This window comes from Phascolarctos cinereus, unplaced genomic scaffold (genome assembly GCF_003287225.1).
Source record: "Phascolarctos cinereus isolate Bilbo 61053 unplaced genomic scaffold, phaCin_HiC Scaffold_5;HRSCAF=322, whole genome shotgun sequence".
Lineage (NCBI taxonomy): Eukaryota > Metazoa > Chordata > Mammalia > Diprotodontia > Phascolarctidae > Phascolarctos > Phascolarctos cinereus.
The window spans coordinates 33,674,999-33,961,746 of record NW_027555958.1 but is presented as its reverse complement, the minus strand read 5'-3'; the positions used below and the strand labels follow the sequence as shown (position 1 = coordinate 33,961,746).

General features: G+C 48.8%; 3 protein-coding genes across 14 annotated transcripts; 1 reads left to right on the top strand and 2 right to left on the bottom strand.

The window, feature by feature from the left end:
• The first annotated feature begins 24,913 nt into the window (after positions 1-24,913).
• PIPOX (pipecolic acid and sarcosine oxidase) lies at positions 24,914-49,328 on the top strand. 3 transcript variants are annotated; one of them, XM_078154791.1, is made up of 10 exons: positions 24,914-25,012; positions 25,544-25,709; positions 29,113-29,261; positions 43,809-44,022; positions 44,762-44,944; positions 46,348-46,494; positions 47,528-47,686; positions 48,295-48,370; positions 48,689-48,878; positions 48,999-49,328. In XM_078154791.1, the coding sequence occupies exons 2-9, from the start codon at positions 25,593-25,595 to the stop codon at positions 48,817-48,819; spliced, it is 1,176 nt and encodes a 391-aa protein (XP_078010917.1). In that variant the 5' UTR covers positions 24,914-25,012; positions 25,544-25,592; the 3' UTR covers positions 48,820-48,878; positions 48,999-49,328. The 3 variants fall into 3 exon arrangements, with proteins under 3 accessions (XP_078010917.1, XP_078010919.1, XP_078010918.1); XM_078154793.1 differs by lacking the exon at positions 48,999-49,328 and having other exon boundaries at positions 48,214-48,370; positions 48,689-48,712; XM_078154792.1 differs by lacking the exon at positions 24,914-25,012 and having other exon boundaries at positions 25,491-25,709.
• Positions 49,329-77,494: 28,166 nt separating this feature from the next.
• On the bottom strand, positions 77,495-233,880 carry MYO18A (myosin XVIIIA). 10 transcript variants are annotated; one of them, XM_078154785.1, is made up of 48 exons: positions 178,795-178,885; positions 177,344-177,470; positions 171,015-171,198; positions 168,175-168,236; positions 164,929-165,603; positions 163,027-163,104; positions 161,266-161,301; positions 157,851-157,938; positions 147,957-148,063; positions 147,690-147,866; positions 146,018-146,231; positions 145,258-145,400; positions 144,040-144,140; positions 141,855-141,918; positions 141,354-141,498; positions 139,214-139,234; positions 136,753-136,926; positions 135,906-135,996; positions 134,798-134,990; positions 134,570-134,656; positions 131,678-131,819; positions 130,673-130,832; positions 128,247-128,433; positions 125,451-125,694; positions 122,753-122,862; positions 121,503-121,568; positions 117,048-117,176; positions 115,783-115,926; positions 114,559-114,648; positions 114,215-114,334; positions 113,903-114,014; positions 113,177-113,304; positions 110,790-110,944; positions 108,518-108,641; positions 108,224-108,424; positions 106,347-106,457; positions 105,568-105,672; positions 104,465-104,611; positions 103,004-103,117; positions 100,239-100,355; positions 99,311-99,394; positions 98,784-98,921; positions 95,314-95,499; positions 94,629-94,768; positions 93,323-93,367; positions 88,909-89,031; positions 86,128-87,431; positions 78,885-78,975 (listed from the first exon to the last, which is right to left on the bottom strand). In XM_078154785.1, the coding sequence occupies exons 3-47, from the start codon at positions 171,049-171,051 to the stop codon at positions 86,132-86,134; spliced, it is 7,215 nt and encodes a 2,404-aa protein (XP_078010911.1). In that variant the 5' UTR covers positions 171,052-171,198; positions 177,344-177,470; positions 178,795-178,885; the 3' UTR covers positions 78,885-78,975; positions 86,128-86,131. The 10 variants fall into 10 exon arrangements, with proteins under 10 accessions (XP_078010916.1, XP_078010911.1, XP_078010912.1 ...); XM_078154786.1 differs by lacking the exon at positions 177,344-177,470 and having other exon boundaries at positions 178,795-178,880; XM_078154787.1 differs by lacking the exons at positions 161,266-161,301; positions 163,027-163,104.
• A 6,682-nt stretch (positions 233,881-240,562) lies between these two features.
• LOC110192263 (gap junction gamma-1 protein-like) lies at positions 240,563-245,505 on the bottom strand. The gene has a single exon (XM_020963328.2). It carries the CDS (start codon positions 245,497-245,499, stop codon positions 244,915-244,917), a length of 585 nt encoding a protein of 194 aa, XP_020818987.1. The 5' UTR covers positions 245,500-245,505; the 3' UTR covers positions 240,563-244,914.
• Positions 245,506-286,748: the final 41,243 nt, after the last annotated feature.

The window sequence follows — 286,748 nt, the reverse complement described above, 5'->3', positions numbered from 1 at the left end:
CAAATCATACAATTTACATGTTGATCCTCTCACAGGTCAACTGATCCATCCCCAAGTGTTCGTAGGACCGCATCTGCTCCTGTTTGTCAGGGAAAGGAGGGGCTGCAGCCTTCCCTTTTGATTTCAAGGCCTTCTTAACTGTAGTTCAATTCTTTGGGACTTCAAATAATGTCTTACGCCCTTGGGGTCCCGGGCACGTGCATCCATCTTATTCAGGGGTATTTGAGGAGAAAGAAAAGAAGAGCTATTGCCTTAATGGTGAAGAAAAAGCCATCTGGGCTGAGCCCCCTGGAGCCCAGCATCTCTCTCCACGGTAGCTGAGGCTTCCTCTTGATGGGGCAAAAAGAAAAAGCCCAAGATCGCATCTCATTGCTGAGATGAATAATACATTTGAAGCATCTCACAAACTGTGTTTGATCCTCATAAAGCTTCAACCGTTAACGTATTTCTCTTTATCCCCAGCAAGGGAGGGCTGAGAACTGTCAACATTTTCTTTTCTGCCTAATTTGTGCTTTCTCCATCAAGAGAAGCAGGGAGAGAAAAGGAGGGAGGGTGTGGGGGAGGAGGCAGGCACTCACACGTCCACAGATATGCACACACAGAGTGGGGGTGGAGGGGGGCACGAGGTGGTGGCAGGCACCCTACAAGGCTGGGCTAGAGTATGCCAAGCTTCCCTACATTCCTAATGCTCCTCAACCCGCTGTGGAAAACTGGGAGGCCAGGACAGAAGGGAGGGAGTCTTTGGGGAGAGACACATGTGCCTTTGTGTTCCTGTGTGTGCAGGTGTGAAATATATATGTCTCTGTGCATCTGTTTGCACGTATGGGGAGTGTATCTCTTGCAAATGTGGGTGCTCCTGAGAGGGCTCAGAAGCAGGGGGCAGTCAGCTCTCAAACCCTAGCTATAGTTCTCCCCCCTTGAGAAAAGTAAATTTACTTAGACTCAACAAATTGCAGAATGTCAGAGCTGAAAGGGTAAGCTAGTCCACTGTGGCACAGTGGGCAGAGCCTAGGAAGGCTCAAACCCCAGCTCTGGTGATTACTAGTTAGGGGGCCCTGGGTAAGTCACTTCTCTTACTCAGTTTTCTCTTTGATAAAATCAAAATCCTTTGAGCTCTCTTCCAGCTCGAAATCTATAATTTTATGATCCCCACCCCCACCCTCACCCTGCTCAATTTGCAGGGGAGGAAACTGACATTTAGGGAAGTTCAATAATTTGCTTAGGCTCCCTTATTGAGGTTCATGGCAGGCATGGTACTGGTCCTCAGGGCTCCTGCCTCCCAGGCCCCCACTCTGGTTTTTCTGTCTGTCTGTCTGCCTCTGTGTCTGTGTCTGTGTCTATATCTCTGTCTTCTCTCTCTCTGTCTCTTCTCTCTTTTTCTCCCTACATCTCCCCTCTCTTTTCTCCTCTCTCTCTGTCTCTTTCTCTGTCCCTCTTTCTCTGTCTCTTTCTCTGTCTCTCTTTCTCTATCTCTGTCTCTCTGTCTGTCTGCTTCTGTGTCTGTGTCTATATCTCTGTCTTCTCTCTCTCTGTCTCTTCTCTCTTTTTCTCCCTACCTCTCCCCTCTCTTTTCTCCTCTCTCTCTGTCTCTTTCTCTATCTCTCTTTCTCTGTCTATCTCTGTCTCTGTCTGTCTCTCTCTCTCTCTCTGTCTCTCTTTCTCTGTCTATCTCTGTCTCTGTCTGTCTCTGTCTCTGTCTCTCTTTCTCTGTCTCTGTCTGTCTCTGTCTATCTCTGTCTCTCTGTGTCTCTGTCTGTCTGCTTCTGTGTCTGTGTCTATATCTCTGTCTTCTCTCTGTCTCTGTCTCTTCTCTCTTTTTCTCCCTACCTCTCCCCTCTCTTTTCTCCTCTCTCTCTGTCTCTTTCTCTGTCTCTCTCTCTGTCTCTCTTTCTGTCTCTCTGTCTGTTAAAGTGACTTGTCCCAGGTCACACGGGTAGTAAGAGTCAGAGCCTCGGCTTGAACAAGGCCTTCCCCTACCTCTGCTGTCTGGCTTGTAGTCAACCGTCTAATAAACGCTCGTTGCTTGCTTGCTTGATCTCTGGGTTCTCTGATTTCCTTCCGTTAGGCTGCAGTCTGATTTCCATTTGATTTACCCTGATGAGCCCAAGGGCCTGATGAGATTATTTACAATATTTGAGTATCTGTACTAGGAAATTCCCTTTTCCCACAAAACAAGCTGCCTTATTCTGACAGTAATTATGATAACAATAATAGTGATAATAATTGCTTAAATGTATATACTGCTCTACACCTCACACAGATTGGGCCTCCCCAAGGAAAGATGAGGGAGGCCAAGGAAACTCCTTCATCAGGCCAGAGCTAGAGGAGGGGAGGATCCTCAATTTGTGCCTCAGTGGCCTGACCTGTAAGATCCTTGAGGGCAGGGGACTGTGTCTTTACAGCCCCAGTAACCAGCACCAGGGGCAGCTAGGTAGCGCAGTGGCTAGAGCTTTGGGCCTGGAGTCAGGAAGACTCATCTTTGTGAGTTCACATCTGGCCTCAGACACTTAACCAGCCGTGTTACCCTGGGCAAATCACTTGACCATATTTGCCTCAGTTTCCTCATCTGGAAAATGAGCTGGAGAAGGAAATCGCAAACCACTATGGTATCTCTGCCAAGAAAATCCTACATGGGGTCATGAAGGGTTGGCCACGACTGAAAACAACTGAACAACGACACATTTGTACAAGGTCTGCCACAAAAATGTGTGTTAAATTGAGTCAAACTGGGAATAAGTACATTGTGAGCAATTTCCCCTGATAGCTATGGCCCCTTAGGTAGCTGTTACCTTCCCTCTGTCCTCAGGTCATCCATGATCCTTGCTTAGTCATTGGAAACCTAATAGCTTTGGTAGCATTTGAATTCAGGTCCTGGGACTCCAAATCTAGCACTCTTTCTATTGTGCCACTCTGAGAATCACCTCATTCTCTAGGGTCTGAACCAGAGAAAACAATACCCTGTTCCCCATCTCCTGACAGAGAGGTGACGCACTCAAAATACAGAATGAAATACATTTTTTTGGACACGGCCAATGGGAGACTTTGTTTTGCTTGAAGACACATAGTTGATACAGGGGTTTGGTTTTTATTTATTTATTTTTCAGTTGGGGGGTGTGGGGGGAAGAGAAAATAAATGCTTGCTAATTTAAAATAAGACACAAATTAGAAAAAGACAAATACATGCCTTCAAAACAAGAAGAAAGGCATTTGATTTGGGGAAAGTCTTCTTGAAAAGATAGGAGCCTCACACCTGGTAAGTAGAGATAAATATATATTTTTTAATGAATGAATGTGAGATCTTGAAATATGAACTATAAGGGGACCATGAGAAACCCTCCTCCTGCCTCCATCATCCACAATAGGGGGAGGGGCAGGAAGGTAGGTGGATTGTTCTGCTCAGAGGCAAGTGGAGGTGGGAAATAGAAGGCCCCAGCAGCTAGAAATAAAGGCTTTGGCCCAGGCTGGTTGGCATGGCAGCCTCATGCCACATGCTTGCCATGTGCCCCATGACCCTTCTGTTCAGGCCTGGCATCCTATGGAGGTGGCATTCTGCTCAGGAGCAGAGTACAGATGGGGAGGCGGGCATCTCCACTAATCTATTTGCGGGAGCAGCAGGGGCTTTCTCATGCTCCTTACTTTCTGGCTATTTGATAATCCAGCATCCTGGACCCCTCCCCCTCCATTATCTGCCTCTTCTCCTCCTTTTCCTCCCACCCCTTAACCAATGAAAACTGAATCCTAATCTCCTGGAAGGTGGAGGATGCATCAGCTCCTTTGGCTGGACGTTAGCATAAAGTGTCAACCCTTAACCCCAGTCAATGACATAGGACTTGACCTCAAATTGAGGAGAGAGGAAGACACATAGTGGAAGTATGTGCTGAGGCAGATTAAAAAGAGAGACAGAAGGAGGGGTGGAGAGAGAGAAAGATGGAGAGATGTCAAACAGACAGAGAGGGGGGAAGGGAAGGAGAGAGACAAGAAGAGAGAGGGAGAGACAGAGAAATAGAAGGAAGGAGAAATAGAGAGAAGGAAGAAGAGAGATGGAGGGAAGGAAAGAAAAGAATGGAGAGAAAGATTGAGGGAGAGAAAGAGGGGGAGGGAAAGAAGGAGAGAGAGGAGGGAGGGAGAGAAAAAGAGAGAGACAGAAGAAAGAGAAAGAGGAGGGAGATGGAGATGGAAGGAAAGAGGGAGAGAAAGAGGGGGAGGGATGGAAGGAGGAAGAGAGGAGGAGGGGGGGAGAGAGAGAGAGAGAGAGAGGGAGAAGAGAAAGAGAAGGGAGATAAGATGGAAGGATGGACAGAGATGGAGAAAAGGGGAAAAGAGAATTCAGCAAATTAAAATTTTTACAGCCACCCAGCAAGTCTGCAAAAATTATCTTCCCTGCGGTCTTTCATTTATCTCATTATCTGACTCCTAATGTGCTTCCTCCCCCCCCCCCTTCTTTTCTCTCCTCACTTGGTGCGAAATCTTATTAGCTGCTTTTTTCCCTCCCCTTCTTTCTGGCAGGGGCTTCATATAGTTTTTTCATTAAATTTTCTAATAAAAGCAATCACCGGGACTGCACGGCTAGAGGATTAAACAGCCGCCTCAGCAGTGCCCCGGCCAACCCCGCTGCGAGAAGCCCTAGCCCCTTGCCCCATTGCCAGAGGAGCACGGCCAACCCAGCCAGGGGCAGAGTTATTACCTGGTCTCCTTCGTCCGTTCTGGAATATTCCAATGTTCAGATTTAATCAGAGGACACAAGAGGCTCTTGCCAGAGGTTGGAGAGGAGGAGGAAATCCTTGACCATCTGTGGCCGGAGCCGCTACAACCTATGGCAGAGAGGGGCGGGGGAATCTCTTTTCCTGGGCATATTTAGGGACAGGAGAGATCATGGGATCATAGATTTTATGGACTCAACTTAACTCCCACTCAGATCCAGATGAATTGTGTATTTATTCTATCCATTAAATACGTCCCCATGGAGGCACAGATTTAGAGCTGGAAAGAGCCTTCGAGTTTAGCTAAGTCCGAACCCTTCATTTCACAGAGGAGGAAACTGAGCACCAGAGAAAGGAAACGAATTGCCCAGGGTCACACAAATAGCAAATCCCAGAGTCAGAATTCAAACTCAGATCTCTGACTCATATTCAGCGTTCTCTTAGATTGTAAGGTCCTTGAGGGCAGGAACTATTTTTTTTTGGCCTTTCTTTGTATTCCCAGCACTTAGCACTGCGACTGTGAGGTCATTGCTACAGCTTTGTGGGGTGCTTTTTTTTGTGGGGTAGGGGTCCGAACCTTGATTTCATGGATGTATGAACTCCTGGTGTGGAAATTCACTCCTCCATCGAAGGCTGACTCCGATGGAGACTTGAACAATAAGTTTAAATAGTTGCTAAGGTACTGAGAGGGTGAATGATTTGCCCATGATCACTCAGCAAGCGTATATTAGAAACAGGACTAGAACAAAGCTCTCTGACTTCACACTGGTCCTTTATATCTCACGGCAGCTGTTATTATCCTCATTTAACAGATATGGTAAACTGAGACCAGGACAAGTGAAATGACCTGCCCAATGTCAGTCAATTAGTGAGTATAGGAGGGAGGATCTGAACCCAGGTCTTCCAAACTCCAAGCCTAACATTCTGTTCACTGTTCTACCTTTAGGGTTAAAAACTATGGTTTGTCTATGAAACCATTAGATAGAATTTCTTGTGCTGCTCCCAAATTCTAAAGGAAATTTCAGAATTTAATTCAACAAATACTTATTTAGTGCTTTCTTTTGTACCAGGTATACTATTTGGAGCTAGAGATACAAAGATTTTTTAAAAATGACAGTAGACTGGGACTTTTTTGTGACATGGCCAGGATTTTTTCTTTCTTTCTTTCTTTCTTTCTTTCTTTCTTTCTTTCTTTCTTTCTTTCTTTCTTTCTTTCTTTCTTTCTTTCTTTCTTTCTTTCTTTCTTTCTCAGTTGGGGAGGAAGAAAGGTAGGGGGCAGAGAAGGCAGATCTTTGTGAAAATAAAATAACACTTAATTTTTGAAAATGACAGAATCTTTGTCTTCAAAAAACTTGCTTTCATAGAAATGCAAATTGAAACAAAACAACTCTGAGGCACTATTTCCCTCCTATCAGACTGGCTAACATGACAGAAAAGAAAAATGACAAATGGTGAAGGAGATGTGGAAAAATAGGGACACTAATACACTGTTGGCAGAGTTGTGAACTAATCCAACCATTCTGGAAAGCAATTTAGAACTATGCCCAAAGGGCTATAAAACTGTGCATATCCTTTGACCCAGCAATACCACTACTAGGTCTGTACCCCAAAGAGATCAAAGAAAAAGGTAAAGGACCTACATGTACAGAAATGTTTGCAGTAGCTCTTTTTTGTAGTGGCGAAGAATTGGGAATTGAGGGGATGCCCATCCATTGGGTAATCGCTGAACAAGTTGTAGTATATTGTTGCTGTGGAAGACCATTGTGTTACAAGAAATGATAAGCAGGATGCTTCCAGAAATACCCGGGAAGATTTACTTGAACTCATGAAAAGTGAAGTGTGCAGAACAAGGAGAACATTGTATACAGTAGCAGCAATATTATAATCATGATCAGCTGTGAAAGACTGATAGCTACAATGATCTACAACAATTCTAAAGGACTCATAATGAAAAATGCTAACCTTCTCCAGAGAGAGAACTGATAAACTTTGAGTGCAAATTGAAGTATAATTTTTTCACTTTATTTTTCTTGCTTTTTTCCCCCAACATGGCTAAGTTTTGCACGATTTCACATGCATAACTGACATCATATTGTTTGATTTCTCAATAGGCAGGGGAGAGGTGGGAGGGAGGAAAAGAACTTGAAACTAAAAATTTTTTAGAAGAATGTTAAAAAGTAAGTTAATAAATTATGAAAAATTAAAAAGAGCAAAATAATTACTGTAATAGTGGTGGAGGGATGGATAAGGTTTATTCACAAATTAGTCAATCACTGAGCATTCATTAAGCTTCTAATGTGTGCCAGACACTCTCCTTGGTTCTAGAGAGACTTTAAAAGCTAAATAAAGAAGTTCATATTTTCTCCTAGAGACAATAATAATAATAACAATAATAATAATGGCTAGCATTTATATACTGTTCGAGAAGCACTTTACATAAATTATCTTATTTGGCCTTCACAATAGGTAGGTGCTATTATTATTATTCCCATCTTACAAATAAGGAAAGTAAAGCTCAGAGAGGTTAGATGTCTTATCTAAACCACATGGCTAGTAAGTGTTTGAGGCAGGAGTTGAACTTAGGTCTTCCTGATTCCAAGCTGGACACTCTAACCACCACAGTCTTTAACTGCCTTGGTATGTATTGGAAATAAGAATGGAAAGGTAGGTTGGAATCATATTGTGGAGGGCTGCAAATGGTAGTGTGAGGAATTAATACCTTATCTGGTGAGCAGTGGGGAACCACAGAAGATTTTAAGAGAAGTAATGTTAGCAGCTGGTCAGGCCATTGGGAATACTACTTTGGTGGAGGAATTGCACAGAGGCAGAAAGGCCAATTAGGAGGGCCATGTTATTACAATGGTTTGGGTGAGAAGGAACGAGGACCTGAGATAAGGGAATTTTAGCAGGGAGTAAAGAGGATATGGGATATTGTGGAGTTAGATTTGCCAAAGGATTGCCTTGAGGGGAGATGCAGAGGGAGATGAGAGAGTCAGATATGACTCTCAGGTGAAGATCCTGAATTCCTGGAAAAATGGAGGTGCCATAAACAGAAACAGAGAAGTTAAGGAAGGGATAGATTTTTGGTAGGAAGACGACTTCATTTTTGGCTTGTGGCATTCAAGGTGTGGTGGGACGTTTAGTATGGCACAGGTGAAAGACTGCTGAAATTGGGGGTCATGGGACCTGAGTTTGAATCCTGACACCTTGGGTAAGCCAATAACCTCTCAGTTTCCTTGCCCTTATTCTTGTAAAACAAAGGGGCTGTACTTGATGGCATCTAGTTTCCCTTTTAGGTCTAGGCCTATGATCCAGTTTGAAATATCCAGCAAGAAATTAGAAATGAGTAACTGAAGCCCTGGGACAAGGTTGGGAGTGTAGCTATAAATCTGGGATATTCTGTATACAGGTGATCATTGTAGCCATGGAAGTGAAAGTTTGGATGAGAAAAGAAGGGACTATATGAGTTCCCATGAGATGTCTTCCATTTTAGTCAAGTAAGAGGTGAGGTCACCTGTCAAGAGTGAGGGAATAGAGTTGGGGGTTGAAGAAGGAGTAAGAGGTGCAATTTAGTTAAATGCAATAAACATTTATTAAACACTTTCTGTTTACAAGAAGCCCTTGCCTCCAAAGAGCTACTGGAAAGATACAGTATAGATCAATGAATGCAAAAATTTAGACCAGAAGCTCTAGGGAATGTGATAGAGAGCGAGAGACGAGTGTAAACCAGATTACCATGCAGCAATGAAGCCCTAGTTGAGTGATAAATTTAAAGTCCTGCATTTGGGTACAAAAAATCAACTTCACAACTATGAGAGCGGGGAGGCATGGATATACAGCAGTTTTTGTGAAAAAGATTTGGGGCTTCTTATGAGTTAGGAGTATGAAGGGCAGCCAAAAAAGCTACTGAGATCTCGGGCTGCATAAAGAGGTGGGTGGTGCCACTCTACTCTGACCTCATCAGACCTCACCTGGAATGTTGTGTTCAGTTCTGGGTGCCATGATTTAAGACATTGATCAGGTGGAGAGTGTCCAAAGGAGGGCAATGGGAAATATGGAGGATTGGGTGAAGGAATTGGGCATATTGAATCTGGAGAAAAGAAGGCTTCGGGGTGGGGGAGTCAGGATAGCTGCTTCAAGCATCTGAAGGCTATTGTGTGAAGGAGGGATTAGGATTGTTCTGCTCAGCCTTAGAAGGCAGAACCAGGAGCAATGAGCAGAAGTTACAAAGAGGCAAATTTAGGGTTGATGTCCAAGAAAACTTCCCAACAATTAGAGCTGCCCAAGAGTTCAATTGGCTGCCTGGGGGTGGGTCTGGGGTGGGGGGAGGGAAGGATAGAGGAGGGAAGGTCTGCAAGCAGAGGCTGGACACCTAACCATTGGGCTGGAAAGCACACCATGTTCTAGTGGGGATTCTTTTTGCGTCCAGGTTGGTTAGATGACTGCTGGGGGTGGGGTGGGGTTTTCTAACTCTCCAATTCTGTGATTCTGTGAGGTTTGCATACCTGGAATAAGTGCATGGCTTCCTAAGATGACTACTTTGAAGGAAGCAACCCTGATTTAGGTGCATACATTCTCCTCTATTCATTTTGGGGCATTGGGGCATAGTAGATTAAAATGCTATCCTTGGATCAAGGAAGACCTGGGTTCAGATCTTGCCTCTGCTACTTATTATCTGTGTGACCCTGGGTAAGTTGTTTAAGTTTTTGGTGGTCTTTAATTTTTTTTTCATCATGTACCATATCAGTAAAAAAATTTTGAACATGCACCACCAATGTGTGCTTATGGATTGATTTTTATTAGGTGCCTGCACTACTTTACTGATTGGCTGGCTGGTTATTGTCCTTCCTGCTTGGAGAGGACCAAAATGACGTCACCATGTAGGGGTCAAGGTACGGTGTGTCCGACTGACTGACCAGAACAATACAAGCTCGGAAGGTTCTACCACGGGTCGGCACAAATACTCCATGTGAACATTCAGAGGGGAGATGTCTAAATTTGTGCATCTCAGGTTTCTTTTGAGCTGCAGAAATTCTGCTTTGCTCATGGAGCACAGTGCCTAATTGTGCAACATTACAAAATTTACATAAAAATAGAATTAAAAAAAAGAATGAGGTAAGATGAAATGACATTTGATTCTAGGACCAATAGGGAGACAGAAGTCTTTATTGAGTAAGAGCCTGACATGGTAAAACCTGTGACTAGGAAAATCACTTTGGTAGTTGAGTAGAGGATGGATTAGAGACTTGAGGAGGAGAGGCTCGAGGCAGAACATGGGGCTATTGCAGTAGTCCAGGCAAGAGATGATGAGGGTTTCTCCTAAGTTGGTGACTTACGTGAGGGATGAGAAGGGTACAGACGTTAGCAATGAGAAGGTAGAACTGATAAGATTTGGCAATATGGTCCTTAAGGATCAGCAGACTTTCCCTTCTGACTTGCAGTTGAAACCTTCCACATGTGTTTCTTTCTCTCCTGTTAGATTGTGAACTCCTTGAGAGCAGGAACTATCTTCCTTCCCTGCCTGTATCACCAGCATTCACTATGGTGCTTTGCATACAGTGAGGGCTTCATAAACCTTCTTATTCATTCATTCATATTTAGATATGAGGTAAGGGAAGATCATACTGAAGTTATAAGAATCTGGGTGATTGGAAGGTTGGTGGTGCCCTTGGAGAATAGATGGGTTTGGAGGTAAAGTTGTCATGGTATCTGGAATCCAGTACAACCTATCCATGTCTGCTTATCCTGTGTTACTTTGTCCTATGCAAAAAGGAAAGGGTGGAGGTGGATCTTACTGGCTATTACCACCAAACATAGAGTCTGCTCTCAGAGGGGAAGTGAGCAGGGATTTTTCCAATGGCACTCTCTTTTTTAAATTTTTTTTTTTTTAGGCAACTGGGGTTAAGTGACTTGCTCAGGGCCACACAAGTAGTAAGTGTCAAGTGTTTGCTCTGAGGCCAGATTTGAACTCATATCCTCCTGACTCCAGGGCTGGTGCTTGATCCACTGTGCCACCTAGCTGCCCCTACCCAATGGCACTCTCCAAGCTGCCTCTAAAGGCCAATGCCCACTCACTGAAGGTGGAGTGAGACCTCTGATCAGTTGATCAACTCTTGGTAGGCCACCACTGATGGGGTAATGCCACAGCCTCCAGGGAGCCTTAGCCTCTACTTTGGAGACCACCACTGCTTCAAGTCAATTTTCTAAGGCATATAACCACTGCGTGACCCTGGGAAAATGAATTCCCCATTAGTCATTCATCTCTTGGTGCTTCAGACAACTCCTTGAAAAGCTCTAAATTGCAAAGAAGGTGCCAGTGTACCCTGGCAGGTGAAGTTTCCTTATTCTGCTGTTTCCAGTGAGATCACAGATCTATGCCTTCTCCTGTCCTCATCCTCTCGTTTTTTTCTTTAAGCCTTATACTTTACAGCCACTGCTCCAACTCTTGAGAGTCACAATGCCCCAGCACCATTTCCCTGCCCCCTTCCCCTTCCTTCCCCTGTTCCTTACCCCTTCGACTCCCCCCTCCCCTCTCTCCAGCCCCGCCCCGTGCTGTAGCCGCTCATATCCTGTGGTTCATGACAAGCTCTCCATTTCTGTATCAATGCTTGGCAGTGATCATGTGAGTAAGTCCCATCCAGAACTTCTCCAATATTCAGGTTAAAGGGGAAAAGGCCTGGCACAGAGGGCTGCCTACTCAAAAGGAATCTTGCCACAGCTTATGAGCTCGTATTTGCAGTACCAGAATGTTCTGCCGCCCCCGCCTCCTCCTGTACCCGCCCTCCCCCTCATTCTTCCCCCACATCCAGTCATTGGTTTAATTTAATAATACCTTTCATTGGTATAGAGCTTTTCACAGATGTTAGCACTCTTTGACAAATTATCTCATTTCCCACCCACTCCCCTCCCAGGGCATCTTTTTTTCTCTGTGTCTCTACCCAAGATTGGAGAGAAAACACCTTTCCTCCCCCAGACACCTGAAGCTCACCTCTTTAGAAGAGAGAGGCAGTGTGCCATATGGGAGAAGGTGCTGGGCTTAGAGCCAGGAGGACCTGGGTTCAAATGCCTCCTCAGATACTTGCTGTCCATGTCACTTTGCCTCCTCCAGACCTCAGTTTCTTACTCTTGTCAAATGAGGGAGTTGGATATAACCTTCCAGCTCTCAGCCTGTGAATCTTACTGTCTATTACAGGTGTTGGGGAGTCACTGGGCTTTTTCCCTAGTTCCATCTAACTCAGGAGATTGAGAATCTAGGAGGTGGGGAGAAGAAGTCACACCCCTGAACTAACCCTTTTTGAACAAGGGTCCTTGAAATGAAACTCATATTTATTGCCTCTTCTTCTCACAGTATCAGATGAAGAGATGATTTATTTTGAGGTTGTCTTAAGGACCTGCTGTCTTCCTTCATCCATCCACCTCCCTGGTTCTACTTGTCCTGATGCCTTCCTATGGCCCCTCTCTCTCTTGACCCCATTTATAGACTTTTCAGGGTTTTCATTTTTCTCCTCCTATCAGCAACGTGTAAACCAAGGAGGAAAACCTTAATCTGAGCCCACAGTGGGGATCATCAGAGCTGCTGCCAGAGCCCCAGGAGCTCTGATGGTTATAAATGTGCCATGAAATAGCAGGAGGGAGTTAAATAACTCAAGCACTTTCCCCACCAGTCCAACAGACCTTCGTTAGGTTCTCCACCCACTGGATTTCATGGCTTCTTTCTTCAACTTGGCCCTGGTGCCTGACTTTCTTTGAGCTCGGAATGGGAAGTGGGGAACATTGGCACTGCTTAGCAGGAGTAGAGATTCATGGAATTCCAGGGCTGGAAGAGACCTCATCTAGCCCAACCCAGCTCTGAATGAGACTCTCCACTACATGATATCCAGCAAGTGGTCCTCCAGTCTTCTCTTGAAAACCTCCAATGAAGAGAAACCTAGTTGCTCCTAAGGTTGTCCATCCTACTTGGACAGAGCTCTAAATGTTAGAAAGGGCTTCCTTGCTTTGAGTCCAAATCTAAACTCTGTGAATGCCACCAGATGATCCTATGGGACCAGGTAGAGCAGGAAGCCTTGTCTGTCTTTCAGACCAGCACTTTTCAAATCCTTCAGGTCAAGGCAGCCCAGGGCATTGGAGAGGGTTCTAGACCAGAAGCTAGAGGATCTGAGTTGGAATCCTGGATGTGCCATTGTGGGACCATGGCAAGTCACTTAACTTCCCTGACCCTCAATTTACTCATCTGTAAAATGAAGAGACTGGATTAGATGGATCTTATGGTTCTTCTTAGCTCAAAAATCAATGAGCCTAGGGTTGTGAATCAGTAAGCTCATAGAACTAGGGCTGGGAGGCATCTAAGAGATCATCTAGTCCAATCTACCTTATTTTACAGATGAGGAAACTGAGGCACATAGTTGACTTGCCTAAGGTTATACAGGTTGTAAGTGATAGAACTGGTATTCCTGCCCAGGTCCTAGTGTTGTATCTAATGAGCTACACTGCCTCAAGACACCTGTCTTGTGCTCTCAGAGTCCTTTGTCCGGTCACTCACTCAATCAAGCAGCAGTTTATGAAGCACCTACTACGTGCTGAGTCCTGGGGATACAAGTACAAAGAATTAACCATCCCTATTAGCGAGGAATTTACATTCTAATGGGGGGATAACATATGTGTGTGTGTGTGTATATGTATATATATATATATATATATATACATATATATATATATATTTGTGTGTATATATACACACATATACAACTTGTATATGTACATATATACATATGTATTATACTATATAATACACATAAGGTTAATGTAATTAAATATAAAGTAGGTTAGACACCAGAAATTGGGGAGATCAGGAGAGGTTTCATGCTCCAGCTGCATTTTAAAAGAGATGGATTCTTTGGGACAGAGGTGAGAAGGAAGGGCATTCCAGGCACAGGGGATGACCACTGCCAAGGCACAGAGATGAAAGATGGAGGGTGGTATGTGAGGAACAGAGAGAAGGCCAGTTTGGCTGGATCAAAGAGTGTCGGGGGAGAAGTAATGTCCAATGAGGCTGGAAAGATAGGTTGGATCCAGGTTATATAGTGTTTTCAAGGCCAAATAGAGAGGTTTATATTTTATTCCACAGGCAATAGGAAGTCATTGGAATTGTTTGAATAGAGAGTCACTGGTCAGATCTATACTAAAAGAGAATTACTTTGTCAGCAGTATGTAGAATGGACTGGAGTGGTGAGAGACTTGAGTCAGGGAGAACAGTCAGGAAGATTATTACAATAATCTTGTCCAGAGGTGATTAAAGCCTGTGCTAAGGTGGCAGCTGTGTGAATGGAGAGGAGCCATAGGCAAGACCTGTTGTGAAGGTAGAAATGACAAGATTTGTCAACCGACTGGGTATATGGAGTGAGGAAGAGTGAAGAGGGGAGTTCCTGAGTGCTGAGTTATGAGAATTTGAGACAATGAAAGGATGGTGCTGCCTTTGACAGGAATGGGAAGTGTAGAAGAAGAGAGGGTTTGAGTGGAAAGAGGATGAGTTCATTTTTTAAACGTATTGAGTTTAAATTTCTCCAAGACATCCAATTCGAAATGCCCAGTAGGTAATTGACAGTCTGAGACTGAAGCTCAGCGGAGAGGTTGGATCTGGGTATATAGATCTGGAAGTTATCTATGTGGAGATGATCACTAAACCCATAGGAACAGATGAGTTTACCAAGAGAGCCAATGGAAGGAGAAGAGGGCAGGACCCGGGACAGAACCCTAGAGAACAGCCATAGTTAGGGAGAGAGTCATGGATGATGAGCCATCAAAGAAAACCAGGAAGAAGTTGTCAGACAGGTAGGAAGTGAACCGGGAGAGAGCAATACACCCCCCCACACACACCCCCTAGAGATTTTTTTTGAAGTATCCAGGAGGAGGTTGTTAATAGTGCCACAGTCAGTAGCTAGATCAAGAAGGATTAGGACTAAGACTGTGAGATTTGGCAATTAGTCTAAAGACAGATTGTGAAGGGTTGAGGAGTGAGGAGAGGAAGCAGAGACAAGTGTAGACAATATTTTTAAGGAATTTGACTGAGGAAGGAGAGATATAGTACAATAGCTTAAAGGGAAGGGAGGGTGTAGTAAATGTTTTTTAAGTTTGGGGGAGACTTGGGCATGTTTGGAGGCAGTGGAGAAGGAATGAGTCGATAGGGAGAGGTTAAAAATGTGTATGTGTGTGAGTGTGTGTGTGTGTGTGTGTGTGTGTGTGTGTGTGTGTGTGAGAGAGAGAGAGAGAGAGAGAGAGAGAGAGGGAGAGGGAGAGAGAGGGAGAGAGAGAGACAGAGAGAGAGACAGAGAGAGAGAGACAGAGAGAGAGAGAGAGGACACAATTTGCTGGAAAGATGGGAGGGGAAGGGATCAAGCATACCTATGGAAGAGCTGGCAAAGAGAAGGACCACCTCTTCATGAGAAACTGGGGAAAAGGGAGAGCAGAGAAAAATGTCAAGGGTTTTTAAGAGGAAGAGAAATGTAGAAAAGGGAGTTCATGTCAAATGGCCTTTTTGTTCGGTAAAGTAAGAGGCAAGGTTCTCAGCTAAGAGAGAAGGAATAGTTCCCTTCTTCCACTCTTCTTCAACACAAACACAACACAAATCAGTTAACAACCCAGATGGGACCTTTGTAGCAGGCAGATCTCTGGAGATGAGAAAGTTCATTAACAATAAGAAATCTGAGGCAGTGTTACTCTAATGGAGAACTCATGGGACCTGTTTTCTAGTCCCAGCTCCACCACTTATGGCCAGGGCATTTTGGACAAACCATTTAACCTTTCTGAGTCTGGGTTTCTTCAACTGCAAAATTGTGATAATGCTACCTGAGATGTTTACTACTATGATCTTGGGCCTCAGTTTCCTCCTCTGTAAAATGAGGGGTCTCTGAGGTCCCTTCCAGTTCCAAATCCATGAGACTTTTAATAGAAAGGTGGTGTATCAGGGTCGTGGAATGTCACATGTGTCATCAGACACAGTCACTTGGTTTTTGGTAGGGTTACAAGGGAGGGTTCTTACACTGGGTGATTATATTGGGAAAATCATTTATGGAATAGAAAACAAAAGAGGTCAATAATACCTAAAAATGAAAAGCCATATTGAATAAATGAATATAGAAATGGAAACGCATGTATTAGATGCTTATATGTGCAAAGCCATGTGCTAAGTGCTGGGAATAGAAACAGAAGCGAGACAGTCCCCTCCCCACGCTCATTCTGAGAGTTCACACTCTAAAAAGAGGAGCCAGCACATATAGAAGTTTTCAGATGGGAAGGCCCTGTGGTCCTCAGGGTGCCAAGGCAAAACAGATGGCGATGCATCTTCTTTAGTATCATTTTCATTGATAAAGCCATATCCATTGAACCATTTGACAGTGCCAAGAAATTTGATGGTAGAACACTCTTTTTCTGGGTCTCTGGTAGCTGTGGCTGCTTAAGGAAGCAGGGGCTGCAGGGCCTGCCTGGGCAGTTGCTGGGTCAGCTCCAGAAGGGTTACTACTCCCCTAGATGACACCTACAGGGAATGGGCTGGAAGCAGAGCTAGCAGCCTGAGGGAAATTGGGCATAGACAAATTGTGGGAAAGTTGGCTGACATTTACCGTGGGTAGAGCTGACAAGCCCCTATTTGAGGTCTGATGCGAGGGACTGATTAGAGGGGATAGGACTCATGACCGGAACGTAGAACCCACGTTCTCTAAACTCCCTAACAGAGGGCTACCTCCACTTTGGGTATTCCTAGCTAAGGCACTGGACTTAATAGCTGCTGGCACATTTCATCTTTGTGGGTTCAAATTTCATTCCCTGGTAGAATTCTTCGTGGTTAGGTAGCATAATTGGGTAGCTGGTGATGCTATGAGGCCACGTGGATAGCTTCAATCCTCATGAGCCAGTTAACTCCTGTTCTAGAGCCAAGAAATGTGTCTGTGACCTCCACCAGCTGTCTTGGAAATATGTGCCTCTGGTCAGAAGAGGACCATGGATGAGTTAACAGGCTCTGGAGAACTTTCTTCTGCTGATAGTGGGTCTATAGTACCAGGCTTATCTATGGAGGAGAGCACATTATGAATGCAAGGGGTTCTTGGTGACATACTGGGCTGTGATGGAAAGAGCATTGGAGTCAGAGGACCTGGCTTAAAATCTTGCCCGTAATACTTAGTACCTGTGTGACCTTAGGCAAGTCATGTAACTTCCCAAGGCCACAGTTTCTTCATCTATAAAATGAGGGGAGGACTTCTAAAGTCCCTTTCAACTCTCTCTCTCTCTCTCTCTCTCTCTCTCTCTCTCTCTCTCTCTCTCTCTCTCTCTCTCTCTCTCCATTTCTGTCTCTGTCTCTCCCTGTCTCCCTTCTTCTTCTTCTCTCTCTCTCTGTGTCTCTCTGTGTCTCCATCTCTGTCTCCATCTCTCTCTGTCTCCTTCTCCCTGTCTCTCTATCTGTCTGTCTCTTTCTCTCCCTTCCTCTTCTCTCTCTCTGTGTATCTCTCTGCCTCTGTTTCTCCCTTCTTCCTCTCTCTATCTCTCCCTTCCTCCTCTCTCCGTCTCTGTCTGTCTCTCTCCCTTCCTCTTCTCTCTCTGTCACGGTCTCTCTTTCTCTCACATTCCTTCCGTCCTTCTTTGTCCCTCCCTTCCTCTTCTCTCTTTCTGTGTCTCTCTGTCTCTCTCCCTCATCTCTTTCTCTGACTTGACATGGGAATGGGGTGTATTTGATGGCAATGGATGGAAGGAGAGAATGTGGGCACTTGCCGGGAATTTCAGACAAGCCAATGGCTGCCAGCCATCATCACTGGCAGCGCAGTGGTGGGTGCGCCCACGTGGTAGGGCTTGATTTCTGTTCTGTCATTTTCTACCTTGGTGACCTTGGATGAGCTGCTCTTCCCCTGGGGCCCTGGTCTCCAACTCTGTCCAATGATGGACCTGGCATGATATCTTATGGTCCTTCCAGCTTTAAAATTCCATGATTCAAAAACTCATGAAGGCAAGAAGAGGCAGGCAGGAGGTGAAAGCTGAGCAGAGACTGGGCACTGTCTCAAATCCTTTCTTTGCTCCCTCTTTTTCAGCAATTGGCAGAAGACACCACTAGGCATCACACCAGTGTTCAGCACAGAGAGCAGAGCCATTGTATTTTCCAGCTCCCAACGGCCAGTGCTCTTGGGAGACAGCCCAGAGTGGGGAGAAAGGGTCTGTCCTAATGCCCCCTATTGCCCTCTAAGGATGAAAACCAGCCCTGCCGACTCGTCTGATTAATGCCTTTCCCCATACCCCCATCCTGTGTCTGAGAGGGAAGAAGGATGGGGAGGTGTCAGAGCAAAGGGAGAAGAAAGAGAACAAGGAGAGAGAAAGGACAGTTGATAGGCCAGGAGACACGCTGGTGAGCTGGTCCATTTGGGAATATTGATTGATTGGCTGGGCTGATTACAGTGGTGGTGAGAAGGCCCTGTCTAAACAACAAACCTGATGAAAGGGAAGTGAGGAATGAGTGAAAAAGGAGAGAGAGAGAGAGAGAGAGAGAGAGAGAGAGAGAGAGAGAGCGAGCGAGCTGCCTTAGCAGTCCCAGCAGGCTCCAGATTTCACATGAAAACCTCAATTAGAAGAGACAGCGCCAGGCGGCTCTCAACAACACCCAAGAAGGAAGCAAAGGTGTAAGAGACTAGACCTGCTCCTGTTTCTCCCCCGAATCCCTCCCCCATCTCTTTCCTCTGGCAGCTCCCAGCACCCCCACCCCCACCTTCCCCAATCTCTTCCCAGCTCAGTCTCTTGGCTGTCTCATCTCCCATCCAAGCTTGGCTGCCATCAATTCTTTCCCTTTTTGCTCTTGACCTCAAGGCAATAGGAGGCAGAGGGGAAGGTGGGAATGAAAATGGCAGAGTTATAACTGAAACCAGATGGGAAGAGGATGGTGGAGAGAGGAGAGGGCCCAGATGAGGCAACCAGGTCGGTTCAATGCCTAGTTTTATTAAAGGGGTGGCAAACAGAATGGGAGGGCTGCAGGCTTCCTATTGAAGAAGATGGATGGTTTATTTCATAACAAATAATGGGGGGCTGATGTTGGGTTGGGAAAAGGGAGACCCAGACATCTATTCGAAGGCTGTCCATGACTGCTTTTGTCCCCTAAAATCACCACCACCATTATGTACCTTAGCTCCTCCTCTCTCTATTTTTAATGATTCTCAGAGCTGAAGGAACGGATGCTTTTATAACAGTACTGAGCCCCATGTCTCTGTCTCCCAGCACCCCTCACACAGCAATACCCACCCTCCAATTAGAATGTCAACAGTTCAGTTTCCAAGACTGCCAAACAAGACTAGGATATCTCTATGCATTAGAAATGTTAAAAAAAATAATAACAAGGAGACGAATCCCTGGAGTTAATCTTCCGGCACATTACCTAATTCTGTAGGTTATTTGTCGTTTGTCAGGCTGGGGAATTAATCCATTCGGAGGCAGCCTGACTGCCCCCTCCTATGTGTTAGAACCTTTCTAATGGTTTCTCCAATCAGGCCTACCATCAGAGGGGAAAGGGCAAAGGAGGAGGACAGGGTGGCTCCTTTCACTGGCTCTTGGTCATAGGGCTCTAGAGCAATTAGGGAAACTGAGGCCCAGAGAGATTGTAGATTGCCCAAGGTCAGCTAGTGACAAAGATAGGATTTTAACCCGGGTCTCATATTTCCAAGGGCAATGTTCCTTCTGTGGCCTCACACCATTTCTTTTGCTAAGGGGAGAAACGTGGCAGAGGGGACAGAGACCTGGGCTCAGAGTCAGGCTTCATATCCTATCTCTGACACTAGCTGTATCACCCTGGACAAGCCACAACTTCCCTGAGCCCCAATTTCCTCATTTAAAAAAAATGGAGACAATAATACTTATTTTATACACACACACACACACACACACACACACACACGTATGTCTGTATGTATGTATATATTATAGCACCCACCTTGCAGGGTTTTTGAGAGGATCAATGAGATATCTGTAAAGCGCTTTTTAAACCTTAACGTGCCATATAAATGTCAGTTATTATTAAGGAATGAAATAACCCTGAAATAGAATTCATGCCCACTCTCTGTCTCTACCTTCCTACTCTCAAATCATAGGACCATAGATTTAAAGCTGGGAGGGATCTCAGAAGCTATGACTAGTCCAACCCCCCCATTTTACAGAGGAGAAAATAGGTGTGGGGAATTTAACTGAACTGGCCAAGATCAATGAGTGTCAGAGGTAGGATTTGAATCCAGGCTCTCTGAACCGAGAGCCATGTGCTCTAACTGCTAGACCACCTGGCCTCCTTAAGAGCTGAATCTTCAGAGCTCTTTGTTATATCATTCCTGTGACTATCAGAGTGGCCATTTGGAAGCAGCATCTCTCCAATTCCCAGAGCGCATGTGGGTCCATGTGCGTTTGTGTGCATGCAGGTGTGGACATTATTGACTTGCAGGTGTGAACATTATTGACTTGCGTGCTCCAGTTGCAGAGATCATAGTCAAGGTGATACCAATATGCTCTGTCAGGGCATTCTTCCTTAGGTCACTTAGAGACTCCTGTCTCAACTTGAACCCATCTCTTTTAGTCTTGACATCAGTGGAGATAGGAAACAGCTGGTCACCACTGCTCATATAAACGTTTTCCTATGCTTCTTTTTGTCAGGAGAAAGGAACCAATTTCCATTCCACTTTCCTTTGAGAGGCTAGTCTTATTCCCCACAACTTTGCTAATTTTCATTTCTCTGTTTGGGACCCTATCGAGAAGGTAAATTACTGTATTAAGAGTCATTCATTCCCTCGATGAGCATTTATTAAACCCTCACTATGTACTGGGTTGGGGGCACAGAGATCAGTTAGGAGGCTGTTGCAATAATCCAGCCAAGAGGCAGACGAGGGTCTGGTGGCAGTCCTGTACATTGTCATTTGTCCTTCATTTCTGAAGAGCTCCAATGACCTCATGACTGATGTCTCGACTCGAGTGAATTGGATTTAAGTGAGGCAGAGGTGCACAGTGATCAGCCTCATTCTCTCTTCCAGTCGCTGAAGTCCAATGGTAAGACAAAAGTCGAGATGACCAGAGATGGCCTGGGATGCACCTTAGCATCTTCAATGTAGAATCAAGCTCTAAGCACTCCACGGTACCTGCTCCAGCCACCTTCATGGCCATTGGAACAAATTGTTCTCATCCAGCCATTCTGCTGGGGGGAAGTCTTCACATGCTTGGGGCAGACCTCCTGTAACTCACTGATAGGTTTGAAGTCTGTTGGTTACCCTCAACCTGACTTAGCCCATCTGCCCGGGGTGGGGCATGGCGCCACACGAGCTCCAGCTTCTTGCAGCCACAGGGGAGAGTTGGGTGAAGATGGACACCAAAGGTGGATAAGCAACCCTCACACCAGAGAGGCTGGCCCTCCCGGGGACACCCCACACACCTCTGCCATGTAAGTAGAGAGAAGAGAACAGGTACAAGAGAAGTTCTGGAGGTAGAACTGACAAGTCGGTCAATAAATATTTATTAAGCACCTACTATGTGCTAGGCACTGTGTTAAGTGCTGGGGACACAAGGAAAGGCCAAAGACAGTCCCTGCTCTTAAGGAGTTCACAGTCTAATCAGGGAGACACCATGCAAATGAGAAAAATAGGGACAAATTGGAAATAGTCAAAAGAGGGAAGGTGCAAGAATGGAGGCGGATCAGGAAACATTCCCTTCTGGGAAAACAGAAAATTGACAAGACTTGGCACTGCCTCAGGAAGCCCAGGAAGCAGTAGAGCCATTCCCATCATATGCGGTTTAACAGATGGGAAAGTTTAAGCACAGATAGCAGCTATGACAACAATGTGTAGTACAGTGGAAAGAGAACTCATTGTAGAGTCAGAGAACTAGATTCAGATCCCGCCTCTGAAACTGTCTGCACAATGTTGGGCAAGTCACTTCATTTTCCTTAGACTCAGGTTCCTCATACGTAAAATGAGGAGTCAGACTGGATTAGATTGTAATCTCCTTGAGGACAGGAGCTGTCTTTTGACTCTTTTTGTATCCCCAGCACTTAGCACAGTGCCTGGCACATAGTAGGTGCTTAATAAATGCTTATTGACTGACTGGATGACCTCTGAGGTCCCTTCTACATCAGTCCCACACTGCTAGACCACAAATTGGCCTGGGGTTATACAACGCCTGGGAGCTAAAGCTTTGGAACAGCTAGCCAGGATAGCCCTTAGTAGCACATGTCTATGTGGTTCACACTTCCCCAGATGACTTTCAGCTCTGCTTCAGTGACCAGGCCCCATGTTGTTCACCAGGACCCACTATAGGATGGCCACAGAGGCCCCCGAAGAGACATTGAGAGTCAAGCAGGTTAGAGCAGGGGTGGGGAACCTTCGGAACACTTGAGGACCTAGAGGGCCACAAGTTTCCCCCCCCCCCCCAGGGCTAGAGGAATTAAGAATCAACCTGTACTAGAAACATGAACACGGCTGTATTTTTATTACCATCTGTTTCATCACCACTGGCATCCTCTCCCATATTCCCATCAGCAGCTGGCAGGAAAAGGCCTAAAAAAGGGCACATCCTTGCCCGCCTGCCTCTGGGCACCATTTTCTTAGCAAACTGGTGCCTCCCCATATTCATAGCCAGCAAAGAAAAAAGCAAAAAGCAGGTGCTGACTCCCTGTCTTCTCCCACTCCTATTTATTTGACTATCTCTCCTCGTTCAGGCCATCTCATTATTTCTGATCTGTGCAGCTTGCTGCTTTCAAGGTTTCATCTCCCCCTCTCCCGTCTGCAATGTGTCAATCAGTGGATGAGATGAGCCAGCCCAGCTTCACATCCTTGACATCTCTACCCCAGGACACAAGCAAACGCTGACGACACCCTTGCGACGAGGTGGAGGGCCCGTGTTTGTCTTTTACATATTCTCCTTGTCAGGGTGTGTGCGGAAATGAGATTGGAGGGTGTCATTCCCCTCTGTATGCTTCTGTCAGGGCACCCACAAGTTCGGGTGGTCCTGAGAATCTAGGAGTCATAAGAAATATTTCTCTTTTAAAAAAATTTCAAGAGTTATTGCCAATCTTGCCTTTTCTGGAGCCAATTTAGACTACGGAATCAAGCAGTGTGTCCTAAGTCAAGAAGGTTTCTAGCAAAGGAAGGCTCTAGGGTGGGTAGAGGACCCCAACTGTCATTCTCCTATTGTGGGGGAGAGGAGGGATAGGGATGGTATCTTTGGTTTTGTTGGTATAGGACGGGGTAGGGAACCTGTGGCCTCAAGGTCATATGTGGCCCTCTAAGTCCTCAAATGCAGCTCCTTGACTGAATCCAAACTTCACAGAGTAAATCTTTTTTTTTTTAAAGGCAATTGGGGTTAAGTGACTTGCCCAGGGTCATACAGCTAGTAAGCGTCAAGTGTTTTGTCTGAGGTCACATTTGAACTCAGGTCCTCCTGACTTCAGGGCTGGTGCTCTATTCACTTCACCACCTAGCTGCCCCCTTATTATCTTCCTTTTTTGGAGGGGGTTAGGCAATGGGGTTAAGTGACTTGCCCAGGGTCACACAGCTGGTAAGTGTTACGTGTCTGAGGCTGGACTTGAACTTAGGTCCTCCTGAATCCAAGGCCGGTGCTCTATCCACTGTGCCACCTAACTGCCTCCTAAATCTTCTTAATAAAAAGATTTGTTCTGCAAAACTTGGGCTTAGTCAAAAGGCTGCTCCCCAGGAAAGGCTGCACCAAGAAGGCCACAGGTCCCCCACCCTCTGGTATAGTGTATTCTCAGATAAGGAAAATCCTACCAACTCAAGTGGAAATCTCTGCAAATGATAGTCTTTGAGGTGTGTGGGGTACTGAGGAGAAATGTGACTTGACTAGGATAAGAGAGACGGTGTCCAAGAAGAGTTTTGAATCTAGGCCTTCATGACTCTGAAGCCATCTCTCTCTCTGATGGGATGCTCTATCTCTTGTTTTGGGGTGGGGGTAGTACATGGAAAAGAGGGGTGTGGGGCAGCTAAGTGGTGCAGTGGATAGAGCACCGGCCCTGAAGACAGGAGGACCTGAGTTCAAATCTGGTCTCAGACCATCCCCTTGACACTTACTAGCTGTGTGACCCTGGGCAAGTCACTTAACCCCAATTGCCTAAAAAAGAAAAAAGAACAGAGGGGTGTGCACAACAGTTCTAAATTTTGGAAACCTGAACAACAGAAAATTTTGTCTATGATGTGATTGAGATCAGAACAAAGGAAGCTCTCCTTTAGTGTTGAAGAAGGATGAGTAAGGAAGCATCTCATCGGATCATGGTTCTAGCAGTGGAAGGGACATCAGAAACCATCTAGTCTACCCCCTCCTCATTTTACGAATGAGGAAACTGATGGAGGCTAAATGTCTTGCTCAAGGTCACACAGATAGTGAATGTTGAAAGCAGGATTTGAACCCAGGTCCTTTGACTTAAAAGCTTGTACTCTTTTTTCTTCTTAATTGTGCCTTTCTTTCCCCATGGGATTATTATTTTTTAAAACCAAAGGGGCCCCAAGCATTCTAGGCTGGGGCAGTCCTATTTGGAGATGATGGAGTGGGGATAGAGGGTCAATGGAAAGGATCTTTGGATGGGTCATATGGACCACAGGATTCAGAACCTACAGGATCCCTTTGTGGCCATTTAGTTCAATGTATTCATTTTTACAGGAAAGAAAACTGAGGCCAAGAACGATTAGGCGGCTTGCCCAGGGACGCCCTGGAAGTAAATGAAAAGGCTAGGATTTGAACCCAGGACCTCTGCCTCTAAAATATGGATCCCTAGATCCTTCCACAAGCAGCAGATCTGCCTTCTAGAAGGCAAAGGAAGGCCCAAAGCCGGGCTGAGAAGGTGGCACATTGCCGTGTCTCTTCTCTTCAGTTTCCCCGCTCTTTCAAAATGGGAGGAATACGGTAGGGGCAGCTGGGGGAAGGCTTGTGGGAGCAGAAATGAGCTGGAGCTATCCAGGAGGGAGCCAACAAAATATGGAGGCCAGAGCCAGCCCACCTTCTCAGAAGGCCCCCTTTACCTCTGCTCATTATGGCGGAGAAGCCTGAGCCCACGCTGCCGTGTAGGAAGCAGGTGGGGGGCCCCAGGTGCTCTCTCCCCACGTGCCTTTTGACGGAGCTCCCTCCTCCTCTGGAGGCGCCCTCCCTTGTTTTCCACAGCAAGCTGTGCCTCACAGAAGAGCTCCTTCCTGCCCCAGTTTTGCCTCTAGCTCCAGGCCACTCCAGCCGCGGTTGGACAGTTCTCAGTGCTGAGGTTCAGGATAGAATGCTTATTGATTTGGTCTGAGAAGGAGAGCCAAGGAAGGACCCAGGTGAGGCTGGGAGATGGAGGCGCTGTCGTCAGGCAAAGTCTAACTCTAACCTCTGTGGAATTTCCCAAAGAAGTCCTATTGGAAAGGGGCAAAGCAGAAGAGGAAGGCAGTTTTTCCGGGTGCCCGGCTTGGATCTGGGAGGCATTGAAATTCAGAGGCCGAAGTCCCGAGACAAAGATCATAATGAGACAGGAAGGTGGCATAGGAAGGAACCCATTTGCATGACAATGAGCAGAGCCCAGAATAGAAAGCTGGAGGGATGCAAGGGTGAGGTTGGCAGCTGAGCTGTTTTCTCTCTCAGTAGACCACCAGGTCCATGCAAAAGGAGAGAGGAGAAGGAGGAGTGATGGAGAAATGCAGTGCACGGTCTGGGGAGAGAGCCGACGAGTTAGGGCAGGATGAGGTCTAAGGAGTGTGTAAACATGTGCTAGCTATGGCATCTGAACTGGCCAGGCCAGACTTTGGCCTCTCCTCCCCTCCCCTCCCTCCTCTTCTCACGCCTGAGAGCTGAGATTTATACTTGTTTTCTAGTTTCCCTCTCACTCTTCTCCTTTGCTTGGGAACTGACGAGAAGGGCAGGATGGCCACGACCCACTGGGAGCTGTACGATGCCATCGTGATTGGGGCTGGCATTCAAGGCTGTTTCACTGCCTATCACTTCACCAAAAATAAGAGAAAAGTCCTTCTTCTGGAACAGGTAATGTCTGCCCCCTCTGCTCAGGGATGTGCTGGAGATAGCTGATGCAACCACAGGAGAGCTGATGGTTACATTTTCAGTGTATTTATACTTTGGGCATCAGCAAATGTCAGAAATTTGGGATGGGTTTATTGTTTTTTGATTGTCTAGACCAGGGGTGGGAAACCTTTCCATGTTGGAAGGTCACATGAATATTTGGCTATAAACAAATCAAGTAAAAATATAAAAGATGAACAAAAATGTATTAATAAAAATAAAAGGATTTGTTTTGTAAAATTTGGATTCAGTTAAAAGGCCACACTTAAGGACCTAGAAGGCCACATGAAGGTCTACATTTTAGAAAGTGGTGGAGAAAATGTTTGTACTGCAGATTAAGCTTAAAAGTATGTCCTGTGATCATTCCACCCCAGAACTGCTTATTAAACATTTATTGCTCAGTCATGTGACTCTGTGTGCCATGGACTTTGTCTATGGCCAAAGTTGTCTTGGCAAAGATACTAGAGTGGTTTGCCATTTCCTTCCCCAATGTGTCCTTATTTTACAGATGAGGGACTAAGACAAATAAGGGTTAAGTGACTTGCCTACGGTCACACACCTAGTGTCTGAGGGTGAATTTGAATTCAGACCTTCCTGTCTCCAGGTCCAGTGCTCTAACCACTGTACAACCTAGCTGCCCTAACTGTTTCCTAGGTACCAAGCCTAATCCTAAGCAATTTTCCCTTCCTGGGAGGAAATCAGGGGACCAGGTCATGTGACCTGTTGGGGAGATTAGAAGGCTAGCACTGGAAGGGATCTTAGAGGGCATCTAAATATGAAGGAGTGGCTAGCTTTGGAGTCAGAAGACCTGGGTTCAAATCCTGACTGCCACTTCTTACCTCTGTGACCTTGGGCAAGTTATTTCCCCTGTCTGGGCCTCAGTTTCATTCTCTGTAAAATGAGGCAGATGGATTAGGTGACTGTAAAAATACTTTCCAGTTCTAAATCCATGCTTTCATGAACCTCTTGGATTTTAAAGACAAAGAAATTGAAGCCCAGAGAAGGAAGGATTAGGAGATAAAGCCAAGATTCAGGTGAGTTCACTGACTCCAGAGCTAGCATTCTTTCCACTCTAGGGTTCTTTCTCCCACGTAGATGACAGGGGTAATGGGTCAGCAAAGTAGGACTATAGCACCCAGAACACGTGGGCCTGAGCTATGATTCAAAATAAGTAATGATGGTCGATAGCTCATGTGCCCAGTGTCTACATTACATAACCTCACTTGTAAAATGGTAGGCAGGAGATAGAATGTGATGGGACTGAATGATGTCTAAGGGCCCTTCCCTTTCAGCTCGAAATCCCGTAATCCTATGAACCTGTGCAAAGTCCTTGCTCATCTGTATCCCCAGTATTTCCTCCCTAATTCTTGACTCTAAGTCCTGCCCTTTGCCATCTTCCATGCTTGGGTCAGATTGGACCGGCTCAGCTCAGTTTGATCGGGACCGACTTTGACTCAGGACACTCCTGTGGAGGTGGGGAGTCTTTCTCAGGAAGACTTTGTACACTACTGGGGAGATGCCTTGGCATAGCTGCCATGTCTCAGGCTGGCGAAATTGCCTATGTCCCTGCTGGCTTTTGATGGGAAATTCTAATCCCCTTGTTGACAACCCCAAGCAAAAAAAAAAAAAAAAAAAAGAACTCCTCTCTGGGCTCCTCTCCTTAAAGGGCAGGAGAAAAAAATCTGTGTAGTGAGTACAGTGGACATGCCTCAATGTCATGGGAGACTCAATCTGTAGCCTACCTGTCCTTTCTAGGACCTACCAACTCTAGTAACTTCATGGCTTCTTAGCACTGTCTCTTTCATTCTCTTGTCACCATTAAGGGCTCATTGGAGATTTACTTATTTTCATAATGAGGTTTAGTGATTGGAAAATTCTTATTTCATTACTCTTCTCAAAGCCTGAGGGTTTTTACTTTTCTGAGAAAAGAGATAGGGGAAAGAGGAGAAAGAGGCAGTCATCCTACTATCCTGTGGTTCATGTAGCTCCATCAAATGGAGAAATACTGATGAGTGAATCACTCAATTGAAGCACAAGCATTTATTAAACACATACTATATGCCAGGCATCGTGCTCCATGCTGGGGTTACAAAGAGACAAAAAATAAAAAGCTCCTGCCCTCAAGAAGCTTACATTTTATCAAGGAAAACAATGTATACATACATAAGTATGTGCAAAACACACACTCACAGATTCTAGTAAAGTGGGATCTGAGCCCAGATCTTCCTGACTTTAAATCCATATTCCTACCATCCATGTTGAACTCAAGATGCTTTGATTTGATCTGAAATGATTTTTGGAGGCCCTTTAAGACCCAACTAAGTACACCTTCCATGAGGTCTTTTCACATCCCTCCAGCTGTTAGTGCCTTCCCATCCAAAGTTACTTTGCGTCTGTTTTGTGTCTTCCATATACATGCATACATGCATACATGGTTATACCTATGTATTTGTGTATGTCGTTTCCCCTGTTACAATGTAAGATCCTTGTGGTAAGCATTATTTTGCTTTTATCTTTATATCCCCAGCACTTAACACAATTGCTGGCACATAGTAGGCGATTAATGAGTGCTTGTTGAGGGGCAGCGAGGTGGTGTAGTGGATAGATCACTGGCCCTGGAATCAGGAGGACCTGAGTTCAAATCCGGCCTCAGACATTTGATACTTAGCTGTGCAACCTTGGGCAAGTCACTAAACCCCAATTGCCTCACCCCCCCCCAAAAAAAAAGTGCTTGTGGATTGATTAACCCTTGCAAGAGAGAATTCTGGATTATGGACAGTGGGGCTTGAACACTAACATTACCACTGGAATCGGAAAGCAAGGAGACAAGAGAATATGGAGTTGGCAGCGGGGAGCATCCATAGAAATAGGAAGGCACCCCATCCCCACCCTCACTGTTCTCTGTCCCTGGGCCTGACTTCCACATGTCTCTAGTCTCCAAAGAATTCTCTGCATCCTTTGCCAAGACCTTAAGTGTGTCCCCGGAAGCTCATGTTTGAACCCAAAGAGGATGAGACAAAGAGATGGGGTGGGGGATGGAGTAAAAAAAAAAGGCAGCAGGAGAAAATGAAGGTTAGATGACACAGTGAAAGTGTTATCAGAAAGGAAAAGGGCAAACTATAACAGGCTGGAGCTTAGGGTAGTACAAATGAGAAACTTCTATCCTCAGAGTAAATGTAATTAAATATAGTAATGGGCTACCCAGAGAGAGGGTGAAAAGATTTGAAGAATGGGAGAGCGATTCTCATTTGAGTGGGATAGTCCTTCCTAGAAGCCTAGAGAGTGGAGACATGTACTCTCTAGGGAAAGGAGTAGCTGATGGGCAACAATTGCTTTTCTTCCTTTGTCTCTTTCCACTGATTCCCAGTTTTTTCTCCCTCATTCCCGGGGAAGCTCCCATGGGCACAGCCGGATCACCCGAAGGGCCTACCCTCAAGACTTCTACACCAAGATGATGGAAGAGTGCTATGAAATATGGGCCCAGCTGGAGAATGAGTCTGGGACAAAGTTATACAGGTTCACTGGATTGGGGGGTGGCAGGGTCTCCCTAACATGAGGGTCTTCTGACCAGGAGGGATTTTTTAGTGTGTGTGGACTAACAGGGGTTGGGATGCTAGATAGTGCTGGAAGGGACCCCAGAGGCCATCCAGTCGAACGCCTTTCCTTTTATAGATGAGGAAGTTGAGATCCAGAGAGGTGAAGGACTCACTCAAGGTCAAACATAGGATCATAGAACTAGAACTGGAAGGGACCCCAGAGGCCATCCAGTCCAACCCCCTCCTTTTAAAACAGACAAGGAAACCCAGGTCAATGGAAGTGAAGAGATGGCTAAATTCACAAGGTAGTAAGTGTCAGAGTCCAAATTTGAACCCAGGTCCTCTGACTCCCAGTCTAGCATTGTACCAGTCCCAACAACATGCTTAAACTTGATTCCCCAGGCTAGCAGAGTGGGTTTGGGGAAGCTGGGGGAGAGGCTGACTGAAGCTCTTGGTAGATATCTAGAGTTGGGCAAGATTGTCTAGCATCTGCCAGTACTCTGAGGAGAAACTCAAGGAAATAGGGAAGCCTGTTCCACCTTTGTTGAGAGGCGATGTGGAACAGTGTTGGAACTGAGCTTGAATCCTGCCCTCTGTGACCTTGGAAAGGTCTCTGAGCCTCAGTTTCTCACCTGTAAAATGGGGACAACAATAACTGCAGTGCCTGCTTCCTGGGGTTATTGTGGGGCTTAAATGAGATGTCTGTAAAGGTCTCACCAGATGTTAAGAGGCAGGGCTGGTGTAGTGAATAGAGAGCTGGCCTCAGAGTCAGGGAACCGTGCATGCAAGCTGTGCCTCTAATACGTACTGGCTGTGAGGTTGTGGACCAATCACTTCATCTCTCACTGCCCCAGCAGCTCCCTAAGGCTTTACACTTCTGAGTAGGTGTCTGTCAACATTGGTGGAGGAAGCTCCTCATGGGGGCTCCTGAAACTGATGAAATCCCAGGTCTGGTCCATGAACAAACAGGCAGACAAAAACGTTCATCATTATCACCAACACCGTGCAGTAGGATGCCAATTTATTAAACCCGGATTCAAGATGGATGATTCTGATTTCATTTTAGGTTTGCTGGCAGGCACCTGCTCTCATCACCCTCAACTCCATTCTTAACCTACACAGTTAATGCTGCCTAGTGCACAGAGAAAATCACATGGGATCAATTCACCCCATTTAACAAGGATTAATTAAGCACTTACTATTGGCCAGACACTGTGCTAGGCAACTGCACATAAAGAGAAAAACAAAGCTGTCCTTGCCCTCAAGGAGCTTACATTCTACTAGGAGGAAACATACATACAAATAAGCACACACACGTTTTTCCTGCATGTACGTGTGTGTGTATGTGTGTGTGTGTATTTCCCTTATATACGTTGTTATTGGCCATTGAGTCGTGTCTGGCTCTTTGTGACTCCATTTGGGGTTTTCTTGGCAAATATACTGAAGTGGTTTGCCATTTCCCTCTCCAGCCCATTTGACAGATGAGGAAACTGAGGCAAACAAGGTTAAATGACTTGTCCAGGGTCACACAGCTAGTAAGTTTCTGAGGCCAGATTTGAACTCAGGTCTTCCTGACTCCAGGCTTGGTGCTCTATTCGCTTTACCACCTAACTGCCATAAATACACACACACACACACATGCACACCTATGTATGCATGGATATAAGCACACACACACACATATACACATAAATATATGTGTATGTATGTACACACATATGCATGTATATAAACTATATAATATATACTATACTAGATATAATTATATAATATGTTGTGTGTAACTATATAATATATACTTATATAGTTGAGAAAACATGTATATAGATAAGTAACTCTATGACAGTGTTACTTATCAATATACATTTCTTTCCCTATAGATAGACATAGATATGGTTACTTACAGTAACTACTATATATAAGTAACTTGTAGTTTCTTTCATTATCTGCACATATATGTTGTGTGTATATACACATATATGTACACGTGTATATATACCTTAAAATTGTACTGAGAGTTTTGGAACATCCTCTGTACGTCTCCTTTTCTATGTGTGTATATGTATCTATATACATATATACACACATGCGCATATACATACATAGACACAAATACATACATATATGCACACACATACATATATGTATACACACAAAATAATTTCAGAAGGAGCAAGAAGAATAAGGGAAATCAGGAAAGATCTCTAGTAAACAGGTAAAACGCTTTTGGAATGCTTCCTCTGTGCCTGACACCTTTCAAATCACTGGGGATACAAACCTAAGTGAACAAGATAGGCAATGGCCTTAAGGAGCTTCTGTTCCAACGGGGGCAGAATTTGGAGACAAGGTTGATGGTGAGGAGGTGGAGATCAGAGAAAGCAGTGGAGCTAGGGAGAGGAGTGTGCCTGACCTGGGCCAGAGACTCCCTAATCAGGAGACGGGGTCTTAGGGCAGGGCTTGAAGGAGGGAGACCTTTGAGTTGAGCCTTAAAGAGAACTAAGGGTCACTCTCCTAAATCCCCGGCCACCTCAAGGCTGTGTGGTATAGTGGAAAGAGCATGGAATCTGGGCACTGTAAGGCTGTGCTCGGAACTCTGACTCTGCCACCCAAGGGAACTCTGGGAAAGTAATTTCTCCTCTATGGGCCTCAGTTTTCTCATCTCTAAAATGAGAGGATTGGACTAGCTGGCCTTGAGGGTCTTGTCTAATCAATCCACAAACACCAGGTGCTATGTGCCAGGCACTGGCTGTGCAGACAAGAACTATTTCCTGCCCTCAGAGAGTTTATATTCTACAGAGAGTATGAGGGGCTTGTATCTTATGAAGGAGATAAGGTATAAATACATAGCAAGGGGAATCTTGGTTCAGCCTTGCCCTGGTCAATAAGGCAAACCATGCTGATCACAAACTCACACAGCTTTCATAGCTAGGAGTGAATGACTTCCATATAAGGGCAAAACAATGCTGATTAGTACCCATGTTATGAGAAAATGGGTTTTATGCCACCTCAGCTCTTCCCCCATGTCTAAGTATGCATATGCAAGGATATTTGCAGGCCACCATTTTCTGAAGACACATTGTACTTGTACCCAAAGGTCAAGCAGGATTTAAACATGGAGTCACTAGGCTAACTTTGGGCATGCATGCACACGGGTGTGCAACACACACACAGAGGTTGTTGTAAGTGTCGTGGAGTCATTTAGTTGGCTGACTCTTCATCATCCCTCAAATCATAGCATGACAATACTGTCTGTGGGATTTTCTTGGCAAAGATCCTGGAGTGGTTTGCCATTTCTTTCTGCAATGGATTCAGGTAAACAGAGATTAAAGGATTTGGCCAGGGTCACACAGTTAGTGTCTGAGGATGGATTTGAATTCCAGTCTTTTTGACTCCAGGCTTAGCACTCTATCCACTAAGACATATAGCTGCTATACACACACACACACACACACACGCGCACACACACACACACACACACACACACACACACACCCCTTATCTTTATTTTTGTGTATGGGTAGGTATATGTGTATATACATATACACATATACATATATACATATATATTCTAAATCCTATGAGTGCGACAACTCATAGCTATTTATCAGGCCACTTCTGGCTAGAGGGGGATGGGCTTCTTTACTCGCTACCGCTCACCCTTCCACCACTGAGCTCTCAATCTGGGAGGGAGGCTGAGCCCATTTTCCAGCCTGAACTGTAATCACCCCTTCTTCCTTTTCTCTGAACTCCACACAAACTGCTGCTGCTCCCCCGACAGAGTGTCGGGTTTTAATGGCTAGGAAGCAAGAGGTTACCGCGCTGTTGCAAAAACACCATTAACTTAAGAACAAAACGAAAGCCATTATGCAAATACTGCCAGGGCAGCTAATTACAGATTTATTCCCACCAGAAGCGGCTAATGTGCCCAACACCAAATAAAAGGGCTCGTCCATCCATTGGGCTGGTGGGAGAAGCAGTGACTGATGGACAGCTCCCTCCTTCCCATCTTCCTCCATCTGTCTTGAGTACAGCGAACTTGTCCTAGACCTCAGAGGGTAAACTTATTCCTGAGCGAAAATGAGGTGAATAAGGATTTAGGTAGGGAATGGACGTCCCCAGTGTCCTTTCAGGGAAGCAGAGACTCTCAGAATTCTGTGGGATCTGAGAAGCCTAACTTTAAAGCTGGGGGGAATCTCAGAGAGGTAGAGGGTATATGGAATTCTGGGCTTGGAATCATTTCATCCTGTCTCTGACACTTACGAGCACCTGGGCAAGTCCCTTAACTTCTCTCTGCCTCCATTTCTGCATCTGTAAAATGGGGATAATAATAGCATCCCAGGGTTGTCGTGAGGAGTGCTTAGCACAGAGCCTGGCACATAGTAAGCACTCCATTAATGTTGGCTATTGGTAGTAATAGTGTTAATAATAGCCTTACAGAGTCAGAGTTGGAAGGGACCTCAGAGGCCATCTAGTGCAACCCTCTTGTTTTATAGATGAGGAAACTGAGACCCGGAGGGGTTCTGTGACTTGCTTAAGGTCAGAGTACAAATTTGAACCCAAGTACTCCTTTCATTGTACTGTACTGTATGGGATGCACCCCATTCACATCAGTTTTGACTGTTATTAATCTAAGCCATCGCTTGAAGGTCTCCCTGGGAGACTCCGTCAGGAAGAGTTTCCTTGAATTGAACCTAAATCGTCTTCTTGGCCATCCCCACCCCTTGCTCCATGGGGACTAGAAGGCCTTAACCTCCAAGTCCTTCATTCCACGTTCCTTACCTGTCATTACCTTACCTTGCTCTGGGGACGACTTGCAGAATAAACCTAATCTCTCTTCTTACACAACTGTCCTTCACATCCGAGAAGATAGCTACCTGGCCTGCCCTAAAGCTCTAGGCTGAGCGTTCCTGCTCTTTCAGGCAGCTAGCCAATCCCCTTCACACATAGTCTGACGTCCTGTCATCCGCCTGGTGGTCATCCTCCGACTGTAATCCGGCCTGTCAATGTCCTTCCATGTGGGCTCCTAGAAACGGACTCCGGGTGTGGTCTGGACACGGCTGGGTCTGCTGGACCTGTATGTCACCTTCTGTGGCTTTTGGGCCATCTTTGGCAGTGCTGGGCCCAGGGAGATGGAAGTAGGAGGGAATGAATAGGTGCCTGGAGCCAGAGGTTGAGGGCATGCAGGGGAAGGGGTCTGGAAGGAAGGAAGAAAGACAGGGGAGAGAAAGCAGACGAGGCTCTCCTTGGGTGTTTGGATCAGTCAGGAGATTTCCACCAAGGGCCCAAATTAACCTGAGAGTCTTTATCTAGAAGATCACAGAATTAGAACAAATCTCATTCTGAAATGGATGGATAAACTGTTCCATTCCCTTGTGTCTGGATAGGATCCCACCTAGACCAATCCGAGCCAATGAGACATTAACATGCTTTTAAAAAAGACAGTCAGACAGGCAATTTCACAACTACCTTGGATAATTCAGTCCAATGTCTTGAAATGCTCAGCGTCAAAAATGGGATGATTTATGTGAAAACGCTTAACAAAAATTTAAAAGCGCTAGCTGCAGGCCTTAGAATTCCCTGGATTCATTTCCCAGAGCACCAGCTCCTTCTTAGAACAGACTCAAGGAGACTGCTTCTGATTCTGTCTAAACCTTTTCTGATCAATCCTGGAACCCCAACTTTGGGCACATTGCCTCCTGACCTTCTGGACCACTGATCCTGGTCAAGGCCTCTGGGCTCAGAGATGAGAGGCATTACAGTACGGGGGAACAAAGCCTGGTTCTGGAGTCAGATGTCTTATACTTACTACCCATATGACCTTGGGTAAATCACAACCTCACTGGGGCTCACTTCGTCATCCGAAAAATGATAAGGCTGGACAAGGTGGATTCTGGGGTCCCTTCCAACTCTAGATTTCCATTTTATGACCCAGACTCTGCCTCTTACAATCTGCGTGACCTTGGGCAAATGGCTTCACTTCCCAAGGCCTCAGTTTCTCATCTATAAAATGAGGAGGTTTTAACCTCTAAGTCCTTAATTCCATGTCCCTTACCTGTCATTAGTAACTAATTTCCTTTTTTCCCCCCATATTATTCCTACTGCTAAATATTCCACATTTCAAGAGTGGGTTTTCTAGGGTTTATTTACTAAGGGAAAATGAATATACAAATTAAGAAATAACATTCCATGGTAAGGTAATTAGACATATGTGTAAAAGAAGAGTCTGAGCTTTGTAACCAGCTCTTCAGTTGAATTTCCCCAGGCTTGGCCCACTGCCCTTTCTAAGCTGGGAGAGGCCCTACATCACTTCAACCAGCTCCCTCTTCGTCCTGAGCTCCCTGGAGAGAATGTCTTCTGACCTTGGAATACTCACCCAACCTCCAAATGATTTGTCTATCTGGACTATACAGTCCATTTTAGGACCTCGGCCTCACTTCAGCCAGTCAGGAAGTCTTGGTTGGCCTAATCCCTGTCTTTCTTATTTTCCCCCTCCGGAAACTAAGAAAATGACAAAGCAGATAGCAGTGCTATGTACTGGTCTTGTGACCATACTCCTCATTTGGGATTCATTTTCCTTGTTTGTAAAAACAAAGGGGTTTGGATCAGATGGCCTCTGGTAGCCCTTCCGGGCCCTAAATCTATGATCTGTTACCAATAAAAATAATAGTTAGCACTTACATAATGCTTTAGAGTTTGCAAATCACTTTATACAATCATTTCATTTTGATGATTTTATCCTCACAACAACTGTGGGAGGTAGTGTTTTGCAAACCTGAGGGCATTATTTAAACATTAGCTATGATAATTATTGCCCCCATTTCTTTCTTTTTTTTTTTTTTTTGAGGCAATGGGGGTTAAGTGACTTGCCTAGGGTCACACAGCTAGTAAGTGTCAAGTGTCTGAGGCTGGATTTGAACTCAGGAATTGCCCCCATTTCTTCTTGGTCTTTCTGACTCCAGGCCCAGTGTTCTCTTCCATCGTACCACCTGTCTGTCTCTGGGGCCTAAAGCACTAGACGATCTCTCCTACAACAGTGTTGTAAAGATGGCTAGAATTATTACTGGTATGAGGAAGTCCTACCTCACAGTTAATTTAAATCTCTCATGCTATCACTTCAGGAGACTGAGAGGGAGCTCAGTCAAGTTGGAAACAGAGGCTTCCTGCCCTGTACGCTGTATAATCCTCAGATATCTCCCAGCACACTTTTAGGCTAAAAGTCACTCCAGATCCTTTCACCTTTTCCTCATACTTCATGTTTTCCAAGCCTTTCATTTCTAAATGTTTGTGCTTTTCTTCTGGATCCCTCCCTGGCCCTCCTCTGGTCTTCTGAAATGGGGGAGCCCAGAATGGACTGGAAATGCCTGCTCAGGGTCAGAGGACCTGGATTGTGATTCAGTTGTTTCAGTCCTGTCCAATTCTTTGTGACTCCATTTGGGACTTTCTTGGCAAAGATACTGAGGTGGTTTGTTGTTTCCTTCTCTGGGTCATTTTACAGCTGAGGAAACTGAGGCAAACAGGGTTAAGTGACTTGCTTGGGGTCACAGAGCTAGTAAGTGTCTCTGGCCAGATATGAGCTAAATTTATAATCCTATGTCCATATTTTCTCCTCTCTCTCCTTCCTCCATAGAACACAGGGGGCTTGCAGGGAGGGTCTATTTCTTCTGTCTTTCTATCCCCCGTCTGGACTGGCACAAAGTAGGCACTTGACTGTTGATTGATTGATAAATCTTATTATTTCTCTAAATGAGCTTCATTCATATTTAATATCAATAGTTTCTCAATGGACCTAGAGTCAGGAAGACCTGAGTTCAAACATAACCCCAGATACTTGCTAGCTGTGTGACCCGAGGCAAGTCATTTATCATCTGTCTGCCTCAGTTTCTCCAATTGTAAAAGGAAACCATATCCCCTACCTCCCAAGGTGGTTGTGAGAATCATATCAAGATAGTATTTGTAAAGTGCCTAGAACGGTGCCTGGCAGCGCATAGTGAGGGCTATGTAAACATTAGCTATTATTATTATTATTATTATTATTATAGCACTGAACATAGTGCCTGGCAAATCACTTAATCTTTCTTTGCCTCAGTTTCCTCATCTGTATGGGAATAATAATTGCACCTACCTCCCAGGGCTGTTGTAAATAGTTGTAAAGGGTTTCACACAGTGTCTGGAACATAGTAAGCACTTAATAAATGCTTACTTATTGATCAACCTTAGTGAGACAGTTCTGTTGCTTTTTAAAGCTGGCACGTAGAGAGAGGCCCTCAATATAAAGGCTTGTTGAATGGGATAAGGCCTGGACCTGTGATTTCCTTAGCATAGAGAGCTCTCTGGTGAGGAAGTTCCCTTTGCTAATTCAGGTCAGTGTCTTCTTGGCAAATCTGGTTCTGGAGCATTGAGAGATTGACAGGACTCTCCTGGGGTCATCCAGCCAGTGTGTGTCAGAGGGGGAGCCCAAGTCCTCCTGACTCTTCTCTGTTATGTCAGGCTTCTTTCGTTGAATGAGAGAATGAATGGATAAAGCCCACTAAGAATCCTCAGCTGGGGTAGCCCCTCTCTCTACCTCCACTGCCCATTCCCAGCTGTGGGTGGGGCCGGGAGATCGGCCCTCCTTACCTCGCTCAGAATCCTCCAGCCCACCAATGGGGACACGGATATCATCAGTGCAAGCCCAGGCTCTGTGATGTGTCCCCAGGCAGCAGAGACAGAGAGAAGAAGCCCCAGTTCTTGTCGGCAGCCCCGCCTTCTCCCTTTGAGGCCCACCATCCTGCTCCTGACCCGGCTGCCCCTGCTTAGCTGAGATATCAGACAAGATCACAGCCTCAAGCAGTACAGCTGGAGGCAGAAGCCGGTGGCTTCCTCTGTCTACAGAAGTGTCTGCCTTGTCAGCCGAGTCCCCAGCCCTAAGCAGTCTTTGTTAACTGATGCCACCTCATCCCGCTGAGCTGCAGAGGAAACAGAGGGAACAGGAGTCTCTCCAGAAGCTGGTGACAGCAGAGGCTGCGTTCCAACTCTCTTCTCAAGCCCCTTCCTTGAGGTCACTAATCAGTGATCAATCCATAAACATTTATTATGCACCTACTATGTGCCTGGCACTGTGTTAAGTATTGGTGGTACAAAAAGAGACAAAGACAGTCTCTGCCCTCAAGAAGCTTACAACTGAACAGGGGAGACAATGTGCAAACAAATACGTGCAAATCGAGCTCTACACAGAATAAATAGGAAATGAAAGCACTAAGAGGTGACCCCAAGATCTGGCTCTGTCCCTCATCCTCAATTTTATTCATTTCAACAAACTATAGGTGGACAGACTGAACTGGGGCCTAGGATGCAAGGAGGCAGGGGCAGGCCTGCCATAGAGGTATTTGAGGGTAGCCTGGGAGGCCAGGGCGTGAGTAGCCAAGGTGAGGATGTTCCCAAGCAAGTCAAATTGCAGGATTTTTGGTAGATATCAATCTTTCCCCTCCCCCAATAAAAGGTGTGCTCCCTATCCACCATCCCTGCCCCCTCACTCAGGGCACAGGTTTGAGGGGAATTGTTGCCCAGTTTCCAAAGAGCCCCAGGAAGATTGATCAGGATTCTAGCATGAGAGATGTGGGAGGAAATCGAACTCTTCTTTCATTGAATCTCTTCTTCGATTTTTCCTGCTTCCTTTCTGCTACTTCCTGCCCCCAGCATATGATTAAAGCACCTGGCTCTTGACCCTAACCAGTGACAAAGGTGTTAGCAGAATAAATGGGGGAGGGGGCGAGGCAGAGAGCAATGTGTGCATTGCCAAAGGACCCAGGTACAATCCCTAGTTCTGCTCTTTATGTCTCATGTGACTAAGACACTTCCTTTCCGAGTGCTACTCCATCTTTTGGAAAACGAAGCAATTAAAATCTTGAAGGTCACTTGCCATCCTGACATTCTATGATCTGGTCACAGGGGTGCTGTCAATCACTTTCTTGCTACCTGTTAGTAGGGAGAGAGGAGGATGGTTTATGCCTCAGTGAGGACAGATGAGGGTCAGGGGGAATCAGGAATGGCCTTTCTCCCACTCTACTCTCCATAATGCTGGCATCAATTAACCAATAACATTTATCATATGTGCCTGATGAATATAGGGGCTAGATTTAAGAGTTGGAAGGAAGATTAGAGTCCCCCAAACCAGCCCCTCATTTTTGTGGTTGTTCAATCATGTCTGACTCTCCATGACCCCATTTAGGATTTTCTTGGCAAAGATACTGGAATGGTTTGCCATTTCCTTCTCCAACTCATTTTTACAGATGAAGAACTGGGGCCAACAGGGTTAAATGACTTGCCCAGGGTCACACAGATACTGTCTGAGGGTAGATTTGAACTCATGTCCTCCTGACTCCAGGCCTGGCGCTCTCTCCACTATACCACCTAGCTGCCCTACACACATAAGTATATTCAAAGCAAGTACAGGGTAATTTCAGGGGAATCATGAGCAGTTAGTGGGGGTCAATAAAGGCCTAATGTAGGAGGTAGTTTTAAATGTAAGAGTTGAGTTTTGATAAATCGAAGTAAACTAATAAAATAAATTTTAAAAATGAGTTGAGTTTTAAAAGAAACTAGGGATCCTAAGAGTCAGAGGTGACGAGGGAAGGCACTCTTAGCATGGTGGACAGCCTAGGCAAAGGCATGGGGCAGAATGTGGAATTTCACATATCAGTGACAGTAAGCAGACCACTTTGGCTAGATGACGAAGCACTACCAGGACCTTCCTCTCCATGATGATTTTAGCTAGTCAGTCCCAGGTCAGCTACAGTGGCTCCTACACCAGCTGCCTAAGTTCCCTCCTCTCCCGCTCATCCAAAACTCAGTAACAGAGAGCTGAGCGGACAAGGAGTCCCAGGAAGCATGGGGACAAGAAATTAATGCAAAATGGGCAGCCTGTTTATTGGGCTCTAGGAAGGGCCATTAAGAAAATAAGCTCTTAAATGATTTTCAATCTGCCTCTGGAAATCATCTATCTTCATAGTGGAGTGGGGAGAGGTGGGGGGAAGCTGGGCCTTCTCCGATCCCTGTCTTGATTGACTGGTTTCCAATTCTTTAGATATTTCCCACTGGAGTCTCTCACCTATCTCCCATAGTGACAAGTCTTTGCATTTCCAGGCAGTGTTTTACATTCATTTCTGATTTGTTTGTAATGGTCAAAAAAAAATCTCTCTCCAATCCAAGCTGTCTTCTCCAGCCGTGCACCATTTCCCCCAGGCCAAATAGCTCAGCCGTGATCTACGAAAAATGAGAATTTCCCAAACGCAGCTCCAGAATAGAGGAGCGGCAGGCATGGCCAATTCAGATGGAAAATTTCCCACTGTTAGATCAATAGCTGGGATAAGAAGTAAATGCCACGGGGGCAGAGAACTGGAGAGGAATGATTACAAATCATCGAGATGGCTGCACCATGGTGTGTGGGGGGGAGGGCATATGATTTCCTCTACCTTTTCATCTAATTTGGGAACTAGAACGACATCGGGCACTTCATAGTTCTACACTTTCCCACTGTTTAGTGGGATTCTTCTGATTCTTCTGATTCAAGAGAGTGTGACAGAGTGGGTAAAGGTTTAGACCTGGTATTAGCTACCAATTAATCAATCAATGACCGTTTATTAATCACCTGCCACATGCCAAGCATGGTGCTAGATGTTGGGCATACAAAGAGAAAAATGAAACCAGCTCTGCTTTCTAGAACTTCTGTTTTGTCATGAGGAACCCAGAAAGACCTTAGTTCAAGTGACAGTTCAGATGCCTGCTAGTTGAGTGACCCTGGGTGAGTCGTTTGATTTCTCTGAGCCTCAGTTAGTTAATCTGCAAAAGTGAGGAAGTTGGTAGTAGCACCTGCCCCACAGGGTTGTCAAGTTGTGAGGCAGCTGTGCTGTATTGTGAAGCTCTAATGAGATAATATATGTAAGGTGGTTCGCCAGCCCTAAAGCTGCGACGTAGAGTTGGGCTGTTACTGAAAACAGCCTAGCTTGGTAGAAAGAGCAGTTGCTTTGGATTAAGAGAATCTGGCTGAGAATACCCCCACACACATACACACACATATGTGTGTGTTTATGTAGAGGTATATATGCATGTATATGTATATATGTGGATTCTCTATATACACACATGCAGATTCTCTGTGTATATATACATATGCACATACATACATACATGCACATATATAGTTTTTAAATCTTTTAAAACCTGGCTTCATGACCCAGTTTGACTACTTAATACTTGGGTGGATGTAAGCAAGCTGTCCCCCCTCTCCAGGCCTCAGTTTTCTTAACTGGGAGTGAGGGGTGTGACTAGATGACGTCTCAGGTCCCTCCTGGCTCTAATCCTATAATTAGAGCCAACAATTAGACCCTTGGCAAGAGCCCAGGTGAGGCACCCTTCTCTGACTGGCCAAGCCCTCTATTCTCAATCTGGACTAGGAACCAAAGACTTTGTACAGTGACGCTGTAGCATGAAGAATTTAAGTCAGACACAAGGGCTCCTTAATGATCTCCAAAGCAAATGAGGGGCAAATGGAAGCCAGAATGGGGTGGAAATGTCTTCCTAGTTGCCTTTGCTGACCAGCATTGTAGACTTAGGCCCAGAAAGAACCTCAAAAGTCATTTTGTCCAATTCCCTCACAGCCCTGGAGGCTCTAGATCCTGTGTGACCTCTCTGGGCCTCAGTTTCCTCCTCTGTAGAATAAGAGGTTGTTGTAGATTGCCCTTCCAGCTCTCAACATAAGGTCCCATGATCCTAAGTCATCTATTCAAAGCCGTCATTTTACTGATGAGAAAATGGAGGCCCAGATAGTTAAGCAATTTGCCCAGGGTTCCAGAGGTGACTGGGGGGCGGGGGAGCTTTCTTCAGGGGGACCAACTTGAAGGAAGCATCTCACCTTGGGGTCACACATAGGAAGGGCTCATTTCTTTCTTCGTTCCGGCTGCTCTACTGTCTTCGAACCAATGAGCTTTGAAGGTGCAGAGAAAAGCCCTGTCTCTCTCTCCTGTCAGTGGTGAATGCCAGGGAGGCGGGGGCCATGGCAAATGAATTGGGCACACTGCGAAGCTCTGTGTATGACACCAGCCCCAGGGTCCTCACTATGTCCCTCCCCCTCCCCTGCCCTTCCCCATCTTCCCTTTAATCCCCCTGACCAGATAATGTGGGATTTGGAAGCATGTAATATCCGTGAGACTCCATTATAGGCTATTACCAGCTTTGTGCTCCGTACCTGGTGGATGTGCCAAGCTGACAGCGGTCACCAAGGCTGCTGGGACTGAGGGGTGTGTGGGGAGGATCCCCCTCCCCCCAGTGCCATTCCCCCTGCTCCTCCTGATCCCTTGCAGTCCAGCTCCTTCTCCGACCATTCCTACAAAAAAAAGGGGGGGGGAGCAAGAGACAATGCTGGAGAGAGAGAGAGAGAGAGGGAAACTGTCAGAGAGAGAGTCTGACAGACTGAGAAGGGAGAGCCAGCAAGCCGTGGAAACAGAAAGATTCGGGGAGAAACGATAATTGAAATCCTGAGCTGTGTATTGTCCTCCTAAAAGAGTTTCTCTTCTGACCCTCTAATTTTACAGAATAGGAAACTGAGGCCCAGAGAGGGGAAATGACAAGGTCAGACAACTAATTACAGTCAGAGAGCCTAGCTCTCCTGACACCTAGGCCACTCCCTGTACCCTTTCTATTATGAACCACAATGCCTCCCAGACACGCAGAGAGATGCGAGAGAGGAAACCAATGAACAATGAAAAGATGGATGTGTAGACAAGGAGGAGACACAATGGGACCCAGAGGGGGAAAGAAATAGAAAGAGAGACAGAGACAAAGAGATAGAGAGACAGAATGAGAGGCAGACAGACAGAGACAGACAGGCAGGCAGGCAGGCAGGCAGATAGAGACAGACAGGGACAGAGAGAGAGGCAGACAGACAGAGACAGAGAGACAGGTGAACAGATAGAGACAGACAGGGACACACAGGGACAGAGAGAGACAGAAACAGAGACACAGAGAGATACAGACAGAGAGACAGGCAGACAAGTGGAGACAGAGAGAGACAGAAACACAGAGAAACACACAGAGAGAGGTAGACAGACAGAGACAGAGAGAGAAGCAGACAGTGAGAGAGTGAGGGGAAGTGGGAGAAAAAGGGTCAAGTTAAGTGAGAAAGAGAGAGGCAAGAAGACAAAAGTGAAGAAAAGAGAGGACAAGGAATATGATGGCTGGTAGCAGGAGGCATTGTGCTAGCTGTGAGGTCATGGTATTAAAAGATAAAATACTTTGATGTTATACAATGGTATACATATATTTTATGCATTTCTGAGTTTCTAACTACTTCTTAGAGCAGTTAGTGGAAAGAGCATTGAATTTGGATTCCAAGAACCTTGGATTAAATTGTGGCTCTGGGTGACCTTGGCTAAGTCACTGTCCTTCTCTAGAAAATGCAAGGCTTGTACTAAACTTCCTCTAGATTTCCCTTCCCCCTCTAGCTTTAGGATCCTCAGACCCTAACCATGTCCAATTGTCTTTCTCTCCACAGGCAGACAGGATTACTGATACTGGGAAGGAAGGAAGAAGCAGAGTTTCGCACCACGCAGGACAACTTGTCTAAGCATGGTGTGGAACACAAGTATTTCAATTGGGAAGAAATGAAGAGACGTTTTCCAAATATTCAGTTGCCCCCGGGACATGGGGGAATCTGGGAGTCATCTGGGGGTGTCCTGTGTGCTGACAAGGCACTGAAGGCCCTGCAGGTGATACCTTACAAGATCAGGGTGGTGGAGGGAGACAGGGAAAGGGTTGGGAGTTGGAGGAGGGTTGGGGGGCCAGGGAGAACCCTCTCAGACCCAGTGTTCTAGGGAAGAGGGTGATAGATTTAAGTATTGGGTACCAATCGGCTCCCACTGGACAGTACTGCTATTACCAGGATGAAGGCCATTCCCTGAGAACATGGGACTGAGGTGACTGGATGATGTAAGGGGCATACCTTTCATAATCAATGACACAGCATTGTGTCATAATCAGTAGACATGGCAGAGGGATTTGTGATTTCGAGCTCTCTTGCCAGTCCAGGATAGGACTGTCCCTTACATCCCCGGCCTATCTATTGGGGTGAGCATCTTGTACTGGAAAGACCACCGTATTCAGAGTCAGATGACTTGGATTTTAATTCAGTATCCACCATTTTCAATCTATGTGACTGGGCAAATTGTTTATTAGACGGAGGAGTGAATATCAGATCAAGAGCTCTTAACCTGGGGTCTCAGAACTTGATTTTTAATATATGTGTATTTTGATAGCTGTATTTCAATAGAATTGTTTTCCTTTGTAATCCTATGTATTTTATTTTATGCATTTAAAAACATTATTGTGAGAAGGGGATCATAGGCTTCATCAGACTACCAAAGAGGGTCTTTCTAAAGGCTCTTCTAGGCTCCCAATCTATCATTTTTTTCCCTCTCCCCTGCCCCTCCCTTTTCCTCCCCTTTTTAGGATTTAATCAGACAGCTAGGAGGCGTGATCCATGATGGGGAGAAAGTAACAGAGATAAAACCCGGGTTCCCAGTTACCGTGACAACCACCACCAGGACCTATCAAGCCAAAAGCCTGGTAATTACTGCAGGTCCTTGGACTAACCAGCTTCTCCTCCCCCTGGGAATACAACTGCCTCTGCAGGTAAGTGGGGACAGCCCCATACGGCACAGCCTGGGCAGGGGAGGGAGGGGAGGTGGGGAGCAGGGGAATGGAGACTGGGCCTTTGGCACAAATGGCCCAGAGCCTGAAAGACTCTTGGGCATCAATCAGTCAGTGCACAAGCATTTACTGCACACTTGCTCTGCGCCATGCCCTGTAAGGGTAATTGCTAGAGATACAAAGAAAATGCAAATGTAGTCCCTGCCCTCGCAGCGTTAACAATTCTACAAGGTACACAACATGCACATATATCAGTGCATACAAACTACAGTTATCCCTTCCACATCTCGGGGGCTAGGGTGCAGCGCCCCTGTGATCTGGAAAATCCGCCTAAAATTTTTTACCAGAGAAGTTTAATTTTTTTCTTTTTCTTTTATGGGATGTTTACAGCACTTATTGTAAAATTTGGGTTAAGTATTTGGTCATATTTTAACTTTAAAAAAGAAATTGTGTATATTTAGAGTATTAAAAGATAAAATACGTTGATGTTATATAATACTATACACATATTTTTTGCATTTCTGAGTTTCTAAACCTTTTCTGTGTCAACATGTCAGCTGTGGCTTCTGCAAAACTCCCCTCAAATTCTTAACTTCTTACCCCGACCTACAATATATTGAAATTGAGATGGAGAAAGTCACCATGCGAAAGGGATAACTGTATATGCAAAGGAATGTTGGGAGGGAGGGCACCAGCACCTGAGGAGGTTAAAATAGGCTTTGTTTAACAGATATTGTTAACCCAGGATCTAGGAATGTGTTGGTTTTTTATTGATAACTTTCGATAGAATTGGTTTCTTTTGTAACCTTATTTATTTATTTTATTTTATTCATTTAAAAACATCATTGTGAGAAGCAGTCTGTAGGGTTCACCAAACTGTCTGCCCAAGAGGTCCAGGACACAAGTTGAGGACCCCTATTTAGAAGGATGTGCTTGAGCTGATTTTTGAAGGGAACCAGGGATTCTGAGAGGAAGAGGTGAGGAGGAGGGATGTTCTAGGCATGGGTGATGGTCAGTGAGTGTATTTTGATAGTGAATGAAGGAGCCTCCTATGGTCAAGCTGATTTGTTGTGGAAGATTTTAGGGGAAAGAAAGGAACAAGAATTACCCAAGGAAAAGGGAGGTTGCTATTTGCACCAGTGGAATACCTATACTAGTGAGATCAGGGAACCACCTCAGTATATAATTCATTTCAATTCTATAAGCATTTACTACTATTTATGCAAACAGAGGCATATAAGTTTAGAGTCCAAAAGTCAGGCCCCATCTACGAGAGGCTTGCCACCACATCTTTATGCCTTTCGTGTTCTCTCTCTCCCTGGAAGCAACTGCTTCAGGTTTTCCCCCTTTCTCTACCATCTCTCTCTTCCCTTCCTCTCTCTTAGACCCTTCGGATCAATGTGTGTTATTGGAAAGAGAAGGTCCCCGGGAGCTATGGAGAGAACTTTCCTTGCTTTGTGGTGGTATTCCCAGACCTGATTCCCCACCACATCTATGGGTTGCCTGCTGGAGAGTACCCAGGGCTAGTGAAGGTGAGTAGGAAGGCAGAACAGAATGATTCTGCCATTCTGGTAGGACTGAAGCCACTTCTATCAATACTTTCCTTTTCTGTGTTATCCCCACGTCCATCAGCAGTGGCAGCAGACCGTGTCATTACCCACAGAAGCCATGCCTGTCTATCCTGGGGCTCTGTTACCAGGACCTTCTCTCCCAGAGTCTCAAAGGATGGGGCATGGCTCCAGACACAGGTGGCCAAAGGATGGACATCTAGATATCTCCCTCTGGCTGCAACGAGAAGGACTCATGTCTTGTCCTATCATATGAAATAGAATCATAGCTTCAGAGCTGGAAGGGACCTCAAAAGTCATCAAATCCAACACTCATTTGAGAGAGGAGGAAAGCAAGGCCCAGTGACTTGCCCAAAGTCACACAGCTAGTAAATGCCTGAAATGGGATTTGAACTCAAGTTTCCCAATGCTCTATCCACTACTTCAGGCATTAGAATTTAGAGTTGGAAGGGACCTTACTTAGCTCTTTGCTGCAGTGGAAAGAATCTCAGTTCCAGAGGGCAGGGAACCTGGGTTCAAATCCTAACTTTGCTCCTTACTTCTTCTATGACCTGAGACAAATCTCTTTGTGTGTAACATGAGGGGGCGAGGCCCGATGATCTGAAGATGCCTTCCGGATCTCAATTATTAACCCCCTAAGGTCCCTTCCAACTTTAAACATTCTTTGATGCCCCTCGTTTTAGCAGGGTGGAGATGGAGGATCAGAAAAATTAAGTAATTTGCCCAGGGTCAAATAGCTAGTAAGAATGGAGTCAGGATTAGAACCCAGGTCCTCGGGGTGCCAGATCCAGCTGTCTTCCCAGTGTGCCACATTGCTTCTCCAGTGTTGTCATTGTGCTGCCTGTGTGTGTGTGTGTGTGTGTGTGTGTGTGTGTGTGTGTGTGCAATTCAGCCTTTGGCCCCTGCCTGGGTTGGGGCAGCTCCAGCCCTTCAGCTGGGTGGGATCTGCATGGGAGGCGGACCCTCTTCGCTGAAGCCAGCCCCGATTGGGTGCCAGATCTGTTATCACTATGGTAACAAAGCCGACCCAGATGAGAGGGACTGCCCCTCAGCATCTCCAGACGTAGCAGATGTCCGGATCCTCAGCGGCTTTGTGAGAGATTGCTTACCCGGCCTGCAGCCTCAGCCTGCCATAATGGAATGCTGCATGTACACGGTAAGGGGTCTGCGAGGGCCCCGTCGGGGGCCCTGGAGTCGGGGCTCCCTCCTGAGGAGAAAGGGTGAGAGGCAAAGGCTGGGCTTCACTGACCTTGTTTAGCCCCCTAACATCTGACAGTGACTTAATCCCTCTGGCCCTCTGCTTTTCTGTACCGGAGGGAGGCAAGCAGGGGATGACTGCTATCTATCATTAATAAGCCAGGGCCAGCCCTGACGGCCCCTTCCAGCATTCTCCCGAGCTCCCATCCAGGATTGATGGGTAAGCTGCCCAGCTGGGCATGTCTTAGGGACATGGAGAGGTGACAGCTGTCACCACGGCCTGAAGCATCTCGATTAGTTAGCTGATGAGCATTTACTGTGCACCTACTGTGTACAGAGCCTTATATTAGCAGACAGACAGATGGTCACACAGGGAAGTTTGGCAAAGTTAGCGAAGATGGTGGGGATAAGAAATCCTGCACTGCCCGAGGTAGTCTGAAATCTTCTGCTCCAGAAAATAACCTAGCCCACCCCCTCTTCCTGCAGAATCAAACACTGCATTTCCCTCTACCATCCCATGCCCTGTAATGACTTCAGCAGCATTTACTCTACATGTGATTCTTACAGAACACCCCAGACAAGAATTTCATTTTGGATCGGCACCCAAAACATGCCAATATTGTCATTGGGGCTGGATTTTCAGGTGAAGTTGGAAGAAGGGACTGGGGGAGAGGATTGGGGTGATTCAGAGAGGGTGGAGGAGTGGCCTGTGTTTTGGCCCGGTGTCAGGAAGAGTGGCATTCTCCAAGGCATTGAACTGGGAAGTTGGGCTCTGAGGGCGCAGCGATGTAGGACAGCAGCACCTGGGCTCTGGGGTATCACCATGATGGACAGCAATCTCTGGCTGTGTCGGGGAGGGGGAAGGGAATATAGTCAGTTGATCATATAGGTAGCAGAAGACTACATTCCTAGGGAGCCCGTGTTTCTGAAAGCAGCTGGTGCTCTTTTCTCCTTTCCCTAGGACACGGCTTCAAGCTGTCCCCTGTGGTGGGGAAGGTCCTGTATGAGCTAAGTGTGGAGTCAACCCCGTCCTATGATCTGACTCCATTCCGAATTAGACGCTTCAAGCACCAGGACAAAGCATCTCTGTGACCTCCTGGTTAACATCTTCCTTCCTGAGTCTCCTGTGCTTAGCACAGTACCCGCACATAGTAGGCGCTTAATAAATGTCTTAGTTGATTAGTTGAAAACTCACTGATTAAAGGGAGACTTCCCAGGTTGAGGGACAGTGAGACGTAATTCATGTCTCCTATTCTACTTGATTGATCTAGGCTCACATCCCTCTGGATGACCACTTAATCCTGCCCCTAAAAGTAGTTCAGACGTCCTGGAGCTGGAAGGAAGCGATCTTGCACACCAATTTCTCAATAGGCAGAGGAGCAGGCCCAGAAGCCCATAGGAGTGGAGAGAATTTTCTTTTCTGTTGCTCTTTGAGAACAGAGACAATCCTCCAAAAGCAAGGCTGGCTTTGATATAGATTTCCTAGAGAAGGGAATGGGGGTGTACGCAAGGCTCCTTCTGAATACGCACTATGTTCTTCTCTTTGTGATTCCAGTACCTACACAAACAGAACAAAATAAATGCTTATTGGTTGATTGATACACATTTGGTATTTCTTTTTTTGTTTCCCATTGTTTCCCTCATTATAATGTAAGGTCCATAAGGGCAGGAACCAGTTCCTTTTTGCCTTTGTATTTCCAGTGCCTGGCATATGAAAAGAGCATAATAAATGCTCATTGACCGATGTCTAGGAGTTCTTTCCAGCTTTAGGATTCTTCATTTTCTGAAGACCCAGAAGTCATGGGATTGAGTCTCAGCTCTGCCACTTATTAGCTGTTGGCCTTGGACAAGTCACTCTCCATCTCTGGGCCTCAGTTTCCTCCTTTGTAAAATGATGCGGTCATACTCTATGACCTCTTAATCATCCTACTATTGAGTCCCATCCTCCTCCCCAACTCTGAAACACACAAAAACCTCTAAAATCGAGTCAAAGACTCAACGTGTGCTTAATTACATTTAGGTCTGCTGTTGGATTTATTCTCCGTGTGATCTAATTTCTATTAGGCTGTCAGTACCTCAGCCCCCCTCCCCCAGCCTCCCCATCACTCCCAGGCATTCTGCCCCTTCCTTATCCTGTCCCTAGCTCTGTTGAGAGGCCTGGCTCCCTGCTCCCTCTTAAGGTGCTTTGTCAGGTACTTATGGAGATGGAGCTGAGATACTGGAGAGAGATGCACTCGCTTAGAAACCTTACTCAATGTTTGAATGTTCAATGTGCCATTTTATATCATTAGGATCGTTCCCATTTAGTGAAACTGCGTGAGCTCAGGAGCTGGACCGTCTTGTGCTAATTGCTTTGGAAAGGAGGAAGGTCTTATCCACCCTGACTGGGGTGGGAGGGATGTGGGCAGGTGTTATAAATGGGAGAGCCATAGGTATAGGCAGAGCTAGATGCACCCAGATGGGGACCCCTAGGAGTTTGGGGCAACTAGATGTAGAGAGACAGCCAGGCCTGCGTCAGGAAGACCTGAATTCAAATCCAGCCTCAGACACTTACTAGCTGTGTGACCCTAGGCAAGTCACTTAACCAGGTTTGCTTCAGTTTCCTCCTCTGTAAAATGACCTGGAGAAGGAAATGGCAAACCACTTTGGTATCTTTGCCAAGAAAAACCCAAATGGGGTCACGAAGAGTCAGAGACAACTGAAAAACGACTAAACAATGAGAGTTAGGGCCAGTCCAAACCAGATAGAAAAATCAGGTTACACTGAGGAGAGAACAGAAATGGGAATCACTGGGGAAAGAGGTTCGTATAATCAAGATCACAGATGTAGAGCTGGAAGGGACCCTAGAGGGCATCTAGTCCAACCCCTTCATTTCACAAATGGAGAAATTGAGGCCCAGAGAGGGTACACAATTTGCCCAGGGTCACACAACTAAGTAGGGAGAGAGGTGAGATCTGGACTCCGAGTGTGTGGCTCTCTCTACCCGACCATACAGCTCAGAAAACAACGGATGACCAAATGACCTAACGTTTGCAAAGTCCATTGCAAACCTTAAAGTACTATGTAAATAGTAGCTATTATTAGTATCACAAGGCAATAGATTTAGAACTGGGAGGGACCTTAGGGGATGTCTAGTGTGACCCTTTCATTTTACTGCATCCCAGGGAGGTGCTGGGATTTGCCCCGGGTCACATGGGCAGTGAGCAGCAAAGGCAGCATTTGAACCTAGACCCTCTGACCCCAAGTTGAGTGCGCTCCATGACACTATGCCGAGGAGTCCAGTATGTGAAATTGAGCCAATGGGGAACAGAAAGGAGAGGGAGTTTATCGCATTGTTCTTGGGTCTACGACTTGATTATCCAGAGCCTATGAAGGATTGTAAGCTGGTACTGATTTTCTCAGAGGGTCAAAATGCAGCCTGTCCTGCCCATAATAATGAGTTTCTTTCCCCTTCATCAGCTTAGCTGGTTGCCACGCTCCTCCCCCAGCCAGCTGCAGCTCTCCTTCCATAATACTTGAAGGTTTTTCAAAGCACTTTTCATGCATTATCTCATTCGAACCTCATGGCAACCCTGTGAGGTAGGTAGAACAGGGATTCTTATCCCCCATTTTACAGATGGGGGAACTCAATCTGAGAGGACAAGAGTGACTTGGCCATGGTCACACACACTTTTAACTGCCAGTGGTGGGATTCGAAGCAGATCCTTCCTGAATAAATGCCGTTAGTATTCACCCTTCCCCACTATATTGTGAGCTTTTGGAGGGCAGAAACTCTCTTTTGCTTCTTTTTGTATCGCCACCTTAGCATACCGTAGGTGTTTAATAAATGTTTACTGACTGACCCCCCCAGCTTAGAACACCAGAGATGCTTAATAAATATTTATTGACTGACCTCCTCCCAGCTTAGCATACCATAGGTGCTTAATAAATGTTTATTGAGTCACTGACTATGCCATGATACCATCTAACTGTGAAGTCACTTCTTCATGTTAATTTCACTTAGTCATAGAATCTCCGAGTGGGAATGGACCCTAGGAGTCATGTCCTCCAACTGATGCACGAAAGTGATCCCCCACTCTAACATCCCCCTCAAGCAGTCATTTAGTTCCTGCTTGAAGTTCTCCAAGGAAGCAGAGCCCTCTACCTTCCTTTTAGACACCTCTGATGGTTGGGAAATTTCCCCAGACATTAAGACTAAGTTTACCTCCTGGCAGCTTCCACCCACTGCTTCTAGTTTTGCCTTAGATATGTTTCTCACATGACTGACCTTCAAATAACTTGAAGATAGCTAGTAAGTCTCCCTGAGTCTTTTCTTCTCTAGGGGAATCATCCTCCATTTATAGGTTCGTAGATTAAGAATTGTAAGGCAGCTTAATGATAATTTAGTCCAAGTCTCTCATTTTGTAGTTGGGTAAACTGAGGCCCAGAGAGGTTAAGTGATTTGTTTAAAGTCACACAGGTGGTGGAACTGGGATTTATTTATTTGTAATTTTTAAAAAAAATTTTACACTTAAATACAAAATGCGAAAAGAAAAAAAAGAAGCATTGCCATGTATTGGGAACTGGGATTTAAACGTTGACTGACTCCAAATTCAGCACTTTTCCCACTAAATGTGGGAAATCTATCCTCACATGTCATGAACTATAGTCCCTTCCTCGAGTCCTCAGCCTCAGGACCCCAAACACGTCTCTAGGGCCGCCCCATGTCTATTTCTGCCAAGGCATGTAAGAGTCTGTTCTCATCCAAAATGGTGATGAGATCTTAAGGGAGCCATTGAGGTCTGATGCTTTCCCACTGGGAACCTCTCTTGGTTCACTCTCATTATTCTGGTCCCCAGCCAGGTCCCTTTGTACCCACCAGGGTATATGGGGGAGAGGAAAGAGTGTCCTGGTCAGAAGTGGGAAGGAGAACAAGAGGAGGTCTGACTACATAGGAAGCCAGTGTCTCTCTCTTCCCTCTCCATCAGCTTAGCTGGGTGCCATCCTCCTCCCCCAGCCAGCTGCAGCTCCTTACTCACTGCATTACTCAACTCCTTGGTGTCAGCTATGGGAGGAAACCAGTGAAGAGAAGAACCTAGGGGGAGGACAAGAGGTGGAAATATACCAGAGATTTTCCCTTGGTGAAGGGAAGGGGAAGGGGAAGGGGGATGGGAAAGGGGGTAAAGGGATTTCCTAGATAGACTGTGCCTGGGAGTGCTGATGCCCTTTCAGAATGAGGTGGTTCAGCATACTGGAAAGTGGGCAGGATATGGATGCAGAATAATAATAATAGTAAGCATTGACATAACACTTTAAAGGTTTTCAAAGAATTTTACATATGTTATCTTATTTAATCCTCACAGCAACCCTAAAAGGTAGGTGCTATTATTATCCCCATTTTACAGGTGAGAAAACTGAGGCACAGAAATGTTTAAAAGTGACTTGCTCAGGGTCACAGAGCTGGTATCTGAGGCAGGATTCAAACTCAGATCTTCCTGATTCTGCATCCCAGCATTCTATCCATTATGCCACCTAGCTGACTCTGAAGACTTGGTTGGATTAGAATCTTTCCTCTTCCACTTCATGGTTGTGTGGTTTTTTTTTTTGAGGTAAATCATTTAACTTCTTTGGGATTCAGTTCCTCAAATGTAAAACAAGGATTTTAGACTAGATGATGTCTAAGATCTTTTTCAATTCTAGATCTATATAGTCTTATGATCCTGTGATAATGAGGCAGGGCTCATGCCAGCTTGCCTGGTAGCAACAGTAGTGTCCCAGACTGACTGACGGGAGGGTGGTGGGGAGGCAATATCACTGCTGACAACCCCAAAGCCAGTGTAGCCTGGACCAGCTTCCCCACGGTAGGATATCTGAAATCTTCAAATCAGCTTAATTCAAACAACATTTTAAAAGGCCTTATTATATACTAGGCACTATGCTGGGCCCTGGAGATAAGAAGACAAAAACTGCCCTCAAGGAGTTTACATTTTACTGGAACTCATTCCTAGAGGAGGAAGAAAGGATCAACAGTGAGGAACAAGAGAGGTGGTAAGTCAGGAATAGATGAGCATTTCAAGATCATAATTTTAGAGCTGGAAGGGACCTTAGGGGTCACTGAGGTCAATCTCTTCATTATGTAGATGAGCAAACTGAGGATCAGAAAAGTTAAGTGACTTGCCAGGAGTCAGAGAGTCTGTAAATGTTCAACGTGGGAACTGTACACCTCTTCCTGAGTCCACATCTAGTGCCTCATCAACCATCACACATTGACCCAGAGAAGGGCCGTGATTTGCCCAGGGTCACACAGCTAATACCCTTCTGAGGATGCAGACCCAGGTCTGCCTGACTCCAATTCAGCATTGTTTCCTCCATTCTATGCTTCAGAGAGAAAGACTAAAGGAGAAATCCCAGGGGAGCTGGACTGGAAGATGGGGGAGGTTGAAGCCCGAAGGGTTGATGTCTAGGACATGCTAAAATACGATCAGATTGGGAAGCTCGCCCTATTTCAACCAGATTCTGAGCAACACCAGTCACCTTTCTATCCACCAGGCCCTAGAATAAAAGTAAGCAGGTCGGCCTAGGGGAACACAGGCAAGGTCAGCTGGGGTCTGCATGGGCTGCAGGGGAGAGATAACGGCGGTGAGGAGAGAGAGTCGGGTGCAGTTGCCAACCAGATTAAGAGAGAGCCAAGAGCTGCTAAAAATAGATTTGGGAAATGGAGGATGGAGAGCCAGGCAAAAATAGAAAGGAAAGCAGAGAGAATCAATGGAATCTCAACTCTGACCTGATTCCTCATGTCTCTCCCGGGACCTGAGAAAGTGGGGTAGAGGGGAGGAGAAGGAAGCTAGCTGGGGAGGTTGGTGTGGAATAAGGGAGTTGGGGGTAAAGGAACAAGCCCAAAGACCTGGGAAGTTTATTTACATATAAGCCCCTCGTCATGATGTGGAGGAGAAAAGGTTGGCATTGATGGCCTCCATACCAATCAGGCCTTCCCCAGAGCTCGGGGTCCCCGTTTGAGCAGAACAGTTTAAGAAAGCTGAGGAGGACTTAGAAAAAGGGTCAAAGACGAAGTCAGGTTCAGAGAGAGAACTGGGATTAATCTGGGGAAGAAAAGGCTAAGGAATGACTTAATAAGAGTCTTTTAATTCTCCAAAGGGGTGATTAAAGAAAGCACGGGCACCATTCGGTCTTATGAAAGGTTTTATCAAGAATAAATAGGTTTCCCTTTGACTCAGAGGGCCAATGATTGGACGTACACCCCAGGGAGGTCAAAGGCGGAAGAAAAGGGTACATAAAAATAAATATTCACAGCAGCTCTTTCTGTGGAAACAAAACACTGGTAACAAAGTAGGCCACCTATAAACTGGGAATGTTGTAAACATTCTGTTTGCAGGGCTGTAAACCAGCCCTTTCTTATCCTGCAGTCTGTCAACTTTTTTTTTAAAAATCATTTTGATCACTGAATTTCAGTATAACCGCTTTCTTTTGTAATACTATTGATTTTATTTTATACCTCTAAAAACATGATTCTGGGAAGGGGCTCATATCACCAGGCTTTCAAAGGGCTCCGTGACACAAAAGAAGCCGAGAACCCCTGGGCTAAACAAATTGTTTCTTTGTAATGTCATAGACCGTTACTGCTTCATAAGAACTGAATATAAAGGGCAAATAGGTGGCACAGTAGATAGAGCACCAGCCAGGAGTCAGGAGGACCTGAGTTCAAATTCAGCCTCAGACACATGATACTCACTAGCTGTGTGACCTGGGGCAAGTCATTTAACCCTGATTGCCTCTCAGAAAAGAAAGAAAGAATGACTACAAAGAATTCAGGGAACCATGAGGATATTGTTTGAAATGGAACCAGAGGATCTGCGTTCAAATCCTGACTCCAAATCGCTTCACCTTTCTAGGCTTCCATTTCCTTGACTGTCCAATCAGTGGGAATAGCGTGGTAACATGTGTTTAAATTTGAATTATTTGAAGTTATAATTACATATAAGATATAGAATTTGCTTATCTAGGGGTGGGGAACCTGTGGCCTCGAAGCCGCATGTGGCCCTCTAGGTCCTCAAGTGTGGCCCTTTGACTGAATCCAAACTTCATCTCAATGGAAATATGCAGTGTAGATTTAAATAATCCCACCACTTCCAGGGATTCATTTGCACAAATTTGGACCCAATTGTGTCTAGAAATGGCTGTGAGGCATCCATATAATCTTAATTTTTAAAAAATCAGAGGCAGCTAGTTGGCGAAGTGGATAGAGCACCAGCAGTGGATAGAGCACCAGCCCTAGAGTCAGAATGACCTGAGTTCAAGTCCAGTCTCAGATACATGATACTCACTAGTCCCTGGGCAAGTCACTGAATCCCGATTGCCTCTCAAAAAATAAAAAAAAAAAATTAAAAAAAAGAGTTTTGATTGCAACAAGAAGCATTTAAGTTAGACACCAGGAAGACCCTCCCATTTTTCAGTCAGTCAACAAACATTTATTAAGTGCTTGCTATGGAGCTTACACTCTAATGGAGAAGACAGCACAAAAAGGGAAGTTGAAAGGGCAGAGGGGAGAAGGTACTCCTAGGAATGTTGATGGAGAAGTCCTGAGGAATGCAATCTAATGGGAAAATCCCGATGGCTAGCCTGGTCGTCCTCCTGAAATGGAGCTTCTTGCAAGAGTTCTCCAGGCTACCATCTGAGGAGGGGCCCCGGGGTAGAGGGTCCTTCGGAGGGGTGCGTTTGTGAGCTCCAAGGCTGAAGTGATCATACAGGCTGAGGAAGTCTCTGGGTCATGAGGAAGAAGTCTGGAGGCGTGTAGCCTGGTGGGAAATGAAGATGTGTGTGATATTAAAACTCTGATAGAATAGCTTTCCTTAGGGATCTATTTCACTTTTTTTTTTGTCTTTGTATCTCCAGCATCCATCATGGTACCCAGCACACAGTGGTGCTTAATAAATGCTTATGGATTGATCTGTTGAGATCAAGAGAATAGGAGAACTCTGCCTAGCTTTGTGGGCTGGCTTAGATTCGAGGCTGCCCCACAGCAGACAGGCCCAGTGGAAGGTAGTCTGGGCTAGCCAGAAAGAGCCTGGGACTCTCACCTGCCTAGCGAGAATCTCACAGTTAATACTTTTAGGCTCCCTGACTTAATGGTGTGAGCGCTCCCTTAACCAACAAGACTGAAACCCCCTTACATATTAGTAGATGCTTTTTAAGAGCTGCTATGAATGAAAAAATTCATCCCCCCACAGCCAGCCTGGGCCTCAGAAGGCTCACAGGATTATAGATACAGAGCTGGAAGGCACCTTAGAGACTGTCTGCTTTAACCCTTTCATTTTACAGATGAGAAACCTTAGGCTTAGATGGATGAAGGGACTTACCCAAGGTCACACAGGGCAGGAATTTAAATTTGGTCCCGTAATCCTCCAAATCCTGCATTCTTTTCATTCTACTGCACTGCCTCCTTCCTCACATTCAGCCAGGCTGGCACACAGTGGGCAGACATGTGGGACCACAGACACAGAGCTGAAAGGAACCTTAAAGGTCGTCAAGTCCTATGTCCTTATTTGTACAGATGGGGAAACTGAGGCTCGTTGAAGTTACTGTGACTTGTTCAGGGTCACACAGTAGTCAGCATCTGAGGTCGGATTTGAGTTAGGGTCTTCCTGATTCCATGTCGAGCACTCAGCTTCTATGTAGGCTAACCACAGGGCACATAAGAAGGTGTACAGAGCTTACGTTTCAAGCCGAGGAGGCCATTTCAGCGGAGGACTTTCTGGGGATGGGGGGAGGCGTTAGGTGGGGTTAGACTCTGAAAGAGGCAGCAAGGAAAGGGTGAAGGGCAGTGCCCACTCAGGGAGTCACGGGTAGGGTGGCACAAGGTAGGCAGGTCTGCCAGGCCTTGGGTATGGGTAGAAAGGATACTCCCAGGAGCATGTTAGGAATATCAGTCCAGTGGTATTTGCATAACTTTGAATAACGAATACCACAGGCTGCTCTGGGTTCCTCGACTGAACTGCTCATCTGCATCTTTATTCAGTTTTATAAATGATTCAGCTCCCCGCCCCTCCCCCGCCTCAAGCCCTGCCCAGGCTGCCTGGACCCGTCAGGAGAGCTGAGCCTTCCATGTTTGAGCCTGGATTTGTTTCACCAAGAGTTACTGAGGCATAGAGTGGGGGCGAGGAAGGGGTACTGGAAGGCCTGGAAAATCCGATTTGCATGAGGGCAGTGTGGGTGGGTCAGGATGGAGAGGGACGAAAGAAATCGTAAATGGCGTTGAGAGAGGAAAGGTCCCCAGGGACCAGCACTCAGGGGGGCCGAGGGGCTGCAGACCCCTTCCCCCCTCCCCAGCCAGGGCCAGCATCTCCAGGAGTCTCCTAGCAGCCCCCCAACCCCAATACCGCTCCAGCCTCTGCTTCCCAGCACTCTCAGGACCAAGACCCCCGCAAGTCCCTAGCTCAGCACCGAGTCACTCAAGCGGTCAAATGAGTTCGCCCCCGGGGGAGGCGTTCACTTTTGCCTGAGGCAGAGATTTCTCCTGTTTTCACACACGCACAAAAATCTTGCTAAGCTGGCAAGGAAGGAACAAGCCGAGAGACGGAGAAAGACAGTGATCAAGGAGCATTTGCATTCAATGGGGAAAAGGAGGCCTGGAGGTGCAGGGTTTAGGGGAGAGATAAGAGGCCTGGGCAGGGGGGCTTTGGGAGCAGCCAGATGCAAATATTGGGTTCTCTAAGGGAGAAGCACCCAAATACTTAACCTGGATGTGTTGAGGGCTCATGAAATAATGGATAGAGATCTCATAGGATGCCAGATCTAAGGCTGGAAGGGGCCTCCGAGGCCTTCAACTGCAATCCCCTCATTTAACAATTAAGGAAACCGAGGCCCAGGAGAAGTGACTTGAATGGGATTCCAGATCTAGAGCTGGAAGGGACCTTGAAGGCATATGGTTTAGCTCCCTCATTTTACAGATGAGGTAACTGAGGCCTAGGAAGATTAAATGACCTTCCCAAGGTCATGTCCCAAGGTAGAATTTGAACCTAGATTCTCTGGCTGCAGGGCCAGGACTCTCCCTGTTATACCACGCTCCCTGCCAAGTACCAAACCCCAACTCAGGGTTTGTCTTGGGCTCTGATCTTCCACTGCCTCAGGCCTTTATGAGGGGATCCTCGGGAGGTGTAGGGGGGAGGGGAGAGGAGCTGCAGTGAAAGGCTTTAGAACAAAGAGTTATAATGGACTTAAAGTCAGGAGACCTGAGTTTGAGGGTTACCACTCCCACTTAATCGCCATGTGACCTTGGTCAAGTCATTTCCCTTAAACTGAGGAGGTTGGATTTAGCTGGCCTCTAGGGTCTCCTTCAGCATGAAATCTATGATCTCATGTTTTGTAAAGTGAAGGGGTTGGACTAGACATTCTATATTAAGGAAGTCACTGGACCTTGCAGAGAGCATTCCCAAACTGGTGTCATGATTAGGATACTAGACTTGAAATCAGGGAGACTGTGCTCAAATCTTACCTCAGATACTTACTCGCTGTGTGAACTTGGGAGAGTCACTAACGTCTCTGTGCCTCAGTTTCCTCATCTGTAAGATGAAGGAATTATACTAGATGGCTGCACCTCACAAGCAAATGCAGAAAAACTAAACACATCCTTTACTAACCACGATGCAATTAAAATTATATTCAATACAGGGCTATTGAAGAAAGAATTAAAAATTAATTGGAGCCTATGGTCCCTTCCAGCTCTGTATTTATGATCCCGTGACCTTGGCTTACATTCTGCCTCAGTCTCTTCCTACCCATGTGACCTTGGGCAACCTCTTCCCTTCTCTGGGCCTCAGTTGCCTCATCTGTAAAACGAGGGTATTGTCTTTAAGGCCCCTTGCAACTTGACATCTATGATCTGCCTGCAGTTTTCCCACTGTGGCCTGATGCAGGAAGCCCCGGGCTTCTTCTGCCTCTCATTCCCTTGCTGCCCTCTCTCCGACCGGCCCCCACCTTGGCCCTGAACCCACCACTTCCCAGTGCCGTTCCCCCCTCTCCCCTGTCACCGCCATTTGCCTGGGCTATCGTTCCCGGTGATGGGCTCATCTTCTCTGCCAGGGAGCATTAGCCCAGCAGACTGTGGGCAGCTTCATCATCCGGGGGAGCTACAACTGAACACAAAGCTCTTTCCAACCAGCTCGGAGGCTTCCAGGTTCCCAGCAAGGGAGCCGAAAAGAAGTGGTGCCACCAGCCTGCGAGCCAGATCATGGGCCAGATCATGGGCTCAGATTAGGAAAGGGCAATTTGCATATTATTCATTTGATGTAAAAATTCAAATAAGTCCAAGGTGCCCATCTCTGTCCTCCCCTCCACCCCTCAGAAACAAGCCACCGACTTGTTTCTGCCACTTTAAGCCCATCCCTTCCCTCAGGGCCCTGCCCAGGCCCAGCCTGTGCAGTGGAGTCTGGAGCACCAGAACCTGAGTTTGAATTCCACCCCTACCCTCTACTCTGTAGTTTACTGTCTGTGTGACCTTGCCAAGTCACATAACCTACCTTAGCCTCAGTTTCCTTCTTGTAGAAGAGAGAACTGGGCTCAGTGGTCTCTGAGATCCTTTTCATCTATAATCCTATATAATAAGTCACTTAGCTTCCTTGGGCCTTGGTTTCCTAATATGTAAAATGAGGTGGTTGAACTAGATGATCCCTGAGGACCTTTCCAGTTTTAAATCTTTGATCCTGACGCTGTTAGTATCTTCACACTATCCTGAGGGTTAGATTGACCCGAGGAGACTGGGAAAGAAGAGAGACACGAATGGCACCTCCCAAGAATGTGTCTCGCCATTCCTTCCTCCCTCAGCCAACCTCTTTCTATGCTGCCAGTCAGTCAACAAACACTCATTAAGCTCCTGTTAAGGGCCAGGTACTGGGGAGACAGAACTGAGAGTCGCTGTTCTCAAGGAGTTTGCCATCTAGGGGGGCAAAGGCAAGTCTTCAACCACGTTTCTGGGATCCATCTATCTTCCCTACTCCATTAGCTTCCTCCAACAGCCTCAAGGGCTTGGTGAATTGAGGAGTTGGGGGGGCTAGTGAGGGGTGGTCTGCTTCAGAGATTTTCAGGACTTGTGCTCTCACATCGCATGCTGCCGTAAGTTATTTCAGCGCCCGACGTTTCTAGAGATGATTATTCCAGCCTGAGAACAGGTGGAGCTGCCTGCGGTGGCTTATTCGTCAGCCAGGGCCATCTGTTTCCAACAAGCTGAGATTTGTAGCTGATTTCTACTGGGGAGCAAGGAGTGGGGGAGGGGAGATACAAATCCCCCTCTACTCTCTGGAGGGCTCACCCCTCCCTCAATTGCCGGCTTCAGACACCCTTGCTTGTCCCCCTTCTCTTCCCCTCTGGGAGACCCGTGCCAGTCGCCTTAGTTGGGAAGCTGAACTTCAGCACCCCAGGTGGCTAAATCCCCTTATTTGGACACAAAGATGAGGACCACATATTCATCACTCTCTGCTACACGGTCTGACCACCAGAAGATGTGCCATATTGATCTAGCTATAACTACCCAGTCTCAGAGACACCACCACCACCCATGGTTTCATTCCATGAAAACTCCCCCAATGACTTTTTCAATTCTTAGTACTGTCCTCAGTCAACCCATTTCAAAGTACTCTCTTCTAAATTTTTTGGTAGAGTTCCAATCACAGAAAGCCACCCCAAGCCCTGGTGGAAATGTCCATTAATGTGGCACAATGGCCAGAACAGTGGGTTTGGAGACAGCAGATGTGAGTTTGAATCCACTCTTTGATACTCACTCTTTGGGATCTTGGGCAAGTCACTTCACCTTAATGGGCCTCAGTTTCTCCATCTGTAAAATGAGAGGGTTGGCCCCTGAGATCCCTATTATCCTATGACCTGACCTCAAATCCCACCTCTACCATTTACTATCTGTTCTATCTTGACAAAACCTCTCTGGACCTCAGTTACCTCAATTGTAAAAGGAGGGGGTTGGGTTAGATGACCTCTGAAGTCCCTTCCTGCTCTAGATATGGGATCCTAGGGTCCATGGTGCCCTTCTGTCTTCTCCCTTGCCCCATACCCTACTGTGCTGAGGCTTCTCTCCACCACTGCTTAATCTCTCTGCTTCCTCTTAGCTTCCTTCAGCAATTGCCAAGAAGAATGTGCTGCTTTAGGACCAGCCTCCCCTAGCCAGAGATCAGGGCTGTAAACCGTTTCTAAGAAGCGTCTGCCACACCGTGTATATCCCTCCTTACTCCTTCCTCTATGAGCCCCAAGCCAGCCACTATTTCTCTCTATGAAATGCTGATGTATTCAGGTTAATACGGTAAAGAGAGTCCTTTCCTGGTGCTTTTTACACACACACACACACACACACACACACACACACACACACACACACACACATCTGTACTAAGAAACTATTTTTTAACTGGACTGTAGGACCTTCCGATTTCCCAATTTAGATCATCTTACCAAGCAGCTCTTTGGAGGCGAGCCCCTACCCAAGCAGCCATGGCATATTAAACAGCACCAGCCCTGTGGATAGAGGACTTCTATACAACCTCGAGCAAGACACTGCACCTCTATGGCCCTCAGTTTCCTCATCTATAGAATAAGGAGATTGGAATAAATGTCCTCCAAGATCCCTTCAGGCTCTAAATCTCTGATTCCTTCTTTGCAGAGTTGGGGAGTGCAGAGGAGGGAGGGCACATAGGTGTCTAATACTGCAGATTTTGTCAGACTCAGTTGATGAGTTGGTGAATTTTGCCAGATAGCTCTTTCCTCCATTTTTTCTTGTTATCCTTTGTTACAAGGTGGGTGGGAGAGGAAACGACACATTCAGGAATGAAGGTGATGTAAAAACAAAAGACATCAACCGTTGTTTTTTTAGAGGTGAGCTGCATTGATAAACCCTGAGTGAGAGTGGGAAACTCACCAGCTCTGGAGTCAGAGGTCTTGAGTTCAAATCCTGTTTCTTCCACTTACTGCTTGGTGATCCAATCTCTCTAGGTCTCAGAGAAGTGAAATGAGGGGGTTGAGCTAGATGTCCTGGGAGGTCCCTTCTGGCTCTAGACCCAAAGATACCCTGCCATGTTCTCCTTTGCCTTTGTAATATACTAGACAACTTCTAAGGTCCCTTCCAACTTGAAATCTTATGATGAAGGAGTCATCAATCACCATCTTCATTCTTCTAAGTCTACCTGGGCATAGGAAGAGGGAGTAACTTATACCTCAACCCAGGCTGATGATCAAGGATGGCCCCTCTCCACTCCTCACACTCTTGTACCTCTCCTTGTAACTATAGTGTTACAGGAAAGACTTTGATACCCTCTCCATCTGCATGACCTCTCCTCTCTAGGTTTTCCTCCTATCTATGTGTCTGACAGGCTTGCCCATTAACCTGTCCCCCAAGGCTCTGTCCTTCTAGTCTCCTTTGCTGTCTATAACTACTCAGTCTCAGAGACACCACCACCACCCATGGTTTCATTCCATGAAGACTCCCCAAATGACTTTTTCAATTCTTAGTTACTGTCCCCAGTCAACTCATTTTTCAAGTGCCTATAACCCATTAAATGTGGATGTCACCAAGTCTCTCTCCTGGGCCCCTTTCTCTTTACCCCCTTTTTAGAGGCCATAATATCTCACTCAGCGATCTCATCAGCTCTCACTTGGAGGCAAGTCAGCCTAGTTGAAGCAGCACTGGGAGTAAAAGACAGAAGGCAGCATGTGCCAGACAAATCAAGCTACCCCTACCACCTTGACCACCATTTCCCCCAGACTCTGGTGGAGACAGTCCAGGACCTTGAACCCAGAAACCGTGAGAATAGGGACTCTTCCAGCCCAGTGCCTGCAAGCATCATTCTGGCAACAACCATCCTGGAAACAACCTCTGTGGAGATGCAGCCTGGCAACCACTCCTGCAGGTGATAACAGCCAGAGCTACTAAAGACCCATCAAACAAAGTTCTTCCCTCCAAAGACCTTGCTGCTGTCAAATCAACATGAGAAACTGATAAGACTTTATTAGTGGAAATAACATTAAAGAAGAGCCATGACCACCTGCTTTGCTACTACACCCTTGGAATCATGGGACCTTTGCAGCTGACTTGCAATGGAAATCTTCCATATATGATCTCCCCCATCAGAGCTTCTTGAGAATATGGACAATCTTAATTTTCGATTTGTAACCTTAGTGCATTGCATATAGTAAGAACTTAATAAATGCTTTTTTACTCCATTTGTTCATGTATTTATTCATGGGTTCAGTTATTTCTATGCAAATGATTCCCAGGCTTCTCTATCCGATCGTGGTCTCTCCCCTGAGCTCCAGTCCCACGTCATCATATCCTTGCTGGGTGTCTTGGATTGGATGCCTCATTGTTTGTTGTTGTTCAGTCATGGCCAACTCTTTGTGACTTGATGCACCAGGCACTTCTATCCTCCACTACCTCTTGAAGTCTGTCCAAGTTCATGCTTGTTTCCATGACACTATCTATCCATCTCCTCCTCTGTCATCCCCTTTTCCTTTTGCCTTCAATCTTTCCCAATATCATGGGATATCCCAAAGGCATCTCAAACTCAACATGCCCAAAACAGAACTCATTAACTACTTCATTCTTTCACTAAGATCTTCCCTCTTCCTATGACTGTTGAGGGCTCCACTTTTCACCTTGTCTCCTCTGTATCATCTTTGACTACTCACTTACATTTACCTTGAATACTAACCTGTTGCCAAATCTTGTCATTTTTACTGTCATAACATTTCTTGTATGTACATCCTCTTCTCTCCATTCATAGCTATTGCCCAGTCCAGGCCCTTAATACCTCATACCTGGACTAGCTTCTGGTAGGTGTGCTTGCTCTCAAGTCTCTCCCCACTCCAATCCACCTTCCTAAAGCTCAGGTCTGACCTTATCACACTCCCCTACTCCAATGGTTCCCTATCACCTCTAGGGTCAAACACAAGATCCTGTTTGGCATTTAAAACTCTTTGCCACTTGACCGCTTCTTACATTTCCAGTCTTCTTACACTCACTCCTCTCCACACAATGTATGGTCCTGCCTATGGGCTTTTCCTCAAACAAAACATTCCATCTGCCATCTCTGCCTTTGTTCTGAATAGCCCTGATGCCTAGAATGCCCTCCCTCCTTTTCTCTGTCTCCTGGCTTCCCAGATTTCTTTCAAGAACGCTCAAATCTTACTGTAAGAGGAGTCTTTCTCAGTCCTCAATATATTCCCCCCTCACCTCGACAGTCCCTTCTCTTTGATATCCATCCATCTATCCATCCATCTGTCCCTTCACCCATCAATCTGTCCACCTGTCCATCCATTCATCCGTCCGTCTGTCTGTCTACCTTGTATGCACATAATCATTTGTGTGGTGCACCCCTCCATTAGAATGTGAGCCTATTGAAATCAGGAGTAGGGGGCAGCTAGGTGGTGCAGTGGATAGAGCACCAGTCCTGAAGTCAGGCGGACCTGAGTTCAGATCTGACCTCAGACCAAACACTTGACACTTACTAGCTGTGTGACCCTGGGCAAGTCACTTAACCCCAATTACAAGAAAGAAAGAAAGAAAGAAAGAAAGAAAGAAAGAAAGAAAGAAAGAAAGAAAGGAAGGAAGGAAGGAAGGAAGGAAGGAAGGAAGGAAGGAAGGAAGGAAGGAAGGAAGGAAGGAAGGAAGGAAGGAAAGAAAGAAAGAAAGAAGGAAGGAAGGAAAGAAGGAAGGAAGGAAGAAATTAGGGACCATGTTTCTGCCTTTATTCACATCTCCGGCTCCCAGCACATAGTAAACCCTTGCTTGATAAATGCTTGTTGTATTTCCCATTAGATTGTTAGCTCCTTTTGCCTCTTTTGATATCCCCAGAGCTTAGCACAATACCTGGCACGTGGTAGGTGTTTAATCAATGTTTATTGATTGATTGAACTGAGAGGATGGACCAGTGGGCCACATTAGGAGTTTTGTGTTCAGTTTTAGGCATTATTGTATTTTAGGAAAGCCTTTGGGGTGAGGAGTAGAGAGACCATGCCACACAAAGATGCCACCCCCCTGGATCTACCCTGTTATTAAGTGCTCTTCCCTCCTTCCTCCCAATTGCTTTGTTTACTTATCTCTGCTCATGTTTCATCCTCCCAGTGGAATGGAAGCTCTTTGAAGACAGGATATGTTTGCATTTGCATCCCCAGCACTAGTATGTGTTCTGCATACCGTTGAATTAAAATGAAAGATCAGTTGAAGGATCTGGGGATGTTTATTCTGGAGGAGAGAAGATTTAGGTGGAACACGATGGAGCAGTTCCAACTGTACCATGGAAGAGAGATCAGCTTCATTCTGCTTGACCCCAGAGTGAAAAACTGGGCACAAGGAGTGGATTTAGACTTGGTGAAATGAAAATCTTTCTTACCATGAAAGCTGTTCCAGAGCTGAATGGACTGCTTGGGGAGGAAGTGATTCCATAAGTGCAGACTGCTGTTTTGGTTTTTTTTAAACGAACTCCTGTTTTATTCATCACAATGGTGTTGGCACCAATTTTAGAATATGCAAGAGACAGTCTACAGAGGAAGTATTTCTTTATGGATTTATAGACCCCTTGGTCCCCTTGACACACCTAGGGGTGTCTGCAGCCCACGGGTTGGGACTACTTCTGAGCTGGATGGTCCTTTCCATCTCTAAGATTTCTTCAGAGGTTTCAACTGGAAGCTGGCTAACCACTTTCTGGGCATATTATAGACAAGATCCCCGTTTGAGTACAGGTTGAACTAGTTGGTTTCTAAATGTCTCTTCCCACCCAGATTTATGATTCTCGTGGTTCTACCATGCACAAAATCCAAATTAAAAAATTTTGTTTATTTACTTACTTAAAAAAAAAATAGAACACTAGATCTCTCTAGCTTACCCAGGCTAGACATACAGAGTGAATCCCACTATTTATTGTTGAGAAGGGGACTTGATCTGTTCCGTTTCCAACTCAGGTTTAGGCAATCCAGTGGACCCACGAATTCCTACTCCTAGAGGCTCAATAAAATGGATTACTATTTGGAAGGTGCTTTGCAACCTCTAATGCACTATGTAAATGCTAGATATTATTCCTATGACTATTATTCATGAGGACACCTGATTGGCTTAGCCCACTGCAAATCAGACCTCTGGAACTCAAGACATCCTCCATCCTCAGCCTCCCCTGGGTAGCAGGGACTATAGGTGTGTACCAACAACCTAGGCCAAATTCAGATTTGCCCCTTGTAGTTGTTGGTACCTTTGTGCCCTCTCCCTTCTGATGGAGAGAGTCCCAGGCCTGGCATCAGGAAGACCTGAGTTCAAATACAACCTCAGATATTTATTAGCTGTGGGATCCTGGGCAAGTCACTTAACCTCTTTCTATCTCAGTTTCCTCATTAGTAAAATGGGGATGATGCACCTACCTCCAAGGTTTGTTTTGAATGTCAAATTAGATAATATTTGTAAAGCACTTAGTACAGGGCCTGGAACATAGTAGATGCTACATAAATGCTTTTTTCCTTCCCTCTTCCCTCCTTTCCCTCTTTAGTCAAATTTGAGTATCTCAGAAGCAGGGACTCCTTCATTTTTAGCTTTGTATCTCTAGACCCAGTGCTGGAAAGAGACTTTCTGGTCAATCAGTTCAATCCTATTTTACAGAGCAGAAAACTGAGCCTTAGAGGATAGAAGCGATTTGCCCAAGGTGGCACAGGGAATAAATGGAAGAGATGGGATTTGAACCCAGGTCCTCTGTCTCTAGACCCAAAGCTCCTTCTATTATACCACATATTCCTCTCACACACCTGGATTCTACCAGAATGAGAATCATGATTCTAGTTTCTTCCTTTTAATATTCTGTATTGGCTGGCTGCTTCGGCACACACCTGTAGTCTTTGCTGCTGGGGAGGCTGAGGATCGTGAATCCCTCGAATTTGGGAGTTCTGAGCTGCAGCAAGGGTAAATAGCATTTGCATAATACTTTAAGGTTTTCAAAGCACTTTGCAAATATTAAGTCCTTTGATCCTCACAGCAACCCTGGGACGTACCTGATGTTAATTGTACCCATTTCAGAGATGGGGACACTGAGGCACAGGCTGAATGACTTGCCCACAGTACCATAGCTAGTTAGTGTCTTAGGCAGGATTTGAGCTCGTGTCTATCTAACTCCAAATCCTGTTAAAGCAGACCAGGTGTCATAAAGTGGGCACCAATATATTGCCTCCCTGGGATTGTGCACCACTAGGCTGCCCAGGGAGGCGTGAACCAGCCCAGGCTGGGAGAACAGAGCCGGTCAAATCTTCCACTGGATCTAGTCTATGAAGGAACACTACGTTTCCAGCCTGGGCCAGATAGAGAAGCTTTTTCAAAATAAATATAGAAATAGAATTAAATATTTTATTAGGAACATTAAATCGGTTCCTCATCTGTCAAATGAGCTGGAGGAGGATATGGCAAACCGCTCCAGTATCTTTGCAGAGAAAACCCCAAATGGGGAGTAGGACGTGACTGAAAAACGACTGAACAACAAATATCAAAGTGAGCAGCTACAGTTACTTAACAATCATATTTCAATTAATTTCAACACATGATGTATCATAGCATTCTCCCAGTCACTCCCTTTAAGTCCTCATCGAGCCTTTTTTCCACTCGTTCTTGTTTCTCCTCACGTGATCATAGTTAATGTGTACGCTATTCCTCCGATTCTGTCGGATTCATTTATTTTTTGCGTTTCATTATTTCCTGAATGTCTTTCTTTGTATTCCTCATACTTGTTCAGCTCAATTGCTGTATAGTATTCTATTCCACGAATGTACCAAGATTTGCTTAACCATTCCCCTATTGTTAGACACGTAGGTCGCCTCTGGGTTTGTTTGTTTTGTAATTATGTATAATGCCGCTCTGAACATCTTTGAGCGGACAGCTCTTTTTTTGTTATTATTGTTTTCCATAATTCTGTCAGGGTGTATTCCTAACAATGGAATTATTGGGTCAGTTTCTAAGGACTTAAAATCAAAGTCCATAAGCTTTGTAAACTATATTAGCTTCTCCTGCAGCAGCTGCTTGGAATGTGGAAGTCGATGTTAGGAGCAGATGTGAATGGGTCGATACGCCCCCCTCCCCAACCAGACGGTTGACCCCTTACTGTAGGAACCAACTGCGAAACCATTACTGCATTCTGTCAGATGGCTCTCTATATTCTGCAAGCTTGCAATTCTTTTTTATTTTATTTTTTTGCCTTTTTGTGAGGCGATTGGGGTTAAGTGACGTGCCCAGGGTCACACAGCTAGTAAGTGTTAAGTGTCAGAGGCTGGATTTGAACTCAGGTCCTCCTGACTCCAAGGCCAAAGCTCTATTCACTGTGCCACCTAGCTGCCCCCATACAAGCTTGCAATTCTATCAGCAATGAATGAGTGTACCTGTTTCTCCACAATCCTAGTAACATTGATTTCTTTTTTTTTGTGCTACATTTTAATTATTTTTGCTAGCTGGACATGTGTAAGATGATGCTTTAGAGCAGTTTTAATTGCATCGGTAGTTTTTCTTTCTTCTATAACACATCTCTTTGGGGGTCTCCCTTATTGATCTCTCCTTCCCAGAGGGATTCAACTTTGGTTGAACATTCTTTAATCCATCATTTCTTCGGAAACTTCAATTATTCCTCAAACAAACTGGATCCATCCATGTATCACCTGAAGGAGTCTGGGCTCAGGAAATCTTTCTCTACAAGCCATTACAATAAGCTGTTAGAGAGAGCCCAGTACCACTGAGAAGTGCAATGGACTTGGAGTCAGAGCCCCCAGGCTCAAATCCCACCTTTGCCACATATTATGTGTTACCTTAGACAAGTCACTTATCCCTCTGAATCTTAGTTTTATCATCTGTAGAATAATAATAATAGCCACCATTCATATAGCATTTACTATGTGCCGGTGCTGTGTTAAAAGCTTCACAAATATTATCTCATTTGAGCTTCAAAATAACCCTGGGAGGTAGGCGTTATTGTTATCTCCGTTTTACAAAACTGAGGAAATTAGGCAAACAGGGTTAAGTGACTTGCCCAGGGTCACACAGCCAGATTTGGACTCAGGTTTTCCTGATTCTAGGTGAGGCCGCCTGGCTTCCCATAAGCATCTGAGGCAGGATTCAAATTCAGATACCCACTGCACCCTCTACCTGTCTTAAAAATGAGGGGGAGGGGTGGACTACACGAACTTGAAGATGCTTCCCAGTTCTAAATCAATGTGCCTGTGACCTAATTCTCTGCTTCGATGTACTAGAATTTGGCTGCATCTAACAGTGTTTAAATAAGTCAGCTGGGGCTTATCAATCTTCATAGATGGTATTTGACCTTTATGACTTCAATAATTCAAGGATCTTGTAATTTCGTCAGCATGAGTTGTATATTATAACCTTCTATAATGTAATAAATGGTTGTTAGGAGTTCCTGCGGCCAAAAAATTTAGCCTTCTATGGCCTGCCTGGAGACAAGTCTCTCGGCCCTTAGGGAGGCTGGTCCTTGGACAACAGAAACATGACCAGGGATGGGGGCACCAGCCAGGACTTAGAGAAAGTTCAGCTGGCAGAGACTTGACCTCTGAGTGAGACCTCAGAGAAGGGCTTCAGTGCAAGCTGACTTATAGTAACACTTGTTAAAAACCAAATAGCCAAAAAGGTTTTGTTTTTGTTTTTTATGGTTAGAACCTTGCTGAGCAATATAAACATATGGAAACACAAAATGTGACCATATACTTTCAAATCAAGAGAATGGTAAGAGTTTGTTTTCTCCATTTTTGGGTAAATGAATTCATGAGCCACATTTGACACTAGAGGAGTTCCATAGATAAGCACACACACACACACACACACACACACACACACACACACAGCTCTCTCTGCTCCTCTCCAAATTCAGGAGGGTGTGTGTGTGTGTGTGTGTTAGAGTAAAGTAGCTAAAGCTATTTATTGCCCTGGAGTCAGGAAGACCTGAGATCAAATTTAGCCTCAGACATAAATAAATTGCACCTACCTCCCAGGATTGTTGTAAGGCTCAAATGGAAAATATTTGAGAAGTGCTTGGCATCATTCCTGGTACATAGGAGGCACTATGTAAATGTCATTATTATTAGTTGGAAGGGAGAAAGAGGAAAAGAGGAAAAAGAGCGAGAAAGACAGAGATTGGTGTAGGGATGTTGGGAGAGAAAGGTGAGAGGAAGAGGATCCCAGACCTAAAGCTGAAAGGGCAGGCTATCTAGCCCAAACTCTTTCTCTGCAGTTGAGGAAACTGAGTTCCATGGAGGTTAAGTGACATGCCCAAGGTCACAGAGATAATACAAGTCAGAGGCAGGATTTGAATCCAGGTCCTCTGACTCCGAAGCCAGTATGAGCTTTTCATTGTACCATGATGCATGCTCCCAGGGCTGGTTAGGTTTGAGGAGGGAGTTTATTGGGGAGAGGAAAGGTTGTGTAGGTATGAAGGAAAGAGAATTGGTATAGATGTAAAGGGCAAGTTGGGAGGGTGAGTGAAGATGTGAGCAAGATTGTAGGGATGGAGAAGGGATGTTGTGGGTATGAGGGCAGTGGGGGGGGTGAGTCTGGTGGAAGGATGGGTCACACTGAAATAATAGACTCTCAGAGTGGATAGGAGTCTGAGGCATCTGTGCATACCTGGGCAAGATTTGAAAAGTATCCTCCACCCCCATCCCCACCCCCACACACCATGATACAGTATCTTGAATCTGCATTGTAAAAAAAAAAAGGTTGACTTATCATCAAATCTCTGGGCTTTGGAGAGCAAAGTGTTCTAGCATCCAAGACATGTACATCTAAGAAGGGGGGCGGTGGGTGCCCTGGGCAGATGCCTCCTTTGCTTACTCCAAATTCCAGATCTGCAGAGGGTTTGGTATGGAGAATCGTCTGAGTTACTTAATCTCACCTGGCTCCTCCATTCCCAGAGCCATCACCCAGCCCTCTTTACTCAGGGTGTGACCCTGGGTGGGGCAGGTGACCAAGTGGTACAGACTTTCTGAGAACTCTTGGTGAGAGAAGAGGAGAGGGAAGGAAGGAGGGATAGAGAGAAGGAAAGCAAAGGAAGGAGAGTTGGGAGGGAAGGAAGGAGAGGAAAAAGGAATGGAGGGAAGGAGAGAAGGAAAGGAGAAGAGAGGGAGGGAGGGAAGGAGAGAGAGGGAGGGAAAGAGAGAAGGAAGAGAAAGGGGAAGAGGGAGAGAGGGTAGGAAGGAAGGAGAAAAAAGAGGAGGAAAGGAGAGAAAAGGGGAAGTGGAAAAGTAAAAGGAGAAAGAGAAGGAAGGAGGACAGAAGAGGGAGAGATAAGAATGAAGAAGGGAGGGGAGGGGAAAGGAGCAAAGGAGAAAGAAGAGAAGAGGAGAAGGCAGAAAGGAGAGAAAGAAAATGAGGGAGGGAGAAGTAGAGAAGAAAAGGATAGAAAGAGGGCTGACTGGAAGGAGGAAAAGAGAGATGATTCAGAGCAGCCACAGGGTCCAACAATTTGTTGAATGTTGAATAGATGACTGAATCTTGAAAAGATCGGGAAAAGCAGTGCCTGGCTGGGAGATGGGGGTGGGTGGGTGGGTGTGTCCTGGGCTTTTACTCGGTTGCCCTAAGAGGGTCCCTGCCATGTCCAGCAAAGGAGAAATGCCCAATACCATTGCCCTTAAAAACAAAACCAACCCCCCCCCCCAAACACCATTGCCCTTTTAAGGTGCAGGAATAGTTGTCTGGGCTGGAGAGAGGGGCAGAGGCTCTGAGCAGCACTGCCGTGGGGGACTGGGCTGATGGTGGGAACAGTCCACATGAAGGCCATAAGGGAGAGATTGAGGAGGGGAGAAGGGAAATCTTGGGGGAGAGAGGTGAGGATTGGGGGCTTCCTAAGCCTACAAAGCTCACACTGACACACAGATGAGCCAAAATGAAGTCAATCACTCCCCTCCCCCTTGTTTTCTGGGCCATCATTCAGGCCCTTTTAATAAGGAGTCTGTAGGGAGCCCAGGAAAGGAATGTGGGCAGGACTAGGCAGAGTACTGAGAGAAAAACCGATTAAGGAAAATGAAAAGAGGCTTAGAGACCCATCCAGGAGGCCTGGGAGGGAAGCCAAGGCTGGGCAGCACTGTGGAAGCGAGGAATGAACTTTCCCAGAAAGGTGGCCAGCACCGGGAGAGGAAGACAAGATGTCTGTCCAGCTCATCTTCCTTGAGGGGAGTGGGCATCTTCTAGAATCAGAGTCCTTCCCTCCCCCTTTCTGTCCTCCTCATACTATGCACCGACCATTAACCGGAGGCCACCCGTTCTCCCAAGGGCCACCTTGGGCAAGCTGTTTCCCCTCCCTTCTCTGGAAGCCAAGGCGGCTGGGCTGGAGGCTTTCAAAGGTCCCTTTCAAAGGACCTCTCAAAAAGACATCTCCATTCCAAATTTTCACGTGGAGTATTGGTGTCCCACCTGTGGCAGAGCCCTCTGAGCTCTCTGGTATTGGTCTGACCAGCCACAGTCCAACACACGTACCTTGACTCCAACATAGTGACGCCATTTTGGTCCTCTTAGAGAACAAAGGACTGCAACCATACCTGTCAAAAGGAGGTGACTTCTACCTGAAAAGCCAGGAAGAGAGAATAGGTGGGCATACAGGCTGTGCGAGGGGCAGGGGTTTTCAGGTGTGGGAAGTTAGAATTTAGAATGTGAGGCCTGGAAGGGGCCTCGGAGATCAGGGAGTCCAACCCTTTTGTTTTACAGAAGAAGAGTCTGAAATTCAGAGACGTACAGGGATTTGCTTAAGTTGCCCAGGTGGTAGGTCATGAAGGAATACGCTCCCAGGCTCTCAACCTTGTGCTTTTGGTTTTTTGTTTTTGATTTTGCTGTGTCATGCTGTCTCTAAGCCAAAGTTCTCCCAAATCTAGTTGAAGGGAGAAGCATTGTTGACTAAATGTTGACACAGGCCATGTCAGTTTGTAATCAAACCAGCTTTGGAATGGCCCACTAGACAGCTGATTTGGGAAACTGGAATTTATCGGGGGATGGGGGAAAGGGTTCATCTTTAACTTCAGGGTTAGAAGAAGAGTGATGGAAAAAAAGTATTGGACTTGACCAGTGTCAAATTCCAGATCTGACACTTACTAGCTGTGTGACCTTGGGTAAGTGTCTTCACCTTCTCTGTAAAAGTAAGTGGTTGGCAGTGTGGTACAGTGGAATGAGTGTTGGATTTGGAGTCAGAAGCCCCGAGTTCAAATCCTGGCTCCGTGTAATCTTGGGCAAGTCATTAAAAAAACACCTCTTTGGGCCTCAGTTTCCTCATCTGTAAGAATGAAGTAGTTGAACCCTGAGGTTCTTTTCACCTCTGTGTGGGTGGACTAGATGGTTTCTAGGACCTCCTTCATTTCTCACATTCTAAATTCTAACCTCCAAGTTTGCAATTCCACCAACAATGAATGAGTTCGCCTGTTTCTCCACAACTTTGGCAGCATCTGAATATTCCTTCCCCAGGCTCCTTCTTTTTCCCTGGCTTTTTGGAGTCACACACTCTCTGAACTGAGGCGATTTCACATCTTGAACCCATTTCCTCATCTGTAAAATAAGAGAGTCTCTAAGTCACATTTAGTTCCAGCATTTTGTGATTCTGAATTGGGGTAACTTGGCCTGCAGAAGAATGGAGTAGGAGGCAAATTCGTCTCTGCAGAGATATGCAAGACAGTGATACATATTCTCCATCCTTCCTGGCAACCCATTGGGAGGAATGGGTTGGTTGGGGTTGATGGGATCAAGGGTAGATAATGGGGAAGCCCCTTCCACCTTGGGAAGGCTATGGAGCTCTCTAAGAAGTGACCAGGAGAGTTGGAGAAATCTTCCTTGGAAGTCTTTGAGAATTATCAGAAAGAGGCTCAAAGGGAGGAAAGGAAAAACATGAAATGAGTTCTCAAGGTGCCATCCCACCTCAGGTATTTCAAGTGTGTGAGAGATGGCTCTTTTTTGGGCTTCTTGCGCGGGGAGTCAGGGAGACAACAGCCCCAGCTCCAGGGACCAATGGGGAGAGACAGTCCTCACGGCATCTCTTACAACATGTTCCCTGCCAAATTGATTCAAATTGGCTTGGATATGAACATATGATTAAAGGAATGGCGCGATTCATTTATCAGGAGAGATTAAAGAGCGGCATCTGCGCAGCCTAGCTGGGGGACAATTAAGAAGCAAATCGCTAAGTGTCTATGCCACCAGGCAGCGGGGGATGGGGGAAGCAAGAAAGGGCAAATGAAGAAGCTGCCCATGGGAAGCTGGGGGGAGGAGGGAGTCTGGGGTTCGCCAGCACCTCGGTCTTTGGGAAGGAGCCATAGATGGCAAGCAGGCACTACAGGGAGTGAGCACAAACCAGGCCACTGGCCGTCCCCAGGCCATGGCATCCCATCTCTCATCTTTGGGCTTCCGCACAGGCTCTCCCACCTAAGAAAACCTAACTGCCTTCCAGTATCTCCTCACGTACCGCCTTCCCCACAGGGCCCTTCCTCAACTGTTGGTTAATGTCCTCCCTGCTTTCCCAAATTACAGAAATTTGGTGTTGACTTCTCAGCGTAGGCTTCTTTTGGGTAGGACATAAGCTCCTTGAGGTCTTTGTTTTTGCATTCCCACTGACTAGCACAATGCTTGGCATTTTTTTTTTTATCAGTCCCATGATTTGATCAGTACTGGGAGCTCCCAGTGAGGAAGGTCCCTCTACCGGTGCAGCTCTGCCCTTCCTCTAAACCTTCATGTTGCTTAGAACACTTGCCCAGAGTCACAGCTAATAGGTGTCAGGCTGGGGACTCGAACCCAGGTCTTCCTAACTTGGAGGCCAGGTCTCTATGTCACACTGCCTTTACTTGGCACATAGTAGGACCACAGACTTAGGCTTGGAAGAGACCTCAGAGTCCCTACTTTAAATAATGAGGACTCAGTGCTCATTGAATCATATAGATGTAGCCTTTTTATTACTCCCAAGGCCACCGCTTATGCTTGCGGTTTGACTAATTATGGCATCTTATATTAGGAAAAGGGCACTGGAAAAAGACATGTTGTACCCTACTGGGTACACCTAACCTCAAGGTAGCTTTGGCCTTTGTACACAGGGAATCAACCAACTACCATTTTGCTATTACCATATGGTTATCATGTAATCCTGGGGACCAAAGCCACCAAGAACCTAGGAGACAAAGGCAGGGAAAAAAAAATCATAATGTTAAAGCCAGAAGGGACCCCAGGGATCATCTGGTCCCAACAATCTTCTTTGATGAAGTGACTGAGTCCTAGAGAGGGGAGGTGATGACTTGTCCAAGGCCACACAAGTTAGTGGCGGAGCAAAGAACTTTGGTCCAAGACCCTAAAGATACAACAGATAAAGATGGGCTTTTGTTGACCATGCACACCTGGGCACCTCCACTCTTCAGCTGGTAAAACCACCCCTGGCTTATGGACTCTCTAGTCATGCAGGCCCAGGCCCAAGGACGATTTGTGAGGTGCTATCAAGAAAGCTCCTCCAACCATTGGATGGCACCCAGGTGAATCTTTTGTTTCAGTGCTGGGAAGCACTGGTTGGTGCCAACGGAAGAAGGATGTCAGTGTCGCCATGACTAGGGAGACGCTCACCTGGCAATCTGGGCTCGATGAGTGGAGGCCGAACTTTGGGCTGAGCCAGGAAATGGCCCAAACTATTTGAAAATGGGAACAAAAGATGTAGCTCCTCAAACCGAACATTAATGTCTAGCATTGGAGCCAGATGAACGCCTTTGTCCAAGATGGAGAAAACTTAAACTTCTTCCCCTTCGGTTATTGATGGTTTACCATCACACCCTTCCACCTTACCAAAAGAAGCCTTCCTAGATCTGTGGCCTCTTCTCCATCCATGTCCCTGAGACCCCTATCCTAACAGCAGCTACCAGGTGAAAACTCAGATAAATACCGTGTTCAAATGTTAAGAGATGAAAATTCATGGTAAATAACCAGGGATATGGTAATTTTTTTTTGGGGGGGGAAGGGACTTGGTGAAGGGGAGAAAATGGAATGAGAGGGCAGAGACAAGTTCGTAAAAGACCCTAAGATCATAAATTTAGAATTGGGAGACCTTGGAGGCCATCTGGTCCAATCCCCTCACTTTACAGAGGAACTGAGGTGAAGGAAACGGAGATGAAATAACTTTCTCAAGGTCATATACAGAGTAAGCGTCAAAGGCAAGATTTAAGCCTGGTCCTCCAACTCCAGTGAATGCTCCTTATACTGTACAAAGATGGTGGCTGACAATATCCAACCCATCTCAGCCCATCCATAGTTTCCTTACTGTCCAAAAGCTTGAGAGGGGGGAGACTGGATCTTCTGTTTCTGAAAAGTCCAGTCAAGAAATTACAGTGAGAAGGACTGAGGTTCAACTAAAGAGTATTTTCTGTCAGGGAAGGGTTTGGTAATCCCAGAGAAAATGTGAATGGTTATCATCTCCTTCCCTGGAGATTTTAAAGAATGACAGACCTCCCCAGCCTCAGTTAGTTTGAGCTAGGTTAAAGCATGAAGGTAGCAGATGGATGAGATGACTTCCAGATGGCCCATCCTGTCAGCTTGAATAGTCTGATGACCTTCCACAGCACCAAATACAGGTCTGTAGGGTGAAAAAGCTCCTTGTGCCTTTTATTCCCTCCCATCCCAACCCCACTGTTTCCGTACATCACCCATGAGGCCCATTGAGCGTTAGTCTAAATCATGGCTCTAACTTAGAATCCATCTTCCTGAAATCCTGTACCCTGACTCAAAGAAACTGCAGGAAATCTGACAGGGTCAGGAGGAAAAGATTTATTTCCATACTGAAAGTAACCAGGGGAAAGAGACGCACAGTCCAAGTGCAAACCGAGAGAGAAAAGAAAGGAACCGGCAGAAGTGGACCAGGCTGTACCACCAGGCATTGCTCTTTGGCCCTCATGGCCGACTCTTTTATCAAAAGGCTCACCGACGGGGAGCCCTAGAGAAGGTATGTGGTCAGCACAGTGAAGGAAGAGGGGATGTTCTTTCGGGCAAAGGGGGGGGGAAGAGGGAGAGAGAGAGAGGGACGGAGGGAGGGAGAGAGAGAAGGAGAGGGAGGGGGAGAGGAGACACACACAAAGGCTCAGAATGTAGGATCAAGGCTTGATATGGGAGTGTAGGAGACTGGGTCAAAGTGCCCACCCAACCCACAGCACCTAAGATAAACCCAGTCTTCAGTGTTTCTGATCCCAAGCACCCAAGGTAAGGCCTTCCCTTTCCAGAAGTTGTGTTCTCATGCCATTCTACTGGGACAGAGGAACAAGGTGGCGGGTGGTGGTTTGACTAAGCCCCAAGCCTACATCCATGGGATGGGTTTCCCTGTGATGCGGTCACTGCATTTACCATACCGTGTACTCATGGGTATAGTATTTTTCTCTGTGTGTATCCACATCTATCTACCCTAAGCATGTTTCGTCTGCCCGTGGAACCCTCTGAGTCCCATCCTGTGCACTCTCTCAGAACCTGGCTCCCTCCTCTTCAGTCGAACAAACAAGAACTTTCATCTTTGGCTCAACTGAAGAGCAAAGACGGAAGACTGATTCTCCACCCGCCTGTTTTACCCCTCCCTCAATGTAGCCTTTCTTCCTTCCCCCTTCCTGGGGACTTGGCCTTGATAGGGGAAAGGTCTGGTATTTAAATTATAAAATAAAAAAGACAGCAGGCACTGAGAAGAGAAAGCCCTCCCCACCTAGAGGGAAGGGTCTGGGGCTGCTCCCTTCAGGAGACAACTCAACAGAGAAGTCCGCCCCAACGTAGCTCCCCACCCCAGAGGGCTGATGGGGGGCTTCAACTCGCTTGGCCCTGGGGGAATGTCCGAGCCACGATGTTGATTTCATTCCGAAGGAGGCAGGCAAGGATTCTAAGTTTTCTCTCTGGACATTCTTCTCCTCCTCTTGCCCTCTCACCGTGGCAGGGGTAAGGAGCCACCTATGTCCCGCCCGGAGGGTCCCCCCCGGAAAGGACTGGAATGGAGTCTTTCCCATGCAAATTGATGGTGCGGGTATGGACCGGGGAAGGCGTGTGCCCCACCATCCTCTGGGAGAGGCATCTGACTGTAGCAAAGGGAGGGAGGTGTCGGACCAAATGCCCCAGGCTATGCACTGGAGTCCCCCAGCTTGGCCTCTGTGTCACTGTCGCTCAGGTAGCTGTGAGAGTATCGGGATCGGGTGGCGTGGTCCAGGGGGTCATGCTCGTCATCTGATCGGTCAAGGGCAAAGGACTTCTGGTAGCTGGACGGGCTGCAAGGAGGAAAGAACGCACGCTCAATGGGACAGTCTCGGCCCCTCTGGGGAAGCCCCAAAGCCGCCTTCCAACACCCTGACCGGAGGGTGGCCTGGGCCCCTCACCCAGAGGATAAACCAGCTGATGAAATAAACATTTTGATGAGATAAACATTTTTGTCTGGCATTCAGGGCTCATCAAAAACCTGGCCCCTTCCTGTCTTCTTACATTTTATTGCCATCCCCATCCTCCATGATCCAGCTCCACGGGCTGATCCCCACACATAATACCCCATCTCCAGACTCCGGACTTTTACACTTGCTGTCCCCCATGCCTAGCATGCTCTCCCTACTCACCTCCGCTTCTTAGAATCCTCGGGTCTCCTTCAGGACTTGGCCCAAATCCCACCTTCTGCAGGTCCTCCCTTAGCTGCTAGCGCCTTCCCTCTCAGATCCCCTTCCTTCTACTCTGTGCTCGCCAGGTATCTAGTTAGTTCCACGTTATCTCCCACGTTAGAATGGAAGCTCCTAGGGGCAGCTAGGTGGTACAGTACATACAGCACCAGCCCTGGAGTCGGGAGGACCTGAGTTCAAATCAGGCTTCAGACACTTACTAGCTGTGTGACCCTGGGCAAGTCACTTAGCTCCTGGAGGGCAGAGACCTTTCTATTTCTCCCACTTAGCACACTGCCTAGCACACAGTAGAACCCAGAGATGAAGTAACTTCTTGCCGTTTTTGTCGCTGTTCAGTTGTTTTTCATGACCCCATTTGGGGTTTTCATGGCACAGATACTAGAGAGGTTGGCCATTTCCTTCTCCAGCTCATTTGACAGATGAGGAAACTGAGGCAGCATTAAGTAACTTGCCCAGGGTCACACAGCAAGTGTCTGATTCCAGATCTGAACTCAGGCCCTCCTGACTCCAGGCCCACTGCTCTCTCCAGCTACCTTGAAATAACTTGCCTAAGGTCATACAACTAATAATTGTCTGAGGTGGGAGATTAACCTAGGTTCTCTTGACTTCAAACCTGGGCTCCCTGTCATTACGTCAGTCAGTCAATAAACATTAAACGCCTAGTATGTGCCAGGCACTGTGCTAAGCTATCTTATTTGCTCCAGCCCTGTAAGCCTGAGCTCCAGCACCCTGGACCTCACCCCTCCCCACCAGCTTCTGGCTGTGGCTCCTGAGGCTTTCCCAGTACAGAAGGACAATTTAGATGACGTAGGACCCTGGGTCTGCCCGACAGCTCTAGGAATACAGGAGCAGGGGCTGCAGCCTCCAGGCAGGAAGCGTGCAGGTGGAGGGAAACCCATGTACATCAGGGGTATTGGGGACAACGGCTCTCAGGACACCCTGGCCCCTCCCGCTGTTGTGTTCTCACACCCATGAGCCAGCCCTGGTGGCAGTTCCCACAGAGACGAACAGCATGATCATCACCACATCACGCAGCTCAGACATCTCACTTGGGGAGGAGAATATTCAATGGCTCCCTATTGCCTACAGGATAAAAGACAAATTCCTTGGTTTGGCACTTAAAAGCTCTCCATCACCTGGCTCTACTTACCTTTCCAGGCTCACCTCCCGTGGCCCCTTTCATATATCCCACGTCCTAGCCAAACTGTCCTCCTAGCTGCTACCGGAACTCAGTGCTCTATCTCCTAATTCTGTGCTTGCAACCCCACGAACACCCTCTTCACCTGTGCCTCTTAGAATTTTTAGTTTCATTCAAGACTCAGTTCAAATAGGAGGCCTTTTCTAATTTCCTCCCTTCCTCAAATCATCCTGTGACATAATTGTGTTTATGTACTGAAGTAGAATGGAAGTGTATTGCAGGCAAGAAGAGTTTTTCACCCAGCATGGTACCTTGCACACAGTAGATATTTAATAAATGTTTAATTGGAGAAGGCAGTTTCCTATTCTCCCTGGCCCTTCCAACTACACCCAAGCAAAATGGCTGATCCTGGGAGATGTGACTCTGAAGAATAATAACATTCATCCATTCATCCAATAAACATTTATTTGGTACTTAGGTAACCAGGCACTATGCTAGCACCAAAGTATTCCCATCTAGAGGCAACCCCACCTCTTTCTTCTATCCTAGAGACATGAAACCTATTCTGGGCCAGTCAGTGGCTTTCATCAGAGTACGAGAAAAAGTCAGTCTCCCCTACCAGGTCTCTGACCTGGGCCATTGCCCAACGGGTGCAAAGTCTGTCAGGAAAACGTGGAGAATCAAGTGTTCTAGCGAATAGAATGAACCATATTGTAGGCGCAAGTTCCCAGTCTTCAAGGAATTTGAACATGATAAAATACATAAAACAAAAAACAACACCAAAGAGTCATCCGTTGATGATTCAGAAGGCACTTTGGGTTCTAATAGCACCCGAGGGCCACACCTTACAAATATGAATTATTATAGACTAGTACTGCATTTTTTAAAAGCTGGGGTTCTTAATCTTTGCTGTGTCTTGGACCCCTTGCACAGCAGTCTGGGCAAGCCTCCAGAACCAGGTTTTTAAATGCAGAAAACAAAATACAGAAGATTACAAATGAAACCAATTATATCTATGTATAGATGTATATTTTAAATATTTTAGAATTCACATTATTTTAAAGTAAGCTCATGGTTTCCATGTTAAGAAACTCTGTTTCATAGCTTTCTAGTTGTCTGGATTCTGTATTAGTGACAGTTTCCTAATTTTTAGAAAGACACCCGATGCTCGCTGATGGTTTGATGCAGGGGTGGGCAACCCCTGTGGCCTCGAGGCTGTATGTGGCCCTCTAGGTCCTCAAGTGGGGCCTTTTGACCGAATCCAAACAAGTACAGCCCAAATTTGGGTTCAGTCAAAGGGCTGCACTTGAGGACCTAGAGGGCCACATACAGCCTCGAGGCCACAGGTTGCGCACCCCTGGCTGTGATGGGAGAGGAGGGAAGCAGGGGCTTCAAATGAGAAGAGGCGAAGGAAGGGAGCCGGTCCAGTGTGCGCCCTAGAATGGGAGGCTGGGAGCAAGGTCCAAGTGAATGGGGTGGGAGTGGGTGGAGCTCAGCTTGTGCAAACTGAACCGACTTAAACCAAGGCCCCGGGGTTTCCCTCCTTCTCTGGACTTCTGATCTGGAGTCTGCTCCTGTATCCCTAGGGTTATGAGACGGACCCAGGGCCCTAGGTCATCTACATCGTCATCCTGTGCTGCGAAAGCATCAGCAGCTGGTGGGTCGGGGCGAACAGATGCTAGGTACTACAGTGGTTAAAGCACCAGGCCTGGAGTCAGGATGACCCGAGTTCAAATTTGGCCTCAGACATTTACTAGTTGTGTGACCCTGGGCAAGTCAACTTAGCCGCCGTCTGCCTCAGTTTCTTCATCTGTAAAACGGGGGATAATAAAAGCACCGACCTCCCCAGGTTGTTGGAGGACCAGATGAGATGATAATTGTAAAGTGCTCAGCGCAGTGCCTGGCACATAGTAGGGCCTACATAAATGTTAGCATTAGTATACTCCTCACCCCTCTGGCCCAGTGCCTAGAGGATGCTCACATTGACTTTCCCAGTGTCCCGGTGGAGAAGGCCCTTTGGCATCCAGCTGCTGCGCCTTTTCCATTTTGAACACTTGAACCAAATTGTTTAAAAAGCCTTCTTCCCAGAGAGCTGAGCCGGCATCTCTCGTTCGGGGCTGTCGAGAACAATTTGGCACATGCACTAATTCCCGCTGGAAGAGCCTGTAGTGGCAAGGTTCCCTCCCCCCTCCCCTTCGTTGCAGCCTCCGTGCCCTGAATTCTCTCTGGTCCCTGTCACCAGATGGGAAATCAGGCCTCCTTCTCCGCCGCTCCCCCCGCCAGTTTATCCACCCCGCTGCCGGTGAGGGCCTTGTGCCAACTAGGTTCTGACGAGCTCCCTTCCTGGCCTCTTTTTTCCCTGGCTTCCCAGCTAAGTGGTTTGGTTCTGGCCTAATGCTGCCTGTACCAATGGGTGACTCCAATTCCCTGAGGTGACGATGTATAAGAACTCCAGATCTGCTCCTGTTTCCCACGTGAGGAGAAGGGCCTTGGGAAATGTTCCTGAGTTGGCAGGAGAATGGGAATTGTTGGTTACTGATCTCACTGCACTGGCTATCAAAGGGGACAGGGGGCTCAGAGCTAATGATGTCTATTGCCCAGGCCTGACAGTGCTCCCCACCCCCAATTCTACCCTTCTAGCTTTGGGTTTACTCCCCAGACGAAAGAATCAAAGGACCTGGATTCAAACCTGTCTCTTCCACTTAGGACCTGTGTGGCCTTGGGTAAGTCATTTAACCTCCATTCACCTGCTACTTCCTTTGAACTGGACTAGATAATCCCTAAGGCTTTAAATGTATGACCTTGTCTTGAGAGAGACAGAAACTGGACTTGTGATTTCATCTGTACAGGGAACTCCAAGATGAGGAAATTCCTCCTCCCAAGGCATTCTGTCACCTAGGTCATTAAGAAGTGATGTGACTTGCCCAGGGTCACACAGTCAGGATGGGTCAGCGCTGGTAGGATTTGAACTCAGGTCTCCCCGGCTCCAAGGCCAGCTCTCAATGTCCTATGCCATGCTTGCCTCACCTTGATAGCTTCGTAATAATGTAAGAGTCAGAAAGCTCTGGTGCAAATCCCACCTCTGACCCCTACTGAGCAAATCATTTGCCCTAGGAAATGCCTAAGACTATAATTTGTAGAGAAGACGCATTGGTAGATGAAATCACAAGTCTGGTTAAAAAACAAAGATTATGTAATAATAATAATAATAATAATAATAATAATAATAATAATAATAATAATAATAATGATGATGATGATGATAATAATAGCTAAAATGTTTACAATGCTTTGTAGGACATTTTCCATACATTATCTCATTTGATCCATATAACAACCCTGTGAAGTAGATGCTATTATTTGACTCATTTGGCAGATGAGGAAATTGAGGCTCAGAAAGAATGAAGAACTTAACCAAGGTCACACACACTAAGAGACTGGAGTGAGATTTGAACCCAAGGTATTCCTGACTCCATGTACAGGACTCTACTTACTAGACCCTGGCTGCTTCTGCCCCATATGTCAATGGGCATTCAGCGCCAAGAGGGCAAGGTCCATACACAGCCCCGCTGGGAAAGATGCTTTGCTAAGATGGCAGGCCTGACATTTTGTCTCCTGCTTCTCTCCTGGCATCATGGCTTTGTTCCCTGTGGAGCTGACGATCTCTCTCTCCCCTAGCACCACCAGCCTTCCTGAGTTCTCTCAAGCACCCCCTCCTAACAATCTGCCTCTCAGAAGCAAAGATGAGCCAATGAGCACGGAAGAGAGCAGAGATCTTCACCTGGGGTCCATGAACTTGTTTGCAAAATATATTTCTATAACTCTTCCAATAGAATTGGTTTCCTTTGTAATGCAGGTATCTCATTTTATGCATTTAAAAACTGTCCACAGAATTCATCAGACTGCCAAGGGGGTCCAGGGACCTAAGAAAGGTTAAGAAGTCCTGAACTGAAAGAAGGCTGGGCCAAAGGGCCCCTTGTGCCTGGCTTTCAGGGCAGCCCTGGGGAATGGGGACCAGTCTAAGGGATCCTAAGTATTTGGTTGTGTTCTGGAAGAATCACTGAGTCTCCAGACCCCCCGGGAAGGCATCATTGTCCCATCCTGACACAGACCCTGAACCCACATGCTGCAAGGTAAGCTCATTTCCTTTCGTTATCATCCTCAAGGGCACCCAACTGGTCACCACTAGGTACATCCCGACCAGAATAGGGAATGTGTACATGAACCCACCCTGCTTTTGCTCAAACGGGGCTTGCCCACGAATGCACACGGCATGCAGAAAGTGCTTGTTAGTGCATGAGTCCAGATACAAACAGAGGCCTGGAGAGGTGCCTGAGGGTCAAGAAGGCCTGGGCTTCTAGATCACAGCTGGCTAGGGAGGGTGTCCATGGGCTCTACTGGAAGCGGTGATTTCCTGCTGAAGTCACCCTTTCTTGTCCTGCCTTTGAAGACAGTGGTGGCTGAAGCTGCCCCCTACCAGGGGACGGGGCAAGAAAGAAAGAAAACAAGCCAGGGAGATGTGGCCCAGAAAGGCCTTTAGCTAGCTAGGAGCAGATGGGGCAGGACCGTCCAGGGGGTCTTCCATCTCCAGAGTGAAACAGGAAAACTCAGGTGGTGGGAGACAAAGGGTCATTATTCAAATTTCCTGTTCAGAAACCCAACAATGAATGCTAAAGCTGGGAAGCAATTTGGAGATTTTATATAAATTTCAAAGGGCCTCAAAGGCCATGAAATCCAGCCCCTTCATTTTACAGAGGGGGAAACCGAGAGAGGGAGGGTGACTTGCCCAAAGTTACATGGGTAGTAAGCATCAGATACGGGTCTTCTGTGACCACAGCCATTGCTCAAGGCTAGGGAAAAGGAAGAAACCAAGGCCACTCTTGGGTCAGATACAAAGGCCGAGGGGCTTCAGTTGTGTGGGCACTGCGTTCCCATAACAGAGATGGATTAAGCCTGGTTTGGTTTATTTGGCCCCACTGAAGGTGGTGCAATGCCCCCTTGCCATCAGTACCCATGGCAATAAGCTGATGCATAGAGGAAGGAATAAGTCGGGCAAAGGACAAGATACTTTTCACTGCAACTGACATGTCAATGCCCACCTTGGGCATTTGAGCACTCCCTCCCCTGGGGCACAGGAAACCTCTCTCGTCACTCAAAAAAGCTGCCTGGCATCCAAGGTACCCATGCCATCTCTCTCCTGGCACCAGAGGTTGTAACTGAATGTGCCAAGGGCTGAGAATGATTGCTTAAAATAGCCGGACTTTAGTCAGCAAGAAAGGCCGAGGCAGAAGAGGAGGAGAAGCACAGGACCCTAGCAATGGAGCTGGGAGGGACCCTAGTGGACAGAGAGTCTGATGCCCCCATTTTACAGAGGAGGAGACCGAGGCCAAGAAAGAGTCACAGGACCCTGGATCTAGAGTGCTGCAGGCCATCGAGTCCAACCCCCTCACTTTACAGGTAAAGAAACAAAGTCACCAAGAGGTGCTTCCTGCCTCCCGCCGGATAGATGGGAATTCTCCCAGGCCCACAGAAGACGTGAGTGGCTATTAGTACGTGGGGATGCGGCGCACACTCCGACAGCACACGCATGCTGCTCTCCGCGTGGGAGGGCCACCTACTGCATTAGTCGCTCTCAGGCCGGTACAGGTAGCGCATGATCAAGCTGTCCACCTCCTTCTTCCGCTTCTTCTCTCGTTTCTTCTCTTCCTTAGACGGCCTGCCGGCTCGCCCTCCGCCCTCGCCCTCTGAGGCCGGCCCCTTCTTGACGCTGGAGCGGCTGCGGCAGGAGACGGTGGAGCCGCTGGAGGAGGAGGACGACTCGGACGAGGAGGATTCGCTCTCCTTCTTCTTCTTCTTCTTGCTCTTCCGCGAACGGCCCTTGCTCCGGTGTTTCCGTTCGGAGGAGCGCTCGGACCCTGAGCTGCTGCTGCTGCTGCTGCTGCTGCTGCTGCTGCTGCCGCCGCGGCTCTTCTTCTTGCCCCGGCTCTTGCGTCTGCTCCTCGACCTCGACACGTCAGCGGCCGAGGCAGAGCGGCGGATGGTGGCGGCCCGCTCTGCCCCGCTGGTGCCCAGCTGGACGCTCCGGACGCTCTTGCGGTCATCCTCGTCCGAGTCCGGCTGCAGACTGCTCCGCTTGAACTCGGTGGGCTTGTAGCTCAAGACCTCGTTGATGGCGGCCTCCAGGTCCGGGTCCAAGTAGGAACGGTGCCTGACCGGACAGACGCCGGAGCCGGCAGGCTCGTCGGAGGTGGCGGTCTGGGGCCGGGGCGGTACCGAGAGGCTGCGGGCCAGCGAGGGGTGGCTATGTTGAGAGTGCAGATCGCTCAGGGCCATGCTGGCTCTGTCATCCTCCCAGTCATCCAGGCAGCTCTGGCCTAGGGACAGGCGGGAACTGGGGCTCTCTCGCCCCAAGCCAGAGGCCCTGCTCAAGCAAGGGCCGAGGGTGCCGGGGAGGCCCTCCAGCCGAGAGGTGCTTCGGCGTGAGCTGGGAGAGCCCGACAGCGAGAAGCTGAAGGACGAGCAGGCCTCCTCCTCCCGGGCGTTGCGCCGCGTGGCCGAGGAGGCCCGGCTGACAGGGGCCGAGACGGCGGAGGCCCGATCAAAGTCAGACCCCCACCTCTTCTCCAGCCCCCGGCTCACCCGGCTCCTGACCTCCGAGAGGACAGAGCCGCCGTCATCCACGTCTTCGGCCTTCTTACAAGGACTGGCCTCACCGCCACTGGCACCTCGGCGAGGCCTCCGTGGGGGCCGCTCGGGGGAGGCCGCCCTCTCGCCGAGCGTGGTGAAGAGCGACTCCTCGTCCCCGGTACCCCCGATGGAGTCCTTGAGGGTGAGCCGCTTTCGGTAGCTCAGGGAGCTCAGGGCAGAGGCCGGCCTCTCCTCCACACCCTTGCCCTCCTTGGGGACTGTGTTGAGAGACAGTCTAAGAGAGAGCCGCGAGGCCCAGAGAAGAGAGCGCCGTGGTGGGAGATGAGGGAGGAAGAGGGGGAGAGAGACACACAAAAGAACAGGCATTAAACCCGAGAATAAAGACCCAGGAGGAGGGAGGGGAGGGGAGAAGAGCAGCCGCCCTGGCAAAGGCAGAGGGAGAGCTTCGCAGGAAATGAAGCAAAATAATTTGCGTCAGTGAAAACAGCTTCGCGGAGAATGTCATGTAAATTAGACTATTGTTCTATTCCATCACTTTTCCCCCCTCTAAAACGTTTAGTTCAATTTATTTCATTGTCAACTACCTGGAGCCTCACGCAGCTCCCAGACGGATGGCAGTGGGGCGGGGACGCAGGCATTATCTGCAATAACAAAATGTTGCTTGGCTGAATAAATTAAACCAATTAGGGGTGGCCACTGGGCGCTGGTGGTGAGGGGGCCGGATTCAGAAGGGAGTGGAGGAGCCAGGCAGGAAATTGCTTCTGCTACTCGGCCCAGTTGGCATCACACTAACCCTAGAGCAGCCCATTTTGTGCCCTGTGGGGGTAGGGAAGGATGGGGCTGGGGGGAGCTGGCAGGGACAGAGGCGCATGGAATATGCCAAACAGCCAGGAGTGGGACGGAGAGCTGCCCCTCTTCTTGGCCACCATGTTAGAAGGTAGGCAAGAGACTGCCACTGACCTCCAGGAGAGGGGTGGCAAGAGAACCCATGCTCCAGAAAAAGATGTGGAGGCTGAAGATGAGTAAGAAGCATAGGGAAAAGGGGGAAGCAGGGGTTCTCCTAAACCCTGGCAACTGGCTTTAGTCCCTGATTCAGAAGAAGTTTTTTGGTGTCCAAGATGATCAAGGCATTGGGGCTGACCAGGAGAAGGAGAGGAGAGGAACTGTGGACTCCCTGGGGACCTGTTGGCACGGAGAGCCTTTGATTTCATTGCTACTGAAGCCCCAGACATCCCAAACAACAAGCAAGTGCCGTGGCCTGTGGACCTGGGGCCTTGACTGCGAACTCCTGCCCCCAAACTCCCCATCCTGGCCCTGGCCCCGAAAGATCACCCTATCAGGTGGCCAAAGATTAAGGAAGCCAGCCCCATCCCAGACCCAAGGCCTGCCACTGAAACCGAAAAAGGTTAAAGAAAACACGCCTGCGGAGAGCATGGCCTAGACTAGGAGGGGACCCTGAATAACTTGGTGCACCCACTCTCAGGGACCCAGGAAGATCCTGGAAAAATCCCCCCCTCAGAATCCCTGCATGACGTGTACAAGCATTGCTGAGTCACCTGCATGGGAAGGAGTCACTCTGCTTGGGCCCCATGGTAAACTCCACTCTCTAGAGCTGGGCAAAGCATCTCCCCCAAGGAAGACTTGCAAAGACACGCGATGGCACGTTCCTCGCTGTGCACACGCGCCCATGCCCAAGCAGTGCCCGCCTCTGCTCCAGCGGCCCCTCAGCCGGCTGCCCACCACTCACTCACCTGGAGCTCTTGAGGCTCCCGTCATCCGAAGCGGCCTTGGAAGGCCCCTTGTTTTTTGACAACCAAGACTTGACGCCATCGACACGGTCTTCCAGTTCAGAGTCCACATCAGAGTCGCCCTCGCTGCTCAGGCAAGACACAGAGAAACAGACAGGGCCAGGGAAGGAGGGAGGAGAGGAGGTTACATCACACAGGGTCCACGAGACAGGCGCCAGGTAGGGGAAGCACTCCCCTCTTGAAAGGGCCAGGGGCGGGGGGTGGAGGCATGCTTCTTAGCGGGAGGGGAAGAAACGGGTGGGAAAAGGCGGGAGATTAGAGGCAGCTCACACCACTGGCAGGGGGTCTTGTCTGTCACTTGGCACAGTGCCTGGCACTTAGTAAGCACTCCATAAATTCTTAGTGACTCACTGACCGTCCATCTTTTGTGTTACATAATTGTATGACCTCCCCAACACACACCACAGAAAGACACAGATGCTACAGTGGGTGCTGCTTTACTGGTAGGAATTAGACTGTGTGGGACCCACTAACCACCCAGTCAGAAGAGAAACCCAGCAATTAGCCAGGCTGGGCCCTCTTCTATGAAAGGGCCATCCTGGGCTCATTCAAATGCGGATCAGAGACCTGCCCTGCTGGCTCTCAACCATCCCTTTCCAAGAAGGATGCAGCCCACCTGCCCTTCCCAATCCTGGGACCAGAGCAGAAAAGTCTCCTGCAGCTCTTAAACAGTGGGAAGTCTAGCTAAGCCTGGAGGCCTGCTTGGGTTTTGGAAGGGGCTGTCTAAGAGGCCTCTTACAAGGATAAGGCAGCTCAGGCCACATCCCAAACTTGTCCTTAGCTACAGAGAGAATGTAAGCCCCCTGAGAGCAGGGACTGGCTCACTTTTGTTCCTGTACCCCCAGAGCCTAGGGCCTGGCACAGAACAGTCACTTAATCAATGTCTGGTCATTGATTTCAGGTCACTCTCATTCCAGTAGAGTGTAAGCCCCCTGAGGGCAGGGACTGGCTCACTTTTGTCCCAGCAACCCATGCCCTGTACAGTGCCTGGCACAGAGTAGGCATTTAATAAATGATTGATTCTGGTAGGATATAAGCCCCTCAAGGGCAGGGAGTTCTTAGCTTTATCCCCTTCCCACAGAAGTCCAGGGTGTCCAAATTTTGACCTCAGTGTTGATGAATAAAAGCAACCACAGTCACAAAGCTCAGCCCTGGAGCTTCCTGGTAAGGAGTCATCTCGTGCAAGGCTGCTAATATAATATTCCCCCAACACAGGCCTGGCCACGCCACACCCTTGCTCAGTCAACTCCAGTAGTGATGCTACCATCAAACAACACCCCCCTCCCCTTATTTGACACTGAAAAACCTTCGCGATCCGGTCCCAACCTACCTTTCTAGGTTTATCATACATTGTCCCCCTGGACCCCTGCTGGCTTCCGGTCAAAGTGGCCGACTGACCGCTCCTCACACAGATTCTACCTCTCACCCCTGCACAGGCTGCGCCCCCAGGTCTGGGATGCTAACCTTCCTCACCTCCACCTCTAGGAATGCCTCACTTCCTTCAAAGCTCAGCAGAGGCACCCCCTTCTATAAAGGGCCTTCCCGACCCCCTTTCCCTACCTCTCACCCATCAGATAATGGTGCCTCCGCCCTCAAATAACTTCGTATTTGTTCATATGTATTTTGTTAATAACTATACGTGCTTCTATTATCTCCACTGATAGCATATTAGCTCCTTGTGGGCAAGGCCTGCATTTTTGCCTTTGTATTCCTGTGCGTGGCACATAGTAGGGGCTTAATAAGCACTTACTGATTGACTGATTGATAGAGGAAAAAAAAACCCCAAGCTTCTGAAATTTAGCTAAAAAATAAAAAATTGCCAGTTCCTCCACATCTCTCTGCTACAGAAATGCCAGGCTTTCTCCTTGGTATAAATTTCTGCTCATTTGTGTCAATGGGAGAGGCCCGTCTCTTGAATTATGTTCTTGAATAAATAGCCACACACAGGGGCACACACACACATATGCGCATGCGTGCGCGCGCACACACACACACACACACACACATACACACCCCAAAGAGAAACTATCCGACTCTCTTATGGGCCCATGTGAGAGCCCAACTCCTGGGGAGGAAGAATAAATAGGTAGGTTTTATGGGCTTCTGTCAAATGCAAAATTACAGCAAAGACAGGGCCTGCTGAAGCCCTGAGTAAACAGGGTTTAGCAGCAGCCAGCCCAGACCTCTCTAATGCAAGCCATGTGCCATCCATGCCTGGCAGATTTACAGCGGTGCATGAGCCCCACGGAACACCAATGCCACCTGATTTATGCATCCGTGTAAAAAAAAAACCCCAACCCCCCCAAACCCTCCCTCTCTCACTTCAAAGCTCTCTAATTTATCACCGCCGTTCATAACCATATTGATCACCGGTGCCGAATGCAGGCTGAAACTATGTCTACACGTTAAAAGGATTTCTGTATAAATCTCCCTTAATGCTGCGCTGTTTACTGCTTTCATTAAGGTTATGGCAATAACAACTGTATCTATAAGTAAATCGAAACATTATTTTCCGGCCCGCCTTTCCACGCTCGATAACTCAGCACTGGGGCCCAGAACGGCTCAGGCCGGGCTGGGGCCAGCTCCGGCTCCCCAGCATCCTCGAGACCGCAGCTGGAACCGCTAAGGCGTGGGGCTGCTCTGGAGGACCATCTTAAATGCGCATTTTATCAGCCTGCCCCAAAAGCTGCTCTCAGGCACCCGGCTGTGGCAGGGACTGCTTGGCTCACACAGGAGGCAATTACAGACTCGGAATAAGAATCCTCCTCGTTGGACTCCAGGCGGCCAACTGGGGCACCCGGTGCCCACCCTCTCCTCCTCCTCTGGCAGGAGCGAGGATGATGTTTGGGCCATTTCCCGTAAAACAATCAAGGCCAGTAAACAAACTCTGGGGGCAGGCGGGCTCAAGGGGGCAGTGGAGTTTTTAAACGGCCAGAATTAAACCTGGAGTCAAACACAATTTATGTCCAGGCTTGCGTGCTATTAGTTAACTGGGAGCCAAATCACGGGGGAACACACAAACGGAGACAGAACGGCGGGGTCTATTAATTGTGTGTGACAAGCAGGCTCCAGCGGCCCTCTATCACTGTTACACACTATTACATTTATCATTAGCTCTTATGGATTTCTTCACTCCTGCCAGCCCATCCTGCCCTGGGAAGAGCCCTGTGGGGCTGGCAGGAAGAATGGGGGAGGGGGCTCAGGGCCATGCTGGGATCCCACATGGGCCGGAGGGATGGAGGCCCACCATCTCCCTCCTTCTCCGCAAAGATCGAGGAAGAGGGAATGGGCCTGGGGCCCTGGTACAACCTGACAGATGTGGCCTCACACATGCCGACACACACAGAGCTCTCCCAATGCCCAGGTTACCCACAGGCAATCCAGTCCCCTCCATCTGGCATTTGTTATCATGCCTCTGTCTTGGGAGAGTGGGCTGGTGCTTATTTGCATGAATGCTCTCCCCAGACAAGGCTGATGTTAGAGTCGCCTCCTATGGCTGCCAAAATGAGGTAGTGAGACCTTTGGCAGAAAAGAGCGCCCTAGCTTTCTCCATTCTGGTTCAGGCCCCAGTGGGAGTAAAGATTGAGATCAATTCTACACCAATCTCTGGCCTACCTTAAGGGACAGAGGCCAGAACTGGGGCTCTGAACCTGGAGGGTCCATGGCCCCCCTAAGGGATCTACAGATAGATTTCAGGGAGTCCATGAACTTAGATGGGGGGAGGGAAGTCACATCTTAATTTTCACTAATCTCTCCCTGAAATTTATCATTTCTCTCAATTGTTTAAAAAACGTTATTCTGAGAAGGGGTCCGCTGTTCGGACTACCCGAGAGGACCGTGACACGAGAAATGCTAAGACCCTCTGGGTTGGAGGGGTGGAGGACTTGACTGTAACTAGGAGAAGAGACAATCCCATTGGGAGGAGGGGGTGGGGAAGTTGGAGCTCAATAAAAGGAAGGCTGTGGACACGTGGTGGAGAGTTCTGCTTGGCAGAGCCCAGCGAATCACAGAAGCAGACTTGGCGGCTCTGGGTCAGCTCTTCTGACCCTGTGCTGGGGGGCGGTCTCTGCTCCCCGGTGCCCGAGCACCTGCCCCCACCCCCTAGTAACGACTATTTTCTGAGTCCCCTACCCCTAGTGAACTTCTGGGGCCCAGCCCTCCCTGCTCAAGGCTCATTTAGAAGACGTGGTGAGGGGGTGTTAAAGTTAGAGGCTCGACGAAGAAGATGAGATGTGTGCCCACATGCTGCATGCAGCGGCGTGCCCCCCTCCCCCCCGGGGTGGAGGGATAACATGGAGTCAAAGGTTAGAAGACGCCACACAACAGAGACAGAGAATGCAGACGCTTTGGTCCTCACAGTTTAGTCTTTCTTTTCTGATACTTTGTCACCATGTCCTGCAAACTGGAAATGGGAAAAAAATAAAAAATAAAGACAAAGGTAGGGCTGAGGAAGACGGTGGACAAATTGACAGCCCAGTGGAAAGGACAGGAGAGGAGGGGGCTCGAGGTGGGGAGAGGGAGAGAGGCGGGCTGCCCTGCTGCTGCTGCACCCAGAACATGCCTTTGGCGGGTTTGCAGTTAGGGAACCTGAATTCGAAACCAGCTTCTGTCACTAAATACTTAGTGACCTTGGCAAAGTTGCTTGACTTCTCTGGGCCTGAGTTTTCTCATCTGCCAACTGATGGGATTGGACAAGGTGGCCTCGGGGGTCCCTACCAGCTCTATATCTGTGATCTCATCACAGTGCCACCTTCTGCCTGTGGCCACGCCCTTCCATTCCTACCCACACAGGCTGACCTGGCAGGTGCCGCTGGGCCCTGGCTAACTGGGCAAGAGGGAAGAACCCTTCTGGGCCATGGAAATGGGAGGCTGAGTGGGATGAGAAAATTGGAGAATTTCTGAGGGGGGGAAGAAGGCCCAGTTCAAGAGAACAGTGTGGCTAGCTAGCCCCTCGCCCCATGGTGTTCCATCCTCCGGCCTCCCAGATTCCTCAGCCTGAGACTACAAATCTGTCTTGGCTAAACCGTTCCCTGGGTGGGTTTTATGAGAGGAAATCGCTGGCACAGTAACGAGGCGCCGGGCCCTTAAATCTCTGCTCTCCCCGGACTGGGACAGGAGCCATCGGAAACACAGCTAAACAGGGGAATAATTCATCCTGAGCAGGCTGAGGGCTGGGAGGGAGTGGGGAGCATTGTAGGGTGGGGGAAGGGGTGAGAGGGTGGGAGAGGGCTGAAAGGGACGCTCACCCTGGCAGCTTCTCCTCTGGGAAAGGCAACGTAGGACAGAGGAAAGGATTTGGAATCAAATTTTTGGCCGGGTTAAAATCTCAGCTCTACCCCTGGGGGCACCAGGGGCAAATCGCTTTAACCTGAGCTCTCGATTTCTCTGTCTGTGAAATGGACTAACTGGTCTCGAGGTCCCTGCGAGATCTAGGCTGGGATCTCATGGTCAGTCCAAGGACAATGGGCTTCCCAGGTCTGTGACCAGGGCCTGACTCCCAGCATGGAGGACGGGATGGGGAGCGGGTGACAACTCTGCCTCCTTTTTCTCTACAGCCTGGCCCCAGAGGATGGAGGAGGGAGGAGGACCCATGTGGCCCAAGTCTCTGCCTCTCATCCTGGGGTCAGGGCTCTGGTGCAGGCCCCAGGTCCCCTCCCACACACCTGTTAATGAGTTCCTCATTATCATCGCTTTCCATTTCATCCTCGATGGCGGCCTGCAGGTCCCCGATGCGCTTGAAGGCCAGCTTCAGGTCTGCCTGCAGGCTCTGGTTGGCTGCTTCCAGGCTCTCTAGATCCATCTCCTAGGGAGGGCACAGCCGCCAACCATTTTGTGGGAGAGGATCCCAGCCCCTGGGCCAACACCCCCTCCTGCCCTGGTCCATCCACGGCACAGTACCACTGGCCCAACCACAACTCAACGAGTGCCCTCCTACGTGCTTGATGGAACACCCTTTAAAGGACCCCAGGCCACACTTGGGTGTTTGAGAACTCCTCTGCCAGGAGGCAGCAGCTGAGCCCTCCCTGTCCTGCACCTGACTCAGGCCCAGTCAGGGCACCCAGCCCTTCTGTCTCCCATCCAACAAAGCTGGCTCCCCTGCTGTACACCACCCCCTGCTTTGTAGGGTCAGTCCCTACCAGGTGCAATGGGGAGAAGGCTGGTTTTGGAGAGGCCCACACACCACCCCCTGCTTTGCAGGGTCAGTCCCAACCAGGTGCAGTAGGGAGAAGAGGCCCCCCGAGAGCCCCCCCCAGCTACGGGTTGTCATGGTGACTGGGAGGATGCCACCAGGGCACCTCTGGCACAGACCACTGTGCCCACCCTCCCCTGGGCCAGCTGGACACTTACCAGCTCGTGCTTCTTGCGGCTGGCCTCAGCCTCCTTTTTGGCCAGCTCTCCCATCTCCTCCTTGGTGTCGCGAAGCTGCCGCTGGAGACGCTTGTTTTGCTCTTTCTCCCGGCCCTCCGCGGCACTGCGTTGATCGCGCTCCTCCGTCAGCTTCTCCATGTTCTCCTTCAGCCGGCTGGCCAGGCTCTGTAGGGGGCAGAAAAGGAAGGCAGGGCATGTGGGCCGAGGGCCGGGAGGGGGAGTGGGGCCTTCCTTGAGGGGAGGTGCCCACCTCGGGGGGTCACAGGGCCGGACGGGACCTCAGAGGTTCCTTGGCGCCTAAGCCACCCCCAACTCTTGGCAGTCTTGTAACAAGTGTTTTTCTCAATTGGCTGGTAAGGCAACCAGGCTTACTATGTTCCAGGCATGGTACTAAGTGCTGGGGTACAGAGAAAGGAAAAAGCAGTGCCTGTCCTCAAGGGGCTTACAGTCAAAAGGGGGACACAACCTTAAGCAGCTACATACATACAAGGTACACACTAGTAGCTGGGGGGCACTGGGAGAGGTCTCTGGGAAAGGTGGGATTCCTTGAAGGAAGCCAGGGAATCCAAGAGAGGAAGGAGGATGGAGAGCATTCCAGATACGGGACAGAGCCTGTGCAAAGGCCCGTAGGTGGGAAATGAGCTAAAGAGAGGGAGCAGTATGGGAGCCGGGGCGGGCAATGGAAAGAACACTTGAGTGAGAGTGCAAGCAGCCGTGGTCTGGTCCTTGCTCTGCCTTTAACTAGTTGTGTGACCTTGAGTAAGTCACGTCCCTTTTTCTAAGCCTCCTTTTTCTCCTCTGTTAAATGGGAAGGGTTGAACTAGATGACCTCACAGGTCCCTCCCAGTGCTAATATTCTAAGTTTCAAGTCAATGCATTGCTTCTCTAGATAGAAATACAAGTGAAGCCCAGAGCAGGGGGAGGAAAACGATGGGGCAGGAGATGGGGGGGGTGCAGCTTTCCTAGCAGACTGGGAGTCATATACATGGGACATGAATTTGAATCCTGGCTCAGCCACTTCCTTACTACTGGTATGATCTTTGCTAAGTCACGTCAGCTCTCTTGGCCCCCAAATCCTCATCCGTGAAATGAGGGGTCCCAGAGCTGGGCTCCTGAGGCCCACCATTCTTATACCAGCCACAGAAAGGGGAACAAGAGAAGGCTGGACCAAACCCGACATGCTTGGAGGTGCAGCAGCCCTGACTTCCCACAGGAGAGGCATTGAGGCCCTCTGTGCCCCCCACCCCATTTCTGAAGATCCTCCTCCCCTCACCCCTGTGCTGAGGGAAGCCAGGGATGAGAACAGGAGGCCATGCTAGGCAGCGATGACAGTAGTAGGATCCAGCTGAGACAGAGCTAAGATCCTCATCGAGGCCTTATGGGGTGGGGGGAGGTGGCCTGACTTTAGGGGAGGGGGGAGCAGCAGTCAGCCCTCCTCCTGCAGACAGCCTCTCCCCAGCCCCTGTGCGAAAGAGCAAGGGGGTTGGAGAAGAAAGGACTGAATGGCATCCATAGTGAACAGTCTGGGGTAAAGAGGGACAGAACGAAAGAAGGGAGAGGGGAAAGGAGGAAGAAAGAGAGAGGGAGGGAGGGGAGAAAGGAGAGAGGGGAAAGAGAAGAAAAGAGGGAAGAAGGGAAAGGAGGAAGAAAGAGAGAGGGGGAGAAAGGAGAGAGAGGAAGAGTGAAGGGGAAAGAAAGAGGGGAGAAGGTAAAGGAGGAAGAAAGAGAGAGGGAGGAAGAGAAAGGAGAGAGGGGAAGAGGAAAGGGGAAAGAAAGGGGAGAAGGGAAAAGAGGAAGAAAGAGAGAGGGAGAGAGAGGGAGAAAAGAGAGAAGAGAAGGGGGAAAGGGAAAGAAAGGGGAGAAGGTAAAGGAGGAAGAAAGAGGGAGGGAGGGAGGGGGAGAAAGGAGAGAAGGGAAGGGGAAAGGAGGAAGAAAGGGGGGAAAGGAAAGAGAGGAAGAGTGAAGGGGAAAGGGAGAGAGAGGAAAGAGAGAAGAAGGGAAAGGGAAGAAAGGGAGATGGGGAGAAAGGTAGAGGAAAGAATAGGGGAAGGGGGGAGAGAAGAGGAAGGACAAGGGGAGAGAGAGGGGAGAAGGATGAGGGAGAAGGAAAGAGGGAAAGGCAGGGAGGGAGAAAGGAGAAGAAAGGAAAAGAGGGAAGAGAAGGAGGAAAAAGAGGGGAGAAAGGGAAAGAAGGAAGAAGAAAAAGAGGGGAAAAAAAGGGGGCAAAAGGGAGGATGGAGGGGGGGAAGGGGAAAGATGGGAGGGGAAGGGGAGACAGGGAAAGAAAGGAGGAAGAAGGTGAGGAATTAGTAAAAACAGAAAAGGGGGAAGGGAGAGGAGTGGGAATAGTGGACAGGGGGAAGTGGGGAAAAGGGAAGACGAGTGAGGAGAAATTAAATGAGAGGAGAGGAGAAGGAAAGACTGGGGGAGTGAGGGAAGGGGAGCGGAGGGGAGCCGGGAGCCGGCCTGGCCCAAGGCTGTGGTCTGCTGCATATTTATGGCTCTGCTGAGGAGTGGGGCGGGAGGAAGGAGGGGAGATGGATGGGGGAGCGGGGAGGGGGAGGAGGGGCAGCCAGGAAAACACGAAGCTGAAAAGCAGTGCTGCTCCGGTCCCTTGGTGGCGGGTGGCAGGCAGGCGCTGAAGCAGAATATCAAGCAGGTGGGGGGTACGGGCCCAGGAGCTTCCCCTCCTCCGCTGACTGGGGAGCTCAGTGATGAGTGAGGGGTGGGGAGCTGGGGCTGGGAGCCCACACAACAGCTGGGCCATGGTCAGTGAGCTGCTGCTCCCTTCCCCAAGGACGGGGCTGACTCCCTGGTAACAAGGCCCGGGGCGGGGGAAGCCTCAGAGGGACATTCCTGGGGGCTTGCCTCATCTAACTCAGCATCTTTGGCTCCAAGCTTCAAGGGGGAAGGGGGCAGCTCTGATGAATTTTTTTGTCCAGCATGGTACCGCCGATGTAGGGGGGATGGGCATATGAGGACCCTGCCATGGGAGATGGGTGCCAGAGAATGGACCCTGAGCTGCCCTGCTGAGATGCACCCCACCCCAGGGTGGGACAGTGGACAGTGCACTGACTCTGGAATCAGAGGGTCTGGGTTCAAATCTCGCCTCTAACACCATGGGCAAGTTACTTCCCCCCCGGCCTCAGTTTCCTCACCTGTAAAATGGGATCTACATGGGGTCTGAGGTCCCTCTCAGCTCAAGATCTATGATCCTAAATGAGCTAAGTTCAAGTCCTGCCTCTGACACTACCTGCATGACCGTGGGTGAGTCCCAAGCCTCATCTCCTGATCTATAACCCGAGAGAAGTGGATTGGTCTCTGTCTGAGGTCTCTTCCAGGTGGAGCTCTAGGCGCCCATAGTCCCATCCCTTCAGGTGACTGTCCCCGAGGCCCCTATCGTGACCTGTGGCCCTGGGCAGTGCCCAGCCCAAGGAGAGAGAGCATACCTCCAGCCGCTTCACTTGGGTCTTCTCAAACTCGAGACGGGTCTCCAGCTCCCGAATCTTGGCTTCCTGCCGGCTCACCAGCGACTTGTCCACCATGGACTGCTCCAGATACTCCACTTGGCTCTGCAGGGCTTGCATCTGGGAGGAAGTGGAGGAGGAGAGGAAGAAATCGCTGAGGGCCTTTCTCAGCTCAGGACGAGGAAGGGAGCGGGGTCTGCGGGGGCTTCACCCTAGTGGTGACTGGCCGGACCACAAGAAGAGATACTGAAGGGGGCTCTGGAGCAGCCAGGCCAGAATCTTCTCCCCTCTGCCCCGGGCATTCCATCCCCGGTCCACATCTGTCTCTACAGAGAGTAGAAGGGAAGCTCAGGATCCAAAGGGAATCAGAAAAAGGAAATGAGGAAGACCCCAAGGCCCACCAGTGGGCTCCTCGGGCACGCTTCCTTCCTATGGGGGCCTGGGAGCCCTGTCTGACAGCCCAGGGCTGCCATGTTCTCCCTTCCCCAGTACGCCCGAAGGCCTGGTACCTTCTCCTGAAGCTCCTGCTTCTCCTTGTTGGCCTCTTCCAGTTGAATCTGGAGGTCGTTCATTTGGGCCAGGTCCCGGGAAGCCTAGGGAAAGAATGCAGAATGTAAACTCCAGAGGGCGGGGTCTTTGGTATTTTTGCCTCTCTGTCTCTGGAGGCAAAGCTCTGTCTCTCCAGGGCAGAGCCTGACACCAGTAGGGACTCGATAAATGCTTGTGGGATTGTTTTATGGAAAGAGGCCTGGACAGACAGGTCCCACCCCAAACATCAGAGACTAAGACCCACTCCCCTCCCACCTGAGCCACGTGGCACCACCCCAGCATAGGGCGCGCTTTTGACACCTATCAATCAACCAAGTATTTATTAAGCACCTACTGTGTGCCAGGCACTATGCCAAGTGCAGAGAATGAAACAATCATTGCCCTCGAGAAATTTACATTCTAAGAGGGAGACGATAAGGATATATACAAATGAATGCAGAAATGAAAAGAAAATCAATAGTTAAACAAGGCAGCTTTGGAGGGAGTGCACTAGCAGCTGGGGGATCAGGAAAGGCTTTGTGCCTGAGTTTTGTCTTGAAGGAAGAAAGGGGGTCTATGAGGTAAAGGTAAGGAGGGAGGGCATTCCGGGCATGAGGACCGGCCAGTGCAAAGGCAAGGAGAGCGGAGGTGAGAGTCACGTGTGAGGAGCAGAGAGGAGAAAGCCAATTTGTCTGTACTGAAGAGCCCTGGGGAGCTAACGTCCAATGAGGGTGGAAAGGCAGACTGGCGCCAGGTCACCAGGGGCTTCAGAAGCTTAACAGAGGAGGTTATGGTTTGTCCTCAGGGCAATAGGGAGCCACGGATACTTATGGAGAGGAGCAGCTAGGTCAGATCTGTGCTCAAGGAAAAGAAGCCAGGGAGGGGGAGGGCAGGCGGGCAGGGCAGTACCTGGGCCACAGCGGCCTTGTGCTTCTTCATGAGCTCATTCATGTCCTCCTGATCCTCCTCCAGCCGGCTCTGGATCTCATTCTTCTCGCGCTGAAGGCGGCTCACCTGCTCCTCTAGCTGGGGAGAGGCAGGAGACAGGACTATCAGGGCCCAGCCACAAAGGGTGGACCCCTGGGCGACCCATCCTGGTCTCGATCTGAGCTGCCCCGAAGCGATGGCCTAAGACGGGCCGCTGGTGCTCTGTCCGGCGTCATAACCAGTGTGCAAAGTGCAGGATGCGGGCTCAGATCCTGCTTCTGACACGTGCTACGGGTTGTGGAACCTGGAGCATGTCAAATTAGACTGAGTTTTGTCCCGCCCCGCCTCCTTCCCCATTAGACCGCGAGCTCCTTGAGAGCAGGGTGACTTTTTGCCTTTCTTTGTATCCCTAGCATAGGTCCTGGCACACAGTAGGTGCTTAATTAATGCTTGTTAATTGTTGAATGATTTTTCTTGGAGACCTCAGTATTCTTTATCTGTAAAATGAGAGGGCTAGTCTATACGGTCTCTGAGGTCCCTTCCAGCACTAAGCAGGTCAATGATCCTATGTCTTCTCTGGGCCTCAGTTTCCCACTTTATAAAAGGGGAGGGTTAGACTAGATGGTGCTTGAGGTCCCTGGGATCCCAGCTTCTTGGTCTTGCTTTTTCTATACATCTCAGCAGTGAGGAACCATGGGAAGAGCCTGAGACCCAGAGTCAGGAGGTGTGGGCTCTCGCCCCCACTCTCCTCAAAACTGTGTGACCTTGTGCGGGTCACTGAACAGCCCCGGGCTTCGGTAAACTGGTGGTCTCTGAGACCTCTTCCAGCTCTAAATCTATGGGTGGTCTCTGAGACCTCTTCCAGCTCTAAATCTACGATTCCATCTACACTTCTAGGAGCCTGTGGGCCAAGTTTGAATCCCTTGAATCCGGCTTCTGACACTTACTCCCTGTATGACCTTGGGCAAGTCACTTAACCACATTGGGCTGCAGTCCGTTGTAAAATTCCATTCCATTCTCATTCCATTGTAAAATGAGGGAGTTGGTCTAGATGGCCTCATTAGAGATCTGTGAACGGACACCACTTATAGAGAGAGAGAGTGCCATCTTGCCCACATCCTCAGGCTGAGCTGCTTCCTCATGCCCCCAGCGTATGACCTCCCAGGGAACCTCCCTGCCTTCACATGGAGTGTCTCAGGGGAAGTCCCCAGAACGATCCCTTGGGAGAGATGGAAGGAATGCACTCTGCATTCAGCAGACAGACCCGAGGAAAGACTGATCCCCTTACCCTCGATAAGGCCCGCGGTAAAGTCTCAGCCATGGCGCTTAGGTCTCCAAAGAGGCTCCTTAAGAAGAAGATCTGCTTTGGATTCCCCCCTCCCCAAGGCCAGTCATGGCCCCCACCACACCCCCCGCCCCTCACCCACTCCTGGGGGAGCGGGGAGGGGAGGAGACGGCCAACAGCGGCACCAGCAGATGAATGAATCTATTAGCCCATAATTCCAAACCAAAACGACTGTGCTGGCTCCTTCTCTGCCCCATCCATCTTGTTACCGGGCTGTGGGGAGCTGGGGAAGGCTCCACCAAGAAATTTATTAACTCGGATTTAAATAAAATGGTAATTCTGTAACAGCCTTTTTTAACGCAATTAGGGAGTTTGAATCACTCACCTGCAAACTGCCGAGGAGCCCAAATGCCACGCGGATAAATCAAAGCCACGAGATTGGCACCTCTCGATAGCCCCGTGGCTTGCAGGGGGGAGGAGGGGGGAGGTTCCGTCCCTGGCACCCAACCATGACTACCTCGAACCCTCTGCCCCCTCCCAGTGCCGGCCCCTGGTCCCCCAGCCCCAAGCAGGTGCCCGTGGTTCAAATCACTATCATGAATTCTCTGTCGATGGGCCGAGAGGGAGGCGAGGAATTAAAAAGAAGACATTAAATAAGGCTCTAATTACCCAGCGCTTTCCATCAGCAGGCCGGGCCTGGGCAGGCGGGGAGTGGGGAAGAGCATCCTTCCCTCTTACTGGCACTTCTGTGAATCTCTGGGTGCCTGTTTACATCACCCGCCACATTAGCCGCCTTTATTTATGACGCTGTGGCTGCGGCCCAGCCCCCCAACACAGGTGATTAAATAGGGAGGCGGGACCTCCCCGGGCTCTGTCTTCTCTCCCTGCCTGATCCCAGGCCCCCAAGCCCCCATATGGGAGCAGAGTTCCCCACTCGAGGGGGAGGAGGCTTGGAAAGAGAAGAAGTCCATTTCAACAGCCCTGAACTACAGAAGCCGGTGGAACGACCCCTAGCATTGACATCAGAGGGCCGGGATTCGAATCCCAACTCTGAGGCCTACTACAGGCATGACCTTGCTCTGTCTGACTTGATGAGCTCTGAGGGCTCTTCCAGATGGAAATCTGTGATGGATGATTCTCCGAACAAGGAAGAGGAAATGAGGAGGGGGGAGACGTTGCTCGATTTTGGAGTCAGGAGACCTAGGTTTGAATCCCATCTTTGACATTCGGATGTCGCCTCCCCAGGCCTCAGTTTCCTTAACTATAAAATGAAGGTGAGATTTCCACCTTCTAGATTTATAACTGCCTGTATAACCTTGGACAGAACACTTTGTCTCTGGTGACAAGGGAGGTGGATGGAGAGTTTCTGAAGGGCAACCACTCTGGATGGGGTCGACGAGCTCCGTCTGACTCTGGCCCCCACTGCCCACCCCTGCATTATCTCCCGTCCCCGAGTCCTTACCCCTGTCTTGGCTTTGGAGATGTCATCAATCTGGAGATGGAGGTCTTCAATCTCCACCTCCATCGCTTTCCTTGCCTTCACAGCCGCCGCACAGGTGAACTCTGACTCTTCCAGCTGGACAAAGGGCCCCCCCCCCCAGGAACAGATGGTCAGAGACCCCTGCCTTTGGCGTAAGGGCAGCCAGGCTGTGCAGCAGACAGAGCGCCGGGCCTGGAGTCAGGAAGACCTAAGGCCCACCTGTGCATCTATCTTTCTATCTATGCATCTATCATCCACGTACGTAGCCATCTACCTATTGATTTTCTTGGATATCATCTATTTTCCTAGCTATGTATCTATCATTCATGCACATATCTATCTACCTATTGATTTTCTTATTTATCATCTATCTTTCTATCGATATATCTATCATCAATGTATGTATCTCTCTACCTATCAATTTTCCTATACAACATTTATCTTCCCATCTATCTAAATGTCCTCCCTGTATCTATGTGCACCTATGTGTGTGTTTATGCATCTGTCTTCCTGGCTTTCTATTGATTATCTATCTATAAAGATACTTACTAGCTCTGTGACCCTGAGCAAGTCACTTTTATTCTCTGCCTCAGTTTCCTCATCTGCAAAATGAAGGTCGTAACAGTACCTACCTCTCAGGATTGTTTTGAGGATAATAATGAGACAATAATTATAAAGTGCTTAGCATGATGTCTGGCATATATAGTAAATGCTTTGTTGTTATTATTGTTATTATTATTATTATTATAATTAATATTATTACCATGACTGTGTGGGTCCCTCCTAAAGGGGGAGGGAACATACAGAATGTTTCCCTTTTTTCTTTTTCTTGTGTTTGCATACCTAGCACAGTGCCTGGTACATAGGAGGCACTTAATAAATGCAGCTTTTTATGACAGGTTTTGAAATCTAGCGGGGAGGCGTGTGGGACCGTAGATTTAAAGGTGGTCGGGTCGTAGAGGGGATCCTTCTTGTGGCCTAGTTGCACCAAGTGGCCTCCCACTCCTGAAAGCCTGTAATTCTGATTCTGTGATCCTATTGACAAAGCAGGGAACTCTGGGTACAGGTTGGGGGTGTCGCTTCAGCTGCCTCTTAGGGGGAGGCCCTGGGGGAGGGCCGCAGCTGGGAGGACTGTCTCTCCTTTCCCAATGGATCAAACTCAAGAATGATAGTAGAATAGCCGACTGCAATTTGATTTAACAAATTTATAGGCGAGTATAAACTCCTACACATGCGGCCCTATGCTCACAGCACTGGGGTGGGCAGGGCACTGACTGGCAGGACCCTGGGGCCTGGGTTGAATCCTGACTCTTAGTGACTTAGCACTTGTGCGACCTTCCTAGGCCTCACTTTTTCCTGGGGAAGGGCTGAACTAGAGGATTTCTAATGCCCCTCCAGCTCTGCATGCCCGGGGCTGACATTGGGGCCACCTCTGAGAAGCACCTGATTCTTGAGCTGGGCAATTTCCCTCTTGCTGGGTGCGCTGTTCTTCAGGTGGTCCAGCATGATCTGGGCATCGGCCAGCAGGGCCTTGGTCCGTTTCAAGTCCTTCCGCAGACGCTTCTCAGACTCCAAGTCCCGCTGACTCACCTGTGTGCACACGGGCTATGAGGCCTTGCTGGCTACCTCCCCGCCATTCCCAAATTTTACTCCTGCTACTTCAGGACGGTCCCCTATCTTGTTCACTTCACTCCCCAGGCTGCTCACCAGCTGCCTTTCCAGACTGGAGAAACCCCTGCCCTGCGGCCCCACGCTCCTACTGGGGACCCTCTAGCCCAGACACTTTTCAGGAGAGGGCCCAGCCGTGATTTCCTCCATTCTCTGAACTTCTCCCCTCACTCACCAACCAGCACCCCCCTTCTCCTCTCCCAGATCCCCTAAATAGGCTGCCTTTTCCCATCAGAGGGTGAGGTCCTTGGGGTAGGGCCTGTCTTGCTAGCCTATATGTACATCTTCAGGGCTCACCACAGGGCCTGGCACACAGTAAGAGCTTCATAAATGCTACCTCTATCAATCAATCTATCTCTGTATCTATCATCTATGTATGTATGTCCACATGTGCGTATGCATCTATTTTCCCAGTTATTTTGTCTGTCTACTGCTTTCTCTTTTCTGACTCTGTCCATCCAACTATCTTATCTATTTACCCAACTATCTTATCTATTTCTCTGTAGAGAAATATTTATCTCTTTCTGTGTATCTCTATCTACCTATCTATGTATCTATGTGCTCTCTCCCCAACTCCGTGTCTGTCTGTCTCTCTCTTTCTCTCCATCTCTCCCTGCCATGTGTCTGTCTGTCTCTCCCCCTCTCTCTGTCTCTCTCATGATCAGAGTACCTCTTGGGGCCATTCATGGGGTGGGGGGGAGCTTTGCCCAGCTCTCCAACCTCCATGACCCAACATGGCTAGTGCCCCTTGAAGGATGTGGGGGCAAGGTGGTGACAGGCTGGCCAGGCACCGCCTGCTGCCATAACTGCCTCCCAGCTGAGCCTGCCCATGCCCCGCCCATGCCCCACCCCACCCCTCCCCTCCCCCCCCACTCCACCTGGTCACTCAGGGCTGTGAGCTTGCTCTCCAGTTCTCTCTTCTCCCGCAGAACCTTCTGCTTGTCCTCATACTCCTCCTCCAGCTGCGCTTCCATCTGCTTCAGCTATAGCCACAGGGTGAAAGGAAACATTGGCTTCCCCAGTGCCCATCAGTGTGTCCAAGGAGGAGGTATCATGGCACCCTCCCCCCCACTATCTGACTAGGTTCCCTCTACACGAGGGGAACAAAACAGGGTTAGAATGGGACTGACTGGGTGCACAGGCTCTAAATAACTGTGGTTCTCAGTGCCCAGGAAGCTTTCAAGATCTAGGACGGCCTCTCCAGGCCTCAGTTTCCTCACCTATAAAGCAAAGGGGCTGGGCTAGGTGACCCCAGGTCCCTTTCGGCTCTAGAGGTATCATCAGAAGCCCGGAGGCCGGGTACAGCAGAAGGTCACGTCTGAGTAACAACTGGGAAGACCCAGAGGCCACCAGGGCCCAACCTCCTCCTCCACAAATCGCCCTGGAGCAGCGGGCACCTGGTGGGCACGGGTGGCTAAGCCTGCTGGCAGCAGAGGCAGCCCGGAAGGATGAGGAATCTCGATTGTGACCTTCTACAAAGGTCACAAAGAGCAGTTTGTAGCGGTCTCCAGGAGGCCAGGTGGACAGGCCACTCTGGGGAAGGCGGAGGGGGGTGTGGTGGGGTGACCTGGAGCGCAAGGACCCGGGGAGGAGCGAGGGGGCGGGCAAGCCCAGGTACCAAGTCCCGGCAGCGGGCGCGCCACGCAGATGGCCTCACCTTCTTCTGGCATGACTGGCGGACCTCTTCCACTTCCTCGTCGCGGCCCTCGATCTCCTTGGAGTGTGTCTGCCTCGTCCGCTCCATCTCCATTTCCAGGCGAAGCTTGGCCTGCAGGCCCGGGGAGGAGGAATCCGTCAAGGTGGCTCACCCCCAGCAGCCCGACACAAATCAGTCAAGCAACAAGCACTTATTAAGCACCTGCTGTAGGTCAGGTCTTGGGAATACAATGACAAAAATGCAACCATCCCTGCCCTCAAAGAGCTCACATTCTATTTTATTCTTCTTTTCAAAGTGGGTTTTTATGAATATATTTTGTCTTCGGGCCCCTCCTTCCAAGTCACAGCATTCTTCTGTCTTCTGTTCTGTTCCAAACCACGTATAAATGCGACCTGACTTCACTGGCGCACTCTACCAAGGCAGGCTGGCTCCAGCTCTGCTTCCCCTACCCAGTCTGGAAGAGCTGCCTGTAAAACCCGAAGTGACTTGCCCAGGGTCACTCGGCCTGAGGGTGCTGGCCTGGGGACTTGAGTACGGGTCTTTCTGGTTCTGGGGCTAGCTCCCTCTCCACTGCACCACACTGCCCATCAGAGATACATGTAGTAGAGAGAAAATCTCATACAGTACAAATAAATAAGGGAGGGTTCTAGGCCCAGAATCGATGAAATCTGAGTTCAAATCCAGTCTCAGACATTCACTAGCTGTATGGCCCTAGGTAAGTCACTTGACCTCAGTTCCTCAACTGTGACATGGGGATAAAAATAGCTACTATCTTCCAGAGCTGTTGGAGGAATAAAATGAGCAGCGCAGCGTGCGGCACACAGGAGGTGCCTAATAAATGCTGGTTGTTCTTGTAATTATGTCTAGTCACATTCAAACCACAGCCAGAGAGATGAGATGCATGGACGCACAGTTCCCTCGCCTTCCTCGTGTTGCATTACACGCACCCCTCCGATGTCTCACTACGGTCAGGGTGGGCTGGCCTAGCCTAGCAAACAAAGAGGCTGAAGCGTGACCCTGAAGATGAGGTGAGAAAGTATAGCTCCTTCTCTTCTTCGCAGAGGTGAGAGACCGGGGGTGCAGAATACCGTATATACTGTTGGCCTTGGGTGGCATGTTGGGGAGTTTTGCTGATCAGCTTCTGACTTATCTTTCTCTTTTATTCTTTCTAAGGAGCTAGCTATCAGGGCAGCGAGGTGGTGCAGCAGATAGAGGAATGGCCTTGGAGTCAGGAGGACCTGAGTTCAAATCTAGCCTGACACATGACACTTACTAGCTGTGTGACCCTGGGCAAGTCACTTAACCCCGATCGCTTCCCCTCACCCACCCCCCAAAAAAAAAACAAAAAGAAAAAAAAAGAGCTAGCTGTCTAGGTGGGGAAGAAGAAGAAAGACATATTGGGAAATGTAGGTGATGGAAAAATGGAAGATATTAATAAAAAAAAAAAAAGAAAACAGTTAGCTGCCTCCCACAGGTATCTAGCCGGGCTTTGTAAGCAGGGTTAAAATGAGTCCCTTTCTCCCCTACCAACGCGGGTGAGGAGATGCAGGCAATGGAAGCGTCAGTGTGGTGCGGCAGGGGTTGAGTCCCAGCAGATGTGGGATTAAGGAAGACCTGGGTTTGAAACCCACACCTTGACACTAACTCGCTGTGTGACCCTGGGCAAGCCGCCTCCCTTCTCTGGGCCTCAGTTTCCTCAACTATAAAATGAGGATGATATCAGCACCCAGCTCACAGGGGCGTTGCGATGATCAAACTCACTGGTAAAGAGCTTAGCGTGGTGCTCGGCACAGAGGAGGCCCTTGGTAAATGCTGCTTCCCTCCCTTCCTCTGACAGTCCCTGGTTCCTTCGGTATCAGTGCCCCCTCCCCCCTCACCTGCTCCAGCATTTGGATGGTGCCCGCCTGTTCATCTAGCTCCTCTTCCTGATCTTTGGTCTTGGCTTCCAGGTCCCGGAGCTGCTTCTTGATCTTGGCCAGAGAGGCTTCGTCCTTGGACTCCTGAGAAGAGATGTCCTGGAGCTCCGCCTCCAGGGAGACCACCTTCTGGGTGAAGCCGGCAATGTCCATGTCTTTTTCCTAGAGCAAGAGAAGAAAACGGGTCGGCTGGGAATGAGGATGAGGCTGGTGAGTTTAGGACACCGCTGGTGGGGGCTCGGAGCCCATCCTCACCTCCATCTGCTGTTTCAGGCTGAAGACTTCAGCCAGGAGGGCGTCTTTCTCCCGGTGTAGTTTCTCCCGCTGTAGCTTCTCCCGTTGGGTCTCTTCGTGGGCCTGGGAGAGCTCGCTATCAAACCTGGAATAGGACAGAACACATGACAGTGTAGGCCATCAGACAGAGAGGATGGCCTTCTCCAGAGATGACTAGGGAGTTGTGGGCAAGGAAACAGCATGAGAATCCCAGCAGAAAGCTGACTCTTGAGATCTTAGAGACCACCTAGCCCAACCCCCTCATTTTACAGAGAGAGGAAACTGAGACTCAGAGAAATTAAGTGACTTGCCCAAGGCCACACAGGTGGTGGGACTTGAACCCAGTTCCTCTGACTCCAAAGCCAGTCCTTCTTGCAATGTACTGCACTGTCTCTTTGATACTTGTGGGCAGGTGCAGCTAGGTGGTACAGTGGACACAGCACTGGCCCTGGAGTCAGGAAGAGCTGAGCTCAAATCTGCCCTCAGATACTTCCTAGCTGTGTGACCCTGGGCAAGTCACTTAACTCTGATTGCTTAAAAAAAAAAAGATACTTGGGGGTAGATAGGGATCAAGCTGTGGCCCTGTAGCAGTCAACCCTCATCTCCCCTCCCTGGGGCAGTCAGGGCTAGGATCATTTATTCTGCCCCATGGACATGAAAGCCCCAAGGCTTTCACCTGAGAGGCAGCATGGGACCTGGAATCAGGAAGACTTGGGGTTCAGATCCAATCTAAGACACTAGCAGTTTAACCTCTCCGGGCCTCAGTTTCCTCATCTGTAAAATGAGCAGGTTGGACTCGAGGGCCCCTAACTCCCTTCCGGTTCTAAATGTTTGATCCCGTGACCTCCTGGAGCAGGCCCTGGCCAAATTGATGGTACAGGCAGCCAGGCGTGCTTGCTGTGACCTCTGGGAGCAGCCGGAGACGTCACAGGCCCACGCCACCCTGCATTCCTCACCAAGGCTGCCACTCCCCCCCACCCCCCGTGCCTCCCCACCATGCCCATTGGCAGCATGCTTCAGTGGGCACACAGTTGGGGGGCCTCTTTCTTTACTCCTTCACTCGTTTCCCGCCCAGAAACCCTAAATAACGAGCAAATTGCTGAAATTCCTCTTAACACCTTCTCTGAATAGCTGATCAGGCAGTCCCATCCAAAAGTGAAATGCTCTCCCACCCCCTCCACAAACTCCGGGCAGCCAGACCTAATAAGGTGCCCAGCAGGGAGCTCGGTGGAACGTTAACCAGCCTGGGCTGGCGCTATCACCCTGGAGGCTCGGAGGAGTTCTTAGATAGGTCCTGCTGAGGATGCCTGTCTCTGGGGAGAAGACAGGTCATGGAGGCTGCTGGGGGGAAAGGAGTGGGAGGGATCTACAGGGGAATGAGTCCCTGAGAACTCAGGACCAGGAGTCCCACTAATGGTGAGCCCAAAGAGGGCCCCTTCCAGAGCTCCCACCACTCAGTGCACACTGTCCTTACTGGAGATCTCAGAGGCATGAACTAGTCAACAGGCCAGTTGGAGGAGGGTGTGCCCAGGGGGCACGAGCCCTTTGGCATTAGCAGAGGGACCTCTCCTGGCCATCCCAATGGAATTCTCATCCCCCTGGGGTTCCCCATCCTCTCCAGGGGGGCACAGGCTCCTAAGCTTTCCCTCCTCTCCTAATGAAGAAGTCCCCACTAGGGAAATTAATTTAGATTGGATTTCCTCCAGTGAGGGCTGCAGCCCCCCTCCTTTGTGTCATTACCATAATGAGATGGAAGTATCTCTCGCTCTGCGGTTTAACGACATCAGAGTCAGGAGTGTGGTTTGTGTGTTTGTGTAACTGAGTCAAGCTGAGTGAAGAGGAACAGGGGCTGGCAGGGGCCTTCAGGGAAGGGGAGAGCCCTGGATCCAGAGAAGACCTCAGCTGCTGCTCTGTCCTGCTAGGTTCAGTGACTGCCCCAATAATGGGATGAAGAGCGGGACCCCAGAGTGATCACAGTGGGCTATCTGCTTGGCCTGGCTACCAAGGCCTGCGCCCCCAATTTATTCTGAAGGCTCATTACAGACGTGGAACTAGCCCCTCGCCCAACTCCTGGTATGGTGGAAGAGGTCGTGCTCATGGTTCCCTTTTTTTCTCCCCTGTACAGCATATCGGGGATCTCTTAGCATGAGGGACTTGGGGCGTCCCTGCCTTGACACCCTCGGCCTCTGACTGAGCGAGAAAGAAAAGGCAAAAGCGCCGGGAAGCCGGGGGAGGGACCCCCTGTGTCACCCACCTTCTCTGCTTCTTCTCCAGTTCATGGCTGCGGACCTGCTGACCCTCCAGGTGCAGCCGGGTGTCCTGCAGCTCCGCTGTGAGCCGCTGACACTTCTTCTTGAGCTGCTGCTGGGCGCGCTGGCTCTCATCGCTGTCCGCCTGCAGGTCCGCCAGCTGTGGAGCCGAAGCAGAGAGGGCGGGGGGTCAGGGCAACTCAAGGGCCATGGGAGAGAGGCCATGCAGCGATGGAGCAACATATGGGGGATGAGTGGGAGGCGGGGAGAGAGAGAGAGGAAAGAGGGAAGGAGAGAGAGGGGGGAGGGAGGGAGAGGAAGTGAGGAAGAAGGAAAGAGTGAGAGAGGGAGGGGGAGGGAGAGGAGGAAGGGAGAGAAAGGGAGGGAGGGGAGGAGAGAGAAAGGGAGGCAGAGGGAGAGGGAGGGGGAACAAGGAGAGAGTGAGAGAAAGAAGGAGAGAAAGGAAGGGAATGAGGAGAAAGAAGGAGGGAGAAAGAGAAGGAAGGAGGGAAGAAGAAAGAGGAGACGAGAAAGGAAGAGAGAATGTGTGAGAGAGGGAGAGAGAGAAAGAGGAGAGGGAGGCAGAAAAAAAGAGAAAGAGGTAGGGAGAGGAGAGACAGGGGGAGGGAGAGAAGAGGGAGACAGAGAGACAGAGGACAGAGAAAGAGAGAGGGAAGGAGGAAGAGACGGGGCAGGGAATGAGAGGAGAAAGAGAGGGAGGAAGAGAGAGAGGAGCAGGAGACAGAGAAACGACAGAGATAGAAGGGGGGGAAGGAGAGAGAAAGGAGAAAGGGAGGGAGCGAGAGGAAGACAGGGAGGGAGGGAAGGAGAGACAGAGTTTGTGTAGGTTCAGGTAATAGCAGGAGGAGCAGGGAAAGAAGGACCACAGAACACGAGAGTGGGGGGTGGGGGGTGTTGGAGAGACTGGGAGGTCGAGGTGAGGCTAAAGGCTAGAACAACCGAATGAGACAGAAATGGAGAAGTGACCGGCTCCAGGCACAAAGACCTGCTTTGGACACAGCTGACTTGGGAAATGACCTCGCATACGTGTTACAAGTGTTCCCCTCCCTGCCCCCCACAGGGCAAGAGGGGAAGAAAAGAGATTTTGGTTAACTGAAATTAAAATAAAGAAAAAAGAAACAGCTCTAAAAAGCTTGAGAAGAGAAAAAAAGGAAGAGTCAAAGAGAAGGAAGGAAAGAAAGAGGGAAAGGAGGGAGGAAAGAAGGAGGGAGGGAGGGAGGAAGGGAGGGAGGAAGGAAGGGAGGGAGGGAGGAAGGAAGGGAGGGAGGGAGGAAGGGAGGGAGGAAGGAAGGGAGGGAGGGAGGAAGGAAGGGAGGGAGGGAGGAAGGGAGGGAGGGAGGGAGGAAGGGAGGGAGGGAGGGAGGGAGGAAGGAAGGGAGGAAGGAAGGAAGGAAGGAAGGAAGGAAGGAAGGAAGGAAGGAAGGAAGGAAGGAAGGAAGGAAGGAAGGAAGGAAGGAAGGGAGGGAGGGAGGGAGGGAGGGAGGGAGGGAAAAGGGGAGGGAGGGAGGGAAAAGGGAAGGAAGGAAGGAAGGAAGGAAGGAAGGAGGGAGGGAGGGAGGAAGGGAGGGAGGGAAGGAGAAGGGAAGGGAAGGAGTGCTGTCTAAGCACATGATGTTGAGGGCCACGGTAAGCACTGAGGATACAGAGACGAGGTGAGCCAGCCCCTGCCCTGGAGGAGACACCACACATGGAGGGGCTTGGGGGTGGCCAGAGCAAAGCTCTCTGGGGGGTCGTGGGGATGGGAATGAAGGAGCCTGTTGGTGGCCATGCACTCTCCAGAAGCCTCAGCAATGCTGTTTTGCTTCTCATGCCCAAAGCAGGATCTGGGAAGGGGTTGGGGGGAGAATGGGCCAGAGGGGACATGAGTTCTGCAGCAAGGCCAAGGGGAAGGTGGCCGGGGCAAAGGACGGCTGGAATGTGGAGCATGGTCTGGTCTGGCTCAGGCCAGATATACCGAGCTAGGTGAGTTTGCATTCACTGGGTCACTACTCATCACCAGGTGGGGAAGAAAGAAGCTTTGGGACCAAAAGTCAGGGAGCGAGGATCAGGAAATAGGCCGTGTGGGGCAGTGGGAAGCATGCTGGCTTTGGAATCCCGGGCCCCAGGTTCAGATCGTGCCTCTGATGCTGACTGCTCCTGTGCCCCTGGACAGGTCAGTTATTTAACCCCTCCAGACCTCAGTTCCTTTATCTTTCAATAAGGGCAGTTGGCCTAGCTGGCTTGGGAGATTCCTTCCAACTTGGGATCCCGGGCCCTTCAACACCAGAAAACTCGCCAAGCAGGAGGGAGGAGTCACCCTGATACTGGGGCATTCAAGGCCCGCCAAGCATCCCCGCAGCCAGGACGCGGCTCCCCACCCCATCATGCTCACCTTCCGCTCCAGCTGCCTCTTACTCTGCTGTTCCACCTCCAGCTTGTCCTCAAACTCCTGCTGCAGACGCTTCTTGGTGAAGTCGACCTCTCGAACCGCCCGCTCGTACTTGAGGCGCCACTCCCCACCTGCATGTGGGTACGGGGAAGGCTGAAGGCTGGGCACCCTTGGGAAGGTGGGTGGACCGGGGGAGAGCTGAGCCGATGACAAAGTGAAGGACAAAGTAGGAGGAGCTCTGGGGCTGAGGGCTCAAGAAGGGCACCAGGGAGGGCAGCTTCTACAGCTGAGGCTCAGTGGCTTCTCCCCAACCCCTGAGCCGTGGGGACATATGTGCTTGGAATAAAATGTCATAGGATCACAGGCCTTTGGGAGTGATGGTTCCCTTGGGCAGGCTAGTTAAACCTACAGACTCCTACAAATAATATTTTCTAATTAATTGAAGGAAATGCTCAGTTTTAGTTAGAGGTAATTAAAAATAAAATGTCATTTCCCCCATGCAAGTCCATGGACTCTCTGAAACCCATCCCGATACCCACTGGGGCCAGCTTAAGGACCCCCAGGGAGGACCCAGAAGGGACCTCAGAGAGCATCTAGTCCAGCCCCTCATTTGACAGGTGGGAACACTAAGGCCCAGGGGGGTAACGAGCTGCTCAAGGGCACACCGCACCCAAACCCAGGGTCTCTGACTCCACGCCCATCCACACAGACTCCCGGCCAGACACTCACCCGAGTCGTCATCGTCCACCTCCCCATTGAGTTCAGTAGCTCGGATAAGCCTGGCTTCCATCACCTCAATCTCCATGGCCTCCATTTGCTTCTTCAGGGCATCATACTGGGTCTGCAGTGTGGGAGGGCAGGGGGTACTCAGGAGAAGCCCCCCTCCACCGGCACCCCCATCTACAGACAGCCAACCCCACGCTCGACTTGCTTCGTTCAAAAGCCGTGAGCGGGCGGATAGGCGAGGGGTAAAACGTGCCAACTTCCTTTCTGGTGAGGGGCTGCCTTGACCCTGCTGCTCCCTGGTCCCCTCCTCCTCACCTGCAGCTCCTTCATCTCCTTCTCCGCCCGGAGCCTCTCGGCTGCCTCGGCATCCAGGAGCTGGGAAGCCGACTCGCCAGTATTTCGTTCATCCGCCAACTCTGATGTCAGCTCTGAGATCTGGGGGAAGAGAAGCGTCATTCCAACCGTCTCCCACCTGGAGACTGGTACCAGAGCAACCACCACCCAGCAACACCCCGCGGGACGTGGGGCTCCTCTGGGCCGCAGAGGGAGGCCCCCACGCCCCACCTGCTGGGCTAGTCTGCTGCCACAGCTCAGGGACCAGAGGGCCGGAGGCCCCTTGCCACCAGCGGGGCTGGTAAAGGTCAAGGAGGCCGACTCACTCGGGTCTCTAGCCGGTCACTATTGAGCCGAAGCTCATTCCGTTCCTTTTCCACTTTCTCAAGCTTGCTCCGAAGCTGCTGAATTTCCTCCTAGAAACAGAACAACCAACCAATTAGTGAGCATTTATCAAGCGTCTAAGTGCCAAGCATCATGTTAGGCACAGGCCATACAAAGACAACAGTGAAGCTGTCCCTCTACCCTGGAGGAGATTCTATTCTGTAGAAGGAGGGACAGTTTGAGCCCTGGCCTTGAATTCTGGCACCTGAGGCTGTCTCCTTGAGGATGCTATGCCTGGAGTCAAAAGACCCGAGTTCAAATCCAGTTTCTGCCACTTATTGTGTGACCTTGGGCAAGTCACTTCTCAGGTCCTCAGTTTCCCCTTCTGTAAAATGAGGGTGTGTGTGGACTAGATAACCTAGCATTAAACCAATGATCCTGGGTGGAGGTGGGGGGATCCGAGGGTCAGTGACTGTCGGGCTGGGCAACCACAGAGGGGACTTTGGGGGACAAACAAAGCTTGCTCTGGAGAACAAACCCGTGCCTCAGTTGTGAATTCGGGGAGACTCGCTGGACAGAAAAGCCAGGATGGAGGGATCTGGAAACAGTCACGGGAGCACGGCCCCCCACCCCCAACCACTACTTCTAGGCTGGCACGGCCAGCCCACCCTCACCCTGGTAGCCATCCCCTAACACTGCCCAGTCACAAACAAGTAAAGCTGTGGACGGAGCGGACGCGTCCAGACTGGAGATGCCTGTTTGTCCCTGATAAGAGAGGTGGCCAGTGAAAACAGCCACTCCCCATTCAGTGGGTGGGCCCCTTTCACTTCTGGGGAGCACGTGGGCCAGGAGCCCTCTGGAGCAGCCCTGAACGCCCTGAGAGCAGGTGCCTGAGTCTGTGGGGCAGCGGAGAGGACTCGGGTTCAAAACCTAGCACTAACTCTCACCGCTGGGCGAGTTTCCAGGCCTCCACTGGTTCCTCTGTAAGATGAAGGGGCGGGATGGACAGGCCAAGGGGAGAACATGCTTGGTTGCAGGGTAACATTAGTTATGAGGGCTTTGTCTTTCTTGTTTTTTTTGGGGGGGGTGGATCAGGGGGAGAGAAAATGCCTGTTGTTCGTGGAAACAATAAAATGAATTTAAAAAACATAAGGGCGTCATAAAATGAGGGGATGGACGAGATGGCCCTGAACCCCTCCTGGGCCAAGCCCAGAGCGTCCACTCACGTCCTTGCCGCGGATCTGCTCCTCGGACAGCTGCACCTCGACCAGAGGCCGCACGGCCGTGAAAAGCCTCCACCACGGCCAGTCCTTCACCCCCTGGTTCTTTTTAATGTTCTTCTGGACACAGCGAATGGCCAGGTCTTGGATCTGAAATCACAGAAACTCTCGCTGACCGGGCGTTTTAAGTATGTGTGTGTGAGATTGTCCTGGTTTTACAAATGAGGAATCTGGGGCTCAGAGGGGTCGACTGTCTAGTCCAAGATCACACAACTGGTAAGTATTAGAGCACTGGGTTCAAATCCCACGTCTGATGCTTACTGCCTGGATGATCTTGGGCAAGTCACTTAACTAATTCTTCTGGGCCTCAGTTTCCTCATGTGTCCAATGAGGGCGCTGGTCTGGACAGCCTTCCTACTCCAGACCCAGAATCCTACCATCTCCTGGGGTTTAATCCACTCGGATTCCTCCTCCTTGCTGTTTCTCTGTTTGCTGCCCCCGGCCTGTAAAGGCAGCTGGAGGTGGGGGAGCCAGGCCTGACCCCTGGGGCTGAGCCCCCCACCCCCACCCGGGAGCTCCCAGTCCTGTTCTCATCAGGACTAATTTCACCGGCTTTATTGGATGCCTGGTTTTCTCTCCTGCTCTGGCCTGGATGTACCATAAAACCTAATCTTGCTGAAACATAAGAGGCATTGGTGCTGGCTGCTTTATGGACATGCTAATAGGAAAAGGAGCCCCTGATCTTCATGGAAAGACCCAGGATGCAGAGCCCGACCCACCCCTACCCCTCAAGGCTCCCCTCTCTGCGGGACCGTGCTGCCTCCTCTTGGCAGGGACGCCCCAAAGACTTGGGATGCTCATTGGCGCTCATCATAGGTGGCGGCTGATGAAGCCGCAGGAAGGACAGGGGGGAAGACCAATAGATTTGAAGCCAAAAGGCCTGGGTTCAAATCCTGCCCCTGACACTCTAAGCAAGTCCCTTCCCATCTCTAGGATTATCCACGTCTATAAAATGAGGGATGACACAATCCCGAAGGTCCCTTAAGATGCCCGTTTCCTTCCCCACTTCCTAGGGATTAATGCAGTTGGGAATGCCCTGGTCCACTTCCTGCACAGTATGGCCCCCATGTTCAGACCCAAATCCCACTTCTTGGTCCCCTGCACATTCCCCCCACCAAGTTCTCACTGTAACCTCCCAAACCGGGGAAGCGAGCCATGGATGGGCGTCTGGAGCCAGGACGGAGGCATGAGGGGTCTGCCCTGGGGGGTACCTTTCTCTTCTGGAAGTGCTGGCGGGCCAGGTAACCGCGGCATGCTGCCTGGAAGAGGGTCAAGTTCTTGCTGGTCTGCTCATCCCTTTGCTCTTCCAGTCGGGCCAAGGTGCCTGCCCGGAAAAACACCTGCGGGAAAGAAGAGCCAGATAGAGGTCAGAAGTTGGGCCTAGGTGGTCAACAGGAAGTGGGGAAGGAAGGGGAAGGAGAGCTAGGAAGAATGGGGGACCAGAGCCACAAGAGGCTCCCTCTGTGAGCAAGCCAGAGCCAGCAAAAGTCACTGATGGGGTGAGAATCAGAAATAGACTGCGGGGGGACAGAGGAAGGGAGCAGGGGACATGCAGGCAAGACGGGGTGGGTACCACAGAAGACCCACAGTTCTCAAGAGAGACATGGGAGAGGAAAATGGAGAAGAGATGGGCTGAGGAGACGTCCCCTCTACAAAACCAGTCTCAGCTGGGGTCCCAAGAAGGGGCCGCAGAGGTGGCATTTCCTACCGGCCACCCAGTTGAAAATGCCAAAGGGTTCCAGGCCATTCCCTGCCCCCTCTCCCCCTGAAAGGCCAGCTTCTGGCTTCCCACCTTTGAGGTCAAGGTTGGGGGTGATGATTGCTGTAGGGCACTCCCAGGAGGGGACCCCAGCTGCCTCCTTTCACAGGTAGCCACATTAGAATTCAGAGCCCTGCCTGGAATGGGGCTATATAGGAAGGAGAGCAGGAGAGGAGGGGAGACAGAACAGAAGGGTCCTGGCCCCACCCCTGGCCCCACCTCTCCCCACTCAGTTTCCTCTTTGTCAGCCACCTCTTTCATGTGGTGACGCCCCTGCCCCCAGTTCCCCACCCCTCCCCACACCCAAGCTTCCTCTCTGGTGGTAAAGCCAGTGGGGTGGGTGGTGGCTGGTTTAGGCAAACGACCTGTCTTACAGGTTTGGGGCTGGAGGGTAGACGCAAGAGGCACCAGCCCAGTGGGAGCCCCTGCTCCTGGCCTCACCCCTCACTCCATTGCACTGGACCCTGCTAGAGCACATGCCTTCTTTTGGAGGGAGAAGGAAGAGAATCAGAAAAACAACTCGGTCAGGACCCTCCTGGCCTTTGGTCTTCAAAACAAAGCTGCCCAGATGTCACTAATTTTCTCTCTGCAGGGCATGTGTCTGCCTTTAGGTCTGAAGCCAGGCATGTGGGTAATATGGATGGTGTGGAGAAGCCAGCATTAGCTGCAGTGACCCAGGAGCTGGCTTCCTCCATGAAGTGTCCCCCCCCCCCCCAAATGCCCATAGATGAACAATTGGGTGTCTATTTCTATGTGTTCTCTCTACTTCTTCTGTATGTACTTACAAATGCCCTTGTGGTCTCCTCAGTTAGAATGTAAGCCCCTTGAGGGCAGGGACTGCTTAATGCTGGTTTAATCAATACTTGAAAATTGATTGATTCTTCTCTAGGAAGAGGCTGGGAGCTGGACTCTGCCTAAAGCTTCTGCCTCTCCATTTCCCCTGCCTCTCTGTCCCTTTCTTTCCCCCTCTACCTATGGAGTTAGGTTTTCTGCTGAAGAAATGTTGTCTCTGGATTATCCACTGAAACTTCCTGCCCCAGGGCAGCTCAGAGTCACAACCTCTGGTCCTCAGGATCTTCTCCCCTCAGCAGCACACCTGGATCTAAATTCCTGGGACCCCCTTTGGGTCCCAGAGGAGACAGAGATTCCACCCCAGGGGGCTGGGAGTGATAAAACACCCTTGTGATTCCCCCCCCCACCAGGTAGTCACACCTGGGCAGGATTCCTAGCTGACTTGAGGAGGCAAGGGTGGGGCAGGGAAGAGAGGGGGAGAAAGGGAAGGAGAGGGAGAGAGAGACAGAGACAGAGACAAAGAGACGAGGGACAGAGATCAAGAGACAGAAAGACAGAGGGAGACAGAGAGAGAGAAAGAGGGAGACAGAGATAGAGAGAGATAGAGACAGAGAGAGAGAAGGAGAGAGAGAAGGAGAGGGAGAGACAGAGACAGAGAGAGACAGTGACAGAGACAGAGAAAAAGAAGGACAGGGAGACAGAGAGAGAGAGAAAGACAGAGGGAGACAGAGAGAGAGAGAGAGAGAGAGACAGAGAGAGAGAGAAAGACAGAGGGAGACAGAGAGAGGAGAGAGGGAGAGAGAGACAGTGACAGAGGCAGAGAAAGACACACAGACAGAGATATTGAGAGACAGAGAGAGACAGAGACAGAGACAGAAAGAGAAAGGGAGACAGAGAAAGACAGAGAGAGATAAAGAGAGAGAGAGAGAAAGAGAGAGAGAGAGAGAGAGAGAGAGAGAGAGAGAGAGAGAGAGAGAGAGAGAGAGAGAGAGAGAGAGAGAGAGAGAGAGAGAGAGAGAGAGAGAGAAGGAGAGAGGGAGAGAGAGGAATCCCTGGAGGAAAGAACAAACACAGCAGAAAAGACCCCAAGTCTTAAGGCCAGGAAATGTAATGATGGCAGGTTTAGAGATGGGGGCCAGTAGCCTAGAACCTGTAAAGCAGAGGGTTTTAACTTAGGAATCCATGAACTTAAAATAATTTTTTGATAACTATATTTCGATCTAATTTGTTTCCTTTGTAATTCTATGTATTTTATTTTATGCACTTAAATATTGTTCTGGGAAGAGGTTCATTGGCTTTGTTAGACTGCCCACGGGGTCTGGAACCCTTTCCCTGGAGTGGCACGCACGCAGACCACTTGTGGCACTGATGCTATGCCTACCAGCCCATGCCCACTATGACACAGCAGGTCTCTGTATATAGGAGGTATTTAGGAAGCGGAACGAAATTAAGCCTACATCACTCACCCCCAAATGATGAGAGCCCTGAAAATCCCAGCCCTGACCTCTCGCTGTGCCCGAGGGCAGGAACAGGCACTGTTCAGCCAAAGGAGTCAGCGTGACTAAGAGCAGCACTGGAGCCCGAGAAGATGGTCCAAAAGGGGGCCGGCCTGGGGAGGCGCCTCGATGCTTTGGACATGCTTGTAAACCTACTACCTGACCTGGAGAAGGTACCACAGAAACATTCCCCCCACCTCCTGCCAAGCCTTGAATCTTAGCAAGCCTGCTCGTTACACTATTTGAGGAGAATCACCACTGAATAGGGAGGGCATGACCTACTTCAAGGAAAAACCAAATTATTTCAGCAAGATCCTTCATGCCAAGAACACCTAAGAACACTGAGGAGGGAGGGAAAGAGGAGGGGGGTGAGAGAGAACAAAAAAAAATGAGGGGAGGCCAAGACGGAGACACAAAACCAGAGACGACGCTCGTAATGAGCAAAAAGGGAACAATGAGAGAGAGAGAGACAGAATGAGAGCAATATGACAGAGAGGGGAAGGAGAGAGAATAAGGTGGAAAAGCAGAAAGAAAAGACCATAAAACAATGAAGACAGAAAGCGAAAGAGACTGATGGGGACGACACCAACAGGAAAAATGAGAGAGAGAGAGAGAGAGAGAGAGAGAGAAAGAGAGAGAGAGAGAGAGAGAGAGAGAGAGAGAGAGAGAGAGAGAGAGAGAGAGAGAGAGAGAGAGAGAGGGAGGGAGGGAGAGAGAGAGAGGGAGGGAGAGAGAGAGAGGGCAAGAAGAAAGAAAGATGGACTAAAACAGGGATAGTGAGAGAGAAAAACTGGAGCAAGGACCCCACCCCCACCTCAACACACACACGCACACATGCACACAGCTAACCCCTTTGCCAAGCTCCCTCATTACTATCCCCTTTCAATGCCACTCTCGGCTCTGGACAGATCCCCAGTGTTAGGAGTTTCTTCCTCCTGGGCCTTGGGAAGGTGGTCCTAGGCCCCTCTTCCTCCGGCTCCTGGCTTTTCCACCTCCTGCCCCCAGCCCCCTGGCCCACATACTTGGAGGACGATGGGCAGGTCAGTGCTAGGCAAGGGGCAGGCAGCTGGTTCTCCGATGAGGAGGGAAGGCAGCAGACTGGCACCCGGGGGCGGGTGTGCCTGGCCTTTTATCCAACACGTTCCATTCACATGAGGAATTCAGCCTGTGGGAAGGCGGCCGCACAGGCTTCTTCCTGTCCCGCCTGCTTGTGGGACCCCGGCAACCACGGTGCCCAGCCAGCTCAGGCAAAGAGGGCTTTGTCCTCTGGGGCACCATGCTGTCACCCTCTTCCCCTCTTCCCGAGCCCAGCCTCTCCTTCATATTCTGCCTCCTTTCTCAGCCCAGGTTCAAGGTCACCCTGTGCCCACTCCCGCCTGACATCACAGACTGCTCTCAAGGCACCAGATAATCCAGTTATTCAGACACACGCGGCTGAGAATCAAGGAAGGAATCACACGGGCAGGACGTGGAAGCTGTTCCCTGGGCACTCCTGAGGACAGGGCGAGTGAGGGGCGGGGGATGCTGCAGGCGAGGCAGGCGCTAAAGGGGAGGAAGGGAGGGCAGAGAGAACAGCACTGGGGGTGAGGGATCTTATCAGGCTTCTAAGGTCAGCTTACCCGACTCAGGCCCATGTAGCAGCTGCTTTTCTCCAGGTCCAAGGACTCCAACAATTCCTCCACCGCCTAGAGAGAAAGGGTGGGAGCTATCAGGGCACCCCGACCCCCACTCTGGGAAGGAGGGGGCTCTGCCAGCAAAGGAAGGCAGTGCAGTGGGGGGGGAGCACGTGAAGGCACTAAGAGCAGAGAGATGGGACTTCTGGTCATCTAAACGTGGGGCCCCTCCCTCCCCAGCCAAGGTGCTCCAGGGCCCATCAATGCATTTAGGGAGAGTAAAGCCAGAGGATGGCCTTTGTGGTAAGTCGGCCATCAGAGTCTGCAAGGTGCCAGCCACAGGGAAGCCCCCACTGGTGCCTCCCAGGCCTGGAAAGAGGCGGGTGCTCCTTGGAGGGCAGGAACGGCTTTTGCGTTTCTTTGTACACCCAACACAGCCCAGAGCCCGACACACAGTCGGTATTTAGTAAATGATTGCTGACTGACTGATGGATGGCCAGGATGATTTACAGCTGAAAGGGATTTCAGAGACCATCTAGTTCATTTTACATCTCATTTTACAGAGGAGGAAACTATGGCACAGAGAAGTTAAATAACTGGCCCAGAATCACAGACAGTAAGCATCACAGGAAAGATTTGAACCTCGGTCATTTGACTTCAGAGTCAGTCAGTCACAAGCATTTATTGAGCGCTTACTGTGTGCCAGGCACTGTGCTCTTCCCCCTGTCCCATGCATCTGATCTGTTCCATGTGGCTGGTCACTTCAAGACCCTGAGCCCAAACTTAGGCCTTCAGAGGGGGTTTCCGATTTCACCATCCCTAAAGGCCCTTGTCAGAGGCCCCGAAGCATCAGACTTTCTCCCCTAGGCCTGATGCCCGAATGCCACTGTCCTGCTTGCTACAGAAATGAGGGCTAGTGATGTTCAGGGCAGGCCTACAGAGTCCAGTTATCAATCAGCAGGACATGGGAGATACTGGTTCTGACTGGGGAGAACAGAAACCACTTTTCGATGGGTTCTCCACATCTCAGAGGAAAAGCGGCCGACCTCATCACTCTGCTCACCAGAGACAATGTGGTTCTCCCATTCTACTCCCAGTGCCTCTAACCAAATGCTTAGCCTGAATCTTGGGCCTCTCCTACTGTGCCTTCAAAGACCCGAGATGAGCAGAAGGACCCCCTCCTGTGGGGAGGAAAGTGAGTCTCGGGGTGTCAGAGACACCCCTAAAGGGGACAAACAATGAGGAAAACACCATACTCTTTTCTCATCCACAACTATATAGTTGCGCCCATGCTTCTTGGTGAGGTGGGGCGCCAAGACGTCAAAACGTCGCCGGAACTCCGAGAACACCATGTGGTCGGGATACCCTAGATGGAAGAAGAGAACAGGGGCCATACTGTCATCAAGGTTATGTCTGCCTGGAACACACCGGACAGGCAGTGCCCTGATGTGGGAGGAGATGGGCCTAGAGCCGAGAGGGCCCTCAGAGGCTAACTAGTCTTATGCCCTCCACTGAGGTCCTGGGAGGTGAAGGAGAGACTCACCCAAGGTCAAAGAGGTGTCAAGTACCAGGGGTGAGATTTGAACCCAGAACCTCTGCCTTTACAGGTGCTCTGGAAGAGACCTCTGAGGCCACGTAGTCCAACTCCCTCACGAACAATGCTTTTAAATGCATAAAATACATATGCTGACAAAGGAAACCAATTCTATCAAAATACAGCTATTAAAAATGTTTTTTTTTAAAACATCATGGATCTAAGGTTAAGCAATGGGGGATTCTGATGCATTACCTTCCATGTTTATTAAGGACCGAGGAGGAAGTAAGCTTACAGTGCAGTAGGAAAGACTGTCCCAGGAGGCTTGGGCTCCTAGCCTAGCCAACCCAGACAAGTTGTAGAACACTCGTCCATAGGAATCGGTCTGGACTTTCTTCCTCCTTTTTAGGAGTTAGCCCCAATTAGAGGCAAGATGACCCCTAAAAGTCACACCCGGTGTCCAAGGTCACACAGCCAAGAACCTCCACTGGTTCTGACTGGAGAATGGCGTAAGAGTGTGAAGGAAACCGGACCCTGCAAGCGTGATGCCAACGGGGGTTGGGCAGGGGCACAGGCAGGCAGGTGAGCCACCCTGGAGCTCACAATTGGCTCTGGGCAACCATCCAACTTGGGAATGAAGCTCATGCATGTGCCTGATAACTGAAACAGGAGGCCAGGGTCCTTGGAGGGGCCAGGATGGAGCAAGCTATTGATTGTATCTGAATTGCAATTAAATTGATGGGCTGGGAGAGCGGGTGCAGACGCCCGGCATCTTAATTAATCATCAGCACGATGGATGGTTCGCGAGGCCCGGGGAGGAGGAGGGAGGCCCCCCTTTGCCGCCAGCCTCATCGACCTGCTCGTTTGAGTAAAGTACATTGATTTTGGTTCAGCGCGGTAACAATCTGGTTTTGAAATAATAAACACCAACTCCATATCAAGACATGGGGACAGATCAATGATTTATTCAGAGCAGTAAAGGGAGTCCCTGTCTTGAGGCCCAGGTTGCTGAGAATGGTTATGAATGGAATGGTGGAAAGACGCACTCGCGCCTCCCTCGGCCCGGAGTGAGTGGGTTCAAAGGCCGCTTGTGAAGTTACTAGCTGCGTGACCTCAAACAAGTCCTTCTACTTCTACAGCTCTGAGCCTATGATGTCAGAAGGCTAAGGATGACCTTGGCCCCGGACTGTGTGGGACCTACTTGCCCGTGCCCACTCAGACCTGAGCAAAGGCAAAAGGAAAACACCTCAAACAAACGACATCTCTCATTCCATTCTCCCCCCCCCACCCCTCCCCCCACTCCAAGGGATTACTAAACAGGGTAGCATCTACCTGACCTTTCTTAAGAATTTTAATTATTTAGAGACAGGTTTTCCCCCCTTATTCTCTGCTAGAATTGACCCACCAACACCCACTGACCCATAGCCCCAATCCACAGTATCCTAGTTGGGTCAACTATTGTCACTGGAAATCCAGAGTGAAGTTACTCAGCTTTGGAATGACGTTGATCCTTTACACTGGGAGAGACAGGAATAGGGAACAGGAGCGACGAAGGAGGGGGGGGTGATAAGGAAAGAGAGATGGAAGAGAAGAGAACAAACAGGGATAGGGAGAAGCGGGGGAGAGAAAAACAAGACCTGGGAAGATAAAGAGAAAAGAAAGGAGGGGGTATAAGGAAGCAGGGGAAGGATGACCTGGGAAAGGGAGGCGTAAAGGAAGGAGGAAGAGAGAGAGCCACCAGGGATCCCCCAGGGGCAGGATGCTGACTGTCAGCCCCACGCTGCTCCCCCACATCTCTGCCTCTGCTGGAGATATCCCGGAGCCCAATTCCTTTCCAAACCTCTAACTCTTGAACCCACAATCCTCTTGGCAGAGGACCATCTGTCCTGACATCGCTCCCCAATCAGACGTTGACAAATGGATGTTGGGTCCCATATTCCTACGTCTGCTGGAGAGATCTCAGAGCCTACTTTGACCCTTGCAGCTACTATCCTCTCAGCTGAAGACCATCCACCCTGACATTGCCCCGCCAGGTCCTTGGAGCCTTGCCATTGGCCCTCAGAATTTAAGTACTACCTGGCCTTTCCACCTACCATGGATGGACAAGGACAAGCATGAGAGAAGGAAGAAAGAACTGGCAGGGAGAAGGAGAAATGGAAGAGGGAAAGAAGGGACAGAAATTGGGAAGGGAAAAACAAGAAAGGAGGATACCAAGAAGTAGGCGAGGGATGGGAGGGAGGCAGAGTCAGGCCCTGGGAAGAGAGTGATGGAAAGCAAGGACTAGGGGAGGGAAGAAGAGAGAGACTCAAGGAAGGAAGGGTAGGGAAATAAAAGAAGGGAAAGGAAGAGGGAGGGGAAAAGCCAGGTGGGGAGGGAGGTGTCAGAGAGAGGACAGAATGGAGGAAGAGCAAAGGTCCTACCTTGGCGATACATGCGAAGGGCATCCAGAAGACGAGAGCCACGGATCTGGGCCCGCAGCAGGGGGATATCCAGCGGCAGGAGGCCAGCCTCACAGTGCTCCCCGGGAGGCAGGTCCAGCTCGCTGCTGCTGCTCACCCGGCGGGAAGAGGCTGAGCGGGGCTCACCCGCCCAGCCCTCAGCCACTGGCAGGAAACAGTGAACGAAGTGCAATTTTGATTTCCTGATAGTGTCAATGAGGGCATCCTGCAGGAGAGAAGGAGAGAGGGTGACCCTCAGGAGTCACTGCCAAATTCTGCCTTTGTCCAGGAGAATCAATCAATCAACATTTACTGAGTGCTAGGCACTATGCTAAGTACCAGGGATACAAAAAGAGGCAAAAGATAGTCCTTGCCCTCAGGGAGCTTACAATCTAATGGGGGAGACAAGTCTTCAATGTCCCACAGCCCAGCTCCCATCAGGCATTGACAACTGGATCTTGGGTCCCATATTCCTACGTCTGCTGGAGAGATCACAGAGCCTACTTGGACCCTTGGAGCTACTATCCTCTCAGCTGAAGACCATCCGCCCTGACGTTACCCCTCCAGGTCGTCGGGGGCCTTGCATCTACCCTACTGCTTTCCCTGCCCAAATACTTCCTGGCCTTTCCATCTGCCACGAATGTGAATGTGAACACAAGTCTTTTATGGGCTGCCTCCCCCAATTAAAATGTGACCTCCTTGAGCATGGGGACTGCCTCGATTTTCTATCTGTAGTCCCAGCACTTAGTCATGGAGAACTGGAAACAAAGCAGGTGCCCATCACCTGGGGGCCATACAGATTGTGGCACAGGAAAATAATGGAACTGTTACTGTGCTGTAAGAAATGAGGACTTGGAAAAATAGAGAAAAGTACGGAAAGACCTATTTGAACTGCTGTAGGGGAAAGCAAGCAGAAACCACACAGCAACACCAACCATGTAGACAGATAGAATTAAAAAAATGTAACAGCACACTACATAACGACTCTAAGGATGAAACCTGGTCCCCCAAAAAGAGTCGAGAAGGGGCAGCTAGGTGGCACAGTAGATAGAGCACCAGCCCTGGAGTCAGAAGGATCCGAGTTCAAAACCTGGCCTTAGACACATAACACTCACTAGCTGTGAGACCCTAGGCAAGTCACTTAACCCCACTGCATAACAAAAAAAAAAAAAGAGGGGAATTTTGACAAAAAAACCAAAACAAATAAAGGGGGGCAGCTAGGTGGTACAGTGGATAGAGCACCAGCCCTGGAGTCAGAAGGACCCAAGTTCAAATCCAGCCTCAGACACATAACACTTACTAAGCTGTGTGACCCTGGGCAAGTCACTTAACCCCACTGCCTAGACAAAATAAAATAAAATAAAATGAAATGAAAAGAGTCAAGAAGATTGCTCACTGTCCCCTCTTTGCAGAGGTAGGGGACCATGGCTATGGAATGGGGCATATACCATCAGGCATAATTAATGTGCTGATTAGTTTTGCTGAAATGTTATTTTTTTTCCATCTTTCTTTTAAAATCGTCTTTATGAGAGACTGGCTCAGCAGGCAGGAGAGGGTGAGAAATGTATTTGGAAATGATATCTGGATATTTGGAAACAAAAAAAAATGAATGAAAACAAGATTTAAAAGTTCAATATATTGTGATTTATGGCCTGCAAAGCACTCCTACACCCATTATCGCATTTTGATTCTCAAAACAACCCCAGGTGGGAGGAAGGATAGCTATGATTATGCTCCATTTTACAGATGAGGAAACTGAGGCCTAGAAAGGACTCAGTAACTTGCCCCCAGAATAGGTGGCTAGGAGATGCTAAGGCAGGAAACAAGCTAAGCTCCTTGCCTCCTAGCGCCATGCTGCTGGGACCTTGCCACTGACCAGTCCTGCCCCCAGCTTGCTTAGACTCTACCCCGTGGAGGACAGCAGATGCTTTGGTCATGTCCTCAAAAGGCAGCTATTGGGACACAGCTTCAATCAATCAAATCACCAGCATTCATTAAGCGCCTTCTATACACTAAACCCTATGCCAAACACTTCAGATGCAAAGACAAAAATGAAACAGTCCCTGCCCCCAAGGAGCTTATATTCTATCTAAGCATATGATACAAAGCATAAGCAAAGTAAATACATGCTAACATTGTGGGGAGAGGAGCTGGCTGAGGCAGGGTGGAGCATCAGGAAAGGTCTTATGGGAGGTATTGTAGAGTCAGAGGACCTGGGCTCGAATCCTGCCTCTGAGGCTTACTACCTGTGCGGCCTTGGGCAAGGCTCCCCGGGCCTTCATCTGTAAAGCGAGGGGGTTCGACTAGAGGCCTTCTCTGGCTCAGTGAGCCTATGGAAATAGACAGTGGAGCTCGAGCTGAGCTCTGAAAGAGTCAGAGATGAGGAGGAGCGTGTTCCAGGCCACACAGAGAGCCCATGCAAAGGCATGAGGGCAGGAAACCAGGCATCACGTGTGAAGATAGCAAGAAGGCCACTCTGGTTGTACCTCAGGCCGCATGACGGAGAGTATAATGGCCTGGGCAGGTCAGCTGGGGACAGGTTGTGAAGGGCTTTAAATGCCAAGCAGAGAAGTTTATCTTTGATCCTAGAGGCAATAGGGAGCCATAGGAGTATGTTGAGCAGGGGAGTGACCCAGTCACACTGGTGAGCCTCTGCTTCGAGACGGCCTCAGGCCCCTGTCACTCCTGGGTGGATGCTTGGCTGACAGGGGAGGGGGGAGGAGGAGGAGGAGAAAGAGGAGGACAGTGGCCAAGACCAAAGCCCTAGGGCACACTCACCACCTGAAGCTTGATCTGGATACAGACAGACTTCTTCTTGACGGCGGCCACGCCGGTGGTGAACGTCTTTCGCATGCTAGTGGCCCTGCGAAGCGCCAGCTGAGAACCTCCTTCCAGGCCCGCGATGGAGCCCGACAGCACCATGGTGCTGCCGGCCCGGCCCACAAATAGGTTACTGATGATCTTCCTGACAGATACAGGGGAGAGGCGGTCAAGCATCAGGGCTCCAGTGCCAGGCGCTAGCCAAGGCATGGGGGAGACACAGACCAATGGTTCAGGGGCTTATGTTCCACCGGGAGGAAACAAGATGCACAGGGAAAACACATATGATATGCTTCCAGTGCAAATAAAGAGCAATTTGGGGGATGGGGGAGAACACTAATATATGGTGGGGGGCCAGGGGTGGGGATTGGGAAAGGCCTCACCTAGGAATGGTGGTTGGCCAGAACCTTAACGGGGAACAAGGGACGGTGAGAGGTGGAAGGGAGGAAAGAGAGCATTCTAAGACACAGGGGAAGGTGCAAAGGCAGGAGATGTAATGTGATGCATGAAGAAGAGCAAGTAAGCCAGTCTGGCTTGGAGGGAGAGCCATGTCTACCCTCCGTATAGGAAGACAACTCGGGAACCACCCCCTCCCACCACCACCACCAAGCACTACCCGTCACATCACCGAATCAGCTCTGTCACTGTTCCTGCATGGGTTGTGCAAACCTGCTCCTCAATCCCTGCCTGCCATGGGGAACTTTCAGGACCGAAGTGTCCATCCCCGGCTACCACCCCCTGTTAGAATGGAAGCTCCCAGAGGGCAGAGTCTCTCTTTGCTTCTGCATTTGTACAGCACAGTGTCCAGAGAGCCGAGAAGACCTGGGTTCAAGTCCCATCTCTGACACAGGTGCCACTGGGCACTGAGAGCAACTCACTTAACCTCTCAATGCTCTGGGACTATATTCTCCATGACCATAAATTGCAGGGGAGTGGATTTGTAGAGGGAGCTTCTTCCCCAGGGAGGTCTCTAAACTAGTGAAATAAATGACTGGTGCAGTCCCCATCCCAAACCCCACCTGCTAGCACTTGGCACAGAATAATTGCTTAACAAATACCTCTTCACTTCTCTATTGTTGATGCCAAAAAAAAGTGGCCACAAGACCTATCACAGGCCCCCCTAGGAAAGCTTTTTATTCAATGTATTTAATTATCTCAGGCACACAGATTTACAGCCGGAAGGGGCCTCTGAGGCCATTTTACAAATAAGGAAACTGAGGCAAATAGAGGAGAAGTGATTTGTCCAGGGTCACAAAGCTAGTAAGTGTCTGAGGCAGGATTAGAACCCAGGTCTCCCACAGTCCCAATCTAATGCCTCTTATGATACTTTCTCTCCTTAGGATTTTGGAAAGGAAAGCAAAGTAGAACCATCTATAGAACCTACACAGAGAGTGAGGTGACCCATGGGACCCGGAACCCCTGCCCACAGGAGGAGCTGAGTCAGAGATGCTGGAATTATAATTTGAGGGATATTTACGCCGCACCAATTCCCATCAGGCCATGCCCATCCAGGTCAGAGGCGGCTGGTGATAGATACAGGAGATCGAGCCCTTGGCCTAGAGTCAGGAAGCCCTGAGTTCAGATCCAACCCCAGACACTTATTAACTGTGTGACCCTGGGCAAGTCACTTAACCCTATTTGTTTCCCCAACTGTAAAATGGGGATAATACTAGCACCTACTTCCCAGGATTGTTGTAAGGATCAAACGAGATAACTGCAAAGCACTTAACATGGTCCTTGGCACACAGCAGGTGTCGTATAAATGCTTGCTCCCTTTCCCTCACCTTCTATCAGTTCTCTCATACCCCTTTTGTAACACAGACCCTGGGGCAGTCCAGGAAAGCCCATGGACCCTTTCTCAGGATAATGCTTCTATATAATGGAAGGGCATGCTAAATCAGTGAAAGTTAGTGAAAACGTAGAAGTCATTGTTTTCCCATCCCACTCCATGGAACCCTGTGAAATCCATCCACCAAATCCTGGAGGGCTCCTGGTTAAGAAGGAATTGTGTGGGACGGGGGAGAGGTGGTGCTGCAAGATCCCAGCTCTGGGGAGAGATTCGAACCACGGACCCCTCGATCCTTAAACAGAGAACTTAAATTTCACAGGCCTCCAGTGGCTTCCTCTGTGGCGAGGCTAAGCATGAAGCCTTCCGAATCATCTGCGGTTGGCACTAACTTCTCCTGCTGCCACTCGGGAGCCAGTAACAAAGGTAACAAACATTTTTTAAGTGCTTACTGTGTGCCAGGCACGGTAGGAAGCAGAATGACCCATCCCACTGACGTCTGGGGTGCCCCACGGGAAGAGAAGCTCCGGGCATGCTTTGCCATGCCCCCGGGTGAGCCCATGGCCCTACATGGAGCCACAAGGTCAGGGGGACGTACTTCTGAGAGTCCTGCAGCAGCCGTGGGGCGTTCTGTGTGGCTGGGTTCTGCTTGGCATGGTTCCGCCAGCCTTCCACGTTGTACTCCACCCAGTTGGTGTTGTGGCTGTGGCCCAGGAGGAAGTGGTGAGGCTTGCTGCTGCGAAGAAGGGGGCTCTGTCCTAGAGGGAAGAAAGAGAAGTGCTCAGGGACCAACTCTAGAGGTTGGGGGGAAGAATTCCCCAACGGTGGTAAAGAATCAGAAACTGAGGGGATGCTCATCAACTGGGGAATGGCAGAGCAATTTGTGGTATATGATTGTGATGGAGTACTAATGTGCCCTAAGAAATGGTGAGCTCAATGCTCTCAGAAAAGCCTGAAGACTTGTATGAACTGATGCAAAGTTAAATGAGCAGAACCAGGAGAGCACTGTATACGGTACCAGCCACATTGTAACGATGATCAACTGTGAATGACGTAGCCCTTCTCAGCAATTCCATGATCCAAGAGAACTCGGAAGGACTTATGATGAAAAAATGCCATCCATTCCCAGAGAAAAAACTGATGGAGTCTGAACACAGATCCAAACATACTCTTTTTGCTTTGTTTTTCTTGGGTTTTTATTTTGGTCTATGTTTTCTTTGTCAACATGACTAATATGGAATTGCATTTTGCATGACTACATGTGTATAACCTGTATCAAATTGCTTGCCTTCTCAGTGAGGGGGCGTTGGGAGAGTAGGAGAGAATCGGGAACTTAATTTTAAAAACAAATGTAGGAAAATTGTTTTTACATGTAATTGGGGAAAAATCAGATACTAAATTAAAAAAAAAAAAGAATTCCCCAAGGGGCTAGGCACAGAGACAAAATGCCCAATGGATTCAGGGTGGCACTGCCCTGCAGGAAACCCCTGGGGCTCAAGGGCCTACGCATCCAGAGATAATGCTGGGCAAAGCTAGGTAGCTCACCATGGAGGGTGAGAGGATCAGTTACCCTCCCAGAGGTACGGGGTGCAGTTCCACCCACCTTTCTTGTCGCCATCCTGGGGGCCGTAGTAAGAGAAAAGCCGCTCTAGCAGGGCCTCTTCGGTGCCGCCTGGTACCACCGCCTCCTCTTCCAACAGCCACAGAAGGCCCCGAGCCTCATCTGGCCGGGCCAGGGATCGCACCTGAAAGGGGACATTGGCCCTCATTACTTGGAATTGTAAGAAATTGCCCAGGATGGGGTCAGATGGAGGTCACAGGGAGAGAGGAAGGAGGAGGCATGGTACAGGGGAAAAAACACTGGCTCTGGTTGACCTGGGTTCAAATCCCACCTCTGACATTTATGTACCTTGGGCTTCACCTGGGCCTCAGTTTCCTCATCTGTAACATGAGAGACTAGGAGGCCTTTGAGCTCACTTCCAGCTCTCTATCTATGATCCTGAGTCACTTAGCCCATCCGGGCCTCAGTTTCCTCTTCTGTAACATGAGAGACTAGGAGGCCTTCGAGCTCACTTCCAACTCTCTATCTATGATCCTGAGTCACTTAGCCCATCCGGGCCTCAGTTTCCTCTTCTGTAACATGAGAGACTAGGAGGCCTTCGAGCTGACTTCCAGCTCTCTATCTATGATCCTGAGTCACTTAGCCCATCCGGGCCTCATTTTCCTCTTCTGTAACATGAGAGACTAGGAGGCCTTCGAGCTGACTTCCAGCTCTACATCTATGATCCTGAGTCACTTAGCCCATCTGAGCCTCAGTTTCCTCTTCTGTAACATGAGAGACTAGGAGGCCTTCGAGCTCACTTCCAGCTCTACATCTATGATCCTGAGTCACTTAGCCCATCTGGCCTCAGTTTCCTCATCTGTAAAATGAGGGGGTTGGAATCAATGGCTGCTGAAGTCCTTGCTAGATCTAGATCTGGGACCCTATGACTTCTCTGGGATGGGTTCCAAGGAACTCCTGGGCCTTCCTTATAACAGACTGGCATAGTATCTGGTATACAGTAGGCGCTTAATAATAAGTGCCTGCCAATTGATTGACCCGAAAGAAGCTGCTTCATTTCTCTTCCCCCTTCCCATTAGCATGGTCCCCGAATGACCTGGCTCTGAGACAGAGGAGAGAGACAGAGTGCTCCTTTCCCCTCTGCCTCCTCGATTCTCCCCTCTGTTTTCCCTCCCCTCTGTTCTGGCTGCTCACACCTTCTCCTGGTGCTGCCCGAGTCATTATCACTAAAAGGACAAAAGAGAGACCCTGGCAGAACAAGGCTGAGGCCTGATGGGTGATTAGGGTACCATGACAGATTGGGCTGGGCCTCAGGAACACAGAGTCAGTCCATTAGAATGACAAGTGGGTGCCTGGCTCTCCCTTGCAAGCCGGAATCCTTAATGGGGGGAGTGGAGTCTATTATGGACGTCGAGTCTTGATGCTTGGCCCCCACTGTATCAATGAGGGATGGCCTGAACCCTGCCCACAGCAACCTGATCTACTCCTGGGTGTCTCTAGCACTTTCAATAATCCTTTCTGGGACTACCTGGAGCTCTCTAAGATGTGTGCCCCAAGATCAGGATAAAGCCAGATGGACCTCCCCCAAAAGCCACTGGACCTAGGTGTTGACAGCGTTCCCACACATGGGCGACGGCAGCCATCTCCCTGTCTCCACCCCTGGGGCCAGCTGTACAAAGCCCATTCCCAGGAGAGTGGCTGGAAGTGGGTGACAGGGATCAAAGCTAGGGAGGGAAATCAGCAACCTGACATCAATGTCAATTTTCTAATAAACCCTCTTATGCAATTTGCCTAACTAAGGGCAAATAGCAGGCACTCGTTAGAGCCAGCCAATCAGCATGGCTTTCGGGGGTCTTTGCCACTAGTGGGGGAATCAAAGAAGCCTCCCCAGTTTACTGTCCCCCCCATGCCAACCCCTCTATCTCTGACCACAAAACCCTTCAGCCGTGGGTGACCGGTTACTGCCCAGATGGCTTAGGGAAATGCCCAGCTAGAATGGAAAGCCACCCCATCCCTGGGCAGGTTCCTGCGGGTAACAGAATCTGATGCTCGAACCATGAGGCCCCTTAAGACCCTCCAGGGGAGGGCGGGTCTCTCTCTCCCAGTCTGCATTTCCAGGTCGTATGCTCTCCACAGCAGCCATGGGGTCCAATTCGGGCCCAAAGCTGGTGAGGTAGCAAGCCGGGCCCCTGCCCCTTGGGCTCTCCCCTTGCCTGCACACAGATGTGTGTGGGTCTGGGTGGGTCTGTAAGTCATAAGAACCCAGGGTTTAGAGAGGGAAGGACCCTTAGAGATCATAGGTACCCAGATCAGTTAGTAAGGAGAAGCTGGACTGGGAGTGAGGAAGACCTGAATTCAAATCCTGCCTCAGACACCTACTACCTATGGGACCCAGAGCAGGTCACACAACATCTCTGTACCTCAGTCTCCTTCTCTGTAAAATGGGGATAATAACAGGACCGGCCTCCCTCCCTGTTGTGAGGCTGAAACAAGGTCATATACACTTGGTGTTTCACAACTTTAAAGCGCTATATTAGTGCTAGTTTTTATTATACTACTATTATTATCTAGTCCAACCAGCACATCTCACAGTTAGGAGACCAAGGCCCAGGAGGAGCTGTAACTCCCCCAGGGAGTAAGAGGCAGGGCTAGGATTCGAACCCAGGTCCTCTGACGCCAGATCTAGCACCCTGGCCATTGAACCACACTGTCTCTGTCCAAGCTCACAGACCTAGAGCCAGAAGGCTCCTCAGAGACCATCTAGTCCTATATCTCCTCATTTTACAGAGAAGGAAACTGAGGCAGAGAAAGGGATAAGCGTAGGATGCATGAATCAGTGTTTGCAGAACCGAACTTTCAATAATGGAAGGGAAGGAGAGGAAGAGAAATGAGAATTGGGAAGACGAGGGCCAGCCCCACCGCAGGAATGCTTACCAGGGCTTGGTGGGATGCTTGGTCCACAACAGCTACAGAGTCAACTGCCCCAGGCTCTACGTCATCGAACGCCAACTCGACGTTCTCCTAGGAAGGGCGGCAACACCGATAGTGAGGGACAAGGCAGCAAGCCCCGTATGGACGCCCCCCATGCCCACATCGGGTCGTAGGCCAGCCTTCTCAGGGAGGTTTGCCAGCCGAGGTGAGCAGGGCTGGGGAGGAGCCTACCTCCTTGTATCTGTCCAGCTCCTGCACAAAGGTCCTTTCGTGGAAGAGGGTCTGGAGCCGGTCCTGGGTGTAATTGTGGCACAGTTCTTCAAAGGAGGCTCCTCGGGTCGAGCCCCCCAGGTCTGGATTTTGGAAGCCAGGAGTGTCCACGATCATGATGGAGCAGAGGGAATGCTGGCTGGACTTGAGGGCCCTTCAGGGGGAGAATGGGAGGCAGGGTAAGGGGCAGCAGCACCTGCCAGGCCCAGTGCCCACCAAGGGGCTTCCCTCCCTCATGGAGCCAGGACCATGAGGCTTCTGAACTCCTTTCCAAAATGCCCTGTGTCCTCCAGGGAAGGAGGATCAGCTCCCAGGCTCACAAGGGGCCTCTGCCTCTTCTATGTCCTCAATCCCCTTGGCAGCTGATAGAGGCCTATGGACCCTTCTCAGAATTGGGTGTGGAAATGCACAATATAAAACACGGAGCATTACAAAGGAAGCCACTTACATCGAAATATGCTTATCAAAATCTTACAAAGAAAAACAAGTCCACAAATCCCAGGTTAAGAATCTCTGTCTTAGAGGTACCTGAGTCATTGGGTCATAGAAGCTGGAGGGGACCCTAGAGGTCATTGGGTCACAGAATCAGAAGTGGAGGGGACCCTGGAGGTCACTGGGTCATAAAGTCAGAGGTGGAGGGGACCCCGGAGGTCATAGGGTCATAGAGTCAGAGCTGGAGGGGACCCTGGAGGTCCCTGGGTCATAGAGTCAGAGCTGGAGGGGACCCTGGAGGTCCCTGGGTCATAGAGTCAGAGCTGGAGGGGACCCTGGAGGTCTTCAAGTCCAACTCCCACATTTTACTGATAAAACTGAAGCACTGAGAAGCTGCCCTACTGGAGGACCTTCCTGCCAGTGTCCCACACCCCCTCCCCTAACATATGTCCCCCATCACCACTCCTCTCTGCCCCCTGCATCTCCCTCCCCTGAGTCTCAGCTCAAGCCCCAGTCTTCTTCCCTCTGCTGGTGGGAGGGGTGCACTGCACTGCCAAGAGGGAATCAGGGATGGTTTCAAAACCTCTGTTGGGCAGGTGGGGGCCTCACGGACCCTGGCCCTAAGCCAGGTACATACCTGTTCACCAGGGAGACAAGAAGAGTGAAGAGCTCAGAGTAGAGACCCGCGGCCATGCCTTCCACACACTCGAGGGCGCTCAGCTTGGAGCCTGTGGGGAAATCCATGCACCTTGGTCTCCTCCCAGCATCCCCATTGGGAAGCCCTGGCCAGCCCGCAGGGCTCAGGCACAGTCCCTGCCCTCCCACATCCCCAACACCTTGTGCTTGTTTTCAGGGCCATGCTGGTGTTAGATGAATGGCTACACCTAGCCAGGGAAATGGGCCGTGTTGCCAGAGTGAATTGGCTCACATCGATTTACCTAACGCAGATGACAGAGAGAACCAGGGAACACTTACGCATGCAGTGTTTTAAGGTTTACAAAGCCCTTTGTGGAAGGCATGTCATTTGAGCTTACAGTGACACTGGGAGAGAGTTACTGAGTCTGTGGTGTCATTGGTACCAGCTCTCAGCATGGAAATTCTCTCTACCAATGCAGATTGGCACCAGACTCTGCGACTTTAACTTGGAGAGTTGCCTTGAGTGACTCACCCAAGGTCACACAGCCAGTCTGTGTCAGAGGCAGGACCAGAACCCAGGTCCTGCTGACCCCAAAGGCAGATTTCAGTTCATTACACCATTTGCTCCTTCAGATAAGCCAAAGGCACAAGTCAGGGACCTCCTGGCTCAGTGGCGCCTGGTCAACTTGGGACAAGCGCTATGACAGCAAAGATGCATACTCACTACACCATACTGCCTCTCTCTTGGGATGACTAGCCCCATTTTAGAGACAAGGAGACTGAGGCTTGCATGTAGCCACACAGCTGATGGCTGGCACCCCGGTAATGGGGAAGGGGACCAACAATACCTGTAGCATCTCCTGAGCTGTTCTCCTCAGGGCCCTGGCGGAAGGAGGTGGAGCGCTGGAGGGAGCCCTTGGGCTGGTGCTTGAAGATGGCGGACGAGAGTTCTTCCAGGCTACATCCCAGCAGATAGGCTGCCTTTTGCGCCCACTCGTGGCGGGCAAACTGCTTGCGCCCAGCTGTGGAAAGGAGCAGAAGACATCTCAGGAGAGACTCCTCCCACCCTCTGGTGACCGAGTGTCCTGCAGCCTCCATGTGCCACGCTTCAGGGTGGGGGGCCCCGAAGCTCGGCAGGGCCGCAGCTTCTGATGACCCAAGGGCACACCTTGGGGATGCCCAGGGAGCTCAGATGGCCCAAGACCCTCCAGAGCCCCTCATTTCCCCCCAGAGGTGAGTGTGACAGACAAGAGGCAGGTGCGAGAAGAGGAGATGGGTGACTGCCACCCGCGGCCTCCACAGGACAGCACACCTGTGCCCCACCCCCAGGTGATCCATCTCAGCCAGGCCTTAATCTCCAAGCAGAGAGCCAGCAAGCATCTATGCCCCCAGCAGGGCTCTCTAAGCTCCCTCCAAACATGGGTCTGGCACCAGAGCTGCCTGCCTGGGGAGTAGAGGGTGCCCATCTCTGCCAGGGCCTGGGGGGTTCATCTCCCCGTTTCCCACCTTCCTCCCCCACACAGAGGCACCTTACCAGCTGCTGGGGGAGAGCAGGGAAGGAGGCCTAAAGCGTGTACCCCCACCGCCCAGAGGGAGCTGTGGGGAGCGGCCCACGCAGACACACGTCTCAGCCAACATGTGGCTAATCATGGTAATTAAAGAAAGCTAACGAGAAACAAGGTTTTACCTTCAGCAGCTTCTGTAAGGCAAAGGGCCAGCATGCAGCATGCAAAGAAAAACAGTTTGTTAGCAAACAAAATTATAAACACAGCCTGGTGGGTGAGGGGGGTGGTAGAGGGAGGGGGTGGGGGGAAAGGGATGTGATGGGAGCAGGCCTGAGACCAGACACACAACATGCACACATACACACATGCAAATACACATATGTGCACATACACACACACAAATACACACATATACAGATATACATACAAACAGATGTGCCCACAAAGCCAAAGGCTCAGTGGGGCTCCCCAGCCTCAGAAGCTGACTCAAAGGAAAACATGGTCTGAAATTCTATCAGACATACATCTGCACCCCCAGGTAATGTACAACCCAGAAAATCAGAGACAGTGACAGGTACAGCAACACACACAAACACACACACACACACACACACACACACACACACACACACACACACACATACACACACACAGCCCTCCAAGGAGGCGGGGCTGCACAGGACCTCCAGGACTGCCCACTGCCTGCCCTGAATAGAATGGGGCCTCCTTGGGGGCACATGTGTTCACGGGTGTTCACAGGTATTCACACCCACACACTTTGGAGACAACATTTTAAAGCCAGGCACTGACTTCTCCCCTTTCCTAGCTGGACCCACAGAAGGGGCTAGCCCTGAGCCAGATCCCCCAGTCAGGCACGCACTGCAACCTTCTTCAGCTCAACAGTCCTCCTGCCTAAAGAGATGGGGGCAGGAGACACAATGTCCAGACCCAGAATCCAATCTCCTTGTCCAAGAAGGGAAAGGGCTGTCCAAGGTCCTAGGTCCTCCAAATGGGACTTCATTGATGCAAGCCTCAGAAGGCGGGCAGGGGCCTCTCCCCACTTCTTTCCAGAACCCCCCAGCCCCCCACAGGTATCTGCCCCCTCGGCAGCATCGAGCACACCTCCCCCCTTCCTCCACACCCCACAAATGGAATGATCTCAGCCATGCCTTAATCTCCAAGCAAAAAGACAGAAAGGTGCAGCCCTGTCACCTGCTGCCCCCTAGTGCCCACTACCCCATCATGCAACAGAGAGAGAAGGAGAGACAGGGACAGAGAGATACACAGAAAGAGACAGAGACAGGGAGGAAAGAGTAGAGAGAAGAAAGAGGAGAGGAATACAGAAAAAGAGAGAGAGAAAGAGACGCAGAGACAGAGAAGAAAGAGACAGAGGAGGGGGGCGGGGTCTAAAGAAGGGAGGCCTAGGGGAAGCCGGCCTGTGGCTTCCAGGAGCTAAGGAGGGCACACCCATCACATCTAGGCCATGGGAAATGGCCCAGCCCCATGAGCTGAGGCAAGAGGAGCAGGCCTGGAGCTGCCAGCACAGAGACAGAACTGTTCGGGGCACCATCGAAGGCCCATCACCCAAGGACCCCTAACTGCTTGGATTATCCCCAACTCTCAGACTCTGCAGATCCTGCCCAGGCCGGCTTCCTTCTCCATCCACCGAGCCAGACAAATCCCAGCACCCCGGAGTGAGAAGAGAGGGAACACCGGGGAGGGAGCACCGTTCCCCCCCCACAGGAGTGGGGAGGGGGGGAAGCACCATTCATCCCCAATGGGAGGGTTACAGGGGCTTAGTTACCAGATTGTTCCTCAAGGGGCGCTGTGTGGAAGGGAATAGGAATGAGAGTTATTCATAAGGGGCGGGGTCCCCTAAATCCCCCTCCTCCTTCCTCATATCCCAAGCCCCGACCAGGACATTCATCTCTCCTCCTCCTCCCTATCCGCCCATTTCTTCTCAGTCACCTTTGCTGGATCTTCATCCAGGTCAGGCCTACGAACTGTGGGTGCCCCATAGGGTTCTGTCCCGGGCCCTCCTCTCCCTTTACACAATATCAATCAGTGATCTCATCGGGTCCCATGGATTTAATGACCATCTCTATGCTGATGATTCTCAAATCAACTCATTCAGCCCTAATTTCTCTGCTGACCTCCCGTCTCTCATCTCCAATGGCCTTTCAGACATCTTGAACTGAATTATCAGCGGACACCTTAAACTTGCCATATCCGAAAGTGAACTCATCTTTTCCACCAAACCCTCCTTTCTAATTCCTCTGTCGCTGTTGAGGGCACGGCTGTTCTCCCAGTCACCAGGCTGACAACCTAGGCGTCATCCTCTCCTCACTCTCTCACCACCCTCCTCTCCTCCCATATCCAATCCGTGCCCAGGCCTTGTAAAATCACCCCCTTCTTTCTACTGACATTGTTACCCCCTTGCTGAAGGCGACTGCAGTAGCCTTTCGGGGGGTCTCCCTGTTCTGGTCTACCCTCAACCCAACTGTCAAACTGACCATGTCTGACCATGTTACCCCCTACTCAAGAATCACCAGTGGCCATCTCTCACCTCCAGGATCCATCACAAACCCCGTTTGGCGTTCAAAGCCCTTCACAAGCTCTCTGCCTGCCAATCTTCTCATACCTCACAATCCCACCAGATCCCAGGCAATCCGGTGACGGGGCCTCCCTGGCCTTCTCCAAGTCCCAGCTAAAATCCTACTTTCTGCAGGAAGCCCTTCCTGATCCCCCTTAATTCTGGTGGCTTCCTCGTTGGGGATCTCCAAGCCATCCTGTCTCTAGCTTGTCTGCACATAGTTGTCGCCATGCTCTCTCCCCCATTAGGTGGTGGGCACAGTACCTGGCACAGAGCAGGCACTGAATGAACATTTACTGCCTAACTGAGCCCTTCAGAGGAGGGCTTAGAGTTTCAGCCTGAGAGCCCAGATCACTGACACAGTCATGCCCTCTTTGATCAAAGACATTTTCAGATTTAGAGCTAGAAGGGGCCTTCTGGTCCAACCCCCCCCCCATTTTACAGACAAGGGAACTGAGGCCCAAAAAGGCAGAATCACAGTTATCACAGACCTAGCGCTGGAATGGACCTCTGAGGTCATCTGCTTTTACAGATGGAGAAACAACAGAGAGGTTAAGTGAGTTGCCCAGGGCCACACAGCTAGTTAGGTGGGGATGGAACCCAAGTCTTTCTGACTCCACGTATGAATCCATTATTGGAGATGCCATGCTACCTGTAGGAGAGTGATCGTGGTTTATAAATCCATCTCTCTGTGGCTGGTCTGTCCATAAGACTTTTCGAGCTTAGCCAAGCTGAAGCCAAGGCGACAGAGCCAGGCTCAATGCCCTTCCTGAGTCTGAGTTCTGCTGGCAGACATTCTGAGAGCTCAGGGTCACCACCCACCATGATGAGGTGGTGACACGGCCCCTATGGCCAGGGTCTCCCAGTGAACAAGTGTCCTGGGGTCCCAGGGGACTCTTGGAAGGTAAGACCGTCAGTGTGCCTCAGGTGGGATGGGGGAAGAGCTCCCAACAGGTCATGACCTTGATTCAGAATGTCCAGATGGCTCATAGATTCAGAGGTGTAAGGGGCCTAAAAGGTCAGCAAGCCCAACCCCCTTATTTTACAGATGAGGAAACTGAGGCCCAGAGAGGTTAAGTGACTTAGGATCATAGAGTCCGAACCAGAACGGCTCTCAGAGGACCTCTAGCCCCACCCCCTCGTTTTACATGTGAGGACACTGAGGCCAAGAGACAGGCAGGGATTTGCCCAGGGTCACATGGCTAGTAAGGGTCAGGCCTGAGCTTTCTGACTCCAAGTCCATGGCATCTCTTAAAACTTCCGGTGATCCCTGGATGGAACCAGGGCCCTCGGGTCTTGGGCTTATGGCTGTCCCACCCGAGCAAGGTCAGCTTTGACAATGGTCATTTACCTTTGGTGGCACCTGCAGCCCCCAGGTGGTAGATGGCAGCCAGGATGAACCAACAGGCCTTCTGCTCATCAGGGGAGATGCCCAGAACCTTCATGGCAGCCTGCAGCTTACCGAACTGCTGGGCGGCCTTCTGCTTCTCCTCGGGCTGTAGGGGAGTGACCAGGCTTGTTGGCACCGGGGCCGTGGCAGTGCAGAATGGAAGTGGGCCTTCCTCACCAAGGTGTGGCAGGGAAGACCCCCGTCCCTTCTCCTAGGGAGGGCCCAGCTTGAAAATCTGGCTTGAAAGGGCAAGAAGGCCAATGGCTCCAGTTTAGAACAGAGTGACTACGCTTGGGCCAGGTTCCCAAGTGACATCTAGGCAGGACCCCCTTATTTTAAAAACAAGGAAACTGAGGCCCAGAAAAATTAAAGTAACTTGACCAAAACAGTTCAGAGGTCATCAAATATGACTCCCACACGCCTAATCAAGCCGGGCCACACGAGCCCCTGGGGCCACCTCACCTTGGACAAGGGCATGATCCCAAACACATTGTTCTCAGCCAGGTGGTTGAAGTGTAACTCTGTCCTGTGGGCGAAAAACTGGCATTAGCACTGGTCAGGGTAGACACGCCACAGTCTGCTCGCCATCAAGAGCCAAGCAGCTTCTGGACTCTGCAGCTCTATCTGTGCAGAGAGCACAGCGCCCCTACTTCCAGATCCCACCTCTTTTCTCCCCTGAGGTGCCCAGTCCCCTAGAACAGATGCTGCCAGAGCTGCCCAGGCCAGACCGCCACCTCCATGATGCCCTCAGTCCTAAGGATCATAGATCTAGGGCTGAAGGGACCAGCTGTTCTGGATGGCCAGGGGGCGGGGCCCTGGGCCCCCCAGGGAACAAGTACCCTCTATGTCCCAGAAGGCTCTCAGAAGGCAGGACCTGTGTGTCTGGGGCTGGGTGGGAGAGAGCCCCCAATAGGTTGTGACCCTGCCTCCAGGTGCCCAGATGGCTCATAGATGTACAGCTGGAAGGGAGCTAAGCTGGTCATTGAGTCCAACCCTTTCATTTTGCAAATGAGGAAACTGAGGCACAGAAAAATTAAGTGAGTTGGCCAACATCACAGGCTCTTAGAGTTGGGAAGGACTTGACCCCCTCATTTTACAGATAAAGAATTAGAGGGGTTAATGACTCACCCAAGGTCACCCAGGTAAGTGGCCTGATCCCCCCTCTCCCCAATTCAGTGCCTTCTCTCTTATCAAATTACTTTGTTTTTACTTATCATCGCACACGCAGCTGGATAACCACTTGTCAGGTGTATTACAGGGGAATTCTTTTAGTGTATGAGTTAGACTAGATGGTTACTGAGGGCCCTTCCCAATCCCAAATTCTGTGGCTCTGTGTTGTACCCCCTGAGTAGAATGTGAGCTCAGGCCAGGGTTATTTCACTATTTTATCCCCAGTGGCTGGTACATAGCAGGTGGCTCTTGAATGGAGTAGCACCCATGCTGCCTGGAAAATGAGAAAAACCACAACTGTGCCCACTGTGGCATGGAGAGCTGAGACGGGACAAGAGGGCACGGGGGTGGCCATCTGTGGCCTCTGAGTCTCTCCTGTCCCTTTATGTGATCAAAGAGCCAGCCTGAGGCTTCGTCACGTGGCTCACTGAATCTCTGAGACCAGCCAGTCGGACCTAGGAATCCCCTTGACAGCACCCACCACCTTCCAAAGCTTCTGTGAGGAGTCAGGGGGAGCCCACTGCCTGAGGGAGCTCATCCCACCTCTGAACGGCTCTCATTTCTGGGAAGGTTCTTAGCTCCCTTATATCTGCCTCTCAGCAACTTCCACTGACCACTACCAGTTCAGCCCTCTGGGGCTAGGCAGAATAGGTGTGAACCCTCTAGGGATAGGCCGGGCTGGACCTGTGCTTTCATTGCTGTAGAGAACTCCCAGGTGAGGACACATCCTCTATCGATAGAGGGAAGCACCTTAGAATCTTTGAGCCAGGGTTCTTAACCTGAGGTGGGTGAAGAGCTTCCCCATCCAGCCAAAGGAATCCATAGCACACAACAGAGGTTAAGAATCTGGGTTTTGCCAAAAGCACTGGACATAAATGACTTGCTGGGGTCACAGAGCCAGTAGGAATCAGAGGTGGGAACCCAGGTCTTTCTAGCTTTAAGGCTAGCTCTCTATCCACTATGCCATATTGCCTCCTTCCACATGAGGGTCCTTTAAAAACTTGAAGATACCTACAATGTTGCCCTAAATCTTTCTCTGTCCCCATTTCCTTCAACCTATTCTTATAGGGCATTACCTCAACCAAATAGTCAGTCAATCAATAACCATCTATTGCCAGGCACTGGTTCTTCACCATCCCAGATGCCCTCAAGCTTATCAATGCCCTTTCTAAACTATGGTGCCCAGAACTGAACAAAGCCCTCTGGGCATGGGACTATCTCCTCCTTAGTTCTGGTCACGCTTTCTCTCGAGGCAGGCTAGGACTGCACTGGCTTCTATATCACACGATGTGCTTACAGTCCTCATTCAGACTCCCATATCTTTTTCTTTTCCCACAGCCTTTTCATATCTTTTACTGCCTCAAACACAAGCAGGGACAGCCCAGAAATGAAAGTTGAACTACCCAAGGGCCCAAGGTCAGGGACCCAATCCACTGGTGAGGGGGACTCCTTTTCCCAACCACCCGTCCTCTCTCACCTAAGGGTGCTATCTCCACAGGCCAATAAGTAGTAGAAGACATTGAAGGTGGCTTCATTGGATGGGCGCCGGGCAACTCGAAGCTTCTCAAGCAGCATAGTCTGCAGTAAAGTGCAGGATAGGGACGTGGGTCAAGGCCAGCAAGTGCTCCCCACCTCCCCCAATTCTTCGCCAGGAACGGCTGCTACCTGTACCTGAGGGACAGGGTGCCCCATCTTACTCTCAAGAGACATGCCAAAAAAAAAAAGACATGCCAACTCTACCATTGGGGCAGTGCCAGCCAGAGCCTTTCTTAGTAATAACAAGAACAATAACAATAGCTAGCATTTATATAACACTCTACGGTTTGCAAAGTACTTCACAAATATTATCTGATTTAGTCCTTTACAACCTTGGGAGGGAGGTACTATTATTACACCCATTTTACTGATGAGAAAACTGAGGCAGGTAGAGGTTAAGTGACTTTGCCCAGGGTCACACAGCTAGTAAGTGTTTGAGGTAGGATTTGAACTCGGGTTTCCCTGACTCCAGACCCAGCACTCTATCTACCATGGCTACGTAGCTACCCCAGGCCTTGGTCTGGGTCCCAAAACAGAAGAAATGGTTAATCACTTAGGTGAGTCCCTGCAGCACCTCCTAGCCCACGACTGCCACTCTTCTTCAGAGAACAGGAGTATTGTGACCATTTGGCAGGGAGGGGGTGTTTCCATGTTGTCCAGGATAAGCCAAAACATGTTAACTCTACTCACCACTAGGTGTAAATGATACCAAGACCAGTCCGTCATTGGTGTAAGCAGAGGACGTGGAGCAGAGCGAACTGATGAAACCTCCTACATCTCTAAGTTCCCTCAAGCATCGTGGGGATGAAGGGGGTAGAAGTAAGAGGGAGCTAAGTCTTTAAGGAAGCTGATCTCTATCGTTTCCTGGTCCTAACTGGGCGAAGGGAATTGGGGCCACAGATCTGATATCCCATGCAGACTCAATGGAGCAGCCCCTAGAGGAGGGGATGCAATATTAATTGGGGTGCACTCACAGGATGACTGCGTCCATGATGGAGGACCTGAAGCCCCAGGAAATGGGCCCTCATTTAACGATATCAAAGCTATAGATGGGTCATCAATTTCTAGCCACCATCCTCCCAGACCAATCAGATCAAGGCTAAGCCTTCCTTTCTCCAAACCTCTTGTCCAGTGGCGGGGGGGGGCGGTCTCCTCTCACCTGAACAGAGGCTGAGGCCACCTGGCCAGCTTGGTCAAAGTCTAGCGAGAGGATCTGAGAGAAGCGGCTAGCATTGCCGTTCATGATGGTGGGGCTGTTCCCAAAGGCTTCCAAGATGGTGTACAGAGCCTGCCACTTCTCCACTGTGAAGGACAAACCAGAGAAACATCAGGATAGAGGCAATGGGACAAGGAGGGCATGTGGTGAGGAAAGAATGGCTTGCCCACCCGGTGTAGACACGCGAGGCCTGGCAATGTCTTAGAGGAGCCATGCTGGCCCCTGACCCGAACTTGCTCCCCAAGAACCCATTGAGCTTATAGGGTTGACTGGGGAAAATCCAGACATGGCAAGGGGACCAGCTTGTAGCCAGCCAGTTGAGGATTACAGGATTATAGATCCAGAGCTGGGAAAGGGCCTTAGAGGTCATTGAATCCAACTCCATTTTGCAGTAATTCGAGTAATCTGATCAAGGTCATACCAGTGCCTGAGGCAGGTCTCAAACCCAAGTCTTCCCACTGCCAAGCCCAGCCCTCTACCCACTGCCTTCATATTATAGCGGATAAGGGTCCATGGTGCATAGAAGGGAACTGATGGGATCCCCGGGAGGCACTCCACTTTGCCATCTCAGAAGCAATGGCTTATCATGCCAGGCTGGCACCAAAGTAGAATCACGGAGTGGCAACAGAAAAGCTTGGCCCCTTCTCCCCATGTCATCCTCATTTCCCCAGCTCGTGAGCTTGGGGCCTGCCCTGCACCTCACCAGAGAACACCTTGTTCCCGCTGGTGCCCGCAATGGTGGCCAGGTATTGCACCAGGTGCTGGCAGCTAGCGGTCTTGCCGCTGCCACTGCTGCCCAGTAAGATGATAGACTGGTCCTGGCGGTTCATCAGCATGGCACGGTATGCAGTCTGTGCCACAGTGTAGATGTGGGGTGCCATCTCTTCCCGCCGGCACCCTTTGAACATGTGCATCACCTTGGGAGGGAGGAGGAGGAGGGGAGAGCATTAGACCCAGAGTCTCTGGGTGCACCAGCGACTTCACTGCCCAAGGGATCAGGATCAGAGCTCCCAAGCTGGAAGGAAGATGTCCAACCCACAGGATCATAGATTAGGATCTGGAAGAGACTATAGAGGCCATTTGGTCTAAGCTCCTCATTTTACAGATGAAGAAATAAAGGCTCAGGGAGGTTGGGACTTGCCCAAGGTCACAAAGGTAGTAAAGCACCAAAAACAGGATTTGAAACCAGGTCTTCCACCCTTCCAAACATCTCCTCACCACGCGGCCTATGCTGGCCATCAGCCTCATTTCCTACTCCTCCTTTGCCCACCGACGAAACCCTGGACTCCACCCCTGGGTCCCCCAACTCTGATGGGGGAGCATTCCCCTTGTCTAGGCAAGAGCCAGGCCTCCATGCCTCTCCTGGGCCATTTCCTCACCACACTGCCTGCACTGGCCATCATCCTCATCTCTGCCCTCACCTCTGTCTGGACCCCTTACTGGACCCTTGGATCCTACTCCTGCATTCTCTGGCTGATGAGTGAGTTTTCAACTTTACTTTGTCTAAAACCGAATAACGATACATTTTACTTCCCAGCCATCCTCACCACATTCCATCTTCATCCCCATTTTCCCCCTCCAGTTCCCCTTTATATCTTCCAAAATTAGAATATAAGCTCTTTGAGGGCAGGGAATGTCTAAGCCTTGGGAGTAAAAATCCAAGCAAGACTCATACTAAGAGATTAATATTATCATTCTCTCTCTCTCTCTCTCTCGTCTCTCTGTCTCTCTGTCTCTCTCCCCTCGCCCCTTCCCCCTTCAACTGTTAAGAAAAGTTCCTTGCACTGATGAAAAAAACATAGAAACACTAAATATATGAAAATACATAAACATGAAAAAATATAGGAAAAAAAACATATGAAGTTAAATGGTGCAAGAATTATTCTTCCATTCTACAGATGAGGAAACTGAGGCTGAGCACTCCTCCAAAGCTGAACCAAGGGAGGCAGTGTGGTACAGTGAGGAGTCACAGGGTCTGGGCTCTAATCCTACTACTTAGGATCCCATGTGACTTTGGACAAGTCGCTTAAATCTCCCTGGCCCTCAGTTTTTTCATTTGTAAAATGAGGGACCTGGATAAAATGAGCTCTGATATTTCTTCCCACTCTAGATCTATGATCCTATGAATCAACACCATCAACCTCCCTGGGCCTGAGCCTCGGCGATGAACGGAAATGCAGCCAGGAGACAGGCATAAGGCCTCATCCTGGGGCTGGATATTTTTAAAAGACACTTTTGTCTTCTCTGCTTTTTGACGGGAAGCCAGACAAGCAGATTGGAGGAGAGAGCAAGATAAGAAGACGCTGGAGAGATGGATGGGGCTATGAATGGAGAGATGGGGTGGGAACGCTGGGAGGAGGTCATCTGGCCCCTACCTTCTCAGAGTACATTGCAGGGGCCCCTCGGGGGCTGAGGATGAGCAAGCTGGGGCCAGCGTATGTGTGCAGCAGGCTGGCCCCATAGCGCTGGCGGAGGGTGTGCAAGACGCTTGACTCGTTGAGGTATACCAGGGAGGCCAGGTCTTCCAGCCGTTCACAGGATGGGGCGTTGGCCTAGAGGACAGGGAGAAGCATGTGGCGTTCACGTCCACCTCCCCTGAGAGCCCGGCAGACCCCATCTCCAGTCCCCTGCCTGCCCCGTACCTTCTCCACATCGTCCTCATCCACGTCCAGTATGGTCCCATCATGATCCAGTTTCACTCGGACCTTCCCCTCGGGTAGACTTAACTCCTCTGACTTCAGTTGGCTGGCTACACAGGAAGAGAAAAGAGCATTTATTAAGCACTCACTAAGTGTCAGGCACTGTACTAATCTCTGGAGAAAGGCAAAAACAAGTCCCCTGCCCTCCAGGAGCTCACATTCTAAAAGGGAAGATAACATGCAAATAACTGTACAGACAAGAGATAATCAGAGTAGATGGAAGGGAATCTCAGGGGACCTCAGACCCTCACCCATCAATTGGAAAAGGGCTGAAAAGCTGTGGTGTGATTGTGACGGAACACTATTGTGCTATAAGAAATGACGAGCAGGATGCCCTCAGAAAAACCTGGGAAGACTTAGATGAACTGATGCAAAGTGAAGTGAGCAGAACCAGGAGAACATTGTATACAGTGACAGCCACATTGTAATGACGATCAACTGTGAATGACTTAGCTCCTCTCCGCAATACAATGATCCAAGACAATTCCAAAGGACTCATGATGAAAAATGTTATCCAAATCCAGAGAAAGAACAGGCGGAGACTGAATGCTGAGTGAAGCACAGTTTCTTAAACTTTATTTTTCTTGGTCTGTTTTCTTTTACAACATGAATAATATGGAAATATGTTTTGCATGTCTGCACATGGATAACCTATATCAGATTGCTTGCCTTTCCAATGAAGGGCTAGGGGATGAAGGGAGAGAATCTGGAACTCAAAATTTTAAAAAACATGTTTAAAATTTTTTGACACATAATTGGAAAAAAATATTTGAAAAAATAAAAAAAAAGAAAGCCCTACAAAGGTAAGATTTGAGTCAAGTCTTGAAGGAAGCCAGGGATGCTAAAAGTCAGAGGTAAAGATGGAGACCATTTGAGGCATGGGAGATGGAATACCATGTGTGAGGGCCACCAGAGTATGTGGAGGAGAGAAAGGTGTAAAAGACTGGAAAGGTAGGAAAGAGGCCAGGTTGTGAGGGGCTCTGAAAGCCAAACAGAGGCTTCTATATTTGATCAAGGTGATAACAGGGAGCCATTGGAGCTCCTTGAGCAAGTGAGGTGACCTGTCAGACCTACACATTAGGGAAAACACTTTGGCAGCTGAGTGAGGGATAGACTGCTGAAGGAAAAGACTAGAGGCAGGGAGGCCAGTCACAAGGCTAGGCAATAGTACTGGTGGGTGCTGACAAGAGCTTACACCCGGGAGGCAGCTGTAGGAGGAAAGAGAAGGGGTAAAAATGGCAACAGCTAACAAAAGACCAGATTGGCAGCACCGTGCTGGGCACGGGGAAAATGCCAGGATAAACAAGGCACGGTCTCTGCCGTCTATCCAGAAGGTGCTATGACACACAGACACCAGTAAATCGAATAGAAATGAGGGTGCAAAAAGTGCATGAAGCTGAGGGGAGGCTTCCCTGAGAAGGCATCATCTGACCTGGGCCTTGAAGGATGGGCACAAAGTCAACAGGGAACCAGATTATGTCGGTCAAATTTTGGCGGTACGTTAATACAGGTCATGAGAAAACTATTACTCTAAAAGGCTTGGCATATGCTAATTATCAGGTACCGATCATGTCCCCTAATAAATCACTGAATAACAATGGATAATGAATGATCAACACATATCCTGATAGTTATATTAACGCACCATGAGAGTTCCCAAAGACACTCTAATGCATTACACAGGCAGTAATGGGAAGAGGATATGTTTTCTGCCTGCACCAGGGACAAAAGTACAGAGGAGGGGAGATAGAGGACATAGGACCATAGAGTTAGCGCTGGAAGGTACTTAATAGAAGCCACTGACTCTGACCTCCTCATTTTACAGATGAGGAAACTGAGGCCCAAGAAGGCACAATGACTTAAGATCATAGAATCACAGGGTTGGAGCCAGAAGGGACCTTACAGAGACCATTAAGGCCAACATGCCCATTCTGCAGATGATGAAACTGAGGTTGAAATAAGTGACTTGTCCAGAGTCACACAGCTGGTAAAAGTCTGAGGCTGGATTTGAACTTAGGTCCTCCTGACTCCATCTACTATATCACACTGCCTCCTTTTCGAGAGATGGTAAGCACATCAATCTGGCTGAAATGAGAGTCCATCAGAGGGAGTAGAGTGGGATAAAGGTAGAAAGATCTACAGAAGCTAGATTATACATAAAGGGCCTTTAATGCCTGGCTAAGGCTTTGGGCCTTGGTTCTGTAGGCAAGGGGGAGCCATCGAAGGCATTTGAGCAGTGGAATGATGTGATCTCAGCCTGGCTACATAGGACAGAACCTAAATTTGTAACTAGGGTTAGGAATTGGGATAGGCTCTATAATTTCATTGATAAAGGGGAACTCCCAGAGGAGACTCTAACAAAGCAGGCTGTCCCTTCTCTGTCACAGAAGAGCATCCTGGGAACAGTGAGAAGTTATTCAACTTGCCACAAAGCCAGTAAGTATGAGAAGCAGGACTTGAACCCAGGTCTTTCTAGCTCTAAGACCAGAGCTCTATCCATAACACCATGATGCCTCTCCATTACCACTTAGTCAAATTTAAAATATGTCCTTTAGGGAAATTAATACGGCAACATGTGTACAATAAAACTAAAGAAAACCAAATTGGGAGAAGCAGCAGCTAGACCAGCGCAAGGCTATGGAGAAGGCCCAAAGCACCTCGAAGGTGCTGACGACCGAAAGAAAGGAGGTGACCGAACACTTCAGAACAAAATGAGACACGTTTACTACCAAGAAAAGGCAATTAAGAAAACAGGAGTAACTGCTGATCCATAGGAGTACTTCCTCAAGAAAAAAAAAAGGATTATAAACTTAATATTACACATCAATACAACTAATTAAAATGCCTTTGTATTCATTTACATTTAAATTAATTAATTTCAACGCCTAAAATAGCACAAGCCCTTTTCAGTGTCTCCCTCCAAGGGCTCATCAGGATTCTGTGTTTGCCCATTCATTCTCATTCACTTTCTTTCCTCTGTGGCACCAGGGCGTGCTTTGTTCGCACATTTCTGCTTCCTTGGCCTGGCGTTATTTCATTGAGGTCTTTCTGGATTTTTTTATATTCCTCAACCTTGTTGTTCTTAATTGCATTATAGTATTTCATTACATTAACGCACCACGGTCAAGTCAAGCAATTCTTCTGTTTTTGGGTGCTTGCTTTCCCGTATCTTCAGAATCTTTAATGGGAAACACACACACACACACACACACACACACACCACACACACACACTCGCTCTCAAATTCTCATCAAGGATATCCTTGGGGTGTGAGAGAGAGAGTGTGTGTGTGTGTGTGTGTGTGTGTGTGTGTGTATTTTGTGTTATCCATGATGAAGACTTGAGAAGGTGGGGGGGGTATCCTTGATGAAGATTTTGAGAAGGGGTGTGTGTGTGTGTGTGTGTGTGTGTGTGTATGTTATCCATGATGAAGACTTGAGAAGGTGGGGGGGTATCCTTGATGAAGATTTGAGAATGGGTGTGTGTATGTATTTGTGTTATCCATGATGAAGACTTGAGAAGGTGGGGGGTATCCTTGATGAAGATTTGAGAAGGGGTGTGTGTGTGTGTGTGTGTGTGTGTGTGTATGTATTTGTGTTATCCATGATGAAGACTTGAGAAGGTGGGGGAGGTGTTCTTGATGAAGATTTGAGAAGGGGTGTGTGTGTGTGTGTGTGTGTGTGTGTGTGTGTGTGTGTGTGTGTGTGTTATCCATGATGAAGACTTGAGAAGGTGTGGGGGGGTATCCTTGATGAAGATTTGAGAAGGGGTGTGTGTGTGTGTATGTATTTGTGTTATCCATGATGAAGACTTGAGAAGGTGTGGGGGGGTATCCTTGATGAAGATTTGAGAATGGGGGTGTGTGTGTGTGTGTGTGTGTGTGTGTGTGTTATCCATGATGAAGACTTAAGAAGGTGGGGGGGGTATCCTTGATGAAGATTTGAGAAGGGGTGTGTGTGTGTGTGTGTGTGTGTGTGTGTGTGTGTGTGTATTTGTGTTATCCATGATGAAGACTTGAGGAGGTGGGGGGTATCCTTCATGAAGATTTGAGAAGCAGTGTGTGTGTGTGTGTGTGTGTGTGTGTATTTGTGTTATCCATGATGAAGACTTGAGAAGGTGGGGGGGGTATCCCTGATGAAGATTTGAGAAGGGGTGTGTGTGTGTGTGTGTGTGTGTGTGTGTGTGTGTGTGCGTGTTATCCTTGATGAAGATTTGAGAAGGGGTGTGTGTGTGTGTGTGCGCGTGTATGTATGTATGTGCGTGTTATCCTTGATGAAGATTTGAGAAGGGAACAGGGAGGTTTTCACTAACAGTTTTCTTTATCATTACGAACTTGACAAACATCAATAAACATGAGCATAGGGTCATAGATCTAGAAGGGGAAAAAGCCAAAACCATGAAAAGATCATGAAAGGCAAATAAATCATCCCTTGTACTCAGCGTGAAAGGTCAGAAGTGCCCCAGCCACCCATGAGCCAGATTCCAACCTTGACTGATAGTGAAGCTTTACTGACTTTTTTTCTAACTAAAGGATCTGACCTTCCTTCCATCTTGGTGCCAGACTTAGTTTGGACACTCCATTGGCTTTATCCCTACAGTGATGCAGTGGATATACTACTGGGCTTAAAGTCAGGAAGACCTGAGTTCAAATCCAGCCTCAAACACTTACTAGCTGTGTCACCCGGGGCAAGTCACCTAACCCTGTCTGTCACAGTTTCCTCATCTGTATAATGAACTGGAGAAGGAAATAGCAAACCACTCCAGTATTTTTGCCAAGAAAACCCCCAATGGGGTCACAAAGAATTGGACATGAGTGAAACAACTGAATGACAACAAAGCTCAAAGCTTCTGAACTCATACGATCCACCATCCTCAGCCTCCCAAATAGCAGAACTATAGTCATCCACCACCACGCCTGCCTTCCCCTTACTTTCACAAACAAGGAAAGAAACTGAGACCCAAGAAGAAATGACCTATAGGCTCATAATTTAGAGCCAGAAGGAATCACAAAGACCATTTAGACCAACTCCCTCATTTTACACTGGAAGAAACCGGGACCCAGGGAGGTCAAGTGATTTTGCCAAAGGTCACACAGGTAGTAAGCAACAATGATAAAATCTGAATGAGTCCTCTGACTCCCAAACCAGTATTCTTCCCACTGTCCCATAAAAGAATATTAGAGGATAGAGCACTGGCCCTGGATTCAGGAGGACCTGAGTTCAAATCCGACCTCAGACACATAACATTTACTAGCTGTGTGACCCTGGGCAAGTCACTTAACCCCATTGCCTAACCCCCCCCCCCAAAAAAAAGAATATTAGAAAAAAATAGCACATGAAACTGTAAATCTCTGCTAAGTACAGCTTGTTGTAGTTGGGTTTGTTTTTTTGGTTTTTGGTTTTTAATTTAACATTGTAGTTTCAACATTACCCTGCTTATCTCTGTCCCCTTCAGAACTTCTTTCTGTCCTCTTGTGTTTGTTTTTTTAATGATTCATTGATGAGCTCTTTTTTCTTTTCTTCCTTTTTTTTTTCTTGTATCATTATCACTACCCACCACTAGCCTCAGAAATCTCCCCCACCAGGAAAATAATAAAAGCCCCGGCTTGTAACAACAAAGTAGTCACATAAAACCCATCATCGGCCATGTCTGAAAAAGGAGGTCTTAACAAACATTATTCTGCAGGAGAACACATCTTGACAGGCACAGAATTGACAGAAAGATGCAGAGAATACCAGCTCCCACTGTGTCAACTGTCTGTTGACTAGAAAGAAACATTTGATTTAGTGGCGCTGAATGCCACCTTGAGAGATCTTCTACAAGGTGCTTCCCATGCAAATATTAAGATCATACACAGCTCCTTTAAAGATGCTGAAACTGAGACTGCTATGTATGATAACTCTAGAGAGATGTAGGCCCTGCCAAAGAGTCCCCAACACAGAGCTCAAACAAAACAGGGGTTTCCTAAAAATGGTGAGGTCCTTTAGATGCTTCTATATGCCAAGGATTTTGTGCTGACAGTACCAAGGCCCAGTACACTATGGCACCTCCTGGAGGAGATTTATAAGCATTCAAAGTTTGGTCCAACCATCCACATGGGAAAAACTCAGTGGATGAAAAAGTCTTATGTCCAAGAAGTTCAGAAGGATACACAAAGAGGGGAATTTTATTCCTAGGGATTGGGCAGTTCCAATGCTATAAGGAACTTCACACTGCAGACCTGCACTTTCTCTGTAATTTATGTTGCCATGTCTGATTCTTCGTGACCCCATTTGGGGTGTTCTTGGCAAAGATACTTAAGTGGTCTGCCACTTCCTTCTTGAGCTCATTTTACAGATGAATAAACTAAGACAAACAGATTTAAGTGATTTGCCCAGGGTCACACTGCTACTAAGAGTCTGGGGCCAGATTTGAACTCATGAAGATGAGTCTTTCTGATTCTAAGCCCACTGCTCTATCCACTGTGCCAATTAGCAACCACCTAGTTACCCCCTGTAATTTACAGCCTTAGAGAATTGCCTGAAGCCCTGAGATGTTATGTGAACTGCCCAGCATCACAGAGCCAGTTTGTATCAAAGGCAAGACTCAACCAGGTCTTTCTGGTTCTGAGGCCAGCTCTCTTCCTACTACACCTTGCTGTCTCTCTTTGTTACTAACTTGGAAAACCTAATATAAACTAAAAAACAAACAAAAAAAACCCTGTACATACCCTAAGCTTATAGTTTTCTATATAATGCATTTTCTTCTTTGTATAGTCAAATGTCCATGTGTGTTGATGATTGTTAAAATCATCATAAAAAAGAAACAAGGTGCTATTGGCTAGTCCCAGGAGTTTGTAACTTTTTTGTGTCCCGAACCTCTTTGGGGGTCCTGGAGAGGCCTATGGACCCATTCTCAGAAGTATAGTTTTTAAAAGTATAAAACAATGCACACAGGATTACAAAAGAAACCAATTATATTGAAATTCTATGGCCAAAATATTTCAGAAGAAGAATTCAGTTGGAATTCACCCAAAGGACAACAGAGAAACATGTGATGGGCACTGTTATCAATGAAAAACTGAAGATTCAATCTGTTAATCCACAAGCATCAATTAAAGTGTTTGCTTCGGACATCTTAAGCTTGGACATTCAGGCGTGGAGGTGCAGTGCTTGGTTGGGAAAGCCAAGCCTGGAGCTTAAGGGAAGCCCCGAGGCTGGGCACAGACCTGAGAGTCCTCTGCCCAGGAAGCCCGGGACTGGATGGCTCGCCAAAGGAGAGGGTGCGGATAGAGACACGAAGAGGGAAAAGGGAGAGAGCCTGGGAGAACTCTGCTTTAAAGAGGAGAATGAAAGGAGGGACACCGGGAAACAAGAAAGGGAAAATGTCAGTAAGATGAGAACCAGAAGCATGTATTGTCATGAAGCCAAGGGATGACAGAAATACATCAAAGGAGTCAACAGAGTCAAATGTTGCAGAGACCACAGAGGATAAGAAAAAGGACCTAGATTTGGCAAAAAGGGAGTGACTGGTGACTTCTGAGAGAGTGGTTTCTATAGAACAATGATGATGGAAACCAGAATGCAGGAGGCAGTAGATGGAGGCAGCCAGTATAGACGCTTCATTCAAGAAGCTTGGGCAGTGAAGGGGGAAAAAGACAAATGGATTGGTAGCTTGATGGGACAAAGAGACCTATCCCCAAAGACAGAGGAAGACTGAAGACACAGGAAGGAGAAGGGCTGAGTAATGAGCCATCATACGTGATTTCCCTTTATGCCTCCTACAATCCATTTCCCCTCTCTATGCCTTTGCCTCTTTGCCTTCGATCCTCACCTCCATTATTTAAAATCCCTAGGTTCCTTCAAAGCTCAGCTCAAATATCACCTCCTACACGAAGTCTTCCCTGATTCCCTCTAGCTACGCATGCCACCACCCATAAATTATCTTGTATTTATTTTGCATATATGCACTCAGGGTGTTTCCCCCAATAGTTTATAAATTCTTTGAGGGAGGGGACAGTTTCATTCTTGTCTTTGTATCTCTAGCACCCAGTACACTGTCTGCTGCATAAAAGCCACTTAAAAATGGTTCATTGGAGCATAAATTCAGAGCTGGAAGGGACCTTAAGGGCCAAACCAGTTCAACCCCCTCATTCTACAGATGAGGAAACTGAGGACCAGAGAAGAGAAATGACTTCGATTCATGACCATGGATCTAGAGCTGAAAGGGACCTTAGAGGGTATCTAATTCAACCCCTTCCCTTTACATATGAGGGAACTGAGGCCCCAAAAAGCAAAGTGACTTTGATTGACTAACCAATAGTCAGAAGGATGGGAGCTGGGGTAGAAATAAATAAAGGGTTAGTCTTGTTCAGAAGGAAGTCATAGCTTCTTCAAAGGAAGATAGGAAGGAAGGAAGGAAGGGAGGGAGGAAGGGAGGGAGGGAGGGAGGGAGGAAGGAAGGGAGGAAGGAAGGGAGGAAGGGAAGGAGGGAGGGAGGGAGGGAGGAAGAGAGGAAGGAAAGGAGGAAGGGAAGGAGGGAGGGAGGGAGGAAGAGAGGGAAGAAGGAAGGGACAGAGGGAGGCAGGAAGGGAGGAAGGGAGGGAGGCAGAAAGGGAGGAAGGGAGGGAGAGGATATCAGAGGGAGGGAGAGAGAAGAGGGCAGAGGGAGGGAAAGACAGAGGGAGGAAGGTCTTTACAAATATTTTGTTATTTGATCCTCAACAACCATGAGGCAGATAACAGGGGAGGGAGGTGTCTGCTGAGAACTCCTCAGGCTATGATTCCTAACCCCACAGCCTGAGCAACGGGTTGGGCCTCAGGATTCTGGGCCAGTCTCATGGGGAAAGCCATCCTGAAACCTTCTTCCACGTTCCTGCCCCCGACCCTGAAATCCAAGGATGTCACTCATGCTCTTGGTGAAGGCACATGTCACGGGCAAAGGAGGTGGCAGGAGGGAGGTGACAGAGCCAGGCGGCATGTCCTCCGCCAAATTTCTGGGAATTAAGGGAAAACCAGAGCTGCATTGCTAGGCTCAAAGGAGCACACAGCTCTAGACTTGTAATGACCTTAGACGCCATCATCTCCCTCATTTATAGAGAGAAGACACCGAGGTCCAGGGAGATTACACGACTTCCCCAGAAGGAAGGTAGGTAGTGTTATTATCCCCACTTTACAGTTGAGGAAACTGAGGCAACCAGAGGTTAAGTGACTTGTCCAGGGTCACACAGCTAATAAGTGTCTGAGACTAGATCTAAACCAAGGTCTTCCTGACTCCAGGCCTAGTACTCTATCCACTGGGCCACCAGCTGTCTCTAGGCAGGCTTGAAAGCTGCTGAAAAGAGGAATAAAAACCTAGGAGAAAACCCTGGCTGGTTCTGAAAAGAGAAAGGAGTCCCCCGACCCTTCCTTCCTCTCATTTTGAGCATTGAGGCATGGACAGGTCTTGGGTTTTAACTTTAATTTGAAGTGAGATAGAGGGGAACTGAATGAGCTCTCCTTCTGATAGCCTTGATTTCGTTAAGAAAGTGGGGAGGGATGACATCTGACGAGAATGGGGCAATAGGGAGAGAGGAGGAAGCTGGGGGAAAGCGTGGGGTGTCAGGAAGTGATCCACATGCCCAGACTGCCAAGCAGCACTGGGGGCCCAGCGGGGTTCATGTAGCATAAATCAAGAACAGGAAAACAAAACAAAACAAAACTCCATAGAGTTTTAAGACTTTATCAGCGTTGGCCAGGAATAAGAATGGAGGAAGAAGACAGTGGGAGATGAAGAAGGGATTAGTAGGAAGAAAGAAACAGCAGGCGAGCCAGAGATCAGTCTGATTCTGCAACCCAGCCTCCCTTGTCCCAGACTCACCAAGAGAGAAGCCATCTCGATGGATCAGCCAGACCTTCTCCGTCTCGTGCCAGGCTTCCTCAGTGGCAATCTGCTCTTCTGTCTTGGCCTGTGGGGGGGAGCGAGGGCACAGAGTCAGACTTAGGTTCTGGGGGCTGAAAGCACACAGGAAGAGAAGATGGAAGAGAAGTGACAAGGAGGGTGGGCACGTGGAGAGAGGGGGAGGGGAGGCAGACGCAGCCGGTCCCGGTGGACCAGAAAGGGACACCACAAAAGAAGACAGAAGAGCTGGGGACATCTGGAGTGCGGGCTGGAGGAGGGAGCACAGGCATGGGTCAGAGACGGCCAAATCAGCTCTGGAATCTTTAAAAAAAAAAAAAAAGGGAACGTGGGAGAGGAGAGATCTCAGGCAAGGTGAGGACTATGGAAGATCCGAACTATCCTTTGACCTCCACTTCCTTCTCCCTACGCAGTCTGTTGGGTCATCGGCCCCCAGAACTCTGCTCCAATAAAAAAAAAACGAAAAGTGATTTCCCCACCCCGGGCCATAGCAACTAAGCAGGGAAGCCATCCATGACCAGTCTTCCATCAAAAGGAACAGTTCTCTCCCATACTGTGCCAAGGAGATGCGTGTCCTCAGGTACCCCCCTACAAAAGGTGGACACTGGCACCTCTCAACCTCGACCCTTCCTCCCCAGCGCTCTGGAGCTCTTACAGCAAATGCCTGCAGGGGAGTGCCAGTGTATGTGCCAGCTGCCCACAGGACTTCCCAGTCACGCATGGGCCCTTCTCCCACCCAGATGCCACGGGGGACACAAATGTGGACATAACAGCACGCCTCAGTACGAGGGAAGGCACGACAAGAGAAACAACAGGATTGGGGGGGAATATCATACTGCCATCAAACAGAGGTGAGAACTTGCATGCCAGGGCACTGACGTGGGCACGAGGGGGTGAAGGGAACCCACACAGATGCTGTGGTGGGAACAAGTCGGATACAGATCCCAGCAGGCAGGGCCGGAGAGGCCAAGGGTACCGGCCATCGAAGAAGAAGGAAGGAAAGGTTTGAAGAAAGAGTTAATCCTTCACTCCCAGCGACATACACTTGAGCAGGTGCATTAGGGGTTGGGGGGAAGCAGCTGGGAGAGGGAAATCAAACCATGCATTAGTGTGGAAAGAGAAAAGGTGGAAGCAGAGAAGGCTTATCCCTGGTCCCCGGGCTTCCTAGGGTGGGTCCCTTTGCAGCACAGGGGTTGGCAGCTAACAGATACTACCCGGGGGGCCGGAGCAAATGACAGAGGGAGGGAGGTGTCTGCTGAGAGCCCATCAGCTGATTTCTGTCCTCACAGCCCGAACAAGGGGGTAGGACTCTGGACTCTGGGTCGGCCTCGCGGGGAGAGCCGCCCTGAAACCTCCTTCCTCATCCCTGCCCCTCCCACAAACCCAAGCATGTATCTCACGCTCCTGGTGGTTGTGACAAGTCACAGGGGATGGCAGAGGTGGCAGGAGGCAGGGGATACTGCCACAGTTCTGGGAGTTAAGGGGAAATTTGAACTGCGTTCACAGGCTCAGGGGAGCACAGCTCCAGACTTGGAAGGACCTTAGACGCGACTGAGTGACTTGTCCAGACCCGACACTCTTTCCACTGGATTATCTGATGCCTCCCTCTCTAGTTCTGAATTCTGCCACGAATGAATGGTGTGCCTTTGGCCAAGCCACTTGCTGCCCACACCAAACTTCTATCTCCTCATCTGTAAGAAGAGGGGCAGCAGCTAAGGTGGTGCCATAGTGCACAGAGCACCAGAGCTGGAATCAGGAGGACTCATCTTTATGAGTCCAAATCTGGCCTCAGACACTTACTATCTGGGAGACCCTGGGCAAGTCATTTCACCCTGTGTGCCTCAGTTTCTTCATCTGTAAAAATGAGCTAGAGAAGAAAATGGCAAACCTCTCCAGTATCTTTGCCAAGAAAACCCAAAATGGGATCATGAAGAGTCAGACAGGACTGAACAACAACAAAGATGACAGATGGAGAAGGAAATGGCAGGGACGAGACCTCTGAGGTCCCCTGCAGTTCTGGCAATTTATTTATTTTTTTGTTTGTTTGTTTGTTTTTTAATTAGGCAATTGGGGTTAAGTGACTTGCCCAGGGTCACACTAGTACATGTCAAGTTATCTGGTCTGAGGCTGGATTTGAACTCAGGTCCTAGTGACTTCAAGGCTGGTGCTCTATCCACTGTGTCACCTAGCTGCCCCTATCTCTGGCAATTTATAACTATAATGGACCACCTCTCAGAACAGTGGTCCCCAAACTGTGGGCTGAGGGTCCCTGGGGCAGCTACAGAGCTCCTTACTACAAGGGGTCCAGGGACCCACACGCCCACTAAGAATCATCAGAAAGGTCGCTCTGATCTTTCCTCATAGGATCACAGAATCAGAGTTGGAAAGGGCCTCAGAGGCAATTGAGACCAACCTCCTCCTTTCACAGAAAAGGAAACTGAGGCCCAGAAAGGTTTAGTGTTTTGCCCAAAGCCACATATATATTACGTAGCAGAGTTGGGGTTTGAATCCAGGTTTAAACCCATCGGATTTTGCTCCAACAAAATATGAAGAGTGACTTGGCACAATAAACATGCCTTCTGGAGACAGAAACAGTCCCTGTTGTTACTTTCCCCAAACGCTGTTGTAATTAATAGACTAAATAAAATGTTACTGAATTTCTAGTAGTTTCATTTCCACATGGAATTTCTCCATCAATGGATAACTGGAAGTACAACTGTTATCACCTTCTGAGGGGAATTTATGAATTTTGTTTAAAGTTGAAAAAGGATCATGGGTGCGTTAACCCTGGGTCTCAGCTGCAATTCCCCACATTGAACACCAGATGGGGACAGAGAACGCCTCATGCTTAAGCTGGGCTGGCGCATGCAAATGGTCCCATTCACTCATACTGCGTTCATTGGAGCCCAGTGTCCCTGTGGCCCTAGGGCATCTGAAGCCAGTCTTAAGTTTTCTCCCCATTCCAGAAGAAAATAAACCTGCAGCCCCAACTCCAGCCTTGAAGACTGGTCAGGCAGACATGTCACACGCAGGGCAATCAGCCAGAGAGGCCAAGAACATGGACGAAGGAGGTCTCATGTGCTCAGATGGCATCCCTCTGCCCCCTTCCCCATGATGCCATCATAGCCAGACCCTATCTCAGGGGGCTTCACTGCTATGTAAGGTCCACCTATGGAGACCCGTAGTCTAGGGTCCAGGCCAGAGAGGTCATTCACCTTTCTGGGTGGTACAGAGGGAAAGAGGGGGGAACGTGGACAGGGGCATGTGGCCTTACACTCCAGCATGAGGCCCGAGCGCAGACACCAGCCCAGGCGCAGACCAGGGGCATCGGTCGGTCAGTGGAAGCAGAGGGTTCCTGAGGGCAGGGGCACCCTACCTGGTTCTGGGCGGTAGAGACAGCCTCAGTGTCCAGCTGACAGCAGCAAAAGAATGAAGGAGAAAGGGGAAAAGAAGAAGGGTGAAAATACAAGCAGAGGATGGGCACACACCCCCATCTGGTGCAAGGCAGGCATAGAAGTGCCTGCAAGCCACCACCGAAGTGTAGGGAGGGGGCAAAAGTGATAGGTCATAGGATGAGAGAAGGTCAAAGCTGGACAAGACCTCGGAGGCCAATGAGATCCAACCTACTCCTTCCACAAGACCATCGCTGGGCAGACGGCCGGAGGGCAGTAGGAGAGTCCCAGCTTACTATCTCCAAATGAGATGCCGTCACACAACAGTACAAGACCTTCATCCCGCTGCACTGGGTCATGGGGGTGTGGGAGGCAGCCCCACACCTATGATACACAGGGGGCTCAGCCTGCTCCCACCAAGCACCAGGAAGCATAGAGGCGCCAGCTCAGACCCAGGGCCAGGGTCCTCCCCGAGCTGGGCACTTGGGCGCTGGCTGCCTCTTGCTGTATAGAGCTGACCATGTGTATCTCAGTCCCCAGCAAGATCCTCAGTCCAAGACCCAGAGCCCGACCCAAGGCCCTCAGCGTAGACTGAGCAGAACAGAATCGGTCAGCCCATCCTGGGGCTAGTCTGTCCCCTCCCCCAGGCTGACAGGCCATTCACTCCTATAGCTCAAGAGATGAAAGAAACCCCAGAGACTTCCAATCCAACTTCCTTATTTTGCCGATTAATCACTGATTTTACAGGGAAGGAAACTGAGGCCCAGGCATATGAAATGAGTTACCCAAGCTCTCACAGGTGGCAAGCATCAGAGACAACCCAGCTCTCTCACTGCAGAGCCAGGAATCTTGCCACTGGACACACTGCCTCTCTGTTCTGCCCACGGACCTGGAGAGAGGCCCCAGGCAGCTACTCGCCCTCCTTGGCGCTGGAGGGAGTTTGCCATGTGGATCACCCAGGCCCAGCCTTCTTGGTAGCTGTCTGACAGCACCCCAGGAGCTGGGCCTCCCAGCCCAGGGAAGGGCACGAGCCAACCATTCTTCGGCCCTCCTGCTCTGTGTTCCATGACCGTCCCAAGGGGCTCAGAGCCACCAGCCAGCTGCACCACACCTTCCCTGCATCTCATTAAATCGGTGCCGTCATCACCCGATCCCAGGCACCCCTGTCCCCACTGCACCCCTTCTCCCTTCCACTGGCTTCATGTCCCCGGCCACCCCTCCTGGTCCACACTCCACTGGGCCAAGCTGGAGAAACCCTTTGCACGGGTCCAAATGCCTGCATCTTACAGACAGTTATTCGCACACACTCACTTCCCCTTAGTGTGCAAGCTCCTTGAGGGTAAGGAAGGTGCTTTTGCCTTGCTTTGTATGTCCAGTGCTTAGCAAGGGCCTGGCACACAGTAAGTTGGTACTAAATGTTCATCACTTGGTTGTTGGGCCAGATTCCTACCCTGCTGCCCACCACAGTGCCCAAGCACAGGGAACGGGGCCAAGAGACACTCGCCCACTCCAAAGTCAAGGGAGTGGAGATAGGAAATCGCTCCCCCCCCCCGAGGTCTTCTCTCTTTGTTGAGGCAGAAGGGTCCTGAGGAAGATGTCCACACTGGGCCCCAAATGGACCTCCCAACACACAAGCCTTCCCCTCACAGTCACCCACCCCAAAAACCTGGACCTAGGCCCCCAGACCACCCACAGCAAGGAGTGACTGGGGGACGCAGAGACCCACAAAGAACAGAAGGAATTACAGAAGTCATGAAGATCCTCTCGAGTCGCGCACGCGCCTCCTCTCCGGGGGTCAGCTGGGCTTCCGTGGTGGCTCTTGCCTAAAGGTTAAACCAGCATTAGTCCCAACCCTGGGGTTGGGGGGGGAGGGGAGGAGTCACCTCGTGCCAGGCCCCTGGCCTGCGATGACACGGAAGGATAGGGAGGGCAAGGGGCAGGGGAGAAAGGCCAAGCTCAGGAATTTCTAGACCATCTGGGGAGAAGAACCGAGGGGCCCCTTGGGGCCAGCCACCGCCACCACGAGGAAATCATGGGGAAAAACAAGGATCTGAGGACCATCGGGTTGGAGCAAGAAGGGACTTTCCATGCATCTGGCCCAAAGGGACATAAGGCAGACATGGAAGGGACCTCAGAGCCCAGCTAAAATTCATAACCTCAACAACAACTAGCATTTATGTGGGGCTCTGAGGTTTGCAGAGCCCTCGGCTCATCTGAACCTCAGTACAGCAGCCGGAAAACAAGAAGGCCCCACTTCTACCCTGACTAGCTGGGTGTCACTTCACAACCTCGGCCTCAGTTTCCTCATCTGCAAAATGGGGAGAACACTAGCACCTTGCTCACAGGGTCGCTGTGAGGAGCCAGCCCAACTCCTTCACTTTCTAGATGAAAATGAGCCCGGGGAGGCCGTGACTTGCCCAAGGTCACATGTGTAGTTCAATTCCCCTCTTATTTTACAGATGAGGAGACTGAGGCGCAGGAGGAAGGCTCGGTAACTTCCACAGCTAGTGAGCGTGCCAAGTGGAATTGGAACCCAAGTCTTCCTGACTCTGGGTCCCTCTCCCCCACGCCAAGCTGCTTTTCCCATGTACCACACAGGCATGTTGAGGGTGGGGCTGTACCCTGGGAGCCCCAGGGAACCCTGGGGGAATGATTAGGTAGCTAGGTTATACAGATCTGGAGAAATAAACCAAGATTCCTGATCTCGGGCCCGTCAGGCACCCACAAGCTGCCTTCTGGACCCCACTCCCAGGGGAACAATATGGTTCCAAAGCCTTTGCTCCTAAACAGCTCAGCGGAAACATGACAATACGCAGCCCCCAACCCCATCCACCCCAGACACACAGTGAAGCCTTCCAGCAGCTCAGTGGGAGTGGCATGGAAGGGCAGAGGGGTCGCAGTCCTACAATCAATCAAAGGAGCATCGATGTGGAGCTGAAAGGAATCTCAGAGGCCCCTGAGTCCAACCTCTTGTTTTACAGATGAGGAAACTGAGGTACCGAAGGGTTAAATGATTGAGGTGGGCTCTAAACCCAGTATTAGAGGAGTTGGTGGGGGGAAGGAGTGGAAATGTCGACAAGGAAAGAAGCCAAAGAGTATCGCTCCCCAGCTCTGGGGTAGGCCAAATGGAGGGCTCTGTTGCCAGTCCCCACCTTGACACACCACCAGCACCTTCCTCCCTCCCTCCACCCCCACCCACTTCCCCACGTTTTGCTAAAACACAAAAATTGTATTCATTGGAAGACAGGAACCGCTTGTGGTCCAGAGTGCTGTCAACTGAGCAAAGCAGCCCAAGGGGAAACATCTTCCCTGGGGGTCTTCCCCCAGGCAAGACGCTACCCCAGGGCTCTCTTTCCAAGGGAGGAGGTGCCAGAGAGTGTCTGGGGCATTGCATGGCCCAAAGAGAACCGTGTAGGAGTGGGCATCACAGAGGTTTGGATCTCTGGAGCCAAGCTGAGTTATCAGGAAGGAGAGGTTCCCGGCGCTGGGATAGTGGCCCACCTGTTGGCATCATCTCCCTCTCACCAGACGGGTGCCTAGCACCCTGCACCCCACCCTCCCAAGCATGCACTGTTACTTGGGGGAGGCCAGTGGAAGCATGACTGGGCAGGAGAGGTTAGTGACACACCAGTTAGGGGGAGCAGTACCTCCTGCTGAATGCCAGAGGCCGGCACCCGGGGAAGTTCAGCTGGGGTGTGGTCTGAGTTGGGGACAACATCCGGGACGGCGTCTGCATCCTCCTTTGGCAGAGTTGGGGAGCATGGCTTTTTCACAGACTCAGGCTCTGCCAGGGAGTCTGGCTTCTTGGCCTGGCCCGTCTTCTGGGCCGTGGGCCTGTCCCCTGCCTTTTCGGAGGCCGCTCGGTTCCGTGGCTTATGTTCTTTGCCCTTGCCTCGAGACATCAGGCTCCGAAGGCCCACCGAGATCTCATCCTTGGCCAGCTCCTTCTTTGCTTCAGCCTTGGGTGGGAGGGGAGGAGGACTGGGGGCAGGAGGAGCCTGAGGCACCCTTCCCCCCTTCTTGCCATGGGCAGGGAGGTCGGGAGGCTTGGCACCTTTGGCTGGAGCCTCCCTGGCGCCTCCGGACTCCTCCCCGGGGAGCACCTTGCTCACCACTTTCCTCACAGCCTTTGCCACTCGATTGCAGGAGACTCCCTGGGGCTCCTCCCCTTGGGGCTCAGGCGAGGTCGTCCCCAGGCCATTCATGGAAGGCATAGGGGTGTCACCATTCAACACGTTGGCAGGGCTGCTGGGTCTCTGGCAGCTCTCCATGGGCACTGGGCTTTTGAGGGGGGAGGCTCTGTCCTTCACGGTGCCCTCTAGCTACATTCACAAACATGGGGAGGAGGGGGCATCAGAGCAAGGCCCTTAGGCAACGGCCCCACCATTCACAGAGGGAAGTGTAAGGGCAACCTGGCCCGGCGTCTCCCCTCCCCTCCCCACCCAACAACATCCAACGGGTCCTGCAAAAAATCACACACACACACACACACACACACACACACACACACACACACACACACACTCCACCCCTCCCCTCAAGTCCCAGCTGGAGCACATCTACCCGAGAACCCACGTCTCTATATACAGGCTTTGGTGCAAGAAATCCGCAAGCAGTCCTGGCCGAGACTCAGGATTTTTCCTTCTAGCTGTCCTGCCACTCCCTGCCATCCTAGCTCATCTTCATCCCATCCCGCCTGAGGCCCTGCCCACTCCTTTTCTCTCTCTCCTAAATGCCCAAATGCTCATCTCATCACCAACCCTTCAGTGGGGACCAAGGACAGTGAAGGAAAAGACCCTGACCCTGGGCTTCCCACTACCTCAATCATCGGGGAGTGTGGTCCCTCATCCCCCCATTCCATGCCAGTCTTCTGGGCCGACTTCAAACCTAAGCCCTATGCCTACCTCAGTGCCCAGAAGGAAAGAAAGGGTCAGAGGAGTGCTTCCTCTCTCCCAGACCAGCCAGGGTTCTCTCCCAGCTCTCCTCTTCTTGCCTGCCTCTTTGGTGGCTTTCCCAGCCCCAGACACCACCCCCACCCCCTTACATTCAGTATGAGGAGTCCATTAAGTGCCTTTTTCTGCTTGGTTTCTGGCTTAGCTCTTGAGCTCCTCCCTCCATAAGATCCTTAGGCATCACATTACTGGGCTCCCTAGGACGGGGAGGCAGGGACGAGGGGTATGGAGCCAGCTTGGGCCTACGGTGGGTTAATCACTCAAGCTGATGGCAAAGCTCATCACACCCTCACCTCCACCCCCACCTCCAAGCCTGCTGATGCTGCCTCTCCTGAATGCTGGGAGCAACAGCAGAGCTGGCCAGCAGTCAGCCTGCAGTAAAGTCGACCCATCGTGACGAATCCATCCCCTCCCTACCCTGGAGAGGCCTGGCACCAGCCCCACCCCAAGAGGACTTCACTGAGAAGCCACATTCAGGGGGCTCAGGGCTGGCACCCCTGTAGATCCAAGCGGCCAGAGGGCCTGGGGTTAGCCTGCAGATGCCAGGCTTGATGCTCTCTACCTCTTCTTTGGCCAGTAGGACCCTACCTCATGCTTCCGGCAGGCCTGGGGTCAATCTGCACCCCCTATTCCTGAGAGTTGAGGAGAAGCCCAGACACCTTCTGCCAGGATCTTCCCCAGGCCATGGTGGTTCTTGGGCAATGATCTCAGGAAGCAGCTGGCTGTCTACCACCACAAGGAGCCAGGCAGGCCAGGAGGGGAGGAAAGTAGCACTGAGGACAGCCAGCTGCCTGTATGGGTGATCCCGAGCCCCCCCCCCCACCTCTCATGGGAGGACTTGCCCTCACTTCCCTGAGGTTACCCAGCCAAGCTTGGGCCTAGTCTTGCCTCCTGGGTCATATCAGCGCCAATGGAGTGGGCACAGGGGAAGGGATGAAGCTTGATGCCTACCCTCAGCATGCTAACCAGAACGCTCAAAGCTTTCCCACCAACTGGGTCAAAGTCTCGCATATCCTAAAGCCCTCCTAGGACACCTTCCCATTTATCCTCTGTCTCCCCCACCCTAGTACCACAAACACACATCTAGACTCCTAGTGGTCCTGAACTCTCCCAAACGGAGGTAAACACATGACTTTCCCAGTCTGACAACAGAAGCCCTGATTCACAAAGATGCTTCGTCAGAAAGGGAACACGTTTTTCTTCCAAACATGACCCCATCTCACATTTAGGGAATTGTGGGGTGGGGTGGAGGAGGGGGAGAGAAGACTCATCTTGGGCCAGAAGGATGAGCTTGTGTCTTCACCCGTCCCGGCCCTCCTGGGTCCCCCCTGACCCCCTGTCTCTTGCCTCAGCCCAGCACCCCATGGGTCTACTCCCCCAATCTCCCTCTCTGTCGCCATATTCCTGCCTAAAGGCAGGAAGTGTGCATGTGTGCTGGGGGTGGGGTAGGGGAGAAGGAGAGCCCGCCACAGCACAGCCACTGACCAGGGCTCTAGGAAGAACAGTGGCAGCTGCTGAAGTCCTTGTGTGCCCCCACCTCTCCTCCCTGGAGCTGGCCAGAGAAGGCTCTGCCCATCTGAACTTCCTCAGTGCGCTCCCCCTCGCTCCAGCCAAATCGGGGATCATAGGAGGAGGGCGGAAAGCTAAACAGAGGCTCCCCCCAGGGAAAAAAGGTCTTTTTTCAGCCCTGCTGAAGCAACTCTCTGACCAGGCAGTGGGACTTTCACTTTCCTGACTCATCATCTCATGGATTCAGGAAGGAAAGACATTCAGTAGCCCCCTGGCAACCTGTGATCTCCCCTCAAGCTAGTGCAGAACTCCAGAGGGTTCCCGCTCTGACCCACTCAGACAGACAGACAGACACAGACACACACACACACACACACACACACACACACACACACACACACACACACACACAAGCTCCCACAGAACACTTACAGCCCTCTCTTCTCTTCCAAGAGGGCTAGGCTTTGGAATAATCTTGTCCTCATCTTTAACCTAAGGGAGCAAAGAGGGGAGAGTCACCAAGGGATTGGGGCTAAGGCCTGAGCTAAGAGGGGGGAAAAGCATGCAAGCCAGCCCCATTCTCCCAGCAGGATGGAGCTCTGAGCTCTTCCTGTCCCTGGGGATATTGGCTTGAGAGGAGGTGGATTGGAGGCCCATGGTGATTAGGGTGCTTCCAATTCTGGGATCTAAAAGCAGTTTCAGAACTAAAGGGGGTCTTTTGTAGGGTGAGAAGTTGTAAGAGATTTGGAGCAGGAAGGAAAGTTGGAGGTCATTGAATCCAACTGCCTCACTTTACAGGTGAGGAAACTGAGGAACACAGAGGCTATGGGTCACATAGTGAGTGCATGAGTCACAATTTGAACCCAAGCCTTCCTAATACCAAATCCAGCACTCTATCTACCACTCCAAGCTATTATCACAATATTCCCCTTTAAGTGGCAAGCCAGGTTCACTCCAACTGTATCAAGTCCCTGTGGTCAGAGTAATACCACTGGTTGGGGCTAACCCACTTTGAATAACACAGTCAAGCCAATTCACTCTATACTTTACCATTGGCATTGTCCCTGGAAGAAAGGAAAGTAGCCTGAACCACCTTCTCCTAATATCCATGCCCCACCTCCTGCCCCAACCTTTCAGTTTAGTCATTTAGCAGGAAGAAATAACACCAAGATGGTGTTATTGCTGCTGTGTAGACCCAGGATTCAGAAATTTCAATGGCTCCAGCCTGTTCCTATGTCATCCTAGACTGACCGAGAACTTGCTTGTCCCCTGGGATGGGCAGCCCCAGCTTGAATGCAGCCTTCTCACCCCAGCTCTGGTTAGAGGCAGGAAATCATACCCAGGGGGATGCTTTGGAGGCCAGATGCTTTTCCCCACTGTTCTCCAACCCCAAACCCACAAAACTGTCAACCATGCAGCTGTGAAAAGGGAGTGGGGGCCAGAGGGAGCCATTAGTATCGAGAGATGCTTAGGCCTGCAGGGGTGATGCTGGGTTCATACCTACTGGCTAAGGTTAGAAGGGTTATCACTGAAGACACAGAGGAGAGAGGAAAACAGCGGGGTGGGGGGAGAGGTCAGGAAATGTGGTAACCGCCCAAAAGGGCTCCTTACTTTTTAGCTTCAAGCTTGCAATCAGAATAGACTCTAAGCAGTCTGGCTTAGACTCTGAAATCTCCTTCCTCCACCTTTCTATCCTCTTCTTCTTCTCCCGAAATATCATTGCTCTCTCCCTCCCAAGGCAGCCCAGCCGAACAAACTCATTTCTCTCCCCCACCCCAGCCCCACCAATTGTCATAATATTACTAGGTTCACCTGGTATCACTCCCGATCAGCCCTAAAGAATGGGGTCCAGCTGTTCCCATCCCATCTCTCTGCAGGCTGGAAAGCATGTCACCCTAAGATAATGTCTTTCTTCAGGGGAAGGGGAGACAGAGCATAAGAAAGGAGGCCAAGGGGCCGACATCTCTCCTCTGAGAAAGTGTGGACTGATCATGTAGAGAAAGAGAATTTGGAAATGTTTCTAGGATGACCTTAATTATCCCTTGAGGAGAAATCTCTCTGGGCTTTTTTAACCATGGGCTCGGGCTAATTTTAAGCACAGGACAATAGGACTGGCATAGGGCACTGGCCAGCCCCCCTGCCTCCTTCCCGTGGCAGCCCAGGTTCCCCAGACCAGCATGACAACGAGGACAAGCTCTCTATCTCTGTGTAGCCACTTTCAAAGTTTTGCATGAAGCTTCAAAGCAAGGCCACATTTCCCTGGGCCAAGCGGAACAGAATGATTTCAAAAAGGAAAACCCACTAGCTTAGAATGGGGATGGGTCACAGGATTGGCGAGGAGGGGAGAGGAGGGTATGGGGAGCAAAGGACATCTAAATAAAGCCAAAGGCTGCCTCGCTGCTCCCTCCACCCTTTGGATTCCCACGGGACCCTCTTCCCCCCACGTCAAGCTCATTACATGCGCAATTTCCCCCAACACACAGGACAGAAGGGCAGTAAATGCAACCCTCCAGTCCCCCACTCCCAGCACAAACATACATGTACAGTAGTCGCTGCAAGCTCAGGTCCAGGGACCCGCCTGGCCTCCAGTCCATGTGGTCTTTAAATGGCTCTAGCGCTATCCTCCCTCCAGGCAGCTCCAAATCCCCCACCCCACCCTGAACTGGATCCAACTGGGAAGTGGGGAGACACTTCTGCCTCCCCTCAAGTGTCTTGGGATCACAGCTCAGTCCCTGGATTTAGCCTCGGACTGACTCACTCTCCCCCCCAGTCCTCTGGGGTTGGGTCATAGGCCCATCCTGGAGCTGTGAGCGCACACAAAGGCATGAGACTGAGTCACCCTCGGACCCAGGCCGCCTGCCAGGCCCAGCTTCTCCCCATGGCTCTGGATTAGCCAGACCAAGATGCCTTCTCTGCTCCCCCCTCCTCCCCCAATATGCTAAATGAAGCTGGTTGGACCTCGGGTTCTGCAGTCCCAGGCCACAGAGAGAGCTCTCAGTGGGTAACCTGAGCTCACAGCCACATCAGTGTATTCCCTTTGCCATCCACTCCCCTGCAGCAGAAGCAGAAGAGCAGGCACAAACTCGGGGAGCCGTCTAGGAAGCTGACAGGTCACCGGTGGCTCAGCTTTGCCCGGGGGAGTGTGCGAGTGAAGGCCATGGGGGGTTCACAAGCAAAGTCCCCTGCCAGCCTTCCTACCCGCCCCCTGCTGAACCCCTACAAGCACACCAGCCAGGGGGACTGACACGAGAGATGTGAAACAAGACTTCCCTTTTGCTCCCAGAAGGCGAATCTCGAAGAAAAGGCCATGGCCCTGCTGGCATGGAGAAGGCCCGGGGATGCGTGCTCCCTGGGACCAGATAGAGGAAGAGAGGAAACGGAGGGGACGTCGGGGTTCAGGGAGGCCCGAGTTTAGGAGGCGGTCGTCCTGGAGGCTGGGCCCTGCTGGGGTGGATGCTGTGGGCAACAAAGTCACAAAAGAAACAAATCGAAGGGGATGGCAAGGGTCCCAAAGTCCCAAGCTGTCCTAGCAGGGACACACCTGGCTGGGATAGGAGCAGCCGCCTGACTCACGGCAGGGAAAGAGAAAGGGGGCCTCTTTACAGAGACTGGGTCTTCTCCTCCAGCCACACCTGCGGGGCTCACAGAGCTGGAAGGGACCTTACCTCCAAACTCTTCTTTTTACAGATGAGGAAACTGAGTCCCAGACAGATCTCAGGATCAGACTGGGAGGGACCTTAGAAGTCATTTAGCCTAATCCCCTATACTTACAGAGGAGGAAACTGAGGCCCAGACAGGTCATAAGATCACAGATTTAGAGCTAGAAGGGACCTTCATGGTCATCTAGTTCATCTCCCTGAGACTTAGAAAAATTCAGAGACTCTGATACTGCCACCGGTCTGCTGCAGGCCCTCATCCCTCACACCTGAATCGACTAGTGCAATAGCCTGCTGAGGGGTCTGCCCACCAAGCCTCCCCCTACATTCTCCATTCAGTCTTTAAAGTGATTTTCCTAAAGTGCAGGTCCGATCACGTCACCCGCCCCCCTCAACAAACTGCAGGGGCTCCCTATCACCTCCAGGATCAAATATGAAATGTTCCACTTGGCACTCAAAGCCCTTCCTAACCTAGCTCCTCCTACCTTTCCAGTCTTCTTGGACTTTACTCCCCACCACGCACTCTTCAGTCCTGTGACGCTGGCCTCCTGGCTGCACCATGAACGAGACCTCGCACTTTCTCTGGCTGTCCCCCCGTGCCTGGAACCCTCTTCCTCCTCATCTCTGCCTACCACTGCCGTCCCTGGCTTCCTTTAAGTCCCAACGAAAATCCCGTCTCCTACAGGCCTTCCCCAACCCCTCTTAATTCTCATGCCTTTCCTCTAATTATTTCCTATTTATCCTGTACAGAGCTTGCTTTTTAATTTTTGTTTGCATGTTGTCTCCCCCATTAGACTGTAAGCTCCTTGAGGGCAGGGGCTGTCTTTTGCCTCTTTTTGTATCCCTAGCACTTAGCACAGTGCCTAGCACACAGCAGGTGCTTAATAAATGTCTACTGTCCCCAATTGATAAATGGTCAAAGGATATGAACAGGCAGTCCTCAGATGAAGAAATTAAAGCCATCTATGGTCATATGAAAAAATGCTCTAAATCACTACTGATTAGAGAAATGCAAATCAAAACAACTCTGAGGTACCACATCACACCTATCAGATTGGCCAACATGACAAAACAGGAAAATGATAAATGTTAGAGAAGATGTGGGGAAAACTGGAACACTAATGCATCGGTGGTGGAGTTGTGAAATGATCCAACCATTTTGGAGAGCAATTTGGAACTTTGACCCAGCAATAGCACTTCTAGGGCTATATCCCAAAGAGATCATACAAATGGGAAAACGACCCACCCACATGTACAAAAATACTTATAGCAGCTCTTTTTGTGGTGGAAAAGTATTGGAAATGGAGAGGATGCCCATCAATTGGGGAATGGCTGAGCAAGCTGTGGTATATGAATGTAATGGAATGCTATTGTGCTATAAGAAATGATGAACAGGCTGACTTCAGAAAAACCTGGAAAGACTTGTATGGACTGATACTGACTGAAGTGAGCAGAACCAGGAGAACGTTGTACACAACAACAGCCACTTTGTATGATGACTAATATTGATAAACTTAACCCTTCCCAGCACAACAAGGATCTAAGACATCTCCAAAGGCCTCGTGATGGAACATGCTGTCCACACCCAAAGAAAGAACTCTGGAGTTTGAATGCAGATCGAAGCACACTATTTGCTTTTTTTTCTTCTGTTGAGTTTTGTTTCTTCTTTCTAATGGTTCCTCTTATTGGCTCTAATTCTTACTTCCAACATCACTAACGTGAAATGTTTAATAGGAACGTATATGTATAGCCTATATCAGATTTTGCACTGTCTTGAGAAGGGTGGTGGGGAGGAAGGGGGAGAAAAATTTTAAACTCAAAAGCTAATGGAAGTGATTGTTGATAAATCAAAATAAATTAATTAAAAATAAAAGAGAAAAAGATGAAAACTAAAAAAAAACCCTTAACTGGGCTATTTTTTTTTTGTTTAGAAGCAGAAGTATCCAATTTGTGTATTTCTTTCTGTTCAATAAAGGAATGGATAAATGAAAAAAAAAATAAATGTTTACAGATTGGCTGCTCACCAACCCACTGCTAGGGAGTGCACAGAGGCTGGATTGGAAGCTTAGACTTCCTGATTCCATCTCCAACACTCTATCCACATGTCTTCAATAGCACTGTAAGGTTGACAAGGTACAGTCAGTTCTGCTCTAAAGTGACATACCCATTCCCAAAGAGCACCTCACTCTGCAGTATCTTGCACAAAAAACCACAAAGCTCACGGAGGAAATGGGGGTAGGGGCACAACATTCAAAAACTTCATCAGTGCCACAAAAAAAAAAAGGAGTCTAATAAAAACGGAAGCACCAATTGATACCTTCTGATTAAATGGTTAAGAAATACATAAATAGCACAATAAATGGTGGTCACATCTGCCGCTGCTCTCTACCTGCACAAGCCTGATGGGTAGGCCGAGGCGTAAGAGCTGAGGGAGGAGCTGCCCTCCTGGATCCTCCGCCCACTGTGCCCACTGCGCCCAAAGGCAGACAACAAAAGTGGCCCTTTGGTTTGACCCAGTGTGCTTATAGAAGTGGGCGTCTGGTGGGTCACCGGGAAGCGGGGACGTTTTCTGCGTTCTTGATGTTTCTCGTGGATGTTTCTCAAAGAACCACAGTCAAACTCCGAGACAGGTTCAGAGCATTTCCTCATTCATCATTCATGCCAGAAAAAATTTTGAGTTTTCAAAACACAAACCATAGCAGAACTGACTGTGCTCTCTTCACCACGGCCCTCTGTAGTGGCTAGTACAAATATCCTCAATTTACAGATAAGGAAACTGAGGCTCAGAAAGATGAAGTGACACGGCCCACAGTCACTCAGCTGGTAAGCGTCAGAACTGAGACTAAGGGTCCCCTGAGGTCCCCTCCGACCTCAGAGGCTAGTTCAGCACCTTCATTTTAAAGAGAAGGAAACTGAGGCCCAGAGAGACAGAGTGGCATCTAGAATCCTAGATCTAGAACTGGGAGGGGCTGTAGCAGTCATCTCGCCCAACTCCCTCATTCTAGAGACGAGAAAACGGAGGCCCGGGGAGGTAAAATCATTTATCCCAAATCATAAAAGTAGCAAAATGGCAGAATCAGAATTTGAACCCCATCCCCTGACTCCAAATGCAGCTGTCTCAGTTCTCTGTCTCTAGCTCCTTCTACTATTGTAGAATTGTCAATTAATTACAGAATTTCAGGGTTGGACTTCAGAGACAGTTTAGTACAAACCCTACTTGGATTCCCATTGAAAAGGCTCTAACGAATGGTTATCCAGACCTCCAGGGAGGAAGAGCCCACCACCACCCTATGCAGCCCATTCCACCGTGGGCCAGCTCTCATGGTTAGGAAGTGTGTTTCAAAAACAGGCCAACGCTTGCCTCCCACTGCACCTCCTGTCCTCTGGGGCCAACGTTACTCAATAAGAAACCAAAAGCTGCTTGTATTCAAAAAGGGAAGGGGACCCAGGATAGCACATGAACACCACCAGCAGCTTGCTCTCTTGCCTGGCACAAATTTAGTAAGCGTTCACTGAGCTATGTGAAAGGCAGATGGGAGCCGTGGCGTCATATATGAAGAGCTGGCCTTAGAATCAAGGAAACCTGGGTTCCACCCCACATCCTGGCTATGTGACTCTGGACAGGTCACTTACCCTTGCTGGGCTCTAGGCAGCTCGGCAACTTTAAATAGAGAAGATGTAGGGACACATTGGTGGAGGGAGTTTTCTTTATATGGGAGTTTCCCTTCACCAATGAAATCACAGTCCTGATCTGCAAAACACTGCGCTAGGTACTAGAGATATAAAAACAGAAACAAAAATCTCTCTGGGCAAACCTATACGCCAAGGGGAAGAAAGGTTATTCACAGTCACTCTGCCTAGGATATATTTGACTCTATCTGCATGAACTGGCCTGTCTACAAAGGGGTGGACAGAGGGTATTCCATCCAAGCGAAAAGTCTAGGATTTAAGGCAATGAAATTTAAAAGTTAAAATTTTGAGTTAAAAAAAAACCCAGTTAGACTTCTTTTAAAAGTCCTTTTACTGAGTTGATAATTATACAATTATAAGATCATAGATTTAGAGCCAGAAGGGACCACAGAGGCCCTCTGAGACCAAATTCCTCATTTTTACAAAGAAGGAAACTAAGATTCAGAGAAATTAAGTGACTTGCCCAGGGTCACACAGTTAACGTCTAAGGTGGAATTTAACCCAGGTCTTTTTGACTCCAAATCCAGTGCCCCTATTCACTATACCAATGACTTTTAAAAAATAAAATTTCATATGTTATGTATATATAATAGATAAGCATATCTTATTTATATATACATATATATTATATATATTGTTATTTATCATATATTATATATAATATATTTATATTATATGTGATTTGTATATTTCTAAAAATTATATAGAAATATAAATTATATCAATATATAATAATATATAATATAATATGATGGTACAAATTATATCAAATTTTATATTTTCCCAAAGATCTGCTTTCTCTCACTCCCACCTCCCCTTGTCCTCCACCAAGAAAAACAATCTGTTACAAACATGCAGTCAAGCAAAACCATTTTTCTCATTGGCCATGTCTAAAATGAGTCTCCAACTGCACCCTGAGGCCACTGGGTCGCTATCAGGAGGCAGGTGAAATGTTTTGCCTCGAGTCCTCTGGAGCTGTCGTCCATCATTGAGTTAATCAGAGCTCCTAAGCTGTTCAAGGCTGTTTGTCTTTAGAACACTGCTGTTGTTATATATAATGTTTTCCTGGTCCTGCTCACTTCATTCTATATACAAGGCTGTATTAAATTTTCCTGCCTGCTTACTGTGGGGCCCATTTGTGAATGGGCCATATGGAAAAACCATTCCTTGGAAGAAGAGTCTGAGGTTTTCCTTACAGTAAAAAATGCTTTTCTCTACTGCAGTGATTCCAGGCCTTTACTCTGAAATGGCTGGCAGTGCTCACCTTCCTTAAGTTCTCCTATCTTGGACCACTTAGGGAGGGGTCTTCTGAAGGGTCATTCCTGACACCAGGCAGCCCATCGGCTCCATCCAGCTCTGGTGAATGACTGAGCATGCCAGATGGACACGTTCTGGGGCCTCCTGGGACCTGAAGACCTCTATAGCCCTAAAAGGGAAAGCCTGGGACACAGGCACAATCTCTGGGACCAAAACGCTTATCTAGCCTCATTAGACATCCCACCTCCCACACCTTTCTCCCGTGAAGGAAGGCACAGGGTGGCCCTTCTCCTCTCTGATTTCCTATTGCCTGCCTGAGAAGCTTGAGCGATGGAACCCAAGGAAGAGCATCTGCCTTGTGCCTGGCATATCAGTCCCACACAGCCTCCCATCCTAACTTGGGGTGAGGGCATAGCAGAACTTCTCCCCACTTCCCCCTCCTCCCATATCTCAGCCTGTCACTGCTCCTCACTGATCACACCGACATGAGGCTGTGCTCTGCTCTGCTCCGGCCATGGGGCAATCTCATTCTGCAGGGGCTTCTGGTTAGCCTGCCCTGTACATAGTGATTTTTTCAGATTTGTTTTCCAAAGAATGTGGGGACTTAGAGGGAGAGAAGGGAGGACTGAGGAGATACTGCAAATGCCAAGTTCAAAGGCAGGAAACCAGTTTGGGGGTGGGGGGCTATCACCCTCACTTTCTCAATCAGCCTCAGCTCTCTGGGATGGCTGTTTTTAGTTCATCAACTGTCAGGTCAAGGGAATATAGCTAACCCTAAAGGAAGGAGTTCAGAGGCAAGCTGCCCTTGGCCCGACACCTGAAAGGGAGTATTTTAGAGCTTCTCAGAGAGGGCTGGGAAGGGGGACAGGGCTGGGAAACCATACTGTGGGCCAAGGAAGGAAGGAAAAAAGGGCTTGGCATGGACACTATGGTCCCTTCAGTCCTCTCCGGGTAGAACAGTATTCCCTGTCAGAGGGCCCTCCCCGCCCCCAACCCACCGAGGAACAGAAAACAGCAGAAGCCAAATCAGGCGTCCCTGCCGGGCTGGCCTCACAGAAGCAGGTGCATTGGCCCGGCTTCCTGCTGCTGCTGCTGCAGTGGTAAAGGGGGCCAGGCTTCTGCCTCCTGCAAAACAGAGGAGCTAGCTTCAGGCTGGAATCCCCGCCCTGCCCCACACACCCTCCAGTCCCCATCAACAGCCACCGGCTCTGCCCAGGCCCCCTCCAGGAGACCAGCAGGGTCCTTGCTCTCTCTCTGTCTGCCCCTGTCCCTCTCTCTGTCTCTGTCTCTCTCTCTGTCTGTCACACACACGCACACACACACACACACACACACACAAATGTCTCCGTCCCCAGCCTTTTGGGACCAGTCTCTGTCAGCCAGAGGATTGGGAGAATAGAAGGAAAGGTACCTCAGACTCAGCTCCCCTCCTTTTTCAAAAGATTGACTCTTTGGAAGATTCATTCCCATTACAAAGAAGACCCATCCACTGTCATCAAGGCAGTTTCCCCACCCCCATCCTGTCTCTTTGACCCCTTCTAGTATTCTGTACCCAGAAAGGGGAAGTCTAAGAGCACCCCTGAGGATAACAGGGTCATAGGATCATAGCTCTACAGCCGGAAGGGACCTGAGGACCAGCTAATCCATTTACAGAGGAGACTGAGGCCTTGAGAAGCTAAATGGCTTGCCTAGAATCACTAAGAATGAGAATCAGGATTTGAACCCAGGTCTTTCTGATTCTAGGTTCTAATCATCAGCTGGAAATATCTCAGCTACAATCCTCTCACTGTCAAAAAGATCGGTCCCTTTCAGCCCTTTGCCCCCACCCCCAAACAGTTGGGGATTAGGTTGGCCACAGCGGGGCTCTTCTGCTGCTGGGATGCCCCCTGTTCCTTGGTCAGAGCCCTCCACTCTCCCCCATCAATGGGTGTGCTGGCAGTGTTATTACAGTGTGGGACAGAGACATCTCAAAGACCTTCGCTGGAAGAGACCTAAGCTTGAGGATCAGAGGCTTTCCAAGGATCAGGATTTGAGAAGGGGGATTCGAGCTTTATGGGCAAGTAGGGTCAGGGGCCCGGGGGGGGGGAGGTCCCAAGGCAGCTGGGACTGGGGAAGCTCAATCTTTCCTCCCAGCTTTCCTCTGGTTCTCAGCATCCTCCTAGGGCTCTCAGCCAGCTCAGATGTAAGCCCCAGGGACAGACAGGCTGGGCCAGACCACCCCAGTTCAACCCCTTCTCTTGCCTAGGAGGGCGAAGACAAGGAGGTCCCAGACCACCCCCCTGTCCCACTCCAGGAAGGGCAGACACAGTAGTCAACTTCACGGCTTCTAGTAACCCCTAGGACAGACTGGGACAGGAGGGGAGAAGCTAAATTGCCCAGCCCGAGAAGCAGGTGGGTACCTAAGGGAGGCAGGAGTTTCGGGAGGTGGGGGAGCCCATGGAATACTCACCCTCATGGCCCAGCCCGGAGCAGCGGAGTCTCCTCTGTCTGCTCTGTTAAAGGCTCAAAATAGCATTGGCTGCAGCCCCGCCCCTGCCCCCCCCCGGCCCCTCCCGGCTACCCGGGAGCTGCTGCTTTACCCTGGTTGGAAAGGGTGAGCAGGGTGAGGGCTCCAGCGCTGTGGGTACTGGATAGCATTGGGGGCAGCTCCGAAGGGAGGGGCAGTATAGCATGGGGGGTGGGGCTGGGGGAAGGGAGGCAGAGCTGGGACGTGGGCATGGACGAGGGGCCAGCCTTTCCGAACCCCCCCCCACTCCCTGACAGCTGCTCTGATATGGCCCCTAAAAATAGCAAGGAATGTGAGACTCTCGGCCATCAGCCCCCTGCCCAGGGGCACACGCACACACATACACACACACACACACACACACACCGATCACTCCCTCAAAGGAACTGCCATAGACAAGTGAGACCCAGGCAGGGCCCACGAGTGCACACATGCGTGTGTGTGCACGCGCACACACACACACACACACACACACACACACACACACATACACGCCCACGTCATCAGCCCCTGTGCATCACAGCTGTAGAAATAACACTCTCCAGCCACCCAGAATAGGACATTTGTACATAACACATAACTACCCTCGGATTCAATCAATCTGGCCCCAGAGGACAACGGTGTCACAGGGAGACCCAGGGCCACAGCCTCATGATTACCGACACCCAGCACAGATCTGTACATGCACACATATGCACATATACACACACACGCACACACACACACAGAGAACCACTGGAAAGCAGAGGAATGAGGAGCAGGGCGGGTCCAAGCCTGGCAGACGGAGGAAATCATGTGAACCGTCTGGCTCAATGAGACATTCGTGGGCTTGCGGCCAGCACTGCACCTCTGAATGGACAATCCCACCCCTGCTGTCCAGCCGGCACCCCAGGCCCACTAACCACAGAGGCAGGGGACGCCCTCCATCACTTGGGAATTCAGCCCTAAGAGTCATGCCTAGCTGGCACTTCTGACCCAGAGGCAGATGTGAGAGGCAGCTCTAAGGGAGGAGAGATGCTAGTGGGCGGGGCACGGGAAAGATCCCAGGAGACCAGGCTGAAGGCTTTACAGAAAAAACGGAAGCAGCCTCTGCTTCCGCCTTCCTCTCTCCAGAAAGAAGTTACCCAAGCAGAGAACCTTAGGACTGGAAGGGGCATTAACAGTCCGCACACTCAGTGATCTAGGGGGCCTGAGAGTTCCTGAGCAACCCCTCCATTTTACAGATGAGGAAACTGAAATCCAAACAACTCAAGTGATTCCCTGAGATCACATAGGTTATAAGCAGAAAAAGCAGAATTCAAACTCGTGTCCTTGGACTCTCACTGATCCCAGTGATCCCATCCAATCCACTACCCCATGTTGAACAGCTACACCATCCTGGACTAGCCAAGTGGCCTCCTTGTGAGCGCTCACCTGTACTGCAGCTATCCTAGGGCTGAAGGAGAAAATAAAGGATACCAGCCGGCCTCCGAAAACTAGCCCTTCTTATACCACTTTGAGGATTATTCTAAAATGACTTTTTTTTTATCCAGCACTCAGAAAGTGGAAAGAAAGGACTGCAAAGTCTGTGAGTAATTCCCAAGTTTCTGCACCCAAACCCCCGAAAGCAGCATACATAAATAAAATGGCAACACCTTTGAAGCTGACCTCCACTGTGTCTTTTTTTGTTCCCATTCTGGATGAAAAATCTTTCCAAAATCTAGCCCATATTTCCCTGTCTCTTTTTAAGGACCAGTTTTTACACAGCAATCATTTTCCCTCAGTCCCACTCCCCTCCCCACAATGAACTGGCCCTTGAAAGAAAGAAGCCACTAAACAATTCATGAAACGATTCATTCTCCAGTGTCTCATAACAAAGCAAAGCCCACCAACCATGTCTGAGAGTGTACGCCATGTTCCACGTCCACAGGAACCCATCTCCACTCAGGGGAAGAAGGTGTGTTTCTTTATTAGCTTCTCTGGACTGAGACAGTACATAGTAATTCCTTGGCATCCCGCTATTGGGTTTTTTTTTTAACTGTCATTATCCTTTATGTTATTGTATATATTATTCTCATTTTAACTTTCCTCACTCTGCATCACCTTCATATGATCATTCTCATGTTTCTCTGAATGTCTTATATTAGACAATAATCTATCACACTCATTAATCAGTTTGTTCAGCCATTCTTTAACTGATGGGCACCCATTTTGTTTAGGTGAAGCCCAGAGGCCCAGTGGATAGAGCACCCAGCCTGGAGCCAGGAAGACCTGAGTCAAAACCAGCCTCAGACACTTACTAGCTGTGTGATCCTGGGAAAGTCACTGAACCCTGTTTACCTCAGTTTCCTCATTTGTAAAATGAGCTGGAAAAGGAAATGGCAAAGCACTCCAGGATCTCTGCCAAGAAAACCCCAAAAGACTGAACAACAACCACCCATCTTGTTGGGGTGGGGGTTTTTGCAACCACAAAAAGGGCTGCTATAAATATTTTATTATATAAAAGAGCTTGCTTTCTATAATTGATCTCCTTGGGTTACATGCCCAGAAGTGGTTTCACTGGGTTAAAGATCTGAACAGTTTACCAACTTTTCTAGTTAATTCCAAACTGTTTTCCAGAATGGCAAATGTAATTCACAACTTCACCAACAGTGTATCAATACATCCCTCCTTCCACAGCCCCGCTAACACTGACTCCATTTTTTTTTATCATCTTAGCCAATTTCATTTCTCTGCCTCCTTTAAACTGAGAAGAAAGGAAGGAAGGAAGGAAGGAAGGAAGGAAGGAAGGAAGGAAGGAAGGAAGGAAGGAAGGAAGGAAGGAAGGAAGGAAGGAAGGAAGGAAGAAAAAGAAAGAAAGGAAGAGAAAGAAAAAGAAAGAAAGAAAGAAAGAAAGAAAGAAAGAAAGAAAGAACGAACGAACGAAAGAAAGAAAGAAAGAAAGAAAGAAAGAAAGAAAGAAAGAAAGAAAGAAAGAAAGAAAGAAAGATTCCTGGGAAGAATCTTTTCAGGTTAATTCGACAAACACTTATCACAGGCCCAAAATGTTCAAAGCACTGTTAAGAGGACATTGGAGATTCAGAGATGAAAAATTTCACAGACTCTGCCCTCAGGGTCTTGCAATCTAGAAGAGGAGAGGAGAGGAGAGGAGAGGAGAGGAGAGGAGAGGAGAGGAGAGGAGAGGAGAGGAGAGGAGAGGAGAGGAGGGGAGAGGAGGGGAGAGGAGAGGAGAGGAGAGGAGAGGAGGGGAGAGGAGGGGAGGGGAGGGGAGGATGGGAGGGGAGGGGAGGGGAGGGGAGGGGAGGGGAGGGGAGGGGAAAGGAGGGGGAGGGGAGGGGAGGGGAGGGGAGGGGAAAGGAGGGGAGGGGAGGGGAGGGCAGGGGAGGGGAGAGAGGGAGAGAGGGAGGGAGGGAAGAAGGGAGGGAGGGAAGAAGGGAGGGAGGAAGAAAATATAATACAACTCAGCTAAGAATTATTAAGTGCCTAGAAAAGGTGGCAAAAAGAGGGATCTGCTTTGAATATTAGGTTAACAAGTCTATACTTTACTTGGTGATCAGTGGGGAGTAACCAAAGATACGTAAGCAAGGGAGTAATTGATTCTGCGCATTAGGAAGCCCCTTTTGGCAGACATGAAGTATGGATTGGAAAAGGAAGAGCCTGGAAACAGGAAAACCATTTAGAAGAGTCTTGCAACAACTGAAAAGCCATTATGAGATGACAGCAATCCACTGCGTCAAGGAGTCTTTAATCTTGTTTGTGTCCCAGACCCCCCCTGGCAGGCTCTCTGACAAAGCTCATGGACCCCAAACTCTTCTCAGAATAACTATTTTCACTGTACAAAACAAAATATATAGGATTACAAAGGAAATCAATTCTGCTGAAATGGAATTATCAAAAAAAAAATTTAAAACAAGTTCAGAGACCCCAGGTTAAGGACCTGTGCTCCAGGTCAAAGATTAGGAGATTGTGGGGGACAGAGGAGAATCCTAAATTTTGTGATGGAGACTTTGGAGAAGATGGCCGCCCTAATGCCCAATGTTCTTTGACCCTCTTCCTTCAGACCTGGTGTCCAGTAGGTAGAAGGACCCAAATGGGTATCACATGCAGAGATCACATTTACCTTGCTAAGTCACTTATGGTAAGGAGGCAAGACCCAAGGCTGGCGTAAACAAAATTATACCCAAGATCATGGAATCACAGATTTAGAATTGGAAGGGACCTTAAAATGACATCTTGTCTAAGTCTCTCATTTTACAGATGAGGAAATTAAGGCAAAAAAAAGTTAGGTGACTTGCCCAGGGTCACATAGTTAGTGGGTGCCAAGCCCAGATGCTATCCATTGTAACAAAGCCACCTCACTGTGTCAAGAACTGTCTTATCCACTAGGAAAAAAAAAACTTAGGGAGTCCTTGAAGGATGAGATGCTCAGGATCTCTGATTCCTACATGGAGGCTAGGCTTGAAATGTGCCCACATCATTGCCTTGGGGATCTCATCCTGAATATCACTTTGAATGTAAAGATGTAGGAGGTCAAAATTAGTATCACTCACATCCTAGTGGATTAGGTGGGGTGGGGTAGGTAATTTTGGCCCAGTTGTTGACCCATCATCCCCCAAGGACTATAAGAAGCCCAGTCACCCATGGTGCACTATTGAGAAGGGCATTCAGATGGCTGGGTAGACTAGCTGTATCATGAGTCTATCTCACCCAGAGGGCAGTGATATTCCCCTCCCGAATACTGCCTTCCACAAAATTAATTAAAATACCCTTCTATTGGCCATTAGGTAGGGGGACATGAAACTAGGTGAAACAGCCTTGTACCTAGGGTTAAATGGAAAACACGAAGGTAAGGAAGGACAGGAAAGGCTAGGATGGAAATGTCTGGGGCAGGGGGTAAGGGCAATTAGTCTGAGTAAATGGGCAAAGAACCAGGAATTTATTTATTCTTTGGATTTTGCTGTCCTAAAGGAGAAGACAGATAGGCAGGCCATCAAACTACTTCTGAACCTTTATGCCAAAAAGGGGGAAAGGGGCTCCAGGGAGAAGGCCAACTCTTCTGAGTTGGGAAAGCTGGCACCTGGAGCCCACTGCCCCACCTTCCTCCACGTGCTGAACTCAGTTCCATCTCACCACCCCACTCCCTCCCCCCCAACGCCAGGCTGACAGGAAGGCCAAGTCTCTATTGGAAATAGAGAAGATCTTGGAACCCTCGGCACCCTCCCCCAGCCCCTGCTCTAGGCTGTTACAGTGCAGTGAGGTGGGAGAGAACTAAGAAGCAGAAACAACATGGTACGGTGGGAAGAACACTGGCTCTGGAATCCAAAGGACCTGAGTTCAAATCCTGTCTCTGACACTACCTATGTGACCTTGGGCAAGTCAATTAATCTCCATGTACCTCCATCTATTCATCTGTAAAATGAAAGGGTTATACTTGATGGTTTCTGAGTCCCCTTCCAGACCAAGGTCTATGATCCTAGAATTTTTCTGAGCCTCAGTTTCCTCATCTATAAAATGGAGGGGGATATTAGATGGCCTCTGAGGTCCCCTCCAGCCCCAGCTGAGTCCCTTTGACACCCTTAGCCACAAGCAAGAGAGGAGAGGCTCTGGCAGCCGCTAGGAGGCTGACCCTCACTGCCTTCCCATTCAACTCGCTGATGTGGCCTCTGTGGGAGAATGATGAAACTCTGTGGATAACGACAGATTACCAGGGCCTGTCCACAGTCATCCCAAATGTGGTCTTCCTTCTTGAACAGCATGACTCCAAGAAATGGAATGCTGTCCCAGACTTGGCCAACTCCTTCCTTCTCATATCCACATACCCACCGCCACCCAAAGCAGCAGCCAAAGTCAGATCTGGCAGGGCCAACAACTCACCTTTGCCGTCCTGGCCCAGAAGTCTTTGCTCTCTCTCAAATGATGCCACAATCTGGCGAGGTAAGACCGGAAGGCCTCTGGAAGGCCCTAAGAATCATAACCCTTGTTCATCACAGCAAGGATGCCATCTTACCCTCAGAGGGCATAATGAGGGGCTGATACTTCAGCTACTTGTAGGCCACAAGGAAAGCTGGGAGTGGGGGGACCAACCACCAGATTTGGAAGTCCAAGAGCTAGCCACTTCCGTGACAATTTAGGGATGCCCCCAATTGGTTTGGGGCCCGAGGGACAGTCCTAATCACAGGCAAAAAGAATGACTTCTAGCAATCCTAATCAATAAAACTGAGGCCTCTTTGACTTTTAACTGCAGTATATCCTGCACCTCAAATAGCAGGTAACACACAAAACTAGCATCTTTGAGTGGGGCCCCAAAGAGCTGGAGGCATTAAAGATGGTACAGGCATAGGTCAGGTCATTTGCTGCCCATGGCCCTACGCCCCCTCAGATCTATGTGGAAAGAACACTGACTTGGGGCAGCTAGGTGGCACAGTGGATAGAGCACCAGCCCTGGAGTCAGGAGAACCCGAGTTCAAATCCAGCCTGAGACACTTACTAGCCTGTGTGACCCTAGGCAAGTCACTTAACCCCAACTGCCCTATTCCCAAAAAAAGAAAGAATACTGCTTCTAGGCTCAGAGGAGAGGACCTAGGTTCAAATCCCATTTCTGATGTTTACTACCTATGTGCCCTTGGGTAATTCACTTAAACTCCCTAGGGCCTCAGTTTCCTCATCTGTAAAATGAAAGAATTAGACTAGATGGCCTCTGGAGTCCCTTCCAGTTCTACAAACATGAACTTGTGAGCCGAAGACTAAGGTGATTCATGGTGGACAGCAATGCCGTGCTCAGCCTATGGCAGCCTCCCATAGGGGAACAACAGAATTGCCTTTTGGGATGCTGGACCAAGTCTTTCCTTTTGAGTAATAGTTGTTGACCTGCTAGTGGGGCCTAGTGGAAAAAGAGATGTTTACGATGGGTTACCAGGTCACCATCACGGGGTGGATGCTGTCCAATCTGACATCCCCAAAGACTGGAAAAGCCCCAGAGAAATCTAGAGCTAGACAGAAATTCAGCACGGGGGGGGCACATGGCACCCGTCACTGGCATCAGCGGGTTGCCCGTCCGCCCCAACTAATGCAGACCATGGGCCCTCCCCTCCTAAGCCCCAGGGATCCCTCTCCTTTGGCTCAGAGAGGTTCCTTCTATGAAGACCTCATTGACAACCAGTGGGAGCAGACCCAGCTCACCAATGGGGTCACCATGGCTCCATATGGGTGTGGACCACCGTCCTCATAAAGCCAATTCCCAGAGACACCAAGTAAGACCGGAGAAGTGCAAGTCACACAGTGGCAGAATTCCAGGTTGTGCTGATGGCCCCTCCACTCAGTGTGGAAGGTGCACTGGCCGTCCGAAATTGCATTATATTCAGGCTCACGGGCAGTAGTGAGCAGATTAGGTATTCCTTACTGGTCAAGGCAATGGAGAGCAGAGGAGGGGGCAGATACAAGGAAGAGACGTTTGGGGCAGCAATTTATGGGTGGACCTGATTTGAGTAGAAAGGGTCATTTAAACTTCATGAGTCTATTTCTTCAACTGTAAAATGGAGTTGGCCTTGATGACCTCCGAGGCCCCTTCCACCTCAGAATCTACGATGCTATGCACCACTGTACCTCACCCAGGCTAAATGCGCTCATGAGAAAACTGGACATGGAGCAGGGAGAGGACGAGCATTTGATGAGTGTGCCAGGCACTGAGCTAAGCGCTACATAAATATCTCATCTGACAGGACAAGACGGTCATGCCAATGTCTGAGTTCAACAGCGAGGCCTTCCTCTGACTCTCGATGACTTAGCCTCAGCTGAATGCCTCGCGATGTCAGTGACCATAAGGGTCACTTCAATCTCAGAGGCTCAGGATTTCACAGCAACCAACCAGCTGGTGTGTCCCATCAGCCCTCAGTCCCCCCACACTGCCATGGACGCTGACACTCATTCTGCCAAGTCGATTCATATGAAACCATGACAGCGTTCCTGACTGCATTCTACATCAAACTGGCACTACCTGAGGCAATGCCCCTGAGGCATTGCACAAGTTAACCCTGTAGGAACCTGAATCCACATCTGCATCCTGTGCTCAAGCCATGGGTGTCTCCCAAGGCTCCAGCTGGTCCCCTTCTTTTCCCTTTCCCTGTGGAAATGGCTGTCTAGCAAGGTCACTGATGGTCTCTTCACTGCCAAGCCCAGAAGCCTTTTCTCAGCTTCATCCTTCTGGACCTCTCTGCAGCATCTGACGCTATTGATCACTGCTCGTCTGTGGATACTTTCTTCTTGGATTTTCATGACTTTGCTCTGATGTGATTCTCTCTCTGCCCACTTCTCAGTCTCTTTTGCAGACTCATCCTTCATATTCTGCTGCCCGGGTGTCCCCCTGGGCCCTATCCTCTTGTCTTTCAGTGATCTCACCAGCTCCCAAGGACTCTGCCGTCTTTATGTAAATGACTCCCAAGTCAATAAATCTAGCTTGCTCTCTCTGTCTCTCTGTCCCTCTCTCTGTTTCTATCTCTGTCTCTCTCTCTCCCCCCTTCTCTCTGTCTCTCTCTCCCTGTCTTTCTCTCTCTTATGTCACACCCCAGATCCCCTTCAGCAACAGTACCTGACATCTCCAACCACCTGTTAACATTTCCACCCCGGATGTTCCACGGGCATCTCAGACTCAATGTGTCCAGAACAAGACTCATTCTGCCCTGCCCTCTGAACATCTCTTTTCCTAACCTCTATTTTTATCAAGGGCACCATCCTTCCAGTTCTGAAGGTTTGCAGCCTAGCACTCACCCTTCACTCTTTGCTCTCATTCACTCCCTACTCCTCAGTATCCAATTAGCTAAGTCTCACCAATTACCCCTCCTCAGCATCACTCATCTCCATCCCTTTTTCCCTCCACTCACAACCAATGATCTTTGTTCAGGGATTCATCACCTTTCACCTGGTCTATTTGCAACAGCCTCCTAATTATTCCCTCTGAACCTCCCATCCTCAAGCCATTCTCCACACAGCTGACAAATTAAGATTCCTAAAATGCAGATCTGAACAAGTCACTCTCCTGCTCAAGAAGTCCCACTGGCAGGGGCAGCAAGGTGGCACAATGGTTAGGGCCCCGGTTCTGGAATCGGGAGGACCTGACTTTGAATCCATCCTTAGACACTTACTAGCTGTAGGACCCTGGGCAAGTCACTTAACCCTGATTGCCTCCCCCCCACACACACAAAAAGTCCCATTGGCTCCCCATGGACTGTGGGTTCAGATAAGAACTCCTCAGCTTGGATCTCCAAGGCCTCCACACCCTGACACCGGTTTCCCGTCCCAGGCTCATGGCACATTACACAGCACATCCTCTACAATCTTATACACAACATTCTGTCAGTCCCCCTGTGCCTGAAATGCTGCCTCTCTCCTTTTGGAGGCTTCGCCTGACCCTCCCAACTCTCAGAGTATCTCCTCACCTCCCAAAACTAATCACTGAAGTTTTGTGTTGGTTTTTTTTTTTGGCCTAGTCTCATATTGGTCTATGAGCATATTTTCCCTGCCTACGACTGTGAAAAGGGCATAGGACTTGGCCTCAGGGGGACCCAAGTTCAGATCTTTCCTCGCATACTAGCTGTGTGACCCTGGGCAATGTCACTTTACCCCATTTGCCTCAGTTTCCTTATCTCTAAAATGACCTGGAGAAGAAAATGGCAAGCCACTTCAGTATCTTCGCCAAGAAAACCCTCAAATGGGGTCACAAAGAGTCAGACACAGCTGAAATGCCTGAACAACAATAAAGTGTGCTGAGGGGGAATTTTCCACAGAGAACACAGTGTGATGTCTTATCTCCTCCTACTGAAGGGAGGCAGAAAGAATCCAGCGAATGGCAGGTGAAATTTGCCACCAATCAATTTCTTTGCATGGGATAAAAGCTTACGATCTTCTGGGGGGCACTTGGTCACTCTGCCCCCCAAAACTCTCCGGCGCGTACAAATACCTTCTGCTCGCCTTCGCACACCCAAGAGCTGGGGCTCTGGGGACCAGGGCATGACTGCATGGTTGGCACTGCCCACTCACCGGCCTCATAACCGGTCGGCTACCGGTCCCTCCGCCCAACACACGATGGTGAACATCCAGTGACTTCTTCTGCCCTAACCCTGACACCTCCGTGAGATAGACTGATACATTAGGGGCCAAGGCAGCAGGGCCCAAGAAAGGGAGTCGCTTGGGCTGGCAGAAAGGAGAAGCAGGAGTGAAGAGTAATCAGCTCCATTGATGCGATGGATTCTTTCCTTTCCTTTGACCAACCTCAGGTAGGAGGGAGGATACGGCACTCAATTGGAGTCAGGGGTCCTCGGGCATCCTCAGTCCTGCCCCATGCCCAAGGTCATAGGAGGCAGCAGGTCCCTCGGGCTTCAGGTTCCTCATTTATAAAACAAAGGAATTGGATTAGACAGCCCCTGCAGCTAGCTCTAAAGTCTCGGATTCCAATCTCAACTTTGCTAGTGCTAGTATTGCCTTGGGCAGGACTGTCTCTCTGTCTAGCCCTTGGCTTGTTCATTGGTAAATGAGGGGCTGGACCAGATGACCTCAGGTCCCTTCACGGTCTAAATCCTAGCTCTTACTAGACTTCGGCCCACCTTCCCTCTATCTTGAACACAAGAATATGGTGAGAGACCTTGTTAAATGTTTTGCTGGGATCCAGAAATATTGCATTTACATCATCTCCAGAATGTATCCATTTTGTAATCCTATTAAAAAAGGAAACGAGGTTAGTCTAGCATGACTAGGGACCATTAGGGAGGCAGCACGGTGCACTGTGGGAATTGGAGTCAAGAGAACCAGGCTTTAAATAAAAACCGGTTCTGGCCCCAACACTCTGTGACATTGAAGAAGTCACTGCTTCCTTCTCTTTAAAACAAGAAGATTGCAAAAACAAACCAGCGAGGTGGCACAGTGGATAGAGCTCCGGCCTTGGAGTCAGGAGGACCTGAGTTCAAATCCGACCTCAGACACTTGACACTAGCTGTGTGATCATGGGCAAGTCACTTAACTTTGCCTCACCAAAATGCAAAAACAAAAAAACAAAATCAGAAAATTGAATAAATAAATTAATTAAATTAAATAAGAAGATTGGACCAAGGGTCTCTGGGGCCCCTTCCAGCTCAGAACCATGACCCTAGAGGTCCCTCAATCTCCCTGGGCCTCAGTTTCCTTCTTTATAAAATGAGAGAATTGACCCAAAAGGGCCTTTCTGCTCTAGAGCTAGGATCTGCAGACTTCTTTACAGTTTCTGTAAGTTCCTGCCTCAATGTCAGCTGTCCCTTCCTGCAGCCGCAAATATGTCGCTCCTAATCTGCTGTGGGTTAGAAAGTTTCCAACCCAACCTAGTAGAATTTTATGTGAGCTAATAACAGGGGAGCAGTGAGGGCCTGAGGGGCTTTCCAGTGAGGACAGTACAAGGGTTTCAGGATGTTGCAACATCTACTCCAGATGTTCAGAAACCATCTTGTCTGACTTAGTTCTCAGCTGGACAAACATGGGCTAAGCCGAGTGCCCAGAAAGTGACCTCTGGATAAGCGAGGTGTTACAGCATTTATACTGGGCCCCGATGCAAGGTATTCCTCATTCTCACAATGCATAGGCCCGGCCGGCTGGTTAGACGGTCCCCTCTTCAAAGGGATGCCACCGGTGCATTATCCTAGGCTTTGCCCATCTGGGCCTCAGTTTCCTCATCTGGAAAAGCAAGGGATTGGATTAAAGGTCTTCCAGATCTAAATCTATGAACTCCAATCCCACAATTCCACCTCCCCTCGTCCAGGGACACTCCCTGGTTTGCCTTCCACGTACACAGAGCTGACCTTTAGATAAATTCCTGACTGTCACAGTGACAGCTCCCAGATCTCACCAACAGTGGAGTCCTGCCTTCATGGTCCAGCTCCTCAAATCAGTCAAAACCAATGGTTCCAGGGAACCCTCATATGGCACTTTTCTGTCTTAGCACCTAGAATGACCCCTCTGACACCGAGCAGAACAAGCCTTACTAGACTCAAAGCTGGGAGGGACCTTAGCGGTCATCTCGTCCAGCTTCCCAGCTGAACAAGCCGAGGACCAGACAGGTTAGGTTAGTCTCCCAATGTCACATGTCAGAGGTGACTCAACAGAAGTATCAGGTCCTCTGACTCCAGATCGGACACTTCTTTCCCCATCCCAAACCCCTCTTCCAGGCATTCAAGGGTCTCCATCTTCTGTCTCCCACCACTTCCTAAACCGAACCACTCCCTCCATTCGGTTAGACAGGTCTCTTTCTGGTGTCCTGCCTGTGGCCTATTCACTTCTGCCCTTTACGCTCTGCCTAGGAAGCTTTTTCTCCTCTTCCCCCTCATTTCTTCACTTATCTAAGGCCCACTAATCTTCCCAGGCTCCTTCAAGGGGCCTTTCCTGACAATGATAGTCAACACTGACCCCTAGCTTTCTTGAGCATCCCCTGCACTCACCTATGCTCACAGCAAGCCTGCGTTTGCATTCTGTTGGTCCTGGCTTGGCTGCTTCTGACCCGTGCAAACTTTGGTAAGACACTGCACCCCTCTGGGCCTCAGTTTCCTCATCTGGAAAAGCAAGGACTAAAAATCCTTCCAGATCTAAATCTATGAATCCAAGTCCTAGTATTTCACTCAATATGTTTTTTGAATTTTTTTATTTTGAATCATCGTCGGTATGGTGAACTCCTTGTGAGGAAACTGGGCAGCTAGGTGGCACAGTGGTTAGAGCACTGGACTTGGAATCAGGAAGACTCATCTTCATGAACTCAAATCCAGCCTCAGACAGTTACTTGCTGGGTGACCCTGGGGAAATCGCTTAACCTTATTTGCCTCAGTTTCCTCATCTGTAAAATGAGATGGAGAAGGAAACGGTAAACCATTCCAGTATCTTTGCCAAGCAAACCCCAAATGGAGTCACGAAGAGTCAGACAGGACTAAAATGACCAAACACTGTGTTTTTACTTATTTTGTTAAACATTTCCCAGTTATATTTTAATCTGGTTGGGGTTGCACTCAGGAGTGTTGTGAGCTGCAGATTGTGAGCAGAGGCACCTTTGCTCTATACCAACCCCACGAGATAAACAATACAAATCTTATTATCCTCATTTTATAGTTGGGGAAACTGAGTCACAAAACACAGCTAGCATGAAGCAGAAGAGGGTTCCAATTTAGGCCTTCTTGCCTCCAAATTCTGACTCTTTCTGACCAATGAACATATTAGGAACACTGAGGCCTGAACAGAAACCTACAGATTCAATAAATGGCATTTCCAATGTGTGCCCCCAGCTCTATTAGGAATGATGCCTCAGGCTTTACACTGTGCCTACTGGTGCTTGGATGAAAGACACACCCATCTACTGACTTGCACTTTGGGATTTCAGAAGACGGAGAAGACGTAGAGTTTTAACACTTAGACGAGTGATTGACTAAATCAGAGGCTCTTAACTGTGTGCCATGGATCACCTGGCAGTCCGGGGAAGCCTACAGACATTCCCAGAATAACATTTTTAAGTATACACAATACGTAGGCTTACAAGGAAACCAATTACATTGATATAAAGATATAATTTTTCACACTCAAGCTCATGAATCCCCCCCCCAATCTATTCCCAGAGGGGCCCGTGGACCCTAGGTTAAGGACCCCAGGACTAAAGGAAACTTACAAACTAGTTCTGACTTCAGCTTAGACAAAAACAAGTGACTGCATGATGCCTGAGCTCTTGCCAAGAGCAGCCAGGAGCCTTACCAAGGAACGGTGGGGTTCAGCAAATACATAAAATAGCAGCCAAATTATAAGCTGTACCACACCAGACGGTCCAGAAACTGGGCAATGAAACAAACTTGGGCTTGGACAATTCACTGAGACCACCTGTCTCCCAGAGAGGAACCAGCCAGACTCCCTGATGAGCAGAAGGAAAAAAGTGACAGAAGAAAAAGAGACGGCTAGGGGTGCCATAGTGCACAGAATGCCAGGCCCAGGGCAAGAAGACTCATCTTCCTGAGTTCAAATCCAGCTTCAGACACTTACTAGCTGTGTGACCCTGGGCAAGTCACTTACCCCTGTTCACCTCAGTTTCCTCATCTGTAAAATGAGCTGGAGAAGGAAATGGCAGACCACTCCAGTATCTCTGCCAAGAAAACCCCAAATGGGGGTTTCTCCTTTTCAAGCAAAGGAGACCCTGGGTCCTATAACCCAAGGGGGACCTTGCTTCAGGGACTGTCTTTTGCCTGTTTTTGTATCCCCAAAACAGTGCCTGGCACATAGCAGGCACTTAATAAATGTTTATTGATTGATTTATTGAGCCCAGAGATAGCTCCTCCCCTACCCTGAGCTTCAGCCGTGGAGACTCCTGACACACAGACCACTAGTGTCAAACTCAAATAGAATCTGGGGCCAATAATCCACACATAAAGATCCCTGGGGGCGGCACACTGCCTTAGAAAACCTCGTATTAATATTACCTACTTTTAATTTATTTTATATATTTTTATTTTGTTAAGAATTTCCCAACTACATTTTAGTTAGGAGGGACCCATTTGACATCTCTGATGCAGAGATCATCTCTAGCGGACAAGAAGGCCCGAAAGCCAGGCTGGGGAATGCACCCCCCGAAGGCACGAGGATAAGCCCACACCATCCACCAGTCCAGATACCTGTTGAGAACGGTCCACCAAGACCATCTAGTCAGCGTCCAAACCAGGCTCTGAGGCTGTACAAGCAATTATACGTGCTGCCGGGCGATAACACTAATGCTGAGGCAAACACGTCATGCACGGGTAGATGAAACAGCACAGATTTGTAGAGGTGGATATGCCCATTATCACTTCACGTGGGTCTGTTTGTGCTTTTGCTGCTCATGGGGCAATGGAAAGAGAGTTCAATTTGGAGTCTGAGGATCTAGGTTCAAATCCTAGCACTGCCATTAACTACCCACGTAACCTTGGGCAAGTTGGCTAATCTCAGCTTCCTCATCTGTAAAATGAGCTCAGCGTGACCTCCAAGGTCCCTTCCGGCTCCATGGCCAAGATCCTAGACAGATAGAGCATTTATTAAGTACTCACTGTGTGCCAGGCTTTAGCTAAGCACTGGGGCTAGAAATACAAACAAGACAGTCCCTGTCCTCAAGGAGCCTACATTTTAACGACAGAAGGCAAAACACAAAGAGGAAGGGGAAAGGAGTGAGGGCCTGTGGTGTGGGGTGAATATGGTGGGGGAGTGGCACGGAGTTCCGGTCTAGATGAGATGAAAGCTCCCCTCTCAGCCCATGTACATTCACTTATATATTGACGGCATGCACGTACGATCGCTACATGTCTGTTAGCTACGCATTTGTGGTGTTTTATGTTTATTACCAAGTATAAAGTTAAGCATATGCCTTTTCTAAACGTTCTGCTTCCAGTTTAGACACGTAGTCAGGAAGGCAGTTAAAATATTTACTGTTCATTGTCCAGTTGTATCGATCATGTCTGACTCTTCATGACATTTGGGGTTTTCTTGGCAGAGATACTGAAGTTGTTTGCCACTTCCTTCTCCAGCTCATTTGACAGGTGAGGAAACTGAGGCAAACAGGGTCCAGTGACTTGCCCAGGGTCACACAGCTAGTAAGTGTCAGAGGCCATATTTGAAATCAAGTCTTCCTCTCTCTCTGGGCCCAGCACTCGTGCACTGTGGCGCCACCCTGCCACCCTTTAGTTTACCTAGAGGGCCTGTTTAACTAGGTTTGCTCTGTTAGAGGATGTAGGTGATCATGATTTGTTTAACTAAATTTCACTTTTATGGGTAAGAGGCCCTACAGGATTGCCACATGTCAAAAATTCCTTCTGACATCATTTCTGTCAATAACAAGCCTCACTAGAATCCTAATCTTTATTCCGGGTTATTTTTCTACCTCCTGAACTTGTCTGTGCTAAATCATGATAAAACTGGGGTTTTTACCTCCACAGTTTCTGCTTTGTGGAAGATCTGTTCGGCAGCAGTAACCCACCCCAAGAACTCAGAGGAGATATTTCTCCCATGACTGAACGATCAAAACAGAATGCGACGAGATTCTACTGCAGTGCAGCGACCCATCGTGACTCTGAAGACGGATGAGTCCCACCTCTTGGCACAGAGGCGACGGACCAGAGATACACGATGAGACACGGATTTCCAGACACTGCCAAAAGTTGATTGGTTTTTCTTAACTGTAATTATTTGTCACAAGGGAAGGTTTCGATGGGAGTGGGGAAGTGGGAAGCAGGGGAAGGAAAGGTGGGGATCAATCATGACACATAGAATGAAGAAAAAATTCCATCAGTGAAACATTAAAAAAACACATAGAGGGAGCAGAGGGAAATCCAGAAGGACCTCTTTGTGACTACTGTACGGTGTTAAATACACACTTTTTGAAAAGGCAAATTGTAGCCACAGACCCCTCCAAATACCTGTAAAAATTGGCTCTAAACAAATTCTAAAGCAAAAAGGCAAATTGCATATATGTAATACGCATATATGTAATCTCAGTTCTTTGTATATTAAAACGTTTGAGTTAATAATAAAAAAAAGAAATTTACATTTAAAAAAATTATAATGAAAAGCTTGGTCCCAGAGAAGACAGTGAGAATGAAACTCCTTACCTTCTTTGCAGAGGTGGGGGGCGATGGGTGTGGACTACTGCATACAATGTTGGTGTATTTGGTTCATTTGTTGATTAGTTTTGCTAAACTGATGTTTTCCCCCCTTTGTTTATAAGGAATCCCTCCCTGAGAGGGGAGGAATAAATTAAAAAATGTAGGTAAAATAAAAAATTAAAAAACTTAAATAAATAAAATGACCAAGCTTGACCCCAGAGAAGGACATGGGAAATGTATCTCCCTCCCTTCTTTGCAGACATGGGGGCCTATGGGTTCTGGTGTTACTTACTGTTCAGTCATTTTTCAGTTGTGTCAGACTCTTCCGGACGCCATTTGGGGTTTTCTTGGCAGAGATCCTGGAGTGGTTTGCCATTTCCTTCTCTGGTTCATTTGACAGATGAGGAAACTGAGGCAAACAGGGGTAAGTGACTTGCCCAGGGTCACACAGTCAGTAAGTATCTGAAGAGGGATTTGAACTCAGGTCTATGGGTGTGGAATATCAAATATACCATCAGACGTAGTTGAAGAAACCCAAGGAGGTTAAACTAATAGCAATAACGATAATAAATAGATAATATTTATTTGGGGCTGTAAGGTTTGAGAAGCACTTTACAATTATCATCTCATATTATCCTCACAGTGTACAGCACATGGCAGGCAGGTGCTATTATTATCCCCATTTTGCAGATAAAGAAACTGAGGTTAAGCGACTTGCCTCTGGTTACTAGCTGGTGTCTACTGGGCCTAAGCTCAGGTCTTGCTGACTCCATGTCCAGGGCTTTGGCCACTAGGCCCCCCAGCTGCCTTACAGGGGGACAGAGCCAGAAGGGCCTCAGAAGCCACCTACTCTAGCCCCTCTCATTTTAAAGATGTTTAAGATGTTGGTTTGGGTGGGGGGAGAAGTTTAAGACACTGGGGCCCAGGAAGGGGCGTAGATTTAGAGCTGGAAGAGGCCTAGTCCACCCACACAGAGTCCATTTCACAGGCCCCAAGTGGTTAAGGTCAGGCAGGGCGAGAGTGGCCGAGCTGGGATTCCATCCACTGCCAGGGTGGCCCACCTGACTATTAACCCAGGGAGGTCCTGTCCTCAGCCTCCGCTGAGGCTGGCTTAAAGAGCTCAGGCTCAGGCCCTGGGGCACCAGAGCCCAGGACAGCGCCCGGGCCCTTCCGCTTCCTGGTCTCCCAGGACAACAAAAGCCAGGAGGGCGGGGATGAGCCTGGCGCATGCGCCAGGAGAGAACACTCACTGCTCACCCTCCCCCTTCCTGGCCTGCCATCCTAGCAGAGCCCAGCAGAGGGTGGCCTTGTCCCTCTCATCATTCAACCCAGCTCAGACCCAGCATCACCTCTTTGGGTCCAGGCATCGCCCACCTCCACCTCCATCCCTGCCCCTCCCTCAGGAGGAGAGTTGGAGGATAAGAGATGCTCTCCCCTCCCATATGGCCACAAACTGGGAGAAGATTGGCAAAGGGGGGGGGGGGGGAAGCTAAGGAGAGACCAGGACCTGGGGGAGGAGGGGGTCCTGGGAGCCCAGATGGAGAGCAGGAAGGGACTGGAAAAGTCACTGACTCCAAACACTTTACAGATTCTGAAAGTGGGCCCAGGAAGTGATGTGACTTGCCCAGGATCACAGAGCCCAGTGTCCTTGGCTCTAAACTTCTGCTAATAATAATTGTTAGCCTTTATATAGCTCTTGAAGACTTTAGGCAGTCAGCTAACATTTATTAAGCTCCTACTATGTACCTGGCATTGTGATGAGAAAAGAAGAGAGGGAAACCAATCCCTGCTCTCAAGTCACTTACAGTGTAACAGAGGTGATGATATGCAAACAACTATGTTTGATCCAGATATAACGCAAACAAGACAAACTGGAAATGATTGACAGGGAGAAGGCACTGAGACTGAAGGCGGGGATATCGTTTCCTCTTTGATACTCATAACCATCCTGTGAGGTGGGGGCTATTATTATCATCCCCATTTTTCAGATGAAGAAACTGAGGCTGAGAGAGGTTCCAGGGGCATAGAGTTATTAAGTGGCTAAGGTAAAACTCAGACTCGGATCTTCCTGACTCCAAGTTCAGCTCTCTATCCAAGGCTTTGCTGGTGCTGTTCAGTGTTTTTTCAGTCATGTCTAACTCGTCATGACCCCATTTGGGGTTTTCTTGGCAAAGATGCTGTGGTCTGCCATGTCCTTCTCCAGCTCATTTTACAAATGAGGAAACTGAGGCAAGCAGGATGAAGTGACTTACCTAGGATCACACAGCTAGTCACATTTGAACTCAGGAAGATGAGTCTTCCTGACTCCACTGGGCCTGGCGCTCTCTGCACCGTGGCACCATCTCCCTAGTTCCACATTGCGTCCATTATAGCAACCTGGGCGGAGGGATGAGTCAGCTCCTCTTGCTTTTTGGTGGTCTCAAAGCAGGTCAATAATTGCCCGCTGCGGTAGAGCTTCTGGTGATGAAAGCCCCTCCACCAAACACTGGCAGCTGATGTTTTTAGGGAGTGACCTGGGGCTCGAGGTAAGTGAAGTGACCCGCCCCAAGGACACATGGCAAATGCTGAGTGTCAGAAGGGAGGACTCGAACCCAGGTCTCCTGGAATCTGAGGCCATTTCTCTACCCACTTCATTGTACTAAGAGCCTTCCGGATGTGCCAGTGAGAAGCTGTGCCACAACACCCCCAGCATGGCCTGTTGTAGCAACAGAACCCAAAGAGGAAGTGTTGTCTCCACTGGCCAAAGGGCCAGTCAGCGGCAGAGTCCAGCACACAGCTCTATGTTAACTCCTGGGGGCGCCAAGCTGTTAACCCAGTCCACCTCAACTTCGTCCATGCCCAAGGACAGGAGGTAGAGGGGTACAATGGCAAGACCACTAACTATGGAGTCAGAGGACCCGAGTTCAAATCCTGCCTCTGATGCTATCATTAAACCTTTTGGGGCCCCAGTTTCCCCATCCGTAAAAAGAAGGGCAGCTAGGTGGCAGAGTGGATAGAGCGCTGGGCCGGATGTCAGCAAGCAAGACTCAGCTTCGTGAGTTCAAATCTGGCCTCGGACACTTACCAGCTGTGCGACCCTGTGCACGTCACTTCACCCTGTTTGCCTCAGTTTCAACATCTGTCAATTGAGCTGGGAAAGGACATGGCAAACCGCCCCAGTATCTTTGCCAACAAAATCCTGCAAGGAGTCCCAAAGAGTCAGATACAGCTGAAAAACAAGTCCTTTGAGGTTCCTGTGGGCTCTAGCTCATATGTCTTCTCACTTAGAGCTGGAGGCTTCTGCTTCCCCTAGGAGGCTGGTAACACAGCCAATTCTGGGAGCACACACGCAGTCAGGGGACCCAAGGCTGGTCACCCAGGAATCAGTCCAGGTCACATCCCCAAGGACCATCAGGTCTGTTCTCCCACTTGGTCAGGCCAGGGACCCTTGTCACACCTCCCCTGACCGCTCCCAGCTGTCGAGGATTTCCTCCCTGCCTCCTGGGGATTTCCAAAGCTCCCTCTGCACCCACACTCCCTGGAATAGGGCCCAAAGCCAGGAAACAGAAGTTCCAGCTTCCCAAAATCCACCACCCCTGACCCAAATCCCTCCTCTTTCCCTCCCATGCTCTCCTCCAAATCCCACCAGAACAACCAGACCATTTCGAGGCTGGAGCATCTCCTGACAGTCACCCCACCCCTTCCCATTCCACTCCCCCACTGACTCACAGAAATAAAACGGTCCATTGTTTTTATTGATCCTTTTTTCCCATAAATGCCAGCTGCATTTCCACTGAGTGCCAGGAAAATGGAAAACCAGTTTACAGGGTGGCAAGAGGGATTTAGGTTAGACATAAAGAAGTTCCTTTGTGGGAGGCCCAGGGTTAATTCCCAGAGGTGTCTGGGGAACAGCCCTGAGACCAGACCAGTCGGACACCTGGGGGTCACAAGCCGCCCACAACACCCTTGAGTGCTGCTGAACCAGAGTCAGATGCAACTGGGAAATGTTTAACAAAATGAGTGCAAATACAACGGAACACAGATAATAGTAATGTGTGGTTTTCTAAATCAACAGGCAGCCTGCAAGAATCCTTACTTAAGGGTCAGTGGCCCTGTTTCTGAGTTTAACCCCACTGGTCTAAAGTGCTCTCAGGACACCGGAGAAAAAAGTGTGCCCACAGGCAGGGAGCTAGTATGGGGTGCCTCATGCATGGTAAGTCAATCAATCAGTCAATAAACATTTATCAAGCACCTGCTATATATATCAGGAACTGCGCTAAGTGCTAGGGATACAAAAAAGGGGCAAACAACAGTCCCTGCCCTCAAGGACCTTAAAATCGAATAGAGGCGACAACATGCAAACAAATACCCACAAAACAAATTATACACAAGATAAATAGGAAATAATTTGAAGAGGGTAGGCGCTGGAATTAAGAGGGGGTGGGGAAGGCCTCCTGTAGAAGGTGGGGTTTTCGTTGGGACTTAAAGGAAGTGGGGGGGGGTCAGTAGTCAGTGTGGAGGGGGAGAGCCTTCCAGGCAGGGAGGAAGCCAGAGAGAATGCCCGGAGCTTGGAGACTGTGCGTCTCATTCACGGAACAGCCAGGAGGCCGGTGTCACGGGATGGAAGAGTACACATTGGGGAGTAAAGTTGGAAACAGCTATTTATATGTTAGTTTTATTGACCTCTAGATGGGCCTGACCAGAAGGATTTTACCATTCAGTGAAATCCAGTCAGAAAGTAAGCACAATCTGAAGTCAGGGGACCTCTGCTGAACAAGGGATTCCATCTTTCTGAGCCTCAGTTTCCCCAGCTGTAAAACGAGGGGGACTGGACCAGGCTGCCTCCGAGGGCCCTTCTGGCTGTAGCTCTAAGACCTAGAATCAGGGAGAACAGCAGTACCCGTCCATTCCAGCAGCCTGGCAGCTACATATTTGCCATCCTGGCCAAATTCACTGGGGCATGTGAGTGCACGTTTATTTACAAGGCTGGGTTGAAGACATACCTCCGTGGGGGAGCCATCCCAACTGCAGTGGGCACAGCTCCAGGAGCCTGGCTGGCTCTGGGGCACCAGGATTCTACCGGAGCTGTTGAAGGGATTTAGAGGGAATAAACATTTTCTCTCATCTAAATAGTAAGGAAACACCCACCTCCCCACATTCACGCTGGAACCACAAGTGGGTACAAAACCCTCTTCCTCCCAGGGCACTTGGCAGGCGCTTCCCCATCACTGGCCCCTGCCCACAAACAGCAAACTCATGCTAAAAGCCTCGGCTGCACCCAGAGGAGAGCCCTCATCAAGACCCACCACATTGGTGCTTCAGAACGTTCACTCTGCTCAAGGACGTGACCTTGGCAATCTCAGGCCCAGCCACCACAAGCCATTACTCATCTGGAGGTCAGGAATAGTTGGGTGAAAGACAGAAAGGAGGAGTTTGAAATGCAGTACCCTGGGGCATCCCTGCCCTGGGAGACAGATGGCTCTCACTGTGGGCTCAGGGCACAATCGTTTCTTGTGTCTACCGGATGTCCCGGTCCTCAGCAAGGATGGCTAAGACGTCTGGAATGTGGTACCCTCAGGGCCCACAGAGGCCTCCCCCACAGCTAGACCCAACAGCCACGTGCCCTCTGGGAGAGAGACACTCCATGACGGCTAACCGGACAGCTAACCTTCCCTAACCCTGGATCGCTGTTATTTGATCTTTGTGTGTGAAGAGGACAATGCTGGGGTCAAGGTACAGTGCATCCCATTGTGGCTCATCGGCTCCCCGGCCCTAACCAGACACCAGGCAGCCAATCCCAGCACCTCCCAGGCCAAATTTCTAGCTGCTCTGGAGTGAGGAGGGCAGCATGGGGCCTCCCTGTCTACCTCCGGCCTTCAGGGCCGCAGAAGACAGAGGAGTCCAAACCGTGATAATAACTGTTATCTGTAGTCAGGCTTTCCTCTCAACCACTCCAGGGGAGGTAGGGAATACAATTTATCAGCTCCATCTGACAGGTGGAATGGATAGAGCGGCCCTTGGAACCAGGAGGACTCAAGTTTCCAGCCCAGCCTAGGCAAATTACTTCCACCTCTCAGGGCCTCAGGACCCTAAGTTGCAAAGGGAGTGCTGACCTGCATTGGTGGAGGGACTTTACTGCCCTGGAAGTTCTTTAGACCAAATGAAATCACAGTCTGGCCCTTTTCCTTTCCCTTTCCAAATAAAACTAAGGCTGGCCCATGGTGACAGGGCTAGGGAACAGGTCCTTCCTTCCTCCTCCTCCCAATTCCAATCTCTCTCAGCCTCTCAAGGGAGGACAGGGGCCTAAGGAGATACTGGCAACATTGTAGCAACATTGTAACAAGGCCCGGCTTGGGAGCCTCTAGGCCTGAAGAATGGACAGATCAAACTTGACCATGCTGGGAGACCAGCCTCCTCTGGGCTCTGAGGCCAGCCTCCTTGGGCTCAGGGTGGACTGTTGTTTCCCGGCTTTCTCTCCCTCCAATATCCCCCCACCCCCATCCCAGCTCAGTTCACCTATCCCCACCTCCCCCTTCTCCACCAGCAAATTCCATAACAAAGACCCTGTTATTATAATTCAGTAGAAACATACTGCTATAGTTGGAAAATCTGAATGGGACAGAGGGGAACAGGGGGAGGGGGGACATGTGATGGACAGGGCAAAAGAGAAGGGGACTATAAAGTGAGGAAGCTAGACTATTCCTAGCTCTAGAAGCTGCATACTTCTGGCCACCTCACTTAAACTCTCTGGGTCTCAGTTTCCCTCTCTGTAAAAGGAAGGGAGCTCGATTAAATGGCCTCTGAGGTCCCTTCAAACACCAGACACTTACTAGTGTGCAAGTCAAGGAACTGTTCTGTGCCTCGATTTCCTCGTTTGTAAAATGAGGTTGGCCTTTAAGGTGCCTTCCTCTAGCTCTAAATCTATGACCCTAGGATCAATGCTACAGTATTGAGTAATGATTCCAATTGTGGGTCCAGGACCCAGATCTCCAGGCTGGGGAGAGGCAAAGGCCAAACAATGATTCTTAATTACCCAGACCACCAAGACCTTCTGCCTCAAAGCAGTGAGTAAGCCCACCAAGGTCCCAGGGATGGGGAACCTGCAGCCTTGAGGCCATACGTGGCCTTCTAGCTCCATGGGTACAGCCTTCTGTCCAAGTGCTACAGAACAAATCCTTTTAGTAAAGGGATCTGTTCTGTGAAGTTTGGATTCAAAGGGCCACACTTGGTGGAGCCAAGCCAAGATGGAGGAGTAAAAGCAGGGACTCCCTAGAGCTCTCCCCCCAAACCCCTCCAAATCCTTGTACAAAATGGCTCTAAACAAATTCTAGAGCAGCAGAACACACAAAAAGACCACACAAAACAAATTTCCAGCCCCAGACAACCTGGATGGTCAATGGGAAAGGTCTGTTGCACCAGGCTAGGAGAGGAGAGCAGTGCAGCTAGCAAAGACCAGGGCCCAGAAAACCTGGAGCAGGCCTCAGGGGACTGGATCAAGGGCAGCTGTGGTGGTTTCCAGACTTCTCCACCCACAAGTGCCAAAGCCAACTTAGAAGATCAGAGGGAAAGGTCTGTCAGACCTGGGTGAGAAAAGAGCATGGTCCAGCCCTGGCCCTAGCACAGCCCCGGGATAGCAGCCACAGCAGCAGCGGCTGCTTCTGGAGCTCTGGTCCCATAGATGGTGGGGGGATCGTGCGGATGATCAGAGGAGGATTGCAGTGATCTGCTTGCTGGAGCTGAGGCAGGATTCTCTTGCTTTGCTTTTGTGTGGATCCGGGTGCCAGTCCTGGGGCATAGCAGAGCTTGGGGCAGCAAGGCAGAGGGAACCCTCCCCTCATTTCCAGGGCAGAGAAGAGTGCTTGTGGCCATTCACAGACCAGACGACAGGCCAGGAGAGAAGTAAACACCTCACCCTTCATCATACCACTTTGGAAGAACTGAAAACTTCCAGGTTCCTAGAGGTATCTCTGAAAACAGCTGCATGAAATCCCTGAAGCTTGAGACAGTACACCCTCCACACTGGAAGCAGACCCCTACCTTAACAACGAGTTAAAAGGTCAAGTAACTGGCTGGAACATGAGCAACCAGAGAAAAAGAAGTCAGACCATAGAATCTTACTTTGGTGACAAAGAAGATCAAAACATACAACCAAAAGAAAACAAAGTCAAAGCTCCTACATCCAAAGCCTCCAAGAAAAATATAAAATATATGAATTGGTCCCAGGCCATGGAAGAAGTCAAAAAGGATTTTGAGAAGCAAGTAAGAGAAGTAGAGGAAAAATTGGGAAGAGAAATGAGAATGATACAAGAAAATCATGAAAAACAAGTCAACAGCTTGCTAAAGGAGACCCAAAAAAATACTGGAAAAAAAAATTACACCTTAAAAAAAAATAGCCTAACCAAAATGGCAAAAGGGTCCAAAAAGCCAATGAGGGGAAGAATGGCTTAAAAAGCAGAATTGGCCAAATGGAAAAAGAAGTTCAAAAGCTCACTGAAGAAAATAATTCCTTAAAAATTAGAATGGAGCTGGAAAGACTTATATGGTCTGACGCTGAGTGAAGTGAGCAGAACCAAGAGGACTTTGTACACAATAACAGCCACGTTACGCGATGACTAATATTGTTAAACTGAATCCTTCTCAGCATTACGAGGATCTAAGACGTCTCCAGAGGCCTCGGGATGGAAAATGCTGTCCATATCCAAAGAAAGAACTATGGAAGTCGAATCGCTATCACTTATTTTTACCTTTTGTTGAGTTTTGTTTCATCTTTCTGACAGTTCCTCCTATTGGTTTTAATTTTTACTTACAACTTCACTAATGTGAAAATATGTTTAATAGGAATGTAAATGTAAAGCCTATATCAGATGGTGCACCATCTTGGGGAGGAAGGGGGAAAAGAAATTTCAACTCAAAAGCATATGGAAGTGATTGTTGATAAATCAAAATAAATTAATAAAATTTTAAAAAAATTAGAATGGAGCAAATGGAAGCTAATGACTCCATGAGAATTCAAGAAATTATAAAATAAAACCAAAAGAATGAAAAAATAGAAGACAATGTGAAATATCTTATTGCAAAAAACAACTGACCTGGAAAATAGATCCAGGAGAGATCATCTAAAAATTATTGGACTATCTAAAAGCCATAATCAAAAAAAGAGCCTAGATATCATCTTTCAGGCAATTATCAAGGAAAACTGCCCTGATATTCTCGAACCAGAGAGTAAAATAGAAATTGAAAGAATCCACCAATCACCTCCTGAAAGAGATCCCCAAAGGAAAACTGCTAGGAATATTGTAGCCAAATTCTAGAGTTCCCAGGAAAAAATACTGCAAGCAGCCAGAAAAAAAACAATTCAAGTATTGTGGAAACACAATCAAGATAATACAAGATTTAGCAGCTTCTACTTTAAAAGATCAGAGGGCTTGGAATATGATATTCTGGAGGTCAAAGGAGCTAGGATTAAAACCAGAAAAGCAAGAAGCACCTACCCAGCAAAACTGAGAGTAATCAATGAGGGGGGAAAATTGACACTCAATGACGCAGAGGCATTGAATGCATTCTTGAAAAGACAGAGCTAAATAGAAAATTTGACGTTCAGATACAGAGGGCCACACTTGAGGATCTAGAGGGCCACATGTGGCCTCAAGGTCACAGGTTCCCCACATCTAGAAGCAGTTCTGGTAGCTGTCTGTAAATCTGGGGAGTCCAGACAAGCCATCTTGGGGAGCCCAGGGCTTGCATATCAGTCTGCAGTCCTTTACTACCTCCTGTTCCTTCCTTCACTAGTGGGCAGAGCAGGTCACTCAAGCTCCCATAGTCATTCCTTTCAACCAGCTCCATAGTGATCATGCATCTGTTTCCATGGTGACAGAGAGAGAGGCAGCATCTGGACCACGGGGAGAAGGAGGAACAACAGGGGAAGAGTCCCAGGCTGCTCGGATAGCAGCTCAAAGGCCCAGCCTTCTGTCTCTCCCTCTGCTGCAAGAGGGTAGCCCTCTTCGGCCAAAGGGAATGGTCCCCTTGGTGGGGAAACACCCACTCCTGCCCTGGGGATGAAGAATGACAGGGGAAGTCATCACATCATAGCCCTTCATTTTACAGAAAAGGAAAGTAAGTCACATGGGCAGTAACAGCAGATTTGAACCCAGGTCCTTGGACTCCAAACTCAGCCTTTGCATTGTATCATAGCATCTTAGATAGGGTTACGAGAAGGCATAATATAACAGACCTACACCCATGAAGCCATCTAGCTCAACCCACTTCATTTTATAAATGAAAAAACTGGGGCACAGGGAGATTAAGTTAATAATTGGCATTTTATATATCAACTTAAGGTTTGCACAACACTTTATAAATATGATCTCATTTCATCCTCACAATAGCCCTGAGATGTGGGGTCCTATTTTTATCCTCATTTTACAAATGAAGAAATTGAGTCACAGAAGTTAAATGACTCACCCAAGGTCACACAGCTGTAAGTGTCTGAGGCTGGTTTCAAACTCAGGTCTTCCTGACTCCAGGCCCAGCAGCTCTGTCCACTGCACCACCCAGCTGGTCCGTGGATTTAAACCCAGGTCTTCCAGACCGAAAGCCCAGCGCTTCATCCAAGAAGCCAGGCTGCCTTTCAGACCATGTCCAGGCTCCCTCCTGTCTCTCACTAACTTCTCTCTCTGCTCTCTCCCCTCTCTCCTCTCTCCCTGCCCCTGCCTTTTTCACCGACTTAAGATGGTCACAGACACAGAGCTAAAAGGACCCTCAGGGGCCTCCCCCATTTTACAGAGGAGAACATGAAGGAGTGGAGATTTTAAGTGATTTATAGGATCATAGCTTTAGTGCTGAAGTGACTCTAGAAAGCTTCTAGTCCAGACTCTTCATTTTACAGGTAAGGAAACTGAGGCCCAGAGGTCAGTGACTTTTCCAAGGTCACCTGGCAATAAGTGGCAGAGGTGGGCAGACTGGCCCCCCTTGCACCCCCCAAATAGCCTGTCTCGTTCCTTCCAGCACCCCCCTCCCTGCCCTCCATGTCTGAGAGCATGCAGAGGTCACAGCGGGCTAGAAATGGGGAAATCACCCTGCCCAGAGCATCCAGACAGTGAGGGAGGAGTGGGGATGTGGCTGCTCCCCAAAGCTCCCTGGTCCAGGGGATTTTCCAGGCCCCAGAAGCAGAGCTGGCATCAAGTTTACCCACGGCCTCCCCCCTCCTTCTGAGCAGCCCTCACTCCTCTCTCCCTGTCCCTGACTCGGTCCCGGTGCCAAGCCCATGCGGGCTCTGCCAGGCCCTTTCAGGACGTCCTCTATTCGCCCTATGCTACCCAGGAGGGATGCGAGGCAGTGCCAGGGTCCGGGGGCGAGAGGCAAACAGGCGAGCGAGGCTGGTCTGCGCAGCTAAGGAGGGCAGGCAGGAGATGCCAGCCAGAGGAGGACAGACCCAGGGGACCAGAGAGCGTCAGCTTCCTTCAAACACCCAGCCTAGAAGGGGGCCTCCTGCCTACCAAGGAGACAGCGCGTTCCCTGGACCCTGACCTTTAGCAGTCAGTTCTGCAGGCTGATCAATAAACAAGCATGACTGTCTACTAGGCAGTGCATGGAGTGCTGTGCCTGGAGTCGGGAAGACGTGAGTTCAAATGCAGCCTCAGACACTTCCTGGCCGTGTGACCTCGGGCAAGTCATTAAATCGGTGTTTGCCTCAATCCACTGCAGAAGGAAATGGCAAACCTTTCCAGTATCCTTGCCAAGAAAACCCCATGGACGAGGTGCCATGGCACACAGAGTCACGAAGAGTCAGCTGTAAATGAACAACTGAACTGTCAGTCCAGGAAGGGGAATGACCCTGGTATCGAGGCTGGAAAGGTAGACTGTTGAGGGACTGACCACAACTGAGGCAGGGCAGGTGAAAGGAGAGCCCCCCCACCCCAATTTAGCTCAAGGGGAAGCTGTAAGATACTTGTCCCTGGCAGATCCCTGGGCAGTTTTTTTTTTTGTTTTGTTTTGTTTTATTTTTTGCTTTTTGGTGTGGCAGTCTGGGTTAAGTGACTTGCCCAGGGTCACACAGCTAGTAAGTGTCAAGCGTCTGAGGTCACATTTGAACTCGGGTCCTCCTGACTCCAAGGCTGGAGCTCTATCCACTGTGCCACCTAGCTGCCCCTATCCCTAGACAGTTCTGCTGGCCCCTGGCACTCAGGATGGGTTAGGGGAGAAATCTGCCATCGGCATAGGCTGAGCAGAAATCCGGGTGCACTGTAGGCTGGCATTGCTTGAACCTGCCCCAACACCAATGACCTGTGCCCTCCTGGAGAGGGCTTCAAGACTTTTCACTTTCTTCACCACCCTACAAGGAAGGCAATGTGGGGGCTGCTGTCTTCTTACAGATGAGGAAACTGAACATCCGAGGTGAAATGACCTGCTGAGGGTCACACAGAGAGGGTCGGAGCCAAAATTCCAACCCCAGACGTCTGACACCGAGGACCCCCTTGATGTCCTCGCTATGCTTTCTCCCACACCCACGTGTGGACGCTCAGATGCCCTCGAGCCAGTGGATCTGAAGATTGGCTGGGCTGCTAACGCTGCTCACAGCTGGCCATGGGGAGGCACCCCTTCCCACGTGCGGGTGCCCCCATCCACCACCTGGCCTGTCAGGCAGAGAAGCCAGGGAAGGAAGGAGTGAATCACCTCCACACCCACTGGGAGGAAGTGCCAAGCCAGGGAGGGAGAGGACAGTGAGTAAGATGAGGGGGCAAAGGACAGAGCGTGCCAGGAAGGGGAACCACCCCCCCCAAGGCCTCAGCCAATGACAGTGCACATTTCTCAAGCCTTCTAGGGATTAAAAAGTCCTTTCTTCACCATAAACCCTTAAAGGTAGATTTATGGGTAGTATTATCCCCATGAGAGGTCAAGTGATTTGCCCAGGGTCACACAAGCTGATAACTTTCAGAGGTGGGACCACAGGGCCTCAGATTTAGAGCTAGAAGGGACATAGAAAACTGAGGCACATAAAAGGTAAGTGACTTGTCCAAGGTCACACAGCTAGTACATGTCTGAGGCTGAATTTGAAGCCAGGTCTTAACTCACAGGATAGCAGATTTGGGGGCTGGAAGGGGTCTCAGAGGCGAACTTATCCCCATCATTTTATCTCATTGCCCCCTTCGCTCCTCCCCTCTCAGGAGGAACTCTGCTCCCCCCCACACACACTCTCCTGGCCCCTATGACAGCTCCCACCTGGAGCCCTGAAATTCCCAGAGACCTGACTCTGATCTGGCCGGTTTGCTCCTCGCCTGCCTGCCGGGGGTCAATGGGAACTGAACTGGAGACCCCCCCCCCCGCCTCCCTGGGCAAAAGTGATGAGCCGTTGCTCTTCTCCCTATCGCACCCCTGCCTGCCCAGGAGCTGTCCCCAGTCTCCAGCTGTAATCTGTTGCTCCGGCTGGGAAAAATCCTTGCTGTGCAGATTCCCATCTTCCAACATTCCGACCCAAAGTTGGCAGGCCGAGAGCCAGGGAGGGGGAGAGGGAAGCAGCAGCCCCTGCCCTGCTGCATTCCAGCCCCTCCAGGACCCAAAGCCGGGAAGGGAAGCACATTCCTCTCTCATCCCAAGGGGCCAGAGGCTCAGAACCATGGCCCACTCCCCCAGATCTGCCTCCCTCTCCAACAGAGACGCCTCTGGGAATGGACCCGGGAGGACAGGAGATCACTCCAGGGAGCTCATTCTCTCACAGACCTGTCTCTCACGAGCCAGCTTGGAGAGGAAGGGTTCCTTTTCCTACCCCAACCCCATTCCAGTAACCTAACCCCTCAACAAAAAACAGGTCCCCCTTCCAAAAAGTCAGAGAAAGCAGGACATGACCACAAGCTACAGACAGGACCAAAACACATCAGGGAGGTGGGGTAAGAAGGGAATTAAAGGGAAGGGAGGAAACCGTAGGAAGGAGACACAGGACAGAGAGAGAACAGAGAAGACTGTCTCTGCTTTAGAAGTGACATGATTGAAGGCTGCCTCCCTCCTTCCCTGACTTACTAGTTGGTTGACATGGAGAAGCCACTGAGCTTCTCTGACCCTCAATCTCTTCATCGAAAAAGTGCTTGGAAGAGACTAGCTCTTATCATTATTCTGTCTCTCACCAAAGTGGCGTTGGAGGTGTATCTGAGACATACCATAATCCAGGGAGAGAGCTTAGCACCAGGAGAAGACACCAGGGAGGGGAAAGTCTAGACTGGTACTAAGGCATAGGAGAGGGAAAGTAGAGGCTTATGGGGTGTAGAACGGACCAGGCGCAAGCATCCATCCATTTATTCATTCAACAAACATTTATTGGACACGAGGTGCCATGCTAGGTCATAGGTGGGATATAAAATGTATTAAGATTTAAGTAGATTAACCTCCAAAGAGATTACAATCAAGTAAGAAATATAAGATACACACACCAAGAGGTCATCGCCTATGATACTAGGCACCAGACTAGGGCAATCAAGAAAACCTGGATTCAAATCCTACCTCAAATAATCCATTTGCTGGATGACCCTGGAAACATCAATTCACTTCTCTGGGCCTCATTTCTCTTATCTGTAAATTGAAGGGATTGGCTGCTAAGGCCTCTTCCAGTTCTAAATCTATGATCTTATAAATCACTTAGCCTTCCTGGGCTTCAATTTCCCCATCTGTAAAATGAGAGGGCTGGTACAGAGGTCCCTTTCAGCTCTATCATTCACTTAGCCTCTCTGGGACTCAGTTTCCCCATCTGTAAAACGAAGGTGCTGGCCCAGCTTCCCTCTGAGCGCCTAATCTGATCCCATGGCCCACCTAGGTAATGAACCAGCTCTTAGGCAGATGCGAATCTCTCCTCTATTTATAAAGACATCCAGAGAAGATCCCCTCAGTCTTGCTCACTCACCCATGCCTGGGCCTCCTAATCCTATTGGCAGGTTTTTATATATAGCTCATATGAATTCCTTCCTTTGCCGTCTCATCACCTTTTCTGGTTCTCAGGAGAAACATGAAATGTTAGGGCCACCAGAGACCTCTAACATCACCTGATCCTGCCTCTTCATTTTCTAGAAGGTCAAAGGAGCTGTCAAAGCCTCTGCCTCCTCTCCAAGGATGGAAGAAAACACTGACCCACATAAAATGGGCCCCAAACCCAAGACGGCCAGGCCTCTGACCTGACAGCCCGGCCTTTACTTAGACAGAACAACTCAACATTCTCTATCCTTCAAGGAGACCTCCAGAGGGGAAGTGACTTGCTGAAGGTCACACAGCTGACAATCAATCAAAAGTCATTTATTAAGTGCCTACTGCATGCAGGGAACTGTGCTAAGTACTAGGGACAAAGTCAAAAGTGAAAGCTCCTGCCTTCAAGGAGTTTACATTCTACAAAGGGAGAAAATATGTACATATGTAAATAGATACAAGAAAACAAAAGAAATACAAGATGATTGGGGTTAGGGGAGGGGAATGAGGGGAAGTTATAGCAGCTGGGGAGGAGGCCGTGGGGATAATCATGGCAGAGCCTGGCCTTTCACAACCCAGCCGTCCTGACTTAAGGCTAGGATTTTTCCGGAAGACACTACAGATGAGACCAAGGGTTAACCCTACTCTGTCCTGTACCTGGCGAGGAGACTGAGCTTTACAAACTAGCCCTCTCTGCTCTCTTCCCATTGGAAGGGAGGGGAAGGGAAAAAGCAGAGAATGGGGACCAGGTAAGAATAGAAAAGGGAACCTTGACCGGAGAACCAGAGAAGAAACCAGGCAGGCATTTCCAAGATGGCGGCTCAGTCGGAGAGTCCTGGGGAGAAGAGCAAGAGACTGGAGGAGGAGGAGAGGCCCAAAGCTGGGGCGTCTAAGCCCTATCTTTATTTCTGTTCCATGGATTTGCATTTGTCTCTGATCCAAGGAGCAGAGCAAAGCAGATGAGGGGACCAAAGCTTAAGTCAATCAACCAACAAGCATGTATTATGCACCTGCTGTGTGGGTACTATGAATCAGTGCACCAGTGAAGAAGCATTTATTATGTACCTATTATGTGTCAAATACAGTTGTAGGCACTGCAAATAAAAAATGAAAATACAACAGTCTGAGCCCTCAAGGGACTTACATTAAAAATTAATAATAATCTAGGCCTTGCCATTTTATTTGGATTTGGGATGTACAATGGGGTAAACAACAGGGACACATCTAAGCAGATTCAAAATAGATCGAGGGTAATTTGCTGGGAGGGGAGGTGGGGGAATGGCAGGGCCTGGTAGCTGGGGCAGTCAGGAAAGGCTTCATGGAGAAGGCAGCGTTCAAGCTAAGCCGGGAGTTAAAAGACTCAGGTTCTAATCCCAGGTCTAGCTGTTACTCCCTGTAGGACCAGTCTTTCCACCTCCATGGGCCTCACCTTCCCTCCCCATAAAAGGAGAGGCTTGGATCAAGTGAGTACTTCGAGCTCAGACTCCTACGAGTCTATGAGGCCTCCAGAAGTCCCCAGTTCCCAGGGACTTGCTGGTAAAAACGGGAACCAGGCCACAGAGCCGGGTCTTCTCCGTTTTCCAGGGCACCCTGCATCTCTAAGGATAGACCTAGGATGGGGCTCTCCCTGCCCCAAATGGGTGGTCTAAGAAGAGGGAGGTTCTTAACCTGGTTTGGGTCCTGGACCCCTCGGGCACAGCCTAGGGACCCCTTCTCAGAAGCAGGTTTTTAGATGCATAAGATAAAATATGTTGGCTTAGAGAGAAACCAATTACACGGAAACACAGTTATCAAAATAGTTTTCAAAAGAAGTTCACAGACCCTGGGTTAAGAATCCCGGGCTTAGGGGCAATCCCGGGTTCTTAGGGGAGGGGGAAGTCTGCAGAAGGGCAGATGGGGGTAGGGGGAGGGCCCATGGGGAACAAGGTACAGGCAGCTACTGAGGTCTCTGCTTCCTCCCCAAGCACTGAAGAAAACATTCCCCGACCAAAACGGGGCCCCAAACCAAAGAAAACCAGGAATCCTAGCTGCCTCACACCATCCCCTTTATTTAAATAGAACAACACAGCCTTCTCCAAGCACAACACCCACCAGCCCCAACCACAAGGAGTCCAGGAGAGGGGCAAGTGTGGGCAAACCTCACCTCCTCCTCAGAGCCACGCTAGGTCAGGGTAGGAAGCTAATGGCCCTGCCCACGGGCTGGGGCCTGGTGTCAGTCCCCCCGACACACACACACTCACACACATATCCCTCCACTCTCACACACACTCACAGACACTCACACTCTGGAGCATCCCTCAATCCCTCTCCTGCCCAAACCCCCTACCAGATCCAAGAACTACCAGGTCACTCCTTCTGTAGACATTCCCCTTTCCTATGTCAAAGTTATCCTGGCCTAAAGGTGGGTTTTGGGTTGGGTTTTTTTCTTTTTGGGGGGTTGGGGGAGTCAGCGACTCAGTGCAGAGGGGTAGCCCGAGCCCTGTTGGCAGGCAGAGCGCGTGCTTGTGGTTTCTCGGAAACACTGCAGTGATTTGCAGCATTTTTAAAATACTTGCCTTCCCACCCCCCCAAGCCCAGGCCTTTGCATATCTGGTATTTTCCAGAACCATTTCAATGTAAATAAAGGAGATTAGGAGGGAGCAGAGGGCAGGGCTGCCCAGGGGACATTGGGAGCAAACCACAGTGGGTATACTACCAGGGAGCAGGGACAGAGGTCAGCCCAGGCCCAACCCCCACGCTGGGGCTCCCAACAGGGCCAGCCAACAGGAACCAGTGTTCCAGCCTCACCCCCGCCCAGCCAAGGCCGGTGTTGCCCAGGCACTGCGCCCATCACCCACAGGTTGGGCTGCCAGGGGTTCTTGGTACAGCCACAGTCAGGGGCAGCAGCTCTGTGGGGTCCCCGGGGAGTAGAGACGATAAAGCCGGGTACAGCAGGGGTAAGGATGTCCACCAGACACCCCCTCCACCCTCACTCCTGAGAGATAAACACTTGGCAAAGCTCCCGATGGTCACTTATGAGTAACTTCATGCCTTTGATATATATATCTCCAAGTCTGACTCAACTAATGGCAGTCAGTAAGACCTGGATTCAAATTCTGCCTCATCCATTTACTAGCTATGTGACCCTGGACAAGTCACTTAACTTTTTGGTCCTCAGTTTCTTCATTTAAATTATAAATGAAGCAGACTGGACTGGGTGACCTCTAAGGTCCCTCCAGCTCTAAAACTGGAGCCTTTGATCCTCCTACCCACTCACCAAGAGGACTTCCCAAACTCTCCCACTTCACCATCACAAGCTGGGCCCTGATTCCCAGGCTTGCACACTAGACCTCTCCAATGCCAGAGGTGCCTGGAGCTTTGGCACAAGATATGTCTAAAATTTCCTGTTTAAAAAAAAAATCAGAGGTTCATTTGGAGTTAAATTAGGAACAGAAGCATTCCAAAGCGCTGAGAATACAGCACCCAACCCGTTAGAGCAGGGAGCCATTAGGAACCTCCCCCCATCCCCTCAACTGCCAAGCACCCTGAAGCTCCTACATCAGGGAGCTGGAGAATACTGACCTTCCCCCATCCAAAAATCCTGCTGGAGGTCACTTTTGGACAGTACCAATATGCCTGGCAGATCCCTACCTGGGCACTTGGGCACCTAGGCATCTAGGCACCTGGGCACCTAGGCATTTAGGCACTTGAGCACCTGGGTACCTGGGCACCTGGGCATCTAGGCACTTGAGCACCTGGGTACCTGGGCACCTAGGCACCTGGGTACCTGGGCACCTAGGCATTTAGGCACTTGAGCACCTGGGTACCTGGGCACCTAGGTACCTGGGCATCTAGGCACTTGGGCACCTAGGCATCTAGGTACCTGGGCACCTAGGCATTTAGGCACTTGGGCACCTAGGCATCTAGGTACCTGGGCCTTCTACCTCAAGAATGGAAAAGGCCTCTAGGGTAGGGAGCCTTGGAACCACTCCCATCTCTTCCCAGAAAAAAAGCACCCAAGGCTTATCTCTCACCTGTAGGGCCTTAATCAGGAAGCCTAGAGGCAAGAAGAAAGGGGGGAACAAGGACACAGAAGGGTAAGGCTTAGGGAACTCTACCCAAGCCCCACCCCCCCTGCCTTCTTTTCTAGAGCCAAAGGAAAAAACCTCCAACACCTTTCCTGTAGGCCCATGAGCAAGTCTGTTCACTTTTCTGGGACTCAGTTTCCTACTCCGTAAAACGTGGAGGTTAGACCAGAAGGCCTTTGAGGTCGCTTCCAGCTCTAAATCTGAGATCTAAGAATAGGAGCTCCGGAAGTTCGGGGGGGGGAAGGAAAGGAGAAGAGGACAACGGGAGTTATTCTGGTAAGCTCCGACCCTCCAATGAAAGGCAAGGAAAGGTGGGCGCTGTAGGTGAATCAGGCTCAGCTCCTCCCAGAGTGACTTTCCTCCAGCCTTGGCCTCCTGGAATGACCAGGAAGGTCAGCTCTGGGAGACAGCACATAGGAGGCCAGGCCTGCTGGCCAGATTCATCCCTTAGCCCTGTGGGAGGCTCAGGGTTCGCCTCTGTTCCTCATCTCCCAGGATAGATCTTGGGAGGATGAAAATAGCAAGAAATAGTATGTCTCCCCTACCCCCACTCCCTTAAGCACCCCTATTGCTGGAGCCAGGCCCTGGTGCCCAGGTCACCTTCTAATCCTGCTCTCTCCAGCCTCCATGCTGTCATCTAGAGTGAGGACCTAGAAGGAGGAACTTTGTGTAACTCTTATGATCCTCACCTGTACCAGTGTCCACTCCAGTCTCATTAGACAAAGGAAACAGAGTCACAGCTGTAATTAAGGAGGGCCACTGGAACTTTAGCCCAGGGCACTGAAGCACAGGGGGCACTGATGGTACTTGTATTCCTTCAGAAGATGGAAACAAGTGAGCAACACAGCACCCCGGGGGGGGGGGCTCCTCCCTGGCACAGTCTGACTTGGTGGTGGTAACTGTGCCCTCCGCAGGACCAGCCCTGATGCAGGCCAAGGCTGGTACCCTGGGGTTTCTCTCCTCACAAGGACTTGAGTCTTGAAAGTCAAAAGGTTTTCTCCCTGGCCTCAAATGACTCTATCTAAAAAAAAGCTGACCTGAAAGAAAGAACGCTCCACCTTCACACTACCTTAAACCCTGCACCTAACTGGGGGGATGGCTTGGGGAATAAAATATTGATATATGAGTATAACAGAACATTATTGGGCAATAAGAAATTATAAATATGAGTAAATCAGAGAAACATGGGAAGATTGCCTTGAACTGATACAGAACAAATTAAGCAGAACAGTACGTGCAGAAATTAAAAAGATTACTAAAAGAAAGTCACATGGTGGGGGGGAAGTATTCTGGCACCACTTGTAGACATAGAGAGGTCACTGTATCAGCCAATTGTGTTTTGTTTTTTTTTTCTTTGTCACAGGGAATCTAGAGATGTTTCCCTCCCATGACTGTACTGTAAAGATAAAAGTGAACAGTAAATTATTTTTAATCTTAAAAAAAAAAGAATGCCCCAAATCACTAATAAGAGGGAAGATGCCAATCAAAACAACCCTGGGGTTTCACCTCACACCCAGAAAACTGGCAAAGATGGCAAAAGGTGGGAGTGGTCAATGCTGGAAGGGCTGTGGGAAGAGAGGCACACTAGCACATTGTTGGTGGACCTGTGAATTAGTACAATTTTGGAAAGCAATTTGGAATTAGGAAAATAAGTTTTTGACCCAGAGATTCCACTACCTGGCATTTGCCCCAGTGAGGTCATTGAGCTTTTTTTTTTTGTTAAAAGGCTTCATATAAACCATAATATTTGTAGCAGCATTTTTTTTTAATGGTAGCACAGAACTCAGACAAAGTAGATGCCCATTGATCGGGGAATGGCCAAACTATCGCCTGTGTTAAACAAAACAACAAATACGCTGAACGCAGAGAAACAAGGAAAGATTCAGCAGCTGGTGGAAACAAGTAAGCTGGGCCAGGAAAACCAGATCCCAGGGATATCCCCCAGCGTAGGTGGGTGACCATCACGAAACAAGAGAAGACTGAGACGGCAAAATTTAATAATAGTTAACATTTACATAGCACCTACCACGTAGCAGGCGCTCCAAAGCCAAGTGCTTTACAATTTTAACTCATCTGATCCTCACAACAACCCTGAGAGGCTATGACCCCCATTTTGCAAATGAGGAAACTGAGGCAGACAGCGGTTAAGTGGCTTGCCTAAAGTCACACAGCTAGTAAGTGTCTGAGGCCAAATTTGAACTCAGATCTTCCTGACTTCAGGCCTGACTCCATTCACTACGTCATCCAGCTGCCTAGCTAGGTGTTTGGGGAACACTGCCTATATTGCAAAATTTTTTCAGTTTGCTGGGGGTTTTTTCCTACTTTCTTTGGTTGGATGGGAGGGCTGTCTGGGAGAAGGGAAGTCAGGGATATGTGTAGGGGGAGGTAAGGAATCTAGGTTACAGAAAAGCAAAAAATACCAACAAAAACTAATTTTTAAAAGAAGCTGATTTGCGGGTACTTGCCCTGGGAGTCCAGAACAACTAGTTTGGGCTCTGAACAGTTATTTCCACCCCCACCCCCAGCTATAGATGTTCATGACAAAACGTCCTAAAGGCATTTTGGAAAGAGGAAGTGGTTTCAGTTAGGGGTAGTGCTGGCTCACTTATAAGCCTGTACAACTTATATGGCCAGTGCTTACCAGTGAATGAGCAGGGCACAAGAGAAACAGACAGAGAGACAAAGACCGCTTTGGGTATACGTCAGGCTTGCTGCTCCCTGGGCCATCTGGGGAGACCCAACAACAGCCCGACGCTCAGCTCTGGGTCAAGGGAGGGCAGAGCTGTCTAGGGGACTCCCCTGAGTCAGGCTCTGGGTGGCTGCCGGGAAGGGTCCCTGTGGGGATCGGGAGCTGTCAGGGTGCTCCGCCCAGGAGCCAGGGCCCTGACAGCCTGGGGAAGATGGACAGATGGGAAGACTCTAGTTCTCGGCATAGAAATTAGAGTAGGTCTGCCGGGGGGGGGGGGGGAAGGAAGAGGAGGAGGGGAAGAGGAGGAGGAGGAGGAGCCACACTCTGGGACTAGCCCATGTGGGCCTGCCAGGTGGTAGATGGGATTGCCAGGGTCACCTGTCCCAACTCATCCCCCTTCTCCCCGCCTAGGTACTCTCACGCCCAAAACCTGCCCAAGGCGCCCACCCCCCTCCTTCATCTGGCAGGAAGGAGCCAGGACACTTTCTAGTTAGAGATAGCACAGTACACTGGAAAGATAACAATAGATTAGGAGAGTCACAGAACCTGGGTTCAAATCCTGATGACTCTGCCACTTACTCCCGGTATGACCTCAGGTAAGGCACTTAGCCTCAGTTTCCTCATCCATAAAAGGAGAAGGTTGGGCCTCAGAGGCCCCTTCCAGCCCCGTTTTTAGGATCCTATTTCTTGGGGTTATGTCAAAGAGTGACTGCAGGCACGTGGCTTCTCCCCACTTCTTCCCAAGTCCTACCTGCTCACCCGCAGGCAGGAGCCACCTTGGGCACCAGCTGGCTCTGCCCTTCCCCCAGAGGCCTCTTGCAAGCCGATGCTGCAGAGACATTCGCCCTGGCTCCGTGCCCACCTGCTCCTATACCACATCTTAGATTTCCCTGGGGATGGGAGGGTTTTTAAATTCCAGGCAGTTGCAATATGGGAAAACGGTAGAACATGGAGGAGACGGGTTAGGTGGCCTCAGTATGCCAAGCCATGCCCATCGACATAAAGGGAAGAAGCAGCAGCCCGGGACCAGCAGGGCCCTGAGCAGAAAGGATGCTAGGATGCTGGCTTCCGAGGCTGCCTATGCCAACCCTCCTCTTTTGACAGAAGAGAGAGGTGAAGTGACTTGACCAAGGTCATACAGGCAGATCCTATGAAACTCTGGGCCTCAGTTTCCTCCTCTTTAAAAATAATTCGACTGGGTCATAGAGGCGGCAGTGACTGCAGCTGGAATGGACCTAGGAGCTCATTTTACAGATGAGGAACCTGAAAACCAGCAACATGAAGTGATTTGCCCAAGATTGTATATATAGGATTTGAACCCAGGTCTTTTGACTTCAAAGCCAGGGATCTTTCCACTGGACCACCCAAGCCAAAAGGCCAAGACAAATACCCTTAGGGATCCTCAAGAATGCCAGAAATGAGGGGCAGCTAGGTGGCGCAGTGGATAGAGCCCTGGAGTCAGGAGGAACTGAGTTCAAATGTGGTCTCAGAGTACTGTGTGACCCTGGGCAAGTCACTTAACCCCAGTGGCCTAGCCAAAAAAAAAAAAGAAGAAGAAGAATGCCAGAAATGCCTCTTCTCCTATGTGTTAGACAGAATTCAGCCTGAAAACAGAGGACTGGATAGACACCTGTCACGGTTCCCCCTCCAGCTCTGCCATGGATTAAGGAGGAAGCCATCACTAGAGGGCCTTAACATCACTCCTCACATTGTATCTAGGGCCATCTGAGTCCTACCCTGGATCCCACCATTCAAAGCAAGGTCATATGAGCATACATTTTGAGTTGGAAGGGGACTAAGAGGTCATCAAGTCTAAACCACTCCCCCCCCCTTTTATAGATGAAGAAATTGAGTCCCAGAAAGATAAGGTGATTTACTCAGGGCTGGGATAGTGTCTGAGGTGGGATCTGAACCCGGGTCATCGAGCTTCAAAGTTCACCAAGCCATGCCGCCTCTTAGATGACGGCAAGACTCCGCTCCCCTCTTCCGACCCCCGTGCCTCTCACTGACTCCTCTCCCTCCCCGCAGCTGGCAAAGCTGCCTGGATTCCAGCCGAGCCCAAAGTCCCGGGTCCCTCGCAGCGGTTCTGCGTGACGCTGTATCTACCACCTCCCAGGCCTCGAGGTCGGCTGGCTGCCCTCGGCATCCGTTTCCCCACCGAGGAGAGAGAGCTGGGGTCTTGCCTCTCCCTACTTCCTTAGCATTTCCTCCCACTCCCAGGACCAGAAACATCTGCTGGTTCAATCAGGGCTCCCGGCTGGACTGTGGGCAGGTCACCAGAGGCTGATTCTAGAGGCAGACAGGCCGGCCTCAGGTCGTCCTGTCCACTCCTCTGCCCCTGGGCCAAGTGCCCCCAAGCAGACAAGAGGGGGGCCCCAGGAACAGGGAAGCCAAGGCGCCTCTGGTGGCCTGTGCTGTCGGGAAAGCTGAGCCTCACTGTCCCCATCGAGGCCAGGCCCTTTCCTCTAGGGCTGCCACGAGCAGCCAAGCCATGCTGGGAAGGGCCACGCTTAGCACCTCCTCAGGACACCGGCCTTTTCTTCTCCCCGAAGGGTTTACAAAGACTCTCTGAGGAACATGGAAAAATGGGGCAGATCTTAATGCCAGCACCTGTCAGCTGATACTTTCTCCACCACTGTTCCACACCCCTTAACTTGAGACATCTTCAGTCCTAAACAGCTGATCTCTCCTAGAGGTGTTGTGGGACAGCATGGTACAGTGGGAAGAAGGCTGGCTTCCGAGGCAGAGGACATGGGTTCAAATCCTGACTTTGCCACTTACTGCCTGTGTGACCTTGGACAAGTCACTGAACCCCTCTCAGCCTCAGTTTCCTCACCCGTTAAATGAGGAGGTTGAACCAGGTGGTCCCTGAGGCCCCTCTCAGCGCCAGGTCCTCTCATCCTATGCCTCTCCCCAGATCACTGAGCCAGAGGATCCCACAGCCAAGACACTAAGACGTGAGAATGACCACTTCCCATTTCTAACCCAGGTGGACAAACTACTTTTCTCACAATAACCCTGAGGAAAAAATTCCATGAGGAAAATCTGGGGAGAATTACTGTTCCCAGTTCTCGGGCTCAGAGGAAGCCAAAGACTTTGTCAGGGAGACGCAGCAAGACGCACTGAGGCCAAGGGCTCTCCCCCACTAGACGGAGCCGGCCGACGCTCTGGCTACTGCCCTGAGGAGGCTCCAGGACCAGGCTTGATCTGTCCAGGGAACGTTACAGGACGTGCCCCAGCCCAGCAGACGCAGGGAAGATGCTGGGCCTGGGAGAAAGCCCGCAGGCCTCCCCAAGGAGGCTGCCAGGCACCCTCGCTCAGAATCTCCATCCCGACCACTCCCTGGAGCCAGCCGTGGCTCCCCAGAGGAAGCAGAGAGGCTCGCATCTGATACCTGGGCTGGGAAATCCGGCTCAAACCACTCTCCCACAAAGCAGATCACTGTCCAACCCGGGCCATGGCAGATCTCCACGGATCCTGTCAGGGGGTCGTGCAGCTGATCCACTCAGAGACCAACAGAGAGGTCCCTGCTCTTCTTGGGGAACTTGGGGTTCACTCTTGTCATGACACTGAATACACAGACAGGGCTTTACAGTTCACAAAACAGGAAGAGATGCGGCACGAGAAGAGATCTTAGAAGGCAATCCCCTCCTTTTACCCATGAGGAAACTGGGGCCTGCCGTCACCTAATCATAGATTTAGTGCTACAAGGGCTACCAGATGCCCCCTGCCTCATTTTTAGGTGCAGCGAGGTTAAGGGACTTCCCAAGGTCAAAGAGAGAGTAAATGACAGGAGGCAGGATTTGAACCCAGTCCCTATGACTCCAGAGGCAGTGCTCTTTCCACCATACCACCTGCAATATCCTTTGGATTGACTTAGGAAACACTTTCTGTGAGCAAAGCACCCTGGAAGACACTGGAAAAAACAACATGATTCTGGGCCTAGAGATGCAAGTGGTTTCAGGGGGAGGGGACCCCATGAGGAACATAACCTTCTAAGCAGAAGTCAGTCAGTCAATGAGCATTCATTAAATGCCTGCTGTGTGCCCGACGCCATATCCAGTGATGGAAGCCAAGACAGCAGGACATCAAGCCTCCCCCCCACCCCCACCCCGATCCCGGCCACAGCCACAGCAGGGACTTACGTCGGTGGGCTCCCTCTGCTGTCCAGGGCCGCCCCTCAGCCAGCTGCAGCTCAGCTCACTCAGCTCCGGGATGGGCTGCACCTTGAGCCGCACATGGTCTCCCGACTGCCGGATCATCTCCACGATCTCATCCCGCGACTTGTTCTCCACATTCTGCCCATTGATCTCCACCAGGCGGTCGCCGGGCACCAGCCCCAGGGCCAAGTCCTTGGTGCCCGCCCCGGGCTCGGCAAAGTGCACCACCCGCCGGTAGGCCTGCCCCTCGGGCGCCCGGTCCAGCATGGTCGTTCGCCGAAGGGAGAAGCCAAAATCCCCAGTGGGACGCCTCTGAAGCTCCAGCTCCCGGGGAGGAGGAGGTAGTGGGGACGCTACGGCGGGCAGCCGCAGGTCAGCAGCAAACCGTTTGCTCACCAGCTCAGGGCCCCGGGTCCTGGAGCCCGGCCACGAGGCACCAGGGCCGGCCTGACGTGCCAGCTGGCCCTCGAGGGTCCGAACCTCCACTTGAGGCGAGGGGGCAGCCGAGTGTTCCGAGGGCGTGGAGGTCTCCGAGGCACTCCCATCACGGCTCCGCTGGGAGAAGGAAAAACGCTTGACGATCATCTGTGAGTTCTGCTTGGCCAAGGAGCCAAACTTGGCGGCCCTCTGCAGCACAGAGGGCCGGCTACCCTCCTCGCCCTTGAGGTCGTCGCTAGAGCTGGCCGTGCTGAGGTGGCCCGAGTCGAGGATGACACTGCCCCGGTTGCTGTCAGAATCGATGTCGGTCAAGTGCAGGTCCGAGCCGCTGGCCACCTTGATGGGGATGGGGTTGGAGATCTCCAGCCTGGTCTTAGACTCCCTTTTGGAGGACCGGTTCAAGTTGAAGAAGCCCCGTCTAAGGCTCATCTCTTCCAAACTGCGCAGCTCAGCCGCAGACATTCGCTCCTTCTTCTCCTTCTTCTCCTTCTTCTCCTTCCGGCTCCCATCTTTGTCCTTGTCTTTCTTCTTCAAGTTAAACATGGTAGGAGTCTTGGGGGTGGGAGGTGGACCCCCAGAGGCTCACAGATGCTCGGCACCGGGCCCCTGCTCCCCAACTCGATGCTACAAATGGAAAAAAAAATGGAGCATTAGGAACTCATGTCCACAGAGAGCCTAGACCCAATCCTTACTCTAGGTAGTAGAGTGGAAGGGCTGCCCAGTCCTGTCCCTGTCTGTGTTGCCATTATCCTCTCCGAGCCTCAGTTTCCTCAACTGTAAAATGAGTTAGACTCCATAGTATCCAAGGTCCCTATCAATTCTAACTATGAAGTATTTTCCTGAAATTCCAATGACCAAGAGAGGCAGTGGGACCTGGGCGACCTTAGAAAAGAAGCGATCTCCTATGTGACCCTGGGCAAGTCACTTAACCCCAATCGCCTAAAAAGAAAAAAAAAAGCAATCTCTGGGCCTCAGTTTCCTCATCTGTAAAATGGGGGGTTGGACCTTCAAGGTCCCATCCAGCCCTAAATGTACGACCCTAAATCACTCAGCCTCCCTCAGCTTTCTCATCTGCAAAAGAAGGAGGCGAGACCTACTGGCCTCCAAGGCACCTCGAAGCTCCAGGTCTCTAAAGCTGATCCCCAAAGCAAGGAGCGAAACATCTGATTTTCTTCTTGCCTTTGGGATGTTACAAGCTACAGGACTTAGGTAGGTGGATAAGCATCTGGAGAAATCAGGAGAGCCATGACAGCAACCCAAACACCAAGGGCCGGGAGAAGAAAGAAAAGGATTTCTGCCCCCCGTCCCCGTTTGACCTCCATCCAGCAATCCAGGAAAAAGGCAGCGATTACTACTAGACTCTCTTTCCCAAATCTAAGGGGAAGAATGCTCGGTGCTTCCCTTCCCCATTTCCAGCCAAAGCTCCCTGCCCCTCCAGGAGCATCTGGCCCCCTCTGACTGCCCCGATCCCATAGCAGAGGCCTGAGATCCCTGAAGGGGAAAAATAAGAGGAAAAGGAAGTTCCCAGCTGAAAGAAACAGCAAACAGCTGGGGGTAGGAGGCCATGTGGTGGGAAGGGTCGAGTCCCCGATAAACAGGATCCTGGAAAACTCACATCCTTTTCCCTGCCATGACCAACACCTAAATACATACCCCAGGAGAACAGAAGTCCTGGTTGTGGTGAGCCAGAATGTAGCTCCCACCAGCTTGAGCGAGAAGAGAGGACAGAGGAAGGAGGTGGGGAGAGGGAGAGAGAGGGAGGAAGAAGAGAAAGAAGAGAGAGAGGAGAAAGGAAGGAGGTGGGGAGAGGGAGAAAGAGAAGAGAAGAGAGGAGATAGGAAGGAGGTGGGGAGAGGAGATAGGAAGGAGGTGGGAGAGGAGAGAAGAGAGAGGGAGAAAGAGAAGAGAAGAGAGGAGATAGGAAGGAGGTGGGGAGAGGAGAGAAGAGAGAGGAAGGAGGTGGGGAGAGGGAGAGAGAGGAGAGAAGAGAGGAGAGAGGAAGGAAGTGGAGAGAGGGAGAGAGAAGAGAGGAGAGAGGGAGGAGGTGAGGAGAGGGATAGAGAGGGGGGAAGAAGGGAAAGAAGAGAAAGAGAGAGAGAGGAGAGAGGGAGAGAGAGAGGAAGAGAGAGAGAGGAAGGAGTGGGGAGAGAGAGAGAAGGAGTGGGGAGAGGATAGAGAGGGGGAAGAAGGGAAAGAAGAGAAAGAGAGAGGAGAGGAGAGAGGGAGAGAGAGAGGAGAGAAGAGAGAGGAAGGAGGTGGGGAGAGAGAGAGAGGAAGGAGTGGGGAGAGGGATAGAGAGGGGGGAAGAAGGGAAAGAAGAGAAAGAGGAGAGAGGAAGGAGGTGGGGAGAGGGAGAGAGGAAGAAGTGGGGAGAGGGATAGAGAGGGGGGAAGAAGGGAAAGAAGAGAAAGAGGAGAGAGGAAGGAGGTGGGGAGAGGAGAGAAGAGAGAGGAAGGAGGTGGGGAGAGGGAGAGAAAGGAGACAAGAGAGGAGAGAGGAAGGAAGTGGAGAGAAGGAGAGAGAGAGGAGAGAAGAGACAGGAAGGAGGTGGGGAGAGAGAGGAGAGAAGAGAGGAGAGAGGAAGTGAGGAGAGGGATAGGGGGGGAAGAAGGGAAAGAAGAAAAAGAGAGAGGGGAGGAGAGAGGGAGAGAGATAGAGAGGGGGGAAGAAGGGAGAGGAGAGAGAAGAGGGAAGGGGGAAGGAAGAAGGGAAAAGGAGCCAAAATGAGGAAGGCCAGCCCACCAGCCCAGGGGCTACCACTCTCCTCTTTTGATCTAGCAGGCAATGAAAAGGTCACACCGCTCCACTAGAAATCAGATTCTAGTTATTTCCTCTCCCTCCATATCAATGCCACCACTTCCCCAGAAAGAAGCAGGTACCATAAACCACCCACCCATCCACACGATTGCCTTCCACCTTAGAGACCTCCCCGTTCATGCCTGGGGCAGAAGTGGTCTCAAACCAAGAGAACGAAGCATCCCAGCCAAGGAGATAAAGCTAGAAGCAGCCATCAGGAATCACAAGCGCTCAGACTGCCTGGGCCAGCATACTCATTGATTTATTCGGTTGAGGTCCCTCTTCTCAGGTCTCCCCCATCTCACCTCTAATGGGTGCTTTTGTAAGCTAATCAATTGTTCATCCTCTAGGGGAGGAACAAGGTCAGTGCCAGCTGCTGACTACAAGAGTGGATGGCCCTCCCTCCTCTGTCCCCTCATCACTGTTCCCTGGAGAGAACACCTACTACAAGTCTGTTGCCCTTTCATCATCATTATCACCATCTTCACCTTCACCATCACCACCACCACCACCACCACCACCACCACCTTCACCATCTTCACTATCACCATCATCATCATCATCATCATCATCATCATCCTGAATCTCAATACTTTCATTCAGTTACAAAAAATCCATCACTATGTCACCTGTAAATTAGTGCCCTGAACACAAAACAAAAAAATGCCAGGATGGCAACTTGTCCCAGGACCATTTCCAGCTGAGTTCCACCCAATATAGAGACAAGAATAAAATGATGAAGATGATAAGGGGACAAGCGAAAATAATATCTGGCCTTCCTATCGCGGTTCAAGGTTTGCAAAGTGCTTTATGTCCACCACCTCATTCAATCTGCACATCAACCCTGCAAGGCAGGTGTCACCAATAGCCCCAATTTACAGATGAAGAAATCGAGACTCAGCAAGGATTCAGGATGACCCAGCTAGGAAGCATCAGAGGTGATGTCCACTGTGTTCCAAGTCCAACACTCTCCACTGTATACCAGCCTCATCCTTCCAGGGATTAAGGAGAAGGGGGAGAGGTCTATCAGCACCGAGACTCCCGGGGCCCCTGGGCACATTCCCAAGGAGTCTCAGAGGAACAGGTAGTGTTGGTGTGCTGGCTAAATCCTTCCATGCTAGTGCTATTTCAAAGCCTCAAACCTTTGATAGAATGAAAATAATACAGAAGACCTGGGTTCAAAACCCACTGGGTGACCTTCGGTCCCTTAACCTCCTTGTCCAAGACACTGTAGTCTACAAACCTGTGTTCTCTTGACCCAAGCCTAGTTGCACTTGGCCAGGGACAGATGCCAGGCCAGCATCTCAGAACCTCCCTCCCCTACCAAAAAAAAAAAAAAAGACTCCAGCAGCTCTGGCCCGGAAGGAGCCTTGTGAGGTCATTCCATCCATCCCCCTGTCCCCTGGCAGCACTCCTGACTAGACCAACTCCAAAACAGTTTGCTGTCATTCAAAGAAGTTTTCTCTCAAGTGGAAAGGGCAGCAGAAGGTCTGGACTCTAGCCCTGGCAACAGCCCTGACTGCTTAATCTTGGCAGTCCCTCCACCTCAATTTCCGTCTCTGTAAAATGGGTTTGGGGAGGTAGATGAGATGATCTCTAAGGGATTTTCCAGCTCTAACATTCCGTGTTTTCCTTTGGACAGAAAGAGGGCACTTACTCACTCATCTGTCACCAAAGGCACTACCCGGATGCCCTTCGCCAGGCCTGGGAGAGCTAGGAGATTCTAATTCTGTTTCCACCACCCAGGGCCAACACCTCTTTTCCAGGATGTTTTAAGACCTCATCCACACCCATATCTGTTCCTCAGCCACCTCCCTGGTTTAGACTTTGGGACCTGACTGGTCTAGATGTTCAAACAACCTCAGAGCCTCTGATTTTATTGGCACAGGAAACACCCGGTGTGGAGCTCTCACCACCACCGATCTACAGCTCAGGAGATGTTTGAGGGAGAAACCTAGGATGTGGAGAGGCTGCAAAGTGAAATGACTTGCCCAAGGTCACGCTGCTAGTGTAAAGGCAGAACCCAGTTCTTGCTGAGTGTTTTTTCTACTCAGTCCCACTGCCTCACAGAGCAAACTCCCACCCAAGGTCACTACCCAATATGTGTTGCTCTGAGCATTAGAATTTGTAACCCTGGTGTCGGCAGAAGAAGAAGAGGAAGGACAAAGGGAAGGGGAGAGAATAAGCATTTACATAGCTCCTACTATGTTCCAGGCAGTGCGCTAATTAAGCACTTTTAAAATATTATTATTGTCATTATCATTATTGTTGTTGTTATCTGATAACTCCATTTTACAATTGAGGTAACTGAGGCAGAAAGAAGTTAAAAAACTTGCCCAGGGCCACACAGCTAGGAAGTGTCTGAGGCTGAATCTGAACTCAGATCCTTCCTGACTCTAGACCCAGGACTCTAGCCACTGCACCACCTAGCTTCTTAGCACAATGCCTAGTACACAGCATTTTCCATCATTCATCTAGAATGCCGACTCCCAACATTCAGGCTCAGTGGGGACCTCAGCAACCACCTAGACCCACCTATACACAGAAAGCATCTCCACTACAACCCACAAGATGTTGCTAAGACCTTCTCTTCAAGACCGCCAGTAAGAGGGGACCCCATTGACTCTTTTTTTTTTGCTTTTTTACAAAGTAATGGGGTGAAGTGACTTGCCCAGGGTCACACAGCTAGTAAGTGTCAAGTGTCTGAGGCTGGATTTGAACTCGGGTCCTCCTGACTCCAAGGCCAGAGCTCTATCTACTGCACTACCTCCTACCTGTCCCCTGATCCCATTGACTCTTAAGGCAACTTCATCCCACTTTTGGACTGCTTGAACTGGTGACGTCTCTCTTGACCTCAAGCCGAAAACGCCCATTTTTCAGATTTCGCCTAGGCCTGTTCTTTTTGGCCAGACTGATCAAGTAAATCTTCTTTACAGATAGCCCTTGAAGTATTTGAAATTAGTCAAGTATCCCACCTCTCCCATCTCAATCCATCGCCTCCATGTTGGCCACAAGGCCCCTCCCTCCTGGTCACTCCCATCTTGATGCTCTCCAGTTTATAAATGACTGGTTCCTTTGCCCTCCAGAGTCACCCCAGCCCCATGAAGGGGCCCCACTGTGGGCCAATGGGGGGGTGAGCGGGGGTGAGGGGGATGCTTGGGAACTCCCTTTCCACTCTGACTTAAAGAACGGTGAGCCCTCCTCCTTTGTTACACCACTTTGATCTACAAGAGCTCCTTCCATCTTTCCCAGCCTGTAAGTACTTAATGAATCACAGAATCCTAGCCTACAGAAGCTAGAAAGGAGCTGAGGGATCCTGGAATTGGAGTCTTCATCTACTTTTTAATGACAACAAGAAACCCACGCCAAGCTAACTATTATATTAACTTAGCATTGAAGCTGTGCCATGGGCTCCCAAGAGTCAAGTTAGTTTCTATGACAAGAGGATTGGGAAGAAGGGAAAGAAGAAAGAGAATAACACAGAGCCTAGTAGAGGAGAGAAATCCCAGTTGGATGGGGAAGAGGCTGAGGAAGCCATCTGCCCCATCATCCCACCAGCAATGGCGTCATCCCCATGATGCTTTCTGTGAGCCCCCAATGGAAGAACTCATGACCTAACAGTCTGATTCATCTATAAAAAGCTACAGGATTTTAAATAGGATAAGAAGATCAAGAAGGGGATTTGTCTCAGGACTGTTTCTCCCTGACCCCCACCAAAATACATAAGAAGAGGTCGGATATTTCTACAATTACATTTGTGGAACATGACAACATTCTCCAATTGTTTCCCCTACAGCCATCTCATCAGGTCTTGAGCTGGAAGACACCCCCTTTTTTTTACAGATAGCGAACCTGAGGGCCAGAGAGGTTAAATGATTGCTCTGTGTGACCAGGCAGTGAGCATCACTGGTGGGATCTGAAGTCATGTCCTCAGACTAGAGTCAGTGCTCTCTGAGCATTCTGAGAGGTTGAGGTCCATGCTCATGTCTTTGTTTCCACCTCCACTCCCAAATTCCAAATCACCCTACACCAGGCTGCCTGGTTGTGCTACATGACTTTAAATGAGGGCAGATAAATGGGTCACCTTCCTGTTGGGGTGTTAGAAACCCTAGGGACAGAAGCTTATAGAGAGAACCTTCGGCACCCAGGCCAGAGAGTACCTGGAATCTACCAGGAGGAATGGGTCATGGCAAGGACCATTCTCAGGGTACCCCTCCCCGTTCCATCCCTGAGCAGGCCAACTCATAAATAAAAACAAAGGAAATGCTTTGCTCTGCCATGACAGGCCTTCCTTCCCTGGCCTCTGACCTGTCAGAGAGGCCCTTTCCTCCAGCTCAGGGGCTTTTTATCTCTCAGCTGTCCGCACAGCCATCACTTCACCAGACTGCAGACAGAGGTTGGTTCTAACACATCAGTAGATGAGCTGGCTAGAAGCAGCCCAGCCCAGCCCAGCCCAGGGGATGAGGTGAGGAGGGGCCCAACACTTCCTGGGCCTGTTCTGCTGAGCTCGCAGCCCATCTCTGACTCACCACTCAGTCACAGGGTGCTTATCTGACTTCAGGTGTGTTCCAAATCAAGTGCACATGTCTGGCCTGACATCAGCAAACTACATACCGGCTAGCTTCCCCTGTCACTCCACACGGGGCGCCCAGAGCCACGGCAGCCCCTCCCAGGTCATTTACTGCCACTCAGGAAGAGAAGGGACCGGCCGGCCAGCGGCCCGGCCAAGCCAAGGCTCGCCACATAAAATGCAAGGATCCCCAGCAGGGGCAGCCAAAGACCCTGTTTCCCCACTGGTTAATCTGCCTCTTCTTTGCCCAAAAACTCCTGACCTAACCAGAAAAAAACCCCTGCGGGAGACTCCTGTTGGAAATTCCCAAATGACAGGTCGGCCCTTAATCCAGTGCCTTTGAACAAGTCAGTTCCCCATCCCGCTCTGTAAGATGAGGCGTTGGGGGAAGGGCTGAGACAATAGATCGTGAGTGAGACCACCCATCTGTTTTCACCTCCTCATTTTGTAGGGGACATCTCGGTGAGCCAGCCAGGGACAGTCACTCACCCAAGGTCACACATCTATACGTAGCTGGGCCAAGAGTCAAACCCAAGCCCGTCAGTTCCTAACAATCTTTCTGGACTCAATTATCTCCAGCTTTCTGTCCAGCTCTATGACCTATGACCTATGACCTCCAGAAGGTTCTACTCTACCAGTACCTGTTTTCAAAGGCTTACCACGGCTTTATCTAAAAGAATTCCCTTTGATTATTAACCACGATCCATTCAGCACCTCCCCCCAAAGCCCAGATCTTGGTCCAAGGCACAGACCTCAGAGCTGGAAAGTGCCTCAGAGCTCCTCTAAACCAACCCTTCATTTGACAAAAAGTAAGTAGTAGAAGTAAGATTTGAATACAGGTCCTCCAACTCCAAATCCAAGGAGCTGGATATGCCACCTAGTCTGGCCCTTCCATTTTACAGACGAAAAAACTGAGGCCTTGGGGAGTCAAGGGACTTGTCCAAGGTCACACACACAGACATGAAGCATCAGAGGCAGCATCCGAACCCAGGTCCTCCAAGTCCACACCTCGAACAAGGGACCCTGATCGGGCTCTGGACACCAGGTTTCTCTTAAAAAATCCATTGCTAAAGTCTGTGAAATCCCCAGCAGAGGTAAAAGAAAGAGAGCCCTTTCAAACCCTGAGCACCACAGCTTAAACCACTGAGTGAGTAGGGGCTGTTTGAAATGTCAGGGGAACAGAGATAATTTACAGGCCGCATGATCCCTACCTTGAGACAAAGAACAGGCCAAAAATTTGGGAGCTGTGAAGGAGAAGGGAGGGCCCCACTCCTCTCTAGGCCCTCTCTGATCCCCACTACAGCCATCCTACCCCCCTGAGAAATGTTCCCCACCCCTGCCCTAAGCTTTCTTCTCATACTGTCTAGAAACAGAGGGGTGGGAGGGTAAATTCAGATAAGAAGGAACCCGAGGCCTGCCACCAACCTGGGCCTGGGAAGTTCAACCAAGCCCCCCATCTTGGACCCTCCCTATGGACAATCCACGAAGAAGTGGTTTGAGCAGCCTCTGACCCATCAGCTGGGGCCAATCAGATAAATCCTCTTCTCCTTACTCACCGCACCCAGGTGATTACTCCCTCCCCTGTTAGGGCCAAGGCACCCCAAGAATCTGGGGAGCCCCCAGGACCCAACTGCCAGCAGCTTGGAATCTGGCCAGCAGGTCAGGAAAGCAGATCAGTTGGAGGCCTGTGTTCCTGGGGCTCAGCTCTGCCTGCTCCAGATGGACTGTGTCTGGCTGCAGACAGCCCTCTACTACAAGAAGCAGGGAAAGAGCCACACGCATACCAAAAAGCCCACCCCAGCATTGCCCTCTGAGTCTGTGACCCAGTGCAGCGAGGAAGCATTTAGTCTTCCTGAGACTAGGCAAATAAAGTAAGTAGTCCACCCTTCACAGGGTGGTTTCTCTCTTTAGGCCAGGCCCTGGCCTCCTGGCTGCTCCATTCCACCCAGAACTCCCCTGGAAAGACCGGTGGGACTTCTGTGGGATTGGCCTGTCCCAGACTCAGAGCCCCTGGACGAAGGCCAGTAACATTGGCGGCCAGAGTCTGGGCGAGCTGAGGTGACCGCAATAACAGAGAGAGATAGATGCCCCTAGAAGACTCTAACTGAGTCTCCGGAGGTGAGAGGGTAGGGATTAGAAGAGGCCTCGACTTGCAAGGGGAGGGAACAAGGGATGGCACTGCCAGCACTTAGTACAGTCTTGGCACACAGTAGGCAATTAAGAAGTGGTTGTTGATTGGCTGGGGCAGAGAATCCAAGTTTGAGGTCTCTGGCTTCCTCCAAAGGACAATTCACCACGACCCTTTCTTTCATCTGACCCTTTCTTGCTCCTCTCAATCAATCAGCAAGCATTTATTAAGCACCTACTGTGTGCCGGGGCCAATGTTAGGTCTTGGGAAGAGGGCGTCAAGTCCTTCATATAGAGACATCCAGGCCCTCTGCCCTAGACTGGGTGGTGGTGATGGTCCCTGTAAACAAACTGTTGGGCAGGAAGGTAGGCCAGCCAGGGGACCAGGCTACCAACAGTTCAAAGTTCAGTTCTTCCACCAGGAAGTTTATCCACAAGAACTCCCACACCACTCCTGGCACCAATGCCCCACCAAACCTTCTTCTCTCAATCCCACAGCCTCTACCTATGGATGAGGCATTCTTCCTCTCCATCCTGGCGTGGCTCCTTCCACCCAACGTGAAGACGTCAATAGACGGGCAAACCTCCACCCAGTGCTATATTTAACTAGTAATGACCTGAAAGGGAGGCCATTTCCTGGAAAGCCTGAGATTGGGAACAAAGGAGCCAGAGGGGAAGCTCTGGAGGCAAACACCATGAAGGAAGCTTTGACCAGTGGAGGAGTCGGCCAAGGGCTGGCCGGAAGCCCCAGGCTCCCTACAAGTGCCAGCATTGGCATTTGCAACATCCCCAAATAGGAACTGGCGCCCAAACTGACAAAAATGGTGGCAGCAGTGGGATAAGACCCTGATATGGCAATAGGTCTGTTCACTGATGAGCTCAGAGGAAAAAGTGGACCTACAGGGTCTGAGTTCAAGTGTGCTGTGTGACCTTGGACAAGTCACTTAAACTCTCTGGGTTTCAGTCTCATTGGTAAATTAATTGGTAGGAGAGGTCTCTTTCAGCTCAAAAACTATAATATAATGTGATCCTGCCTCAAGGAAGGGACCAATTCTCATCCCTCAGAGAATGGGTTAGGAAAGGGGCCCTGGCCAGAAGGGACCCCACACAAAGCACCAGACATGCCTAGAGCCAAGGGATGGATCCTGTCAGGGTTCTGGGACAGCTCAGCTGGCCAGCAAAATCAAACCACTGACCATCATCAGCCCCAGTGCACTCTCTTCTTTGGGCTCCTGCCTTTCTTAAAAAATTTGTAGAGAGCACATGTCTCTGGGAGATCTATGTGCCCATCTGTGCCCAACCCCTTCTTCCCAACCCACTACGACAAAGCCAACCGTGTGTATGCTGCATGCCCTTCTGCCCAAGACTGTGACCACTCCTTGCCTAGCTTAGTATGGCAAGGAACCACCCCCAGGGAACCCCGGGAGGGGCAGATAACCCCCACGCCTGTCACCCAACCAACTGGCATGACAGGTTAGTGGGGTGGGGACAGGCCAGGCCTGTCTCTCACCCCTGCCCCAGGCTAGCCTGCTTCCCTTTCTCTCTTCCCCTCCTCCCTACCCTCTTTGAAAAGGTAAATAGGGAAACAAGCTGAGGATCCAGAATCCCCCAAGGCCCAAGGATTCCCCCAGCCATCTTTGCCTCTAGTCGGAGGAGGAGGAGGAAGAAGAGGGGCAGCGGGCATCAGGGAACCAGGGTCGCCTTTACTCCATTGTTTTGCCAGCTGTCTGGCAGCTGCTCCAGGGGGGAGGGCTGCGCTGTTTTGGCAGTGAAAGGGTGAGGGCCGAGGGAGAGGATAATGGACTCCAATCTCATTTGCTTTTCCCCCTCCCCTTAAGGCTGTCAGGAAAGCCTGGGCCTAAGGCAGTTCAGCCCCCTACTCCCAAGTCCCATGTCCCCCCTCCCCCCATCCCGACTCACTAGGGGCCAGTGAGGGGAGGGGGCAGCCCCACCGCCACCCCACTCCCACGCACGGAACATCCATCCAGTACAATGCATGCCCCCAGAGCTCCCTCCGGAATAAAGGGCACCCCCGAAGGAGGAAGAAGGGGGCTGGGCGCCCCGGCCCTAACCGTCCCTGGCCGCCTGCCCCTAGCCGCTGCAGGACAGCGCCTGCCTCCCCCCTGCACTCTCCGGGTCCGAAGGCGTCCGCAGCCCCGTCCATGCCCCGGCCCGGCGCCAGGGGCCCGGAGAAGAACGCGCCGGCGTCTTCTCGTGCACCCCCAGCGCCAAAGCAGGGCAGGGGGAGAAGCCGGAGCCCGGAGGGCCGCGGCGGCTTCCCGGGAGGAGGAGGAGGAGGAGGAGAGGAGGAGGAGGAGAGGAAGGAGGGGAAGAAGGAGGAGGAGGAGGAGAAGGAGGAGGAGCCCGCCCCGCCACCCGGCCACCCCCGGCTCCGATTCTCAGGCTCTCCGGCTCCCTTCCCGCCCCGGGCCCGACCCGCACTCACCGGCCGCCGGAGCCCGCCGGACGGGCGGCCAGGCAGGAGATGCAGGGACGCGGCATGCACCGGCTTGGGCTCGGGCCCGGCCCCGGCCCGGCCCCGCTCCAGCGCCGGCTCCAGCGCCGGCTCCCAGTCCCGGCTGCAGCGCACGCAGCAGACCCCAGCAGAGGCCAGCAGAGGCGCGCCGAGCGAGCGAGAGAGCGAGCGAGCGAGCTAGCGCAGTGAGCCCAGCCGAGCCCCGGAGCCGCGCGGCGCCGCCCCCAGCCCGCCCGAGCCCAGCCCAGCCCTGCCCAGCCCAGCCCTGGCAGCCTAGCCCGGCCCCGCGCAGCGCAGCGCAGCTCAGCTCAGTCCAGCCCCGCGCAGCGCAGCCGGGCCAGCCCAGCCCTGCTCAGTCCAACCCCGCGCAGCGCAGCGCAGTGAAGCGCAGCCCCGCCGCCCAGCCAGACAGCCCAGCCCAGCCTAGCCTAGCCCTGCCCAGCCCAGCGCGAAGGAGGGAGCGCCCTGCTGGCCGCGCCCGGGATAAACACCCCGGCCGGCCTCGGGCTCTTCTCGGCCCGGTGAGCACCGGGACCCTGCTGGCCGCCACCGAGATGGCAGGATCCAGGGCCGCGCTGCGCCTGCCCGAAGGGGGCAGCTGGGCATTCGCTACTGCCCTGGGCGGGCAGGCACAGGCTTCGTGCTGGCGCTGCCTGAAATGGGCATGGACCCCGAGGGCACAGAAGGAGAGGCGTCTCTCTCATGCCACCGTGACCCCTTTCGGTGGGGTCTCATTGTACATGCGGATCAGCAGAGAAAAGCGCTCCTGTTCTTGCTAGGAGGGAAGACTGGGGGTGGGTCAGGCCTTTCTTTGTGTATATCTGCTTAGGAAGGAGGGGGAAAGAAAGCCCACTCCCCCAAAGCAGCCAAAGGGCTGAAGACATATGTTGATGCTGTTTCCCTTCGTGGCTGGAAGAAAACTAACCTGGGGTTCGGGCGGGATGAGGAAGTGCTACAGGCCAGGGCTGGATAGCACCGCTTGGAGCTGGACCAGGGTTTTTTCCAGGCTGGCCTAACCCCATTCTGACAGAACACAGACTATTAGTGAAAAGAGAATTGGGGGGAGGGGGGAGCCTTCTGCCTCTCTCTCTCTCTCTCTCTCTCTCTCTCTCTCTCTCTCTCTCTCTCTCTCTCTCTTTCTCTCTCTCTCTCTCTCTCTCTCTCTCTCTCTCTCTCTCTCTCTCTCTCTCTCTCTCTCTCTCTCTCTCTCTCTCTCTCTCTCTCTCTCTCTCTCTCTCTGTAATTGAATAACTTGCAAGAAAAAAAAACTTAACCGATATGCATTTAGGTCATTTGCTCTGAGTTCCCTCCTGTCATGCCTTTCTCCTCTCCTGTATTCCAGTCTCTGATGAACAAAGCCAACCCCTCTACTTATACCGTTGGTTCTGCTAGCCCCTCTTGCCTCTGGCAGATTGCCTCGCCCCCTTCCTTAATCATCCCCTTTTTCCATAATCTTCAGTTTCTCCTCATCTACCATCTCCTCTACTGCCTACAAACCTGCCCAAGTCTTTCCTCATCCTTCACATGATGCTAACATCCCCTCAAGCTCTCACCTTTTATCTCTCTTCTCTTTCACTGCCAAACTAGGAAAAGAAAAAAAAAGCTGGCTACACTTTGCTCTTCTCCCTTCATCTCTTGCAATATGGCTTCCATTCTCATTCTCATGAGCAGACTGAAACTGCTTTCTATAAAGTTACCAAGAGTGCTTTCATCACCCAACCCCAAGACCTTTTTCTCAAGCTTCATCCTTCTTGGTTTTGCTTCAGCATTTAACACCTTTCATCATCCTCTCCTGATACTTCCTCCTCTCTGGGCTTTTATGACCGCGCTCTCTCTTAGTTTTCTTCCTTCCTATCCAGACACTCCTCTGTCTCTTTTGCTGGACCATCAGCCATGTGCCACCTCCTGAGTAAATCCCAAGGCTCTAGTCTAAGCCTTCACCTCCTTCTCTCTCTCTCTCTCCTCTTCTCCTCTCTCTCTCTCTCTCTCTCCTCTCCTCTCTCTCTCTCTCTCTTCTCCCTCCCTCCCTCCTCTCCTCTTTGTCTCTATCTCGGTCTGTCCATCTGTGTGTGTGTCTCTGTCTCTTTATCTCTCTATCTCTGTCTCTCTTTGTCTCTCTCTCTCTCTTCTCCCTCCCTCCCTCCTCTCCTCTTTGTCTCTGTCTCGGTCTGTCCATCTGTGTGTGTGTCTCTGTCTCTTTATCTCTCTATCTCTGTCTCTCTTTGTCTCTCTCTCTCTCTCTCTCTCTCTCTCTCTCTCTCTCTCCTCTCTCTCTCTCTCTCTCTTCCCCCTCCCTCCCTCCCTCCTCTCCTCTTTGTCTCTCTGTCTCGATCTGTCCATTCATGTGTGTCTCTCTGTCTTTCTGTCTGTCCGTCTCTCAGCTCCCATGAATCAGATTCTTAGATTTTTGTAGGGGCCTCCCAGTTCTCTGTAGCTTGCCCTCATCTCTCCCCTGATCCCTAGTCCTCCACTGCTTATCACCTAGAAACCTACTGAATATTTCCAGTTGGATGTCACCTAGGCATCTTAAATCCAGCAAGTCCGAAACAAGACTCATTCTCTTTCCTTCAAAACCACTTCTCTTCCTCAGTTTTCTATTTCTGTCAAAGGCCCAGTCACTGAGGTCCCCCCTCCCCTCACTCATTGACTCTTTCCTCCTCCCATAACCAAGTCTCATATCTTGTCTCTACCGCTGCAGCACCTCTCACATCGATCCCCTTGTCTCCACTCACACAGTGACCACCATCTTTCACTCTTTCATTGCTTCTCCCCATTCTAACTGCTGCTCAGCTGCCAAACTGATATTCCTAAAGCACAAGTTTGAGACCATGTCACTTCCCAGCTCAAGAAGCTCCAATGACTCCCAGTTCCATCCAGGATAAAATATAAATGCCTTTTGTTTGGCTCTTAAAGCCCTTCACAGCCTGGCTCCAGCCTGCTTTTCCAGGCTTACTACACATCACCATCCTCCATGCTAATTCCAGCCAAATTCGCCTTTTGGCCATGTTCTTCATAACACACCATCTGCCACCATTCCTTTGCACAATCTGTCCCCCATACCTGGAATGTGCTCTTTCTCTCTCTCTCCCTCTCTCTCTCTCTCTCTCTCTCTCTCTCTCTCTCTCTCTCTCTCTCTCTCTCTTTGCTCTTTAGTGAAGTAGTCAGGGTTAAGTGACTTGCCCAGGGTCACACAGCTACTAAGTGTCAAGTGTCTGAGGTCAGATTTGAACTCGGGTCCTCCTGACTCCAAAGTTGGAGCTCTATCCACTGTGCCACCTTGCTGCCCCTGGAATGTACTCTCTCCTCACCTCTACCTCTTAGGATTCCTAGCTCTTTCAGCTGCAGTGCCATGTCTTGTATGACCCCCTCTGCCCAACTTTTAGTGGGTGTATATGATAGTCCAAAAGTATTCATGCAGTTGTTTTTGGAAGATCCTGCATTTTATATTAAATGTATATATATATATATATATATATATATTATATATATATATATATGTATATATATATATATATATATATATATGTGTGTGTGTGTGTGTCTACTTATATGTGGACATATCATTTTCCCTTTCCATCTCCCCTCCCCCATTAGAATACAAGCTGCATGAGGTCAGGGACAGTTTGGGTTTTGTTTGAGTATTCCCAGTGTTTAGCAGTGTCTAGTATATTCTAGGTGCTTAATAAAGGCTCTCTAGCTAACCATCCATCCATCCATATATCATCTATTCTTCCAACTATCTAGTTATCCATCTATCTATCATCTATTACTCCAACTATCTTTCTATCATCTGTGTATATAATATGTAATATGTATAGATAGAAAGCTATCTACCTAGATAAATATGGACATAGATATAGATATTGATGTATAGATATACGACTTCAGTCTCTCCTGAGCTTCCTTCCTACCTCGCTGCCCAGAGGCAGCATGGTACAGTGGAAAACGTACTGGATATGGAGTCCAAGTTCCTGGGTTCAAATCTTATGTTCTGATACTTACTGCCTGTGTGACCTTGGGCAAGTCATTTAACTTCCCTGGGCCTCTGTTTCCTCATCTGGAAAATGGGGGTAGGGGATTGACTTCATGACTTCTGACATCCCTTCCATCTCTAAAAATCTACGATCCTCTTAAAATGTCCTCCTGGCTCTCCTGTCATTGTCTTACACTCAATATATCCCAAACAAAACTCATTATCTTCCCACCACTGCCAAATCTCCCTTCATCTTCTATCAAGAGCACCACCATCCCTCTACTTGTTCAGATGAGTGACCTCAGAATCATGCTTGATTCCTTGATATTCTCTTATCCATCCTATCCAATTGGTCACCAAGCCTTGTCTCTCCCACCTTTGCAACCTCTCTTTTATCGCTCTCCTGTCACCACCCTAGTTCAAGCCCTCATCACCTCTCACTTGGACAGTAAGAGCCTCTTACATGGTCTCCCAGGCTCCATTCTCTCCCTGACTCCCATCCATCTTCCATACAGCTGCCAAAGCCATATTCTAAAGCGGGGGTGTGACCATGGCAGTTCCCTCTTTCAGAAGCTCCAGCGACCCACCGTTCCATCTGGGATAAAATACAAACTTCTCTATTTGGCATATATAAAAAACCCTTCCCAGCATGCCTCCAGCCACCAGGCTTACCGTTCTCCTTCCCACACTCAGTGCTGTGGACATTCCCTCCTGGCCTCCAGCTCTCAGGGACAACCTCTTCCACTGGCCTTTCCTGATCCCCTTGGCTCCTCCCTCCTCCAGCCCTGGCCTTCTGTAAGGAAGTACTTGGCTTATCTTTCTTAGTTACTTATCCAGGTGGATGTTATTTGCCACCAAGAGAGTTCAAGGACCTTAAGAACAAGGCCTTTTTCATTTCGTCTTTGCATTATTCCCAGAGCCAAGTAGAAGGCCTGGCTCATAGTGGAATGAGTCAGTAAATAAATGACACAGCAGATAGAGCCCTGACTCTGGACCAGAGTCCAAATCCCACCTCTGACCCTTACTGACTGGGACTGTGGCACGGCTCCTCCTGACCCTCATAGAAAATGAGGCCATTGGCCTACATGATCTCTGAGGTTAGTTCCAGCCCCAGAGATGCTGGTGGTAGTAGTATTAGCACTCATTGTAGTACTAGTAGTAGTATTAATAGTAGTAGTGGTACCAGTAGTAGTAGTAATGGTGGTGGTGATAGTAATGTTAGTAGTGGTGGTAGTAGTGGTAGTCATAGTTTAAATAGTAGTAGTAATAATGGTGGTGGTGTAGTAGTAGTAGTAATATTAGTAGCAATGGTAGTAATAGTATCAGTATTAATTGTAGTACTGGTAGTAGTAGCATAAATAGTATTAGTAACGCTGGTGGGGGTGGTAGTGGTAGTTGTAGTAGCACTAGTAGTAGTAGTAGTAGTGAAAAACAGCCTCTATATACTAGGCAGCACTTTGAAGTTCATGGGTGTCCTTTGTCTTCTGTATTACAGGTCTCATTCCATAAGGCAGCTAGTTAGAATAGCACATAGAGTGTGGAATCAGGAAGCCCAGCATTCACACCTGGCCTCAGACACTTGTGACTCTATGTGACTTGTGACACTATGTGGCCCTAGACAAGTCTCAGTTTCCTCACCTACAAAATGAGGATCATAATAGTAGCCCCTCTTTCCCAGACTTGTTGTGAGATGGCATAAGTAAAGCGATTTTCGCCAGCCTTAACTTGCTAACTATAATTATGATGATCCTGTGAATAAATTGATCTGACCACTGTCAACCTGCTAACCCAATTTAGCTGGAGTGAAAGATTTGCATGGTGAAGTAGTAAAAAGGCCAGATTGTGGAAGGCCTTGAACACCAAGCTAAATAGTTTGGTCTTTGTCTGATAGGCACTGGGAGGCATTGAAGGTCTTTTAGCAGAGCAGTAATACAGTATTGTCTACTTTCTACCTCGCCTTAAGCGTGTATCTGAAGATGCAGGAAGGGTGGAAAGTCAGGAAGACGAAAGGTGAAAAGGGGGACGGGGAAATATTTCATCATATCCCGTCTTCAAGCGTCAAACAGGACTCCTTTCTTGGTCAAACTCCTTGAATTTTCAGTAACTGAAGAGCTCCAGGAAGAGCAGGAAAGGACACAGAGACAGAGGATCCTGCTGACATTTGCCATCCTGCATTATTTACTCACTGATCATTAACTCCTTCAGGGAGGTTCCTTGTGGGTGTTTGTGTCTGAGGAACCAAGGGAAAGAATGTTAATTGCGAAATCGTGAGCTTTTCCACTGAGGCCTTTCACCTGCACTAGCTCAGACCTCTGAGAGGACTAGACCGGGTGGGAGGGAGGGCACAATTAAATGAAGCAAACCTTTATTAAGGAAGTGCCTACCACACACAAGGCTTGGATCCAGAGCCAGGCTCAGAGTCAGGAAGGCTGTGTGACCCTGGCCAAGTCATTTGGCTTCGGTATGCCCCCAGGCAATTCTTAAAATTGTAAGCTAGGGGGGTTGACCTGAATTGGTAGAGGGAAGGTTTGGTTACTTTGAAAATAAACAAATAAATGAAATCCCTTTCTGCTCTAAATTTTAGGATCCTATAAAATCCAGGTGTTATTGTCCTGTCCTGGCTCTAGGTCCCTTTGGCCACGCATCTGGGGCCAAGAACAAGTTACTACACAGGAGGAGAAATATGCAGAAAGCTCTCTGGGAGTCTCAGGACAAGCTGACAGGAATCATGAAAGAAATCTCTGCGAAGGAGTCAGCCCATCGCCCCATACCCCGCACGTTAGAGACAAAGAAGGAATCAGCCCAGTGCCCCACACATTAGAGATGAGGAAAGGAAGGTGATCAGAGGCTTCAAAATAGTATAGATTAGACTCTCCTGCAGACCTTTCCAATATGTAAATACCAAAATCAAGTCAAATCAGCAAATCTTTATTTGTAATAATAGCCAACATTTAGACAGCGCCTACCATACACTGCAGAGCACTTTACAAATATTATCTCATTTGATGCTGTTATGATTCCCATTTTACAGATGAGGAAACTGAGGCAGGCAATGGTTAAGTGACCTGCCAGAGGTCACACAGCTAGTGTCTGAGGTCAGATCTGAACTTGGGTCTTCCTGACTCCAGCTCTCTATCCCCTCACTGTAAAGCATTTTTTTTTGGTAAGTTTGTAAAACCCAAACCCTGCCCCCACTAAATTTATAATCTGGGTGAGGAGACAAGTTTATAAGCAGATGCAAAGTTTAATGATAACAACAAAAGATTTAAATAGTAAGTCTAAACTATAGTAGGAGATTTTGGGCAGTGTATCCGTTATATAGAAAATCCATTCAATAGGAATGTAGAGGAAGAAAGGCTGACTTTAGCTGGGGTGACCAGGGAAAGTTTTACAAAGTAGATGGGACTGCAGCTGGACTGGAAGGATGGGGAGGAATTAGATGTTAATAAGTGGCCGGATGGATCAATGAAATCACATCCTGGTGACTTTAACCACCAGGAGGCTCTAAGGCAGGGATGGGAAACCTAAGGCCTCGAGGCCACATGTGGCCCTCTAGGTCCTCAAGTGCAGCCCTTTGACTGAATCCACATTCCACCTCCAACTTACCTTTCCAACTTTCTCAGTACCTCAACACACAAATCTTTTACTCCAGTTAAACTGGTTTCGCTATTGTGCCCCAACATACCTTGTACCTCCATGCTTTTGCTCATTCTGTCCCACTGGCTTGTAATGTCCTTCCCCCTCCTTTCCATCTGTTTGAACTAATGAATCAATGAGCATTAAGTGTTTTCTGCTTGCCAGGCATTGTCCTATACTACAGGAATTCATGTCAAGTGGCTTTTATTCTAATAGAAAGAGACTCTACAGGAGTAGTGATGGCCAGGGAAAGAGGCCATGATCTCCCTAGAATAGGGGCGGGGAACTTGGATTTAGTCAAGGTACGTTGGGGCACAACAACGCAACCAGTTTAACCCGAGCGAAAGATTTGTGAGTTGATGTACTGAGAAGGTTGGAAAGGTGAGTTGGAGCCAGATGGTAGAAGGCCTTGAATGCCTCACTGAGGACATTGTCTGGTGGGCACTTGGGAGTCACTGAAGATCTTATGGCAGAGCATAAACAGCAATGTACTGGAGCCCTGGGTGAGCTTTTCACTGTTAAATTTTCAGAGCAGAGCATTTGCACATTGGAAATCCCCAAAGGTACAAATCGGGGCTTGATCTATTTTGTTGACTGTCTAAACTTAAGTAAGTGATGGAGAAGATATTAATACTACAAATTAACTTTCAAAGTGTGCTCTGCAGTCTTTTTTTTTCTTCTTTTTCTGGAGAGCCAGTTGTTAAACATTTACCAGCCCAGTACAGTTACTGAGGATCTGTGTCAAGTAGAAGTCATGACTCGGGGTGCAGACCGAACCTTCCATGTGATTAGATCTGGTCACATCAATCTCTGCTCAAAAATCCTCACTGTTTCCTTATTGCTTATCCAATGAAGTTCAGAAATTTTTCACCTGGTACTCAAGGCCCTCTAGAATCTTTCACCCTTTTGCCTTGCCAGACTTATCTGTTGTTACTCCCTTCCATATATTCTAGGCTCCAGCCAAATTGGACTCCTCAGGGGCTGCTTTGTGGTGCAGCAGATAGAGCCCTGGAGTCAGGAAGACCTGAGTTCAAATTTGACCTCATACACTTACTAGCTGTGTGACCCTGGGCAAGTCAACTAACCCTGACTGCCTCAAGAAAAAAAAATGGACTCCTCTTTGTCTCCTGAACACACTGTGCTGTTTGTTAGGTTTGGGGGTGGTTCTTTTTTGCTCACATTGTCCCGTAGGCCTGGTTTTCCTCCCTGACCTGCTTCATCCACTGGGAAGGTACAGTCTTATCAGTCTTTTAAAATCCAGCTGAAATATCAGTCCCTCCCTGAAGCTTTCCAAACATGCCCCTGTTAAAAATAATAATAATAATAATAATAAAATTTTTTTTTAATTTAAAAATATTTTTAAAAAGAGAGAAATCCTCAAACATGGCCCTGTTGCCACCAGCCTTCCCCTTGAACTTCAGCACATTGCTTTGCACCTATTTCTGCTCAGTCATCCAGGTTTGCCCCCAAGTTTGTTGGCCTCAGCCTTGACTCCTCACCCTCACACTCACCTACCCCACATAGCCAATGGTCACTGAAATCATTGTTGCTAACATAGCACTCTCTCTTTTGTCCTTCCCCTCCTCATCACTCACCAGGCTACCAGGCTCTGTCCAGGCCCTCATCACCTCTCACCTGGACTATGGCAATAGCCTCCTTCTCAGCCTCCCTACCTCTCCAGTCTGTAGTCCATACAACCACACAGGTGTGGCTAATGTAATTTCCCTACTCAGTACATTCCAATGACTCCCAATTACTTCTGAGATAAAACATCAACTTTTCTGGTAGGGATTTAAATAACAAGTGGGCCCCCCAAAGCCTTTCCAGCCTCACTGCACTTTAACATCATTCACGTGCACTGTGCACCTGCCAAACTGACTTTCTTACCGTTCCTTGGACATTATACTTCATTTCCCAACTACGTGCCTTTGTCCTGGTTGTCCTACGTGCCTGAAATGTGCTCCTTTTTCATATCTACCTCTTAGACTCTCTAGTTTCCTTCAAGGCTCAGGGGAACTGCTCCCTTCTATATGAAGCCTTTCCTCCAACAGCTTGGTTCCTCCTTCCTCCCTCCTTCCCTCCCCAAACACCTAGCATTTATTTTGAATATGTCCTCTCCATATTTACTATGTCTATGTTGTCTCCCCGGGCTAGAATGTAAGCTTCTGGAGGGCAGGGACTGTTTCATTTCTTTCTTTGTAGCCTACGGGCATTGCGCAGTGCCTGGCATATAGCAGCTGTTTCATAAATAAATGCTCGTTGATATGTATTGAGTGAACTTATCATATGTACTCATAATTAGCTTGAAGGCAAAGACGGGATCATTTTTTAAATTTTGTACCCCCAGAACTTAGCACCATGTCTTACAAATAGAAATTGCTGGATAAATATTTGCTGAATTTGAAATTTAAATTTGAAGGCATAAATATGTGGGTCCTAGTTGTCTGCAGATGTCTTCACTACTAGACCAGAAGCCCCATGAGGTCACGTCTCCCCTAGCAGCCAGCACAAGACTTTTGGTCAGAGTAGCTATTGAAAAAACATTCTTTGAATTGTTTAAATACATTGAATTAAATGTGCAGAACTGTGTCTTCAGATTAATCTTTCCTCCAGTATGTGGGATGGATTGCAGAGGCTGTTTGAGACAGGATCACAAGAGCCTGGGCCAGGGGTGGGGAACCTGTGTCCTCAAGTGTGACCATTTGACCGATGGATTCAGTCAAAGGGCTGAACTAGAGGGCCGAGAGGGCCCCACGTGGCCTCGAGGCCCAGGCTAAGGCCGCCAAGGACCTGAGGACTTAATGGTCTAGGAGGGATAAGAATTAGATTCAACCGACATGTATCTGGGAACAGAAAGGAAGGGGTAAAAAATGAGATGTACATTGACAATGTGAGGGGAGAGAGGAGAAAGAATCAAAACTGACTTGAATTCCACGTATCTAGGTGGGAAAATAAGCAAAGATGCCCATGAGGGTCAGTTACTCCAGTCCGAGAAGGTTTTTCTTCTGAATGCATGTAGGGACCACTTTCTAGATACACAGTGGAGAGGAGGGAAGTGACCATGTGACCAGGCTGTGATTGGCCACTGTTTGTAGCTACTCTCCCCTACCTGGTATCTAGGTTAGAGTACTGGGGTGGGGGTGGGGGGGGGGTGACTATAACCAGGATTTTTTTCTAGGGGACATTTTGGGGGGCTTTTCCTGTTTAGATTTGTGGTCCCTATGTCCCTCCAAAGCTGACTGCCCTGCATCCATGGTCACAGGGATCACTGTATGCTGTGGCCGGGGATGCCCTGACCCCCATGCAGGCAGCAAGGAGGCCTCCAGGAGCATCCCATCCTGACTAGAGTCCAGAAGGGGCAGAAGTTGGGGCCTGTGGGGTGGGGAAGCCTTCCCCAGATATTGGCAGCAATTGACACAAGCCTTGAAGAGCGTCCGGAAGGTGAAGAGCCAGCCCAGGTAATGCAGCTCTGCCAAGTTCAGAAGAAAACAGCCAAGCCCCACCCCGAACATAAAATTCAGGAAGATCATTTTCTCTGTTGCCCTGGAGACAAAGCAGTCTGTCTTGGTGGGACACGGGTAGGTTTCGCAGCGGTATAAATGGGGCACGTTAAACCCAAACAGTTAATATTGCCCCACTAGGAATCCCAGCTCCAGGAAGGACCTCAGCACCACGTGGGCAATATAAATGACCAACACCCGGTTGGCCAGCTGGATGGGGTCCTGAGCTGTGGCGCCGGCATGCTTTGGAAGGATCTCCTCGGCCTCCTCCAGGCTCTGGCTCTCGAAGGAGCTGGAGGGCACCAGGACCCCAGAGTCTGACTGCGGAAAGGCCTGGTGAGAAGTTGCCTGCTTTTGCCACAGCTCCAGCAGGCGGTCCCTCTCCACATCTATCCACTCCTCCAGGGCCACCTGGTGCATCACGCAGACGATGTAGAAGATGGAGGGCGTGGCCACCAGGACAATCTGGAAAATCCAGAAGCGGAGGTGAGATATGGGGGCGAAGCTGTTGTAGCAGACGTTGGTGCAGCCGGGCTGGAGGGTGTTACAGGTGAACTTGGACTGTTCATCCCCGTAGACTGCATTGCCCACCAGAGTGACCAGGAGGATGCGGAAGATGAGGAGGGCGGTGAGCCAGATCTTGCCGATGACAGTGGAGTGGTTCTGGACTTCAGTGAGAAGCCGCCCCAGGAATGACCAGTCGCCCATCTGTAAGCGCAGAATGAATCACAGAATTCGTTTCCTTTCACATTTTAGTAATGCGTTTTTTTGTTTTTTAACTCCATGGCTAGGTCCCAGTATCTTCCCCCAATAGAACTTTTCCTGGTATCAGAGAAAACCAGTACCACCAACTGTGTTGGACAGTATATGTAGCATTCCCCATCCAGTCCCCCACCTCTACCAAAAGGAGGGAAATGTAAAAAGGCATAAAATTTAGTGGTAAAAGGAAACTCAGAGGTCATAGGACCATAGATTTTGAGCTGGAAGGGACCTTAGAGGACATCTAGTTAAATCCTCTAATTTTATTGAAGGTAGCTAGATAATGCAGATTTAGGAAGACCTGAGTTCAGATTTGACCTCATATACTTACTAGCTGTGTGACCCTGGGCAAGTCTCTTTCCCTCAGATTCCTCAACTATAAAATACAGATAACAGTGCCTACTTCCCAGAGTCATTATGAGAATCAAATGAGATGACATTTGTAAAGCACACAATTCTTACTCCTTTCTCCTTATAGAAAAGGACACGGGGGCCCATGGAGGCTTGCTGACTTGTCCAAGGTCTCACAGGGAGAAAGAAGAGTCAGGGTTTTCACTCAAATCTTGTGATACCCAGTGCATGGTGTCATCTCCAGAGGATGAGCACACTGGTTGGAGAAGTGAATACTTCCATGTTTCAAGTTTCTATGACTTGGTCTATTTCGAGCTCCTCCAGGGTTGAGACTGCCTTTTCCCCGCCCCTTAATGCAGTGCCTGGCACCATATTCCCTTACTTAATCTTTATTGACTGACTGACTGATTGGTATCTTAAGTACCTTAGCAGAGGTACTTCATGAGTGGTTGTGGTCAAAATAATCCATCTCTGCAGCCAGCTGGGGACCCAGCCCCTCCCAGAGTCCTTTTGGGCTTATCCTCCAATAACAGACACACAGATGAAAAAACACAAAGCCTCCAGCAGCCAGACACTTGCCAAAGGATTTCAAGGCATCCTGGGCTACCTTGTCAGCCTGATACTTAGCTGGATCCCTCAACAGGCTGACAAGGACACAGAGAAGCAACTTCATCAAGGAAAGAAGAACAAACTCTCGGAGGGAGCTGGAGGGAACTGACTTAACTGCAGTGACTTTCACTCCTGCTCCAGAATTAGGTTTCTGACTCAGCGCTATTATTAAAACAGTTTTCTGTTCTCTCGGATTGTCCTGGGGCACTGGATCCAAGTCTTCCAAGGCACCAGCCTGGTATTCCCTCGAGGATGGGAAACTCACACTTCATTCTGTAGCAAGTCTCTCCATCAGGCTCAGGGGCAAGGGAAGATCTTAGGAACCTGGGGAGGATGACGCCAACGGGCAGCTTCCCAACATCCCTGCAAAACCTCCTTTTTTTGGGGGGGGGGAAGGTTGGAAGTGGGGGAGATGAGGCAAGACTGGATTTATTATTTCATTTGTGTAAGGAACTCTCAGGTGAGGAAGTTTCTACCAATGAAGCTCATCACCTGATCTTTAAATTAGTTTCCTGGGGCACTGAGTGATTATTATTATTAATAGTTTGATTTATTAATAATAACAATAACTAGGGGGGAGAGAGGAGAGAGAGAGGAATAGGGGAGGGGGGAGGGGAGAGAAAGAAAGGGAGAGGGGGGAAAGAGAAAGAGAGAGAAAGGGAGGGAGGCAGAGGGGAGGGGGAGAGAGAGAGAGAGAGAGAGAGAGAGAGAGAGAGAGAGAGAGAGAGAGAGAGAGTGCTTTAAGATTTCCAAAGTGCTTTACAAATATTATTTCCTTTGATAATAAAAGGTTAGATGACCTGCCCAGGTCATCTACCAGACAGTATGTGTCAAAGATAGTCCTTGACCTCAGGCTCTCCTGTCTCCGAGGGTGGCTCTCTGTCCACTCTCCAACCCTTACCTCTGCCCAGGCCCATAGAACTCAATAAAATGCCCAGGTTGGTAGCTCCCATAGGCATAGCTGCCACCCACTCTGCTCCGGGAGCCGTACTAATGTTAATAACCGATATTTTAAAGAATGCAAAGATAGGCTGCCCTCTCCCCCAGAGAGCTAGCCCAGAGCTCCATGGAAGCTCGTAGGAAGGATTACACGTCGATTATCTTATTGGAGTCTCCTAACAAAGGGGAACAAGGGTAAGGGAACAAGCATTTATGTAGCACCTACTATGTACTGTGGACAGCTAGGTGGCACCATGGTGCATAGAGTGCCGGGATTGGAGTCAAGAAGACCTGAGTTCAAATCCATCCTCAGACACTTACTAGCTGTGTGACCCTGGGCAAGTCATTTCACCCTGTTTGCCTCAGTTTCCTTATCTGCAAAATGAGCTGGAGAAGGAAATGACAAACCACTTCGGCATCTTTGCCCAGTAAAACCCCAAATGCGGTCACGGAGAATAGGACGCAACTGAATTGACTAAACGAATGTACTAAGAGCTTTACACGTATTGTTCATGTTATCCTCATAGCAACCTTGACAGGTAGGTGCTGTCCCCCTTTTTACAGCAGAGGAAAGTGAGGCAGACAGAGGTTACCCAGGTATACAAACTTGTGAAGGAAATAACTGCCAGTATTGTTCCCATTTCACATGTGAGGAAACTAAGGCTCTGAGAAGTTAACTTGTCCTAGATCTGGTCCCATACCCATAGCTAGCAAGTATCAGGCAGAATTTGAACTAGGGTCTTCCTGACTCCAAGTCTAGCACTCTATCTGCCGTACCACACTGCTTGTCACAAAAGAAGACTTTGTCATAGTGGAAAGCGCATTTTGTTCAGTTGTTTCAGTCGTGTCTGACTCTCTGCGACCCCATTTGGGGTTTTCTTGGCAAAGATGCTAGAATGGTTTGCCTTTCCTTCTCCAGTTCATTTGACAGTTGAGGAAACCGAGGCAAACAGGGTGATATGACTTGCCCAGGGTCATACAGCTAGTAAGTGTCTGAGGCCACATTTGAATTCAGGTCTTCCTTGACTTTAGGTCTAGCTGCCCCGCCTACAGATCCTTCAGTGCTAAGCTGGAGCTCCATCTCCTCCATGAAGCTTTCCCTGTCTCTTTCACGGACTTATCTTTTAACTCTTCTCGGCCTCAGTATCCTCATCTGTAAAATGGGGCTAATAATAGCACTCCTCCTCCATGGTTGTTGTGAAGATAACAAGAGATAATACATATATTTTTTTTTTTGAGGGGGGGGCGCCAGGCAATGGGGTAAAGTAACTTGCCCAGGGTCACACAGCTAGTAAGTATCAAGTGTCTGAGGTCAAATTTGAACTCAGGTCTTCCTGAATCCAGGGCTGGTGTTCTACACACTGCGCCATCTAGCTGCTCCCAAAAGGAAGTAATATTTATGAAGCGCTTCACATACCTTAAATCATCTCTATCTAAATGCTAAAGATGAGGTCAGGAGAGGCCCAGGTTTAAATCCAGCTGCTGACACCTAGTAGCTGTGTGACAATGGAAGGTCATGTCCCATCTGAGCCTCAGTTTGCTAATCTGTAAAATGGGCACAATAACTCTCAGGGCTCTTGGACTCCAACAAGATGATGGCTCTAAAATACCTTGCAAACCTGAAAGAGCAGTGTGACTTAAGGTAGACTTAGAGAATCTTGAAGATCTGGGTTCAAATACTGCCTCCAAAACTTAACTAGCTGTGTGACCCTGAGCAAGTCTCCTAACTCCAGTCCAGGCCCCAGTTTGCTCACCTGTAAAATGGAGGGGTTAAAGTCAGGGGCCTCTAAACTAGTCCTTTCCCCTTTGAGATCATCTCTGACTTACAGCGTTTCCATCTCATTTGTAAATATTTGTTTGCGTGTTTGCCTCTCCCATTAGAATGGAAGCTCCTTGAGGGCACGGACTGTTTGGACATTTCTTTGTATCCCCAGCTAAGCGTAATGCCTGGCACATGGTAGGTGCTTAATAAATGCTTATGGGCTTGACTCTAAGGTCCCTTCCAGCCCTAAAGCTATGATTCTCTGCTCTAGAAATGTCAGCTATTTGGGTCACTTAAAGTCTGAATCACAAAATTTAGCACTTAGGATAACAGATTTAGATGGAAAAAGTGGTCTCTGCAGCCATTTAGGCCTACCCCTTCATTTTACAGACAAGGAAATGTCCAAATCTGGCTAGGCAAGTCACTTAACCTCTGCCTCAGTTTCCTTGACTGTGAAATGGGGATAATAATCACCCCTAGCTCCCAAGGATATTGTGAGTCTCTAATGACACAATATTTATAAAGCATTTAGTACAACACTTGGCACATAGCAGGTGCTATATAGGTTGGCTGTTATCATTTTTATTAACGTCTTATTTTTGATTCACAACAAATATAACAGACTTTACATGCCTATTGTGTTCAGATCACAGTGCTAAGTGCTAGCACTGCACTAGGCCTGAGGTTACACGGACAAAAGTAGACACAGTCTCTCAAAGTCCTCAAAGATCTTATAGTCTATCCTGGGAGACAACATGTACGTGTACGCATAGATATAAAATCTATACATGAAGGGGACCTGGATTCGAGATCCATGTGCATAGAGGTATCATTTGAAGATGGACAACTAGGTGGCACAGTGGATGGAGCGTGGGGCCCAGAATCAGGCAGGCTCATCTTCCTGAGTTCAAATCCAGCCTCAGACACTTATTAGTTGTGTGACCCTGGGCAAGTCACTTAACCCAGTTTGCCTCAGTTTTCTCATCTGTCAAATGAGCTGGAGAAGGAAATGGCAAATCAGCCTAGTGTCTTTGCTAAGAAAACCCCAAATGGAGTCATGGAGAGTCAGACATGACTGAAAAACAACAATAATCATTTGAAGCCATGGGAGCGAAAGAGTATATGTCTTATTTCTTTACATAGTACATAGAATCCTATATCTTGGGTTGGAAGGACCCTATATAGCTTGTAGTCTAACCACCTCATTTTAGAAATAGAGAAATAAAGTCTCAGAAAAGGGAAAAGACTTGGCCAGGGTCACACAGGTAGGATTGGAACAACCCAGGCCTTCTGACCCAAAGCCAGGATTCTTTCTACCATATTGGGCTGATTGCAAGCCCCTTGAGCACAGGGATGTTGGTTTGTGCTCCTTATATCCCCTACATTGACCCAGCCCCCCAAAAAGCATCCAATCCGGTTTGATTTACTAGTAATTACCAAATTAGCCACCAGCTAAGGAGAAAAGAAAAAAAATAATCCTTTATTCTCATTCCCATCTGCATCTCCATCCCCATACTCCCTTTTCTACTTCCAGACTTCTTTCCTTTCCCTTTTTCCCATCTCCCTTTTTTTCTTCAAACTCTCCAGGAAACAAGTTGAAAAGAAGCCTAGGGTTAGAACTAAAGGACCCACCTCTGACCCAGGAAACAGTCGTTTACGAATGGCTTCTTTCCCAAAGCTTTTTCCCCCAGCCTGGGAGGAGGGGCGTCCCAGGAATTAGCCTGAGAGGCCAAGATACCTGATAACTGCCTTCTCTCACCAAACAAAGGCAGCCAGCGGTGAGCAAGAATATAAAATGAAGCCTATTTCATTAGCCACAAGGTAGGCTGGACGAGTCATTTAACCTCTCCCAGCCAACCCTCTAAGACTCTAAACTGTCCAATAGTCACTGACTTGCATTGGTAGAGGGAATTTCCTCTTTGGAAATTCCCTATTCTAATGAATGACAAGTCCAGCTTGAAAAAAAAAAGAAAGAAAGAAATCTGACTAAAGATATCTAATTGTGTGTGATCAGATAAGGGAGACCAATTGTTTTCCATCCCTCATAAGGTTAAAGAAGTGGCAAAGGTCTGAAATTGACTTCTGAAGGGTGAAAGTTAGACAGCATGCAAAATTTCTTGGTTCAGAGAGTTGCAAGACAAAGAGAATGATGATGGAAAGAAAGCTCTCCAGAAAACTTGGAAAATGTGACAAATGTCTGCCTCAGGCCTATCTTGCTTACCAGTAAGAAAGTCGATAAATTGACGTTTCTGGGGCCATACCAACCCCACAATGCTCCCTCATTAGAGTGGAAGCTCCTTGAAAGTAGGACTTAGGTTTCTTTAATTTTTTTTGTATCCCCAGTATCTGCTCACATGAGGGTTATACTAGATGGACCCTGAACTTCCTCTTAGTTCTGAGAATCTGTGAAATGTTTATCGAATTGAAGAAGTCTGATATTAAACAATGAAGACTCCAGAAGGGCTGAGTAGGGCCAAGTAGGATGTAGAGACAACTAAAGGCACATGTCTTAGATACCATCCTTCAGAGACCACTTAGCCTAGTGGAGACAGCACTGGACTCTTGAGCTGGGAAGATGAGAGTCCAAATCCCACTTTAGACACTAATTGTGTGGTCCTAGACACGTGACTCGGTCTCTGGGAGCCTCAGTTTCCTCATCTGTAAAATAGGGATAATCATAGCATCTACCCCACGCCATTGCTGTCAGGAGATAATGGCAAAACAGAAAAAGAAATGTCAGCTATTGTTATCATTGCCTTCACATCATCTGGTATAAGGAGAGAGAAGCAGAGACTGCCCCCTCTGTTTTGTAGGAAAATGGGAGAGGTCAGGACTATTCAATGATTTTTGCCTGAGGACTGGCTCTGGAGTCAGAGAACCTGGGTTCGGATCCCCCTTCCTCCCACTTACTGTCTATAGGACTTTGGACAAGTAACTTAAACCCCTGGGTTCCTCGGGGTCTCATAAACTCTTCAGTGGCTTGTTATTATTAAAATAGAAGTTCCCCACCCCTGTGACCTTGGCCATTTTACACATCTGTAAAATGAAGACATAGGGCCACTTGGCCCCTGAGATCCCTTCCAACTCTAGAGCTATGATCCTATATGTCACTTAGCTTCCCTCGGCCTCAGTGTCGTCATCTGTAAAATGGGACTGCTCAATGGCTCTGAGGTTGCTGCCAGCTTTAAATCTCAGACCCTATAAATCACTTAGTTAAATTACCAACCAGCTATGTGACCCCAGGCGAGACACTGGCCCTCCCTGGACCATAATTTTCTGATCTATAAAATGCGGGGGTTGAACCAGAGAGCCACTGAAGTCTCTTTCAGATCTGGATCTATGATCCTATTTGGCCTCAGTTTCCTCATCTGTAAAATAAAAGAGCGGCATTAGATGATCTCTGAGGTCCCTTCTTACTTGAAAATCTATGAAATCTTTGGTCCAGGGAGGCCTAACTATGAATTGCAAATTAAAATGGGGTCATGCTTGTATGTGTTTTGCAAACTTTAAAGTTGTATATAAATTCTAGTTATCATTACTATTACTATTAATTGGAACTCCCAGTGTCCCAGGTGCCGCACTGAGGGCCCACCGCTCACTACCTCGCTCTCACTGGCACAGTCGCTGGAACTGTGTCTTCCTCCCTCCCCCCCCAGCCTTGGGAGTCCCTCTCTTTATCTGGGAGGTGCTGGGCAGAGCTCTGAGGACCCTCCTCTGGGCTGCCCTTCTGGGCAGGGTAACTACAGAAAGGCAGCAGAAGTTGGGCTTCCTTCACTCAGCAGGCCCTCCTACGCCTCTTCAAAGCCAAAGAACTAGGAAATACCTGAGACCATCTAGTCCAACCCCATCATTTTAGAGAGGAAGAAACTGGGACAGAGAAATGGGTAGAGACTTATCCAAGGTCACATAGCTCATTTGTGGCAAAACCGAGCCTCATGATGCCCAACACTGGGCTCTGCCCCCTCTGCCATATTGCTACTCTGCCTGCTCATCCAGGAGGGATGTACCCAAAGGCTTATTGCCCCAAAGGTCAAGACCCTTCCCTCTTACTTTACATGAAAGCATGGTGCCTAATAATGACCGCTAGCCTTTATACAGGCACTTTACATGTATGAACTCATCTGATCCTCGCAACAAGCCTGTCAAATAGGTGCTGTTATTATCCTCGATCCTGGGTAGATCACCAGGGTCACAAGTGTCAGAGGCAGGATCTGAACACGTATCCTCCTAAGCCCTGAATTCCATCCACTGAACCACACAGCTGCCTGACACAGGCTGGGCATATAATAGGCACTTGATGAAGATCTGTGAATTGGTCCAACCATTCTAGAATGGAATTATGCTGTCACTAAAACGTCCATGCCCTTTGGCCCCAAGATTCCACCGCTGGATATTTATCCCAGGAAGGTCAAAGAGAAGAAGAAAGGCCCTGTGTACGCACCAGAATATTTATAGCTGCACATTTTGTGGAAGTAAAGAACCGGAGGGGAAAAAATTTGAGGAATGACGAGATAAGTTGTAGTATGTGAGCATAATAGCTACAAGAAACAACATGGCGGACACAGAGAACGTGTGGGAAGATGACATGTAGGATAATATAAGCAGGAACAGGAAAACAACATACACAATGACTAGAACAATGAAAATGAAAGAATAGAACCAATAACAACAAAAGAAACTGACAGCTAAGTCATTGTAATGAGAAATGTATTAAGATCCTTTCTGTGCAAGGGTGGGAGACTACGGGTGTGGAACACTACATACATTGTCAGACTTAGTTGATGCTGAACCATTTAAAAATGTTTCTCTTTGGAAATGAAGGGTATTTAAAAATAAAAAATACTAACACAATTTTTAAAATTAATTGAATGGCCTGTGCTCCAAAGAAGAGAGAAAGGAATTATCCCTACACTTGAACCTGGGCTCACATCCCATCTTTGATGCTTGCTCCTTGTGGGACCATGGGCAAATCAGTTCACCTCCCTGGGCCTCAGTTTCCCCATCTGTAAAACGAGGGAGCTGGGTATGGATGGCCTCTGTGGTCCTTCCCCTCTTCCCTGGCCCATCTCCTCCTGGACCTGCACTCATCAGCTGAGGGATTGGTCTTGTGCATCAGCCCTCCTTCCTCCACGTGCTGAGGGAGGAGGACCTTCAAAGTTCTTCACTGACTGGGAAATGGGAGAGCAAGCCCTCCCCCAAGGGAGGATCTCCTAAGGCTGAAAGGGGCCCTGAGGGAACCTCTCCTGGTTCATGCTCCTGCTTCCAGTTAAAGGGCAAGCAACCAAGTCACCTCCCCCCCCACAAAGACCAAACACCCAGTCTCTCCTATTCTATCCCCATCAAGAAATTCACAGGGTCAAAGGACTTCAAAGCTTGAAATTCAAACTCTCCATTGCTGAGCTAGAGAAATTAAGGCCCATTAAGGGAAATGACTTGCCTGAGATAACATAGTAGAAGGTGACAGAATCAAGCAGCATTGAAACCCAAGTCCTCTGTTCTTTGAAGTATGCCAAACAATATAACTAAATTCTCAGTCTGTACCTAATATCCCTCCCGCTGTACTACAGGAGCACTGTGGCTTGGGAGAAAGAGAATCAACTTTGGAGCTAGGGACCTGGGTTCAAATGCCGCCCCCATCCCCCAGATAGAGAGGCAGAATACAAGGCACCTCTTTATGGGAGAGCCAATATGGACACAGAGCTGGTCTCGGAGTCAGAGGGACCTGTATTCAAGTCTCACTTGTTTCCAATATATGCTGGTGATATGACCCCAGAGAAATCATAAAAGCTCTTACCACCTACCCCCAGGCAGCCAGCTCTGTAGGACTTTAAGCTGCAGAGCAGGTATTAAACTGTATGGCAAAGGGAGTTTCTTTATTGAGAGCTCATTACACGAAGTCCCAGGTACAGTCAAAATAAAGAACATAGTTTAAACTCTGAACTTGCCCTCTATTAACAGCACCCCTCTCCCCCCTCTTTGTAGGTGACCGTTTCCTCTTTGGGGTTGGGTACGTCAAGGCCGAGGATGGGAGGGGAGGGGAAGGGAGGCCTCACCTGAAATGTCGTGGTTGTCGCCAGAAGCGGGCGGCGGAAACGATGCATCTACATGACTGGGGTCTCCCTCTGTGCTGGGAAAGCAGGACAATTCAGAGCGAGTCTGTTTATCTCAAAGCCAGGGGGGCCTCACAAGAGGGCAACCCGAAAAAAAAATAGGTCCCCACACAAAGACTGCACAGCACAATAGCTGACCCTCACGTTGTGTTTGGTAATCATGCCCGCTCGGCACAACAGACTTGCCCAGAACAAAGCCACCCAGTCAGCTGGGCGGGATGGGGAGCCTGCAGCTGCTCAGGAGAGCAGGACCGAGGCCCCACAATCTCAGGGGGCTGCATGGAGCATTGAATCAGAGCCGGAAGGAACCTCACAGTCACAGAAATCAATCCCCTCCCTTTATAGAGGAGGAAAGTGTGACCCAGAGAGGTTGAGGGACTGGTCCAAGGTCATATAGGTAGCAAGCATCAGAGGCAGGACCTGAACTCAGAACCTCTGACTCCAATAGATGTGTGACTCCTCCCTGCAGAGAGATGTAAAGTTGTTTCAGGAGTTCCCCTTGTGGCCCTGGAGAGGTGAGGATGGGGCAGGAAAAAAAAAAGAGGGTTGTGGAGGGTATGACAAATCCCTTCCCCCCAAGTCAACTCAGTTTCCTCCTTCTATAAAAATGAAGGGGTCAGACCAGATGACCTCTAAGGTTTGTTACAGGCCTAAATCTCATGACTTTGTGAGCTTATTCCTTCTCTTTTGGTAGAATCACAGAGTTTCAGAGGTCCCACTCTTTCCTGAAAATGAAATCCCCCTAGGATACATCTGACAAGGGGTCACCCACTGCCTCCCCTTTGCACCTGGGGAGAGATGCGATGGCTCAAAGTTTTCCCTTGCATTGAGTCTTTGCCACTTAGAATCATAGAAACATAGTTTAAGAACTGGAACAATCGGGGCAGCTAGGTGGTGCAGTGGATAGAGCATGGGCTCTGGAGTCAGGAGGACCTGAGCTCAAATCCGGCCTCAGACATGTAACACTTACTAGCTGTGTGACCCTGGGCAAGTCATTTAACCCCATTGCCAAATAAAAAACAAACAAACAACCTGAATAATCATGATGATGATGATAATAATTAAAACATTTATATAGCACTTACTATAAGTATGCCAGGCACCGTGCTTTACAATTATCATCTCAGATGATACAACAGCTTAGGGAAGTAGATGCTAGTATTTTCCTCATTCTACAAATGAGGAAACTGAGGCAAACAGAGGATAAATGACTTGCCCAGGGTCACACAGCTAAGGAGTATCTAAGTCTGAATTGGAACTCAGGTCTTCCTAACTCCAGGCCCAACACTATCTATTGTGCCTCCAAGCTGCCAAGGGACCTTTAGAATCAATCAATAAACATTTATTAAGTACCTACTGTGTGCCACTATATGAAAAATAGGTAATAATTAATGCCTGGATCGCTTTCCCCCCTCCCCCCAGATTGCTGACCTCCATGGCTCCCTTTAAGGTCCCAATAAAATCTCATCTTTTACTAGAAACCTTTCCCAATCCTTCTTAATCCTCGAGCCTTCCCTCTGTTAATTATCTCCTGTTAATCCTATACATAGCTTGCATTGTACATATTTGTTTGCATGTTGTCTCCCACATTAGAGTAGCTCCTTGAAGGCAGAAACTGAATTTTGTCTCTTTTTGTATTGCCAGAGCTCAGCACAGTGCCAAGCACGTAGTAGGTCCTTAAAACCATTTAAGCGTCTACTATGTGCCGGTCAACAAGCGTTTATTAAATGCCTACAGTGTGCCAGCAGGCATTTGCTAGGCACCTACTATGGGCTAGGCACTATGTCTAGCTCTGGGGATACAAAGAAAGGTGAAAGTCCCTGCGTTCCAGAAGCTCATTAGTCCAACAGGGGAAATAACTTTCAGATACTCTGAAGCTTTTTTTGTCTTGGATCCCTTCTAAGTCAGTACGTAACGATACGGTTTTAAATGCATAAAATAAAATGCTGGGGACGTCAGAGGAAACCAATTATACTGAAATAGGCATCAAAACAGATTTCATTGAAAAGTTCCCAGTCCCCAGGTAAGAACCGCTGGCTTACGTAAAGCATGATTCTTGCCCTCACGGAGCTCACAATCTAATGAGTAGATGACATACACAATATTCTGTGATAAGCAAATACAGCAGAGATGGGAAATAATGTGTGCGTGACAGCTGAGGGAGAAGGATGCTCCCCACAGAGGAAGCAGGAAAACCTTCTTGGAAAAGGTGGCCTGGGGAGAGGAGACAAGGGCATTCTCTACCCAGTTAACATTTGTATTGTGCGGTAAGGTTTTCATGTAAGTACGGCAGACCTGTTGATCCCCACAACAGGCAGGTGCTATTATTATCTCCATTTCGTGGTTGAGAAATCTGAGGCAGAGAGAGGTGACATGGTTTGCCCAGGGTCACACAGCTAATAAGTAAGGTTGGATTTGAACTCAGGTCTAACCTGAATCCAGGCCCAGAGCTGTATCCACTGTGCCACCTACTGGCCAGGAGGGAACAGCGAGCAAAGGTACAGAGATAACTGTATGTGTGCTGGGGAGCACGTAGGTGGTGCAGTGGATACATCACTGGGCCTGGAGTTCGGAAGACCTGAGTTCAGATTCAGCCACTGACTAGCTGTGTGACCCTGGGCAAGTCACTTCACCCTGTTTGCCTCAGTTTCCTCATTTGTCAAATGAGCTGGAGAAGAAAATGGCAAACCGCTTCAGTATCTCTGCCAAGGAAACCCAAAATTGGGTCACAAAGAGTCAACTGAACAAAAACAGTGAAAATGTTTGCTGGGGGAGGAGGGAGAGGGCTGATAGTCTTGGACAAGACAATTATTGCTCTGAGCCTCAGCTTTCTCACCTGTAAAATGGGGGAATAATAGCATGCACCTCACAGGGTTGTGCTGAGAATCAAATGAGATGCTATCTGTAAAGCATACCCTTTAAATGCTATAATTAGTATTATTAAAATTAGTAATTATATTATATATTATGTATAATATAATATTAATTATATATTATAATAATATATTATATTAATTATAATTAGTATTATTAAAATTATTTTAAAAATACATATCAGCTCTCCTCTCCTCTCTTTTCAAGGCCATCTAAACTTTGGCTTCCAACCTCAACATTCAACAGAAACTGCACTGTCTTGAGTTACCAGTGGCCACCTCCTCTGGTGGCCTTTTCTCTCTGCAGCCTCTCCTTTTCAGGTCCTCATGACCCTCTTCTCTACCGATTGTCCTCCTTTAGGGGACCACTCCTCCGTCTCCCTGGGTTTTCATCCCTGTGCCCCCAAGGCTCTACCCTTGGTCCTTGTCAACTCTCCCTCCTACCTACCCTATCCATACACTCTCATGGGTTCCGTTATCATCCCTATGCACGTTATTCCAAGATCTAAATATAGCCAGTCCTCATCTCTTTCCTGTGCTCCAGCCCAACGTCACCGACTGCATTTTGGTCCAGCTAGATGTCTCCTAGGCATCTCAGACTCACCAGATCCCAGACAGAACTCATTATCTTTCTCCCCAAACTCTCCTTCTTTTCAACTTCCTATTACTGTTGAGGGCCCCACTGTTCTCCCAGTCACTTCAAAGCTGAAGTACTGTCTTCAACTCCTCATTCATCCCACACTTGGTGTTTTTTAGTTGTTTTTCAGTCATGTTCAACTCTTCAGGACCCCATTTGGGGTTTTCTTGGCAAAGATACTGGAGTGGTTTGCCATTTCCTTCTCCAGCTCATTTGATAAATGAGGAAACTGAGGTAAATAGAGTTAGGTGACTTGCCCAGGGTCACACAACTAGTAGGTGTCTGAGGTCGGATTTGAACTTGGGAAGAAGTCTTCCTAACTTTAGGCCCAACACTCTGTGCACTATGGCACCATGTAGTATATGATTCCTGCCCTCAGGGGGCTCACACCCTAACGGGGGAGACAATATGCAAACAGCTATGTACATAGATGTATCCAGGCCAAATAGAAGGGAACCTTAGAGGGAAAGCACCAGCTGAAAGAAAGTGCAGAAAGTGGCATTTGCAGGGAAACTGGGTGGCGCAGTCTTTGAGTCAGGAGGACCTGAGTTCAAATGTGACCTCAGACACTTGATACTTACTAGCTGTGTGACCCTTGGCAAGCCACTTAACCCCAATTGCCTCACCAGAAAAGAAAAAAAAAGTGGCATTTGAGATGAAAGCCAGGGTAGCGAGCACAGGGCGGGGAGGAAGGAGGGCCTTCTAGGCTGAGGGACAGTTAGTGCAGAGTTGGGAGATTCTTGCCAGAAGATGGACAGCTGTGTGTGAGCTACAGAAAGAAGGCAGATGTTACTGGATTGTAGTAGAGGGAAGTCAACTGGTTTTTCCCCAGGCTGGAGCTACCATGTTCTCCTTCCTATCTCTAGTCTCTTAGCTTCCCTGGCTTCCTTCAAAATTCAGCTCGACAGAACCAGGAGAACATCATATACAGAGACAACAACAGTGTGCCATGATCCATTGTGAACAACTTAGCAATATGATGACCCAAGACAACTCCGAAGGACTCGTGGTGAAAAATGCTATCTGCCTCCAGAGAAAGAACTGATGGAGTCTGGATGCAGAGCAAAGCAGATCTTTTTTTAGTTTCCTCATTTTTCTTGGATTTTGTCTGTCTGTTTGTTTTTTGACTGTTTTCTTTTGCAACATGACTATTATGGAAATGTTTTGCACAACTACTCATGTATAATCAGGGCACCTAGGTGGCACAGTGGATAGAGCACTGCGCCTGGAGTCAGGAAGACCTGAGTTCAAATTTGACCTCAGACACTTTCTAGCTTTGTGACCCTGGGCAAGTCACTTAACTCTGCTGGTCTCAATTTCCTCATCTGTCAAATGAACTGGAGAAGGAAATGGCAAATCACTTCAGTACCTTTGCCAAGAAAACCCTAAATGGAGTTACAAAGTTGGAAACTATTGAACAGCAACACGTATGATCTGTATCAAATTGCTTGCCTTCTCAAGGAGAGGAGGAAGTTGAAACTCAAATTTTTTTTAAATGAATATTAAAATTGTTTTTGCATGCAATTGGAAAAATATATACATATTTTCAATTCAGCTAAAATTCACTTTTTCTTTTTTTAAATTAATTTATTTTTAGTTTTCAATAATCACTTCCATAAGCTTTTGAGCTTTAAATTTTCTCCCTTTCCTTCCCCAAGACAGTGTGCAATCTGATATAGGCTCTACATGTACATTCCTATTAAGCATATTTTTACAATAATCATGTTGTAAAGAAGAATTAGAACCAATAGGAGGAACCACAAGAAAGAGAAAACAAAACAAAACAGAAGAAAAAAAAGCAAATAGTATGCTTTGATCTGCATTCAAACTCCATAGTTCTTTCTCTGGATGTGGATAGCATTTTCCATCATGAGACTTTTGGAGATGTCTTAGATCCTTGCATTGCTGAGAAGAGCTAAGTCTATCAAAGTTAGTCATCGCACAACGTGGCTGTTACTGTGTACAAAATTCTCCTGGTTCTGCTCACTTTACTCAACACCAATTCATCCAAGTCTTTCCAGGTTTTTCTGAAGTCTGCCTGCTCATCATTTCTTATAGCACAATAGTATTCCATTCCATTCACATACCACAACTTGTTCAGCCATTCCCCAATTGATGGGCATCCCCTCAGTTTCCAGTTCTTTGCCACCACAGAAAGAGCTGCTATAGATATTTTTGTACACGTGGGTCCTTTTCCCATAAAACCCACCAGGACAACCATCTGCACCTTTCTCTCTCCCACTTAGAACCATCCCTTCAAAATGACCTTCCAGCAGCTTCAAATAGATCTCAATATGTACATAGTAATTTACCTGTCTTTTCCCCCCATTATGTAGAGAGCTCCACTAGGCGCCCAAAATGTATATTTGCTTTTCTTTTTGTTTGAGAAATACCCCAGTGAGATTTCAACAAAAGCTGAAAGTCTGGGGAAAGCCACAAAACAGATATTGAAAGGTAAATAGGAAAGCCTTCAGATGCAAAACTGACATTCCCCAACCTAAGAATGGTGGGAGGCTTGATTGCATATGAAGAAGCCAGAAAGACAATATGCCCTCCTTGCGGCATTCAATACCTTTGTGCTTGGCTACTTATCCCCATAAGATTCCAAAAGGAGAACTAGAGGTGAAAATGACAGAACTGAAACTAATTGCCCTAAGGCAGGAGTTCTTAATCTTTTTCATGTCCTGGCTCAGAATAATGTTTTTTAAATAATTGAAGGAAATATGAAATTTCAGTTAGAAGTTAGTGAAAATAAAAATGTCATTTTTTCCCATCCAAGTTCATTGACCTTATAAAATTTATCCCTGGATTCTTTGGAGGAGGAAGGCCCACATACCCCACGTTAACACTCCTAGATCTAAGACAACATAGACTGGATTATAGAGGGAAGGAAATTTAAGCTAGGAAGAATTTGTCCATAAAAGAGGCCAGCTTTCTCCCATCTCTTGCCTGAAGTGACAGCCTCTGAATTGAAGCTCTGAGGGATTGCCCTAGCTCAGGGATGGGGAACCTGAAACCTTGAGATGCGTGTGGCCTTCTAGATCCTTAAGTATGGCTTTTTGACTGAATTCAAATTTTACCTTTTTTTTTCTTTTTTAAGGCAGTTGGGGTTAAGTGACTTGCCCAGGGTCACACAGCTGGTAAATGTCAAGTGTTTGGTCTGAGACCGGATTTGAACTCAGGTACTCCTGACTTCAGGGCCAGTGCTCTATCTACTGCGCCACCTAGCTGCCCCTGAATCCAAATTTTACAGAACAACCCTTACAAAAACTGGATTCAATCAAAACACCGCACTTGAGGATCTAGAAGGCCACATACGGCCTCAAGGCTGCAGGTTCCCCATCCCTGTCTAGCTGAAGAGCTCTGTAGCATTCCAGTTGAAAACAAGCATGGTAACACTCCAGCTGAAGAGAGTAAAGAATCACCCTGAATAGCTGGTGAGTGAAGGTGGAAAAAGACTGGAGTTGCCTATTGAAAGAATCCAGGGGCCCAGCAGATCAGAAGAATCCAGCGCCCAAGTAAGCTACCTGGACCAGCCCGGCAGCAGATTCCCAGGGGCAGAATGGCCGGGCAACCTTATTTAGCAGCCATTGCCCAGCCATTGAATGTCCAGCCAGGACTACACAGAAACTGTGGCAGGGACTGCCCAATCTAGCAGCAGTGGAGCCTGGGAAGGAGCCAAGCCAGCGCAGCCAGGGAGTGAACTGCTTGACCCAGCCCAACAGCAGACTAGTCCATCCAGCTGAGATGCCACATCTTAGAAGGAGCAAGCCCAGCGAAGCTACTGGTCCAGCAGAGACACTGACGTACCCAACATACCTTTGAAAAAGAGTCCTGCCGTTCTGGAGTTATGACTCGCCTTGACCGTGTACGTTACAGACATGTGTGCATCACCATGGTTGCACTTTAATACCGACTCTTTAAGTTCCTTCCCACTCTTGTTCTCTCTAGGACTCTGGACTTATTTGGAAGAATGTGCCCCTGGTGTTGGGGCAATACTTTGTAATTACAATTCTTGCTATGTTATTTGAGTAAACGTCTTCACTGAAGAGTTGAGTCTACTGGCTAAGTGTTAAAGGGAAACACACTGGTTAGGGATTGTAAGCTGGAATTTAGGAGAACAGTCACCCACAAGGTTACTCTTAGAACTCTGGGAGTAGTAACAACATCCCTCTGGGAACCCAACCGGCCAGTGGTGGTATGGGTTGGATGAGGGAGTGTTATGTTAATATTCCTAGCACTTAGGACAATGCCTGGCACCTAGTAAGGTCTTAAATAACTGGATGACTAGATGATAATTCATTGAAGTAGATTTAGAATCTGTCGAGAGACTTGAAGAATGGTAATTGTCAATCTATAAGGCTGAATTCAGTTAAGTATAGTGTTGTAAGATGAGGCTAGAATGGTAGAAAGGCTCAAATGCCAGACAGAAGAGTTTGGAATTCTCAAAGGCAGCCATAAAGAACCTCTAGAGATTATTGACCAGATTAATGTGGATGGGATGATAACAGCTGGTGAGCAGAGAAATCAGATTATTCTTCCGTCTTCTCTAAGAAGGAGCTCTACCTTTGGCTAGGAGTTGGACATTAAAAAATGGTTGCTAGAAAATTGAAATCTAAGCTAAGAAATAGTGGAGTTCAAAGGCAATCTTAATAAGGTGGATGAGGCATCAAGCTTAAAGTACCTTTGAAAGTTCTGAAAGAACCAATGAGTGTAATTTCTGAACTACCACCAGCCATCTCTGAAAAATCCTGGGAAAAGCAAGAACTGCCACAGCACTTTTTTTGTAATGCTAAGGAACCAGAAATGGGGAGTGCCCATTATCTGGGAAATCGTTGGGACAAATTGTGTATTGGACAAATTTGTGTGGACAAATACGTAAGGGAATATTGTTGCACTGTAAGACATGACAAATAGGAAGAATTCGAAGAAGCTTGGAATGACTTGTATGAACTGATGCAGAGTGAGCTAAGCAGAACCAGGGGAACAATTTACATGACTCGAGGAAAGCCACAATGAGGACTTCAGATCAACATGGTGCCTTCAGAATAGTGATGGAGAAATATGCTTCTTATCTCTTCACCAGGAGACGGTAAGCTACAGAAGCAGAATGGGGCATACATTTTCAGACATAGTCAGCATATTGATTTCTTTTGCTTGACTGTACCTTTATTTGTTACAGTCCTTGATGTGGCTATTCCCTCCAGTAGTCCTGGTTGCAACCCATCCATGCCCTGCTGTTCAATTCTCTTTCAGGTCCTACCAAGTATCCTTCAGCATACTAGATGGACTTTTAACCTTCTGGGGATAGGACAAGCAGCACTGGGCTGACCATCTGTGATCCCTAGCTCTTTATTTATGACAAGACCCTCTCTTTGTCCTGATCACACATTTCCTAGATAATATTCTTTCTTCAGCTTCTTAAGAGCTAGTAATCTTTGGAAATAATAATAGCTTCCATTTCTATAGCACTTTTAGATTGGCAAATCAATTATCTTATTTGATTCTCCCAACAATCTCATAAAGTAGGTGCCCATTTTGTCATGCCCATTTTGCAGATGAGAAAACTGAGGCTGAGATATCAAGTGACTTACCCAGGGTCACATGGCTAGTGAATGTCTGAGGCAAGCAAGACCTGAACTCAGTTCCTCCTGACTCCAAATCTGTCACTGTCTATTACATCAAGTAGCCGCCTAAAGCCTCCCACCACTCATCTCTCTGTCGACTTTCGAGTCACTCCCAATTTCAGTTCTTCAGAATCTTCGAAAAGATTTTCCATCATGCAGCAGAACTAGAGATTATTGGCCAAAAAAGAAAGAAGGTTTTTGTGTCATAGAACAACTGGGATTGTTCAAAGCACTACATAATTTCCCAAATGTAATCTAATCTGCTCTCTCCTTTTTCAATTCTGGGTCCAACTCATGGAGCATGTATAGATCCTGTCTTAGATATCTGGAGAATCAGCATGGTAATAGTTAAAGTATTGGTCCTAGCATCAGGATGAGCTGAATTCAGATCCTGTCTCTGATAACTTACTAGCTGTGTGACCCTGGACAAGTCACTTAACCCCATTCCAGTTTCCCAATGTATAAAATGAAGGGATTGTACTACATGGTCTGTAACGTCTCTTCCAGCTCTAAATCTATGATTCCATTTGCCCTGATGGTACTAACTTCACAAGGCGGAGGATCCTCTCAGATCATCCAGTTAAGGAAGCTATATCATCATCTCCCACTTGGCTACACTCTTCTGGATTTCAACATACCCCTGTGCTGGGTACTCTCCCTTCCCCCTTCAGTTTTTTTACTTGTCTTCTTTCTCCATTAAATCATGACATGAGCTCCTTGAAGTCAGAGTCTGTCTTATGCCATTTTTTTGTACCTCCCAAGCTTAGCACAGTACCTGGTATACAGTAGGTGTTCAATAAATGTTTTTTTGGTTTTTTTGTTTGTTTTTTACTGACTGGCCATCCAACTGTATGCCTGTATGTCTGGACAATAGGCATATTTTTCATCCATTTAGTTTTTCATGTCTGAATTGTTTGACCTATTTCTTTTAAGTAACCATACACCAAAAATTAAGCATAACCATGGACCTCCCTGATGAGACCTTGTAATGTTCTGGGGTTTGATGCCTCAGCGGCAATCAACCAACATGTTATTGCAAACAGGAACATGTGAAGGACCTCAAGGGCTACAGAAGATCCCTCTTCCATTTAAATCCTGTGATGGTGGTGAAAGTCTTTGACAAGCCTAGGGACCCCTTTCTCAGAATCATGTTCTTAAAAGCATGACATAATATACACAGGATTACAAAGGAAAGCAATTATATTGAAATATAGTTATCAAATTTTAAAAATTAAGTTCAAAACATTCTAAATCACTAAAAAATTAGAGAAATGCAAATGAAAACAACTCTGAGGTACCACCTCACACCCCTCAAAGTGGCTAAGATGGCAAAAAAGGAAAGTGACAAATGCTGGAGGGGATGTGGGAAAACCAATGCAGTGCTGAACAGTAGAGCTGCGAACTGATCCAACTATTCTGAAGAACAGCTTGGAAAAATGCCCCCAAAGCTATTAAACTGAGTGTATCCTTTGATTCAACAATACTGCTATTACATCTGTACCTCAAAGAGACCAAAGAAAGAGGAAAAGGATCCATGTGTACAAAAACATTTATACTAGTTCTTTTTATGGTGGCAAAGAATTGGAAACTGAGGGGATGCCCATCAATTGAGGAATGGCTGAACAAGTTGTGGTGTATGAATGTAATGGAATACTATTGTAATGTATGAAATGATAAAGGGGATGGTTTCAGAGAACTCTGGGAAGATTTGTATGCATTTGTACGAAGAATGAAGTGAGCAGAACCAGGAGGAAAATTTACACAGTAACAGTAACATTGTAAAGACGATCAACTGTGAAAGACTCAGGAACTCTGATCAATAAAATGACCCATCCAAGTTCCAAAGGATTCATGATGAAACATGCTGCTCACCTCCAACAAAAAGAGAGGTGATAGACTCAGAGCACAGATTGAAGTATATTTTTTCTCTTTCTTTTTCTTACTTTTTTTTCCTTTTTTCTTTTTTTGGCAAGAGGTAGAGGGGGAACATGGCTAATGCAGAAATTCGTTTTACATGACTATACATATTTGCAATGGGTTTTGTTTTTCTTGTCTTCTCAACAGGGAGAGGAGAAGAAGGCGGGAAGGAGAGAATTTGGAATTGAAAATAAAATTGATTTTAAAAAAACAGATTCATGGACCCCAAGTTGAGAATCCTTGTCTGAAAGGGCTGCCTGGAGTACTAAGAGGGTAAGTGACTTGTCCAGGGTCACACAGTCACCCTATTTGTCTTTTTTTAATTAATTTTTTTTAATGAACAAAAATCCATTTCTTCTTCCTTTTTCCCTCCACCCATCACTGAAAAAAAGAAAAACAAAAACCTTTTAAAAAAATATGTGTAGTTAAACAAAATAAATTTCCCCATTGACCATGACCAAAAAAACTCTCATTCTTTATCCTATGTCGGGAGGAGGGGAAGCATCCCTGGGAAACAGTTATTCTATAAACAGCAGCAGTGACAATAATAATAATGAGCAAGACTCCATCTTAGGACTCAGGGCATTTTCACTGGCTGTTGCCCAAGCCTGGAATACCCTCCCTCCTCATCTCCATCTCCTGGCCTCTCTGGCCTCCTTCAAGTCTCAGCTAAAACCCCACCTTTCCAGGAAGCCTTCCTGATTTGCCTGTGATGCTAGTGCCTTCCTTCTACTGATTATTTCCAATTTATCCTGTCTATAGTGGCCCAATGGATAGAGCACAGGGCTTGGAGTCAGGAAGACTCATCTTCCCCAGTTCAAATCTGGTCTCAGACACTTACTAGCTGTGTGACCCTGGGCAAGTCACTTAATCCTGTTTGCCTCAGTTTCCTGATCTGTCAAATGAACTGTAGACAGAAATGGCAAACTGCTCCAGGATCTCTGCCAAGAAATCCCCAAGTGGTGTCATGAAGAGGTGGACACAACAACAACAAATAGCTTGTTTGTACATGGCTCTTTGCTCACTGTCTCCTCTGTTAGATTGTGAGCTCCTTGAGAGCAGGGATTGACCTTTGACTTTTTTTGTATCCCCAGTATAGAGCACAGTGCGTGGTACATAGCAGGTGCTTAATAAATGCTTATTGACTGCCTGACTCTATAGCACTTTAAAATTTGCAAAATACTGTGCAATTACTATCTCATTTGATCCTCACAACAATCTTTGGGGGTAAGTGCTGTTATTATCCCCATTTAACAGATGAGGAAACTGAAGCAAACAGAGATTACTTGACTTGCCCAAGGTTACAGTTAGTGACTGAGGTAGGATTTGATTTCAGGTCTTTCTTACCCCCTATTCTCAGTGACACCTAGCTGTCTTCTTAAGAGGACAGTCAGCCATAGTCCCAGACCTTTTTGATCTGGACTCCACTGCCCCCAGGGAGCAAGCAGGAAGAAGCACCAGCCCCAGAGTAGCTGAAGACACGAGAGCTTCCATGGCTGACAGTAGAACATGCCGCCATGTTCTCTTTTCCCTCTCATGCGTCTTCCTTTCCTACTTCTAAGGATTCCTAATGCTTCCCCATTTTCCTCATTGTTAAAGTGGAAATTAGTTCCTTGAAGGGTTAGCTTTACCCTAATTCATTGAAGCTTCTACTGCGTCCACTTCTTATTCATCCTGGGATGGAGATCTCTCCCAACCTTGGATCAATCAATCAGCACATAGTAATTGAGAGCCTTCTAGAAACAACAGTGAATAGAGTGTTGGGCCTGGAGTCAGGAAGATCTGAGTTCAAATTCAGCCTCAGAAACTTCCCAACTACGTAACCTTGGGCAACCACTTAACCTCTCTTTGGCCACGTGATCTGCTGGAGAAGGAAATGGCAAACCACTCTGATATCTTTGCCAAGAAAACCCCATGGACAGAGATTCACAAAGAATCACAAAGAGTTGGACACGAAAGAATGACTGAACAAGAGACAACATGGTGCCCAGAAACAGGGAGAGGGGCCTGGGTAACAAGGAAACAAATGTGATAATAATGTCCAGAAAGAATTTTATCAGCGTCAGCTATTATTTTATTATTATTAGTGCTAGGGGGTCTGTCTGCCCTCTGGTGGCCAGAGCTCAGAACACAGAAACTGTGGGCACCATTCTCCATAATCTCAGCATATAGAATACATGGACACAGAAGTGAAGGGTGAAGCTCACCAGTGTTATAGCTAACGTGAGCACTGATAGCACCTGTGAGGCAGAAACAAGAGGGTTCGGGGGGCAGACCTGTAATTTCACTGGTGTAGGGGACTATGGATAAGGAAACTCTACCAGCACAAGGTGAGCAGTTTATGGTCTTACAGAGTCAGGGTTCTTTTAGATTTGACCTGCTATAGGGAGCTTCCTGCGGGGAAACTCCCTCCGCCAATGCCAATTGGAATGTGCTCTGTATCTTATTGTCTTAGAAGGTTCTCTGGGAACACTAGGACGTGACCAGGCCGTGTCAGAGATAGGGCTTGAAACCTGGTCTCCCTGACATGGACACTGTTCCTCAGTCCTATGCATCCCCTTACAATCTTCAGTGATGGCGGCAAAATGGCAGGAAGGGACAGAGGATACTACGTATCACAACAGTTGTAGACCGTATTGCTCACGTAAATATGTAGGTACTTCTTCAGTGATCACCAAGTAAGCATACTCTTTGAGAAACCATCCCATCTAAACCTCGACAGTCTCACCATAAATGAAACCAGAAGACTAAAGAAAGTTGCAATTAACCAAAATAATGGTGATTAGCGAGATGTCAGAGTAGATGTTTTCCCCATAGCCCAGTGCTGATTATCTTGTAGGCACTTTGAAAAATGCTTGTTGAATGACTCAATAAATAAAGATGGGGTTGGAAGATTGTCAGATAGCATCAAGGTCTGGCTGAGTGGATAGAATACAAATTCATCGTGGCTGAAATCAGCCTGGTTTCCCCAAAGAGATCATAAAAGAGGGAAAAGGACCTACATGTACAAAAATATTCATAGCAGCTCTTTTCATGGTAACAAAGAATTGAGGGGGAGGCCCATCCGTTGGGGGATGGCTGAACAAGTTGTGGTACATGAATGGAATGGAATGCTATTGTTCCATAAGAAATGAAGAGCAGGCAGACTTCAGAAAAACCAGAAAAACTTACATGAACTGATGCTGAGTGAAGTGAGTAGAACCAGGAGAACGTTGTACATAGTAACAGCAACATTGTTCAAGGGTCAACTTTGATAGACTTGGTTTTTCTCAACAATGCAATGATCTAAGATAATTCCAAAAGACTCATGATGGGGGCAGTTAGGTGGCACAGTGAATAGAGCACCGGCCCTCAAGTCAGGAGGACCTGAGTTCAAGTCTGGCCTCAGATACTTGACACTTACTAGCCGTGTGACCCTGGGCAAGTCACTTAACCCCATTGCCTAGCCAAAAAAAAAAAGTTAAGTATAAAAGACTCATGATGGAAAATGCTATCCACATCCAGAGAAAGAACTGTGGAGTCTGAAATTTAGATCAAATCATACTATTTTCTCTCCCTCTTTTTTTTTTTTATTTTTTCTTTCTCATGGTTTTCCCCTTTGCTTTTTATTCTTCTTCTACAACATGACTAATGTGGAAATATGATTAATGCGATCACACAGGTATAGCCTATATCAGATTGCATGCCATCTTGGGGAGGGGGAAGGGGAGGGAAGGGGAAAATTTTGGAACTCAAAATCTCATAAAAGTGAATGTTGAAAACTAAAACCAAATTTTTTAAAATAAAAAAAAAAAGAAATCAGCTTGGTTTCATTATTTTCTTTCTCAGTGCTCTGTAGCTCCAGTCCATGGACTGGCTGGTGAGAGCAGTTGGTCAGACATGGGGCTTGGCAGGTTAATATAACAGAGGGTCAGAGGAATGAAGCATTCTAAGGTGATAGACATGGCAAGTCACAAGGTCATGGCTACATATGGAAGCAGAGGAGCTAGAGGAAAAGGAGTAATGCTAGAACAATGCTGGGCGCTCCTAAATTGTGGTCGATTGATGAAGAGGAAAAAGATGGGTCAAGAAACCAAAGGTTGTAATAAGGACAAAGAGCAAACAGGCTTAGCATGTGTGAGAGAGTTGGAAAGAGGCAGCGCAGGAGGTTTGGGTCAGAAAAAAGAATGTTAAATTTTTGTTATTATAATTTAAGAGAGGGTGAGATTTAAAATGTGACCATGCCAGTGAGTGACTGGAGGCAGTTGAGAAGAAGGACATTGGAGCTGAGGAGGTTAATAAATTGAGAAGTTAAGTTATTAAAAATTATTCAGTCATTCAACAAATATTTATTCCTTGAAGTCAGGAAGACCTGAGTTCAAATCTGGCCTCAGACATTTACTAGCTTTGTGTGACCTTGGGCAAGTCACTGAACTTCTATTTGCCTCAGTTTTCTCAACTGTAAAATGGGGATAATAATAACCCCCACCTCCCAGGGTTGTTGTGAGTATTCAATAAGAAGATATTTATAAAGCACTTAGCACCATGCCTGACACATAGTAAGTGATATACAAATGTTAGTTATCCATGCTATTTTCACTAAGCACCTCCTGTGTGCAAGGAATGCACAATACTCCATCTTCCAACTCTGTGCCTTCTCAGTAGCTATCTGTCGTGACTGGGCTGCTCTCCCTCCTCACTTCTGCCTCCTGGCTTCCCTCAAGACTCAGCTAAAATCCCACATTCTGCAACAGATCTTTCCCGTTCCACCCCATTTCTGCTCTAAGGCTACATCTTCCATTTACATTGTGCATTTCTCATAATACGCTTTTTTTGCGTGTTGTCTCCATTGTTAGACTGTGAGCCTCTTGAGGGAAGGTACTATGCTTTTGTCTTTTTTTTTTATATCACGTGTACTTAGCATGGTGCTTGGAACATAGTAAGGGCTTAATAAATGTTTGACTGACTGATCGGTTGACTACATTGTGCATGAAGGGAATAATGTGAGATCATTCTGAAAAAATCGGTTAGACTTATATGATTAAGGGCTTTAAATACCAGGCAGAGGGTTCAAGGGCATTTTATTCTAGGAAATGGGAGCCCCTGAAGCTTCTTGAACCATGGAGTGCCATGGCCAGAACAGTGTTGAGGAATATTGGGTTGGCAGCTGTGTGGAGGTTAGATGGGAGAAGAGAGAGACCGCAAGAGTCCACATGAAAGGTGGTGAGTTGGCAGATAGATGGCAGAGCATGAGGAGGAGAGGAAAAATCTCTCCAACTGAATATCAGGTAACTCCAGGACAGCGCACGACAATTCACTTCACTATTTATCTAGCACCTACTATGTGCAAATCACTGGGAATACAAGGACAAAAAACAAAGGTCCGTCCTCAATGAGTTTATGTTCTATTGAGAGAGAAAGAGGGGGTTTACAACTTGCATGGAAATAAATTATTTTAAAAATATACAAAGTAATTGCAAGAAAGATAGAGTATTAACTGGGGCATCGACAAAGATATCTACAGGAGATAACACCTGAATGTTGCTTGGAAGAAAGCCAAGGACTCTAAGAGGCAGAGTTAAGGAGTGGGTGCATTCCAGGCATAGGGGACAGGTATGGAGGTAGGAAATGGAATTCACATACAGGAAATAGCTAGGGGGCAGCTAGGTGGCACAGTGGATAGAGCACTGGCCCTGGATTCAGGAGGACCTGAGTTCAAATATGGCCCCATAGACATAACACTTACTAGCTGTGTGACCCTGGGCAAGTCACTTAACCCCATTGCCTAACCAAAAAATAAAAAAGAATTAAAAAAAAAAAAGAAATAGCTAGTAGGACAGTTTGCCAGGACAGTGACTATGTAAGGGATTACAGTAATGTGATACAAGACTAGAAAGGTAGATATGAGACAGATCATGGAGGGCTTTAAACATCAGGCTGAGGATTTTGTATTTTATCCAGTGATAAGAATGGGGAGAAAGTAGGATGGATGGATCGCATGGATTTCAAAAGATGAAAGATTCTTGGGAGCTAGGGGGAAAGGCATGATCTGGGAGCAGTAGTACTGGGGTTCAAGGAGTATGCCCACTTCTCCTCTTGATCCTGGGAGTGGGAAAGAGTGGTCTCCAGTGAAGAAGGTGTCCTCAGGGGAGAGTCAGGTATCTGTTACAGTGAAGAGAAGGAAGACACATTAGCTGAAAAGTGTGAAGATGTAGGGAGAAAATGTTGAGAATTGAGCAGGAGTTCCAGAGGGACCAATGACATAAACTGGGAGAGGGGAGTAATAATAATAATAATAATAATAATAATAATAATAATAATAATAATAATAATAGTATTTATAAAGCACCTACTGTGTGCCAGGTGCTCTGTTAAGAGTTTTACAAATAAGATCTCTTTCAATCCTCGCAACAACCCTGGAAAGTAGGTGCTATTATTATCTCTATTTTACAGTTGAGGAAACTGAGGCAAACAGGGGTTAAATGACTTGCTCAGGTCACACAGCTGGTAAGAGTCTGAGGATGGATTTAAACTCAGGTATCCCTGACTCTGGGCCCAGCGCTCTATCCACTATACCTAGTAACTGCCTAAAATGTTTAACTACATATAATACAAATACATCAATACAAATGAATAATTAATATAAATATAAAGACCCAGGGAGGAGTGGGGATGGGAAGGAAGAGAGCTGATTACAGTAGGGATGGATGTTCAGGAAGCAATAGTGTGAGCACTCCAGTTGCATTTAAATTGGAGAGAAAGAATAATAAACATTAGAGTGTCCTTCACAGCGGCAACCTTAAGAGCGTTAGGCTTTCTTGACTGTTCATATTCATTGAAACCCCCAGGTCCTTTTTACATGAATTGCCCTTGGGCCACATTTCTCTCATCTGATAGTTGTGCAATTAATTTTTTAATCTAAATGGAGGCTTTTCATAGCACTTCATTGGATTTGTAATTTCATTGATGTGGAAGCCCCCTCCAACGGTACACGTCACAGCACAGCCGTGCTTTCTCAACCAGGGCAACTCTAGTCCGTGTGCAACAGTGCTAAAGAGATGATGCAGTGATTAAAATTCTTCAGCCAGTCTTCGTTGCCCCTCACACCACTGATGCCCACACGTGTTTTCAGGTATAAATATTCCTTCTCTACTCTAAGAAGCGATATGAAAGGACCCATAAGTCTCTTTCTCTTTTTGTCAGCTCCAAACCCCCACCCAGAGACAATACTTCTGGCAAAACACTTCCATGTTAAATCTACCTCGATCTCTTCTCCGGGGATGTTTGCCTCCGCCCAACTGTATTCCTGGTAGGTTTACTAGCAAATACTAGTGGTTAACTATCTATAAAGACAAAGTAAACATTTGAGACAAGAAAGGCAAATTGACTTTCTCCATGAAGACTAGTTCCTGCAAGGAGAGAAAGGAGACATGGGATTATCGTTTTGGGGTCTGTGATGGGGAGCAACATAGCTTCTGTCTCAGGGGCAGCTAGGTGGCACAGTGCATACAGCACCGGCCCTGAAGTCAGGAGGACCTGAGTTTGAAATCGGCCTCAGACCGAACATTTGACACATGCTAGCTGTGTGACCCTGGGCAAGTCACTTAACCCCAATTGCCTAACCCCCCACCCAAAAAAACCCCAAAACCATAGCTCCTGCCTCAACCTCTTTTGTGGTTAATTGGGCCAAGCAACCTCGCTCCTAGAGTTCTGGCCCTTTGCCCTTCATGGAAATTGTCTTTGCCTGTACTTTTGCTCTCCCAGGTCTACATGGCTTCTCACAGCTTCCCTTTCTGCAGCTCCAAGAAATAATTAATAATAATAACACTTAATAGTACTTACTATGTGTACTAAGTACTTTGTAATTACTATCTTTCTTGATCCTAGCAACAACCCTGGGAGTAATAGGTGCTATTACTATCCTCCTTCTAAAGATGAGGAAACTGAGGCAAACAGAGGTTAAATGACTTGCCAGGGTCACACAGCTAGGAAGCAACTGAAGCTGGATTTGAACTCAGGTCTTCTTGATTCCAGACTCAACACTATCCACTGAGCCACCTAGCTGCCACATATCATCAACCTGTTCCACCAGGAATTGGATTCCTCTTCTAGTCTGTCTCCTGGACTTAATTAACTGACTTTTTTGTTTTGTTTTGTTTTGGTTAGGCAATGGGGTTAAGTGACTTGCCCAGAGTCACACAGCTAGTAAGTGCTCTGTGTCTGAGTCCGGATTTGAACCCAGGTCCTCCTGACTCCAGGGCCAGTACTCTATCCACTGCGCCACCTAGCTGTCCCCTTCACTGACTTTTAAAGGTCAATGCAGGTGTGGTTTATTGTTGGTGTTCTAGTTAGGAACACATACGTTTGAGATCCACCTCAGACACACACTAGCTATGTGAACCCAGGCAAGTCACAACTCTTCTGTCTGCCTCAGTTTCTTCTTTTGTAAAATGTGGATAGTAATGGCATCTAGCTTCCAGGGTCGTTGTGAGCATCAAATGAGATCATCTGTATAAAGAGTGTTTGCAAGCTTTTAAGTGCTATATAAATCTTAGTTATCATTATGCTATCATATTGCCTCCTTTCTGATTTGCTCGGGGGATTAATTTGTACCTCATAAAGGGATCATCTGGAATGGCTGCATTTTTACAGGTAATATAACACCTCATTATCTGGCCCCCTTTCTGTGATTAGGTCTGGGAAAGACCGACTCCCCCATACATGCGTTCCTGGACATTTTGCACAGGGGGGTCCACCCATCACACTGAGGGCCTTCCTTTCTCTGTCTCGACATTCCAGGGACGAAAGTGGCACATTCAGGTTATCTGTTAATTATCTTTGTTCCGTCCTCTGGACTGATCCACCTCTGCTTTCCTCTCTTATGCTTTTTTTGATGATGCCTCCTCAGCTCACTCTCCAAACTTCTTCCCCATCTCTTCACCAGCCTTCTTACCACCCAGGAGAAACCTGTGCCCTAAAGTCTCAGTCTCCTCATTGGTGATTCCAAAACCCAGACCGCCATTTGGGGAGAGACCCTGGCCATTCCTGATCTACTCACTCTCCAGACTTCCCTTCCTTGCCAGCCACCTCAGCCACACCTATATGTCAGCTCTCTGCCATCCTTTCCAGGTCCCCTTTGTGTGCCACCTTCACTCATTAGAATAGAAGCTCATTGAGAGCACATATTCACTTGCTTACATTTTTATACTTAGCTGCTCGGCACAGGGTCTGACACATAGTAAGTAAATTATCTCTCTACCCATCTCTTTTTCTATCTATTGTCTTTCTATCCACCTATATTCCTATTCTTCTATTTATCTTCCCGTCATCTATCCCTCTCTATCACATCTATCTACCCATCTATCTATATTCCTATCTCCCTCTATTGCTCTCTATTCATTTATCCATCTGTCTCTCTATATTCCAATCTATTTACCTAAATGCCTATCTTTAATTTATTTCTATCATCTATAAATTTATCTATCTTCCTAGCTCTCTATTCATCTAGCTATATTCCTATCTATCATCTATTCATCTATCTAAATTCCTATCTTTTACCTATCTTCTATCTATATTTCTATCTATCCATCCATCCATCTGTCTATCTATCTTCCTACCTATCTCTCTATATTCATATCTATCATCTAGCTATCACATTTATCATTTATTTATCTATCACATCTATCTATCCATCCATCCACCCATCTATTTATCTTCCTATCTATATTCATATCTGTCATCTAGCTATCACATCTATCTATCCATTTATCTATCACATCTATCTATCTTTCTATCCTTCCAGCCATCCATCTACATTCCCATCTCACTATCCATCCATCTATAGCTTGCTTATCCTGTGACATTCTTCTTTGTTAACATATTCCAACTTGCTCATACCTACCGTAAATCTGCCAAGAGACCTTTGCATGATACTTTAGTTAATGACCTTAAGTGAGTCGCTCAAGTATTGCAGAGTGGACTTGAAGATGAAATGTCAGTTAGCATTTATGTAGTGGTTTAAGGTTTGTGAAGCCTTATAACTATTGTCTCATTTTATCCTCACAATCACCGTAGGAGGTAAGTGATTATTATCTCCGTTTTACAATTGAGGAAACTGAGGCAGGCAGCGTTTAAGTGACTTGCCCAGGGTCACACAGCTAGTAAGTGTCTCGATTTGAACTCAGGTCTTCCTGACTTCAGGTCCAGCACTTTCTTATGTGCTACTCCACTGTGTCCTAAGCAATGGTAGCAATACAGCCAGTGGCGGCTCAAGCTGATAGAAGTAAGGAAGAGATACCCCCACAAACCTCTCGGGATACTCTAGAACCCTGAGGGGAAGTGCTGTAGCCTGGCTCTGGGAGGGAGACAGAGAATGCTCACGATCATTCCCCCCACCCCCTTTTATTTGACTTTGTGCCTTTCTGGATGCAGCTACAGCATCACGTTGTTGGCTCGTGCTGACTTAGCAGCCCATGAAAATCCCCAGGATCTTTTTATCTGAACCTCTGTCAAGCCACATTTCCCCCATTCTTGACTTTGCAGTTAATTTCTTGAACCCAAGTCCAGGCCTTTACATTTATCCCCCAAACATTTCATATTCTTAGATTCAGCCCTTAGTTTCCATCTTCGGCTTCTGATTCTACCATCCACTATAAATGAATAGATAAATGAATAAGCATTTATCAAGTGCTTACTCTGTATCGAACACTGGGATTTTAAAGATCTAAATAGAAAATTGCAACAGTTCCTGCCTTCATGGAGTTCACATTCTCCTTGGAGGAGACAACACAGAGAGGAGAATTCCAGCTGCAAGGTGGAGGGCAAGGTCTAGGGATCCTTAGGGTACATCAGCAGGTAAGATGGCAATGCCTGCCGGTCCAGAGAAAATGGTGGAAGGGCAGAGGGTAAGGCCCATCCCAGTGGCATGAGCAGCCATGATGACCTTAACCCTTTGGGGAGAGAAGTAAGGAGAGTTAGAGGGGCCCAGCCCATGACAGGTTGGAAGAGGAAAGTGGTTCTGAGTGTTGGAGTGGAGCAGTGTCTTTCAGCCATGGGAATGGGGATGGATGGTCAGCATACAACCAGGAGGGGGAAAGGGGATGAGGGCACTCATAGAAAGTTTGGGGAAAAGTTCTCTCCCTGCATCTGGTCCACTAGGACCCTCTGGAACCAACACCAATATATTAGCTATTCCACCCAGCTGTTGTCATTGGAATATTTGGTTAGCATTCTCTGTGCCCTCTTAATCTTAGAGCTGGTGAGTTGTTTGCTGGGCCATCCTTCTTTTACTCAGGCCACTCCATTCCCTCCACAACTGCCCTAATAAGATTCACATTAATCTGAAACTTTTTCATTTATTAACCCAGTTTTTAGTTTAAAAGCTTACCTGATTCCCCTTCCTGCCCCTGACGCCATGTGACTTTCCCCTTAAATATCTAAATTTGCCCCTTTTTTGTTCAGATTGATGAATCTGTCCATGGTTAATAGAGTAGGGATGGATGGAGTCTTGAGAGAACTCTAATAATGGGAGGCAAGATGGAAGACTGATATTGAGCTTGGAAGCAAGGCACAATCGGGACATTTGGAGGTCAAAGGCAAAGCCGGTTAAAGACTATGTCCTAGCAGCCAGATTAGGGAGATGTGAAGTGTAATTAGGGTATGATCCATGCCATCCAAGCAGCAGAGGGAAGAGAACGAGGGTGGAGAAGTATTGTGTAAGTGAATTGCCCACGGTCAAAAAGCTAATAAATGTAGGAGAAAGATTCCAACCTCTATCTCTCCCAACTACAAGTTCGAGGCATGCTCCATTATACCATGTTGTCTTCTAACCAACTCCCCTTTTGCATATGGATCCCCCCAAAAGTTATACCTAATTCAAGTCACTCGGTAGGTCCACACCCATCAACAAAACCAAGCCGTAGATCATTAACCTCCACCAGTAAAGGACACAATTAACCCAAAGCAAGACATTTAATGAATTAACATAGTGAGCAATATCTGCCTGCAAACCTGGAGGATACCCTCCCACAAACACACACATCATCAGTGGGAAGGGTGACCGTACCTAGAGAACAGAGAAAGGTACATACAGAAGGAACACATGGCCAGGGTGCAGACATGGAGGGTACGCACATAAGGACACGTGGGTGGAAGAGCATGTATGGCTACCATGATTGGCTAGGGTGCAAGTCTCACCCATTGGGAGCACATGAGCCCAGGTCACACATGCAGAGGGACAACTAATGTCCTCTAATGATGTCATTTCACCATCTCATTGATCCAGCTCTCTTCTGGCCTCACATGGCACCTCGTCCCTGCCAGGCTGGCTGCTACTAGATATTGTTCTCCTGCTAATAGGCATTGCCCTGTTGGTGTTGTGGTTGCAAAGTGTCTCTCTGTAACTAGCTTCTGGCTTTAGCTGAAGCACTCAACTAAGATGCTGCATTTTTCACATAAAAGGAGGAATAGGTTCTAGCATCTCTCTTTTAGCTTGGAGCCCAGATTCTTAAGCCTCAGTTCAATTATTAGAGAAACAAACCTTCCACACCCAGTGTTAGACTAAGGAAAATCTCTTAGCAACTTTCTCTCTGTAGGGAATTTGTCAGTTCCTAATGTCTTAGCTATGCTGGCTTCTTGGTCTTAAAAGAGTTTCCTCCTCAAGGAACCAAGCCCTTTGGGAGGCCAAAATAGGCAGTTATCTAAGTAGAGCCTAGAGGCATTTCATCTACTATGTCTGGGGCTGGATTGCATCTCATTGTTCCAGATAGTTATCTGACTTAAGGTTAGAAATTCCTTGTAACTTTTGATTAGCCCCTTATGGGAATCTTGTACCCTCAAATCCATTCGGGAGGCTTCATCAAAGAAAAAGAGCCATGTGGACCTGAGGCACCTCAACTTTCCCTCACCCCAAACAGAACAAGCTTGAAGGTGCATTAACAATCCAAGTATCCTTTGTTCTGAATTCCTGCCATAATTATGTATATGTAGCAAGCCACGAGCCACCAAAGCTTTGAGCTTGTTCTAGATCAGCTGTTTGCTGACCCTTGACTAAACAGTAAACACTGATGGATGAGTGCGTGTGAGCATAAGAAAAAAATAAGATTAGAGGGATTTTGACAGAGATGGCAGAGATAGTATTTCACATGGAGGAAACAGTATGAACAATGTACAGAGATGAAAAAGGATAGCTTGTTTGGGGAATGCTGAGTAGTCAGGTTTGAATGGAGCATAAGAGACTATAGGTGAATGATGGGAGCTAAGGCTGGATGGGTAATTGCTGCTAGGTTGTGGAAAGCACTGAGTGTCAGGCTAATACTTTATTCAGCAAGCTATGGGGAGCAAAGGAAGAGTTTTGAGCAGGGAATGGGCGTGACCAGGGCTGTCCCATAAGAAGTTTAATGTCTAATTCTGCAGTATGCTTAACCTGAAATTAAGGTTAAGGGAGTAAGAAGAGAGACAGAAGGAAGACAGGGGACCACGTTGGAGAGCATTACATAATTATCCATAGAGGAGGAAGTGAGAATGAAGTTCAGAACTACAGTGATAGGGGCAGCAAGGTGGCATGGTGGATGGTGCACGGCCCTGGAGTCAGGAGGACCTGAGTCCAAATCTGACCTGAGACACTTACTAGCTGTGTGGCCTTGGGCAAGTCACTTAACCCAGATTGCCTCAAAAACCAAAAGAACTATAGTTATAGCAGTGGGAATAGAAAAGGCAGGATAGATAGGGGAGACTCTGTGGAGGTAAATGACCTCAGAAAGACCCTTCCAGCTCTTTTTTTGGATTTTGTGGGTTGGGGATTCAAAAAATTCCTCTAGGAATTCTCACTGGAAGTATATTAAAGGATCAAAGACTCCACAGATTTAGAGCAAAAAGGACCTTGGAGGTGACTCACTCTGACCCCCTTATTTTACAGATAGGGAAACTGAGGCCCAGAGAAAGAAAGAAAATTACCTGAGGTTTCCAAGGTAGTAAGTGACAGAGACAGGATTAGAACCAGAGCTGGAAGTCCTTCCATATATTTCCCCAGGTCTCTACAATCCCCAGGCAACATGGTACGGGGTAAAGAATGCTGGATTTGGAGCAAGAGAACCCAGGTTCAGATCCCAGTTCTGGCCCTTACTATCTCTGTGTGACCTTGGACAAGTCATTTCTCCTCCTCTGGGCCTCAGTTTCTTCACTTGTAAAATGAAGGGCTTATAGTCCCTGCCAGCTCTAAATCTCACATTGCCATGGACAATGTGATGTCCCCTGTGATGTCCCAGGCTTAGGGTCTCTTTCAACAGGTCTTGGCCAGGCAGCCTATCTCCCGTTTGAGGTCGACGGAAAGGCAGAGGGTCACACAGCCTGAGAGCACACAAAAGACCCTAGGAAGGTGCCACCAGCTGGAAAGGGGGGAAGGGAGAAAGAGGGGAAGTGATAGCTGACCAAACATTTTGCTTTGTCCTCATCACGCTTGATGTGCCAGACGACAAAAGAGCTAGTGAGACGCAGTGTCCAGGGCTTTGTGTTTTGGATACAAAGTGCTGATTCCAGGTCCCAGCGCGGTCCCATGACTCCCTTCCTCTGCATGACCTTCCTCCACCTCGCTCCCGATGGGGCAGATAGAACCTCCTAGACCCTGTAGGCTGGGTCACTGGCTCCAGGTGGTCGAGCAGATCTGCTCATTAGCCCATCAACCCCCCTTCTATGGCCTTAGTATATTCATCTGCAAAATGGACTACAAATGCGGGATACAGGAGACAAATCTGAGGAGGTCCCTGCCCTTCCTCCTCTAAAGTCCTTCTCTGGTGCCTCATCATGGTGACCCTGGATTCCCCATATTCATGGAGAGGGGGTGGCATAGTGGGAAAAGATGTAGTTTGGGAGCCAGAAGACTTGAGTTCAAATTCCAGCTCTGTCCCTTAGTACCTGTATGATTTTAGGCAAGTCACTTAACACTATCTAGGCCTCAGTTTCCTCATTTCCAGAAAGAGGAGTTTGGAATTGAAGACCTCTCAGATTCCTTCTAGCTCCAAAAGTCCCACTTGATCCTATGCAAGTGGGACCCGAGCTCCAGTAAGTCCTACCAAACAAATAAAAGGGGGTATGGGCCCAGAGACGTCTGAAGGCCATGGCAACTGAAAATAGGCCTGGCTAAAGTACAGGGAATCTCATCCCGAGGAGAGGGACCAAGAGGGATTGAATATAGGATCTATGATCCTATGAGCCTATGACCTCTCCGTGCCTCTGTAAAATGAGGGAGTTGGATTTGATGACCACTGAGGACCCTCCTAGCTATAGACCTGTGACTGAATGAGCATCTCTGCGATCATTATCGGGGTGACTGTGGGTCAATGAATCTTCTGGCCACAGAAGCTCTTGAAAGTTATCTACTAAGATGTGAAGGAAAGGTGACCTGCATTGGGGGAGGGGTAACCCAGGCATTAGTACTCCAGGACTTTTCCCATAGATCTGTGAGCTCATTGATTAACATAGTGCATTTCAGCCCCATCTTCTCATCCTCTTCACCTCCATTTACTCTTGCCAATTGTCCACAAGGGATTCACCCAATACAAAAGGGCCCACACCAACAGACCCAAGTGTCCTGGCAGTGCAGAAGAGGTGAGAAGCGCCTGAAGAGCAAAAACCACATGCTGTTTCACCTTTGTATAGCCCAGTGCCTTGCACAGAGTAGAGACTTAATAGATATTGGTTGGATTGAAGTAAGTGGTAAGAGATTGGTCTACGGGCACAACTGCGGCGGTGACCAATGGAGGTCATGGGATTATAGACTCAGCACTGGAAAGGAGCGTAGAGGTCATCTTGTCTGACCTTATTTCATAGATGGGGAAACTGAGGCCCAGAGGTGAAATGACTTGCCCCAGTTCACAAAGGTATTGAGTGACTGAGGCAGAATTTGACCTCAATCCAGAGCTCTTTCTCCTGCACTAAAGAGGGAATAATCAGGCCCAGCTTAGTGGAGTGAGAAATTAGGTGGAACAGTGGTTAGAGCTCTGGGTTTGGAATCAAAAGACTCTAGTTTCAATCCTGCCTCAGACAGTTTTTTTTTAACCTCTGTTAGCCTTTGTTTCCATATTTGTAAAAAGTGGAGAGAAAACCCAGCCTGTAAGTTCCCTTCTGACTCTAGCCTCCTCCCCAACCCACAGGGCAGCCCAGGCTGACCTCCTTGGAAGAACCCAGGGCAGTGACCAATCGTGACTTTTGCCTCTTGTCGGAGAGGTAGAGGACTGCAGGAGAGGAACATAGCACACTGTCACACATGGGCAATGCATTGATTCGATTTTGTTTTACTTAAACTTCTTTGCCGTAGGGAAGGGTTGAGCATCCATTGGGAAGTGACAACTGCCAGGCTAGGGGTGTAGGGGCCAACCAGTGATTTCCTTGGTATAAGGAACCACCCCAGAAAGAAGCTTCCTTCATCAGTGCAAATCATCACCCTCTCTGAAACTTACGGTCTTAGAGAGATGCCTGGGCAGTGGTTTCCAGACTTTTCGGTCTCAGGCCTGCTTTATGCTCTTAAAAATTATTGAAGACTCCTTTCCCTCAAAAGCTTGTGTTCATGTGGGTTATATCTATTACATATACTTAACCATGTTAGAAATCAAGACATCTTTTTGTTGCCGTTTTTGTTCAGTCATGTCCAACTCTTCGTGACCCCATTTGGGTTTGTCTGGAGTGGTTTGCCATTTCCTTCTCCAGCTCATTTTGCAAATGAGGAAACTGAGACAAACAGGATGAAGTGACTTGCCCAGGGCCACACAGCTACTAAGTGTCTGAGGCTGGATTTGAATTCAGGTCTTCCCGACTCCAGGCTGGCATTACTCTATCCACTGCACCACCTAGCTGCCCTAAGACATCTTAGTATAACTAGAATAATAGTTTTGACTTCATAGACCACCTGATAGGGTCTTGGCCCCCCAAGACCACACTTTGAGAACCATTGACCTAGAATGCAAAAATAAGTGAAATTTGTCTCAGGGTCACATACCCAGTATGTGTAAGAGGCAGAATCTGAACCCAGATCTTCCTCCCTTTGGGTCCAATCCTCTCTCCATTAGGCCATATGCTGCTTCCCGTATTAAATAGAATACCAATGGAACTTTTTTTTAATGAGAAGAACAGAAAAATAAAAGAAACAGAGCATCTGTTTATTTCTCCAGGGTCACACCAAGACCAAGGAAGGAAGGGTAGCAGTCATTGGTGTAGGGGGAGCAAAGAGGAGGTGGGAATGGGGGCATCCGTTGCATGGACAAATACTGAGTTGTCTTCAAATAGTAAGTGAGGTACACAGCTGCAGCAAAGCTCCTTAATCATCCTTAAAGACTTGGAAATCCTCTTGAAACTCCCAGAGTTCTAATGAGGAAGAGGGAGGCGGAGGGAAAAATGGAGACCCGGGCACTGGCTCCTGGCCCATTCAGCTAGTACTTGTGTATTGTTCCCACAATGACGTCTAATTGTTTTCTTTTCATTGAATAAATTTTCAACTACATCAGTCTTCATTGTATTAACAACCCCATGTGACTTCAAGTCCCCAAATAAAAACATTGATTGTGCATAAAACACAAATAAAGTAGGCTGGCAAAATGCTGGCAATTTTTCTTCCCTGAAGATCCCTGGTGGGGACAGTCTCTGCGTTCATCCCAGCTTCTCGTCGGCTTGAAAATGCGAAAGGATCTCTGGATATCATCTAGGTTAGGGATTCTTAGCCTTTTTTTGGGTCCTGGACCCCTGGAGAATCCCATGGAAGCCTTCTTGGAATCATGTTTTTAAAGAATTGAAGAGCATGGTAAATTTCAGTCAGAAGTTAATGAAAATGTAGATGTGACTTTTTCCATACAAACTCACAGACTCCTGAAATCTAACCTTTGACCCTGGAGGGTATGTGGTCCCCGAGTTAAAACCTCCAATTTTTACAACCTCCTCATTTTACAGATGAGATAATTGAGGCACAGAGAAGTGACCCCCTCAAGGGTCTGATTTCATGGGGTCTGTGGACTTGGATGGGGAAAAAAATCATATATTTGTTTTCATTAACCTTGGATTTCCTTTATTTTATTTTGTATATTTGGAAATGTTATTTTGAGAAGAGGTCTACAAGCTTCATCAGGTGGTCAAAAGGGTCCATGACATAAAAAAGCATGAGCCCCTGATCTAGTCCTACCCCATCATTTGATAAAGGAGGATACTGAAGGGGGTGGGGGGACTAATCTAAAGCCTCTGGCCAAGACTGAAACTGGACTCTCTTCCAACACCCTGCCTTCAAGAAGCTTACAATCTCATTGGAGAGATAAGGGGGGGGGGTGTAATATTGAGTAACAAGATAAAGCAGTTTATTCCTCTCTTGGAGTTGTTGAGTAGGGGGAGGGACTCTTGGTTGGTAGCTGTGAAAGCATCCAGATAACAAGCACGGTGCCCTGCTAACTGAATATATGGGTAGTACCCAACGTGGCGTGGAGGGAAAGGATCATAGAACCGTATGGTTCAGAGTTGGGAAAGACCTCAGAGATCACTGAGTCATAGGATCATAAGTCTAAGCTACGTAAGGAACCTTACAAGTCCCTGAGTTCAACTTCTTTATTTTACAGATGAGGAAACTGAGGCCCAGAGAAGTGAAATGACAACCAATGTCACACAGGTTATAGGTATCTGAGACAGGATTTGAACTCAGGGCCTCTGACTCCAGCACCAGAGCTCTTTCCACTCTTTTCCACCGGTGTGGGAGAAGGAATTACAAGGACATAGATATGAAGCAAAGTGTAAGTAATCCTGGGTATTTCCCCAGCATGATGATGATGACAATGATGATGATGATGATGAGAAGATGTTCCAGTGAGAGCAGAGTGGGAGCTGCTGGTCCTTCATGGGGAACTAAATAGAGTGAGGGCAGAAGACTCAGGGAATGGGATGGGGAGGGTCTGGGTGAAGAGAGGGGCAGCTCCTGAAACAAGATGCTGCTGTCCCATGCTAGAATTGGGAAGAAAATAGGGGACTGGACCATATTCTACAGGTCTGGGGCTTGTCTGCTTGTACAGCTTCCTCACCGTGTGTCTTTGGGCAAGTCAATTCTCTGCTGTGGGACTGCGCTTCCTCAATCCAAAAGGGAGGGGACTGGGCTAGCCAGCCCCTATGATCCCTTCTGGCTCAGGGATTGTATTATAATAACCAGTATTTCTATATCATTAGAATGTAAGGTTGTTGTGAAGTCATGGACTGTTTGATTCTGTTTGTATTCTCAACCTTAGGACAGATGTGAGAGAAAGAGAGACAGAGAGAGAGAAGAGAGAGAAAGGAGAGAGGAAAGGGAGAGAGAGAGAAAGGAGAGAGGAAAGGGAGAGAAAGAGAGAGAAAAGAGAGAGAGGAGAGGGGGAAAAGAGGAAGGGGAGAGAGAAAAGGAGAGGGAGCAGAGAAAGAGAAACAGAGGGGAAGAGGAGAGGAAGAGAGAAAAAGGAGAGAGGAAGAGGAAGGAGAGAAAAAGGAGGGAGAGAGAATGAGAGAGGGAGGGAGGAAGGAAAGGAGGAAGAGAGAAAGAGAGAGAGAGAGAGAGAGAGAGAGAGAGAGAGAGAGAGAGAGAGAGAGAGAGAGAGAGAGGAAAGCAGCAGGAGATGAGGGTCTGAGTCTGAGTCGTGCCAGTGATACAAACTAGAAGTTGCTGAGAAGGTGGTGACCCAAACTGGCAGAGAGATCCACTCCCTATACATATATGCATACACACATACATATGAAAGACTTGCGTTCAAGTGTTTGGAGCCCTTTTGGTGACTGATCCATGGATCCAGCCACATTTGTTAAGAGCCTGTTGTGTGGGATGTTGGACAATAAAGAGAATATGAAGACAGAAACCAGGCATTCCCTGCCCGCAGAGAGCCTGCAGTCTGCCAGCAGCTAGGACATAGCGGGGCTGGAGGCAGAACTTCCCCAGGTCCCGGCGTCTCTGCCTGCTCACCTCCACGCGATGCCGACCCTCCTCATCTGGCTTCCCGTCCTCACTGGGCTTCCTCTCACCAGATCCCATCCGGATTCTATGCCAAACTGGAGGCTGCAGAGCATCCCTGGGCCGGGTGTGAAGGCCCTAAGGAGGAAGCCAGAAGCAGGTGTGGCCATAGGAATGCACCAATGGTCTCCCTTTTCATCTTTTTACTCCCAGCCCCAGTCCCTTACCAGCATGCCTGGCGCACAGTAAGTGTTTAATAAATACTTTTTCATTCATTAAAGGAATTTTTTCCCTGGGACCAAAAAGGTTGCCTGGGGCCCAATAGTCTGTGAGTAGAGAGGATGCGGTTGGGGATGGGGGTTGGGATAGGGTGGGGGTAGGGTTAGGGATGGGGAGAGTTGCCCTAGGGAGGGAGGACTGCTTCTCTCAATCAAGGTAGCTGCTTGGAAAAAACAGGGCAA

Coding starts and splice junctions, on each gene's coding strand:
- MYO18A (XM_078154782.1), bottom strand. CDS start 222,256: ATGTTTAACTTGAAGAAGAAAGACAAGGACAAAGATGGGAGCCGGAAG. Junction 147,867..147,956: donor ATGAGGACGATGTGGAGAAG/GTACGGGGCAGG, acceptor CCTGTCCTCTAG/GCCAACGCCCCATCCTGTGA. Junction 122,863..125,450: donor CCTTCGCATGTATCGCCAAG/GTAGGACCTTTG, acceptor TCTTCCATCTAG/GGTATCCCGACCACATGGTG.
- LOC110192263 (XM_020963328.2), bottom strand. CDS start 245,499: ATGGGCGACTGGTCATTCCTGGGGCGGCTTCTCACTGAAGTCCAGAAC.
- PIPOX (XM_078154791.1), top strand. CDS start 25,593: ATGGCCACGACCCACTGGGAGCTGTACGATGCCATCGTGATTGGGGCT. Junction 25,710..29,112: donor AAGTCCTTCTTCTGGAACAG/GTAATGTCTGCC, acceptor ACTGATTCCCAG/TTTTTTCTCCCTCATTCCCG. Junction 48,371..48,688: donor CATTGGGGCTGGATTTTCAG/GTGAAGTTGGAA, acceptor TCCTTTCCCTAG/GACACGGCTTCAAGCTGTCC.